This window comes from Agelaius tricolor, unplaced genomic scaffold, assembly GCF_023055355.1.
Source record: "Agelaius tricolor isolate 1412-34295 unplaced genomic scaffold, bAgeTri1.0.p SCAF_23, whole genome shotgun sequence".
Taxonomy (NCBI): Eukaryota; Metazoa; Chordata; class Aves; order Passeriformes; family Icteridae; genus Agelaius; species Agelaius tricolor.
Genome location: NW_027269283.1, coordinates 8,873,370 through 9,130,110, shown reverse-complemented (window position 1 = coordinate 9,130,110; position 256,741 = coordinate 8,873,370). Strand labels below are relative to the sequence as shown.

General features: G+C 48.8%; 7 protein-coding genes and 1 long non-coding RNA gene across 14 annotated transcripts; 2 read left to right on the top strand and 6 right to left on the bottom strand.

Moving 5' to 3' along the window:
* Positions 1-8,165: 8,165 nt before the first annotated feature.
* HRH3 (histamine receptor H3) lies at positions 8,166-12,301 on the bottom strand. Its single transcript, XM_071446811.1, has 3 exons — positions 12,060-12,301; positions 11,680-11,846; positions 8,166-10,827 (listed from the first exon to the last, which is right to left on the bottom strand). The coding sequence occupies exons 1-3, from the start codon at positions 12,268-12,270 to the stop codon at positions 9,949-9,951; spliced, it is 1,257 nt and encodes a 418-aa protein (XP_071302912.1). The 5' UTR covers positions 12,271-12,301; the 3' UTR covers positions 8,166-9,948.
* An 18,617-nt stretch (positions 12,302-30,918) lies between these two features.
* OSBPL2 (oxysterol binding protein like 2) lies at positions 30,919-64,192 on the top strand. 2 transcript variants are annotated; one of them, XM_071446509.1, is made up of 15 exons: positions 30,919-31,068; positions 31,930-32,018; positions 42,783-42,940; positions 48,650-48,797; positions 49,038-49,113; positions 50,307-50,441; positions 51,496-51,593; positions 52,264-52,446; positions 54,967-55,074; positions 55,968-56,057; positions 56,646-56,766; positions 58,596-58,724; positions 59,451-59,574; positions 60,220-60,310; positions 61,479-64,192. In XM_071446509.1, the coding sequence occupies exons 3-15, from the start codon at positions 42,904-42,906 to the stop codon at positions 61,579-61,581; spliced, it is 1,443 nt and encodes a 480-aa protein (XP_071302610.1). In that variant the 5' UTR covers positions 30,919-31,068; positions 31,930-32,018; positions 42,783-42,903; the 3' UTR covers positions 61,582-64,192. The 2 variants fall into 2 exon arrangements, with proteins under 2 accessions (XP_071302610.1, XP_071302611.1); XM_071446510.1 differs by lacking the exon at positions 30,919-31,068 and adding an exon at positions 31,381-31,528.
* An 888-nt stretch (positions 64,193-65,080) lies between these two features.
* Positions 65,081-71,889, top strand: ADRM1 (ADRM1 26S proteasome ubiquitin receptor). 3 transcript variants are annotated; one of them, XM_071447110.1, is made up of 10 exons: positions 65,082-65,196; positions 65,908-66,118; positions 66,366-66,482; positions 66,562-66,685; positions 67,110-67,196; positions 69,271-69,352; positions 69,572-69,801; positions 70,117-70,274; positions 70,933-71,035; positions 71,664-71,889. In XM_071447110.1, exons 2-10 carry the CDS (start codon positions 65,909-65,911, stop codon positions 71,768-71,770), a joined length of 1,218 nt encoding a protein of 405 aa, XP_071303211.1. In that variant the 5' UTR covers positions 65,082-65,196; position 65,908; the 3' UTR covers positions 71,771-71,889. The 3 variants fall into 3 exon arrangements, with proteins under 3 accessions (XP_071303213.1, XP_071303211.1, XP_071303212.1); XM_071447111.1 differs by lacking the exon at positions 65,082-65,196 and adding an exon at positions 65,235-65,257; XM_071447112.1 differs by lacking the exon at positions 67,110-67,196 and having other exon boundaries at positions 65,081-65,196.
* An 88-nt stretch (positions 71,890-71,977) lies between these two features.
* On the bottom strand, positions 71,978-160,340 carry LAMA5 (laminin subunit alpha 5). 2 transcript variants are annotated; one of them, XM_071447108.1, is made up of 80 exons: positions 159,968-160,340; positions 154,204-154,356; positions 123,782-123,899; positions 120,326-120,444; positions 119,382-119,552; positions 118,861-118,958; positions 114,016-114,131; positions 112,609-112,727; positions 111,728-111,818; positions 111,454-111,588; positions 110,976-111,038; positions 109,670-109,810; positions 109,184-109,321; positions 108,822-108,956; positions 108,223-108,357; positions 106,602-106,787; positions 106,435-106,487; positions 106,167-106,266; positions 105,667-105,719; positions 105,155-105,260; positions 104,155-104,254; positions 103,838-103,994; positions 102,087-102,225; positions 99,192-99,334; positions 98,992-99,098; positions 98,147-98,300; positions 97,500-97,660; positions 96,888-96,996; positions 96,242-96,339; positions 95,543-95,744; positions 95,033-95,159; positions 94,309-94,448; positions 93,432-93,547; positions 92,786-92,997; positions 92,477-92,681; positions 92,204-92,348; positions 91,552-91,692; positions 91,035-91,196; positions 90,781-90,882; positions 90,612-90,695; positions 89,724-89,954; positions 89,184-89,297; positions 88,783-88,910; positions 88,493-88,573; positions 87,906-88,120; positions 87,140-87,240; positions 86,077-86,257; positions 85,251-85,394; positions 85,021-85,172; positions 84,821-84,931; positions 83,851-83,962; positions 83,168-83,338; positions 82,167-82,363; positions 81,965-82,081; positions 81,734-81,888; positions 81,377-81,518; positions 81,049-81,151; positions 80,851-80,964; positions 80,555-80,734; positions 80,034-80,176; positions 79,673-79,849; positions 79,299-79,435; positions 79,066-79,219; positions 78,850-78,983; positions 78,590-78,752; positions 78,032-78,160; positions 77,684-77,835; positions 77,169-77,301; positions 76,754-76,894; positions 76,439-76,569; positions 76,189-76,356; positions 75,964-76,096; positions 75,690-75,847; positions 75,385-75,571; positions 74,972-75,124; positions 74,697-74,856; positions 74,479-74,609; positions 74,289-74,379; positions 73,464-73,583; positions 71,978-73,338 (listed from the first exon to the last, which is right to left on the bottom strand). In XM_071447108.1, the coding sequence occupies exons 1-80, from the start codon at positions 160,253-160,255 to the stop codon at positions 73,184-73,186; spliced, it is 11,121 nt and encodes a 3,706-aa protein (XP_071303209.1). In that variant the 5' UTR covers positions 160,256-160,340; the 3' UTR covers positions 71,978-73,183. The 2 variants fall into 2 exon arrangements, with proteins under 2 accessions (XP_071303209.1, XP_071303210.1); XM_071447109.1 differs by having other exon boundaries at positions 106,650-106,787.
* Positions 160,341-184,032: 23,692 nt separating this feature from the next.
* LOC139599614 (uncharacterized) lies at positions 184,033-189,625 on the bottom strand. The gene is made up of 3 exons (XR_011682280.1): positions 189,478-189,625; positions 188,585-188,707; positions 184,033-184,416 (listed from the first exon to the last, which is right to left on the bottom strand). It is a non-coding gene; the product is annotated as an uncharacterized lncRNA (long non-coding RNA).
* A 3,249-nt stretch (positions 189,626-192,874) lies between these two features.
* On the bottom strand, positions 192,875-196,124 carry RPS21 (ribosomal protein S21). The gene is made up of 6 exons (XM_071447080.1): positions 196,041-196,124; positions 195,467-195,553; positions 194,987-195,050; positions 193,873-193,944; positions 193,106-193,161; positions 192,875-192,932 (listed from the first exon to the last, which is right to left on the bottom strand). The coding sequence occupies exons 2-6, from the start codon at positions 195,514-195,516 to the stop codon at positions 192,923-192,925; spliced, it is 252 nt and encodes an 83-aa protein (XP_071303181.1). The 5' UTR covers positions 195,517-195,553; positions 196,041-196,124; the 3' UTR covers positions 192,875-192,922.
* An 835-nt stretch (positions 196,125-196,959) lies between these two features.
* On the bottom strand, positions 196,960-218,679 carry CABLES2 (Cdk5 and Abl enzyme substrate 2). Of its 3 annotated transcripts, none has more exons than XM_071447077.1 (10): positions 218,153-218,679; positions 206,532-206,603; positions 206,249-206,341; positions 205,428-205,505; positions 203,877-203,985; positions 203,174-203,339; positions 202,352-202,455; positions 201,874-201,980; positions 200,399-200,603; positions 196,960-199,977 (listed from the first exon to the last, which is right to left on the bottom strand). In XM_071447077.1, exons 1-10 carry the CDS (start codon positions 218,656-218,658, stop codon positions 199,837-199,839), a joined length of 1,581 nt encoding a protein of 526 aa, XP_071303178.1. In that variant the 5' UTR covers positions 218,659-218,679; the 3' UTR covers positions 196,960-199,836. The 3 variants fall into 3 exon arrangements, with proteins under 3 accessions (XP_071303178.1, XP_071303180.1, XP_071303179.1); XM_071447079.1 differs by lacking the exon at positions 218,153-218,679 and adding an exon at positions 209,042-217,581; XM_071447078.1 differs by lacking the exon at positions 206,532-206,603.
* An 8,646-nt stretch (positions 218,680-227,325) lies between these two features.
* On the bottom strand, positions 227,326-240,590 carry RBBP8NL (RBBP8 N-terminal like). Its single transcript, XM_071446824.1, has 14 exons — positions 240,524-240,590; positions 239,178-239,220; positions 238,690-238,785; positions 238,247-238,359; positions 236,789-236,861; positions 235,372-235,535; positions 234,813-234,901; positions 233,745-233,908; positions 232,260-232,739; positions 231,710-231,992; positions 231,211-231,319; positions 229,090-229,151; positions 228,648-228,768; positions 227,326-227,508 (listed from the first exon to the last, which is right to left on the bottom strand). Exons 1-14 carry the CDS (start codon positions 240,588-240,590, stop codon positions 227,390-227,392), a joined length of 1,983 nt encoding a protein of 660 aa, XP_071302925.1. The 3' UTR covers positions 227,326-227,389.
* Positions 240,591-256,741: the final 16,151 nt, after the last annotated feature.

Sequence of the window (256,741 nt, the reverse complement as noted above, 5' to 3'; positions counted from 1 at the left end):
GAGAAGACCAATCGTACTACAAATCTATATGATTATGGTTTAATAACTCACTCGTGTCTGCATGTTCCATTTCATTAAGGCTCTGGTTGGTTACTTTGTTGCAATCCATTTTATTCTGGTAACATTCAATTAATGTAATTGGAGTAAGTGGCATAATGCAGTGGTGACCTGGGCTCAGTTTGGTGGGCTTTTAACCTGGCTGTAGCTATGCAGCAAACTCAGATGCTTTTATGTCATGATGAGTACAACAAGACACAAAACATCCTTGTGCTATTCACATATGCTGAAAATGTTTTATCCAGACACAACCACCTTTTAAAGTACAGGTTTAGAAATACACTTTAGATCCAGACATATTAAGACTGGTTGAAAAGCTGAAAATGAACTGCTGAGCAAATTATCTTTTGTTATTCAAATCCTACGCGGGGCCTTTTTGTCTTTGTAACTTGAGAAATCGATAGGCAATTAATGTGCTGGTAACAGTCAATATTTTAGAAAGCATCTGACGGTTTGGGATCAATTTTTGCATATGGAAAAGCTTCATCATGGTTTAAAGATTTCTCATTTGAATCTTGGTGTTCGGGTTCTTGGTGCTTAATTACCTTTGAGACTGGAACATCATTGTTTCCCAAAGACTTGTGAATCCCCACCCAGCGCTTCCTTTGTACACACACTAATCAGCCACTGTCAGAAGTTACTATTCCCTCTCTAAATCCAGATAAATTAATCTTCCCCTAAAAGTGGAAAATGCTTATGACAAAAAATATTTGCATGAGACAATGTAATTGCTAAAACACTGGTTGTCAAGAAGACATCTGTGATATTACAGATGAAGTATCCCTATTTTGATTATCTTATTCATGAAATCATACTGGGTTGTGGCTCTTCATTTCCTGTTGGTTTCCTCTCTTATAAATCAGGAAGATGAGTTTGGGCAGCCAGAGTGCTTTGTCCAGACAGGACTCACATTTATCACAATGTCCTGGTTTGACAAGGAAGTGAGTTTTTCGGGAATTTGAAGTCAAACCAATGAGTGGTCAGATTTGAATATTGGCACCTGAATGGTGTGGCCACTGAAGCCGTGGATACACCTCTGAGAACAAGGGGCTAAAAGCAGAGCACTCCCAGTGGACTCCAAGACGATGTTGCCGCCGCCCCGCGGGTCCGGCCGCTCCGGGCCCAGGCGGAACGAGGGGCGCGGTGCCTGCGGGCCGGGCCCGGGCTCCCGCTCGCCGTAGGGGCCGAAATTCGGCCGCCGTAATTCGGCCCTCAGCGCCACCGGCTCCAGCACGTGCTCCCCGCCCTGCAGCACCCCTGTCCCTGAGGCTCTGCCCCTCGAGGCCGGCTCCTGCTCCACCGTCAGCCCCTGCACGTCCCGGGCACTGTAACGCTCCCGCCGGCGCCTCCTCCATCTCCGGGCTGAGCCCGAACTCCTGGTCCATCTCCTCCAGCAGCCTGGCCCTTTGTCCTGCCAGCTCCTTCTCCCTCTGGAGCGCCCGGCTGCGCTCGATCCGCGCGGCCGCCTCGTCCAGCCGCGACTCCTTCTGCCCCAGCATCTTCACCTTGCCCAGTTTCTGGCTGGCAGCTGCTCCTCCTTGGCCGCTCCTCACGGATCTCCCCACGCTGCCCCAGCCCAGGGGATTTGACCACCTCGGCTCCTCCTCGGTGCCCGCCTCCTTCCTGGCCGTGCTGGTCCCAGTGGCTTCAGTCCCAGTTAGGCTCGGACCTTATTGGTTTCTTCCACGCTCAGGGAGGATTCCCCTCTGCGGATTCGGGAGGGGCGGCTCCTCCCGCTCCTCTTTCCTCTTCGCTCTCCGCTCGTTCTCGGAGCCCCCCCGGCTGTGGCCGCTCCTCCCGGCCTCCTCGGCTCCTCCATGCCGGGAGGAACCGGAGCCTCCCACGGAGCCCCCACACCGGCAGGAACCGGAGCTTCCCCCGGAGCCTCCCCGGAGCGCCCGCACCGGCAGGAACCGGAGCCGCCCCCGGAGTCCTCACACCGGGAGGAACCGGAGCCTCCCCGGAGCGCCCGCACCGGCAGGAACCGGAGCCGCCCCCGGAGTCCTCACACCGGGAGGAACCGGAGCCGCCCCCGGAGTCCTCACACCGGGAGGAACCGGAGCCTCCCCGGAGCCCCCGCACCGCGGGGCCGGTGCTTGCGGTGCCTGCGGTGCCGCTCCGCGCTGCCGCCCCCGGGTGCACCCGTGAAACACATTTATAGAGTACCCTGGGAAAATGTCACCGTATTAATCTGAGAGGAATAGCGGATTTGTCTTTACAAACAAGCTGTGGGTCTGCTGGTAGATAAAACCAGCACTGGGAGATAAAAGAAACAATGGGAAGGATTCCACTGGTTGATGAATAGAAAAAGATCTTTGCTTTTACAAATAAACTTCAGATTTGCTGATAGACGAAATTAGACGTTGAAAGGTGAAAGAAACAATGGGGAAGAAAAACCCCGAAATTCAGTAAGAATTAAAAATGAAAAGGGAGGGTTGTACATTAGAGGGGAATCTTTGGGATCAGGCGTATTGGGAAGTCTGACCCTCTCAAGTACCTCAGCCAATGGTGAAAGAGAGAAGGGAAATGCGGCTGGGAAATTGGGATAAAAAGGGAGGCTGTGTCCTCCAAAACTCTGAGCGATCCCAGGGGAATGCCCCATGGCCTCTCCCTTTATTCGAATAAAGACAGAAAGGACTCCTCTGTCTCCTTTTTGGACATAAACCTCTGGTGTTTGTAGATTAATTTTCCTAACAAATCGATGTTTTCTTACTGCATGGCTTTACAAAATGTTTCTTCTTGTCACCTACCCACCCCCACAGCAGACGTGTGATGGAAGTTTAAAGCAGTGGTGCAAACGGGCAATTACTGGGACGCTGAGGTCTTTCTAAAAAACCCCAAATCTGATAACATTAAATAACTCCAGAGCCAGGGGTTGTGGGTTTGAAGCTTGCCCCACTATGCTATGGGTTGGGTGCCACATTAGCTGTGCTTGTGCCCCTTGTATCTATCTATAGGCTGAAAAAATGTATTTTATTTTGGCAAGCTAACACAGCTCTATTTCTAAATCAACCAAAATTTTCCAGCTTCATTAACTAATTTATGGCCATTAGGAAAATGGTTTTGATGGGTGAAAATTTCATGGGTTTGAATTTTTTTTTTTCAATTACTGAACCTTACGTTTCTGAGTGATTTTTTAATCTGATTTCAGTGGTAGAAACTGAATCATGGAAGGCTGAGGTCCAAACGTAGCCAGGCTTGGAAAAGCCTATATCCCACTGAATTTTAAGCATTTTGAATTAAAATATCTGTCTGGATTTGGACCCTAGCAAGTTGCAGAGTCACACAGAAATTCTGTGGCAAAACAGATGACCTGGAATTTGGGAAATAATCCTCCAGTATCCACTTTACCATCTTCATGCAACTGCAGTCCATGGCAGTGTTCAGGAGCTTTAGGAGAGCTCACTCACACAACTCCTATTTATTTTTTAAAGCATTCAGAAATCCTTTCACAGTAGATAAAACTTAATCTGTAGATGGATAACAACAATTGCCATGTGAAACATGTACAATTTACTAACTGGTGCTATAATTATCACTAATTAAATGTTCTAAAGATAGTGATTTTTGTAATTGTTATTCAATGGCTTGAAGTGGCTTCTGAAGCTGATCAACAGAGCAGTTCTAGAATTGTATGTTAAGACTAAATTAAATTAGTGCTACAGAAGTTATTTTCCTAATGTATTTAGCCTGAAATAAAGCTGATATCACATTTAGCTAACCCGGGCACTTGATAAATGGGTGCACAGTAGAAGATTTGCTTTTAGTTAATACTCAAGCTGAAAAATAGCTATATTTCCCTCTTTCATGCCAGGAAAGCCTAAGTGCTCATACATTAATCAAGAAAATAATTGCAGAGGGCCACAAATGTGCTTGAATAGAGAAAGAACTTGTTCAGATTTTCTCAGAAAATGCTATGCCTATTCTGGTCTTTCAGTTAATAGACCTGCTTTTTCAAAGGGAATTTGGTAGATTCTGTCAGCACACAGATACCTCTTCAGAGTCTGTTGTAAAAGTGGCATTTAGGCTGACTAAAATGTATGTTCTGTGTTCTTTTGTTGTGAAGGAGGCAATTCTGATTTGATAGCTTGTTATGCCAGAGTTGGGAGTGATTAATATTGATTACAAATATTTCCTTTTTACAAATGGCGACTGGAAGGCACTTTTCTGAAGTGGTGCATAGTGCTGGTTCTCAGTGTAGTAATTGTTGAGGTGAAAGCATGGTTATTAACATGAGTCAGTGGTAATGACCTTAAATTCCCGATTTTCCCAGCTTTTAGTCATTTCTTCAGTACTGCTGGAGCATCTCTCAAGAGGTGAGTGAAGGAAAGTTGAATTTCTGGGGTTTTTCAAAGGAAATCAGTATAATCCCTGTGTTCTCAGGGATTATCTAATTTTTGAGATTGTCACTTCGTAGTAGAGGACAGGAGCATGTGGGACTTGTAGGGGGAATTTCTAAGGTGTTTCAGCTCTTATCTCTCTTAAATAAAGATGAACTGTTCTGCAGGCTTCTGTCTGCACAAGCTCTTCCCAGTGAGAGATGACACATCCCACTTCAGGAAGGATGTGTTGGGCATTTTGGTCCTCTGCTGAGGTTTGATATTGCCCTGGTGCTGTATTCTTCCAATGACGGTCATATGTGACTTCAGTATTTTCCTTACTCTTGAATTAGCTGTGTGTCACCATTCCTCTGCCTATACAGTTCCATAAAGTGTTTGCAACCTTCATTTTGGTTAAAAAAATTAATGACAGCAACAAAAGACCTTGTTCCTTTCATGAAAGCTCTTGGATAACAGCTTAATTCCCAGAGCACTGACCACAGGCTTCATAAAAGTATTACACATATTATTTTATCCCTATATGTTTTGAATACAAGCTGTAACAGAGATCTTAAATGGTGTTTTAACCATAGTGGTCTATTAAATTTGTGCTTCTTAGAATATAAAGTATAAATTATTTTCATAATGGAGGGTGATTGCTCTGTTTTGTCAAACATGTTTTCAATTCATGGACACTGCAGGGTGTACTTGCAGCCTTGTGTTCAAGGGTTTATATGCAACCCCCATTATTGTTCTTCAATAAACAGCTTCTAAAGGCTAAAGTCGTGTGTGAACTGTGAGTTAACAGCTAAAATATTTGCCAGAACTGTTGTTGCCCTCCTGGTAGAGAGGTTGTTGTTTGTGAATGCTCAGAGAGATCTTGAATGAGATTATTAACTACTTTGCAATCAGTTTTCCTTCAGTGTTAATTGTGCTGCTAAATCCTAGGATATTGTGTTAAAAATAATTCCAAAGTCAGTGTCACACCACGGACACATTTTTGTGTCTAAAAGAACAGATGTTTAAGCTGTGGGTCCAGTCTGCATAGAGAAAACTCCAGTTTTGCCATGAAGCCTTTACAACCCAACCAAAGGTCTTGCTTAGTGCCTCTAAATCATTTAAAAAAAAAATAAAAATCAGGTAATAGCATTTTAAAAATTGAAAAATAGTCTTTTTCTTCCCCCGCAGAAGTGCACACATAGCTCTACCTATGATGTTTGGTATTTGGATAAAGTATTAACTCCCTTTTGCACCCAGACTGTGCAAGCACATTGCAAATAATGGAGTAAAAGTGTGAGACTTGTAAATAAGTAATGCTTGTGCATCCTTAGCAATAAAAAGGGTGCTGGTTGAAGGAGTCATTGACATTCCTGAGCTTGCAACAGGAGGTGCAGGGACAGAGCTGGGTTTTTTTGCCTTTGAGGTGCTCACAAGTGTTCCTCCCTCAGGTAGGGGTGGGTTTGTTGAAGTAAATACCAAAGACAGTTTTAAATCTCAATAAATGGTGGTGCTCGATTATAGGTTAAGACCTTTCAGCCTGCAGAATTCCTAATTTCTGTTCTAAACCCCCATAATTCCTTAATCCTGCAAATGCAACTATATTGACAGAAAATTGTTTTAAGGAGGAAAGGAGGAGACTTAAAGATTAAGAGAATAGAAAAGTGCTGTGAGTTCCCTACTGTCCACAGGAACATCTGTGCAATCTTGCATGAAAGGCTGGCTTTGTGGTGTCAGAAATTGAGAGCTTTTCTCTTTTGTGGCACTCATCCAGGGCAGCTCTCAGAGTTTTTATTCTTGTCTGCAATTCTCACTTCAGAAGGAAAGATAACACTCCTTACTGTGCCTCATCTATTTGCAGAACAAGCTCTGCAGAGTGCAGGAGGTCCCTTTTAGGACCAGATCTGTTCTGCAAAGTTGTGCTGGTGTCACTGCTCCGCAGATGGGGTTGGGAAAAATCAATCCCCTCTCACAGAAATCACATTGTTAAAATTCTTTCTGGCAAGGATATTAACCCCCTGGTCTTTCCATCCTAGTTCTGCTGTGAAAATGAATGGTCATTTACAAACCATTAGCATTCTTTCAAATCAAAATATAATCACATCTTGCTACTTTCAAAGCCTCTGTCTCTCAGCAATCTCATTAATTATCACAGACAGGTGTTTTTCAACAAAAGATCCTTGCATTCTCTCTTCTTCTCCAGCCTCCTACTTGAGCTAATGAAGCTTCAGTGATGTCTGTAGAACAATGGAGCAATTTCTATAACTGCAGGTTGGAGAGAAAAAATAAGGGATGGTAATTGAGGAGGGGCTGGAGGAGAGGCTGTGGAGCAGAGTTCCTCTGCCTGTGCAAAGAGATCTCTCATTACTGGTGATTAGGGAGGAAGCATTTAGAGAGACAGAAGAAAGTAGCTGTGCTAAAATAAAAAATGTTTTTTTTTGATAGTTTATTGATATACAGATGCTGCTGTAGGAAAAGACCACAGACCTCTTTAGGGCAGCCTTTATGTCCTTGAGTTAATGGAGTGGAGATTTGTATCAGGAGAGGGGAACTGGCATCACCTCCACTCTGCTCCTGTGGGAAGTCTCTTATCCAAAAAGCTCCCTGGCATGACTTGCAGCTGCCTGAATGCTGTTTACCAACACTCCCTGCATAAATTGGATGCTTCTCTCTGGAATTAGCCAGGTTTCTTTTCTCTGTGGAGACGTGCTGTGGAAATGAAGCCTGTGTGGTTCCCCAAATATTTGAATCATATTAATTATTACAGCAAGTCCTCCTTCATGGCTGTTGTAAACAAGTCCTGCCTGCTTAGCTTTTGCCAAGACAATAGGAAAGAGGCAATTTTTTTTTAGCCTGTAAAAATAAATGATACACAGGTGTTTTGCTGGGCTGGATGACAAGCACCCCTGCCTCATCCAGTGGTTCTGCATTTTCATAATTCATACTGGATTATGCCTAGAAGCTCCCCAGCCACTGCCTCTTCCAAATGTATATAGACATTTATATTCTGAACACTGACAATCAGCAGAATCCAAATACTCTTTTAAGCATATTTGAATTAGTCATCAGCTACTCTGAAACTTCAGAGCAGTTCCCAACATTTTCAGTATGAAAACCAGGCTTAGGTGTGACCTCATGTCCAAGCATAAATAGTTATTTTTCCTTTTATCTGGCAAAGCAAGGGCTCTTATTTCAGGAAGGAATATAAGTATCTTCCCTGCAAAATCCAACAATGAATAAAATTACTTTCAGCCAAGTATAGATAATTCTGCCCACATGGAGGTCAGAGACCATGAAAATACTGTGCGAAAAGCTCACAAGGAAATATATTCTTTTCTTCCCTCTGGAAAAGGAAGGTGTCACACCAGGCACCTTTTTTAATCAGAATGGATGATCCAGTAGTTTCACCTCTCCTGCTGAACTGAAGAGAACTACAGCTGGAAACTGGTGCCTTGGGCATGTTATGGCTTTGTCATTTTTGAGTAAACCAGTGAAGTTTGTGAGTTATAGGAAGAGTTAATTCTGATGGAACCTCTCCAGATCCCAGTTGCACGTAACATGCTCTGGAAAAGACCAGAAGCTGGAGAGAACTGAGTGATGTGCACTCACCACATCCTCAGGGGGCTCTCAGGAACCTGCTCACCACAGGTAAGGGACACTCAGCTGTTTCAGGAGCTGGTTTTACTGTGACATGAGTATCTGCCTCCTCAGGTAAACCCATGGATGTTTTGCTTCCAGGTGGATTTTATCATTTCTGACAACACCTTTTTCACCATAAAATATGCAGCAAGCTTCTTATAAAAATACTTTATTGAAGTTTTGAGAAGGGAGCAGACACAGGGAAAGGTACTAGCAGGCTCAACATTTATCCTGTCAATTCACAGCACACATACTTTGAGGGGTGAATTTTAACCCATATATAACAGCCTGACAGAACATGTCACAAGTCTGAAATATCACATACACAGGACAAGACATCATTTAAAACCTGACTTCAGTGACAATACTCATCTACTTGACAAATATCACTGAGATACAGTCTGATGGCATTTTCTTTTTACTTTTAGCAGCAGCCAAGGGCAGTTTGCTTGCAGCAGCAAAATGTAATTGGCGATCACAACATCATAAGCTTTTGGGTACTGCTTTACAATATTTGGGTTTCTATTTGTAAATGGAGTTTTCAGACTTAGGATCTTGAGCTCCCCTGTGCAATACTGTTAAATGCAAGCATTTGCCATGGCAACTAATTACTTATTTGTGTTACTACATCTCTGAGCAGTGCCAGCAGTGGAATTAATCTACTTTTTGGTCATACTGCCTCTGTGCCCAAAGAGGCTGCAGAACAAATGGGCAACTGTGATGGAGCATGAGATGAGAAGCAGACTAAAATGACCAGGATTTTTTGGTAGGACCAAGGCTAGAGCCCTGGTCTCTTGAATCTGGTGCTCTGTCTAATTAGTTGACAGCTCTAAAAAAAATTTCAAATTAAACAGTAAAAGAATTGATGCTTGTGTTGACTGAATCAGCTCAAGCTAGGTCTCCAATCATGTGAGGTATTTTAAAAGAAAGAATGCAAGAGTTCTGAAACTTGAAAAATTTAAGAGGTCTGAAAGGAACATTTTAAAAAGGAACATAACAAAAACAACACAAGATTTGCTTCTGTCTGAGCTTGTCATTCCCTAACACAGTGCCAGAAGAGTATCTTTAAGATCCTGCCGGAGAGATTTGAAGATGTCTTTGGGTTGTCAGGATGGAGTCTGTGGAGAAGCTGGCGCTGTGCTGGCACCTTTCCTTTGCCATGGGCACAGAAGCCTTTCCTAGGGCCCTTGCAGGGCTGGTTCCTGCTGCATGGCTCTGGCCAGCAGGGAAGCACCCCCACAGGAGCCCTGGGCAGTTCTGAAGCAGGCAGGGATCAAGCAATGCCAACAGCATGATGCTCAGTGCCTCAGAGCCTGGCTCTAAACTCCTCAGGGCAGAGATTTGCCCCTTCTTGGGGTGTGGAAGGGACATCTATTGCACCCCATGAAACAGGGATCCAGATTATGGCTGCAGTTGCTGTAACAAAAATGGTAAATGAGATGTTTTCCTTCTGAGGTTTGTTCTTTTCTTTCTGTATCATCATCATCATCTATGTGTAGTAGGTGTGAGGAAAAATCTCTCCCATTTATGAGGAAGATCAGGTCTGCCAACAGCTAAGCTGTCGTTTAGCACAGTACTTTAATCCAGATATTTATTTTTATTAGCTTTTTCTTTTCAGTTTTCAGTTTATTGGAGCAAAATGCTGGTGCTGCTCAGGCTGTCTAGGTGGCAGCAGAGCTCTTTTGTGGCACCTGCAAGTGGCAGACACAGATTTCACTACCCGTGGTTAATGTCAATAAACCCCTTTATCTTGCTCTGCGGTGGGCTTGTTTGTTGATGAACTAAAATAAGTTAATAGTGGGCTCTCTTCTGCCTTCCTCACCTGCCCCACACCACTGCTCCTGGGCTCTTCCATGGAAATAAGCTCCAGTCCCACACCAGTACAGCAGAAGTAAATCAAGGCTTTTCTCATCCTCACACTGGGCTGACTTCACCCTCAGTAGTTCTGAAGGGCATAGTGAGGCTGAATCTTCAGCTTCTTGGGACAAAGGAGTTTAATAAAAGCCCTTCTGAAGCTGGAGTGGCAGAGAGGGTACAGGACAGGGTTGACAGCTGAGTTGATCCACAGGAGCCAAAAAGAAGCCTCATACCAGAACTCAGAGATGCACTGGCCATGGCAGCCAGCACGGATGATCATCAGGAGAGTGTACGGTGCCCAGCAAATCCCAAAAATGCCCACAATGATTGCCAGGGATTTGGCCACTTTCTTGTCTCTGGAGAGCCTGAAGTGTTGAGTTGTGCTCTGGGACACAATCTTCACCCGTTTCTCTGAGGACAGAGTGGAGGCTGAAGCTTTGCAGCTCTTTTTGTTGCAACACTTGGGTTTCCTGGAGCTCTCCGAGCTCGTTTCCAGCAGGTCTTTGGCATCCAGGCTGGAAGTGGAGGCTGCTGCTTGAGCTCTGCTCTTAGAGAGGTCGAGGGTTTCAGCTGACTCCTTCTGCTCCCACTTACAGCATTTCAAGGAAAGCTTTGCCTCTGGGCTCCTTTCCATCTCTTCGGTGAAGGACTGGCTGTGCACCTCGTGGAGAACATCCAGGCGCATTTTGGTGCGCTTCTGGATGTTCAGGTAAATGCTCAGGTTGAAAAACATCACGCTGATGAAAGGGGTGAAAAACTCCAGCGTGGAGGCTGTCATGAGGAAATACCAGTTGTAGAAGAACTCAGCATAGCATTCCCCACTGGGGATGATGCTCTGGCCTGAAATGTACTCCCAGCTGATAATGGCAGGTCCGTACAGCAGGAATGCCAACACCCACACCATCACCATCTTCAGCACTGCTTGCCTGGTGTTGCCTTGCTGGGCTCTGTAGGCGACCTGCAAGAAGAAAGCCTTGTCTTACACACAGTCCCACACCCCAGCTGGCTGAGGCTCCTCACAAATGGACTATTAGCATTCCTGGTAAAGTTGCTAGGCAATCCCCCAGCAGTCCAACAAATTGATATGCCATAGGCAACAGGAGCAATTGCTAGATAAATCACACTCTTACAGGGAAGATTTAGAACACCCATTTTACAGCTCCAAAATATGGTGTCTGCTAAGTGGAAATGTACTGATTTGGTTGGAGCTGGCAGCCGTCTGCACCCACCACTTACCTGAGCTGTCCCAGCTACTCCCTGTAAGTCCCAAGGAGAGGGACTTGACCAACTCCTGGGCTAAATCTGTGCTGTATTTGTAATCAGGGAACAAGTAAACAGCAGTGGGTCAGATCTGCTGTGAACTGCTCATTACCTCCTGCAAAAGGCCGAGCATTTTGATCTCTCACACTTTCAGGGACCTCTCCACATTCCCTGCCAAAGCTGGCAGTGCTATTTACTGCTGTGAAGCTGTGAGTCTGACTGTAATCCACTTGTTTGTCCTGGGGATAATAAGCTCTTGCAAGTTAGTTTAAAGTCTGCTTACCTGGCTCGCTTGCTTGCACACTACTACCCTGTCACCTGGGAAGGGAACACCTGCACAACGGGGACTGAGCCTTAAGTGATTTAATTATGCCAGGAATGCTAATCTGAAACCACAGCTGAATTATGCATTTGTGGATGATTATTGCCTCTCAGGCTGAAAGATTCATAATTTCTGGAGGATTCAAAGAACTTTTAAGTATTGCAGACAATCTGGAGAATAAAGCAGGAGGAGAGTAATGTCCCTCTCAGCTGCCATGACAGGACTCACCGCTCTTGTCACCGAGAGGAATCTGTCGTAGCTAATTAGTACGATGTTGAAGACCGAAGAGGTGCACAGCAAGTAATCAACCACCAGCCAGAGTTTGCAGAGGCTTCTCCCGAAGATCCATCTCCCCGTCAGCACATAGGGCACGTAGAGGGGGATGCAGAAGGCACCTGCAAGCGGAGGGGTCGGTCCCGGTGAGAGCCGGGCTCTGCCCCGGGGGGGACCCGCGGCTGCCGGGGGCTCCTTCCCTCTGTGCGCCCGGGACTGCGGGAGGGGACCGGGACTGCGGGAGGGGACCGGGGGCAGGAGCGGAGCCCGGGGGAGCAGCCGGGCAGCCCGAGTCGCTGCCGGTGCCGGCGGGCGCCCCGCGGGCGGCACTTTACCTACGAGGAAATCCGAGATGGCCAGGTTGAGGAGGAAGAAGTTGTTCTGGGTGCGCAGGCTGGAGTCCGCCACGAAGGCCAGCATGACCAGCGCGTTGCCCGCCACGGTGACGGCGATGAGCAGGGCCATGAGCGCGCCCAGCGCTGCCGTGCCCGCGGCCGCGAAGCGCCCGGCGGCGGCGGAGCCGTTCAGCGCCGCGCCGCTCTCCATGCCCGCACCGCTCCCGCCGCGCCGCCGCCGCCGCGGGGCTGCTGCCCCTCCCCGCCCCGCCCGCTCCCGCCTCCCGCTCCGGCCCCCGGCACCCTCGGTACCCCCGAGCAGCCCCGAAACCCCCAGAGCATCCCTAAATCCGCCCAAGCGTCTCTGCGTGCCACGAGAGCAGCCCTGAGCATCTGCACAATCCCACGTAGCTTCTCAGCCCCGGGAGCATCTTTGTACTACCCAGAGCATCCCTTCATTCCTCCAGGGCACTCCTGAGAATCCACACATTCCCCTCTCAAGCTTGTAACATCCTTGCATTACCCCGGAGCATCCCTGATCCCCCCCTCCCGGAGCATCTTCTCCCATTTCCCTTCCCTTCTCAACGCTGGAGCATCACTGCATTACCTCAAAGAATCCTTGCCACCCCCTAGAACATCTCTACATTCCTCTTTCCCCTCTCAACTCAGAAGCATTCCCGTGTTCTCCCAGAGCATCTTTGCATGCTGCACAGCAACATTCCTGCATCTCTCCAAAGCATCCACCATGAGTTTATTTCTCCTGCCGTGGAGTTTGTGCCTTAATGAACAGAAGTGAGGTCAGAACTTCATTTGCCTTTTAATCAGCCAGGAGAGCTCCCTGGGCAGGTGGAACACAGAGGGTGATGATCTTGCCTCTGCTCCTCATGGGCAGCAGGAGGAAGAGGTAAAACTGCCAAGTGCAGGTAATTCTTGGTCTGCAAACCAAGGAGTCCTTGTGGTTCCCAGTCCCAGCTCCAGGAAGGTGATTAACTCTTCCTTCTTCCACCACTTGTTCACCTTTCACAGCTAAAGAGAATAATTTCTGTCTGAGGACTTGTTTCAGCTGGTGATTCTGCAGGATGAAGTCACCTCCCACTGCACAACCCCTGTGCACGGTTCCTGCTCCAGGTGGCAGGACAGAAAACATCCCCACAGGTATTGCCACAGGGGCAGGATCAGTTCTGCTATCACCACCTCTGGAGAACAGCACAGGGATGTGCAGAGCAGCAGCTGCAAACACGGAGAAGGGTCCAGGCTGGAGACCCTGAGCAGGCACCCTTCTGTCTGGGGAATGCGAGAAACAGAGAGAACATCAGCTAAGCTAGAAAACTGTGCAAACCCAGAAACAAGCCTGTAGTTAAGGCCCAGGGGGTCTGCCACCTTCTGATTGCTCCAGAAGCTATTTTCACCTCAGGAACTACTACAGCCTCACCGAATTCCTCTTGAAACACGCAGCCACAGCCTCTGCCCTGCCGGCGGCGGCGGATCCTGCTGGGAGAGCTCTGCGGTCGCTGGGAATCGTTTGCTGCCGGCAGAGCCGAGCGCTTCTCAGCACTCCCGCAGCGTGCTGCCCTTGTGGCACCCACCGAAGGGTGGCCTCAGCAAGGGCCAGCCTCATCCTGTCCTGGCCCGGCCCTGGCACAGCGCGCTGGCTCCGCGCCCAGAGCCGGGCTCGCCTTTCCCAGCTGTGCGCGCAGCGAGCCGGCAGCTGCCCGCACGTGTGTCCCCCTCCCTCCTCGGGGACACAAGCGTCCCCAGGCCGGTGTTCCATGGGTGGCCGGGGCTCGGCTGCTGCCGCATCCTGACAGAGGATGTCACTGTGCGCTCGTGGAGCCGCGGGTGGCAGCGCTGAGGATGCGGCGTGCCCGAGCTCCCGCTGCAGGGGCTTGGTGCTGCTTCAGCACTGCCCGAGTGGGGTCAGACCTGACCCTGGAGGTGCTTGGTGCTGCCCGAGGGGCGTCAGACCTGACCCTGGAGGTGCTTGGTGCTGCCCGAGGGGGGTCAGACCTGACCCTGGAGGTGCTTGGTGCTGCCCGAGGGGGGTCAGACCTGACCCTGCAGGTGCTTGGTGCTGCTTCAGCACTGCCCGAGGGGCGTCAGACCCAACCACCCACCCCACCACCCTGCCCGGGCCGGATTGCACCACAGCCCAGCAGACAGGATGTGAATTTTATGCCGATCACCACAGATGTGATGGAGAAAGATTTTTTTTTTTAATTTTTTGATGCCCGTGATGTTTAATGAACCCACGAACCACTTTTGCTATGCGGCTGTTTGTGATCTGGTGTTATGTGTAATCTCCAGCCACTCAGTCAAGCATTAGTGTTCATTGAAATGTTTACAAATTCCAGACGATGGGGTGTGTGCTGTGCAGCTCCTATCCCCAGGAGCAGTTTGCTCTTTGTTAGCTGTCAGCCATTATTCAGAATTTTCACCACCCCGATAGAAAACAAACCCCCTACTTTGTGCCTGAGATAATTTATAAAGTGATATGATACAATGTGGACAAATCACAGTTATTTTTTATCCGGATTAAATTGCCAGGATTGTTGGATAAATAAGAGGTGATAGAGCTCAGATTACAGGTTTCTGATCCTGATGTTTCTCTCTTGCTTCAGCAGACAGGACAAGTGCATTTCTAATACATTTCAGGAAAGGAAATCACACAACTGTAGTTAAAGCAGAGCACACTCAGACATGCAAGCAGATGGTCTGACAGCTCACGTTTGGAGCTGGCTCACACACTACACATGCCATGTGTAGGTACCCCTTGTGCTCATAAGTGCTTATATAATTTGGCATTGGGTGTTCTGACCACCCTGCATCAGGCCATGGGCAGGGAGAGCTCCTGACACTGCTCAACCCCTGTGACCTGCACAGTGGAACCTTTCTGGATGGTCTGAGCTGTAGCTCAGCCCCAAGCTCTCCTGAGCCTCATTTCTGTTTGTTCTGAGGTTGTGCCTGAGCAGCAGCAGCTGGGGGTGGCAGATCACAGGGTGGTTCAGGCTGGAAGGGACCTCTTGAGATTTTCCAGGCCAACTCCTCTGCTGAAGCAGGGTCAGGTACAGCAGGTTGCCCAGGGCTTTGTCTGGCTGGGATTTGAATATCTCCAGGAATGGACACTCCATAACCCCTCCAGCTGTTCCAGCTGCCCTCCAGACTGCCCTCACAGCCAAAAAGTCTTCTCTTGTCTGCACCATCATGCCCACAGACAGCTCTCCATAAAGCTAGGACTAGGAGGATATGCACAAGTTGTAGTTTTTCCATTGTTTACTTCTGTCCCATGGAGCCAGTTTGTCTCTGAAACAAACTTTAAAGAAAGAGATTATTAAAAAATCTCTTTGTGTTCATGTCTTTACTGATGAGGGTTGAAAGTCCTCTGGCATTCACACAAGTATCTGTGACTATGAAACCTTTGTTTTATTTCCTTTTCTTCTGCCTTTCATCATGGGACATGTTTATTCTGTTTGGAAAATTCCCTTTTTAAAGATCCCCTCACAAGTTACCAGCACACTTGGGTGAAGAGAAGGGCAGTGTGGCAGAGAAAAGAGATTCCAAATTGGCTGAGGGCAAAATCTTCAAGGAGCCCTTCAGCCCCTGCTTTGCCAGACCCCCAAGATACAGCACAAACCCTCAGTATAAATATTTCACACATAGCACCAATGAGTAGGACGCAGAAAACACCAGGAGAGCATTTCTCATGCTGGAGATGCTTTTGCAGTGAAATGCTACTCTTTGATATATATTTCTCTTAAAAACAAACCCAACAACAACTTGTCTGTCAAGGCTTGGGGAGCTATTAGGACTGAAAACCAGCATGGCAATCCAGACCTGGCTGGGACATGATGAAATCAGTCACTGGATGTGCTTCATCCAGCTCAGCCAGGTGTCAAAACAGCTTCTGCTGCTGGCAGGAGGTCTCTTCCTTACTGTACTGCAGGGGACAAAATTGAGTGAGTTTGATGTCAAACAAAGACAATGATGACCAGAATAATCCTTGGAAATGCTAAGAAATAACCTGTGAGCCAGCTTTCAGAGAGGTGAGAGAAACCAACATCTCCACTCCCAAAGCAACACCTGCTGAGAGCTCTAAATGGCACAAAGCCACCATGTCCCTGAGAAGGATCACAGATTCTGGAGGGGAATTGTCCCCATCTGGGCACAGTGTGTGTCCACCTGTGCTCAAAACATGTCCTGCACCTTTTCACTTCTTTCTTTTCCTTCCTCCTTTCCTCTTCTTCCTTTGTTCTTTCTCTCCATTCCCAGCACCAACCTGCAAATCCAAACTCCCAAGGTGTTAAAAAATGCATCCTTTACTACAGGGAGACTTTTCATAGTTGGACCTGTCTCAAACTGCCATGAGTGCTTTTGGCTTCTTGGGAAGAGCTCCTTAAAATTACAAATCTCCTTGTCACCACAAAAAGTCACATTTCTATCCTTGTTCAATCCAACAGCACTTTTGTGAGCAGGGAAATGCTCACAAAAGTTTGGGGGAGGAAAACAAAGCAGAGCAGGATGAGTAATGCCATTAGTAATGAAGTAACTGTCTGATCAGAGTTAACACCTGACTCTTGTCAAGGCCAATTCAGTGTTGTATTTCAAAACGAGAATTTCAGAGCACGGTGGGGAATGGAACCAGAACTCATCCTACATCTGTCAGCCTGGACTGAGTTGGCAGCTGCTGTTCAGACTGATAGATGTTTGCAGAGAGAGACAGCAGGGTCTGAATATGAAGATGTGAAATCCGTGTGCAGCTGCTACCAACCGTGCTGGAAGCATTTTGCCACATGGAGGAGTGAATGTTGAAGCTCTGTTGAAAAGGTAGCCATTAAATTTGGTACTCCATCAGGCAGTGGTTTAAGAGGCAAGGCTGGCCTTTGTTTCTAATTCTCTTCATGGTAGCAAGCAGGGTGGGTTAGGAGTGAGAAAAAGAGATTTGGGAAGGACTAAAACATTGCTAATCAAAGCCACTTCTGTTCCCAGGCAGATGGAAAGCAGAGCAGCTGTAGAGAAATGAGCTGGGTTTCTCTGGGCCGTGCTGCAAGCTGTGGCACAGTGGTTTCCTTTGCACTCCATCAGACTTCATAAAACTTCAGGTCACTAAAAATGAGAGGGGGAGGGTTTAAGCCCATTTGTGGAGTCCATGGATATCTCCAGAGCTACCACCAGGTTCTCATGTGAGGAGAACTACAAATGTCAGCTCGCTTGCTTCCTGCAGGAACTCATTGGTAACCTCATGTAATATTTAACAGACTTCCTGGGCTAATTAAGTATATTACTTTATATAGTAACTAACATATCTCTAATATGTATCAAAATTTAATTCAGTTTAATTCATTATTGCTGCTCAACGTGGGCCCAGTTCTCTTTCCTCTTACAAAGATGCAAATCCATTAATTCTTTGTGTGCATCAGGGAGGATGATGGAGCCCTGGGTTCACCAGACCCCTTCCACACACAAACATGGACAACTTTGTTCTTGTCTCTGCCCAACTTAACTGGTCCAAAAGAGTTTCTTCTGAGTCATGCCAGGGCAGTTGAGAGCAGAAGCTGTCCCCAGAGGCTCCCATCAGGTGTCTTACAAGCTGGAGGTCCTTCAAGCACAGTATTTGAGGGATTTAAGTAAAAGCTTGTCTATTCTGTATGAGGCTACTTCCCCAAGCATATGTGGTTGTATGAGCAATATGGAATAGAAGAAAACACATTTCTCTGGAGGGTAGAGGGCAAACAAATCTCTGTGTCTGAGATTAGGAGACTCAGCAGTCTAGCTAACTTCATCTTGTTTATTTGGCCATTTGGCTTCTGTGAAAATGAAAAATGGTGTCCCCAGGTGCTGGGCAGTGTTTAGCCAAGAGGGTCTGAAGCTTGTTGTTATTCTCCCCCTCTCCAGTGGCTCCTGTGAAATGATGCAGCAGCATCTGCCCAGGCAGCACTCCTTCACCATCTCTGTTATCTCTCTGCAGATGCTGCCATTTCAGGCAGGAATCTCAAGTGTTTGTGTCTCAAAAAGCTCTCTCAAGGTTTAAGGTCCAGCACTGAAGTGCCAGTTACCAAGTGCATTTTCTCCAGAGAAAGGTGCCCTTCCTAGGGAGAGGGTAACCCATCCCTCTGTCCTTCCAGCCCTTGCCACCTCTGCCAAGTTCCCTGTTTCACCCCTGTCAGCCACTGTGGCCACTTCTCCATCTTTGCAGGGGCTGGATTCTGTTCAGCTCCCTGGTTTGAATTTGCTGCCGGGGGATTCTGCTCCCTCTGCCTGCCCATTGCCTTCCAAAGCCTGCCCCACATTCTCCAGATCACTCTAATTCAGAAAAACCTTCATCTGTACAAGGATTTTCCCTAACTCCTGGCTTTTCTCATAAAAAACCCCCATGTCTCAACCCCATCTCTGTCTGCTGAGACAATGCCAAGCCTGCCCTTGGATCTGTAGCAAAGGCAGATGGAGAATGTATTTCCTATTGAGCTGTGGTGTGCCTAATGTATTCCCTTCTATTAGTGATTGCTCTGGGTCCTGATCTCCAATTCATCATCTTTTCATTCTTTTGATGTTCATTATAAGGCAGCAGAGACTAACAGAGTGTGTCAGGCATCCAACTACAAAGGCATGGGGAAGAGGAGTGAAAAGGGACAGTGACAGGAGGAAGGTGAAGCATTTAGGAAGCATCAGCTCACTGCAGGCAAAGCTGCAACCATGCTCAGGATGTTTCTGTGACAGCTTGCTGTTATCTACTGTCTTCCTCTTCCAAGCCCAAATCTGTGTTGCTGAAGCTAGTTTGACCTCTAGAAAAATCATTTGGAGTCAGATTTGTGTAAAGATAGTACAGGGCAAAGGAAACAGAGCCCTCCTGGGTCTGGAGAGCTGAGACCTCCAACAGGTCTCTTTATTGGTCTGGCTTGCAGCAAACAGGGTTTTAGCAAATAAATCCATCTCATCAGCCACCCTGGGCTTTGCTGAGGCTTCTGGCCTGAAGAGAGGGAGTTTGCTGTGGCTCTAAGTAACAGGATTCTCTTTTGTCTGACTGTGATGATGAGAGGGCTCTACTTGTGAAAGCTGCCTTGGGTGACTCCAAACACTACAGAGCTGCCACTGGATGTCACAGCTGCTGTGATCTGAGTTCAGACCATCCTGGAACCAAAAAAAAAAAGGAAAAAGAAGAACTGAAAGTCCTTCCCTCTCCAATGAGTAATCATGTCCTGCTGGCTCTGACCTCTGCTTAGCCAGAGTGCAGCCGTGCCGGAGGGAGAAGGTGAGGACAAGGAGCATTAATCACTTTCAGTGGAATTTAAAGGACTGAATAACACAGGAGATGTAGCAAAACAAGCTGTGCAGGTGCTGGGTCATCCTTCTGAAGGGTGTTTGCTGCCATCCCCCTGGCTGTTCTCTGCCTCAGCACAGCAGCATCACTGCTCAGATCCAACCCCTCCAGAGGATGATGGTCAGGCAGGGATTTTCCTGCATGGTGTAGACCCAGAGTAGAGAAGAAAGAATTTGGGGGATGTAGAAGCCAGATCTCCTTTTAGGCTGCATGACAAACCTGCTTATCCCAAAACCAGTGGCCATAGAAACTCCTCTTACCCCTTTGCTTCACACACATCTCCTCCCTGTGGAGGCTGAGAAACATCACCCTAGCAGGGCAGGGATGCATGAAATCATTCCCACCCGTCTCTTTCCTTTCTTTCCTAGGGCCTACAAGGCACTGTGAAGCTTGGAAATCAATGCCAACCGCACAAAATCCCTGCCTTAAAACTTTTGCAGGCAGTATTATGTGATGAAGGCTGGGTTGGTGCTTGGTGGGTGGAGGATTCCTCAGGAATTTGCTTGGGAAAAGAGAAGAGCAGCAAAAATAGGAATGAGATGCAGAACCGAGCATGGAGTGAGGATGCCAAGGGTTCCAGAGGTTGCACAGCTCCCCTGGAGCCCAGGGGTGTCTCTGGTCACTACAGAGAGGAGTTTTCCTACAATAAGACAAAAATCAATGATGCCCCATGAGCAGAGAGCTTCTCCTGGAGCTGTGGCTGGAAAAGCAGAGCCAGGACAACTGGGAATAGAGGAGGGGACCAAATTGCAGCCAGGTACCATCAGCATCTTCCTGGTAGGTAAAGGTTTTGGCAGTAGGTGAGGAACTGGGGCATTCGCCTTCCCCACAGGGACCCGGGTCCCACCACACTGCCACCCCCTCTCACAGTGCAATTTCTCTTTTAATCTCCCCTTGTTCTGCTCTGCTTCAACCCTGTGAGGTGCTTAGTGGGAAAAGCTCTGCCTGTCATTTCAGGTGCTATTTCCCTTTTCAGGTGCTATTTTCCCTTTTCCCTTCCCTTGCTTTATGCTGTCCATCAGCATTGTCTGACAGCATGACACAGTTCATTAAAAAAGGGAGGGATCAGGTGCAAGATTAATTTTCCAAATAATTCTGCAAACGACTGCGTGTAGAGGCACAGAAGAGCTTTCTGAAACAGAATTAATAATTCCAGTTGTTAATAATGCACCACTCACAGCTGATGCTGCTCCCAGCACCCACGGCCAGGCTGTGCTGATCCCACTTGTTTGCAGGCAGGTTGGGAAGGAGAGAGAAGTGTTTCTGAATAATATTTCATGTGACATCTGGCATTTAAGAATATGAATATTATGGCATCGTTTTACAACTCTTCACGATTTCTAAGCAATCCTGCCAGAGATTGCATGTATAAAAATGTGCTTATTTGTTTCTATAGGTTGACTTTATACATGTGGTCTCCTCAGCTTGTCACAGCATTTTTTGAGCATTGGGACACACCACAGACTTCCCCAAATTAAATTGTGCAAAGTGCACAGTGTTTTGAAAAACAGTTCCTAAATAGATACTGGGTATTGAGCAAGGAAGGTGAGCAATTGGGAAAGCACACGAGTTGCTATTTGCAGCAGCTGGATTTCAAAAGGTTTTAACAAGTACAAGCCCTCTTCAGAACAAGCAGGAAATATTCCACAATATTCCTTTAATTCAATTATCGTGATTAAGTTGGGGTTTTTTAATGACACTACTTTTAGCAGCTCAGACCACCTGCAGTGGACCTCCTGCTTGCTGCCCTGGCCAGCAGGGCTGCAGAAACATGAAGGGATGATCAGGGCTCATGGTGCTTCAAAGAGCTTTTTTATTACTCTGCTCATCATCTTCAGAGCTCTGGTTGCTGTGTCAGGCTCTCAGCAAGTGTGGAACAGTGGAAAAAACAGGGCAAGGACAAGGAAGAGGGAAGATTGTGCCTGTAATTGCTGGCCTGTAACTCTGCCATTGTGCATTCTGTGGCTGCTCCTCATTAGCACAGAGCCGGAGTGTTAATTGCAGCGGCGTTATCTGCGAGCAGAGCAGGGCAGCTCAGCCTCGTGGGCCCTGATGGGGCTCGGGAGGGGCAGCGGGGCCCAGCTGCTGCAGATCGAGAGGCAGAATACAAATCAAGGGTGCTGGGCTCCAGCCTGGGGGTGTACAAGTGCTGCCATGAGCAGGCTGCTCGCTTCTTTCCACTGATCACTGGGTGGTGGCAGAGTCCCACATCCCCTTCAGCGTCCCAGTGTGAGGCCGGTGTTCCAAAGCATCCACGGCTGGCTGTGGGGACAGGGATTTAGGACTGCACCCTCCTGGCTGTGCCTCATCATCCTGTCCTGTGCACAGTCATTGCACTGAAATTCAGTCCTGGGCTTGCACAAGGGCGGCAGCTGCCTGGAGAGGAGAGGAGAGGAGGGAACAGAGGTGTGCTCTTGGGAGTTGTGTGAGGAGGAGTGAGGCTGAAGAATGCACTGAAGTCAAGCCATGACTTGCAGCAAAGAGGCTCTGTGAAGCAGTGAAATGTCCCTGGCCACAACTCTTTGTTGATGCTCATGGTGGGGGACAAGATGAATTTGAGCTGCTCTGAGTGGAGCAGCCAGAAGTGGAGGGAGAACTCTCAGCCTTTACCTTCAGTCTGGCCTGCAGCACAGGGGGAGATGCTAAAGCTGTCCCTCCCTCAGTCCCTGCTCCTGTCACCTGGGCTGGAAGCTCAGGCCCCATTCACCCAGGTGAGTGCAGTGTGGAGCCTGCTGAGCTGCCTCAGGCTGGGGGCACACAGGTGGGTACCAGGGGGTTCCAGGGAGCTCTCTGTGCCACAGAGTGGGGGTACCAGGGCATTCCAGGAGCTCTCTCTGTGCCACAGAGTGAGGGTACCAGGGCATTCCAGGAGCTCTCTGTGCCACAGAGTGGGGGCACCAGGGCATTCCAGGAGCTCTCTCTGTGCCACAGAGTGAGGGCACCAGGGCATTCCAGGAGCTCTCTCTGTGCCACAGAGTGAGGGGTGGGTTTCAAACCAATGCTCTCTGCTCTCAGCTGCCCTCTCCCCTGCAGGAAAAGGAGTTTTTCTACGGCCTGGCCGGATCTGTGCTCAGGAGCTGATCTGACCTGTGAAGAGGGTAAAATCAACACTGTTACTTTGGCATGTTGTCCTGAACATCCAAGTCACCACACAGCTCTGCAGCCACCTCATCTCCTGCTCCCACTCCCACAGCCTCTGTGCTGGTGCCCTGAAACTCTGCCACCAGCATTAGACATAACAGCAGGCCTAATTAAAGGGTGGCAGCCTGCCAGCATCCAAGAGGCAGAGCTGAGCTGGCTGCACTGCTTTCAAAGGGGTATTGGAAAAAAAAACCACACTGGGAAATAGCAGGGCAGGCCTTGTCACACTGCTGCTGCTGTGGGTCAGGCATCTGCTCTGCCTCAGGTCCAGCCCCAGGGAGGAAGGGTTGAGCAGGGGCTCAAGTGTGGCTGACCCCACTCCCAGGATGCTCACAGGGACCTTCCCAGTGGGATGCACAGCCTGGTGTTGAGTCACATCTCCATCCTGCCCTGCTGGAGAGGGAGATGGAAAAGTGCAGGCTGGGCTGGAGCTCAGGAATTTATTCCTTTCTGTCACAAAATGAGATGACACAATATATTTCCATGGTTGTCAGAGATCTCAACATCTCCCCAGAGACCCCAGCAGGAGAGAGGGATGGTGACCACCTGAGCTGTGTCCCAGCCCTGCTGTGGAGTTTTCATGGCATCTACTCCTCCACCTGATGGTCTCAGTGCAATCTGGATGCTGGAGGATCCCCATGGGTGGATACTGACAATCCCTCCTAGAGGAAAAAAGCACCTTTTCATCTGGCAGCAAGTGGCAGCAGCTGCACAAAAGCAGGACAAGGACAGAGCCACAGTGGGAGGAGAAAGGTGCAGCCCTCGGGTACCCCTGTGCAGCAGGCAGATCCCTGTGGCACATGTGCTGCTCAGCTCGAGGCAGATAACAGACAATACCCTGATTATTGGAATGCATTTAGCACTGTGCAGTGCCTGGTTAAAGAATAGCTCTTCCAACAAAAAAAGAAAAGACCCGAGAAAAAAAAATCAGCCTTTAGCTTCTGAGTCGTCGCTTTGCTTCACCCTCAAGATTTGGTCTGCTGTGTGTCCAGCATAATTATTAAGCAAGTTCTGATGGAAGAATTTTATTTACTCAACCTCAAAAAGGAAGAAAGGAATCCTTAATAGTGGATTAGATCAAAAAAACCATAATTTATTTTTCAATAAGTGCTTCAGATGTAAGATCAATGGCTCGAGGCTGATTGATAGGAGCTGTTTGCAAAGACCTCAGATCTAATTGTACCCAGGCAATCACACAGACCTTTTCTTTGACCAGCACTAGACACCATCCCCCTTGTGCAGATGGGGGAAGGGACCAGAAAATAGCAATACTTTGCATTGGAGAGTTGCTCAGCAACTGCCCCATATTATTTTTGAGTTATTCTTGAGCACAGCCTCTTTTCTCTTTGATCTTCACGCAATTTTTGTTGCTGTTACCTCTCAAAAAGACAATGTTTTAAAAGAATTGCATCTCCATTTGCCACAATATTTTATTATTTTTTTAAATATTTTTTTTTTCCCTCCAGCACAACCAAAGCCTGATGACATCAGGGAAAGCAGTGCATTACTTTGCAGAGGAGAGGAAATTAATGTCCACCTACTCTGCTGGAGCCTTTCATAGGGCGTGGGAGACAGAGGTTTAGCATCTTTTTCTCTACATGGTCCACAGGTGGTGTTCAGAGGCAAAATAACTGTGTTTAACTCCTGCCACCAAGCAGCCACTCAGCTGGGTTTGGGCTGGCAAGGTGGTGTTGGAGCTCCCATTTTGGCAGCCTTTGATCAAGAAATGTCTGTGGGGGTTATTTGTCAAGGGAGGAGAATTCCAGGGCTGGGATTTCTCACCAGGCTGTAATTGCAGACAGAGCTTGGCATGGAGAACATTACTCTGAGGTCCTGATTTGGAAGGAGCACCACATCTCATCCATCAGTTATTATGAGCCCTGCTGATAAATGCCTTCATGTGACACAAAAAGTGATGAAACCCTGAGCTGCTCAGCCTGAACCAGAGCTGCCTCCGTGCTCTGGATGACACAGATCCCTCATGGGGCCCAGCAGAATGGAGCTTCTGATTATTGGGGTCCCTCTGATCCTTTTCTCTCTCATTCATTTTCTGCTATTGTCACACACAGAGGGAAACAATTTTTGCACTGCTTTGGTCTCTCCTTGGTACCACACAGAGAAAAAAAGCAGCAAGTATAACACCAAGTCCCTGAAACAGATTAAAAAATAACCAAAACCCTTAAGAAACATAGTGAAGAAAATAACCCAAGATTTTCGATGCCATTTGCAAATATGAGTCAGGAGCATCTTCTGTGAAACTGCTGCCAGCTACACGGACTAATGATGGAATGATTCCAGCACAGCCCCTGCCCAGGGAGCACACAGCCACTCCTGAGCCAGGTTCCAGCCCAGCCAGGGGATGTTCTCAGAGGAAAAACCAATTTCATCACTTCTCTGCCTCAGAGTAACCCTGTTAGGCAATCCCTTGCCCAGACAGAGCAGGGGATTTCTTCTTGCACTCCTTCCCCCCAAAGCAGCTTGTTTGTTTTGCTGCTTTCAGGTTTGACCCCCTGAAGGACAGAAAAACAAAACCCTGAAACTTTGCACGCAAATTAACCCCTGAGGCAGCAGGAGGGAGCAAATTTCTGCATCTTGTAAAAAATCTCAGCTGCAAAGAGCTAAAAATAGACTTTTCCTGCCTGGGGAATTCTAGCCTTGCCTTATGAGTCGTGGTGCTGCAGATTATTGCATTCATAATTTAAATGTTGGATGGGTATAAAATTACTGGTGTGGGAGTTATTCAATTTCTGGTGAGTACATTTACATCAAATAGTGGCTGCACACACAAAAGATAGGAAAAAGTCCTTCCACTTGTGTTTGCCTGAAGCACTGAGAGCATGTGAAGCCTCCAGAGCAGGGCTGTGCTTCGGGTTCAGGGCATCCTTTATTTGGCATGGAAATGAGGACAAGTGGGGATTTTTGCCATCAGGGTGAGCTGCAATTTCCACCAACCTGCCTTCATCGTTAGAGAGGTCTGATTTGACATTTGGCTTAGTTACAGTAAAAAAGTCAATTTTTTCAGACTGAATCCACCTCATTCTTCTGATACCCAATATACAAACAGAAACCAAAATTATTCATGGTACTTTAATACAAAATAAAACAAACTCCTTCCTCCACAACAGGGTCCTTTCTTTCCCTCTGACAGCCATTCTTCCACCTCATCACTTGTTTTCTCCCATTTTCTGAAAGAGCTTCCTGGACAAAAATAATGCTGATCATGTAAGAAAGCATTGTGAATATCAATGAAGGTTTCTCTTCTTTTCCTTCTGCTCCCAGTTCCTTCTCTGGGCAAAAAGTAAATAGAGTCAGCTGTAGCTGACACAGAAGCTGACGAGGGAGGCACATTAGTTTGTCTGCCTGTCGGGGATTTCTTGTGTAGCAGCCTTCAGATCCAGAGCCAAACTTCCCAACTCCATCTGGGACAGGATCTGGGACAGGATCTGATTTTTTCTTTTTGTTCATGCTCAAATATCTCATTTACTTCATTGCCTTCTTTTTTTTTTGTGGAATTTCGTGATGAGACCTTTTTAAAACCAGTCTGTAGATTAGAATAATTTAATTTTTAAGCCCAGAAAATACAGAGGCACCATAAAATTAACCTGGATCTTGTTTTGATGCATATGTGTGAATTTGTAATTACTAATTAATTTGTTCTAGTGGTTGCCTAGGGACAAGTGGACAGGACTTTGTTATAAAGTACAGGAGACCATTCCAGCAAGTAATATGTGCATATAAATATTTGCTGGATCAAAGGTGCTAATTTTACTAAGCTAGGGAAAATTACATGCTAAACCAATCCATAGTGTATCAGTAAACACAGCTGACAGTCTACTTTACACAGAGTTTTTTTCTTTTTTCCTGCTTTTAATTTTTTTTTTCTTTTTTGTAGATGTTGTCACAAGTCATGGGGTTAAAATCCAGGGTTTTTTTTTTTGAAAAATCGCAGGGCAGAATGCTGAGCCCATTCCTGGGGTCAATAGATGCCTGAGCTCTCTGCTGCACCGTGAGGAGGTGGCACCCTGGGTGCCAGGGCAGCTCTGCCAGGGGGCACAGTGCAGATATGTCATCAGGAGCACTCTTGGAAAATACATGTGCATGCCACAGAGAACATTTCATTGCTGTGCCTTCATCCACAAAGCTGCAAAATGGAGAGGGAGCTGGTGCTGCCTCGGGGAAACAACAGCATTGAATTTAGTGAAAAATGAGGTTAAATTGGCCAACACCGGTCACATCTAACCTGGGCAGTAGGAATCTGGCAAAGGGAATATCTAAAGGGAAATATCCCTTCCCCTGTTGCCTGTGAGGAGTTTTCCTTCACTCTGCCCCGTGCACACCCACCCTGCTCAGCTGCTCCTCTGAGTGACATCCTGGTGACACAGGGAAGTTACCAAGGAAGCACTCAGGTTAAATTTTACTCCCACGTCAATTCTGACCTTGCATCAATAAGTATAATTAACTTCTATTGACTTGAGTTTCCAGAAGGAAGCCTCACATGAGCTGCTGGATTGATCCACTGCCACCATAGAGGGAAATGTGCCCCAATAGAACAGGGGTCACTTGCCTCACATGCAGCTAAACCCACACGTGGGAATTAATTCTAAATAAGATGCTTCTGTGGCCAAGTTTGACAAATAAACGCCTGTTAGTGCATAAAGCATCACTGACTGAAGGCAGATCAGCTGTCAGCAGTGGTACATAGGCATTGGTAAAATCAAATTTCTTCAGGTCTGCTCCTGGAGCTCAGGCTGAAGCTCACGTATACCAGCCCCTACTGGGAGGGGGTTCCTAAAAGTCAGGTTCCACAGCATCCCCCTAAGGAGCTTCCCAAATCCTACACAGGTGTGTGAAGGACTGAAGTTGTGAGTTAAATCTGATCTATCCCCATCTTCCCTGCCATGAATATCCAAAAAACCCCATGGATTCCCATCCCAGGGAAGATGATGTATGCAAGTGAGCTACTTTGGCCCAAATATTTTTGTCCTGAGCAAATTCTCCTGCTCATCTCTACTCAGCTCCAGGAACAGGATTTCCCAGCACCAGAAGTCACCCAGGGAACTAGCAGAATTCAGGGTTCAGCAGAGGGGTACATCACATATTCCAAAAACCTGTGGATATGGCACTTGAGGAAATGTTTTAATGCTGACAGTTGGATTTGGTGACCTAAAGGTCCTTTCCAATCTTAACAATGCTGTGATTCTGTGCTTGTGTCTAGACTTTGTGAGAAAAGGTGTTTTTAATAAGCTTTCTGGCTTCCTGCAGAAAGCCCCTTGCACTCTCAGGTTTTTATCACAACTTGGACCACAGAGATTCTCAAAACTTTATTTTATATTGAATGGAAGCGGCTCAGCCCCTGAATTGCCCTCAGCTGAACGGGTGCAGCTCCCAGGGAAATTATCAGTGAAGCGGAGGATACAGCCTGTTGTGCCTTTTCCTTTCCATGCCACTACAAAGAACATGCTTATTCAGCCCTTTAACAGACTGGCTATTTCTACTTATTCAGCTTTTGCCATGTTCCTCATTATTTACAGATTCCTTTTCCTCTCGAATTGCTTTTCTTCAAGGTACTGGTTAAAATTCACGTGCTTTCAGCATTACCACGTTTTTCATTACAGCCTTATCAGTATTACCAATGTCTGCTTTTTTAATATTTTTCTTATATTAAATAAATTTCTGTGACTGCAGCTCTTTCACACTATCTTCCCTTTTTCAGTGCCAGCAGCTCAAAACAATCTATTACTGCCAATAGAACTCAAAATTACTGTCTTTTAAAATGAGGTAGACTGCAGGAGGAAATCTTTATTTTTCACACTATGGAAAATTTGTTTGTTTCCCATTTTGCAGAGCTGTGTCAGGCTCGCTCATATGGGGATGCAGGAAGACAGAGACCTTGAAAACCCTTCCATCAACTGCTTTGATCACTTGGGGCTTTTTTTTTTTGCCCAGAGATATTTTGGGATTCCCGTTCTGCTTTCAATTCACACTGTCCCTCCATCCAAATAATCTTTCAAGTGTGGACAAGCCCCTCACTCCTCTAAGGTGAAGCTGTTGGTGACCAGGAGGGCTGGGAGCATTTCCATTTGGGCAGAGCTGTGAGGACTCTGCTGGGCAGGAACAGGGGCTGGGAATTCCAGCCTGGAGGAGGGACAGGAGCACCGAGCTGGAGATGCTGGAGCCTTCACAGAGCAAATGGGTTTGGTTTTGAAACTCCCTGGCAATGAGTCAAGAACTAAAAAGAGCTTCCCAGAGCTGGACAACTTGCCTGAACATGTTGGGACTGAGTGACTGCTTTGGCTGCTGGAAGATTTGGAGGAGGAGGGAAGAGGCCTTTGTCTCCATGGGTGATGGATGCACTGCTGACAACCAGCGTTTCTGCTGCAACATGCCACGTTTCCTTGCAATATCTCTGCAGCAACATCTCTAGGTTTTTTGGTCTTCCATTCTGCCCTTGTATCACCATTTAGGATTCCTAAATCTGCTGCAGTTTGCAGGTTTGCTGGGATCAGTGTTTCTCCACAGGAAGGAAGCACTTGGGATTATTGCAGGTGGAGCTGATGGTTACACCTATGCCTGAGACAGTTGCCCAACACTTTCCCCTGTAAATCCCCTGTTTAATTACTTTTACATTGCAAAACTTTGCCAACAAGGCAAAATTTCCGTGCCATCTCCTTTAAAAGGTAACTGCTCTCCTCCCTCAATGCCAATGCAGAAGGGAGGCAAATACAGAGTTAAATTCTTCTCCCTGTCCAGTTTTGGGGTTTTATGGAGTTAGATTGCTAGAGAATAGCCCATGAATATTTAACAAAGGAAGAAATTGTCAATTATCCTCATTTTTGCTAAGCATGGAAATCTAGCTGAAATGCTTACAAACTTGCCCATGAAGGATGTCCATGCCTTCAATTAAGACCAGAAAAAGCTACAAAAATTCAATATATCTTGGTCATCTAATCAGTGGATTTGTCTTGCTGTGGTCCTTTTGGAGAACTCTTCCAGATCAGCTGCTCAGTCATGACAAAGGCCTGCACTGTCAGAAAATAATAATAACAATTAAAATTCCTGATTACTTTCTGTTTGTGGGGCTTTGCTTAAAAGTTGCAGCAGAAATATTTCTGTGCTTCATGTTGAGACTTCTAAGGTTGAGCAAACCAAGAGGGGTAGCTGAATTAGAGTTCGCAGGGAAAAAAAAATGTATTTCTGAGCAAATCAGGAAAACCTTATAAAGATATTTGGAGTGATACAAATTATCCTTTAGTCCCCAAGATTTGTACTCTCTAAAGACGGGTAAATGAAGGGGTGAAATAACATGTGGGTATGGCAAAACTGGACTGAGAAGGACCAAGAGACATCCTTGGAGGCAGCTGTGCCTACCCAAAACACTCCTCAATCCCAAGGAGTGTGAGAAACCCCCCTGGGGATTTCATTAAATGTTTACACTTGTGCCAGAGCAAGGAGCATTATCACTGGTAATTTGTGTTTTGTACATTGTCAGCACATGGCTGATGGGCAGGAGCCGCCAGCCCGTTTAGGGGGGAGTAACGCTCCAGAATCAACAGCAAAAGTATTTGGGGATAGCCAGAGGGAGCTCTGCAGCAAAGGAGTGGTTCAGATTTCCTGATGATTTTTGGTTCAGATTTTGTGACGATTTTTGGTTCAGATTTCCCCCATTACCCTTGCAGTCATTCCCTTGTTAAAGAACATTTGCATCCACCTCTGATGAGCGAGCTGTCGAGTTAATCTGCTCATCCCTCTGTTTGCTTTGCACTGAGAGCTGAATCAACGGTAAGAGAAGATAATTTCAAGGATAAGTATTTGTGTCTCATCTCCCTCCTTCACTCCTACCCTTTCGTACTCATACATGGCTCTGTGGACCATTTCTCTGGGGTTTTGAGGTGTCATTGAGCTGCTGTGAGTGACAGGACATGGAGGATGTTGATGGGATGAAGGAATTCACAACCACAGTGACGATGGTTTACAACTTATATAACCCCACAAACCTGCTTGATTCCATATTAGCTCTCACCTACTTACAGCATCTACAAGTAAATTTACAGAGACTGATAAAGAAAATGAATTAAGCTTTCCATCTGTGTTTGGGAATACCATATTTTCCTACAAGGTTACAGCGAGCCGAGTTTGCACTGTGGAATCACCTTCTAGTTAAAATATCCCATAAATCCCACAGGTGAGAGCAGCCACAAGGCGGTCATTCTTGCTGAGGAAACCCAAAAATCCTCTGGGAACTCGTTCGGTGAGGCGTCCCCAGCCCCGGGGGCTGCCGGTACTGCCTCATCTGCATAGCCACGCCCTCATCTGCATATTCCCTGCGCCATTGGCCAGCGGTCTCCCCAGCGGTGGCGCGGCCCGGGGCGGTCAGTCTCGGCGCCTCATTAGCATTCGCCCCGCCTCCCAATGGAGGGACGGAGAGCTGATTCGTGGTTTTGGCAACGGCGGGGCGCGGCCGCGCTCTGCGATTGGTGGAAGTGCCTGTCAATCCACCGCGGCCAGGGCCGCACTTCCGCCTCGGTGTCCGCGGTGCCGTCGCTGGAGCCGGTGCAGGTAACGCCGCGGGCCGGGCCCGGGGCCGCCGCGCTGCGTTCCGCGTTCCGCTACCCCGGGGCCTCCGCTCCCCTCGCCGGCCCAGCGCCCCCACAGCCCCGCTCGGGCCCGGCTCGAGGGTCCCGTCCTGTCGTCGGCGGGCCGCGGGCCGCGCTGTCAGTGCGGCGGGGGCGGGCGGTGGAGCGGCCGCCCCAACGCTCCTCTCCCGTCCCGGCGGCCCGGGGCACCTTGGTCTGACGGGGTGTCTCGGGGAGCTGCGGGCCGCAGGCCCGACCTGCAGCGTGGGCAGCGGTGGGCTGAGGTGCTGAGCCCTGCCCGGTGCTGTAATTCTGCCCGGTGCTGTGGTTTCTCTCGGTGCTGCGAATCCTGCCCGGTGCTGAGCCGTGCCCGGTGCCGTGATCCCGTCCCGGCCGAGCCGTGCCCGGTGCTGTGAATCCTGCCCGGTGCAGAGCCATGCCCGGTACCGTGATTTAACCCAGAACAGTGATTTCCCCCGGTACCGTGGTTCCCCCCCCCGTGCCGTGATCCCGTCCCGGCCCGGCCCTGCCCCGTGCCCCCCATCCCGGGGCTCTGCGGGACGTGGCCGTGCAGAGGCCGCGGGTCAGTGCGGCTCTGGCAGCCCCAGCCTTGGGATATTTCTGATTTTCCCAGATTTTTCCGATTGCTTTCGCAGCTGGGTGGTTGAGCAAAGGAGGCTCCGGCGCCCGGCTCCCCAGAGGAATGTGCTGGGCTCGGTTTCAGCACAGTGCAGAGCCTCAAGGGGCCTTTTAGGTCACAGCTGAAGCAGTTGGGGTTTATTTGGGGTTGGTTTTTTATTTTTAATTTTGTTTCTCAGTTACCTACTCGATGTTTCTCTTACAGAGGAGGAGAAAAGCAAGATGGGAAAAATAGCAGGAAAAAAGGCTTTTTTTTAAATAACATGCCACCAGAACTTCTGCATGCTAAAAAAGGTATAGGTGCCATTTATTTAATTTGGTTATTGATTATGTTTGTGCTCTATGTTTGGATTGAGGACTTCTTTTGGAAGCACTTTGTTACTGTGCAGCACTTGCAGGCCAGAATTTCAGATGTAGTTTCAAAATCACCTCTTGGCTTTTATGTGTGCAATAACTTTGTGTTTCCTCTCAGAAGTAGCTGCCAAAGCGTGTTGAGTGCAAGCAGATACTTCTGCCATTTACTGTGAATTTTCTCAGCTAAAGTACATAGCCTTCATTTGCGATTCCAGAAGAGTAAGAGGGAAACGTGGTGGATCTGCAGTGTTGATTTGCAACACTCTTCCCATAGTGTTTCCTTTCCTAAAGTTTTGTGTGCAAGGGAAAATAAATTTGATCGTTCCAGCTTAACCTTCTGAAGTTCTATAAATCCACATTCATTTTGCCGTCTGGGGGCAACCACATGTGTTAGCAGCTTAACAAACTTTACACCAGCATGCTCAGGGACTTCTGAAACCTCAGGGCAATTTCTGGAAGCAGTGACTTGGGTCACTTCCAAACATGAGGCGCTGTTCCGTGGGATGGGACCAGGAGAACTGGCTAAACTAGCATGGAAGCAAGAAATTCCAAGTGCTGATTTTCCCCCTGAATAACCCCTTGGGTTTTCAGTTACAGTAAACACAGCTTTTTCTTAAAATAGTTGTGTAGCCATACACATGTTAGACCACATGACAGAGAGCTGAGGGCAGTCTGGGAGAGGATCAGCAGTGATTCTTATTGGTGCTTTCCTGAACCAACAGCACCTCATGATGAACTTGTAACTTCAGGAAGTCCTCAAAAGGAAACGCTGAGATGTCTGCTGTCCAGGAAAAAATATGGCATTTTTCATCCAGAACTGGCTCTTCAGCCATGCCAAAATTATCTGAGAAACAGAAGGCAAAAGTTTGAGATAAAAAATGGTGATTAGACAACAAACCCTGTGCCTACAGGCAGTTAAAGACTAGATGGGCTAAAGGTTTCACTTGATGCAATATTGAAAAGCATTGTGGTTATTTGTATATTTGTTTGCTGACATCTTTTGGTAACTGACCACAGAAGATCGTTTCCACCCTTGGATGGTTTTTTAAAGTCACTTTTAGTACTGTAACTGCTTTCCATGATAGGTGCTTGCTGGCAGGTCTTATGACTGGAACTGGTATTTCTTTCAGTCTTTCTTCAGTGAATTATACTGTGTGAACTTCACATATGCTGACCTAGAACAAAGGTGGAAAGCTTTGCTTTCTGTTATCTTAGTGTTGGCTGGAAAACGTCCCAATCAGGCTTTTTTTGCTTTGATAAGGCTATATTTTTAAATCACTGTTTGTAGTGCCAGTCAGATGATTCCTTTTTTTTGCTGTTGTTTGAAAGCAAGATTAGCCTGCAACTACGCTGAATTTTTAAGCAGTTAATTTATTACCTTTGATATTTGAAGTAGCTTGTCCTTGAACAAATGCAATGTTACATCATGCTGTTCATATCTAGGCTTTCTGTTTATGAGGTGCCATTTTTCTAGTCCTTCACTCAGCATCAGTTTTGTCACCTGTCTCATGGAAATGTAAGAAATGTCTGTATTTGACACTGGTATGATGTTGTAAAATGCTTAGTGTTTAGTCTCTTCTTTGTGAAGTAACTAAAATGTTTGGTTCTTACAATTCTTGGAAGAAATGCACAAAATGAGGCGTGCAAAGAATATGTGTTAAATTAGGAGTGCTCAAGAACTGGAATGTTGTTGCTGAGCTTGCAAATATGCAGCTGATCACATGGCTATCTTCTCCAAGCTGAATAAATTGGAAAGTGGGAGCAAGGAACAAATTGGTCACTCTGTGTCTGCCACTTTGGAGATAGGGGACTTTGATGTTTTTTCTGTTGCAAAAAAAAAAAAAAAATAGAGGTTATGCTTTATGGCAGATCTTTAATGGGTTTTATTATTTTATGGAATAGATCACCACAGAACTTGGAATTAAAGAATTCATTATCTCAATCCTTGCATCTTAATAATTATTGTGCAGACAAATGTATGATGATGTAATTATTTACTTTGTATCCTTAAAGGCTTGTAAAAGCAAGTTGCAGGAGAGAGCAACAAGCAATTAGATTGTGTCAAATGTGGCTTACCATAACTTTCAGTTATACTCTTTAAAAATGTATTGTTAATTCAGTGCACAAAGATAATGTCTTCATTTTCAGGATCAATAAGTTACAAGAATAGACTATGCTTACTTAAACTTGATTTTTTTTTCTTTCCTTAAATACAGTTACAATTGGAAATTCATTTGCTGGTCTAGACAGATCATTTAGATTAATTCAGTTTATTTTATTATGCACTTAATTTAATGAGACAGGTTTGTAGTAGATTGCAGCAGCTCTCCATTCAGAAAATGCAGAGGCTGCAGAGTGTTGTCTTCCTGGGCTTGTTTATCCATCTGCTGGGAGGGAGGGTTCACAAAAGGTGAATTGTCCCTGCAGCTGCAGAAGCTGAGCTGGACTTTTCAGTCTTGGCCCTCCTGGTTTTGTAGTCCCAAACTTGAACTGTCTCTGCTCTGTTGGACACGTAATGGTTGTGCTTGGTGTTAGACCAAAGTCTGTGCTGTTCCTGCTCCAGTCCAGTTCCTTTGCTGTACTGGCCAGTTTTGGATGAGATAAAGGCTCTTGGGACGCTGTGAATCTCTGGGGTGTTGCAAAGTTTGTGTGCTTAGGGTATTTGTCAAGAAATGTGTTTTCATGACAGCATAAATAACTTCATTATATTTTTACTAGCATTATTTTTACACTTCTGAGTAAATTTTTTTTAGGGCTCCCAAAAGAATCTGTTAGTAGATCTCAGTGTTTCGATTCTAGTGATAGTTACAGGCAGTGGAGGTTGAAGGTGGTGAAATGTGAGAATTCTGTGGTGTCTGTGGTTCACACCCCTGTTCAGCTCCCTACCTCACTAACCAGCTCCTCTGCTCCCTACAGGGTGTCAGGGCAGTCAGGTGAGGATCAGAATCCCTTTAGGAGCTCTGGGTGATGAATCCTGTGTGTGTTAAGGCTGCAGAGAAATTCTCTCTCCAGCCTGTACCTAAGGGGCCCTTAGCAGCCTGTGCTGACTGAAAAGAAAACTTTTCCAGGAGAGCAGAAGTGCCCCGTGCATGGATTCTTTCTGGGCTGTGCACTAGAACAATGAAACTGTTGAGTGGTTGTTTGACAGTGGAACAGAAATGTTACCCATCTTCAGAGGTGTAAATAACTTTGTTTACTTGTTCTTGTTTGGTTTTAAACAAAGTGCACGTTTTGTTACCCATGTAGGTTAATGTTACTGAGCAGATGGCTGGGTGGGTTCTTTATTAAAACTGGGCTCTAAATGGGGATGTTTGTCCTGTCTTGAGGAGTCAAAGTTAATTTTGTTTAATTTTTAAGCAAACAGAGTAGCAGCATTATACTGGAATCCAGTAGGTGTTTACTATAAATGCAGCTTTAAAGGAAATTCCATCATAGCATAAAATCTGACTTCCTAAAGCTTTTGCAAATTTGTGGTATCACCTTGAAACTCCCTTCAGAAATTGTCTGTTAGCTGTGTGCAGGTGCTCATGCTGTGGAATCTGTGTGTGTGAGGAGTTGGTGGTAGGCATAAAAATATGGTTTCTTCTACTGTAGGGCTTTACACTGGCTTAGTCACCGTCATCCTCCTGCTTTATTTGCAATATAATTGCTGCAATAATTGTCTAAGAGTCAATTATTTACAAAATACCTTGTGCAGAGTGAATGTTAACCTGCATCTGCCTGGAGAGAATGAGTCCACAGAGACAAAGCTGCCTTTGAGGAGGAAGATCTATGAACTTACACATAGAACTATTTTTGCTGTTCTAGGAGTTTTCTCAAGTAATATTTTATGCTGAAACTGTCTTCATGTTCATAAGCTTCAGTGATCAATTTGCAGGGGTGGTTGCATTATGATGAGAAATACCCAAGCATCCTTAATTTAATCTTCAAAGAAGTGTTCCTAAATGATTAATTATGTATCTACTGACACTTGTGTCCAAAGCCACTGTGCTTGGAGTTATTGATTACTTCCCACCTTCTCTCTTACAAGTAAGATAAAACAGATCCCCAGGAAACAATTAAGAAATAACTAGTTGTACAATACAATATTGAATTATTTATTTTTTTAACAGTGTGGCTAGAAATGAGCTGATTTATCACTCCTGATCAAACCTAGCATTATGCATCATGCATGGAGAGGTATGCTGAACAGAATTTTGTCATTTTTTACAGCCATGGGCCATGAAATAGTTTCCAAGGGAAGGTTACAGAGTCTGAAAAATGCAGTATCAGATGCTCTCAGATGGAAAATGTCTCTGATATTGAGGTAGTGTTAAGAAAGGAGAACATTTACAGAATTCTGTATGAATTTCAATGAAGTTTTGTATCAAAAACTATTAATCTGCTGGAATCAAGTTTCTTTGATCTGTTTGTTACACTTGAGGGAAGTTCTGCAAGCCAATATCCTTGGCTGTAGAACAGAATTCTTGGCTGAAGTGAAAGTGGGGAATAGCCATTGATTCCACAGGTAACTGAGATTATTCTAGGAGGATATTTTCTGTCCAGATTCATCTTTACAATTTTTATTCCAAATAAATAATGCATGTGGTAGCAGCCCTGGAGCTTTGGGCTGGGACAGTGATTAGTGTGTGGGACATTTACTGTCATTTGTTCTGATGCAGAAACAAGTTTTGTGGCATTTGCTCCTTTGAAAGCCAGACTTGCAGTGTTTCATTTGTCTCTTAATTCCTGTGAAGCATCACCAAAAATTGGTATTTCTGAGAGAACAGAACGTGATTCTGCCTGTCATAAATGGCTCAGCTCATTTGTTCAAAGCTAACCTTTCAGATGTTCAGTGTGCTGTCATCATTGTTTCAAGTGCTGGCACTGAAATGTCCCCAGGCCATTTAATAACTCCCAACTGCATAAAAGCCTGTGGTAGGGACAGCTGCAATCTCCCAAGAAATGGAAAAGTGACAGTGGGCTGAGTGTTCAGCTGATCCTCCTCATTCAGCCTCTCTGCACTTTATTTAAGAGATTTGAGAAGGAAGTTGCCCTTCTCTTGCTGTGGTTGCAGAGAACTTTATCTTGCCAAGACATCTGGCAGATGGTATTACATGCAAACTTTGGACTAAAACAAATCTCACTTGGTAAAGAAAGTCCTCTCCTGGCTTCTGCTGTCTGTGTGGCTGTTCTCTGGCTGAAGATAATTTAAGTATGTAACAGTTAATCTAAATTGCCAATTAAATTTGCTTCTTGGCTAATTTTTTTGGATGTTTTAGATCCAGTGTTGGTGGTAACCTAATTTCATGAGTCAATTAAGATTCATCCTCGCTGAAGCTTTCATTCAGAGATGAAACACTGCAGTTTGATGTTTTCAGGAGATGTGTATGAATTAAACACACATGAATATTTATCTGTTAGTTCAAGTTATTTATTTCTGTCCCTTGAAGTACTACAGCTATGTTTTATTTCAGCTGGCAACTCAAGAGACGATGGGGTTGGCTCTTATTCCACCAGTCACACTGGGGCATTTTGTGTTTTTTTTTTTTGGTTTTTTTTTTTTTTTTCCTATTTCTTATTTTTGTTGTTTTTATGAAGGATGTGAATGTTTGATCTTCTTTTGGCTCTTTGGGAATCTCCTTCTGGACAGAAGGTACATCTTGAACTGAGGATGTCACAGAATGACAGAATTATTTGGGTTGGGAGGGACCTTAAAGCTCATCTCATTCCATCTCCTGCCATGGCAGGGACACCTTCCACTGTCCCAGGCTGCTCCAAGCCCTGTCCAGCCTGGCCTTGGACACTTCCAGGGATCCAGGGGCAGCCACAGCTTCCCTGTGCCAGGGCCTGCCCACCCTCACATGGAAGAATTTCATTCGAATATAAAATGTAAACCTGCCCTCTGTCAGTTTGAAAATTCACATTCTCCCTTGTCCTATCAAAATAATTAAAATGTTTTTCATGGGCAAGGTCCCAAGTACTTTTTTTTTCCTTCTTCCTTTTTCTTAATTACTTGTGATTTTTCTCTTTTTATGTTAAGAAACTCAAATGATTTTAAAATTTACTGTAGAAATGCACACCAAATAAAACCTTGTTAGGCATGTGAAAAAGCTGATGAATGTGCTAGTTCAGGAATTCTTTGGTGGCACTCTCAATTCCAGGGTATTGAGCTCCTACCACCCTACCTGCTCATGCTGGTGAACCTCTGGGGTTATTTTAATGACTGCTTATTGATTCTCTACTTGCTTTTACTTAAATGCTTCTGGATTTCACAAGTAGATTCAATATCTGTGTAATGAGTAGAACCAAGTGTTTTTATATATCATGTAGAGCTAGAATATGTGATTTCAAAGCAAAAAAAAAAAAAAAAAAGGGATTTTTAATTTAGCAGGGTGATGTCAGCAAAGCTTTCCAGAATTGCTGCATGATGAGAAATTTCAGCTTGAGGTCTGGAGGAAAAAAGGCACTGCAGCTGTCCCCAGCCAGCTTCAAACCTGAGCTTGCTGAGCCACATTCCAGCCCTGTGAGCCACTCATTGTAAATGCTGCTCTTTCTATAGAAATGTAAATGTTTCTTTAAGGAGGAGTGACTTTTGGTGATCTAGCTGGGTCTTTGTTGAGAGTTAACCTGGAAGAACAAGTTAGGATAGAGGAACTAGTCAGTCAAATTAACTTAGGGTAGTTACAGGTTGAAACTCTTACGGGGTACAAGTTTTTGGGGTTCTTTAATTGATGTAGAAGCTCCTAGGATCCAGGAGCACGGTTGAAATAAGTTGGTTGTTTTTGTTACTTTTCTCCTGAAAAATGAAATTTGACAGGGAACAAGCCTACGAAGTGACAAATTTGAGGGATTACTAATTTCCCAAGATAAAGGCAGTGTGTTCCCACACGCTGATTTTGGAGAGCAGCCCTGAAGGTGGAATGTGCATCTCCTCTCAGAGAGATGCTCACATGCACGTCACAGAATGCCTGCAGCACATTAAGCAGTTTATCAAGTGATTTATAAAGTGATTTGCGAAGTCTTGCGCTTTTGTTGTCCTGGTTTTAAAAATAAGTTCAAGTGGGAGGAAATGGTTTAAAATAGGAATTGTGCAGAGTCTGGGACTGGTGTATTTCTGGAAGGGAATTTGTGTACCTTGTACTGCTGGGGCCGGTGACCTTGTAGGGGACACTGTGACCTGCAGGGAGCTTTGCATGCAGAGCGAGTTATTGGCAGCCACATCAACTGGGGCTCCTCACTGCGGAGTGACAGGTTCAGCTCTGTGCCTGACAGAGCACTTTGTGGGACATTATTCACAACCACTTTGTTCCTCCTTGCTCATGGGCCCTGGCTGGGACTGTGGCTGGTGTGAATGGTTTGTTACATGCTCTGCATCAAGGCTGTGGAGAAGGGGGTTTGCTCCTGAGCTCCTCCTGGCACCTGTCTGGTGTTTAGGAACTGCCCTTTCTGTTTGTTCCCTCTCCTGTGACAGGCCCAGTTCTGGAAGGCAGGAATTCTGGAATTCTGAGTCATCCCTCCCCTCTGTAGAACCTATTTCAAGGTGTGCTGTGGATGTGTTCCTGCAGTTTTTACTTCAGCTGCACGCTTTGTTTTGTCCTTTGCATTTGCAAAATCCTCATGCCCTTTAATAAAGGGGCTGTCCATGGTCATCAGTCAGGAATGTGTGATCCTCTCTGATGAACTATGAGAATTTAAAGGAGTTTTAATGGTTATCACAGTGTCATAGGATGGTTTGGATTGGAAAGGGCCTTAAAGATCATCTCATTCCATCTCCTGCCATGGAACATAATAAATTAGTTTATACCTATCCATAGCCTTTAAATATGAGGAAGTAGATAAGCTTTGTTGCTTATCCTGTTAACCACAAAATCCATCCTGGTTGTGGCCAGGGGTGTGTTGTCATCATTAAATGAGGATTTTCCGGTTCTCTTAAGGTGCCTGTACTTGCAGCTTTTCCCTGTTATTGATAAGATGGTTGGGGAGTGCAGCTGGGCTGAGATCCCCTAAAGAAAAGCACATTTCTGGGTGTCTATCTCTCAGCTGGGCTGAGATCCCCTAAAGAAAAGCACATTTCTGGGTGTCTGTCTTGGGCACTCAGGCCCAGCCCCTTGGCTCTGCCTGGAAAGTGAAGCCCACTAAGATAATTTTAGCCTGTAAAGCAGCAAACCTCAACTGCTGAAAGTGTTTTCTCAACAAGTGAAGTCTGTGTGGAAACCTGTTTGTTACATTCCTGTTGATTACTGTGTGTGCAAGAGAATATCCAGACAGACTTTGTGTTCCTTCTGCTCTGTAGGACTGAAAGGTGAGACCATGACAGGATGTTTATCTGTGTGAAAGGTTTTCCAGCAGAGCAGCTGGGCCTGAGCTCCTAAAGGTCTGTCTGACACAGGAGTGGTGCACCCTTCTTTCAATGGCAATTTTGATGAAAGCTGCTATCCACCCTTGCTGGTGTGCAGGTGAATTCTTCTGGGAATGTCAGGGAATGGAAGAGGAAATACAGATTACAGATGCTGAATATGAAGCCACCAGGATGTTTTTGTCTTCTGGTATTTCAGCCTAGTTAAAAGTAACTTTTGCTGTTGCTCTTAGTAGGAGAACAGGATTTAATCCCGTTTTTTTGGCTCATGAAAGCTGAATGCTGTTATCACTGTGTGTTCAGCTACATGCAAATTCATGTTAATCTCTGCTGTATAAAAGAGCTGAATGTAAAAGAAGTGATGCAAGTGGGAAGTTATTCCTTGTGTAACTCAGCAAAATATTTTTTTTCTTTTTTAAAATGTTCCTAACACCTTAGGAAAATTTGTGACTGTAATTATTTAAAGTGATTTCAATGTATATTTTGTATGTAACTTACAGGCATATGATTGAATTTTCAAATAGCAGTGAGCTTCAGGTGGGGTGTGAGGTAGATGTCAGGAGAGCTCAAGATAACTCTGCTTTTCATTTGTCTCTGATTCTGGTCACTTCGTTTTTACTTGGTGAGTGTTTTTATAGGAAAGCTTTGTTGTCTCTGCAGTGAAACTGCACACTGTGGGATGCAGTTCCACTTCACAAGGCCTTTTGTAATGCAATTATTATTGTGCAGGAGAGGGGAGAGGAGAAACTGGCATTCATCTGTATGACCTTATTTATTCTAAGGCTCTTAATAATATTTGACAGTTTTGTAAGTCATAAGTTTTATTTCTTAGTGCTTTCTATACAACACTAAACAGAAAAAGGGAAGATGCAAGAAAACATGGAGAAAATAATGTAGTTGTAGTCCTGATCATGAGAGGGCTGTGTCTTGTACATATATAAGTTTCCTTCTGGAAATATTGGCAGCTGTTTTGCTAGAAGGATGCAATGCTTGCAGACAATTGAAAGCATAAATGTCTTGCATCTTCAAAGATACTTGGTGGGTGAGGACTTGTAAATATGATATTGCTGGTGCAGAGATTGATATAAAATCCTGTACTAGCAAGGAGATGGGAGGTTCTAAGGGCAAAGTGACAAACTGAAATACCTATCCTTGAAAGACATGAACCACTTCAAGGCAAACCCTAAATTCATTAACTTAGATGAGTCCCACAATGGGCTGGTTTAGCTCCTCCCTCTGAATGGACAGTTAGAAGAACTGAATGTATGAGACATTCAAACAGCTTTTGTTCTGGGCAGTGAGGGGAAAAAGACTTGAAACACAGTCTAGTTTCTGGCAGAGAAAAAGAAGGAATTGGCTTCAAACATGGTACACTCTTCTCCTAGGAGCAGAGTGCACTTCTGCCTTTGTTTCTCTTAATTGGAATGGAATTGTGCAATTATAATTACTCTGGAGAAACTACTGTCACAAAAGCAGTGGAATCTTTGGGATCAGAAGAAATTGAGATTGACAGATTGAGGTTGTTTTGGGGGAGATATTGATAGCATTGCCATACTGTCATTTATTGCTGTGTACTTGGCTCATTGTTGGAACCTGGTGAACATTTGTAAGAATGAAAACAAAATTTTCTCATTCTTCTCCGTAAACTAAAATTGGGTGAGGTAAAAATATTTGCATTACACCATTGTCAACCATCTGGAAAAAACCTAATTTAGTCCATCCATAAAGTAGAGGTGGAATGCTACATAAATCTGTTATTTGCAGAGTGCGTGGTTCTGTTGAGGAAGAGTTTGTTGGTTCTTTACATTCCTTCTAGAGGGAAAAATCTCCAGTTTTCTCTTGGAGAGTGCAGAGCAGTAGCCTGACAGAACTTCTCTCAGGGTCACTACATATTGATTGCATGATGCAGAGTCAGGCCCAGCATTTTCATGCTGTGGTCAGACTTTGACATACCAAGGTTCTTTTCTTGTTCCCAGCTTTCTTGGTTAAAGATGCAGTAAGGCTTATCCTCCTGCTAAGGAGAATTTTTGTTTGCCAGCTGGCTTTTTCTTCTGTCAGTTCTCTGCTCCTTCTAGCTGTACTTGCCTGACATTTAACTTGCTGTACATAAGATGCATTTTACAGTAATGTATATGAAGTATTTATACAGAGAGAAGTGTGACACAGTAAATCAGCTGTTCTTGTGGCAGGTAGTAGTTGTCTTCAAAATTACTGTGGTTATCAAAGAAAGCTGTTTACTTATGAATGCAGAAATCCATCTTTTGCCATGGGAAGAAACAGGAAAATTAGTGTTTGTCAAGTGTGAGCGTTTGTACACAGGAGAGATGTGGAAGCTGCTAATTCTGTTTCCCTGTCTTGTCAAATAGATCATCTAAAGCAGCTGGATATTTGCAAAAGAAGACCCTGACAGCACTCAGATACTTTAAATCAAGTTCAAGGATGCATTAGAGAGAGCTGCAGTGGCTGCACCAGATTTCACCCTGAAGGATGAACAGTGAAGAGGAGTTTTATGATGCCGTTACGGGTGAGTGGTGGGCACGGTGCCAAGGGGATAAAACCCCTATAAATTGCATTGTATGTGTGGTGGGGGGCTGGTGATGTATGGCTGTTAATAATAAATCAAAAGTGAACTTGAGTTGGTAAAACTTGTAGTGCTGTCTTCTGAAAAGTAGAAGAGGAAAATTGTAGCTCGTGTTCAGGCTTGGAAATGAGGGGGCTTTTTGTTAAAGCTTAATGCCAGTTATTATTTCATCACTATAACAGTCTTTTAGTGGCCAGGTCTTGCTTTTATTTTCTGTGAAAATCAATTTAATAGCAGCTTGAGAAGTAGGCCCTTTGAAAGGTGAAGTCTTACCTGTGGGTTGTTTTTATTGTTATTGTATTCAATTTTTTTATTTTAATGGAAAACTTATCCTAAAGAATTGAAGTAGAAAATGTTTTTCTAGTCAGAAACAAATTGCTGTAAAAGTATGTTTTCAAGATAGGGAGCCAAAAGTCTTTGCAATCCTATTTTCTCTAAAAAAGCAAATATGAATCACTTCACACTTGAGCAGTGTATCAAATAGTACTTTGCTTTCAACTAATGAGAATGAATAGTTATTTATAGGAGCTTTAGATGGCTTTAGTGGTGAAATAAAATGCTTGAAGTATTTTAATAAAGAAAAAGGAAATCCTCTTAAAGATTTCAAACAATTTTAAAAATTTCCACTGAAATGTCTCTCAAGAAATCCTGTAGCAGAGGTGAAATGAGAAATACTGAGTGTACAGTAGTTAATATAAAATCACAGGAAGGAAAAGAGAATAATGGTAAGTGTGAAAGCTGCAGGAATGGAAGCAGCATGGAAGATAGAAGTGGGTAAGGTAGACTTAGACATGGTTGGTTGGAAATTCATGTGAGGAACAAACACAGAGGGGGCTGGGTGAAGCAGTGTGACTGACAGCAGACTGTACAGGACTTGTCACAACTATGTCACAGAGGAGAGAGGAAATTTGGTTTGCATTCATGCCAGCTGGGAGTGATGGGGACTAGTACTCCAAATTCATGTGTAAAATCAAACCATTGTACCATTAACATCTTTCTGTGTGTCATTAATAATGGTGAGCTCAGGGTTACTGCCATAAATGAACTAGATTTTTTTTCCACTGAAAAAGATGTGAAAAGAAATGTACCTCCAAACATGAGGTCTGTGTTGTACAGCTTTGATGGTGATGCATTCCTTTGTCCCTTGCTGCAGAACTGCTCAGCCCTTGCTGTTTGGCTCATCTGCATTTAGACACTCTGGTTTTGTCCTCTTTCCTCTTCCTCCTCTTTTTTCCCCCCACTGGGGTGTTGTGTATCAGTTCTGTGAGCACTCCTTGTTCCATCCTCATCTTATGCTTCCACAGGGGTGAATGTGCTGGCAAGAGATATGTATATCTATATATATATATATATATATATATATATGTATGTTATATGTGTTTCTTGGAGCCTGGTACTTTGTTTAAGAGGAGTGCAAGGTTTGGAATACTTTGCTTCAGATTTGTTCTCCCTCAGGACTGTCTGTCTTTAAGGACAGGTGCTCAGTGCCTTTCTCCAGCTGGGTGCTTTAGGAGATGCTGACAGTTTGATGAGTTATTTGCACAGACCTAGTGAGGTCAGACCTAGGTTCTTTGTGGCTGTGTCTTGTCCAGGTCATTCAGAAATGTGACACCAAGAACCACTGTAATGGGCCTGTCTGCATTCATGTTCCCTGGCTGCTGATGTCTGTGGTAATTCTTTGCTCCTGTTTACACTGTGGATCTTTCACGTGGTGCTTTAATGAATTTTTTAGGTGTTAATGGGTCCTGGCAGTGCCTGCCTGTCTCTTAGTTTTTTAATGGTCTGGACATGGCAGGTGTAGGTGCAGTACTCCTAGGAGATCAAGTCCACAATCACAATCCTTTCTGAGTCAAGGTGAGCTTCCACGTTTCCCAGTGAAAACTTCAGGATCTGAGGTTCCAAATTTTGATTAAAAAAAAATGAAATTCCCTTGGCAGGCTCCTCAGTCTGCTCTTTCCAAGGATGCTCTCCTTGTTTTTAGGTCAGATCAGTAGAAGGGCAGAAGCTGCCTTCAAATGTGCTTAATCTGCTCAAAGTCTAGGGTTGGGATGTGCCTGCCAGGAATGAGCAGATTTTCCAGCTGTGTTTTAGTGTTGAGATGAAAACAGTGTTTGCACCATACTTTTCTCTTGTTCCTGCTGCATCCTGGGTCTTGGTTTCCTCAGAAGGAGCTGCAGTGTGTTCCCAAAGTTCACTGATTTTAGGGAATGGGTGCTGGGGTTTGTGTCCTGTAGGGAGTAAACCAGGCTTAGTGCATTTGGACTGTGTGGGAGTTACTCCAGAATTCTGCAGCACACTCAGCAGCAGCCCAGGTAGTTTCCTGCCTCCTTTGAGGTAGTATGGACTCACTCCTTGAGGAAGTCACACCTTTTCCATAGTTATTAATTAATGACATCCACTTGTGGAATATGAATGTCTCCTAAGGAGACCCCTGATTTTTATAGTGCTGGATTTAACTCCTTGGCTGAGAAGTTTCCTGTTTCTGACACTGTCCTCATCTCATCCAAAAGACATGGTCATGGGAGGGAATTGTGTGCTTGGGAATCATCCTGGCACATGGTTTGTCCCTGACTGGATGATGATGGCACTTGGGGAGCTGCAGCATGGACTGGGGTGGTGATGAATCAAGGGGATGGATGAGTTGGTGACAAAGTTTCATGGGGAGAAGTTTCTTTGCAGTCAGAGGTTATTAGCATTGCTGACACTTGACAGCCTTTCCTGGTGAATGAGTACTCCCCTAGGGAATCCCTTGGGAATGTTACCTGTGATCTCACTTCATTCCACACATCACAGCTGCCAAGAATCTGCTTTTTCTCAAGTTCCAGTGGCCACCTTCTCTGAGGCTGGATCAGGATAAAGGTGGTCAATCCTTAGATGAATTTCAGGTTCTTTGAATTTTTCTGTGACACAAGGAGCATATAGCTTTGATCTCTGTCACCTCGGGTGTGTTAATGCCATTACAGACTTTGTAAAGACTGTGTGCCATCAGGAGCCTCTTTTGAGCTGTATCCTTCATTAATATTGTCAGGTATCTTTTTGCCAAAGCATTTTGTGGAAGTGTTGCCACAAAGCAGGAAAATACCTGGCTGTTTACCAGGGTAATTTATTTTTGAGAACACGAATAATTTAATTTTGCTTTTTTAAATATTAGCCTGCAGTTCCACAGAAATGTGTTCTGTGCCCATGAGGCTCAGCTGATTCATCCAGCCAGGTGTATTTGTGAGGGTGTTGTTGCTCTCACGTGGGGAGGAGGAAGTGGGGTTATCTGCCAAACTGATATATTTTCCTTCTGTCTGGATCAGACTGAATCAATGGCTGTGTACGAATTGCAGATGTTGTGAAAGGCCAACCTGCCCCCATCAGCTGCAGCTCGTGACAATGCACTTTGGAAAGGGGAGAATGGTGAATTTCTGGCAAAGAAAACCAATACCTCTTGCTCCACTTGCTGTCTGCACTTCCAGCATGTTTATCCCTATGCCTTTTGTGTGTCTGATGGTTCTCAGTACCAAGGTGTTTTGATTCCCTGTCTGCCTTGGCTGACAATTAATTATTGCTCAGGGAAGTTGCTGGGTGTCCCAAGGGGAGGTGGTGTCCCTGCCCATGACTCAAGCAGGGCCTCTGCTGCCTTGGCTCACGGGCAGCACACTCTGAGTGGACTCAGTTCATTTGCAGGATGTGGAAGAGGAAGGCTAAGAGAACTAAAGTTACTGGCAAGTCACTTTTTCTTTAAGCTCTTGAAATAGATTTATGTTGGCACCCAACTTAAGTATTTTACTTTGAAAGTTTAAGACTTTTTAAAAGCTTGTGTTTCACTCTTAACACATGTAAGTGGGACTTCTGATTAAGCTAATTGTTGACATTGTATTTCTGCCTCTGGTCTCCTATTCTCCTTTTAAATCTCCATTTTTATCCTCCCTCCCAGTGGCTTTTCAGTATGAAAACTGTTCCTGTAAGTAACTCTAACTTACTTGGTTTCTCAAGTTCAAAGCTTTATTGGCAGCTGGTGTAAGGCTCTTTTTGCTTAGAAAAATTACAACAAATCACTTCTGTTTTTCTTCCAGATCTACTTCCCCTGCATAAAGTAGTGTCTGGATAGTTCTTAATAGAGCTATAATACCTAGAACTTCATTGAGAAGCATCTTCCTAAGCTTTCTCAATGGGCTTGCAGTGGATAAGTCATGTGATGCTAAGGTGGAAAGTGCAGCTGAAAGTCTGTGATTATCTGGCTGTGTACCATAGTGGTTTTGGTTTGGTGTTTTTTTTAAAGTAATTAGGTGGAAGTGCAGTCTAATAAAAGCAGACTTACCCTTCTGATGTACTTCCTTTTCTGGAGCAGGGATTTAATTTTTGTTGTTTGTCTGCAAGACACTCATTTGAATTGGCATTTATTTACTTACCAATGACATACTGTTGTCCATAAATAATATATATACTCCAAATTCCTCTTGTGCTTTACAGGAACAGGACAAACCAATTCTGAATCATAGGAAACAAACACTAATGTGGATAACACAATGAACATTTGATAGGATTTGCAGGGTTTCAAGTACAATATAAAGACTGAAATCACAGTAACATTTTTCAGAACTATTCCCCTAAAAGCCAGTGGACTAAAAGTGAAGCTTTACTTTTACATTTAGGTGTGTTAATCTCATTGAAGTGATGCTGTTCCTTGTTGTTGTGTGAGCTTGATCAGATTTTTGGGTAAGGGTATTGTATACCAAAAAGCTTTTTTTTTTTCAACTTACAGTTAAGCTAATAAGTGATTTTGCTGTATGTATTGTAACAGGTTCCAAAAGAGCTAATATATGGTTAAAAATACAATTTTAAAATCAGAAATATTTTGTTGTAAGTTGACTGAAGGATTTTTTAAGACAGGTGTTTCAGGGTTGTCCTCATTTTAATGATCTGAATCTATATGTGACTGTCATGCTTCCCTTGAGTGCTAAGAGTGCCAAGGTGTGGTTATTGCTGTGTAATTACATTCTTGTGACATCAAAAGGTAGGAGACAGGGCAAGACATGACATCACCCATTACACCTGCTGTTTACCAAATAAGATCATATCACTGGGACTTCCTGGTGCAGTTCTGGGTGTTATTGCCATGGTCTTGATCCCTGAAAAAAAAACAAACAAAAAAAACCCAAAAAACCCAAAAAGTGCAGCTTTTTGTTTCTGGACTGTGTGCCTTGCATGAATTGCTCTAATAAAGCAAAAGCAGCCATTGGAGGGGTTAAAATAAAGTTGAAGTACTGCTTTGTAAAAAAGTTAATGGCAGAAGACACAGCATTTAGTCTATTTAAAATTGAAGGAAAACTACATAACTGTAACAAATTACTGTAATTACAGTGCAGCTCTGGAAAAGAGAAAATGCAGCTAATCTGATTAGGAGCTACTCAAGAACTTTTAAGATTCTAAATTAGTGTTATATTCAGCAGTGTGAAAGATGATAATTCTTGATTCTAATGCAATAATTGGCTCATAATATTCCTGGAAATTAGGTCACTTAATAAGGGTTTTCACTCTGATACTCTTTGAAATAAACTAACCTAGTCTAAGTGTACTTCAGGTGTGACACTTGCAAAATGTGAGTGGTACTCTGTGGCATGGTAAGGCTCCTAAGAAAACTGTTGCATTTTGGTTTTTATACAGGCTTTGATTCTGACAATTCTTCAGGAGACTTTTCAGAAGCAAATCATAAAGGTCCAGAAATGCTTGATCTAGAGCCACACCAAAGCAATAAGACTGAAAAGCATAATGGAGAAACAGAAATACAAGAAAATGGAATTAAGAGACACAGGTAAACACAGAGAGCTGCAGGGGAGGTGGGAGTGGAGCATGTGCTGGCTCACACCCTCTGGGGCATTGCTGTTCTCAGAGGGTAATTCTCTGGGGTTGGAAAGTCATTTCATGTGTCTGCTTCCTCTGCCAAGTCTGGGGTGATGCTTTGCTTCCTTTATAAGTTGCTTCAATAGAAAAGAAAAGGGCTTGTTGTTTAGTGGGCTGATAATGACAGTTGGATTTTTTTTTCCCATTACAGAACATCATTACCTGCCCCAATGTTTTCTAGAAGTGATTTTAGTGTCTGGAGCATATTAAAAAAATGCATTGGACTGGTAAGTTAGCTTGAATGAAGCATCTGTGTTAGGGCTCCTGATGTCAGCTGATTAATTTTATTGCTTAAACATCAAGACACAAAATAACATATGGTGCATTTTCCTTTTTTTACTAGGAAACAACTCCCAAAATCTCAACATTTATTTATTAACAGTACTATTTCCATATCTTCTTTAGGTGTTAGAGTATATGGATTGGCAGTTCTGAAGCTGTCCTTTAAGAACTAGACTAAAGCCATTAAAATATAACCAAATATGTTTGATTGACACAATCCTCTCTTGCCTGCTCTTTTTTTTTAATTCTTTACTCAGCAAAAGATGTTTCAGGAGTTTATTTTATTAATTCATACCATCTGGGAGCTACAGTTGTTCTCTCAAAACTCCTTTTGGTGGGATGAGTGACCTATCTATTCAAACTTTTGCTTGGACCAAATCAGTTGCAGTTAGTTAAGGTTAACATTTTTCTTCCCTTCTCTGTGCCAAGGTGAGGAAAATGTTGCATTAACTTCATCTGGTGGCATCCTGCTTTCTGCTAAATTTTAAGCACTTACATAGCTGTTTTAATGCCCATGAGTGCAACTTTAATTAAACAGCCAAATTTGCTTGGGTGTAGTAAAAGACCTGGGGAGTTGGAAATCTCTGTATGAACTTCGTGTCTGTCTTTATCCACACAGGGAACCAGAAACGGTCTGACACAAATAACAGGCTGCTTAAATAAACCACTAAAATCTGTTAGAGCAATTCAAGTGCTCTTCTTTATGTAAATGTTCCTTTCAAAAAATAATTTGTGGTTGCTGCAGTGAAATAGATAGATTTTATGCAAATAAGCATGTGAGGTTTTCCAAGGAGCGTGTGGCACTTCAGTATCAGCACGGAGCTGCTTGGCACATTATTGCTGCTACCTAGGGAAATGTTAACCTCTTCTGCTTTACACAGAGCACAGCAGAGAAAGTAACATTCTCTGTGAATTCATTAGGTTAGCTGGATCAATGTTTTAAGTTGTTGTTTCAGATTGCAAGTGGGGTTCTGCAGTTCTTTCAGCTGTAGCACTTGGAGGTCTGCATCAGGCTTGCCAAATATCCTTTGAGGAATACTATAAATAAACTCATCCACATTTTTCCAAAATTGTTGTTGTTGCCAGTTGTTTACTTAGTGTTGTGCCTAAGAAATCAACCTGCCCTTTGGTTATGTAGGAGCTGTCCAAGATTACAATGCCCATTGTCTTCAACGAGCCCTTGAGTTTCCTTCAAAGGATAACAGAATACATGGAGCATATATACCTCATCAATAAGGCTTGTAGTCACACAGATCCCCTGGAAAGAATGCAGGTAAGAATCCCCACCACCTTCTGGGTAATTCACAAGTTTTTTTTCCCACAGTCTTTGATTTTAAGACACACTCAAGTGAGAAACTCTCTCTTTCTCAGGGGCTACAGTTAGAATGCCCAGTTTGTCTGTCCAGATGAGTTTCTTCTTTCATAATGGCTTTGTCAAATATTTGGGACACTTTGACCCTTCATGCATGCAGAGTTTAAAAGGAAAGTGCCACAACTGACCATGCCCAAGGATCTCAACTAATTTCTTTAACTGTGACTTTTTTTGTGGTTTTATGTGTTGTGAGGATGAAATCTTGGCTTTATGTGATTCTAAATTGGTCTGTTGAGTGACCTCATGATTTTGAAGTTCCTGGATGAAAAATTATTGTGACAGAGACAAATGTACCACCATTTTCTTCTCCAAAACTGGTTGTTATTGGGATTGTTATTGAATTTTCTCCTCCAAAACTGGTTCTTATTGCCTTGCTTTCACACCAAGGCAGTGAATATGGTGACACCTGTGTGCATCAGGTTGTGCTGGTGTTGCTCACAGCTCTGGTTTTACTGAAGTGCAGTGGAGGGTTTATCTTGGCTCCTGTGTTTGTGTGCTCCAATCCTCCATTTCCCAGCCTGCAGGAGCTCCTCAGTGTCACCTGAACCTGCTGGCCTGGCTCAGGAAATCTCCTCTGTGCTAGAAATGGTTCTTACCTGGCACGAGGAGAGTGAGGCTCTGTTCCCAGTGAGCTGAGGGTGGGGGCAGTCAATGTTGGGGGAAAGTAGATTTAAAAAACCAGGCTGATCTTCTAGAAGTAGGTGAGGCAGAGTATAATCTGGCAGAATTTACCACAGACATTAATTAGTTTAGGAAATTAGATTCTTAAAAAGTGCTTGTATTTCCCCACTTCTCTGTCATTTATTCTATGGCTTACAAATGTTTTTGCCTTAAGAAATATAAAGCAATTCCTTTTTGGAATAATAAATACTGTAATGTGCAACAAGTCAAGTACAATAAACTTAGAGTTTCAATGCACTATTCTCATAACAATGTGTTCTTGATTTGCTTACAGGCTGTAGCTGCTTTTGCAGTTTCTGCTGTAGCTTCTCAGTGGGAGAGAACTGGCAAACCATTTAACCCACTGTTAGGAGAAACCTATGAATTAACCAGGTAGTAATTACTTTAATTTGGGAGCTGGGGCTGTTTGTGTTCTTGAGTTAGCAGACTCTTACACTGGTCTGGTTGTAGTAAAATACCACTAAAGTAGATTTCTGAGTATAGCTAAAATTCTTTTCCTCAAACTATCTCAGAATTTCTGAGAAGTTGCTATAAAAGCAAATAATTTTATTTCTAAGTTTAGGCAGAATATTCTTTGAATTATTTAGAGAAAAATTGGTTCATGTTCTTCCACCAAAGATGCTTCCTGAGCAGACACTATTAATTAATTTAAATATTGTTTTGTTGATCATGTCAGATAGAGAAATTGGTCTGAAGGACTTTGAGCTTCCTCAAATAAAAGGGTGATATGTCTGCAGTAAAGAATTTTCAGTCAGACCTTTTCATGTTGCCCAAAGGCTTTCTGTATTTTCATGAGTTATTTCAGTGAAACTTCTTGAGAGGCTTTTCTGGGTAGAAGTCTGGTTTGGGGCATAAAAAGAAAGTGTTCAGAGTAGAAATCCTTTCATTTCATTAATTGTAAATGTGTCACAGAACTAGAAAAGGAAAAGTCTCACCTTCAGTTGAATCTAAAAATACTTCACTTTTTTTAAAGTATCAGCTCTTTTCTCTTGCAATATTAAAATATGCTTACTGTTTAATGCTCTTTTTTTGTTGTTGCCAGGGAGGACTTAGGATTTAGGTTTATATCTGAACAAGTCAGCCACCACCCACCTATTAGTGCATTTTATTCTGAAGGCCTCAATAAGGACTTCATATTTCATGGATCAATCTATCCCAAACTAAAATTCTGGGGAAAGAGTATAGAAGCAGAACCTCGGGGAACAATTACTCTGGAGCTTCTGAAGTGAGTATGAGAAGTAAATAACTTTTTTTTTTACTTTTTGTAATAACCCTGTTGGCTTTTCAGAGGTGGTTACCTAAAAACCCCTTGCTGAAGAGGTTGTAAGAATTGATTTACAAGTTAATTTTCACTGCTTAATTTCAGAGCTGGGTTTTTTTTTTTGTGTTATGCTTCCATAGCTGTAGCAATTTGACCCAGTTTTTCCATCATGAAAATTAGCATTTCTTACATATTGGTTGCTACTGAAAGCTAGTTCTGTGAAGGCATGTCAAATGTAAATACAGAGATAAAATTCTCTTACTGGGCTGTTTGTGCTCATCTCAATTTTCAGTATTGCTGTTGGTTTTGGTGGTTTGTGTAGAAAGAGCTGCATCTCACAATAACTGTTCTGTGTGGTAAAGGAACAGGAGAAACTTGTCAGGATTGGCACTTCAGAGAAGGATCAGCTTGCTGCTGAAATCAAGATTGCCTCTGCAGCCTGCTCCCAGGCTTGTCTCTCAGGAATTACGTGAGGTCCCACGAGTTGGTTTGTGTCCTGGTGGCACAAAGACTCCGGAGCCTTCCCAAGTGGGACATGAGGATGCACTAGAACAGTTGCAAATAAAGTATTCTGCATTTGGTGCTTTTAGAAAAGCCTTTCTGAGGCCTAACTCTGAGGTGGTTTTGAAATGTTGACTTCAGAAAGTTCCAACATTTGGTTTCAATAAAAAACCAACTTGCCTCGCATAGCAGGCATTGACTTTTCCTGTACTTTCTTTTGGAAGTCGTTCCATTTTTCAACTGTTGGCATCTAATATTCCAAAGTTCATAAAAGTATGAACTGGTCTTGGAGAAAAATGATGATGGAAATGAAGGAAATTTCTTCTGAATGTAGAAGGAACTGTGAATGTTAGTGCAGAATGCAAGTGTTACCAAAATTTTGTTTGTTCCTCAAGAGCCTTTCTTTAGAGGACTATTAAAACTCTTGTTGAACCTAATCAAGGCTGAGATTTAAACTGGAATATAAACAGTTAAAACATTTATTTTAAATAATTGCTTCAAGCAGCAGAAGTTGAAATGAAATTTTGAACCTCTCAGTGTTGTGATTCAGACCATTCTCTTACTTTGAGGAGTCTGAGAACTGCTCAAAGCCTAAGTGAACAAGGAGCTGTTTGGGAAGCAAAGCTGTGAGTCAGTATTAAATTGTGCCTTTATATTAACCAAGAATATTTTTCAGAGCATTAGAAGACACTTTTCTCTCACTTCTCCAGCACAAAAAGTGCTTCAATTCATCAGCCCTGACCATAAGTGCTTTGTGTTGTGTTTTGGTTTATGCTGTAAAGCTTGTGGTGTCAGAATAGTTCAGGAATAAAACTATGTTTAAAGGCTGGGAGATTAATTGGAGGCATTCTGGTATTCTTTCCCCCAGCTGAAGAGTAGTCATTGTTCTAAAGACTCCTTGAAGAAAAGGAGCTGTGGGAAATAGTGAGACTTCAATGATCTGTTATTTCTCTGTACTGGAAAATGACAGATGGGTTGGAAACGTGACATGGGAGTGTTCTCTCCATACTCACTGGAAGTAGAAATACAAGGCACTTTTTACAGACACTGCTTTTTCTCTGTTTTCTGTTAAAACAGAGTTTACAAACTTTTCTAAGATAGATTGATTGCCTACCAGGTAGCTTCAGTATTTCCTTTACCAGCAAGGAAAGCTGAGTGTGAATAAATGGCTTTGACTCGGCTAGTGATAATAGGAATCCTGTTGTTTAACTTTTTGATCAATTGTGGAATAATGGCTTTTAAGGATTTAGAATCTGTAAACTCACCTTTAAAGCTTTTCACAGAACAACAAACCAAAGATAAAGCCAAGTGGAAAATCAGTTCTAGAATTTTCCCTTCTTCTCAGTAAATCTTTGGGGAAAGGATGGAATTGAGTTGTGAACTGAATTTTAAAATGTCACGTTTGTGGAGCTTGCAATAGTTCTGTTGTGTCCCAGTGCTGTTAAACAACCAAATAAAAAGAAGCAAAAACCACTCACACCTCCAAAATTACCTTCAGTGGCACTGGAACAGGCCTCAAATACAGATGAGAAAACTTGTGGCATGTTTGTGGAAAGCACTTGTGCAATTTACTGCTGCTGCAGCAATTGAATAGAAGACACTGTTAGGCATTAGTTGGTTAGTCTGGTTCTCCTGCAAATACTATGTTTTATCATTTAAAACTTCAAAAACGCAAATGAAAAAGATGAATTCCTGCACTGCTCTTGATGTTGGGCTGAAGTTTGTAATCCAAAACACAGCAACTGTAAAACTCATGTGAGAAGGGAGAAGAGTAAGGGCAATGCCACTTCATTAACTTGTACTAATGCTTGGATACAACACATTGTTGGCTTGTAAAGAAAAGTCTGTTTCTTTTCTGTTTTGAAGCTGAGTGCTGGCTGTTCAGAGGAGTGCTAAATATTTTGCCTTGTCATGAACAGAATTGAAAGCAGGCTTCCATCTCAAGCTCAAGAAAATGATTGCTTTCTCTTATTTCCTTGACAGGCACAATGAAGCTTACACATGGACAAATCCAACCTGTTGTGTACATAATGTAATTATTGGTAAACTGTGGCTAGAACAGTATGGAGTGGTAGAAATTATAAATCACAGGTAATGCAGATCATGAACCCAGGGGCTGTAGGGATTGTTGTGGTCATTTCTGGTACAGAGATTTTGATTTTTGTCAGGCACACAGGAAGCTTTGTTTTGTAACTCAAGTCTTGTGGGAGTTTTTTGTCTTTTTGTGGGGTGTTTGTTTTTGTTCTTTTCTTCTCCTGACACCTGCAAGCTCTCCCTAGGCCTGGGATTGCTATCATATTATTATTAATGAAAAGGCACAAAGCCAGATGGCCTATGGAGAGCAAAGGTTTTACATTTTTGAGTTACCCATCCAAATTCAGCACCATTACCAGAGAACAGAAATTAAATTTAACTCCAGAACCATTAAATGGAATAATTTTCAGAGGCAGGTTGGACCTCCATTGTGTTGATTGTGATTTGTCACTTTTTTTAGTTTAGATAATGGACAATGTCTTAAACTAAGGGCACAGCACAGAAAAATGACTGCAGAGTTGGGAAATGTGAACTTGGAGAGTGTCAACTGCTCTGCCAACTGCCTGTATCAAAGCTTTTTACTTACATAAAATAAATTACCTTCTAAATGATGAGGGAAAGAATTACTCCTGCACACATTGCTCTGTCAGTAAATGAGAGTTTCAATCCAACAAGCTGCTGTTTGATACTTCTCGTAGTATCAAATCTGTAATCCTGTCTCTGTACTAGAACAAAATTTGTTAGTTCTGTGGAATTTTAGAATTTGTGTGTCATTTTTCATGTTCTGGTCAGATAATAAACCATAGTTAAATCAAAATAATTATATATATATATATAAAACTAACCAACAGCTAACTGTAACTATATTAAAAAGGGTAAACAAGGTAAAATAAATTTTCTGATGTATTTAGGGGCTTGCTTCTCTAAACATGTACTTATTTCCTCCACAGTACTGGAGATAAATGTGTCCTTAATTTTAAACCGTGTGGACTGTTTGGGAAGGAGCTTCACAGAGTAGAAGGATACATCCAGGACAAGCAGTAAGTGAGAAAAGCCTCTTGGTCTCTCTGTTTTTGCTGGCAATGTAGTTTGTAACCCATTTTTGTTCTCTGTGTCATTATTAAACCCCCTGATTCCAGGATGATAATTTTTAAGCATTATTAGAAAAACTCTCCAGTCCAGGTTTTGGAAATAAAGGGAAAATGCAGAGTAGCTGCAACTGATTTACTATTGTACAGTCATAATTCCAGGGTTCAGTTTAAAATAATGAGAATGTGGTTGTTGAAAGTTTTTAATTAACCCAGACCTGTTTTGTGACTCTGAGTCTCTGTATTATAATTGCCTTTGATGTACCCACATTCATTTAACAGTGGCAGAAGCATGTGACTGTCATGAGGATCTGTTCTGGAGAGCTGCAATGAGATGAAACCTTTTCTTTGCCTATCAAACATCTGTGTTTTCTAAGAATCACCCATTCTGTGATTCTGTGAAATCTGCAAATAGAAACATAAAATGCAGCGAAGTAGGAAGCTGAGTATTTCATGCAGATCAGAATCTGCAAGGCTTGGCTTAGCAGGCTCACTCAGGAGGAAGAGCTCAGTGTCCTTTGCTTTGCTTTGTCTGTGCAGCAGGAAGAAGCTGTGTGTGATCTATGGCAAGTGGACAGAATGTTTGTGGTGCACTGACCCCGCCACGTACGAGACCTACAAAAAGAATGAGAAGAGAGGCAGTGAGCCGAAGAAGAAGTCGGTAAGGTGAAGGATTCTTTAGGGAGAAAAGATTCTGAAATGTCCAAAATTAAATCAAAACGTCTTATTTAGGTGAATGGAGCATAAAAGCTGTCATTTGGTAGAGGTTGGATGGAGCAGTGAGAAGACACCTGGCACTTGGAGCTTTGCAGGCTGTGGTGTGAGCTGCTGGCATGGAAGGGAGCTTGTAGGAATGGTATCTGCTGGAGATTGGTCAGAGGAATCATCAAATATCAACCCCCAAGCTGATGTTGTCCAGTCCTTGAATGAGGAAAGTGGCTCTACTGCCAACTCCAGCAATAAAAATAGTAGGATTTGGGCAGTAAAAGCAATAACAATTTTGTTTAAGTCAGATATGCTTTTTGGTGGTGCAGATTCTCAGAACTTAGTAGAAAGTTTTTACAAAAAAGAGGTGTGGAAACATACAGGGTTTTTACTTCAGATGTAAGCAGTGTCAGGGAAGTTGCTGCCAAGACCTCAGTGTCACATGGAAAATGGGAAATGTTGTATGGTACAGCAGAGGACTTCGGGTTTCCTTATATCAACAGTTACTCACTGAAAATGAAAAATTAAACAGAAGCTAATACTCTTGATGTTAAGAGTCTCAAACTTTAAAAGTATTCACATCAGAAGAATCTAGAGCAACAACAGGCCTTGCTTTTGGCTCTGGATTCCATCATGGTACAGGCTTATATTTGAACTCTTTTTAAAAAAATAATAAGGTTCTGTTCATCTTAAGAAAATCAACTCTTTCTTTCCTTCCTTCCTTCCTGTTGGGATTATTTTTAGATGGGGAACTGTCTAACAGTAAACCAGATGTTGACATGGAAAGTAGCCTAGAACTGTCTTTTTAAATAATGAATACTCAAACCAAATGATTGAAATTAGACTCTTAACCATATGGAGCTGTTTTCTGGTGTATAAAACAGGCTCTGTTTAACCTAGTAGGGTATTTGTGATTGAAACAAATGAGCCATGTCAAAGAGGGCAGAAAGAAAATAGAAAGGGGGTGGGAGTGAGGAAAACTGTTACTGTCACTCCAGGATGTTATTGCCTCAAACTTCCCTTCTGGTTGTTGTGGTTTTAAATGGGTTCTCATGGTGAAATCCTCTGAAATTCCACAGTGCTGCTGTCTGTGTCCTGCAGCAGTCAGATTGTCTCAGATTCTGAGAGCAGCCCCCTGAACCATTGGAGTTTTACGTGTGCAGCACAGCAGTGCAGCTGCTAACAAAGGAACTTTGAAGGAAAGTCACTGTATTCATAAATTTAAGGACACAGTCTTCACAGTGAGAAAACTGGCAGTGATAATTGTGATTGGATCAGACTGAAATGAGGGCCTGTCTTTTTTTAACAACACATCCAAATGTTTTGCAAACGGTGAAGCAATGTCCAAAACCAGGTGTGCCCTATTTATGACTTAAGAACTAACTTGGGAACTGGTTTAAATTTCAGTCTTGGCTCTTCTGCACCTGTAGAAATAATGGTCATGTGAGGTGAAATTAAGCTATGGCATAGGATAGAAAGGAAGCTGGAGAAAACACGTCTGAAAGACATTCATTTACTACTATTACTATTACTGATTTTTTTAAACAGATATTCAAATTTTATTTAAGTGTTGAGAGACTGTTCAGGGGTATCAGGAGCAAGACATGATAAAAATGAGAGAGGCTGTATACAGAGTGAGGAGAAGCAAACAGGAGGGGTGAGGCAGAAGTACAGGAGTGTTCAGTATCTCAAATGTGAACAGATTCTTCAAGAGTCACTGCAGAATCCGAGATGAAACCATCCAATGTTCCTTTGTTCCTCTGCCAAATGTTATCTCTGTTTCAGAATGAAGAAGATATTAAATCTGAAAATGATGAGGCTGATGATATGCCAGAGGTTCAAGACACAGTGCAGTTCATACCAGGCAGTAAATTGCTTTGGAGAATAAACTGTAGGCCACCAAACTCATCACAGGTAACTGTTTCAACCTGCCCCTGCTTTGCTCTTGCTGGTGACTTGTCCAGGAGAACATGAGGAATGGTCCAGGGAACCTTGTTGAGTGTCACTCCTTGGCATAGGAGCAGGCTCTGGCAGTTCTTGCTGCACTGAAATTATACTCCAGCAAGCTGTGCTTTGGTCCTGTACTGAAAGCAGCCCTGCTGTGCCTGAGCTGGCACAGGGAATGTGTGCTCCAAGTGCAGCTGGGAACATGGGGACTCAGCTTAACCTGTCTGGGAGATCTTTGCACTGAGAGTGGCTGAAATGTGGATATACATTCCCTTCTGCTGGCCCTGCTGTTCCAAGACAAGCTGCCACAGGGTGCAGTAGCTGGGCAGCAGGATATTAATTTCAATAGTTTCAGCAAGACTTTTTGGTCTTTTAGGTGTGGGTGGTTTTGGTTTTTTTTCTAAAAATGATGATGTTAAATATCAATATCGTAGGAGATCTATCTTAATCCTCACAAGCAAAGACTGCTTAAAAAAATGAAAGCTGTGATTTCTATCCCCATCTGCCCTTTCTTGTTCTTCCCCTCCAACAAAAAATCCAGCTGGTGTTGTATGAACCTAACCTTGCCTTCAGGGCAGCCAGTAGGGGTTTGACTCAGCAATTTCTCTTGTAAGTTTTGTATCCATTCATCGTAAGGGACCCAGCACTGCTTTGCTGGAATAACTTGTGTGTTCTCTTCAATTTGCTTTTCAGATGTACAATTTCACCAGTTTTGCTGTGAGCCTCAATGAGCTGGAGAAGGGCATGGAGGCAATCCTGGCTCCCACGGACTGCCGGCTACGTCCGGACATCAGGAACATGGAGAACGGGAACATGGGTATGTGTTTGCTGCAGGAAATACTGGCACTGCAGTGAGTTTTGGGAGGGCTGGCTCAAGGGAGGTCGATGCAGGAAACAGTCTTCAGTTTCTCATTCTCAGAGCAGCCTTAACTCTTTCATCCTGTGCACTGAACATGCTTTTGAACAGTGTATGATGTCTGTTTTCTCCCAGAAGAGCCTGGGAGAGCAGATGCATCCCAGGGCTGCTGTCCAGTGTTGTGATGTTTTTGCATATTTGTTAACTTGGGAGGAGCTGCAGATGTGCTCCACTTGCTCTGGAGTTTGTCTGGAGAGACATGTGGTGAGCAGACATGCTTTGCTGCTCTGGTGTTTGTCAGAGGAAACACACGGCCAAATAGTGAAAAAAATCACTCTCTCTGTTATTGCCTAATCTCAGTTCTTCCCTGCTGTCTCAGTGCAGTGTTTCTGAGAGATAAAACACCAACATTTCAGTTTCAGCCCCATGTTTGTAGCAGCAACTTGTCTGAAATGAGTTTTAGGTTTTTGTTGCTAAAGACTGCGTACAGCAAAAGCTTTCTCATGCTTAAATGAATTCTATTTCATTTCTCTGGTCTTTCCTGTGTTTTCAGCGTTTTTGTTTCTTTTTTGCTAAATTACCAATTTCTCTTGAAACATTGGCTAGATGTGGCAAGCAGAGAGAAGGAGAGACTGGAAGAGAAACAAAGAGCTGCTCGCAAGGAGCGTGCGAAGGACGAGGTGGAGTGGCACACACGGTAAGGGGCAAATAAGGAGCAATTTGTTTAAGCCTGGAATAGTTGGGTACACTGCTTGAATTGTTTTTATTCAGGACAGCATGTGTCTGATTGCTTCCATGACAGCACAATTTGTAGTGTCACTTAAAGCATTGCCGGGTCAACAATTAAATCTGTAGCTGGAAGCCAAAATTGCAGATAAGTCTGTCCTGGAAAAAATATCTAACAAGAAATGCTGAAACTTGTCATAATTAACTACTGTGGTAATGCTGAATTTTTTTTTTTTAACCTACAGAGGTCATGTTTTTGTTAGAATGAATGTTAAAATGTTGACTGTCATCCTCCTTTAACCAATACCTGTCCAGCTTTTGGTAGTTGAGCAAGACAATGTGGCCCTCTAGGACCTTTTATTTTCACACTCTTTGGATTTCTTGGCTTGGATACTTCAGAAACTGCTTTTTTGATTGCATATTCAAGTGATTTCCGAGTCACAGAGTGCATCAGGGAGTGATGTGTGATTTGGCTGCTGCTCCCACAGGGTGCTTTTCACAGCTGCCAGTGCTGTGCAGTCAAGTGTGTGCTCATGGCCAGTTGCTTCCTTCAAAGGCAAGAACTTTGGGATGCTCCATGATTTTATGAAATTCAGAAGAGAAAGCATTCTTTTCCCAAAGCCTGGAGGAGTAGCTACAGATTAATTCCAGTTCATGCCTTGAAAAATCTCTTGCAAGAATATAAAATTGGTTTTGGTTAATGTGGTTAAAAAGTAAGCAGCTGTTGATGTTCTGTGCAGGGCATAGCTCCATAGAACAGAAACTGTTTCCCCTTGGGAGAAATTTCCAAAAATGATTGCGTAACTGATTTGGCATTCTTTTAAAGTAAAAATTAATATATATTATCTAGAGTGTCAGTGTTATTTTTACTTGGAATGGGACAGGAATTTTAAAATCCATTTAATGCTCCTTGACTTTATGCTTAAATAAAAGGTTCTCTACAAGGTGATGATAATTGTGTAGGAAGTTAAATTATTTTCATGTTCAGAATATTTCCTAAGAATTTTTTTATAAGAAATACCAGTGTATTTTTAGAATGTTTTGTGAAAGAAGCAACACTGGGTTTTTTCCCTGTTAATAACTATTCATTCTGTTTGCTTTTTTTCTTTTATTGTTTCTCTCCTTTTTTTGTTTTACAGATGGTTTCATCAAGGCACTAACCCATACACTGGGACTCCAGATTGGCTGTACTCAGGTGGCTATTTTGATAGAAATTTCTCAGACTGTCCAGACATATACTGAAATTCCAGAAGCAATTGCTCATCTCATCCGGATATCTAGTTACTAGATTTCATTTCAAGCCAGTTACTCTGGTTTTGTTGATAGCAAAAACCAGCTTTTCAAAGTAAATTTTAACAGAAATTCTATCAGTCAACAATCAATGATTTAATTCTCACTAACGTTGGATTGCCAAATATTTAAATACTGTTGTGCTCATTCTGTAAAGCTGCACCTGGAATCATCAAGTTTTCACTAATTTTCAGAGGGAGCTTTGGTTCTCCATTTCCTCCCCTAGTTTCTCTGCCAGGAGGATATGCTGTATCTGTAGAGCACATAACATCCTTGAAAACTACATAACTTAAATAAACTAGAGATAATATCCTTGATACTTAGTACAATAGAGAAGCAGCTGAAGTTTTTGGCACTCGGAGCAGGGATGAAAAGCCAACATGGTACCAACAGGATCAAACCCAGTCCTGTCACACTCCCATACTGTATGTAGCACTCCCTGGGGACAGGAGCTCCTGGCCCCACTCTCAACAATTCCATAACTGAGAGGCCTGGGAACACAAAACCCAGCCCGAGCCTCTCACACTGTAGTTGTCTGTTACAAAGTCTTCACAACTTTGGGACACTGTGAGCATTAAACTGTATACCTGTGATAAATCCCATAGAGCATACGTTAGGAGAAGGGAAGGGCACACCCAAAATGTGCTTTTCCTCAGGTCAAATGCTGTTAAATGCTGTTCTTACCATAGGAGAAGCTTTGGAAGCAATAGCAGAATGTCGAGGTGGTTCCAATGTACAATATATTGCTTGCTACCACTTGGAGGCTTAACTCTTGTGCACTACCTTTGGCAGCTTTGGCACTGTGTATGCTTCTAGACTAAACTTTCCTTTGGAAGCACTTCTGTGTGTGTGTCCACGCAGGTTCATGTTTTGGGGAAGTTTTGGTTTGCATGTTTCTCATTATTAGGTCATGTCTGTTTTGTATGTTGTGAAAAAGCAGAATCAATTTAAAGCTTTGGCAGAGTTATACCTATTACAAGTTTCCTGTGAGCACGTGATGTCAAAAAGTGGGATTTTTTTTAAAATTTTTTTTTGTTCCATTCAAACCATCAAAGCCATATAATACTGGAAAGAATCAATTACTGAACTGATGCATTCATTTTCTTTCAAGTGGTATACTTCAGAGGCCAGGGTGTGGAGAGAGGCTTGAAAAATTTGGTCCAGTAATTAAAATTTATCCTTATGTTGCTGCTTTTTTGTGAAAGTTTTTAATTGAGTAACAAGGCAAAAATGGAGAGTGGCTGTGCTGCTGTGAAGCTTACAGTAATTTCAAAATTGTTGGTGTTAAGTGCCAGCAGCATGAGGAGTTCAAGAAAGAATTGGTCTGATTTGTGTCCAAAACATCTGTGATTTCATCCAGAAAGTAGATTTTTGAAGTGTTTCTCTCTCAGAGGATTAAAAAGCAAAAGAAAACATATTCATAGAGAAATTCTTCCAGCAAATCATGTGTATGACAATTGGATTACATTTGGAGGAAATTTAGTTTTCTTCATTGGAAAAATAAGAGAAGCTGTAAAACTTCAAGGCAGTAAGGAAGGGCACAATCTGACTCTTGTTCATGGCAACTTGATTCTGTTGCCAAAAATTGTAATTTGTGTTGATGGAAGTCCTCAGAACTTGAGCTGGACTTAGTGGCACAGTGGGGTTGTGTTTGTTCCTGGTATGGGCACAGGCACTTGTGAAAAGACACTGCTGATCCACATGGATCAGCATAAAAATAATTTTTATAAAAACCCGAGCTTTAATGACAGTTAACCCCTGTTAATCAGGCACTGTTAACCCCTTTCCAAACGTGCTGCACGTGCCATAGGGAATTTTTTTTGTTAGGTGAGGATTGAAATGAATCACATATTAGACCAGTGGGAGTTTAAAACTTACTTTAATTACATAGTGTGTTCGATGCTGGAGTGATGTTTTTAAAACAATGCCTATAAATAGAAATTGCCTGAATGGAAAAAAACTGTACAGATGTTCTAAGAGGAGGTGTACAGGTTAGCATCCCTTTTGTCTAAGCCAGGATTTAAATTCAAAGACCTAAAGCCTTGTCATTATGTGAAAGCATGAAACAATTGTACCAATGTGTTTAATCCAAACTTCAGTATAGAATCTTCATGGGATATAAAAAGAAACTGGGAACATTTCCAGTGTAAGAACACTTCATTAGTTACATCTTCACCCCCGTCTCCCTTTCCTTTAGTCTGAAGTTTTCAGAAAAATTTCAGATTAGTTCCAAACCCATTCTTTTAATTTATTATTCTTCATTGGCAACACTTTCAGAACCCTTTCCCTGCGCTGCTGACACGGCTCTGCTTGGCCAGCCCTGGCATTCCTAATGCTCTCAAAGTCCAAAAGTTTTTATTTTCGATGCAGATCTCGCCTCAGTAGTTTACGTGTCAAAACATTAATAACTTTGCACCTTTTGAAAGAATGTCACTTTTATAACTTGATTAAACACTGTATATAAGATAACTGTGTTAGTATATGTTAATACAGCTACATAGAGAAACCAGCTAGAAAGAAATTATAATAAATACTTAATAAATAAATACCCTTTGGGCCTCTGGATGGTGACAGAGATTTTTGTGAGACCTGTACAGAGCAGCTTGTGGGGGGCCAGGAGGACTTGGGCTTTGCTCAGCCACCTTGATTTCATTGTGATGGTTACTGGACAAAGATGATTTAAATTGGAGTTTTGGACACCTCCAGCCCTGGGTGGAGGTGCTGGGTGGGAATTGTCAGCAGGAAGAGCCTCGGGGCACTCCCAGCTCTGACCTCACATTTCTGTGCTGATGGATGATGATGGAGAGGCCAGGTGTGAGCTGGAGCTGGGGAGAGAGTGGGCTTCTGGTAAAAAATGTTATCAATGTGAAAGTTCACTTGGTAGTTGCTGTACAGCATTTGTATCTTGGAGGTGATGTCCTGCTGAAAATGAGGAGCAGCTTTTCAAACATCCTGCATTTATAGAACTCTTGGAACCTGGATTGACAAGGACAAGGAACCATCTATCCTAGAAGAGACCTAATGAGAACTATTTATTCTTGTTCAATAATTTAAAACAATTTCCCAGTAAATTTTTCATCCAAAACCATTTTTAAAAAGCAAACCCCAGACTCTTCACCTAGCGCTGCTGTTGGGAACACACCTGCATTGGCTCTTAGCTAAACCTGCGATTTGGGTCAGGGAAGCAATACTGAAATACTGTGAGGCAACCCGGGCTTTGGCCATGGGCCCTGCGTGCCTTTCGTGGAAGGATTTATTTTTTGTAACCATTCCCAGGAATAAAGGTTCTGTTGGAGACGCGCTGGCCCTGGGCTGTGCTCGGCTGAGGGACGGGATGGGGCCGAGGGGGTCATGAGGGCCTAGGGAGGGTGAGGGGGGAGCGCCGCCATGTTCCGTGACACAGCAGGGGCGCCTCGCCCCGCCCCCTTTGATTGACAGCCGCGCCAGCCAATAGCGCGGAGCCGCGGCGGCGCGCGCCCCGCTCGGGGCGGGGTTCCGGCGCGCGGGGCAGGAAGAGCTGAGGCGGCGGCGGAGGAGGAGGAGGAGGAAGGAGGCTGAAGGCTGAAGGTACCGCTTGGGACCCGCCGGGCACCCCCGGGACCGCGCGCCCAGCGGCGGCCGGGCTGAGGTCTCCTGCCGGGGGAAGCCACGAGGAAGGCGGCACGGCGGCATCGGGGGGCCCGGCAGAAGATCGCGGCCTCCGGGCGGGCGGGGGATGCCCGGGCCGGGCCGCGAGCCCCCCCTGTCCCGGCTCGGCTCGGAGTGTTTGCCCGGCGGCGGCGCCGGGGCCGGGGCCGGCCGGGCTGGGAGCGCAGCGCCACCCCCGAACAGCCGCACAGTCCCGCGGGGCCGGCCGGGCCCGGCAGCGCCGCCAGGCCCGCGGGTCGCTCAGTGCGGGAGGGAGGCCGGGGGTCACCGTGAGGGTCGGTGGAGCACGGGGCAGCCTGCGGGGCTCTGCGGGGTCTGGAGCCGCAGTCTGAAGGTACAGCAGCGCTTCCTGCTTTGAAACATGGCTCGAACTGAAGAAGGAAGCGCCAGGGGACGGTGGCTTCATTTCAAGTGCCTCAGCACACAGGCTGCCCTTTATTAGTGGAGGGCTCTACAGCCTTCTGTCTTCATCCAGGGTTCTGCTTTAGCTCAGTTGAATCACCCTGGAATTCTGCAGGCAGCAGAACAGATTGCTTTTGTGAAGCCACCTGGTAAAGGTTGGAATTTGATACTGGGAAGAGAGGATGTGGGAAGGTTTCTCATCACACCTGCTGCTCTCTCTCTTTCCAGGATGTCTTCAGGTGCATTATTTCCAAGCCTGGTGCCAGGCTCTCGTGGCTCCTCGAGCAAATACCTGGTGGAATTTCGGGCAGGGAAGATGTCCCTGAAAGGCAGCACCGTAACTCCAGACAAGAGAAAAGGCCTCGTTTACATCCAGCAAACCGATGATTCCCTCATTCACTTCTGCTGGAAGGATAGGACTTCAGGCAATGTGGAGGATGTGAGTATGAGCTGATGTTTCAGTGCTGAGGTGTTATGTCATGTTCTGATCTGCTGGCACTGCAGGAAGAGATCCTCCAGGACAAATTAGGGTGAGAATGTCACTGACAGACCTGCACTTCCACATGCTCTCTGCTCTGAGGAGCAGATGGAAGAAAGTTGGTGGAGGAGGGCATATGGATTTGGGAGGGGAAAAGGAATATTGATGCATTTTCTCAAACATTTGTTTCTCCTGACACACTTTCCAGGATTTGATTATTTTTCCTGATGACTGTGAGTTCAAGAGAGTCCCACAGTGCACCACAGGCCGTGTGTATGTATTGAAGTTCAAGGCAGGATCAAAACGACTCTTCTTCTGGATGCAGGTTTGTGGGAAGCCAAAGACAAAGGTCTTGGATCAAAATCCCCCCAGCATGACTCATACCAAGAGCAATTCTCTTGCAGGAGCCCAAGACAGACAAGGATGAGGAGCACTGCCGTAAGGTGAACGAGTATCTCAACAATCCCCCCATGCCAGGGGCATTGGGTGGGAATGCCAGCGGAGGCCACGAGCTCTCAGCACTGGGAGGTACAGTCCATTCTCTGCTCCTTCATGTCAGAGGCTTTTTTTCTTTTTAAATTTATGTCTAGACTAAGCCCCTAGAGTTCCCTAGGAAGAAATCCCTGATGGCTGTGGAGGGTGAGCTGGGGACAATGTTAATACCAGAAGCGTAAATGTGCTTTTAGCAGAATAAACTGTGCTGTTAAATAGGTGTAGGTTGAAAGCTAAGACTGCCAGGAGAAATCTCTTTGTTTCCAGTAGATTCTCTGGAGTCTTACCTCTTTATGAAACCAAGTTACATTTATCTTTTATGAAGATCATGAATCAGTAAACACTTGAAACTGTTTCTCCATACAGAATGTGATGCCAATTAATCTCCTGCTGTTTGAGCCGGAGTGCTGTGAAAAAAACCATGTGAATATGTTGTGTTTCAGAATGTTTTTGTTTTTAGGTGAGGGTGGCTTGCAAAGCCTTCTTGGAAACATGAGCCATAACCAGCTCATGCAGCTGATCGGACCAACGGGCTTAGGAGGACTTGGTAAAATGCTTTAATATCTTTATGCCAAAATGGTATTTTCTCCTGCCAGGTTAAATCTTACCTGACAATGTTCTCAAGCAGTGCTATTGATCTCAATAGCGCTTCTTTCATGTGAGAAGGCAAGGCCCTGCCTCGGAGATGAGCTCAGGGACAGAAAAAGGGTACCAGATTCTACACAGCACTCATCTCAGGGCTTGATCTGCAAGGAACTGTGGTTCTGCTCCTTGCTGCACTGAATCTTCTGGTTTTTTTCCCTTGTTTTTTTCTATTCCACTTTTTCTTCCCAAATATTCACTGGAGCAGGGGCTGAAAACCAGTGATTTCTCCTGGTGAATGTGCTGGTTACCAAGCTGTGGAATTGCTTGTGTTGTCTCTGATTCAGTGAATATTTGTGTACAAAGTAGAAAGAGTTCAAGAGGAAGGTTGGAGTGGTCCCACCCCACAGCACTCCCCAGTCAGGGGGGCAAGGCTCAGGGCAGGGCTCTCTCTCCTGGGCAGCCCTGGGGAGAGCTGGAATCACTGGGTTCTGAAGGGGCTGTGGTCTGTTCTCAATGCCATCCATGCTCCAGGAGCATTTTCTGACAGGTCAGACCATCAAGTGTAAATAGGCAAAGGAACACAGCAGTGACAAAGATTCTGTGCTTAAGCTCAGAAGTCCATTTTTGTGGATCTGGCTGATGTCTTTTTAGCTTCAGATTCAAGTCTCATATTGGTGGGATGCTCAGATGCAAATCTCGTGGTAGTGTTGGAAAAGTCTGGCTTTTTAGGGTGTGTTTGGAAAAGATCTTCCTCTTGAAGCTTCACATAATCCTGACACTGTCCTCCTTTTTTCCACACTTTTCCTCAGCAATTCCTCTTTCCTTGCCTTTACATCCAGCCCTAAGCCAGATTGACATGTAACAGAAAGAGAACCATCTGCTTGCTGCTGCAAACAGTGGTTATGCTGAGTCCCTGGGGATCATTTCCCCTGGGAGTGTTGTCTTTGTCACAGCTGGTTTACATCTCCTGGGGCTCTGCAGAGCTCCAAAGGAGCTCTCTTGCTCCTGGGTCACTTTTACTGTGAAATGGAGCAGAGCAGTGTGTGGTGAGCTCCACGTGCCATGCCTGCTGCTGGGGAAGCTCTGGGATAAGTGACAGGAGGTGTTGGTTCCATGGGATTGTTCTGTACAAGGAGGGACTGGCAGGGCTCACTCTGACCTGCAGGCTCTGTAGCAGCAGTTGGCCACGGGTTTGCTCACTGAGTGCTGCTGTTCTGTCCTCTGTTCCCAGGTGCTCCCAAAGGTGGGTGAGAAGTGCAGGTGCTTTGTGTGTATAATAAGGTGTGAAGGAAGGAGCTGCTGATGGGAAATGGAGTGTTTGGCTGATGTGGCTCAAAGGAGTTGTAGGGGAGCGGTCAAGTCCCTGACAACTCCAGGGAGGGCAGCAGTCAGCCCTTTTCCCAGCTGAGGTTCTTGACCCTGCCATAAGTCCTTGGTAGTTGGGAAGTGTGATGGAGGAGGCTGATTGTGGTTTCTTTGGTATAAGGCTGTTGGTTTCCTGCTGGCTGCTCCCCTGAGAGTGCTTGGTGTGTGGAGCTGTCCTTCCTTTGCCTGTGATGTGTTTAAGAGCTTGGCTGATTCTGTTGCTGCATCTCTGGTTTAGGTTTGAAGCTGCAAACCCCTGGTCTGTGAGGAGAGAGTGGTAGTGACTCAAAGATGCCTCTGGATCTTCCTCTGAGGGCCTTGGTTTTAAAGTTCAGAGAAAAGTTGGATTTTTGGTGTAGCAGATAAGAGGAGAGGGCTGTGTTACAATGATGTACGTACGGCACAAACCGGAGTAACTTCATCTTTGTGTACACCTAGAAACTGAGTCATTTCTGAGATGTTCAGCTCTCTAATGGGGATGCAAGATCAGAAAAGAAGATTCTCTTAATTTGCAGCAGGGGATAGGAGGGTGGGTTGGGCTCTTTCACCCCCTCCTCTATTTTAGCAAATAAAACCTTTCAGGTACAAGAGCATCCTCTCCAGAGAAGAGAGGTGCAGAAAACCTGAAAAAATAAATGTCTAAACCAGATATTCTTTTATATTCATGGAAGGTGGGCTGGGTGCACTGACAGGACCTGGGCTGGCCAGTCTGCTCGGGAGTGGGGGACCTCCAACCAGCAGCTCATCATCAAGGTAGGAGGCCTTGTCTGCCCTGGGCTATTGCAGTGGAACTTGCCACTGCTGTGGGAGGAATCATGGCTTATTGAATGGGGAATGTGGTGGGAATCAAGGCTGCTTATTACCTCTCTAAAATGAGGTAGGAGCTTTTCATACTGTAAGGGTTTGAAAAGAAGCTTTTCAGAACAGAAGAGGTTTTTGCAGGGAATTAATGACCCTAATTATCCTGCCCAGCTCTCGCAGCCAGTCTGCTGCAGTGACTCCATCTTCCACGACTTCTTCCACCCGTGTAACGCCGGCCCCGTCCGTTCCTGCGGCTGCCTCGGTGACCAGCCCCAGCCCCGTTCCCAGCTCGGGTAATGGAACCAGCTCAGCCACAAGCCCAACCCAGCCCATTCAATTGAGTGACCTTCAGAACATTTTAGCTACTATGAATGTGCCATCTGGAGCAGGAGGACAGCAAGGTAACAGTGCTCTGACCAAGCAGCTGCTGGATCCAGGAGTCCTTTGGAGCTGTTTTACTGTCCTGTCCTGTTCCACATTGGTTTGAAAGGTCTCTTAATTTTTTTGTTCCTGTTTTTTGGTGTTTTTTTTTTATTTCAATGCTGGTTTTGACTGCTTCAGGAGACTTATTCTCACTCCAAAACTGAGAGGAAAAAAGATGGTGGTAGTGTAATAATAATTTTAATACTCAGACCCTGACTAGATCATTTGATTTACATGACAAAACCACGGGATTTTGGGTGTAGTCTAATGGCCAACCCTTTGTTTTCTCCTAGTGGACCTGGCAGCTGTTCTGACTCCCGAGATCATGGCTCCCATCCTGGCCAACGCTGAAGTTCAGGAGCGATTGATGCCTTACCTTCCCTCAGGGGAATCCCTGCCGCAGACTGCAGAAGAGATCCAGAACACCCTGACATCTCCTCAGTTCCAGCAGGTAGATGCTGGCTCTGGGGGGAAGTGCACTTCTTCCCCCTTTCCCATGCCCTGCTTTTCCAGGTTCCTGGCACTGTTCAGAGTGGGAAGTTGCTCAGTAGAAGTGGAAAGGAGGAGGGACATGGTTTAATGGAGCATTAATTCTTCCTGCAGTCACTCAAGGGCAGATGGGAATGGTTTTTACTTTTTCTTTTGGAGTTGGGCTTTACCTTTCTCTTTACTATAAATTTGCTCTGGCAAATGACAGGAGTAGTAGCAAATTCATTATTCTCTTTCACCAAATAGGTCCTTAATTTCAGACTGAAGGGAGGAGATGCTCATGGTTCCTACACTACATCCCTTGAAACACCAGTCCTTAATTGCAGGACAGACACCATGTGTGATAAAAGTTGGTGTCTTACCGACCAATCTGAACTAGTAATTTACAGCAATTTATTGAAATTTGACCATTTGCAATATTTCAGGAGCTTAAATGACTGGTTTAGATTAAACTGTAGCAACTTCCATGCAAAAGGAAGTGAGGGACAAGTAATTGGTGATTATTTTACTGCATATCTGTTCCCAAGCCCTGCCCTGACAGGACTGCTCTCTTCCTGGGGTTACTGCTGCAGGAATCTGATGAAAACGTTATTTTGATGCTGTTGACTCCAATCCCACAGGCTTTGAGCATGTTCAGTGCTGCCTTAGCTTCAGGACAGCTGGGCCCACTCATGAGCCAGTTTGGGCTACCTGCAGAGGCAGTAGATGCAGCAAATAAAGGCGGTGAGTGCTGGTGCTGGTGGGAGCAGGAGGAAAGGGGGTTTGTTGGGGGTGTTGGCACTGCACATGACCACTGAATATGGGATGTAAGGATCAGCTTCACTCTAACTCTCCCTCTCTGAGAGTTGTGAGTCTGCAAGGTGACTCTTGCACTGATGTTTACAAGGAAAGGGTGGATGGGACAGGTGTTCCAGCAGACAGTGAGGTGTTGGGTGCAGTGAGAGAAGTTGGGGTTCTGCAGAGATGTGTTGGCTTTGTTTCCTTGCTAGAGATGCAGAAGACTCTGGAGATGTCACAGTCACCTTATTCAGGAATGCTTTTCTTGTGGGAGCCTTTAATGATTCACATGAAATCAGTGATCACAGTCAGGGCCAGCTCTGGCAGTGAGGCAATCCCTTTTCCCTAATGAGCTTTTGGCATCTCTCCCATTACTGCACTAATTCAACACAATTGAAGTGCATAAAATGCTGTGTAAGAGAGAGCTGGATGTGTGTTACTATTGTTCAAAATTTTCCTCCCTGCTAATTTATACTGAAGCAACTGTTTGCTTTCTAAGTAATGAAGCTTTAACCTTGTGTGGCTAATGAGCTCCAGCCCAGGAAATGAAATAACTCGTGTGTTTAACTTCTAGATGTAGAAGCCTTTGCCAAAGCCATGCAGAACAGTGTCAAGTCAGACCAAAAGGAAGGAGACTCTAAGGACAAGAAAGATGAAGAGGAAGATATGAGTTTAGATTAAGTTATTTGCTCTTCCTTACAGATACTCCTAGATACTAACTTAAGCAACTGCAGTAGGATTACTAACTTCATATTATGCTTATATAAATCTACAAATAAAGAAATTTTCTTTATCTGCCATACCGTTCCTTCCAATCTGTCCAGTATCCCTTCAGTGCTGATTATCCCTCTTCTTTTTCAGCCTGATGCTTACTCTTCCCAGGTAAAGTGAAAGAGAGTAACATAAAACTTTATTTGACTCCAAAGTATGTACCAGTGATTTACAAAGACCATCTTTAATACTACAACTTTAAAAACAGGTCATAATTACATTTAAGATGGACATGTTAAAAACCCATTTTACAATATTTACCCCTCATAAAAAAAACCCCACAATATAATGATATAAGTTACAAGTCCATTTTAGAAGCAAGATTTTGTCCCCAAGTGGCCAGAGATATATATACACACACAAATATATATATGACGTGTAAGTGCACGAGTGAACTGGGTGTCTTGGGAGGAAAAAGCTGCTTCAAGTGGAGACTGCACTACACCAGGGCTGAGGGAGGCTGAGCAGAAGCCAGGGTGGGTGAGGGCCAGGTGTGGAGGTAACCTTTCTACTTCTTCCCTTTAAAGCAGTGGTTTCTTGCTTCACACAACAGGACTTTTGTCAGTGTACTACCAGTGCTGAATGCAAGTGCAGAGCCAGGGGCGTTTGTGCCTTTCTGCTTTCCCTCAGCAGTTCTCCCAGCCTATTCTGTTCTTTTCCGATTCTTATAAATTATTCTGATAAGAAGATGCTAATTCTGTGAACAGAATTTTGTCCAAGTTCCCCCTTGCAGAGCTCTTTGCGTAGCAGTAGCAGGTGAGCTGAGACTGCCCTTGGGGGGAGGTTAAATGTGCCCTTGCGTATAAAACCCCAAAACCGACGGAATTAATCCAGTTTGTCCTAATTGCATTTATTATAAACCAGAAACCGCCTGCAGCCTTTATCAGCAGACAGTCTGTGACATTTATTAACAGCCTCAAGTGTTCTGTGAACTAAATCTATGTGCCTTGTACGTGTGGGGTGAAGGGAACAGGACTGAGGACGAGCTGCAGGGCTGCTCTGAGCTCCAGCCCACGCTCCCACCACGAGCCCCAGGGCAGCACGAGCCCTGCTGTGGATCCCTGACCACCCAGAAGGACTCATCTGTCACCACATCCCGCTCCAACTTTTTGGTTCTATTTGTGAAACATCACCAAAGTGCCCCCTTCTCCCCAACCATCCTCCCCTGCCCTCCTTCCCCTGGGATTTGTGGCCCCTCTGGTTTGGCCCAGACCTGTTCCTGCAGTCACTGGAGATAAGTGTATCCGAGCACGGGCAGTGCTCTAGTGGTGACACCGGGGCTGCAGCAGCGTTCTGTCCCTCAGGCTGTCCCTGATGTGGCGCTCAGAGCACAGGGCAGCCCTTCAGGCTGACAGAGCCCCAGGCAGTCCCAGCTCGAGGCAGGTCCACGTGCCTCTGGTTAATCTGCAGGTTCCTGACACAGCCCACAAGGTGAGGGAGGGGAGGTAACAGCAGCCCTGTGCTGGCCTTGTCTGTCTCTGCAGAAGAAACAAGGAAAAGCAGGCATTAGTCTGGCAAAGGCTTAACCTCTCCCTCACACCAGAAATAGTATCTCCATTGTCCTTGGGGTACTTCATTCTGGAGCACATCTTTCCCAACTCACCTGGCAGCCCTCCCAGGGAGAAGGTTGCCCTTGTGCTGGGTGCTGGAGGCTGGCTGGGTCCCACTGTGTGGTTGCCTTCTGTGTCCACATCCACCTGGATTACGTTTTTCCATTTGGTAACTTCAAAAGAAAACAACAGTCAGTGCTGCTTCCTTACCCAAGGAGCAAGCAAACCTCTGCTCTCCAGCCTAGACCAGTGCTGCAGCAAGGGCAAAACTTAAAACTTAAAGGGCCTGGCCTAGCTCTTGGGAAATGCCCAGAGCCAGAACAATCTCCCCCAAAACTTCACCCAGCACTGGCTGAACAAGATGGAAGTTTAAAATAGAGCTGTGCTGAGAGGGGGCTGCAGCTGTGCCCCCACCCCAAAAAGGGCTTGATGCAAAACAGCACTTGCTGCATGGCAGCTACATTAAAGGCTGAGTTTCCTGTACAGGTATGAATCCTGCAATCCCTGCTCCCAGCTATGGGCTTGGAGACCTTTGGACACACTCGACACCAAAGCAAATTGGGCTTTCACTTCAAGCTGGATACAGTCCAGGATGGATCAAGTCCTGTAGCACATCCTTGGCCTCGCCAGCAGCTCCATGAAGCGGAAAAACAACCTGCCTTGCCTGACTACCAGAGCTGACAGCACTAAGATCAGGCAGGAGTTCTTGTTAATTAGGAAATTGACTTCATGGCAGCTACAAACTCCCAAATTAAGCGCATACAGCAGGGGGACAGGGTTTAAATTGCCAAGCCTGGGCTTGTCCTGAGCTCCCCTAGGAGATGTGGGCTGAGCAGGGCTGGAACAGAGCCACAGAAGCAGGGGAACTGTAACCTCACCTGCAATGGTGTGCCACTGCCCGTCGCAGAGAGCTGGGCTCGTCACCGACGCCGAGAACTCATCAGCCCCAATGCCTGCTGTCACAGTGACCTGGGGTGAGAGAAACCCATCAGAGCTGGAGAGCTGAGAGGGACAGGCAGCAGACACCCACTCCCTCTGGAACCTGTGGGGAAGCCCCCCTCCCAGTACCTTGGTGTCCTCCATGTAGAGCAGGAGATGATGGCTTCTCCTCGTGCCGATGTGGAAGATGAGGCCAGAGGCACTGCGGGGACGCACCTCCAGTGTCACCTCCAAGTCCTGCTCAGTCATCACTGCATCAGCTGGAACAGAAATGCCATTGGTGAGGACAGGACCAAGGGCATTCCCATGGAATGTGACCCTCCTAGTCCCAGCCCACAGTGGGGTACCTAAGGTGATGGAGCCGCCATCCGCGGTGAAGAAGACGCCGCTCTCCAGCACGCCCTCGTAGCAAGGCGTCACCCCAAAGGTGCGTGAGGGGGGACCCAGGGGCCTCCCATCCAGCTGGGGGTTCCTCAGGCAGCCATCAAAGCTGGAGGCTGATGCAGCCTGTGGAGAGAGGCCACTGAGCACAGAAGGGGCAAAAGCTGGGAGGCACCAGTGATGCCATGGGACTGGGAAGAGGCTGAGAGGGGGTGATGCCATGGGGCCGCCAAGCCCTTACCGGTATGTGAGCCTTGGCTTTTCCAGCTGGAAGCCCCCCCACGTACAAGGGGCTCTGGGCCACGAAGAGCCCTGTGGTGGCCACTGCAGCACTCTGGGCTCGCAGCCCATCAATAACCAGCTGGGCCCGGCTCTGGTCTCTGCTGAAGAAGACCTGCAAGGAGCAAAGGTCAGTGCCAAGACTGGGTTGGGAGGAGCCCCAGCAAAGGGAGGCCTCAGCTCAGAGGTTCAGCCAGCCCCAGCTGTGATTCTGCTGTTCCCTTTGCTCCCCTGGAACTGCAGGGAACAGCAAGGGAACAGTAGGGATGTGCCATCAAGAAGCAGCACCCAGAGCAGGGCTGCAGGGAGCCAGCCCTTGCAGGGGCACTGATGTGGCTCAGGGAGGTGCTGCTGAGCCTGTGCCCCGCTGCTCACCGTGTGCCACCGGCGGTCACGGTACTTGTCCCTGCTGCGGATGCGCAGCCGGCGCCTGCCCAGCTCCACCAGGACCACAAAGCGCCCGTTGGACACAAAGAGAGCCATGGAGGAGCCCCGCTCGCCTGCCACGTAGAACAGCAGCCCACTGGAGGAGTTCAGCTTCACCTCCAGGGAGAAATGGGACCTGCAGGGACAGAGAGTGATGGGAGCACCCGGCTCTCCTGCAGCTGCACGGCACACGTGCTTCCAGGCCATGATCCCAGGGCCAGGATTGCATGGGGTGGGCACAGGGCGAGGCTCACCTCCACCCAAAGGAGGCTGGGATCTCATCAAACTCCCAGCGGCTGCTCGGGGTCCCCCCGAAGCGGGAGGAGCCCCTGGCTGTGCGGGGCTGGGGGTGCAGCTGGCACAGCCCGTCCTGGTCGTGGCGGCGGCCCTTGGGCGCTGGCTTGCCTGGCACCTACACAGTGTGCACAAGGGAATGGAGTGAGGGGAGCATCCCTGCCCTGCCAGCAGAGCTGAGCACCTGAGGAGGATGAGGAGGAGGATGTGGGGAGTTCTGGCAGCAGCTGGTACCTTGGGTTTCCGCCTGTCCTTCTTCGGAGTGACTCTGAGCTGCTGCGACTGCTCGCCCACGGGACAGCTCATGGTGACATTGATGCTCTCCACGTTCTGCTGCAGGTCCACCACCATCTGCGGCTCTGACATCCTACACACGGGGAGAAAAGGTCCCTGTCAGACCATCTGGGAGGTGGGAAGGGGCTGGGCCCTGCTGTGTGGAAGGGGCATGGTGTCACTCACCGTTTGACAAAGACGTTCCCGATGCAGCCGCTGAGGTTGCTGAGGGCCCCTGGCTCCGGGGAGCCCCCGAGGTGGAAGAGCCGGCGCTGTTCCTGGCGCCGCTGCCGCCGGCTGTGCCTGGCGCCCGTCCTGCCGTCCTGCAGCTCGTCATCCACGTACAGCCTGAGCCTGGGGGTGGCAGCAGGGGCTCAGCAGGACCCTGTGGCTGTGGGCAGCCCGGCCCCCACGGCACCCACAGCAGCACACGTACCCACGGGCATCGCTGTAGAAGGCCACGTAGTGAGCCCTGCCATCTGCATAGGCACTGTCAGTGATGACTTCGCTTCCCAGCAGGTTCAAGGCCAGCTGGCCCCTCTGGAGGGACACCTGGCACGTCCCCTCCTGCAGAAAAAGCATCACCCAGCAGCTCAGCAGCTGAACCCCACTGCCCTCCAGGAGCTCAGGGTGCAGATCTCACTGCAGATCCACATCCTGGCCCCATCAAAATCCCCTCTTTCCCAAGGGGAAGCAGCACCCTCCCCAGCAGCCCCACTGCTGGCATATCTGGGGGCCTGCAGGTGCCCACCTGGGTGGAGTGGTGGTAGAGCAGCCCCTCAGGCTGGCTTGTCTGGAAGCTGAAGCCACTGTAGAAGTCCCTCAGCCCCGGCACATCCGTCAGAGCCAGGGTCAGGTAGCCGTGGCCATGGACACTGACTGAGCGAGCAACCTGTGAGAGACAGCACAGCGGCAAGGTGGGAGCCTGGCCTGGCCTGGCTGGGGCACTGGGATATGAGTGAGGAGCTCTGCTTCCTTGCTGGCTCTGGCTGGTGCTATGGCCAAGCATGTGGAGCAAGCACCTCATGACGACCCCTTTACACTGAGGATGTGGGAGGCTTATGCTTGTTTCTGTGTGAATGAGGGGAGATGGGGCCTGTCCTGCTCCCTTTCCCTGCAGACCCTTCCCCAGCAGGCTGGCCAGGCTGCCAGGGCTCTGTGCTCACCAGAAGGTCCGAGGTGCACCCGTAGCTGACGCCCACAGTGCTCATGCGCTTCAGGTCCACGTATTTGCCAAGAGCCTTCAAACCCTTCATGCAGCCCCGGATGGGCCCACCCGTGGGGAAGAGAGATTTCAAACTGCAGGAGAAGCAGACAGCGTCAACAAGCACAGCCCCAGGCAGGGCACAGCCCTGGGCAGGATCTGGCCCCACAGCTCTTTCAAGCAAAGTGCCTGGGAATGAACTGTGATGGTCACGGGTATTTCCAGTGTCAAGGCTGCTCCAAAGCACACAGCATGGCAAAGGACTTGGTGACACCCACCAGCACCTCATCCCTCACCAGAGATGGAAAAGCTACCATCCCTAAAAGCTCAGGATGATGGACAGGGAGAGGAAGACTTCCCCCCCGGTTTCAGCAGGGTTCCAACAGCCCTGGATGTGGCTGAGAAAGGGCCAGGGCCACCACCAGGGACTCAAGGGGAACATGCTGACTGTCCCACCCCATTGCAGGCTGGACCCACCTGGGGGGCAGCACAGCTGGGGGCACACCCCCCAGGTAGTAGGAGACAGCATTCTCCAGGGAGTTCTCCTGCTCCACCACAAAGATGGTGAGGCGCTCCACCCGCACCAGGATGCGCTTCTTGTTATTCATTTTGAGGAGGAAAATTTGGATCTGCAGAGAAAACAGAGAAATGATCTGTCAGTCTGGGGCAGTTAGGTCCATCACAGAGGGCAAGACAAAAGTGTCAAGTTAATGTCTCAAGTCAAAAAACTTCCTGCAGCTCTGTCCCCCTCAAAAACAAAGGTCCATGTGCCTCCCCACCCTGGATGAGGAGCCTTCCCTCCAAGAGAGCCCCGTTACCTCTTACCGCTTTGTTTGTGGCGCTGCTGATGGTGAGGGACGAGGAGTTGCTCGGTTTTGCCATCTCCAGGCCAGAGCTGAAATCATAGTAAAGAGCCAGCTTCCCATCCCGGATGGCCAGACACAGGAATTGACCCTGGGGGAGGCAGGATGGACACTCAGCAGGTGCCAGGATGCAGCTGTGGCACTGAGCCCACCCGCCCTTTAGCACTGCTGGGAGCAGGTCCCACTTCCAGTGCCCTGGTCATAGTTATTTGGGATTTATTTTCAATCAGCAGCCCTGTGCTGGGGCACAGGGACCACACTGCCAGCTGGAAATGCTCCTTGCAGCACTGCCTGCCTCAGTGAACCCTGGCTCAAGTTCTGGGGAGCCCCTCCAGCACCAGCCAAGCGACTGCTGTGAGGTTTGGGTCCAGTCCTCTCATGGCTTTTAACAACAGTGCTGAAATCCTGCTCCAGGCAGCCCTGAGATCCTCAAAGCCCTCCTCTCCCAAGTGTCCTGAACTGGGAACACGTGTGGCTGTCCACTGAGGGATGAAGGCTCCCCAGGGCAGCAAGCACCTGCCTGGTTCTCCAGGAAGAAGATGATGCCGTTGTAGGAGACCACGCGGATCTCCTGCTCGAAGCGCTTGGTGGTGCCGAACTGGCTCTCAAACCTGATCTCGGCGTAGCCGCTGCCGTCGAAGTAGGAGCCGTCCGTGAGCCAGGGGTCTCCCGTGGACTTGGACCTGGGACACACACACAGCAAGAGGCATCACCCCAAGGCATGGAGCAAGCAGGGCTGGGCTGAGTGCCCCGGGGCAGGGCTGGTCCCGCGGTGCCCACCTGGCGCAGGGTTTCTCGGCAGCCGTGTCCAGCTCGAAGGTGTGCTGGAAGTTGTACAGGCTCACCACCTCCTCGTTCAGCGTGTCCAGCTCCAGGCACCCGCGGTAGTTGGGATAGCGCAAGGCAGGAGGAGGCTGGGGGTTAAACACAACACTTGAACAGGGTTTCCCCTCCGGTGAGAGTCTCCTGAAGCCCCCTCCCTGCTGCCTGCCTCACCGTGAAGCTAGAGGGGTAGCCCCCCACGTAGAAGACCACGCTGCGTGGGTCCAGGTTGAGCAGCCCCTGCTCTCCCTTGGCCACGCTGTCTCCCTTGATCTCGTGCACCCTCTGCCTCTCCACGATCACCGACATGTGCCCGTACTGCAGGATCCTGCAGCAGGGAGGGATGGTCAAGATTAAGGGACACCCCAAAGGAGCAAACCCTGCCCTCTCCTGAGGAAAGGCCCCACCTGTTGATGCTGATCGTGACAAACTGCTCTCCAATATCCTCATCAACACTCAGGGAGGTTGGTTCCTCATCTCCCAGTTTGTAGATCCAATGCACTCTGCGGTCCTTGAGCACAATGCCCAGGTAGTCTCCAGTGGCCTGAACTCAGGGAGAGACAGGGTCACATGTTGGCATTTGGGACAGGCAGGAGCTCTCCCTGATGCTCCCAGGGCTGCACTGGACAAACAGCCCCTATTCCACAACCCAGGCTGATGGCTGCATCCAGGGGCTTTGTGTCCCCCACAAAGATATTCAGGGACCAGGTGAGGGGCTGATGTCCAGGCATGGACATCACTGATGCAAAAAGGGCTCCATCACCCTCTGGCCCCATCTCACCTCTTGGCTGCCCAGGTACAACACGAACCGCCCCTCCTCTGCCTCGTCCTGCTGGCTCCTGGGCTCGGGGTTTTGGATGTAGAATTTGAGGGATGTGTAGGCAGCTAAATCCTGCAGATTGCTGGGCATCCGGACCTGCACCCCTGAGCTGCCATTGAATTTCATGGGCACTTTCACCTGTAGGGAGACAAATCCAGCCCCGTGGCACTGAACCCACTGCCACCTGCCTGGTCACTGTCAGTTCTATCAAATCCCATGAGAAAGAGACCCTGCCTAGTGGCCCCAAACACTCTCCCCTTTGCATGCCACCCTCAGGTAAGCCCTCCTCCAGCCCAGGCCCCCAGCCCAGCCTCAGCCTCACCTTGCTGGCAGCGTTCCTCGCCTGTGTGATGAGCTGCCGGATCCTCATGATGTTCTCTGACACGGTGGCATTTTTGTTCCTCCTGTTCTCCAGGCTGCTCAGCTTCTCCAGCAGCAGGGGAATGGTGCTCTCCAGGCTGGACACTGGGGTTGGAAGAGGAGCCAGGAGTTTTGGAGGTTAGCAAGGAAGGGAAATGCAAAGGTCAGGCAAGTTGAGAAATGCAAGTCAAAGCAGTGGTAGCTGGGACAGTCAGAGAGAGATCTCCCTAAATCCATCATCCTTGAGGGGGTCTGAGGATGCTCCAGTGCATGCAACCTCCTGCAGTAAAGCTGGAGGTGATACAGACATTGCAGGAGAGGGAAAAAAAAAGGGCCAGGACTTAAAGCATCCAAGACTGGCTACCTCTCTCTGCTGTTGACCTGGAGTTGCAAAGCACAGCTTTCAAAAATACTCTGGGGGCATCTGTGCATGCAGTGGCTCCTATCAGACTCACCCTGTGGCACACCAGGCTCAGCACTCACCAGATTTCCTGGCATCCTGGACTGCCTGGTTCAGGTCTTCATTTCGGAGGCCTCCATACTGATCTTTCCACTCATCCAGGTTCTTCTTCATGGTGCTCAGGGCATCCTCCACTCTTGCAGCTGTTTCGTTGGCCTCAGCAGCAGCTGCTTTGGCATTCTGGATTGTGTCCTTTGTGTCCTCTGCAAAGAAAGAAATATCTCTGAGGTGTCCAGGAGCAGGGAGGAAGCACCTTGGATCACAGTCAGTGCACGAAGAAGGGAGCAGAGAGAATCAGTCCAGCCACCCCAGAACAAACCTTGCTCCCTGCCCAGCATGTCCTGCACAGACTGCAGCTGGGTCAGGAGCTGCTCCTTCTTCACACGGAGATCAGCCAGCTTGTCCTTTGCTGTCTGCAGAGTGCCTTTAATAGCTGCAATTAAAGAAAGGCACATGCTGTTTGCTGGAGCTCAGTCCAGCCCAGAGGACAGCAGATCCTGCCAGGAGCCTCTCTCACCCCCATTGAGTTTGCTCTGCTGCCTCCTTGCAGCCTCCTCCAGGCTGCTGCTGTTCCTCTTCAGCGTTCTGGAGGTGGCCCCGAGGTTTTCTGATATGACATTCTGTGAAACAAACATGGGAGACTCTGAGGAGGGATTCAGGGCTCTGGCTGCACACAAAAATGCTCGTTCAGACAGCTGCAGTGGGGTGTGACAGGGAGACCCCAACACTGAGTGTGGCCCCAGCTGTGGCAGACTCTGCTCTCAGGCACAGAGCACAGTGGCCTCGTGTCAGAGGGAAGGGAGTTTGCTTTTTGCCCATCTCACAGGGCTCCCCACAGCACGTACCATCAGGGCCTGGCTGGCTGCCTTGTCAGCATCGTGGGCTGCTTGCTCTGCTTTCCTCACAGCTTCAATGATGCTGGCGTAGGCATTGGAGGCATTGACTGCCCTCTGGATAAAGCCATCCTGGTTTGTGTCCTGGATGATGCTGTGTTGGAAGATGAAGCCATCAAGTCCATGGAAAACAGGCTCTTGCCCATGCCCTCACAGACAAACCCCTCTGTGCTGCTCAGCACAATGTGTGCTCCAGTACAACTCTGGAGGTGACACCCCGCTGTTGCCTGACACGGTGGGGCTGCAGCTTCCCATCCCCAGCTCTGGCAGCAGACAGCCTGACCAGTGAGGCTCAGGACAGTGCCTCACCCAGACAGGTTCCTTGCGAGCTCATCCAGGAGCCGGGCGTGCTCCTCTGCCTGCTCCACCATGGGGATCTTGCTGCTGGCCGGGGAGAACTTCTTCACCCGCTCGGTCAGGGGCAGCTTGGCCCCATCCAGCAGGGCTGCCAGCTTCTCGTACGCCTGCAAGGACAGCTGTCACTGCTGAGGGCTGCCACAGCTCTCCCTCTGCCCACGCCAGAGTGCCTCTGCCACTCACCTCCTTGGCACGCTCCATCATCTGCAGGAAGTCAGAGACCTGAGCAAGGGCGTCCTTGGCCATCTGCAGGGTCTCCTGCACCAGTGCATGCTGCTTCTGGAGCTCCTGGCTCTTTTGCTGGACACAAAGACCCAGGGTTAGAGAGCAGCAGGGCTGGGACAGCCCCCCTCACCCCATGGCCCGGACCATGGAGAAGGTCTACCTGAGTCTCCTCCAGGTTGTTTCGGTTCAGGCTGTTGAGCTCCTCTGTCTGCCTGGTTTTGTTCACAGCCTCGTTGAGGGCATCTCTCAGATCCATGAGCTGGGAGCTGTGCTGGGCCAGCCTCTCCTGGATGCTGCTCAGCAGGTCCTGGTTGGACTGCCAGCGGGCGTGCAGCTCGCTCTTCACACGATGCAGCACTGCACAGGGGGGAGAACTCTTGCTAACTCCTCTTCCTCTGTTGAACACTCTTTCTGTGCCTGGCTGCCTCAAAGCCTGGTCTGGTCTTGGCAGATACCAAGGCCAGAAGAGACCATCTTCCACCCCCTCCCTCCTCTTCAGCCTAGATGCACAGGATCTTGTCCATGACTGTCTACAAACCCTCAGAGAGATGGGATCTCTTTCAAAGACACCAAGCCATGCCTGAAAAGATCCAGGTGATGGACCTGAGGCCTTGATTACTTCCACTGTGAAAAATTACTTATTTCCCACAAGAGTCAGTTTATAATTCCAGCTTTCAGCTACTGAGTTATGCTTTGCCAAGGCTTGTTAATCAGAAGTGTTCTCCTCCTGCAGTGACAGCATCCCTGGTTGGGCTCACTGCTCTCACTCCTGCAAGGATGCCCTCAGGACAGCAGCGCTACTGTGGGAGCTGGCTGCTGTTGTTACTCTATGGGAACAGCAAAAAGGAAGAAACATGGTGTGACTTATTCTCATCCATGTGTGATGTGAATACATCACATAATAATGGTGATTCCTGGTTCTAAGTGTTGTCATTTTTGTTCATCAAACAGAACTACCCACTTAGTTCTGCTCTGAAATTTGCCTTAAGGGAAAAGGAACCACAAATTATCCTGTTGGAGTGTCACAGGGGACTTTGTAACTCCTATAAAAATGGCTGGGGGTGCCTGGTCCTTAACAGCACTCTCTAAACACGACCATGATGTGCAGTGGGCTCCAAGCCAGACCCAGCAGGACCTGGGCAGCCACCAAGTTGAACTCACACTTCTTAGCCTCCTCGTGCTCACGCCTTGCCAGCTCCTCCTGGGCTCCCAGGCTCCTCTCCTTCATCTCCCTCAGCATCCTTTCCACCTCGGCCAGCTTCTGCCGGAACTCCTCTCCGGACGTGGTGCTGGCGTTCTCTGCCCCGATCCTGGCCATCTGCCGCACCAGCTCTGCAGGGAAACCCACACCCGATCAGACTGACCAAACCAGGGCCTTCACAGCTCCCTGAGCCTCTCCTCACAAAGCACTGACAGCTTTCAGACAGCACTGGGACAACAAACTGCTTGAGACCACCCAGAGGCACTGCCCCAGGTTTCAGCCTCCTTGGCAAATACCAGTAACAGATGTTACATCCTGAGCATCTTTCTGTGGCTTTACCTCTTGTCCAAGATCCAGCCACTCAGCTTTGCTCAATCTCTCCTGAAGCTGCAGTGCAGACTGCCCGTGTTTTATGCATTTTAGTAACATTTGTGGAAGTTTAATTTGTTTTTCCCCAGACTTATGTTTAGCCAAGCAGCTGAGACTCACAATAAGGCTGGTCAGGGTAAAAGCTGGGATTCTGCAGGGATCTTCCTTTGGTTTTTTGTTTTCTTTGCTCTCTCCATGGCATTCTCTGAGCACTGCATTACTTGGCATATCACATGGGGAAAAAACCTCAAAGTGAAGACCCTTCTTGACATACCTGCAATGCCCCTCTGGATGCTCTGGATGTGCAGCAGGAGCTGCTCCCCCCTCTGGTACATGTCCCTCGTGTGCTGCTCAACACGAACCGCTTCTCTGTGAGTCATGGTCATCTACCACAAAAACAATGGCATAGTTCAAGTATAAGATGATATTTTATGTCATTTGTCAGTGGGACTGTTGTTCCCAAGAGGAACACAAGGCCTGGGAATGTGTTTTTTGTGAGGTCCTTGAAGGAGACTGTCCCACAATGTACTGAAGGATGATCTTATTTAGCACCTTCAGAGAAGCACAAGCATTAAATACAGCTCCAATGCAACAGGCTCTGGATGCTGGAACGATCCCAACACCACAGAGTTCAGCACTGTTCTGTGCTCTCAACAGAAGGAAAGCCCCAAAGCCTGGAGCCAGGCACACCTGGGTCCTGATCAAGTGACAGGGGGCTGCAGTCTGGCTGTCTGGTACACACAGGGCAGTTTGTCTTTGCAGCTGTCTGGGGAGGTATGTCATCAAGTAGAGATTTTTCCCCCTCCCTGATTAGAAGCAGGCAGTTTATAAATCAAATCAAGTGAAATTAAATCTTGCTCAGTTTATCCATTCTCTGAAGATGCGACCTGTTAGGTTTTAGACAATATTGATTGCATCCATGATGGACCCAGATGTTTTGTTTCCTTACTTGTATGTCCCTTCTAGAGATGATATTTGATTGAATTTATTTTTACTGCTTAAAGTTGGAGCCACCTCAAAAGCAAGCAGTAAATCAAGAAAAACTATCAGTATTATGAAATGTTTCACAGCTCTCCATGGAAGGAAAGCAGGTAATCCAGTTTGAGCACTTAACACTGCAACTTAGTTCTGGTCAAGCAGGAGACCCAACCTTCCTGAACTAGGCTCCTCACAGGCTTCAAAACCCTCATTTTGGTAAAAGGGGGACTTGTGCTCTGGCAAAGAAAGATGGAGAAATGCCCTACTTTGTGCTGCAGCGCGTTCAGGTCCTGTGTGAGATCCATGTTCTCATCCTCCAGCTCATCAGCCCTTTGCCTCACCCTGCTCATGGCTCTGTGGTACTCACGGAGCTGGTTCTAGGGAAAAAAAAATTAAAAAAAGAGGCTAAATCAGGCCAATAGGCCAGGAAACAGGGGCAGAAGGTGATGTGAAGCCTTTCACATACAGCAATGGCCAGAATGGTGCCATTGAGGCCGTGGAGGCGAGCCCAGGCGATGGAGCTGGCGTTGAGGGTGACCAGCTGGCCGCGGATGGACGGGAAGGACATCTCGATGCTCTGCAGGTCCTCCAGCAGGAGCAGGACACAGCTGTCACACACTGCAGGGACACAGCAGTCAGCACAGGCCCTCTCCCGGGCTCCCCTCCCCTCCTTCCCCAGGACAGGGGCACACAGACCTTCACACTTGACGCTGTCGGGGCCGTTGGCCACCAGGACCTCGTGCTGGCGCAGGCAGACGTCGCACTGCTTCCCCGTGAGCCCGCTGGGGCACGTGCACTCCCCGGTGCGGGGGTCACAGGAGCCCCCTCTGCACTCACACTCTGCAGGGACAAGAAACAGAGAATCATTTGGGGCTTTTACCACTCTGGGGAGAGGGGAAGGAGAGGTTTTATTCCAGCTGTGCCCATCCACACGCTGCTGCTGGGGGTTCCCTGTGCAAAGCAGGGTCCCTCAGACAGCTGCCAGCTGTTTTCTCCCTCCAACAACTGGACCAGCAGCACAGCCCTGTCCCAGTGCCCCTGGCTGGGACCCCACACTAGTAATAGGAGCTTCTTTGAGCTAGGTACTATAAGCTTTTGGAGGTCTGTTTTTCACTTAAGATAGCCCAGCTACCTTTGGAGGCATAAAATTAGCAGAATGGCTTTTGCTGCAGTATTGGAAGGAAAAAGGTTTAATAAAAGACAAAAAAACAAATTCCTTACAGAGAAAAACCTATTTAGGTGCAGGAAGTTCTTGCTCCTAGTAAAACAAACACCTCACAAAAGCAATTAGTTTCTTTGTTCTCTTCTTTTTCTAGCAAATTGCCCAAGCAAAACTTTTTGGCTTTTGTCTAATTACCCATCCTTAAGTTTAAAGTGAAGTCTTTTAGGCCTATGAGATGCCTTTTTTTTTTTACTTAATTAAGAAGACAAACTTCTAAGCTTCTTTCCTTTCCGAAGAAACAAAAGACAGTCGTGCCACTCCGTTTAACAAAAACCCGCATTCCTATCCACACTCACTCACTTGTGCAGCCGCCCTGGCCGAAGCCCCAGTAGCCCGGGGCACACTGGTGGCAGCGGGAGCCGCTGACCCCGGGCAGGCAGCTGCACTGGCCGCTCTGCAGGTGGCAGCTGCTGCCCACGGCGCCCACGTCGCAGTCACACCTCCGGCAGCCCGAGCAGCCCTCAAAGCCGTAGTAGCCCTCCTAGGGAAAAGTAGGACATGGAAACCCTTGGGTTTTGGGTTGTTTTTTTTTTTTTTTTCCATCTAAAGGACAACGGGGAGAAAATAAAAGTCCTCCTCGTATTCTAGCCAATGGCTTTACTCACTGTTGCATCAGGAATTGTCTGATATATATATATATATATGTTTTTAATTATCTTATTTAGGGGAGGGTGAGAATTTTTTGTTCGTTTTTAATTTATTTTGGTTTAGTTTATTTCTGGTTTTATTTAAGAAATCTAAAGGCAAGCTCATTCTTAATTTCTGGTTGATTTACAGGAAAACGTCAGGAAATAAACATAAAACTAAGGTTAAGTTTTATACTGTGTGGACTTAGTTGATTTGTTATTGGAATATAAAGACTACTGATGGTGTGGGATTTAGAGGGAACTCCTCCTCTCTCCTTGACTTGTATGAACAAGGTGAGGTCATATGAACCTCTTAAACTTGACAGGTCAGCAAGTGTGCCTCTCTCCTGGGTCAGTGATGGGGGAATCCCCTTTTCCTTTCCAGGTGTGTTTTGAGCACCACAAAATTCAAAGCAGCATGGTAAAGATGTGGAGCTGCAGTGAGAGCACAGGCATCCCACAGCACTGCCCTGTGAACTTGCCCTTGCCCAAGCTGGATGCACTCAGCAAAATGGGGTTTACTGCAGCTTCACAAATGATGCCACTTTACTGGAATGCTGCCTGCACTGCTTGCTGCCAGATCTTTAATAGCTTTTGCCATGCACTCATGCAAGTTCAGCCTTCACCAGCTGGCAGCCAGCCCTGCTGGGCTCACAGGCCTGGGGGATGACACACCAGGGCTGCCCCCATGCCCATGGCAAGGACAGGCACCACCCCAGGGCCCAGGTGAGCCTCACCTCGCAGCGGTCACAGTGCGGGCCGGTCACTCCAGTCTTGCAGAAGCACTGGCCAGTTTGTGGATGGCAGGAGTCAGTCCCACAAGGCGAACAGCTGCACTCTGCCAGGGAAAAATACATCCAGTATTAAACTGGAGAGCCTGTCAGCCACTCACAACACCTACTGCTAACAGCAAAACTGCTCTTTTCCCCTTATCTATCCAAGTTAAGACAGAGCCTCTCTCCTCTTGGGTCTGCTTCTCACAACTTGTGCCCATGACTCTGGTAGTGTTTGAGGGTCCCCAGGTCAAGGGAAGAGATGAAAATCTTGACCCCATGTTTCCGAAGGCTGATTTATTATTTTATGATATATATTATATTAAAAGAAAATTATATATTAAAACTATACTAAAGAAAGAGAAAGGAGGCATCAGAAAGCTAGAAAGGAATGAGTAACAAAATCTTGTGACAGACTCAGCGAGTCCGACACAGCTGGCTGTGATTGGCCATTAATTAAAAACAATCCCCATGAGACCAATCAAAGATGCCCCTGCTGGTAAACCACCTCCAGGCCACATTCCACAGCCATCAGATAGTTACTGTTTACATTTCTTTTCTGAGGCCTCTCAGGAGAAAAATCCTAGCGAAAGGATTTTCATAAAATACGTCAGCGACACGCGACCCCTTTTACAAGCTGCATTTGGGCTGCTGCTCCTCAGAGGGAGACGAGTGCTGGGAATGGGCACCCTCCCGTTTCGCCCTGCCCCTGGGCTGGCTGCCCACTCACGGGTGCAGTTCTTGGCCAGCACGGCGTCCCCGTGGTAGCCGGGCGCGCAGAGCTCGCAGCGCGCGCCGGCCGTGTGGTGCATGCAGCCCGAGCAGGCGCCCGTCAGCGGGTCACAGCTGCTGAACAGCATGTTGGGATCCGTGTTCCCGCTGCAGTCACAGGGCTGGCACGAGCTGCCAATCACCAACGGGTTGCCAAAGTATCCCGGGGCACACCTGGGGAAACACAAGTCACAACACAGTGAGGATCCTGCAGCCTGGAGTTGCACAACTGGAACGGCGTGAGCATCCAACACTTGTAACTGCTGCAACCCTCAGGGATCTCAAAGCACTGTGTTTTGCCTTGGGATACCTCAGAAAGGTGCCTGCATCACAGGCTGCAAGTCAAGGCAAAGCACACCTAAGTCATACACCCACAGTAACAGAACTTCAGCAGCTGGGCATTTGCAGGCTGAAGAGGACTGAAGGAAGTGCTGCCAGAACAAAGCAGCTGTTTCTGCTGCAGTCCTTAAGGAGAAAACTTCTCTGCCACAGCAGTGTCTGCACAGGTTAGTGAGCCCCCCCAAACACGGGTGCCACCCCCCTTACCGCTCACAGTTTGGTCCAGCATAGCCCGGCTTGCAGAGGCACTGCATGTTGGATCCCTTGTGGACACAGCCAACAGCAAAACTGAAATGAGAATGGGGACACAGGGAGGAGCAGTTACTCCTGATGTGGTGCCAGAGGAGCTGGTCACTCCTTGTGGGCTGCTGGGGCCTCAGGTAAGAGGCCATGAATATGGTTTGGGGACAAGGACAAGGCTAGCATTGGGACACCTGCCCTGGTTCCAGTGGTTAAACAGTGAGGCCAAACAGGCAATCCCATCCTGGGGTGCTTACTTGTTGGAGGCAACTGAAAGAGGGCATGGGCACCCAACACAGTGCAGGGGTTCCTGGGCAGAGGGGCTGCCCATGTAGCCATCCTTGCATCGCTCACAGTGGTCTCCTTCTGTGTTGTGCTGGCAGTTCTGCAAGGAAAAGGCAAATCCTAGGCTCAGCACTGACAACAAGAATGGTGGATGCACTAAAAACTCCCCATCAGGATGCCTCAGTCCTTCCTCTCTCCCAGAGCTGCCCTGCACCCTAAGCTGACCCTGAGCAGGGTCACCACTGAAGCAGTGAAGCCCATGCTCCAACTCAGGCATGGTTCTGCCAGCTCAGTCAGTTTGTAAAGAGCTTTTGAATCACATGCTACAGACCTCCTAACTCCAAAATATCACACTGCTCCACTGTTTACTTACAAGGCATATCCCAGAGCCTGGCAGGCACTGATCTGAGTGGCCATTGCAATGGCAGGGGATGCATTTTCCCAGGAAGAGCCCCTTGGTGTCCCTGTAGTAACCTGGAGCACATTCCTGAGGAGACAGAAAAAGGCAGAGGTCTGAAAAACAGCCTGATACTTTTGGGAAAAGCAAAGAAACTAAATGAGTTTCCATGACAGAATTCCCACTGGGTTGTACTGATGGAGAAAAGATTATAAGCAAAGATGAAGAATTTTCAGCACAGTTCCTTCCTGCTCCTTTTAACCAGGAGAGAATTGGCCAGAGAGAAGGCCCCGTTCCAAGGTACTGCAACACCTGAGTGATTTCCCCATCCCGTCCCTTCCAAGAAGGCAGGTGGAACATCTGCACCTCTCACAAGTGAACAGCGTTGTGATGGGGAAATGTTCCTTCCTTTGGAACAAGACAATTGAAGCCCTCAAGAGCCAGCTTGGAGGCAGCTGGCACCCAAAACATATACCTGAGCCCTCTGACTGGAACAGCCTGTCCACTGCCCCTCACCTGGCAGGAGTCCCCCTGGTAGTTAGCTGGGCAGAGGCACAGCTCCACGTTGCTGGCACGGACACCCGTGGCTGTGTCTGTGGCCATCTCCAGCACCACACGGCGCAGGGACACAGAGGAAGAGAGCTGGGAGAAGAGTGCCCGGATCTGCAGCTGCTCCAGGTTTGCCAGCACCATCATCAGCTCCTCTCTGGACACAGGGTTGTGAGTCTCTGTGTGCCTGAAGTTACCCTGGCAGGAGAAAACCTGGCATTACTGGCAGGAAGCACAAACATCTGAACATGCAGCCCAGCCTCCACATCCCTGCTGCTGGAATCTTTCCCCTTTGCATGGGTGAAAGAGCCTAAAATTCTGAGCCTAAAACCTAAAATTCTGAGCTCCAAGCACCTCTCCCTCCATCTGCATTGGGTCTTGTATTCTATTTGCTGGGTTCCCCAGATGAAGGAAGGAATGATGAATCTGACCCCATGTTCTTAGAAGGCTAATTTATTATTTTATGATACTATATTATATAAAAGAATGCTATACTAAACTATACTAAAGAATACAGAAAGGATACTTACAGAAGGCTAAAAAGATAATAATGAAAACTCATGACTCTTTCCAGAGCCTCGACAAAGCTTGGCACTGATTGGCCAATGAGTCAAAACAATTCACATGAAACCAATGAAACAATCACCTGTTGGATAAACAATCTCCAAACACATTCCACATGTGAGCACAACACAGGAGAAGCAAATGACATAAGAATTTGTTTTCCTTTTTCTCTGAGGCTTCTCAGCTTCCCAGGAGAAAATCTGGGCAAAGGAATTTTTCAGAAAATACGACTGTGACAGTCTTGTCCTTTCCTGCGTTATCTGAGCACTTCGCTTGTGTGTGCAAACTCACCTCCACCAGCTGCAGCTGGCCTTGATGCGCCTCCCCTGGGGACGGGTAGGCACCTTCCAGAAACATGATGCTCATCTGATTTCCCTGGGAAAAGCAAGGAAGGTGTCAGACATCACCTCACCCTGCTCCTGCATTAGCAAGGGGCACCAGGGCATTTCTTGGGCAGCACCTTGAGGATCACATCTGGCCGGGACTCCATGGGAATGAACACATCACCCCTGCGAGGGTTGGAGTGCAGCTCGTAGCGAAGGTGCCCTCCATAGGAGGAAACCTGAGGGAGAGAGACAAATCCCACACATTCCTGCAAGTCCACAGCACTGAGACAACTCAGAGACGGCCGTGCTCAACTGGCCATCATCTGTGCTCAACTGCAGTGTGAGCAGTGTCTGCAGGTGGGATCAGGGTGGTTCCCCATTCTCTTACCTGGTCCCCAAGATAGGAGCTGGGTGCAACCCAGTAGAGCTCCTGGTAGGCATCTGGGAGGTTTTTGAGGTCAGCAGTGACGAGCAGCTCCCGTGGGCTCAGAGCTGTTGGCACCTCGTGGCGGTCGTTGCTCAGCAAGAGCCACCCGTTCATGTCGACAAACTGGAGGGGAAGAGCAACTCTGGGTCTTCTAGTGGAGTTACAGAAAGTATCTGTGTGTTGATGCTCCAGAAGAACAGATCCCAGAGCAGCAGAAAGGGGAGTAACAGGCTCACACCTCACATGCATCCCGATGAAGCCACAGGAAAGCTGATCATCACCCCCGCCCAGTACATGAGACCCCAGAGACCAGGAAAAGGGGCTGAAAGCAGGAGATGGGCACAGGGAGTCACAGATAACCCTTCTCATGGTGTATCCTCAGTAGGCTTAATGCAGCACAGAGACCCGAGGGCAGCAGGGAGCCAGGTGGATGGGACACACCTGACCTGCAGGCTCTGGAGGCCCCAGCCCCTCTCACCTCAGCTCGGTGCTTCTCGGCGCTGCGGCAGCGGTCGGTGGCACCGAAGCAGAAACACTTGGTGCAGCCCTTGGGGTTGGTGGCATCCAAAGAAAATGTCCCCAGGCGGCACTGGTCACACCTTGGGCCCTCCACATTTTCCTGAAAGATAAGCAAAGCTCAAGTGTCAGTGGTTTCTCTCAAGGCCTCAGTGGAGGACAGGGATGGCTGGCTGAGTGATCAAAGCAAAGTGCTGTGGTGCTGGAAGATGTTAAAGCAGTCCCCCAAACAGGTTTGCTTGTACAGCACCCACCAAACATTAAATTCACCTAGAGAAAGCACGTGTAAGCCCTACAAAGAGGCTGGAGCAGGGCAGCTCAGAAGCTGTTTGAGTTACTCTGCTGCCATGGAGCCAGGTGCCAATAGGGCTGACAGCTCCCACTGCAACCAGCTCTGACACAGGGCTGGACTCAGACTGGCCATCTCCTCCAGAGACAGCCCACAGAGTGAAACTTCATGGCCAGGAAGGATGAGGAGAGAAGAGCTTTTCAGGGTGCTCTGAACCCACCACCCCACAGGGCAGGCTGGGCACACAGCGCCTCTGCCACCCCCTGCCAGAGCTGGAGAGTCAAGCCAAGGAGAAAAGCGCCACATGGAGGCACTGGGGACTGACCTTGCAGTGACACTGCCCCGTGACGGGGTCACACACGCTGGCCTGGGTGCCAGCCTGGTGGCAGTCACAGCGCCTGCACTCAGGGTAGTGGTAGTAGCCAGGGGCACAGAGGTCACACTGCCGCCCGATGATGTTGGGCTTGCACCTGGGGGGACACGAGAGCTTTCAGAGCTTTCCCCACCTCCTTTCTGCACATTTCTGCACAAGGTGTCCCAGCAGGGGACTCTAGCAGGGAGCCCAGATGTCCCCAGTGCCAGAACAAGGCTGCCCCACCTGCACTGCCCACTGTGCACGTCGCAGCCAGGCTCTGTCAGCTCCTGCACGCCGGGCCGGGAGCAGTTGCAGTCCTCACAGCCGATCAGGGGGTGGCAGCCGAAGGTCTGGGGCTCACAGACAACACACTCAGGCTTCAGGGTGTGGGGAGGGCAGATGCACTGCCCCGTCACCTCATCACACAGACGCGTCCCACAGTCACAGGCTGCAAGGGGCAGAAAAAGGCTGGGTTTGGGTGAGCCAGACCCCAGAGCCAAGGCCAGTGTGAGGAATGGACACAGAGCAGGGGAGGCAGAGGGGGGAACTCACGCCTGCAGTTGGGGAAGCCCCAGTAGCCGGTGGCACAGCGGGAGCACTGGCGGCCGATGACGTTGGGCCTGCAGGGACACTGTCCCCCGAGGGGCTGGCACTGGCTGCCCCGTGCCCCCGCCTCGTGGCAGCCGCACGGCTGCGCCCCGTCGTTGTAGAAGAGGGACAGGGAGATGGCAGAGTCACGGCAGAACCTCGAGGACGTGCTGGGGCTGCAGGGGGAGGCAGGAGGGGTCAGTGCTGCATGTCCCCACAGCCTCCCCACCACCCCAAATCCAGCATCTCCTGCAGCCACGGGGACTTAGTGGGACCCACAGCCTCCACACCACCCCAAATCCAGCATCTCCTGCAGCCACAGGAACTTAGTGGGACCCACAGCTTCTCCACCACCCCAAATCCAGCATCTCCTGCAGCCACGGGACTTAGTGGGACCCACAGCCTCCACACCACCCCAAATCCAGCATCTCCTGCAGCCAGGGGGGCTTAGTGGGAGGGAGAGTCCTGTGACACTGTGAGCTCCTGAATATCCATGTCTGGGCAACAGAAGGAAAATCTCAACCTGCCCCTGGCCTGCCATACAGAAGGGAAGGGCTGCTGCTCCCTGAGGAGTGTGCAACCTGTGGGCACCCAATGGCAAGCATCTCACTTGATGTAGAAGCTGTTGATGCCACAGCTGCTGATGAAATCATAGGACTTGTCCAGGGGTTCCTCCTGCAGGTACTGGGGGGTGTAGCTGTCCTCAGGCACCACAAGGATGTAATCCTGCAAAGCAAGGGTGAGCTGGGTGAGCCAGCTCAGACAGACAAGCACCATCCAAAATGACTCCAAAGTGCAAATGCACCTTTAGGCTTCCATGCCTTGCTGGGACAGAACATAACACACCAAGTACTGCATAGACCAGGAGCCACCTCTCCACTGAGGTCTGTCCCTCAGGGTACATTTAACCTAAAGCTCCACATGAGGAACAGCACAAATCCACTGGACTGAAACCAGGCAGAATACCCCCAGAGCACAGCACTGGCTGTGCTCAGCAGGGAGGCAGTCTTTATCATCTGAAATTTCTACACATGAAGGCACCTGGGTTCCAATTGTCTTTCAGCCATTTATCCCCATTTTGGTCAACCTTCTAGTCCTGCTGCCTGAGAACAACAAGGGCTACCTACTCTCATGATGAGGCCTGCCTGAACAAACAGTATTACACAGGTTTAAAATATTGCTAGAGCAGGAATAAGGCTTATTCTGGATCATCACAAACTATGTATGCAAAATAACAGCTTCAATTTCTGCCTGGTTTTGATATCAAAACCAGACAAGGAAGGACAATGTCATATACAGAAGTTGCCCCGGTAAATTCTGCCCCCAAGGGCAGAATCTCCTCCACTAAGGTTGGAGACTTGGCAAGTTCTTGGGTAGTTCAGAGATGAGTGATGGTGGGGAACATTCCTGAGCTCACACAGGGACAAAAATCCAGTGAAAAGCCCTTTGCCCAGCATGCTGTGGGAGCTTCCAGGAGAGAGGCTCACCAGCCACAGCTGCTTGCCCTCTGGCACTCGAACCACCACCGTCAGATCATTGTCAGTGACATCCAGGATGGTTTGGTCCTCAGAAACCACCAGGCTCCGACACCCATAGCCGTGGGGGCAGAAACTTGCATTGGTCTGACCTGAAAAGACAACAAATGTGTTTGTCCCACCTGTCCCTTGAGTCCCCATCCTGTGACCGTGCTCACAGGGGCCTTAGGATGAGGGAAGAGATGAGGATCTGACTCCATGTTTCTGAAGGCTTGATTTATTATCTTGTGATATATATTACATTAAAACTATACTAAAAGAATAGAAGAAAAGGTTTCATCAGAAGGCTGGCTAAGAATAGAAAAAGAAAGAATGAATAACAAAAGCTTGTGGCTTGGACAGAGAGTCTGAGCCAGCTGGGCTGTGATTGGCCATTAATTAGAAACAACCACATGAGACCAATCCCAGATGCACCTGTTGCATTCCACAGCAGCAGATAACCATTGTTTCCATTTTGTTCCTGAGGCCTCTCAGCTTCTCAGGAGAAAAAATCCTAAAGAAAGGATTTTTCATAAAAGATGGTCTGTGACACCCATCCCATCCTCCCACTTTGGAAGGGGTAAGTCAGCCTTCCTTCATTTTTGCAATCCCTAAAGAGACCACAGTCATGCCCTGGCATGGAAAGCTCCCAGGGCTCCTGCCAGCCAGCAGCTGCCCAGGTCCCTGCTGCTCTCACCTTGCCAGATGCGCCCTCCATTGATGAGCACCTCCACGGGGAAGCTGGGGTGGCTGGGCTGGTACAGGTGCAGGATGAAGGCGTAACGTCCCAGGCTCTGGATCCTGCTGCTGAACACCACTGCAGCCTGCCCCAGCACGGGAGAACACAGACAAAAACCCACACCTGACACCTGCACCCACAGCTGGCATGTCCCTGAATTACTGCACAGCTGCCAGGTGTTGGGAATTCAGTGAATCCAGCCCCCCGTGCCTCCACACGCTCTCCCCTCTAATGCTGCCACCTGAAAAGCTTTTCCTGGGATCCCAGGAACCAAACAAGGTTGGATAAAGTCAAGACAGGTGAGTCCACAGGAATTACAGGTTCAGGGAGAAGTTTAAAGCTCAGATTAAATTCTGAAAATGCTAATTGATAAAGCATTAATCAACAGGTAAGGAAAATTTCTCCCTGCCCGAGTGGTCCAGTGTCACAGCACCAGCAAACCAGCCCAACCCTTGGCTGTGCCCCTACCTGTGGGGACTGCAGGAGGATGAGCTCTGCAGCGGGGTCCATGGCTGTGGGAGGACGAGGAGCAGGCTCCACTGGCACCCCAGATGGAGCCACATGGACAGCCTGGGCCAGGGGCACCTCTGGGGGAATGGGCAGAGCCTGGGCGCCCTCCAAAATGATTGACTGAGAAAGCTTCAGGAACCTTGAGGGGACACAGGAGCTGCTGGAAAACAAGGAGTAAGCAGGATGTGAGTATGTCCAGAGAGAAAGAGAGGAGGGAAGCATGCCTGTGACTGCTGGTGGGTTACAAGGTGTGCCTGCTGAGGAGAGCTCACTGCCAGCACCCCTGGGGCTCTGGGACAGGGGCTCTGCAGGAAGAACAGGGGCCTGGCACAGGCCAATTCCTCTGCAAATATTTATCTGAAACACTGTCAAAAATCTGGATACAGCAAGGGTGTTGCTGTATGTGAGCAAGCACAGGAATGCCTGTTTGGGACACTCAAGTGTCTGCCCCAGGAGGCAGAGTGGGGCTCAGGCACAGCACCATCAGTCTGATCCCACTCTGTGCTCACAGGACACAAGCAAGGAGCTTCACCTCAGCTGGAGATTTCTTCACCAAGGACTTAAAAAAGTCTCTGAGCCTGAAGGAACCAGGACAAGCAAATGTTTTTGGAAATAATCCCATTGATGCTAAAGCCAAGGGGGACCTGAGACTCTCACCTGTTGGATGAGAAGGTGCCATGGACACTGATGCAGTGCACCTTGGGCTCGATGAGCTCCATGGTGAACTGTGCAGCAGGGATCAGGTACACTTTGTGCTGCACAAGGGAGAGAGACACCTGGTTATGTGACAGCCTGTGCCCCTGCAGCCACAGCCTGGCCACTAGCCAGCAGGCACTCCAGCCAGTGCATGGCAGTCACACCTCTGCTTACTGCCCCTTAGCCCTTGGCACAAACATTATGGCATTTAGAAGCTCCACAGATGGATGGGATTCTTCTATCCTTGGCTAAACAAGGAATATCTTCAAGATAAAAGAACTGCCCCACTGCTACAGAGCTCCCTCTGCACGAGCAGCTGCTTCTCCCCACCTCCTCCCCACTCCCAGCCCCATGATTTACTTCAAAACACCCCACTGACCACACTCTCCACTTGGACTGGTTGTGACACAGACTAACACCAAGTATACAGTCCAAATAGGACTAGAAAACCCAGACTAAGATCCAGTATCCAGTCCAAACAGAACTAGAAAACCCAGACTAAGATCCAGTATCCAGTCCCAACAGCACTAGAAAACCCTCCTGCAGGCTGGGTCCCAGTCCAGCCTTTCCCCCCTGTTGACAGAGCTGCCCTCAGAGGGAGCCTCACCAGGAAGAAATCAGCCAGATCAGAGGTGAAACGAACAGTGGCCTCTGAGGTGAGTTCAAAAGTTGCCATTCGACTCTGGGAATCCACAGCAATCCCTCGACAAAGGAAACTGCAAGAGAAACACACATTTTGAAATCAGCCTTGCACAGGGTCATGACCCATTTCTTGTCCTGCCAGCTCTGTGTCCTGAGGGGATTTACACAAAGTCCCTGGAAATCTTTTGATGTTTTTTCTGGCTGCTCACAAGAGCAAAGTTTTCCAAGGACACCCCAAACATTTGTTTCCTACTGCAAAGGTCGCAATCTGAAGCCAGACAGGGTTTGACCTGTCTCCAATAAACCTGCCTGGAGGCCATTCCCTAAGTCAAGGTCCCTACCAACAATTCAGCTGTAAACAGAAGCCCAAGATTATCTCCTGGCAGAGGCAGGTACATAATTCCCTGAGATGGGGGACTAAAATCCGTGTCCAGCTAGAACGAGTCTGGACACGCAGAGCTTAGGTGGACAACACTGGAGCTTGCTTTGTTTGTAAACCCCAAAAACTTCAAGTGGAGGGGAGGCTGCCCTTGCCAAGGCAGAGAACTGGAGCCCTTGTGCCCCGAGTTGCCCTTACCTGTAGGCACAGGGGTAGAAGGTGAAGGTGCCCTGCTGCGTGGCCGAGCGCGGCGAGCTGACGGCGACGGCCACGCTCTGCAGGGCGTTGGTGTTGGCGTATTCCACCAGCAGCACGTGCTTCCCAGGCTGGGCCACGGGCAGGGACAGCTGCACTTCCACCTGCAGCACAGAGGGAGGACTGAGGGAGTGTGGGCAGGGTGCTACAAGGCAGCCTCCCCTGCAGCTCAGGGGACAAGGCAGCAAATCTCATCCGATCCTCGCAAACCTTTACAGGTGAGACTCTGGGTATGGGGGGCCCTGAACAAGCACACAGCTGCAGGGGTGATGGGTGCAAAGCCTTTGTGGTTTAGGTAAATATATGATCAAATGAAATGCAATTGAAAAAAAAAACCGAAAAAATCAGAAAATTGGGAGATTTAGTGACTACGAGAAAATGGTCTGGGAGGAAATGAGGTGCAGTGCAAAGGACCAAAACATGCCAAAACTAACCTGACAGATGCTGCAAAAGCAGGGGGAAAAATCATGGAGGAAGACACAACTTTGAGGGGAAGATATGAGGGACATGGCATGGATACTTAAAAAAGCAAATCCCCAGACAGGGGGGGCAGGGTGGCCAGGAGGGGACAAAACAGAAGTGGCACTCACATCAGTGCCACTGCAGGTGGCCATGGCGGGGTGGGAGGGGGTCAGCTGCTCTGTGGGACACAGCCTGGGGAGCCTGTTGTCCAGCCTGCACACTGCATCCACCCCTGGCATGGCAGGGAAGCCCTCCACAGACAGGTACTTGTACAGGAGGCAGCTGGAAACACACAGAAATAAATGGTGAAGTACAAAAGTTACGGCATGGTTATGAAAGTTGAGAACACCCAAACAGCCAGCCTGGGCCCAGCCAAGTTTGCAAAAGGCTCTGGTCTATCAGGAGAGCCAAGGAGCAGCTCTGGGCAGTGGGAAGCAAGGGAGTGGGTGTTACAGGACCAGGGAGAGCAGAAACAACAAAAAACTTCTCCCCTTGCAGTGGGCTTTATCCTGGGGACCACTACTATGGTGGATGGGACAACCAGTGTCCAGAGCCCAGCCAGCCCTCTTACAACATGGACAGAGAGGTTCTGGGCAAGCAGATACACTGAGATGGTCCAAACACTACCAGACTGCTCATTCTGAATAGTCCAGCAAAACCCACTCATGGCAGCCATTTTCAAGGACACACACAACCTGGCACTGGGAGCCCAGCCCAGGTGGGCTGTGGTGTCACTGGGTGAGCTGGCCCTGCAGGGCCCATGAGAAAACACAGTCTGGCTGTGTCCTGGATGAGGAGATCTATGGCCTGGCTTTCTGGGCTGCTGCAGGTTCCACAAGCTTTATTTGCCACAGCCAAGTGCTCCATGAGCAATTTTACTGCATCACTGAGTATGCACTGTGTATATTCCTTAAGCCCAGGCCAAGAGGAGCTGAGCAAGCCCCACACAGCACAGAGATGTGCAGATCCTTACTTCTGGGTGGCTTGTTCAGGGGCTGGCTGGTAGACACAAGGCTCTGTGACCTTCAGCTGCAGGATTGGTGCTTCGTAGTATGAGCTGGGCAGCAAAACCAGGTAGTCCTGGGAGGAGAGAGGGGAGAGGTGTTATGCTTGGCACACTTGTCCCCAGGGAGCTGCTGAAGCCCCCACGGTGGGTGGAGCACAGGGCCTTACCAGCAGCACCCCCTGTGCTTCAATAACCAGGGACCAGGTGCTGGGGTTGAGCACGAAGGGCTCCCCGAAGCTGTTCTGGGGCACAGTGACAAAGGCTGGCTCCGTGCTGGGAGCAAAGACAATCTGCTTGGTCTGCTCTGTACCTGGAATGGGAGGCATGAGAGGCTGTGAAGGGACTGGAATGGAAAACTGGGGCTGGACATGGGAGGGAATGCTCAGGGAAGCAGCTCTGTGGTGCAGAAGGCAGTGACAGGTTCCCACTCTGTCGGTGCACCACAATCCCACACTGTCCTGGAACAGAGACATCCACTCTCAATCTGCTCAACAGCCTAATGGGAGAAATAAACATAAATCACTGCAATCCTCAATGCAAATCCAGAGCTCTCAGTGTGCTCTGCATCCCCAGACTGCAAAGCACAGAGTGTTGCAAGCCAAGGAGCGTTTTGCCAGCTAGAAAAGAACTCATCTGTGAAGAGTTAATCATGAGACAGACAAAAAGAATTGCCCAGATACATTTTTTCCTCAGGGAAATTCTGACCCAAGCTCCACAGGCAAGATGCCTGTCTTCTGGCAAACTTTCAGGCCCCCAAGGTGTGCTCCTGCCTTTCTTCCTGCCAACCACACACTCTGCACTCGAGATTCAGACGTTATTTTAAACTGACACAACAGAATGGTTGCAAGGCTGATCCTGCTGCTGCTGAGCAGCTCCTTGGCTCATCTGACAGTCCCACACCCTCTTCAATAATGGATGCAATCACAATGCAGCCCCTAGAAGCAGACTGTGTGCCTGCCCAGCAGGTTTTGAAGGGCACAGGTGAGAGGGATTCACCAGGAATGGCCGTACGGTGAGCAGGTGAGATGAAGGAAGTGGAGAATGTGGCACACTGACTGTCCTGGTGTGCTACATGGACATCGAGGCACAACACACAGGGCCAGAGGCTAAAGCAAGGGCTTGTGCTGCTGCTGGGATGGTTAAAAACCCCTTCCCATGCGTGGCAGCTCTGTGACATGCCTGGCATCAGCTGAGGCTGGGACCTCACTTTTCCAGATGGGAAGCAGAGGTGAGGATTCAAGGAGTGAAGAGATTCCCCTGAATTGGCACTGGGCTAGATTTACTGACAGGTTGAAGTTTCAGATCCCTTTGAGGCAACACACAGCTCCAACTGAGATGGCTTCTGGAGGCAGAGTGGAAGAAACCAGGCTGAAAATCCCATACTTGGAAAAGGCTGAAAATCCCATACTTGGAAAAGGCTTTCCCTTTTGCAAGCCACGTCTTCCAGCTTCTTTCCAGGCTGCTTGCTCTTTGGCACATAAAGCCCTTTCCATCCAGACATGAGGTAGCTCAGCACCCCTGAAGCCTCCCAAGGATGCTGCTGTCCTGCTGTTGGGGCACCAGTTTGGCTGCTTGCCTTCAGCACTAAAAAAATCACGTTGCTTCTGCACAAGAAGTGAAGCACTTTTTAAGGCAAATGAGCTCTGCTGCTTGGATAGGACAGGTTAAATATTTCCTGACCTTTGGTGAGATCCCAAAACATCACCATGGCTCCTGCTCTTCTTTTCTTCTGCTGTGTAATGTGACTGGACATAAAAAATACGCCATTTTTCCTCTCAAAAAGAAAAAAAAGAAGGCAGAAAAATAATATTTTGGCATTTCAAACATTGCATATCACATCAAAGGCAGAACCTATGTCAGCTCAAGACAGAGGAGAGAACTTCACACGCTGATAAATTAGGTAGTGAGTGCTGACAGCCTTGTGCTGTGGATGTGTGGTCTGGAGGAAGAGTTTCACCAGGACAGTGTGGCTGTGGCATCCAAAGAGGTAAAATCAGCCAGCCAACCACCCACCATGGCCTCAGGTGTGTTCTCACGTTGTCTTGCTCAGATTATTTCCCAGAAAAATTGCTGTCCAGATTCCTAGGCTTGTTCAGACATCTTTTGGGGGCTCTTCTCCAGCAGCTCATGCTTTGATGAGAGGACACTGCACCAGAGTGCAATGCCTGTGTAATATGTGTAATTCCATGGCACTTCCAAGCCCCACACCACATGTGAAGCCAGCAGCCTGGTGTGGGAGAAGCACATGGGAAAGGCAGGACTGCCACATCAGGGCATCTGGTGAATAAAACCCCAGCCAGCTGCCAAAGACTGGAACCATTCTTTGTGCTTTTGTGGAAAGTCATCTCAGTTTTGCCTGGGGCACTGGGGTGATCTCGTCCTGTGCTGGAAAGGTTGTCTGGAATTGTACAACAGCTTTATCTCCCACCAGCCTGGCTGGTGTCAGTCCTCAGTGTGCAGCCCCAGGGCTGGGCCCACCTTGCTGCTGCTTTGGTAAATAAAGGGGGCTGCAAACTCAAATCAGCCTTTCAGCTGGGAGAGCAGGACTAATGGGTAAAGCCACATGGAAGCGTCTTCTGGAAAGGATGATGCAGAAGGCTGCCTGGGATGGGGAGGAGGTGGCGATGGCACAGGGAAGCAGAGCAGTCTGGGATCCTTACCTCTCCTTCGTGGCTGATAAGCTGTAATTGTGCCATACACAGTGGCCCCTCCTGAATTAATATACCTCAGGATGACATGGAACAGATAGAGCTCTGCCTCCTTCACGTCTACAGTGACTCTGATCTTATTCTGCAAAAAGCAAAAGAGCACACGGGGCACACATCACTGGGGGGGCAGCTCCTGAGCGCCCACCCACTCTGGGGAGGGCCTGACCCGCCTGCCCTACCTGCCTGCCTGCCTGCCTCTCTTCCCCCTCCCTTCCAGCCCAGGCGCGGCTCTGGCCGGACGCCTGACAGGGGCACACTGGGGACGGACACACCTGGGGGCAGGAGAAGGGGCACAGGAGCAGTGTCGCAGCGTGGGATGCTCTGAGTTAGTCTAGAAGTGAAAAATGCACTTACAGTTGGCACAAACATTAAACTTTCCTTCCTCAAGGACCGAGACCCTCCCTTGCACACTGGCGGGCCCCCGGCTGACGTAGCGGAAGACGAGGCGGAAGAGGTCGGGGGAGGTCACATTGACAGTCACCACTACCTTGGGCTGGTGGGAGAGAGAAAGGGGAGAGAAGCAGAGCACACCTTCAGTTACCTCCACCACCCTCACTGCCAGCCCAAGCACAGCCCTCACTGCTCCCAAAGCGACATGCCACAGCGCGAGGAGGAGACAAGCACAGGCACCCTGCTGCTCGCGGTACCTTCTGACACTGTCCCTGCTCTGGGGACACTTGGGGCCGGCCACCCAGGGAGCAGCCTGACTGTGGAAGGGGGTGGGAAGGCTGTGATCACACCTGGAGGACGCTGTGGCACAGCAGGGTGGCTTATCTGTGCTGGGGCACACACAATTACACAAGAAAGGTTATGGGGAGTTGTTGCTTTTGGGTTTAGTGTGCTGCAACCAGCCACCAGGTACCAAACTCTGCCCTTGTATTTATGGGGCTCTGCCCAGCTGCCTACAGAACAGGCTGGGAATTGAGCTGGTGCCTCATCCTCAGCAATGTGCAATGCTAAGGACCAGCAGGGCCAATGGACCATACAACTGATGGCACATCTGCTCTCCCCCTGCCTGGACAAGACCCTGGCTAAGGAGATGCTCAAGTTTGAACCATTTCAGAGAGATCCTAGGCTTAAATAACCTCCTGCCCACAGAGACTTCTGTTGAGGGCTGTGCTCTCCAAAGCTCCAGTTACACACCATCTTCCCATGGAGAGCAAACTGGGAGGGTTTTGATGGTAACAAATTACAGGTGAGACCTGCCAGCCAAAAGCCACATGTCAGCACTTCTATCAAGGTCCATTTCTAGCTCAAATACCAATGCAACACTGCAGCTATGAGCCTGAGCATGAGTCCATCCTTAAGCTTTAAGGCTGGGATTTTCTCAAGGGAGCCCCACAGGCGTTCACTGCTTAGTTCCTACCTAAAATTCAGTAGGAAACAGCCCCTCTGTCATTTCACCTAAGCACAAAAATGTGAAGAAAACTGAAAGTACATGCACCAGAGTAAGAAGCATCTTACATGGAACAAGACTGTCAGAGAATCACTGCCCTGTACTCCATCCCCAAATGTGCACACACTTCGCAGAGGCCATGCAGAAGAAACCACCAAGGAGAGAGAAAAAGAGTCACCAGAAGAAACAACTTCACTTCTAGGGCTTACACAACTCCAGGTTAGCATAAACCATTGTTACAGCAAACCAGCTAACAGCAAGGGCAAAGGCTGAAAGGTAACAAGAGGTCCAAGCTGAACATGGCAGCTGAGGAGGAGATACTTATTTCTGGAAAGGGGAGGAAAGGTTATGCAGAGTTATAGGAAAGAGCAGAGTCAGTTGAAAGAGGAACAAGGAAACAGAGAGACAGTGTTTATAGACATCCCTGTAAGTAATCACCATGCTGCCACCTTTGTCTAAATAGATTAGGATGTCACGGGATTCCCAGTTTAGGATCTTTCCCCTCATCAGTCTATGCCACCCCCAGCACTACAGGAAGTATCTGCACAAACAGGCTATATATACACTGTGCTGTTTATGTTGGTCATCCTGTGACTTGGGGGGGTTCAGGAGCACTTGGGGTCAAAGATGTGTGCCAAAAGCACATCAGTGCTCCACTGGCCACATCCTCCCCTTGGGGAGCCAGGCTGGGCTGCAGCCAGCAGCGTACCTGGATGGAGGACATCTGTGCATAGCCTCGCCAGCTGAAGCCCTCAAACTCCAAGGGGTTGTAGCCAAAGCGCACAGCCCGGCCCGATGGCGTGGTGCCTTCCTCCAGCTCGAATTTCAAGTGGTGAAGGTCAGGGAAATAATGATCCCGTGCTGGTCTGGGGAAGAGAGAGAGCACCATCACCTGCGGGCTATCGGAGGCAGCGGCAGAGGACACCTGTGCCAGGCTGATGTGACAGCGGCCCGGGCGATGAGGTCCCCATCCCCGTGGTGGCAGAGGGCACGGTGGGAGGCAGAGCATGCCAAGGTGCAGCTTACTGTGTGCAGGTGGGGCCCCGGGTGCTGTGCCGGCAGCGACAGGCTCCGCTCCGCGCCTCGCAGGACGGCCCCAGCGCCCCGCCGACGTCGCACCGGCAGCCTGCGGGAGGAAGCGCCTGTTTACATTCCCGCCGTGCTAACGAGCTCCTGCTCGCTAATCAAAGGCACATCCCCAGTGGGCCCAGAGCCTGCGGCCACTATTTTTATTCCGTTGTATCCGTTTTCATATCTGGCCCCGGCCCCACTTGGATGGACACTCTTCTTCCACCTCAGCGCGGAGCTATTTCCAGGCGGCTGATGGAACAAGGTCTGCAAACCCTCACGGCCAGGAGCTGCAGCCCTGCCACCAGCCCTGCCAGTGCTGCGTGGGATGGCTCAGAGCAGCCCATCTCCTCCTTTACTCTTCCCACAAACACAGGGGAGAGTGGGATCTCCTCCTTTACTCTTCCCATGGACATGGGGGAGAATGGGATCTCCTCTACCTCTTCTCATGGACACGATGGAGAGTGGGATCTCCTCCTTTACCTCTTCCCATGGACACAAGGTACAGTGGCCAACCCCACGTACCTGCGCCCACCCTCTCCCAGCAGGAGGAAGGGGCATTGCAGCAAGGATGTGACCAGTGGCTCAAACACATCAGTTTCTGGTACCCAAAGGGGCACCTCACCTGGCTGTTTGCTCCCCAGCCTGACAGACCTGTGTCCAATAGTGGAAAAGCACGACCTCAGGTCTCCAGAGCCACAGTCCATGTTCTGGGCTGTGGTACAGAATCACAGAACCAAGGTTGGAAGAGACTTTTAAGATCATCGAATTCCAACCATCAACCCAGCACCACCATTGTACCCTTAAAGCACTTAACTGCATCACCCCAAAAATGATGACCCAGAACATAGGACATCTCTTGCCCCTTTTCTCCAAGGTCACCAACCAGTCAGGCTGTGCAGTGGGGTCAGTTCTTGTGGCCCCCTCACTCACCAAACACCTCACAGAAAGGGCTCACCTTGGCAGCCAAAGTAATTAGCATTCTCCATGTTGAAGTAGCCATCCTTGCAGGCCGAGCAGAGCTTCCCACACACGTTGGCTTTGCAGAAACACTGCCCATCGCCCTGGGAGAGAAGCAGGCATGGAAACTCATTCCCTGCTGTTGCTTGTCATGGCTAAGCTGTTCCTCAGTTATTTGGGTTCTGGTCTGAGACACTGCAGAAGCAGCAGACTGAGATTCATGCTTCACAGTGCTTCCTGCGTGTGGGTGGGCCAGATAAGGGCCAGATAACTTAAATTACCCAACAATGCAGGCAAACAAAAATCCAGGCATCCTGGGACAGACACAGAAATATTTAGGTGCCTAATTAATGACAGGTCTTAATCCCACATTCTCATGCAAGCCCAGATTGTGGTGCAAGAGCTGAGAGCTCAGTGCTGGGGCCTCTCCAGCAGCTGCTGGGACAGACAGAGCTGAACACTCCCAGCACAGCACACTCAGAGGAGCCTGGAAGCAGAGAACAAACCCACCTGCCGGCACTCTATGATTCCACTGATGGTGCCCTTGGTGTCACACTTGCAGCCTGAGGAGAGGAAGATGAACAAGAAAGCCAGAAGGTCAATCAGCCCCTGAGAAGAAACCTGATGGGGTCAGCACCCACCACGCCAGAGGACACTGGCTGGGGTAAGAGGAGCCAGGAACTGGTCTAGTAGAAGGGAGCCCTGCACAAGGGCTCAGATTTCATTTTGTACAGCTCCTGTTAAGGACACAGCTACCAAAGATGTTTGGGCTGAGAATGGCATAACTCATTACATGAGCCCTTTGTTTCAGCCCAAGTAAAAAGCTCCAGGCTCCAGCCTTTCCACATGAGGGTTACCCAGAAGATTCCAGCTTAGACACATCACTTCTGGGTGAAGATGGAAGGAAGGCCATCACTTCCAATCCTCCAGTGATGGTGCTCACTGGCTTGGGTTTGGCTCCTGCACCATGGAGGGGACTTTTGTGGGCTGTGAAAATGCCATCTCCTTACTCAGGCAGCCATAGGGGTTCTCTGGAGTCAGTTTCCAGTATCCAGGCTTGCATCTGTCACAAGCTGGGCCTTCCACATATGCCCGACATGCACAGGAGCCCTGGGGAAAGGCAGGGGGAGAAAAGAGCAGGTGAGAATTTGCAGCACAGTGGTTGAACATGGGGTCTGCTGCTCTGGCTGAGCTTAAGGAAAGACTTGGTCCAAAAAGAGATAGAGTAGATCATACAGAATGACCTACAGGGTTGTGGTAGGTTCATTTCATACTCACTGGGGCCAGCGAAGGATCTGCAGTCTCCAACCCTGCTGGGTTACAGGAGCCCACTAGAAAAGAGGGGTAGAAGAACAGATTTACAGCGCTAGCCCAGCCCTTAGCTGTCCCTAACTGGGGTTACTTCTCCCCTTGCAAAGCTTTTGGGGGATGCTAAACATATTTACCAGCACCCGAGAGGCTGGAGTGTGGCAGAGACGAGGCAAAGGGGGTACCTTGGCAGTGGGGGAAGCCGTAGGCGCCGGGCTGGCAGCTGTCACAGCGCAGCCCCGTCACCCCGGGCCGGCAGCTGCACTGCCCCGTGTCCTGCTCACAGGAGCCGTGCAGGGACCCCTCCCGGGAGCACTGGCAGGCTGCAAGAGAGGGGAGAGAGCTGCTGGAGGGGCATTCAGGCCTTCCCAGCAACTGCCTCCTTTGTCTGCCTGACCTTCACCGAAATCGGCCCGACGTGGATTATAAATAAAATCCTCATTCTTTGCTTTTGGTAAAAACCGTCCTATCTTTTAAGAAAAACAATGGAAGTCTCAATGTTTATCACAGCCATTCAAATACATTTATGTGTATTTCAGAAGCTTTATGTGTATTTCAGAGGCAGGGAAGAGTTTTGGTTGAGGAGAAGGGGTGTGATCTCATCCCCCAAAAGTCAGTTACCAGTGACATATCAGACCCTACGAAGTCCCAAACACTCCAGAGCAGCATTTGGCCATCAGGGTCTGTCCTGTGGATGTTGGGTGTGGGCAGCAGGGTGAGGGCAGGGCAATGGTTCCACAGCTTCTGCAGGACCTGCTGCCCATGAATGCACAGAGATCCCACTGCCCTATCACAGGAAAGGTCAGCAAGCTGCCAGGAGCTGCCCATGCCTTCCTTGCCCAGCCAGCACACCTCAAACCCCTGCCAAGGGAGACATTCTAGGCTGACACCCCCATACTGGCTAAAGACTGCTCAGAAAACAACAGATTTGAAAAAAATATAAAAATCAGGTGGTTCTCTTCTTTCCTTGCTGTGGAAAAAAGACCCGCTGCTGTGGGTCTTCTACAGCTCTGCAATCTGACTATGGCTTTATGAGACCAAAAAAAAAGTGACTACTGAACTCCTGTGAGACCATTTCATCTCTGCCTCCAGCCTCTTCAAAGGCATACTGCCGGCATCAGCATTTGGGAGCAGAGTTCTGCCAGCTGGAAAGGCTCAGGAGTCCACATTTAGGACTGTGCAAGAGGGTGATGATGCTCTTTTGTTGCTTCACGGAAATTGTATCACAGATTACTTTTTAATGAGCAGTAAATTCTTGCTGGGAGACATGAGAGTACATCTGGCTTCTAGTCAGGACTGCTGACAGGGAGGGAGGTGGGGACACTCTGCTCAGAGGATTTGGGGCTGCAGGCACCTGACACAGGCACCAGCAGCAATAATCCAGGAGTGATGCAGTGCCCAGGGAAATGGATGGGAGCACAGAATCATTAAGGTTGGAAAAGACCTCTAAGATCATCACCCAACTGTTCCCCCAGCAGTTCCAAACCCTGATATCAAACCATGTCCCCAAGTGCCACATCTACATGATTCTTAAATCCTCCAGTGATGGCAACTCTGCCATTGCCCTGAGCAGCCTGTGCCAATACTTGACAACTGTTTTGGTCAAGAAATTTTTCTTTTCTCAATACCCAACCTAAACCTCCCAGGGTGCAACGTGGGGCCATCTCCTCTTGTCTGGTTAGTTGGCAGAAGAGACTGACCTCGCTCTGGCTACTCCCTCCTCCCAGTGGCTGCAGAGAGCAGTAAGGAGTTACTCACGTGTGCAGCTGGGGAATCCATAGAAGCCCAGGGCACACTGGTTGCAGGTGTGTCCTGCAAAGTTCCCGTGGCATCGGCACTGCCCCGCTGGGCTGCAGGTGTTGTCCACTGCACCCCGGGGATCGCAGGAGCAAGCTGTAAGAGCAGGACTCTGATCATGCCTGTGATCTGTGGCCAAGCACTGCTGGTCTGAACCATCATTCAGCCCCCCCAGGAATCAGCCACTTCCATCAGAAATATTAATTTCTTAATCCCTTGGCAAATGGTGCAGTGTTTTCATAACCATGCCAGGAAAATGCACTGAGGGGTCTTTACAGCCCATTCAGTGTTCCCCAGCAGTTTAGTAGGTTAATACACTAAAATGACACACACAAAAAGGGCATAAACTGAGACAACAGGTCACAGCAGGGTTGTGATGAGGAAATATGACTGATAAAAACTGCTTTGTCTTCCAGGCTTCGCTATGATCCATGACTCCCAAAACAAGCCTGCCAAATTCACAGTGCAAACCACATGGATTTGATACTGAGAAACACCAAAGTCTTTCAAGAACAGCTATGCTCTTTAGAGCAGCAGGAGCTGAAGGTTCAGGTGCTTACCATAGCAGTGGGGGTAGGAGTGGTACCCAGGGCTGCACTGCTCACAGCGTGGCCCTGCAAACTCAGCTCTGCAGAAACAATTCCCAGCAGAGTCACAGCCTCCTGGCAGCGTCCCCACAGCACTGCAGCCACACACTGCAACACACAGAACACCCCCTGAGCTGGGAGCACAGGGCAGAGCTCATGGCAAAATGCCTTTTTCCTGGGGTTCTCAGAGAGGCATCAGGTGCTGCTCTAAGCGTTCACACCATCAGTCTCTGCCCACGGCACATAATTTCCAAAACCACTTTCCAGCCCTTCAGTCCCCTGCCAGAGGATTCTGGTTGTGTCCCCACCCAGGCCCATGCAGGACAGGTACTCACACTGGCACAGAGGGTAGTTGAAGTAGCCTGGAGCACACTGGTCACACGAGTGCCCTTCAAAGCCTGTCCGGCACAGACACTGCCCTGTGTCACTGTCACAGGTGCCATCGTACTGACCAGGGCCAGAGCACTGGCAGGCTGCAAAGCAACGAGGCCATCAGTAAATCAGCAGGGGTTTTTTGTCTTTAGCCTTCCCAGGAAAGGAACCAGAGCATCTGGGGTAGAAGAGCAGTTGCTGGAGAAAGCATGGGGAACAGAGCTGATAGCGAGCATGCCTGGCCCATAGCGAATTCCTCCAGAGTCCCCCACAGCCCGGGAGGATGCTGGAGGGTCAGGGCTGGGTGGAAAACAACAGCAAAAGTGCAGAAGTCATGGGAATTTATCACTTGGAAGTAGAGCTGTGGAATTCCTCCTCCCCAGCACGGGTGGAGAACAAGGAGAAGCCCAGCAGGGCGAGCCTGGGGACGCTGCTGGCCGGGTACTCACGCTGGCAGCCGGGCCCGTAGTGGCCTGGGGCACACTGGTCACAGTGCGTGCCCTGGAAGTTGGGTTTGCACACACACAGCCCCACCCGGGGGTCCTTCCGACAGGCGTTGCCTTCTGTCCCTCCCGCGTAGCAGTCGCAGTCTGCATGGGGACACACGACAGACAGCACACACACACGGCTGTCAGCCCAGCTCTGTCAGCCCAGCTCTGTCAGCCCAGCTCTGGGGTCCCACAAGGACACGGCAGGAGCTGCCCTGAGGCAGCTCAAATGCTCAGGCATTTGCCTCCATACCCTTCCTATCAGATAAGAATGTTTTAACCACCCACGCCTGGCTCCCGGGGTGGCTGGTAGGGCTCAGCACCACACTGCTGTGGAGTGCAGGGTGGGCAGCACACAGGGCAGGCAAATGCTGCTTCCACAAGCCCAGGCAGAGCTGAGTCAGTGCTGTGTGGGAATAACCACATCCTTGGGCTAATCAGGCTTTCTCTCTGGTCACTCCATGCCCAGCTGCACCCGAGACCTTCCCACTTCCAGGGCAGGGTGTGCCAGGCAGGCAGTGCCAAGGCTCTGAGCCAGCCCTGCTGTCACCAGCAGCAGTGGTGTGGGGTGCTGGGCTGGGAGAGGCAAGGACAAACATCATCCAAAAACCAGAGGGAGGGGGAGGTGAGGAAATGAGAAGGGAAGTGAGAAATTCCAGCTCAGGAAAGAAAAAACCTGTCTGGAAGATACAGACTTCAAAATATCAGAAGGAAGGAGAAGGTTATCTGGAGTGTGCTGGGGAGCATGAGACAGAGGAGGATTCGGTGGGAAAAGAGGCAGAATAAAGCACAAGGGAGTAGATGAACTGAGAGGAGTGAGCATGAGAGAGGAGGGAGGTGTGGGGAGTAGGGATCAGAGCATGGATGAGCTTTCTAAACAACAGAGGAAGCGACACAGAGCGAGTGGCTGCCTGTGCACAGCCCTTCAGAGGTGCCCACAGCAGAGCTCCCAGCTCAGCCACAGTCCCTCCACGACCTTTAGGAGAGGCTCCTCACAGGGAGGGCAGAGTGGACATCCCCACATGGCCTGGACCCCAGAAAAAAATCCCACTGTCACTCTAGCCTAGAGCTTCCACATCTGTAAAAAGGGAATCATAAAACCTCCTTTCCCCCTGACTCAGCTGCTGGTTGTACTCTCTTAAAACCACTCAGGGCTGTCCCATACAATGTACATGTCCAGTAGCTGAAGACCTGATCTTGCATTGGATGGGAGGTATAACAGAAATGACAGCATTGCCAAAGCATCAAGGAAAATTGCACTGCTTACTTATTATCTGTCCTGCAGGAAGCACTTGTTCTCCAGTACTGTTGTGAGAGAAAGCTGGAATGGCTGTGCAGAAAAAGACACATTGCAGAGGTCAGTACACACACTCAGAGAAATCCTGATGGAACGTCATGGACTTGACAGTCCCAAAGCTGAACAGGCTGAATAAAAATGTGGAACATGGAACAAAGCACAGATGTCCCACTAAACAACAAACCATTACAGCCCTTTTTAGCCTGTCTTTCATAAGAAAGTGGGAGCTGAAACTCCAGCCAAATGTGAAGCTGCTGTTGACTCTGTTCAGAGCAACTCAGCTCTGGTGCTGCTCCCACCCAAGCCAAATGTGGACCTGAAATAACTCCTCGTGGGACAGGAGTGCCACGTGGCACGGGGAAAGCGCATCCCAAGAGCCAGAACTGGAGCTGCTGGCCCTTCCCAGAGCTGCTGGGTGTGCGTGCTCCCAGCTGTGCCCCGCACTCACGGTAGCAGTGGGGGAAGTTGAGGTAGCCCTCGGCACAGGCGTGGCAGTGCTCCCCGGTGTAGTTGGGTTTGCAGTAGCAGCGCCCGGTCAGGTCCTCGCAGGTGCCGTCGGTGAAGTCAGACTCACAGTCGCAGCCTGCAGAGAGGGACAAGAGTCACTGAGCGAGGCCTCACGCTGCCTACAGCAGGAAAAGCTCCCAGCCCAACCCTCCAGAGCGCCCTGCCCAGTGTCACCCAAGCCAGCCGGAGGTGGCTGCAGAGCAGGTGGCACTCACGGTAGCAAACGTAAGGAGAGTCGATGGGGTGGTCGGGGGATCGATAGTAGCCAGGGATGCACCTCTCACAATTAATGCCAGTGGTGTGGTGCTGAAAGACAGTGGGTTAGAGAGGCATCAGTTCCTCTGCCTGCAGGATTCACACTCATCTGCCAGATTTACTAACAGCTCCAGGTTACAGAGGAAGCAGGTCAGGAGCAGCAGCACACCGATGACCTAAATCTGCTCAAAATTCCACATACACCGACTTGGGAACAAAGAACTTCTTGCCAACTGCATCCTCCCATAAACACAGGGTGAGTTTCAGGTTCATACCTGACCTTGAGCCCACTTCACTTCTTTCAGATGGTAAAATGTCCTGACCATTTTGTGCTCAAAGGATGGGAGCAACCTGTTGTTTCCTTCCAGCAAGGAAGCACAGCCAGAAGTTTCATGCCAGTACATGAATTAACCATATCACTGTCACCGTCACCTTGGGATGGGAAGAGCTACTTTCCCACTTTCACAAAGACTGAAGACTGGCATTTTGGTGAGCAGAGAGACATCCAGGGAGATGCCAGAGCATTGTGAACTAGGTAGGGATTACACAATGTGCTGGGTAGCAACCTGTGCCTCCCAATTCTGGTGTCTCAGCAAACTAAAGTTTTAGGAGGCAGTGGTACTACCAGAGAACACCTAGAAACCCAAATTCTGTTCTCATTACTGGTGCACACTCCTTTAATCCATGGCAAAGAGACTAAATTTCCAGGCAGAGACCTAATTTAGATAACAGAGGGGCTTGGTGGAGAGGTCCCAGGAGGCTGAACTCCAGGCTGACAGCAGAAACAAACACAAACATTTGCAAAAGCCTTTTCCAGAGAAGGGAAGCTCTTCAGGCCTACCTGGCAGTCAATACAAACACCTCCCCCTTCAAACTTGTCCTCACGGCTCCTGCTGGCTTTGTGTCGCTCCACCTCCGGGTCGTAGTAGCAGTCATAGGCATGGCCATTGCAATTGCAGGCTGGAACACAAAGAGAAGGGAGCTAAAGCACCTCAGAGGTCCTTCCTTCAGTCAGCAGCTGCATCTCAAGGTGTCACCTCTCCCTCCTGGGTTTGATGGGTTGGTTTTCCATGAGGAAAGATGCCTGAATGCATCTGGGGGATTACAGGAACTCCCAAGCTCTCTGAACTCTTTCAGTTCAAAAGCACAGAAGCAGCAACTCCTTCACAAAGTCTGGTCTGCAACCAGGAGAGTGCAGCGGGCACAAAATCACAAGTAAAGCATGTGCAGGCATGTATGGACGAGAAAGAAAAATCACCACACTGCGGGGCCTTGACTAGCCTGGTTTATAGAGCAACATTCTTGCCTCTTTTATCCCACCCTGGATAGAGGTGAGCTGTAAAACCCAGCACCAGGTGAGGGGGCTTTAGAAACTCCCAGGATTTAAGATCCTTTGCCACCCTGTGTTTCTAAGACACCGTGTGGTGCAGCTCTGTGCTCCCAGTGCTGCAGAAATTCCACTGTCGGCACTGACCAAAGGTTTTTCTGAACAAATAAAGATGTCCTGTATGTAAACACACCCAAACCTAATTCATCTTGCAGACAGAATTGAGCAATGAGACTCGCCTGCACAAACCTTGGACACACTGGAGGAACTGGAAGGCAAGCAGAGCCAAATTCCCACACGGACCCTGGAGATCTCCCTGTGTGAGCCTCACCTGAGCACCAACACCTGCTGTGCAGGGTCCTCCCCGCTGTGTCACTGCCCCCAGCTCACCCAGTCCCACTCAGCACCGCCCCAGCAGTGCAGAGAGCAGCTGCTCTGCAGCAGGGCACAGGGCAGGGCCTGGCAGGAAGGGAGAGCCCAGCCCTGTCACCATCATATGTTCCTAAAATTCCCTTTGCCAGGATTTCTTCTCCTGGGAAGCTGAGAAGCCTCAGAGAAAAAATGGAAACAATAATTATCTGATTGCTTCTCCTGCGTTTTGCTGCTTTGGCATGTGGTCTGGGGATTGTTTATCCAACAGGTGGTTGTTTGATTGGTTTCATGTGAATTGTTTTTACTTAATGACCAATCACAGCCAGCTGTGTTGGGACTCTGGAAGGGAGAGTCATGAGTTTCCATGATCATTCTTGTTAACCTTCTGTCCGCATCCTTTCTCTGTTCTTTAGTATGGTTTTAGTATAGCATTCTTTAACACAATATAATATCATAAAATAATAAATTAGCCTTCTAAGAACACAGAGTCAGATTCCCTCATCTCTGCCCTCGTCAGGGGTGCCTCAGGCTGACCCCAGCCCCACTCACGCTGGCACTCGTTGGCGCTGTCGGCGGTGGCAGGCTTCCAGGGGAACTGGTTGTAGCCAGGGCAGCAGCGGTCACAGGAGCCACCACAGGTGTTGTGCTGGCAGTCACACTGCAGCCTGCAGGGACAGGAACAGGGCACAGATAAGGTTGGGATGATGACAGGGATGTGGAGCTGCTGTGTGACCCTGTTGTGCATCGCTGTCACTGATCTGGTACACGAACAAGTGGTATTTGCTAATCCCAATATTCTGGAAAAGGGGCTTCTAAGGCTTTTTTTCCCAACTTATTAATTTGATTTGTTTTTTCTGAGCCAAACTTTGCTATTCCAGCTGCATTCTCTCCTTTTCTTCTCCTCCACCATCATTCTTTTTCTTCACATGGAGACAAGGATAAGAGAAAAATCTGCCGCTGCCTAGCCAGCTCTGCAGAGAATAAAAGGTGAAATGGTTGGAGGTGGCAGTGGTAGCAACCGAGCTGAAGCTGATTATTTGAGGGAGTGCAGCATGGTGCAGGGACACAGAGATGTCCCCATCACTGTGCAGGGGCAGCATGAAAAGAAAAAATGATAGCCCAGAGCTTGGAGAGGGATGGGGCCACACAGGTGCTGTCTGCTCCTCCAGGCACACCTGTGCTGCAGGGAGAAGGGCATGAAGTTTGAATTAAGAATTTCAGTAGATGCTGGCCCCACGCTCCCTGTGCACTGCATTCCTGCTTTCCAGGCAGGGCTGTGCTGGGTAAAGGAATCTCCACAGGCACCCGATGGATCTCGCTCCTGCCCCACCACCAGGGTGATTCATTAACGTCAGTGACATCAGCCCCAAAGCCTCCACTTAGCACAGGGCCATTCCCATCCAACACAAATGCTTTCTGTTGTGTTAGACTTATGGTTAATACAGCATGTTCCAGCTTTTATCTGTGCAATTACTCATTTCCCCTCAGGGCCAGTCTGCCACTCCCATCTCTCCCTCCTCCAATGCTTTTCCATTCAAAAGCAGTGTGTTTAAAAATAAATGTAATTCTTTTAAAACGTTAGAAACAAAAGGAGCAGTCATTCAGGGTGAAATGTAGGAGTGCAGACACTCTGCAGCGAGCTGAGTGCCACAGCTTCCACCTACATGTAATTTTAAGACGTGGGACCTGCAAGTCTATGTACAGTGAATTGCCAGATAGAGGCAGCAGCACAAGTGACCTCGTGTTAATGAAAATAATGGGATGATCTGAAAGTTTGGGGGAACTCACATATTTCCTTCAGGCAGAGGGGTTGAGAGGCAGAAGGTGCCAGTGCTGCTCCCAGCCCTTCCCTTGCAGATGCCATGGGACACTTGGCTGCAGTCAGTTCTCCAGCACTCACCATGCCCCATCCCTGCCCACATTCACAGGCTGGGCTGTAGCTGGCAGAGTCCAGGCATGAAATTGAACCCCTGGCTGGAGCTTAAGTGGCAGAAAACAGCCCTGAAACATCCACCAGGAACTTTGTTCTTCAAGTGTTTTGCAGACCCAAGGGGGAGTCTCAGTGAGAGGCAAAACTTGGCCGTGTCCCTGGAATGCAACCACCCACAGACCTCTCACCTGGCTGACCACCACTCAGCACTTTCAAGGAAACAAAATTTTATTGTTTTTTCCACAGCAGCAGCTGGAGAGCAAGATTCAGATCCATATACATGCGTGTGGAGAAAGATGGTCACTGAGTCAGGGAACTCTAAACCTGCTGAGCAGTGTTAATCTCCCTGACTGGAGGACGTGGCTCCAGCCACACACCCCGGGCTCCTTAAGGCTCAAGATGTTTGAAAAGAACTGGTTCAGTTCCCAGAATGCAAGGAGATGGCACTGCATGAGTAAAGTTGATCATTTCAGAGGGAGAAGGAGGTATTTATTTAGTCTCTGCTGTCCAGAGTTAGCAATGACCTCTCAGCTCAGCTATTACAGCTTCACTGCACCTTGTGCTGAGTGTGTGCTGCTAATGAATTACAGACAAATGTGCATAAACCACAATATTTACATGTTTAATTGACTGAGTATATACAAGGGAGAAGAGGGAGAGGCTGTGTCCACACAGCACATATTTCCTGGTCATCCTCTGTAAGAAATGAAACCGCAGTCCTCCCGCTGGAATTGATGCTCAACAGCAGAGACTAAACAGTTTCCAGTGAGCAGCTGTGGCAGAACTGAGAGTAGCACACAAACACCACAGCATCAGGATTTGGCTGGGACATCTGAGGAGCACAATCAATGAAAAAAAAAAGCTCCTTCCTCTGTTTCTGACTGTACTGAGAAAAAAACATCTGCAAAAAGAGACTGATGGATGGCACAAATCTGCTGGCACACATGGTGCTTTGCCTTCCAAATGGGGAAGGGGAAGCTGGAGTTCAGGATGCAGCAGTGGGAAAGCATCTTTCATCTGTGGATGTGCTTCTGACCAGCCAGGCTGATGCTGCCTTGGTGGTTACCTTCAGCACCAGGCACAGAAGGAGCCTGGCTGTCTCCTCTCCTGCTTGTGGCATCTGTGACAGGGCAGTGAAGCCACAGAACAGCTGCTCTTACCAGGCAGATGCAGAACCCTCGTAGAGTTCTCCTGAGCTCACTCATTCTGCTAGCACACACCTCCTGTCTGGGTTCTCCAAGGCAGGTTCCTGATGATTCTGATCTCACTGCTCCAAGGGTTTGCCAGGAGAGAGGGTTGTGCCTCATCCTGCTGGTGTTCACCTTTAAGCAGGAGAACAATTCCTTCCCTCTGCTTCACTCAGCCCATTCCAGCACAGGGCAAAGAGAGAAAGCTGTGAGAAGTGCAGAGAGCCTTGAGGAGGCTGTACCTGTCCACAGACCCCTGCAAACAGGGCTCACGTGTGCTACCAGCTCAACACAGCTGGATGTGCAGCCTCTGTGGCTTGGCACTCCACACAAACTTTCCAAAGTTGCACGAATGTTATCGCTGATGGCCAGGAAGTCAGCTCATGGACGTGCTTCATCATGTCCTGAAGTCTTTGCCAAGATTTCTAGCTCACCTCACCTCCATCAAAGTGCTCATCCTGCCTTTCTGAGCAGGGATGTGAAACGTGGGGATGTGCAGAAGAGAGAAGTTAAAATGAACAGCAGAGACCTCCCCCAGGCTGAGACTGTGGGATTTTTAATAGGGCCAGGCCAATCCACATCCCTTTATCTGCATTTCCTTGTCCAGCTGCTGTCACACATCAGACTCTGCAGAGGCAGGACATGTGCAGAGGGCACACACCACAGACTGCTGAAGACAGGATGAGCTCCTGGTAGCTGGGCCTGTGTCTCAAGGGGTCAGTGTGTCTGAGCCCCAGCTGATGTGGCATTACAGGCACCCCCAAGCTGGCTCTGTGCTGTGTCAGGGCAGGAGGGCTGGGATCCCAACCAGCAGTGCCCACTCCCATGGGAGGGCTGGACACAGCTGCTCCCACAGCCTGGAAACGGCAGCATTTCATCAATTACTCATTTTCCCAACTGAAAGTATCACATTTCTGCTGACTTGCCTGTGCTCCTGGGCTTGCTAAAGGGTACAGCAATGCCATGAGAAGATCTATTTATCCAGCACTTTTTCCTGCTGTATCCCAAAGGACTTACAGCTGTTGTGTTCTGACTGTACAAAGCACACAAGTAGGAAATGTTTCCTCCCTCAGGCCAGCATGATCTGCTCTGGGTGAAATGCAACAGCTGCTTACCAACATGTGCTGCAACATCAGACAGCAGGCTGGGGCCAAGAGTGAAGATGCCAAATGCATCCAAATGAGAGGGGAGGAGAGGAATTTTGGGAGACAGAGAAGGTTGCAAGCAGAAGTGGCACTGAACAAGGATATCCAACATAGCCCTCCTTGTTCGACCTTCACTCCCCTTCTTGGAGAGCCCCAAGCCACTGATACACCCAAGAAAGGTCCTGGCATTCCCATGTTAAAGAATCATTGTCCCCATGAAGCCTTTTGCCCCAGCACACAGGTGCACTTTGCATCCAGCAACACCAATGTCTAAAAAACAAGAACTGTACATTCAAATATTTATGAACTTCCTTTTGTCAGAGAGTTTGGCACACTCAGGCAGGCTTGCTTACCAATACCTCTTTGTTTTAATACTTAACAGCTTTAACCTTGGCTGGGACTCACTGGAATTTTATTTTAGATGATCCAAAAGTTCTACATGATCCTGATGAGAAAGAAATACAAGCTCCCCTCATCCAGCTGAATCTACCCACCCCTTTCATAAAGGCAACATTCAAGCTGCAAACAGATGGCTAAAAACAACACTTCCATGGTCTGAAGCAGCTCTTTGGCATTCCAAGTTGCCAAGGCAGATGGGAAGTTCCATTAGCCAAAATGAAACTTCTTTACACATTCTTGTTCTTTTGCAAGAGTTGTTCAGATATGTACATAACCAATCTATGGTTCTTATGAGCAGAAATGGGAAGCAGTCTCTGGTTTCATGGAAAACCATCTATTTATGAGAGCACTGCCCCAGTGCTTAAGAAGCCACAAGGGAAGCAGGAGAGTCCTCTGCACAAGTTCAGAAATGATCCCAGACTTTGATGGGAAACCTCCCTGTTCTACATCAGTATCCCTCCTTCAGTATCCTCTGCTCCAGTGGGATGGCAAAGCTGAGGACAGGGAAACTCAACCAGGGAGCTGATCTGACTGAAAAATAGTCTGACAAAAATTGTGATTTTTGCTACTTTGTCTGGAGCCGTTTCTGCTTCTTTTTTGAGGCAGAGCCATGAGCAGCAGTGATGGCACCATTACAAGCTCAGAACAGGACACAACTAACACTGGTATCATCTTTCATTCTTGGAATAGCAGTTCAAATGCTTTCCTTTTCAAATGCTTCTGGGATTTGTACCTGTAAGGGTCGTTGGGGTCTTTGGCATCGCAGACGTCGGCGTGGCCGTGGCACACGCAGCGCCCTCCAATGCTGATATCCTTGATGCTGTAGTAGTACTGCAAAGCACAAGAAAAGTTGGCCATTACTATTTTTACAAACCAGATTCATAACCATTCTACTCGAGATTCAGCAGGACTTTGCCCAGTAAAATGATGTGCTGGGATATTTCCCTTACAGTGACATTGCAGGCTGCAGTATCTGCCTGTGGTAAGATCCACCACCTCCAACAGAGCCCACCAGCTGTGACTGGGGGCTTCCAGTACAGTCAGAAAGCCACATGTGACACCAAGAGATGTTTCCCAGTTCCACCTTGTTGGTGTCTTCTCCAGCTCCAGCCACAGCAGCATCTGCTGCAGATGCCTTCAGCTTTAGGGGGTGCAAGAGAGAAAATCCCCACAGGGTGACCCCTCCCAGAGGCGGCTTGCACAGCCCTCCAACAGCTCCACCTCAGCAGCACGAGGTGCCAAGGCCTGCCTTACCCTCCTGGTGACCGTGGGGTCCCTCAGAGCTTTGCCCATCAGGTGGCCCAGCAGAGTGTTGGTCTGCAGGAAGCGCAGGCGGATGTTGGTGGCTTTGGTGAAGTTCCGCAGCAGAGGGGAGTAGGAGAAGTTCATGGCTCCTGGGCGCCCGTTCACCAGAGAGACAACAATCTGTGCATGGAGGAGGGAAAAGGCCAGGTTCGACTTCCACTGCTCTAGAGGAAGCTGTATCTGCTCGTGGCAGCGAGTTGGAACCGTGTGGTTCCACCCCACACCATTCTGTGAACATGTGAGAACAAATCTGTGTAACCCTGTGGGGCGGGAGGAAACCAATTGCAATAGGGGTGTCCTTGAGCCAGGTCTCATAAGCTCTTGGAGATCTATTTCACACCCAAGATAGCTTAGCTACCTTAGAAAGCATGAAATCAGCAGGATGGCTTTTGTGGTAGTGTTGGAAACAAAAAAGTTTTAATAAAACGCAAAATAACAAAACTCTTTACAGAGAAAAGCTGAACCAGGTGCAAGAGGTTCTTGCTCCTAGTAAAACACCTCACAAAAGCCATTAGTTACTTTGTTCTTTTCTTTTTCTAGTCAATTGCTCAGGCGAGACTTTTTGGCTTCTGTCCCATTAGCTACCCTTAAGTTTGAGGTGAAGTCCCCCAAGTCCTATAAGGTGTCTTTTTTGCTAATTGAAAAAAGAAACTTCTGGGCTTAGATAGTTCTGTCACCAGATAGTTTTGTCACTCCATCAACAAGGAGCACATCCCTACAACCAATCTCTCCCCAGATGACTGGATCAGCTCTCTGTCAATCTCATTTGGTTGAACTGAATACTTACAAGTGGTATCCAAAAATGGAGAGGGAGCCCATTAACAGGAGCACCAACAGCCCCTGGGTGACCCTGGACACTCCAGGGATGGAAACAGGCTCATTTCCAGGCTCACCTCCCCATTCTCCAAAGGCACAATCCTGGAGTACTCCGTGGTGCAGATGGCGTGGTCATCCCTGGTGATGCGGTCCACAGTGTGCTGGCCAAACTTCTCAATGCAGTCCCTCTTGGAAGCTGTTCATCAACCAGAGGTGAGAGCAGTAAGAGAAAAGGGACAATTCCCAGCCCTCTATGGATTTTCCCACACTGAGCACAGGAGAGATGGGTGTACAATCTCTGTTAAGCATTTACCAACAGAGATTGCTTTGTGTCATTAACTCTGTCATGGCTCCATGTCCTCCACTTAGGGAGGGTGTCACTGACAGTAACAAGCAGGAACCTCCCCAAATCACCTCCCTGCAGTAAATGAGGAAGGTCAGAACAGCCACTGCACCTACTGCCACCACCTGCAGAGAAACCCACCCCTCAATTCTGGCACTAAGCTCATGGTTTAACCAGCCTGAGATCTCACTCTGGTCTCAATCTGCTGCCTTGCTGGCAGTGGATTTGCTACACTGCTTCCACTGAACTGCAGAAAGGCTCTTTGCTGCCAGGGCTCTGCTCCTGGTGTAGGAGCTGCACCATCATTTCATGTGGATCCTAAACCTCCTGGGTCAGTCCTGAAGGCAGCACAGAACCAACAATAAGAGGAAGCACAAGCTACAGTCACTGCTGGGACATCTCCCCCCGGCAGGGTGGACAAGCAGAGATCCTGCAAGCCATTGCTCTGCCTCTCCCAAACACTGCAGGTCCCCTCCCCACACCTCACTCTGAACTCTGCTCTCAAACAGTGCCACAAAGCAGAAATGCCAAGGCCACCCAGAAGCACTCCTTGGGGACAGCAAACCAGGGCTGCTGCCACTGAGTGGCAATGCAAGGCTGGATAAAGCCAGGGAGCAGGCACCACCAGGCAGCCACTCTGCTGGCTTGGTGACCTGCTCTGGGGACACTGAATGCCAACACTGTCCTTGCAGCTACAGGAATGGCCTGGCTTCCCAGTATGACTGCTCCTGCAAGTCCAGCACCCCTGTCCCCAGATGTGTGGCATCCCTGTGCTGGCAGAGCCAACTAAAGCACTGCTGGGGCAGCTCAGGGCCTGCCTGTGCAGGGTGGTGAGCACCTGCATCCACCCATGCAGAAACCTGCTGCTTTCAGGGACTGTTCCCTCAGGAAGAGCCTGGACAGAGGCTGCTGCTCCTTCCCACTCCCTTTTCGCCTGTGCCAGGAGCTCACAGCAGAGTGCTGAAGTGAATGGCACTGCAGTGCCCCTGAGAGTGCTTCCATGGGGAGAAAAAGGAAGAAAAGGCAGCCAACACAATCTCCTGTTCCTGCCAGAGCTGCTCAGCTCACACAGGAAACTGAAGGGGAAATGTTAACACAATCCATGGGAATAATCCTCCAAAATCTGTCTCAATGTGCCTCCAGTGCCCCACTCCATGTGCTGCATGGGTAGGCTGAGCCAGGCAGAAGGAACAGCAGAGGTGGAGCAGAGAATTTCTGCCTCCCTGCCTTCACCTCTGGCTTGCACCCATCCACACCTTGTCTTCAGAAAGTGGCCTTGCTCTGGGAAACACTGTTTTGGCAACAGCAAGAGCTCAGTTGCATCCACAGGAAGATGTGGAAATATTTAACATCAGGTCTCTTGGGTTCACCAGGTGCTTTTTTAAAGGCAATTTATTTTTAAAGCCCCAGGCAAGGAACCTGTCACCAGTGGCTCGAGATGATGGATTTCCAGAGCTCTGCCACGGCTGCATGCAGACAGGATGCTCAGCCCAAGCAGCTACTCAGGAAAACCAAAGAACTCCTCCAGTTATTGCAAAATCTGCACAACCACGTGAGCCAGAATCTGGGCATTCTGAGCTAAAACAGAGCAACCCATTGGCCTCAAACCCCAGCAGTGCTTCAAGGAAACAGACAAGGACAGAGCCTCACCCAGCAGTCACTCCTCTCTCCTCCCATAGAGCTAAGCCCAAAAGCAGCCTGGCACCTCCTGTGATGGGCAGCTGGAGGCACAGTGGGTGGGCAGTGCCAGTGCCACCCCTGGCAAGGCTCACTGGCTGCTCTGAACAAACCCTGCATTTCTGCCAGCTGCTTTTAACCCGGTACTGACCTGGCAGTGCTTTTATTAGACCACCTACAGAACTCCCTATGATAAAAAAATAAACCTCTGCAGAGGACTTCTTGTGCTTGCAAATCTGGCAGGTTTTGGAGCAGCCACCTCTTTATTTCCATGGGAATTTTCCACTGGGCTGTGTCACTGCATCTCCCTTCTCCAGGGGAGGGGTGACAGGGCCTGATGCTTTGGGAGGGAAGGGGACTCCAGATGTTGCAGCACTGCCACTACACACAGGAACACACCAGTGGGGGCAAGAGCTCCCTGTACAGCTCCAGACTATGCAGGAACATGACTGTAATGGGCCCCAAGAGAGGCTTCAGGGCTGGCAGAGAAATTCTCAGAGATGACAGAAAAAAGCAAAGCAGGAATTTGACAGCAGTAATTCCCCACTAGCACACAGCAAAGAGAAAAACATCCACCCCAGAGAGCAGCTACCACACCAAGGCAACACAGGGTAACACATCTGCAGCTCCTTTTTGCACAAGGAGAGGCCAGAAATCCAAAGCACAGCCTCACAGGTAAGCCAGAAATATGAGCCTTTAGGGACAGCCCAGGGCAAGGCCTCTGAGTGCTCCCAAGTCCTTTCTTGCCAGGTTTTAAGCTCTGGCTGTAGATCTTAACTCACATCTTCTCCCAATTACTGCTGCTGCTCCTGGGAGGAGCTGGTGGTTAACAAGTTCCTCGTATCCGGCTACCCCACAGACCCTCTGGGAGAAGAGTTTTGTAGAACCAGCTGTTTCTTAAGGTTTTAATCAGAGGACTGGGAAGCCAAATGCACAGGCTGGATCTCCCCTCCAGCCAGCTGTCTCTGATCCCACCTTGCACAGCAGCAGGACAGCAGTCCCTGCCCTGCACAGGCTGGATCCAATCTCCGGTACTGATAAGCACGAGGGAATATTTGCTGCATCCAGACTTTTCTGTAACAGCAGCCACTTGGAAGTGAGCTGCTGCTTGGCTTCTGGAGGAGCTGAAATACAGCCTGGATGGTACAGGGAAGAGACTGAAAGAGGAGGGCAGGGAGGAGATAAGAAATCTCACCTTCAGGCCTAGAGCAACAACACCCAGCTGCAGACACTGGTGCCAACTTTGGCACTCCCTACATGTCATGACAGTATTTTAAAAAATACATTTCTTTTTAAATACATTTATTAAAAATACCAGAGAGTAAAATAGCTCTCTTTTCCTGAGGAGCATTCAATCTTCAACTCCTGCAGCCTTACTGAGCAGATGAAACAGAAGACATGTGCTGCATCACAGCAATGACACAGCTCCAAACCCAACCCTGTATTTGCACAGAGTTATCTTCAGCACAGCCCCACTCCCTGGCACTGAGCTGCAGCCCCCTGTCATACTCACAGGCAAAATACTGCCAGGGCTCATAGGTGAGGCCAAAATCAGTCGATCGCTCCAGCACCCAGAGGTCAGGACGAGGGGAATTGGCAAACTTGATCAGGACATATGCTACATGGAAGAGCTGAAAGAAAGAACACAGGGTTAGCTGGCTGCTTGAGGCATCCTGAAAAGCAGAGAGAACTCCTTGGGATCCAAGTGGAATAAATGAGCTGGCACTTTGCAGCTCCTGCTGCTCACAGGCAGCCTGTGGAGCGAAATCCTCGGTATCTAAAGGGATGGTGATACAACAGGGCTGCTGCAGAGAGCCAGATTAGGGAGCTCAGCTCGCCCTGAATGCAAACACAGCTCAGACTTTGTGGCTGCAGCCTGTGCTGGGAGACACCTCAGGCTTAGCCTGAGCAGGCTGCATTACAAGCCAGCTACAATGCTGCCCTGGGGACTTGGCTTTTGGGATCTCTGTGGGGTAACAGGTGACACACTGCCCTGCCAGCCAAGGAACACCCAACTCTACCTTGCAGACACTACCACAAAACCCTTCCTTCTGGTTTTTGGTTTTTTTTTTAAGGCATTCCACATACTAGCCCTGCTTCACCAACATAACCTTTTTTTGGAAGCCTATTCCAGAAAAACCCCAGCACAGCCCCTCTTCCCCAGGTGCCACAGGGAGGGGAGAGCAGGAGACCCACTTGGCTCCAGCACAGCTCCAACACGGGGCTGCTCCCATTTGTCTGGACACTGACATGTGCACACACACTCCTGCCAAGGATAAAATAAACCTAGTCTTTAAAGGGCTCCAATGTCAGTGCTAGAGAGAAACAAAAGCCCCAGCAGAATTTCCCTTCCCCGGCTGGCACAGGCTCACTCCAAGAATCCCCACTCCATCATCCTGTCACAAAGTGATATTTAAAGGCAAATAAAGCTCTCTTATCAGAGGAAATTCCTAATGTCAAAAACAACCCAAAAGGGAGTTTAGTGCTTGAAAGGCAGAGATTTATAGCCCAAGAGTCCCTCCTCATGCAGAGCTGGGGCTGTATGAGCATACACCCCCCTGAAGAGTGACAGGTATCCAGAGGGACATTTCTGCAGGGGGAGGAGGAGGAGGGCTCCGTGCCCATCTCAGCCATGCAGGAGCCAGAACAGCAGCCAGCACCCCAGCCCTGCCCTGGCCACACACATCACCAAGCCAGAGGACACTCATTAATAATAACATGCCTCCAAAATAGCCCTGACAATCCACAGATTGGGCAAGCAAAGGGCAGAAAAAAAACAAGAAAGAAGTATTTAAAATCTACCAAGCCAACTATAAAGCACAGACCTTGCTGGGGTCTGAGTGCTGGTGTGCAGATATGGAGCAAGGGGATGTGGGCAGCCCTGAGGACTGGCACCAGCTCAGTCCCCCCCTCGGCAGGGCATTCAGGCAAAAACCTCCTCAGGAGACTCCCAAATGCTCCTCTGGCTCTGGGGCAGCCTGTCCCCCACTTAGCAGGCTGGTGACACCTGGAAACACAGCTGGGTGTAGGCTAAGGGGGCCTGAGAGAGATGCTCAGGGAGGAGTGAGCCAGATCCAGCTGGGAAATCCACAGGAGGATGAAGCACAGGGGGTCAGAGGCTGCTCTCCAGCTGGGAATGGGCAGGAGGGTGGGATTTGCCACCCCTCCCAGGGTTTGCACTGCTAAGGACTGGTGCCATCCAGAATAAAGGAACCAAAGCAGTCACCCAACTCGGTTCTCTGCTGTCAAAAGACTTTCAAGCCCAGCCAAGGGGCAAACAGGCATCCTTTTCAAAAACTGAGGGAAAACAGACCTCAGTGCTGCCCTAGTTCCCCTCTGCAACATCCGTGCTGTCAAGGCATACAAGGCCAGGCTTTTTTTGAGGAGCAGCTTTTTCTGCCTGCTTACCCTCTCAGCAGAGCTGGTATTTGATAGGGGAGCCCAAGAGGCTTCAGCTCAGGCAGCTGCTTTCTCTGCAGGACCATTCTCACAGCCCAACATCTGCCTCTTGGCATGGGAGCAGGGCTGAACACCAACCAGCCTGTGAAGGGACACCTTCCCTCTGCTCTAAACCCTCCTCTGGCTTGATCCCACAGGGAATAAATGAATGCTCCTGCTGGAATCTATAGCACTGCCTGTAGCTGCACAAAATTCCCTGTGGCTCAGAAATACCTGTACATGTTCTGGCCTCAGGCACAGGGGGTTCTCTGCTCTGAATGAACAGCAACCACAAACGCAAATTCAGAAATGTGAGGTGCATCCCTCTCTTCTGCCTTTCTTTTTGCAAAGGCAATAATGAATTCACTGCCAGTAAATCCCAGGGAATTTCTAGGGGGTCCATGCTCTTTGTTCATCAGCTCCATGCTGGAACAGAGGGTTCCTAATTAAATGTGCTGGAGTCCAACTCCTCACAGCCCCTGGTTCTCAGAAGTCCCCTCCCTCTGGAGAGCATGGATTACCAGGCAGGCAAATTGGGGCAGCTTTTGCCCAAACACCAAAATCTGACACAAAACCAAGCCTGGGGCTCAGTGATTCACCAAGTGAAAACAACAGCCAGAACAAAACCCAGGGCTGCTGCTGGTTGCAAGCTCAGTTGTAAACGGGACAGGGCAGGGTTGGGCAGGCTCTGGGCCCCTCTGAGCCCTCTCCTGCTGAAAGAAGGAGGTAGAGATGGTTTCAGAGCATTTTGGGTCATGGGACACACACACTGCTGATAAAACAGCGTCCCTGCTTGCTGGGAGCTCTCTGAAAGGCAGTCCCAGCCCCACTGGCAGGGTCAGATACCCAAGACCAGGGCTAGCACAGATTTTATCTCCCATTCCTGCTTTTCACAGCAAAGCACAAGAACCTCTGGGTTCTTGCTGGATACATCTGCAATACCTCAGCTAAAAGACAGGGCAGATATCTGCTCTCAAAGCCAAACACAATTCCTCCCTCCATACCCAAATCCATCTCCAGCACTGCTGTTACTGCTGCTGAATTTTATTCCAGTTGTGACCACAGTCTTGGGACACAAATAAACCAGCCAGCACTGCAGAACCACTCCCCTTCCAGCATGGAAGGGTCATTCCTAATGGAGCACAGAAAATATTCAGGAGTCTGTGACCCACAATGACCTGGAACAAGACCCATGTCCTGGTATTCTGGGGGATTTTTGTCCAGTCTGGTGAGTCCCCTGCCCCTCCATCCAACATCCTTATCTTGCAGATGATCACAGCCTGGCCAGAAAAAAATAACAGCAAATTGCCTGTTTCCAGTGCATCTGCTGAGAAAACTCAGATGCAAAGATGGAGCAGTGGCTCTAAAAATAGAGCTGGCAGAAAAGCCAGACTTTTCATTCCATGTTTAGTTCCAGTACAGTTCTGCCCAACCAATATTGCAAGAGAAATGGTTGGGTTTTTTTTTTTCCAAAGCCTTTATTTAGCTCCTATTATCAGTCAGATGAATAAAAACCTCTATGCTCTCAGCCACTTCAGACATTTTCTTCCCTTCTTCATGGAGAAAAGAGGTGAAACACCAGCCTTGATGCTCACACTTGTCTCCAGGCACACAGATCCCTTATTTTCCCTGCCTCTGAAAACATGCCAGGTACAGCTCAACCTTTGACCAGGCTGTGGAATTCCATAAAATGACCTTCCAGCCAGGAAATTCTGACACTGCTTTAATTAGCAACCAGATTTCTTTGAAAATAGTAACATCTCTACATGGAGCTGATGTTGCTGTTAGTGGTTTTGGAGCAAGTTTCCTTAGTAACAATCACTTGCAGCTGCCCCAGTGCCTGGAAGGATGGAGATGAGGGCATTTCCTCTGTGTCCCACACTCCATCCATTTGTACCTTTAGATAGTGGGCAGCTTTATCCAGCACCAAAATACCGTTAAAATATAATAAATACCATTAAAATGTAATCCTGATTACTGCCCAGTGTGACAGTGCAAAGACTTAAGGAGTAAAAACAGATTCCAGAGAGTCAGGAGAAACTCAGCTGCTTTTGGAGCAGCACCTTCTCTGCCCATTTGCTCATCCATCCTTCTGTGTAAGCAGCACATGATGGAAAACTCTCACAATTTCTTCTCTACTCCTTCCCTCAAGACATTGATTTCACTTTTCCAGCTCTGGGAGGTACATGTGGGAAGAAGAAAACTGGCTGGACCAGGTTTGCATCCTGTGTTGCTTTGGTGAGGGAGTTCTGGGGAAATCTCACTGATAGTCCAAGGCACCTCAAAGCCACGCAGGAACATTCAATAACCAAAATAAACCTTCACATCATTCAAACATTGACAACTACATTTCCACCAGCAGCAAGAGGGGCTCTTTTTGGCTGTGGGATTAGAAGGTCTGAGGCTGTGCTGGCTGGGAGGCAGACCCAGGGAGTTTACACAGCAAACCACTCGCTAATTTTCCACAGGACAGATTTATTACCTTTGGCACTGACTTATTAAAATAGCACCATGTAGAAACAAAGCAGTTCATCTCTCCTGACCACTGCTCCAGACCCCTGTGGGGTGTGTGTGTGTGCAGAGCATTACCAGCACTGCTCATCCCTGCTGGGCATTTCCCTCCAGGGAAGGACCTGCTGAGCCATGCTAGGGTATGGGCAATAACTCCCACTGTTTAGGGGCACATGCAAAACCTAGTAGCAGGAAAAGCAGAAAAAGAACTGCTATGGAAAGTGTGGGGAAGCGTTAATTTAATTTTCCCCACTTTCAAAAATCAAATTATTTTGCTCTCTCCCAAGCCCATCCATGCCCCCAGGCACTGCCTGATCCATCACTGCAGCATGAGCCCACCTGGAAAACGTGGAGATGTCAGAGCCTGGATGGGGTTATCAATCCACAGTGCCAGGAAAAGCAGCTCTCAGGGAGCACAGGTCACCTCTGCCCACAGCCTGGACAAGTGGCTGCTCTGCTGCCATGGGTCAGCGCTGGCACCACGCCACTGGCAGCAGCTACAGCTAATAAGGTGCCTTTCTGTGCCCCTTTTATCCCCACAAACAAATAGACAGGAGGTGGAAAAGCCCTGGAAAGGCAGAGAGCTTCTGTCTCACTTTGAATTTCTCTAGGTCAGTGACCTGCCCCTTTTGCATCCTTTGCCTGTAATAATTTATTCTCATGGAAGCAGTGAATTTACTCATTAACAACTTGACTGTCCCCCTGCTGAGCTTCTGCAGTCTTACAGCAGATTTATTTCTCCCCAGCCCATCCATCAAAATCCTTTAATAAAATCTCTCACATTTAGTGTGTGTCTACTTTTTATTTTCAATCACACAAGAACTGCTTCAACCCTCCCAGGCAGCAAACAAAGGTGCTTCCCCTCCAAGTGGGCACGGCTCTTTATCCAGTCATTTTTCTATAAAATACTCAAGTGCCTGAGAGCAAACAAACCCCACACATAAAAGCACAAAAGTCTGTGTTTGAAAGAGGGGTGTGCACTGAAATATGCTTTGCCCCCATTTTGCTTTTTTCCTCACAGCAACTCCTGGCTAGTTCTTGTTAGGTCTGTGTCTCAAATCCTCACTCCTAAAAATTATGTTTTTCCAAGTTACTCATGGAGGATTACAAGGTTCTGAATGAGAAGGTTCCCTATGCTTGTATCTCAATATTTTGACAGCCAGGCTTTAGAAACAACCAGCCATCCCTTTCACCACAGGGGAAGGACAGAGGTGCAAAGTGGCAGCGATTAAACACCTCAGCAGGGCAGGGGAGAGAGGCGAGCACTGAGAATCCATTTTGCACCAACCTGTTTTCAAGTTTTCCTCTCAAAACTCTGGGGTTTTATTGAGAGAGATCAAAGAAAACACTCTCCAAGAAGCCACAGATTCAGAGCTACCAGCCAGCATGAAACCTGCTCCGTGCCACAACAAGCAGCAGCAGCAACCCAATACTTTATGCTGTTATTTTCTAAACAGTGCCTGTTCCCTTCCTAAGCAGCTTGGCTTAGATGAACAGCTGATGGAGCATTTTCCACAAAGGATTTTTTTCTTTAAACACCACTTCTGAGAAGGATTTGGCTCGCCCACTGATTTCACACACAGCACTGCTTTATCTTCACAGCATCCTCCTGTGCAAGTTGTCCTTCCCCTGCCAGTGCCACACACACCTCCTGCCAAAGATCCTTGGGGCACTAAATCTGCAGCACTTGGCACATGGCAGGGCAGAGCAGTGCCATCTCTTGTGGCCTGCACAGTGCTGAAGATCTGGACAGCCAAGTATTAGAAGAAATGACCTGCAACAGGGCAGCAGCAAGAGCCTGACTGGCAGCAGGTTCAGCCAGCTGGCACTAAGGAGCATCCTGTTAAATCCCTGCCCAGCTGGAGCTGCAAACAGCAAATGCCACACAGCTACAGGTGCAGCACCAGGGATGCTGACACACCAGCCTGGATGTGGTCAAACACAAGGCTGTGCTCAAACCCCAGCAGGTGGGGTCAGCCCTTTGTGTGTGCCCAACAGCCCCCAAGGGTCACCCCAGCAACCAGAGGCAGCAGAAGAGCAAAACTGGTCATGCCAGAGTGGGGATTGCTGGAATTCCTTGGGATGAGGCTTCAGTCACTACAGAGAAGGACTTTGCCCACAGCAGCTCTCACTGCCCAGTAGGAGACTCCTGCACTTGACTGACATGGAACTTTGCAACTTTCTCGGTTGCTGGGCAAAGTGTTAAGTAACCCATTAAAGACAAGACTTAAAGATTTGTCTTTTAGCCCAAACCTGAGCTACAATACCCTCAGGGAACAGCTACATGGACTCCCCTGTCCTTGGGCACCTCGTAAGGCACAAGGCCACCTGGTCTGCAAGGCCAGCTCAGCCAGGAGCTGACTGAGCTCAGACAATGTGGAGAGGGGCAGGGGTCTCCACCAGGACTCCCAGCCTCTCCAGCTGCTTTAATCCTCCTGCAAACACCATCAGAAACCCAGCACAGAGGTGGCTGTAAAGAGGCCCTTAAAACTTCCTGGTGCTGCAGAGATAAGACACTGTAGCTGCATTCAGGATTTCAGACTATTTACCTTGAGGTGTCAATTGTCCTTGATGGTTAAATGCTTCTAGGAAGTTTCTGGGAATGTTTGGTTGGGGCTTTTTTAGGAGTGGTGTGTTCTGGGAAAATATGTGAATTAATAATTAGCTGGCAGGATTAGTGGCAGTTCATACCAGGGTCTTCCTCCCAGTAAAGTATAGTATTACATGAGAAGGGGGATAAGGAAAAAAGTGACTCAAAGGAAAAAAAAAATCCTCTTTTACAGAGACACAAAGTGCCCTGATGGCCCTCACTGTGAACAGCCATGTGCTTGTGCTGTGCTGTCCAATGTGCAGAAGTGAAAAAGCCAAAGCTCCTGCAAACAGCTGCAGACAGGTGAGCAATAAGCAGGTGTCTCAGGAAGACTTGGTATTGTAGAGGAATTTAACTGGGAGCCACTCAAAACCAGCCGGCTAAATAAATCCAGCCACCTAACTTCATGAGAGAGGAAAAAACCCCATAGGGCTCTCCAGGCTGATTTTTGAGGGGCCTTGGGTCCACTGCCTTAATTTTCCTCTCTTAAACCAACAGGAGTTTGAGACTAATTTTAGCAAAATGAAAACTACACCATAGCAGAAACTCTTGTAATCCCAGAACATACAGGAAAAAAAGTGCCTTCCTATAAATAGAAAAAGTGGGGAATTCCAGCTTGCTAATACTAACTGGTGTGCTTGCAGCCTGAGTCTGAAATTGCTAAGAAAAAGGCTGACTTGAGGGATGTCATCTGCCTGCAGTTATTTGAGACTGTGAGAAGCAGAGTCTCTTCAGGGAGCTGTCACTCCACACACCAGGAGAGTGGGGTATTTGTGACTAATGGGAAAGAACTGACTCAGCTTTTAATGCCAGACAGGCTTTGAAAGGAAATAAACAAATCTCCTTGGAGTGCCCCATTCTGCCACGGTAAATTCTACACAAGGAGCACATCTCTGCCCTGGAAGGAGTTGAGCAATCCCTGTGCCCAGGATGAAGGGCTCAGTACCTCACACTGAGCTCCAGCATGGCACTGAACTGGAAATGAACCTTTTAATTCCATCTGGGTCATCCTCCAGTGCTCACATGGACAACACCCCTCAAGAGCGGCTGATCCCAGTGCTGCCCTTGCTCAGGGAACAATCTCACACCTGTGAGATTTGTGATTCAAACAATAGACAGGAGACGTGAAGGAGAGGATGGCACTGCCACAACCTCTCACAACATGGCTAAAAAAACCTGACCTGTCCATTAGTTCTTGGGGAGAAAGCGCAGATTTAGAGACAAACCTGTCCCTCTTCTCTTCTGCAGTGCCTGGCCATGTCTGCACAGCAAGCTCAGCTGGGAGGAGAGCCCAGCCCAGCCCCTTCCTCACTGCCAAACTGTGCCAGCAGCTGTGGGTACTGTGTGTGAGGCCTCCCTGGGCACCTGCTGCTGGGACAGACAGCAATGGGCTCCAAGTCAAGAGCTGTAATGCTTTTAGCAACCACAGCCCTGCCTGGTACCTCCTGTTATCAATGTCTGACAGGGCAGAAACGATGACCTTGAGCACAAGGAAGAGAATTCCATTAAAAACCCACGTTCATTCCTCTACCTGCCAATGACATCACCACCGTGAGAGGATTTCACCCAGAGTTCATCAGTCACTGCTGCTCATCTTCCTCATTTCCTCAGAGAGGGACTGAACAGCTCTGGGTTAATTTGGCTGCAGTGTTCCCCCAGCTGCTTGCGTGCTGACACACAGGGAGCAGTGCCCACAGCCACGGATTGTTTGCTTTTAAAACATATAGGAGGAATCCACGGCTCTGGCAGCGAGTGTGATGGAAGCAAGCCATGAACCAGGGCACATTCCAGAGCCAGATGTATGGGCACAGCTGTGACAGACCCAGCTCAGAGCCTTCTGCTGTGCTCAGGTCTGAAAGGAGGCACAGGGCTCTTCTCCTCACAGCTCCCATTCTCACCACAGCACAGCCTGCAAGGTGAAAGCCACTCATGCCCTTATAAATAAAGTCTGGGTGAAGCCTCCATGGATTTGCCTCCCCCGAGCTGAAGCTCCCACACAACCAAGCAGGAATTTCAGCCTGCAAGGGCCAAAATTCCTCAATTTCCACCAAACAGCTACTCACTAAAAAATCTGCTCTGACCTTTTGTACCACTTCACTTCTGCAATTAAAAAGTGGCACAGCCAGGACATCGATTTTTGCACCGTTTCTATATGGAAGCAGCGTGGGCTGCTGAGGATTTGGGAGTACTGAGGCAGATTTGTGTGGCAGATTATGTGGTACCTACACTGTACAGCTGATATCTGAACTTATCAAACCCTGTCTGTGTGTAAATTGCACCCCAGTAAAGATGGGGAGCCTACAAATATGAAACCCCTGCAGGCATTTCAAGCCAAGCAAAGAAATTGGCAGTCAGAAAGGAGTCTGCCTGGTTCTCTGTTTGGGTTCAACCTGAGAACTCAGTTCCTGAGAGATGCAATACTCAGCAATTTTCAAAGCCATCTTTCAAGAAAGGATTTTTGTTTGAACATGCCTGAAACCCCCTGGAGCCAGTGTAACCCTGCAACCAGTTCCTGCAGCTCGCTCTATCTCCCCATCACCACTCTGCCTTCAACACCTCCCAAACCCAGGCACTTAGAGAGAGAAATGCAATGCAGACAGGAAGGAGACCTCTCTCCACAGGGTTAGCAGAACCCTAATGATCTAACACCAGCTTCCCAACAAGCTGGGGTGGGAGGGTGCAAAATCAAGACAAAATGCACAGTGATTAATTTCTCCTCGTTGTAGAGGTGTCAGATATCACAAGATGGATTTGTGGAACAAGAATGCAGGGGAGGAAAAGCTGAGGAGGGTACATGAGAAATCTTTTGATTTAGGCCAGGCATTAAGAGCAAAATCCATTAAATGGACCTTTAAATCCTTTAAATATTAAAATGAAAATTAGTGAATTAATAGATATGATGTCAAACAACGCTGAACATAATGAACTTGTATCTAACAGGTGGTCCCAGTTAAACTAAAACTAAAAACTAAAACTAAAAGCTGTCTCAGGTACGTCACAAGCCAATGCTGTGCAGAGCAGCTGGTGGGAAAAGTAATCAAGTGGCCAAAAGTTCAAATTTCCTTGAACTTTCCACTCTGCCAGCTCTCATATTCTCTGAAGTACATTATCTCCGCTTGCATGGCTTACTCCAGCCTTTCATTGTTGTCTTATCTCCAGCCTCTTCCTGCCCCAGCTTCAAAAAGAACATAGAGCATCACAGAACAATATGAATGAGCTAAAAAAAAAATTAATATAAATATATATATACACCAACCCCAAATCTTCATCAACCAGGCTACCCAGCACACTTGGAGAGGCAGGAGAGGGTTTTGCAAGAAGAGATGAGGAGAAATAATCTCTCCTGGCTGATGAGGACAGGGTAACTACAAAATTCCCCCAGACCAACCTATTTGCAGCCCATCAGTAATGTCAAGCTAGGCAGCATCCACTGGGACCACAGGAGCAGGGAAAAAAGCAAACACACCTCGGTTATGTTTGTGCCAGCAATATAAACTATGGTCCATTCTTGGGTATGGTGGACTAAGCAGCTTATCTACAGCTCACAGGGCAAACTTTCTGGACAACAACCCTGTAAGCAGTGGGTTCCTGCAGTTGTGTTTGTTAGAGTGCACTGAGAAGGGTTTCCCAGGAGCTGGAGAAAACAACCTCCTCTGGCTGGCTGAGGAGAACGTGGCCCAGAGACCTTTTCCTTGGACAGCATCCATGCATGACCACTGGGAGAAATCCCCACGCACGTCAGACCAGCAGGACACAGCCCAGGTGGTGGGCAGCCCTCTCCTGAGAGCACAGCAGGATCCACACATCTGCACAGACCCAGAACAGCACTCAGGCACCCAGGAGATGCCTCAAAACACACCTGAGCTGAGCCTCTCTACAGCGTCCAGGACAACAGGTCCTGCAGCTCTTCTCATCTGCCAGTTAAACAAAAAATAATTCCGAAAAATGAAACACAAAAACAAACCAAAAAGCCCCAAACTGCCTGGTCCCAGCACCTCCCACACAGTCCAGGGCTTGTGAGTCACAGCCCCATCAGATCCCAGGCTGCTGCTATGGGATTTTTGCACAAACCTATCAGCCCAGGAAAAGCAGAGTTATGACACCAGAGGAGACTGGAGACCAGCATAATCTCCCAAGATAAGGCTTGGCTGTGGTGAAAGGAAATTGGCTGCTGTGTTTCAAAGCAGAGCTCCCTGGTGAGCACCTTTGTGCACAGCCTGCATCTCCTCCCAGCCCTGAAGCCCAGCAATAAATCCTGGGCTGGGCTCTGCTGTGAGCAGCTCTCCCTGGGACCTGCTTAATTGGGCTCTTCAGACTCACTTCACATTTCCCGAAGAGGCCACTGTGCCCCAGCACTGTTTGCTCATTGAAGGAGCCCCATCCATCAAAGGCTGATGCTAACGAAGAGCACGCACCAATTAGCGATCCCCCAGCTGACTCATCAGGGGCGCCTGCATCCTGCATGTGCTGCAGGGTGTTCACCTACTCTGACTGCACTAAAAGTCTCTTGAAAAGCAGCTCTGAGGTCATCCAGGCTATTCACATTTTGGGTTATTTTTAGAGGTCCGAATGCTGTCGGGATATCCGGGAAGAATTCACAGATTTAGTCCCAGTCCCACAGAGTTCAAGACCAAATTGCTCACAAACTCATTTCATCCTCAAGGGTTTTCTCTTAATGCTTGACTTATACCCTCCTGCTTCTACTGGTATGTTAATTAGTTAAAAAAAAAACTTATTAAACGTTATTTTAAAGTGAAAATATGCTGCAGTTTCTATGGTCAAAGAAGATATTTTAAAGCATTTCCCATATTGGGAATAAAAGCCTAGAACATCTGAAAAGTCCCATCTTGCCTTTCCCATTACTTTTGAGCTGTTGCCACAGAAAATGTGAGAAGCAAAACTAATGGAATCATTTTTAAAGGTACATAGGCAGGATAGCCTATAGCACAAGAGGTGATTTAGAATCCAGGTTGGCTTTGTAGAGCTGGCCAGTACAGCACCAGCAGTTGTGCTACAGGGGCAACTTGCCCAACATTCCCATTTGGATACCTGTGCCTCCTTACACTCCCCAGAGGCCACATGGGCTGCACATGAGCTGCCCATCCCAGGGGCAGAGCAGGGATCTCAGCAGATACCTGGGAGAATTCCCAGCCCTGGGAACCAACCACCTTCCCCCAGCCACTGGGCTGCTCCTGCATTTCCTGTCAGAAATACTGCAGCTCCATTGCCCAGCTCAGCTCTTCCAGTCATCTCATCTCCCTGCTGGGGCTCATGCTGGCTCATACTCCTTCAAATTTTAATCAGCCCACAGCATTTTTGATGGCTTTTTCCTTTCACAATACAAATTATCATCTACAGCATCAACTGCTGCTGTTCTGCTCCCAGGAGTCCTTGATGGATACTCCCTGGTTACAGCACCACTGCCATGATTCAGGTCAGGGGCTGCTGTTAGCATCAATGACAGCTCCCATCTCCATCTTTCCCAAGAAAATCCCCTCAGATCTGGACACTGTCCCTGGCATCACCATCCCCTGGCACCTCCAAGCTGGATTAATGGTGTTAGCATGCAAGGAGAGGAATAGGGACCCTCTCATCCTTTGGAAGGGTTAGTGTGAGGCTCTGCTGGGCAGAGTTTTGCTGGCTAGCACATGTGCCAGTTGTTATTCCCTGTGTTCATGCTGGCACAGGCTGGAGGAGCTGGTCCCAGGGACAGCTGGGGGCTGAGGGAGTGGAGGGACCTCTCTTGTCATCCCAAGGGGCTGGGGACATGTCAGCATCACCCAGAGTGTACCAGCTGGGGTGGAGATCTGAAAAGCTGGATGCAGGGACTACAGACAAACTCTTGCAAATGCCAAATTTATCTCTTCTAACCCCGTGCACCTTCTTGACCAAAGAGGAAAGTGAGTGCCAAACTTTGGCAGCTCAGCCACCTAACATGAGCTGGGATGAGTGCAGGGTGATATCCTGCAATTCTCTAATCCGTGGAAGTGCCCAGGCCATGCTGGCCAGGACCATTGGAAGCAAGCTGGAGCATCCTTGCTAGGACCAAAGCCAATGCTGGCAAGGACAGGGTAATCCACAGAGCTGGAATTCACCCCTCCTCCTCCTCTTAATCCAAAATAGCCCCATTGCTGGCTCATCAGGCTCAGCCCAGAGCTCAACTGCTTTGGGGTCAGATGAGGAGAAAGGAATAGTAGGAGGCAGCTTGAAGTGGCAGGGCTGGGAAGTTAATGCAAAGGGGCTGCTAAGGATTGCTGCTGATTTCTGCTGTGGGGTTTGGTTCTGAAGGCAGAACCAGACACCATAATCCAATAAAGTGACTCTGCACAGCCTGGGGACAGCTGAATCCCTGCCCTGTCCATCACACTGATGCTGGCTCCCCACAGCAGCCATCTCTGCTGCCCAGAGAACAAACCACACTAACTCACTTGTCCACAGCAGATTATCTGGTGGAATATTTATTGCCTCCCCAATCGGAAGAAAGAAACATTTCTCTCTTGGACATAATGAAGAACACATTTCCAGCACTTAACAGCTGGAAGCTGGAAAGGTGGCCAAAGAAAATCCCTATTTTTTTTTCCCCTTTAAAGTAAGCATCTGGAAAGCTAATTTGTGGGGAAGAGGAACCTTCCTAAATCAATCCAAGGAAAGAGTCAAACTTGGTCACAATTTACAGGCAGGGGCTGATAAGATCATATTGTGAGTGTGATATCAACAACATGGTTTTTGTCTGCCCCTGTCAGATTGACTCCAAGAGGATGAGGAAAGGCTGATTTTATTTAATCAAATGCAGCAACTCACAGTGGCAGAGATTTTCAGTATGGTTTTGATCACCCACTGAAATATCAGGGAGTTTTTAGATCTCCACCCCAGCTGGTGCACTCTGGGTGATGCTGACATGTCCCCAACCCCTTGGGATGACAAGAGAGGTCCCTCCACTCCCTCAGCCCCAAACTGTCCCTGGGACCAGCTCCTCCAGCCTGTGCCAGCACGAGCACAGGGAATAACAACAGGCACATGTTCTGGCAAGCAAAACACTGCTCTGCCCAGGCCAGAGCCTCACACTAACCCTTCCAAAGGATGAGAGGGTCCCTATTCTTCTCCCTGCATGTTAACACCATTAATCCTCACATCCTGAGATCCAGAAGCAGTCATTGATGATAATTGCAGGGCTACACGTTATCTGCCAGGGAAGCCCTGTGCCTGGCTGGTTCACCACCTAAAGCCAATGCCAGGCTGCCCAAATGTGCCTCTGCTCCATGCCACAGAAGGTGCTGCTGGATGGGCACTCCCCAGGTGAGTGCTCCATGCCCACACAGCCCAGCACACCCCTGCCTGCACACACTGAGGGCTCTCCCCAGAAGCACAAGCAGCTGATGAGAACAGAAATGCTCAGAAACCCTGGATGAGATGTCTGGGAAAATGTTTCTCCTCTAACCTTCATGACAGTTTCAAATTCTTTCAGAGGCAGGGCTAACGAGGGTTGTTTTTGAGCAGGGGCTGTGTTGCTGTAACCAATAACAGGAAACTGATAGCTTGCAATGTGGTGGGACACAAGGCAGTCCCCCTGGGGCAGGCAGGCTGCTGACTGTCCCCAGCATGGCCATATCCTGTGGGCTGGCTGTCACTGCTGCCTGTGCAGCAGAGCCTTCAAAGGGACAGCAGAGAGAAGGCAGAATCCAGAGCCAAAGCCTTTCCAGATGCCCCATCCCATGTGTCCTGTAGCTGGGGGGAAAATGAAGCCTGGAGCCTTTGTCCAGGTTTGCTGCAGCTCTGCTGAACACCAAAGGCACTTCCAAAAGCAAAGGGTGCCACATCCCTGCCTTGGGGACAGAGACTCCCCTCCCCAATCCCTGCCTGCACACAGCAGCCACTGGGAGAAAAGATGCTGCTGGCAAATTCAAGACTCCTCTTTGAGAAGCAGGGTTAGCTCACGCTGTTCCCCAGCATTATCCACCCCAGCATGGGCCTGGGCTGTGCCAGAACTAACAGCACATCAAATAAACAACAATTAACACAGCACGTGCGGGCGCTCTGCTCTCCAGCCATCCCCAGCAGCTTCACTCTGCTCCCTGCAAAGCCCCACGCTCCTCTGACCTGCCCAGAGCAGGGTTTGCTGCTGACAGAGAAGCCCAGCCCAGGTGCGGCAGGTTCACTCTGCTGAGCACGGGTGCTTTCAGCACAGCTCCGGCCACGCTGCTCGCACAGGGTTTGGCACACAGAGGGGCTGCAAAGCTCATCACTGCAGTGCTGCTGCTCAGGCAGCCCCCAGCCAGCAGCACTAACCCCCCTGCTCACATTTCTCACAGAATTTCTGGCTCAGGCAGCAGCCAGGGACAGGAGGAAGTGGCACAGCCCAGCACTCCCCGGGCCCATCCATGGGTGCGTTCCAGGTCAGGCTCCTGACCCAGTTCCAAACCCAGGGGGTTTTATTGGCAGAGCACAGGGAGCTGCAGCACCAGCCATACACCTGTCACCCCCCTCCCTCCCTTTCAGCAACCTGAGCCAGGGCCACCACGCCATGAACACGCTCACATCCTGTCCCAGCCCTGGGGACACTGAGGCACGCAGGGCAGGAATGCTGAGCTGCACCAGGACTCTCTGCTGACACTGGGATGGGGGAAATAAACCCCAAAGCCTTCCCAACACCAGCACCAAAGATCATCTCAGGTTTCCTCCTTCCTGGGAGTGTAGGGACATGATAACTGATCAGTCCCCCCACTGCAGAAATCCAAGTCCTTATCCCCACTCCCTGCCCAGAAAATAGCATCACCAGGGGCGACTCACTATCCCTGAACACAAGGAAAAAAAAAGGACTGGAACTCACATACCAGTCATGGATACAGCATGAACAGGGGATTAGAAACTCAGCACGCCTGGAACACCCAGAGCATGTCCTCACTGGACATGTGTGCAGCCATCAGCACCCCAGGCACGGGGGATTCATCTTGATCAGGCTCTGGGATCTGCTCTGGTTCAGGCAGGGACCGTGCACCCCACAGTGCTGCTGAAATCTGGGATCTGTGCTGCTCCTTGGAGCAAGAACCAAGGACACAAGGCTGGGACTTTGCAGATGGCACTAGCATTTTTGTAGCACATCATGCCACTAGGAGATCAACAAGAAGCTTTTATTGATGTGAATGTCCCGAAATACCTTTAGAGCAGCCAAATAATAACTACAATAAAGTAATTCTACCCTTTGCTAAACACTCCCAGTTCTTTAGGAGGCAGAGCCCTCTGAGTGCAATTTAGCATTGAATACAGCCCCGTGTGTGACAGTGACATGAACACCACGGGGTCTGCAGTAAGTGGCTATTGGGAAGAAGTGGGATTGCAGCAGGACACCAACCTGAGCAGTCAGACAGCTGTACTTCAGTCCACAGGAGGCCACTGTACTGTAAGCATCTGCTCCCAAGGGGCCAGATAAATATTTATAAATCTTTTCCAGGATGAACATTTGTAAATAGTGTCTTTCAACACGCCTTGAGAACAGATTCCTGATGTCCTGTTTTCAAAAGAGAATCATCATCTTCAAAGGCAGGGAGGTGAAGCCATTCATGCAGACAGCACGGGTACAAGCCCTGCAGCTTGGCCCTGGTCTCCAGGGCTGCTGAGGAGGGTGCTGGCACTAGATGTGTGTGTGCCAGGCCCAGCCAAAGCCTGTCCTGCAGTGCTCCCAGCCCTGCTCCCAGGCACAGGGCACATCCCCCTGACAGCCCCCAGCAATCCGATCTGCCTGGGGAAACGTGATCAGCTCCATTCCCTGCTGCTGAGGGACAGGGGCACACTGTGTGTGCCAAGATCACAGCAAAGCACACTGGCATCTGCCCCGGAGCCTCAAGGCTCAGGAAATCAATATACAGGCCATGGGAGTCATTTTGTCTCCTCCATTCTTTGAAGAGTTCCCTCCCTTCCTTCTCCCCAGCCACAAAACCTTGCTCTGGGTGGTCCCTTCCAAGACTGTAAATTGACTTGTTGAAAGCCTTAGCAAAAGAAAGGTCAGATGCCTTACAAACACAGCACTGACAGCGCTGTACAACTGTCCAGACATTACTCCAAGGATGTGCACATCCCCACAGCTGCTTGCACCACAGCAGGCACTCATACCTCATCCAGGTGTACTCACATGGCACAGGGTTCCCCCCAAAACAGCACCTGCAGATGCAGCACCTGCTGTCATGGCCCAAAGCTGCACCACCTCTGGCCATGGCCCAAACTCTGCACCACCTCTGCCTACAGACTGGGGTAAAGGTGGGGAGAGCTGTGGAGCTGCTGCCCTTCCCTGGGGATGGCAAATTCCACAGGATTTCACAATATCCTTACTCTGGTTGTGAATAAAGGGGACAGAGAGCAGTGACATGACCATAGCTACACCTGACAGCAAGCTGCAAGACAGTTTTCAGTCTTTTCCCGTTACCTGCAAACCACACAAGAAACTGCAATTCTGGACTGCATCAACGCACTACAAATCCCACTGCCTCCAACCCTAAAACATAAAATCACCTTGCAGAACCCCCCAGCTGCCCAGCAATTTGAGAAAACCCAACTGTCCTACAGGTGCTCTCAGCCTTGCCTGTTGCTGTTAAGCCCCACAGCATCACTACATGGCAAACAGGCATTTACAGCCCCTCCAGGTTCCCTGCTCCCACTGCCCAGCCCTGGGAAGGAACAGAGATAAGGAGAGTGATACAGAAAACACAAGGGCTTAAGAAAGCTCTGATTTAGTGCAGATAAGAGGTCTGGGTGAGTAAGCACACACCACTGAAATAAAGCCCACTGCTGAAAGAAGGGCAGGCACATGGGATGGCACATGTGCAGGGTGGGGGCACAGCACAGGTGTGTCTGACTTCAGAGGTTAAAAACCAAGTTTTTAAGCAGTATCTATGCTGTCATTCTCATGGCACCACACCCTGATGAAATATGCCCAACTGGCCTTCGTGGAAGGGGCTCTCTGCAGATGCCTTGTGGATACCAGAGCAGCCCAGAGTGGGCACTCACACCTCTCAGGCAGAAAGCAGCCCTGGTATAAAATACACAGTGCAGAGCAGCATCCCCCTGACCAGGCTGATGGTGTGTGAGCACAGCCTCACCAAAAGCCCCCAGCACTCTCCTCTAGCAGGTGCACAGACCTGCTACCAAAAGTGCTGGGGAGCTCCAGCAATGAGACACACGAACAACAGGGTGGTGGGAGAAGAAAATAAAGGATAAACTGGATAGAAGAATCACATCTCCAAACAGAGGGCCTGCTCTATCAAGAGGCAATTCCACATCTGCAGCAAGCTCAGAGAGGCAAAGGGAGCCTGCTAAAAACAAACTGCAACAACTGGGGCTCTGCAGGGCCCAAGGGAGCTCCCCTCTCCTACCCAGGGACTCCAAACCAAGCTGCCAGCCCCAGGGACAACACAAGCCAGCTCAGCACAGCCCTTACTCTGAGCACACAGTTCCCCAGGCTCCTTAATGAGACACACTAATTTTTCACACTGTTAAGAGCAAAGCAAACAGCTCAGACATTTCTGTTCCTACACCAGGCTCTCGAGCGCTTTTGCTGCGTATCTTATCAGCAGCCTCTCCAAGCCGTTTCCAGACTTTGGCCTTCAGAAACCTGCAGAGGGGGTGGAAAAACCCTCTGTTCATTCTTACCAAAGCCCAGCACATTTTCAAGAGGACATTCCTACCATCCAGAGCAAACAAATGCTCCCAACTGCATGTTCTGTGGCGTTGTTTGAGTTGCAGCAAGTAAGATCAATACAGGTTCAATGCACAAGGTATTTAAATATTCTTAGAGGAGTTCCTGGGCCAGTTGAGAATTAAAAGGGAGAAGCCAGACAAAAGAATACTTGTCTGTGCTTTAGACAGCTTGCAGGCTGGTTTTTACACCCCAGAGCTTTACAAGCACAGCTCCATCAGTCAGGACAGGCTCTCCAGAGCATGCTAGGAGCTGTACAGATCTGGGACCTGCTCCATCCAGACATCCCAGGCTCTGCAGTACTAAAAATAAAATTTAAAAAATACTATAAAAGAGCTATAGTAAGACCCTTTTCAGTACTGCCAAAGCCTTGCTGATTTGCTAAGTTTGCTAAGGAAGCCCTTGGCTAAATCACAGGCTGAAAAAAGAAACACTCAATACCCTTCCATAGGATACAAACAGGATTTTGTGCTTTGGATGAGACTTGAAACAGCATCTGCTGCTTCTGTGGCCAGCAGTGAATAACATCTCTGTGACATTCCCAGTTTTCTGGAGGTCCTGGGCAGGGACATCAGGATCTCACTAAAACACAGCATGTGCACAGATAAATGTCACCTGATCTGCTATGACAAACAGGAGCCAAATCTTGTGTCCCACAGTGGGCAGAGCAAGGAAGAGCTGTCTCACCCCCTCTATTCAACACCCCAGGGCCCTGGACATCATTGATTTGGCCACAGCAAGGAGTTAAGTCCCAGACACTTCAATTCACTACTTTTCTTGCCATTATCAACACAGCTCTGAATTTGTGACAAAAGTGACTTATGCCTTCATGGAGCACTCAGGAATCACTAAGGAGAGCCTGCAGCTACAACACACTGAATGGTGCATGGTCAACCAGCATCTTCACCACTAAACTATACTAAAAACCCCAGGCCTGTTGCATCTCAGCTCTTAATTCAACTAAAAAAACCCCAAGATCGATTTCAACCTTGACAAAGCACAACTTGCACGTCTGACACAGCAATTTCCCATCAAAGAGAGGATTTCAGAACCAGCCTGTCTGTAACCTACCCAAGTCCTCTTTCCTTGCATTTATGGGATTAAAAAAAAAAAAAAAAAAACCAAAAAACACATGTCATACATTTCACTTCCAGAGCTGCAGGAAATCCAGTCGAAGTTGCATGCCAGCTTCAGCTCCAAGGGTTTCCTTGGGCTGTTCTCTCAGCAGCAAGAAGAACAAAACAATCTTGGCAGCAGGCCATGCTACAAGTATTTCCCCCAGTTCCCTGGGATGGAGTGGATATCCTGTCACAAACCTGTGTGCATAGGAAGGGTGAGGAGAGGAAGGAAACAAGAGGACGAATTAGCTAAAAACTGGCACAACCTGAGAGGTCTCTGCTTGCCACCAAAGCCCCTGAGAAGCTTCTCATTTTAAATGGCCAAGTGCCAGTGATAAATGACTCACATGAGCCTCAGGAAGCCCAAGCTCTCCAGCACCCAAAAGGAGTGTATTTAAATCCTCCCTCTGCTGGATTTGGGAGGGCACATGGATGCTGGAGCTCTGACACCTGATTTGTGTCTGGTTCTGAACCCAGCTCTTGGAGTTGACAAATGCCTGTCTTTCCTTGTATTTCTCAGATCACCACTTCCAGGGCCAAGTGGGTTTGGGAAGCCCCTCTCTGGATCACTGTCAGGTTTCAGATCCCACGTGTACCAAGGTGACTCATTTCCAACAGGAAAAGTCTCCCTTGCACCTTGTATGAGGTCCCTGCACCAAACCCCAGTGCCCCCAGCCTCCAGGCAGCCCTTTCTGCTTTTCTGGAATTCCTCTGCCTTCCTGGAATTCCTGCAAGCCTTGACAGCGCTGGCTTTAAAGCCTGGTCGTTAGCAGATTTCAACAAAGCCAAACTCGACACATGCAAGCAGGTTTATTCTTCTAGAAATCTGCATCCCAGCCATGCAGCGTGTTGGCATTTGTCAGCAGGTTTCCCCACTGTGACACAGCTGACCCAACAGCAGCACACAGCAGGGTCACAGCAGGATTAACATTCCCTACAGCACAGATCTGCAGCCACAGTGCTTCTGCGGAGCTCTTGCTGCTGGCCAGACCTACAGGGCTCACAAGAACGCAGGGTTTGTCCTCACAATCCCCCCCAGACTCCCTTGTATTTCCAGCCCCACCTGCAGAAACTTGAAGCAAGCCGGCTCCAAGGCAGAAAAGGACAAATGGTAAAAAAAGAAATCATCAAACCCCTTCCTGGAGTCCAGCCAAAATCTTTGTGGCCCACTAAGTTTGGGTGGATGCAGACTTTGCCAAAGCCTGGAATAGGATTAAGGAACAGCTTTAGCAAACAGCCAGGACAACAACAGTGAAGTCACGATGAAACCAGCATTACAGATTTCTGTTTGTAGTCATGAGCCTGTGTTTACAGTTTGCAACTATGTGCAAATACCAGAAAGCCATTATTTTCCTCTTCCCATTGGGGCTTGGCATTAGGCACATTTAACCAGATCCAAGAGATGCCTACAGCAGCATGCCAGCTGGATTTTGGGCACAGGGCATGCTCCAGCCCACAGTGATGGGAACTTGCAGGAACCCATAAATAGAGCTCAGCTGAGTGTGTGTGTGAAGGGGAGCTCTGCATCAAAGCAGGCAGAGAGAGAGAAATGGGAAAAGAGAAACTAAAAAAATAAATTGTGGCATTTTCAGTTTGGCTGTTTGCTTGTCCCTGCATGGGTTACACAAACAACCACTGGCAACACTCAGGATGCCAAGCAGAAGATGCAAAGTGATTCTCAGGCAGGGCACAACAACCAGAGCAAGATATAAACACAAGCTTTGCCAGGAAATCTGCTCCATCAAAGACACAGTTTACAGCACACAGCTTCATGGAAAAAGCCATCAGTGATATGCAAATCTTCCAGCATAAAGGCAACTTCTTCTAAGGGAAACTGTTGTAACTTCCAGATAACCACGCAACAGGAGCCCAGCTGGTTTAACCCTGCTGCTGAACCCCAGGTAGATGCACATGGCTGGGAACAAGAGGCATGGTGCTTTCTGCCACAGCATCTCCCATGAACGTTTTGTTGTTTGACAGAGGGAAGGACAAGAATGTCAAACTACCATCCTAACCCTGCTCTCCAGGAGCTCTGACTGACGAGTCCTGGCAGGACTTGGTGCAGCAGCAATCGCTGCCCCAGTGCCTGCTCATCCTCTCCCTGCCTTGCCAAAGCCCTGGGGCCAGGTTGGGGTGCCTGGAGGAAACAGGCAATGTGGCTTCCTGCACTGCACAAACAGGAGCTGGCACCCTCCAGACCCACCTTCCATTAGCACTGACCTCATGTTAACAAAGGCGGTTTTATAGTTACGCTTGGCAAGTCCTTCTGTGGGGAACAAAACGTCATTCCTCTCGTTTTTGTCAGAGCCTCTGGTGACCAAAGAAGCCCCAAACCACAGCTCAGCCCTTGCCTTGTGCAGAGTCATCCATGTGTCACTCCCAAGGCTTTGTCCTGTTCCTCCCTGGGTGTCCCAGTATGACTCACCCTGTTCCCATCTCTCCTCTCTCACCTCCAGAAGCACAACCTCAGTTACCAGGTCTGTGGGAATAGGCCACATTGCCCCCACCAACTGCCACTGATCTGGAGTCTGCTCTTAATCCATTTAGGAAGCCTCTTCCCCAGCACACCAGGCATGTGCCTTCCCCTTGTGCCTTCCTGCTGATCTCCATTTTCACTTCTATCAAACGGGAAGCAGTGAACTATTTATTGCACTGCTTGGCATTACACATGGGAGGGGAAGTCTGGAATTTGAAGAGCACTGATTCCAGAAAACAGGAAACAACTGAGGATCAAGGCTGGGCACAGCCTGAAGGCCCACGTTTATGACTGTAATAAAAGGATAAGGCAGAGATGAATGCAGGGCTGAGCCAGGCTTGGTAAAGCATCAAAAGAAAGGTGCAGGGGGCTAGAACAGGCTTGAAAGAGCAGAGAAGCTGACTAGGCAGATGATCAAGAGTGTATTTAGCATCCTCCCTGCCAGCCCTGTGGCTCTGAGCCAGGACATAGCAGTGCTGGAGCTGTGGAGGGCAAGGACAGCTCCTGGAACTGAGCACAGGAAGCAGGAAAAGCTCACTTGAGGGGCTGCTCATCCCAACCAGGACAGGTATCAAGAACTGAGCTGGCTGAGCAATGGCACAGGATGAGCCTGGCTGTCACAAAGAGCAGGGCTGGCAGCGCCTGCAGGCTCACAGCCCTCAGGGGTGTGTGCAGGACACGAGTTCATGGACAGACAGCACTCACAGGGCTGAGGGATGCTCTCACTTGCTCAAAAAGTGACAGACAGGAAAAGGGCTGCACAGAGCCAAGCCAAGAGCTTGGCTCAAGGAATCATTGATTGGTCTGGTGCTACACAGGCTCCTGCACAGAAAATGATGGCGATAAAACACAGTATTCCCATTCTGCAGGTGGGACAAAGCAAAGCACAGAAAATGCTAAACCACTTGCTGGGATGCCAGCATGCTCTGTGTCAGAGCTGTGAGCCTCTCTGGCTATAGAGACCTTCCCAAGAAGCTCCCTGTACCATCTCCCTGAGGCAGGAGAACAGCACCAAGAGGGGCCTGACCCAGGCAGTCCTGCTGTGATTGAACCCCCCTGGCACAGCCAGGCACGGCCAGGCAGGGCTGACCCGAGCACGTGGAGCCACACACACACCCCAGTCAAGGCACACTCTTGTTTTCCAGCCCAGCCAAGCAGACACTTTCCAGGAGAACAGCAAGAAATGACCAGGCTTGCCTTCCAGCTATTCATTACAAACTAAAGCCTCTCCTGCTCCAGCCTGACCTCTCCCCAGCCCACGCTCACCCCGGGGCTCTCTGCTCATCTTTGAAGAATCCCAGGGAGTTGAGAAGAAGGGACAGGCTGGAGGAAATAAAAAGCTCCACGGCAGGAGACCTCACTGTCAGCCTCTTTGCTTCTCATCACCCCAACGTTATAAACAGGCAACAACACCTAGGGAGAAACTAGAATGGAAATCTTGCATGCATTGCTCAGAACCAGCAATTATCCTTTCATCAGTCATTACCTGGAGCTGTTCTGGGGGTGGGGGGGGGGGAGAGGCTGAGGCTTATTTTAACACCTGGTTCAGGTCTAGGCAGAGCAAGCACAGCCTCTGGGAAGATTAAGCTGTTGAAGCACAAGGGTCATTTGTATGAGATGCAAAGACCAGGCAGAAACAACCTCCTGAGGCCACAGAAGGTGCCAGAACACTGAGTGACCTGCCCAGAGCCTCCCTGTGCTCACAGCCTGGCAGACGTGAGCCAAGGCAGGTCCTCTGGGATTCACATGTCACAAGTGAAATCCTACTCACTGCAGCCCTGGAAGACTGATTTTAAGCAGCACTGGTTTGGTTCATGACTTGCATAAACATAACATACAATTAAAATTCACGTGTCACCAGTGATTTACCCACACCAGTATTCTGCACATCTTTCCCTTTAACAGCAACCAACAAAAGAGGAAAAAAAGTTCCAGTGCTGGCTGCTCTGGAGCTTGGCATCCAGTTTGGCAAGGCTGCTTGAAAAGGAGAGGATGGCTCTGCTCTCGCTGCCAGAGGAGACAGATCCCCGCTTGATTAACAACCAGACACTCCCTTCCTGCTCACCTGAGCAGCTCCCACACAGCCCTTGGAGCCAGGAATCTGGTGGGAGCTGGCAGATGGCCCTTCTCGACCTTTCTGTGCTAAGTGAAAGCAAAAATCACACTTTATCAGCACTAAAAAAGGGAAAAAAAATTCAATAGCTGCTGGTCCAGGTCAGGGGAACCTCAGCTTTGAAGAAACAGGAGAGACTTCACAGCTTAGTTAATTTAAACAATAAAGTGTGAAATAAATTGGGAGAGCAGACCCATCCACTTGGGCTGGGTGCCAGCTCCCAGTGCTGCACGCTCTCCCAGCCACACCTTTTCTTGCCCAGAAGAATTACAGATGTACAGCCTGCCTTCCATCCACATCCATGGCCCAGGACAGCAGCACTGAACTCTCTCTGCAGTTAAATGTGAGCCACAGTTCTGAAACCTATAAACAAAGATCCTGATCTGCTTTTGAAGGGTTTTATGGCAATTGGAGAGGACTCTACACAGGAAAAGAGACCACAGGCTCAGCTGTTGAAAGTAAAAAAGATTTCTGCTCAGCCTACTTAATGTGCTTTATTTTTAATGCTGCTTCTGCTGCAACAGCCAGAGAACAATTTGGAGAAAGAACGTCTTTGTTAGAGATTTTACGCCCCAGCCCTTTATTTAAGGTGCAAAAGCTCACAATAAATGTCACTAAGCTCTCCTACCCCTTTCCCACAGTGGTGCCCCAGCACAGTGAGGACCAAGGAGGAGTAAATACCAAATAGTTACTCCTCAGCAGTAAGAGAAGTTAAGAAAAGTAAAAACCACATACAAAAAAATTAAATCTGAAATCCTGACCCGTTCTTGCAATGCTCCATGGAAAACACCAGGCAGGTAAGGCCTGAGAGAAATGGACACTGTGCATTTTCTAGGGATGTGTGCTGAGGAAAATGCTGCAGGAGACATCCCCAGTGAGGGGAAGGAAAAAAAGAGACTTGAACTCTCCCCCTGTGCACAGCAAGAATGAACAAGAGTGCCCTTGAGGGCAATGTGAGCAGCAGCTTCATCACCCAGAGGCTGTAAGGGCTCCCAAGCAAAAGAAATGAAGCTGCAAAAGCAACAAGGTGAAAAATAGGGAGAAATTTCAACAGTTTTCAGCTGGAAATGCTTGGATGACCATCACCCCTATCCCACACCAAGCAGCCTCTAGGACATCATCTTTATTCATAAAGAACCCCGAGGGTTCTCTTGGGATTTCAGGAGTTAATGCCCTCAAGAGGGATTTTTCAATTAATTAAGCCAGAGAATGAACATCAGATTCATCTCCATGTTGAAAGCTTTTGCTGGGAACAGGGAGGTGAGCCTCAAGCCCATCAGTTTGCAGGGATCTCCTTCCAGCTGCCTTTCACAGAGGGCTCCTGGATACCTCCACCAGCAGCTCCCACCACTATTGCAACTAACTGAAAATAAAGGGAAGGTGAGAAACTGAGGTGAAAGAAAATTTCAGTGTTTTTACACATAAAGTACTATACTCTGCATCAGTGGTGCTGCTTTAGCATTAGGCCACATCTAACCCAGTCCAGATCTGCTAAAGATAAGAATTTAATACTCATTAACAAGAACACAGCTCACACAGCAAGGATTGAGCTGCTCATGCAAGTCAGGCATTCAGCTACACCTGCACATCTGCAGGCATCCTGCACATCAAACCACTGTGCAAAGCTGGTCCTGAGGGGCCACGTTTGCAGTGCCAAAGGGAAAGGAAGCAGGATTATGTCCTGAAAATCCACCATAGGAAAAACACCCAGCTCCTTTAGAGCCAGCTCTCACACTGGAAGACAGCAGCCTGCTGCCAAGGGCACCTCGTGTGTTTTGTGTATCAACACCTTTCCTCTGGAGCTGGGAGAGCCTGGCAAGCACAGGTTAATCAGTTCAGAGGCCAGAGAATGCAGCAGCCTTGGCAGACCCCATTGCAATCACTAGAACACTCAAGAGGTGCTCCTCAAAGCACCTCAGAAGTTATCAATGACTCCCTTGCTGAGACACATCCCAGTGAGTACAAACCCCACCTTGGCACTGCCCTGGAGCATGGCTCACAATTCCTTCCATTTCCTTTCCATCCCTGTGAATTACCAATGGATGCAACTTCTTTTCCTCCTTCTAAGCCCAAAGGGGGCTGCATTTCAAGGAATTCTGGAGGTCTCCAGAGGAGAAGGCTTCTCCTGTCTCCTCAGCAGAAGTGAATGGATGTCAGTCAGTGTTTCTGTCAGGCACTGCCCATCTAAATACCTCTGGGTATCACCCTAAACCCTCTGCACAGCCTCAGTCTGGAACCCTGCTGCTCTCTGGTGTCAGCAGGGCCAGCAGAGGAGGCAGGGGAGATGGGGGCTGCTGCCCAGCCACCCTCCCACTGCAGGAACCAACCTCCAGCAAGCGCTGGCACCAGGCTGCTGCACGACTGCAAGCATTCCTCCCCCAGAGTTTATCATAAAGCACCAACCATCCATAAACATCTCAAGGAAGGGCTGGCCTGGCTTCACCTTCATGCAAGGAAGATGTCAGGCTCTGGCAGGGAGCCAGCCATTCATGTTTCCCTAAACCTTCTCAGCTCTGACTCAAACGACCTTTTTGGGGGGGGGAAGAAAAAAAGAATCTTCCATCACACCCCTTCCTCCCCCTCCACCCACTGTGGCATTTAATCACAGCAGGATCACAGGGGACAGTTCCCATGGTGGCTGTGAGTCACGGTGTCCTGTCCCCCTGCAGCAGAGGCACGTTCCCATTTCAGCTGGCCTGGAGGCTCCAGGCAGGACAGGAAAGAGCCTGGAGCTGAGCAGCAGCACAGCAGGTTTAGGAGCCTCCACCACAACATGGACCTTTGCCCTCCAAGCCAGGTAGGACAGCCACTTTTGGGGATTTTGACAAATCCAGATTGTCCAGTGACAGCAGTATCTCTCAGTTCTACTCCAAAACCTGAGCTGTGCTTCACATGGTGCCATGATGTATTTCACACCAAATTCGTGCAATGGCCCAGCCTCTTATCCTCAATATACTAAGAACAAGGCCATGATTAAAAGCAAGAAAAAAAAAATTCCCTCTCCATACTCCTCAGCATCTCCTAAAATCCATTTAACTTTACTCCCTGGAGCTGTTTGTCATCTTCCTGGCACTCAGACCTGGGTCTGACATGGAAACCTTCAAGTGGCTTCTCCTCCTCTTGCAGCCTTTCTCCCCCACCAGTTCTGACCAGAAAAATCACTCCTCCCCAAAGAGGCAGGAACAGACAAGGTACCAGCAGGAGCAATTCCCATCCAACCCCCAGCAGATACCTGGACACAGCCCCTTCCCAAGCCATGGAGGGAGCCCTGATCCACCTTGCTGATGAAGCCATTAAGATTAGGCTGTGAGGAGAGTGTTTAATATCCTCACACCAGCTGGGTGGCCAGCCCAAGCCATCCTGGAGCTTATTTTCTGGCTGTGAATATTCCTCCTTCTCTCCTTCCCACAGGATTTCAACACCCCTGTGAGGACAGCAAGCTCCCAGCCAGCAAAAAGCAAAGAGCAAGAGGCTGCTGAATGAGCTGCCCCTCTCCCAATTGCCACAGCCTTGCCAAAGGCTGGAGAAACCCAATTCCAGCTGGTAATGAAGCACTTATGGCTGGAGAGGGATGGAGCCAGCAGGGAAGCACAGCAGCAAAGGAAGGGGCTGACACCACAACCCCCAGTGCCATCAGCACTCCAAGCACTCGTGAGCCCCCAGAGGGACAACAGCTTTTAGTGGCTGTGAGACCCTTAAATTAAACATTAATTGGTCCAAGAGCTCTCTAGATTGGTACACAGAGCAAGGAGAGGCTTTGTTTGCCAGCCAAAAAACAGCCCTGCTGTCAGACATGCCCAGGAGGGCGTTCCTACCTGTGCAGTTCTCACTGGAATCCAAGGAATTTGGGAAGCCTGGCTGCCAGGTACACTGGCCTGATCCTGCACCTGCCCTGCTGACCACACTGGGGCCCAAGAACTTCTCTCTCTCCTATCCTTTCAACCAGAGTCAACTTCAAAAGGAGGAAACTGGCGATTCTCTAACATTTAATCTGCTTCTATTGCCCGACCTACCAAAACAAAGGAGTTAAAAGCAAATAACTGACTCTCAGCAGGAGCACCAACAGGTGATTACAGCAATTACATGCAATGAGGCCATGTATGAAGGGGAAGCCACTAAAACCAGCTGAAGATTTATTTAGGCTTGTGCTGCTCTTGGCACCAGCTGGGTTTATCCTCATGTACTGCAAAGGTGACAGGGAAGCAGAGGGTCTGTGAGCCCAGAGAAAATCCACACCAGGTGAAGCATCTGCCACCAGCACACCACATGCAAATTCTGGTATCAGTCCTGCAGAAATGATGCTGCAAACTGACTCAGGAAAGAGAATGTCAGTGTAGACCAGCTCAGTTTTAACAGCACTGAAGTCCTCCCAGATTATTCCAGGCTCTGGCTCCCAGCACAGCAGCTCTGAAGGCTGCAATTCCCCAGGTAAGCCAAGCCCAGCAGCTTGCAGGCACAGGGTACAGCTGGGTTAGCTCTGGCCCAGAGCCAGAGAGCTGCCAGGGAGAGGGACAAGAGGAGGAGAAGCTCCATTGCAGGCTGGCCCTTGGTCCCAGGGGAGTGAGTGCAAAGCCATGCACCCAGCAGCACAGCCCTGCCAGCTGGGATGTTTCTAAGAGACAGAGCAGATGGGGAGGGCTGAGCCCCAGCAGGCTTGGCCCACACAAAGCTGCACTGCGATGGAGAGTACAAAAAACATTTAACTCTGGCCAGAAAAATGTGGTACAGAGCAGTCAAGGATCAAGCAATTCAGAAAACAGACAGTTTCATTCAATTCAGAAAATACAGCCTGATAATGCAAATCAAGATACAGAAGGTTTGTTTGCACCAATATAAAGTGTGGGTGCAAAAAGGTACATGAAAGGCTCAAAACCACCACAACCACCCAGTGTAGAATCTGGGCTGCTCAGAGCAGCATCCCTCCTGAATTTCAGATATGCAGAACATTGACAAAGGATCCCAGGCTCAAAGGACTGGTCACCAGAAGCAGGAGTGTGTCTGGGGGAGAAGCTGCACTGCAATGGAGAGCAGAGGCTCAAACTCCATGGTCAGCAGCTCCTGTGCCCTGGGCAGCAGCAGATATTTCACTGCTGCTGGTACAGCACAGCTTGAGACAGCTGGCACTCATGGAGAGAACAAATTTGTGAAGGGTGTTTGGCAGACTCCAAACGAGTGCTACAGCAAGGCAGGGAGCAGAGCAGAGCCAGTGCTGGGGACTGAAGTGTGTGTTTGAGGCATCTAACTGAAGGGTACATCATCAATACCGACTGGCCATCTCTGGATGTAAACTTGGAGTCAGGCACCTTGCAAATTGCACTGACAAATGAGCCTTTAACAGAGAGTGAAAGATCCACCTGCGAAGTCACTGTAAACTTTTGGCATCTGAAAAATCTTGAAATGCATGCAAAACAAAGCAAACTCCCAAAGGGGCCATGACTCAGCCCCCAAAAGGCTGCTGAGCAATCACAACAAACAGGTCTGCTGGGGGAGAGGTGAGCTCCAAAACTGCCCCATATCCCACAGACTTCTCTGACTTGCCACCATTAGAGAGCAAATATCATTGTCACCCTTTGTCTTTTATAGGAAGGCCTTCAGCAGGGACTTGCTGTTTTTTAAAGAGTTTTAAATGCACCAGTTAAAAGTTTTAGAGCCTTGAATTTCTCAGGGCTGTATTTTCCCATTTTGGGGTGAGGCCTTGCTAAGTGTCCCCCTTTGAGAGGCAGGTACCCTCTAAGGGGAATGGCACCTACAAAAGGTGAGGACTTTCCACAAGTGACTCAACTTTCAGGGAAGATCTAAATAGTAACAAAGAGCACAATGTAGTTAATATTACAAGCAGACAAGAAGTTTTCCCTCCCCTATTTTAACCAAATTTAACCCTGTCATTGAACAAGTGGATTTTGTTCCACACGTCCAGCAAGGTCCACTGAAGGATTTCAGAAGCAGAAAAGCAGTTCCTCACCAGCACAGTCTGCAACATAAAGAAGAAAGGATTTGTGTTACCTGTCCAAGGTCCAGGGTGACGTTGACCTGGTTGAACTCCAGCCCTCGGGACAGAGGGGGGCTCTGCCACCAGCGCTCTGTGCCATCGATGGCATTTGTGATGGGGTGGGCCTTGTTGCTGTTTGCAGAGGAGCAGATGTCACAGTACTGGCCCTGGCAGAAAGTACAAAAAACAACATTTAATTCTGGCCAGAAAAACATGGTACAGAGCAGTCAAGGATCAAGCAATTCAGAAAACAGAGGGTTTCATTCAATTCAGAAAATACAGCCTGATCATGCAAATCAAGATACAGAAGGTTTGTTTGCACCAATTTAAAGTGTGGGTGCAAAATGTACATGAAAAGGCTCAAAACCCCCACAACCACCCAGTGTAGAATCTGGGCTGCTCAGAGCAGCACCCCTCCTGAATTTCAGATATGCAGAACATTGACAAAGGATCCCAGGCTCAAAGGACTGGTCACCAGAAGCAGGAGTGGCTGAGGGAGAAGCTGCACTGCAATGGAGAGCAGAGGCTCAAACTCCATGGTCAGCAGCTCCTGTGCTGGGGCTGCCACTCACACCCAGCCCTTCCCAGCCCAGAGCCATTCAGGCAGTTCTGTGCTCTCAGACTGGCAGCTCCCCTGCCCAGCTCCCTGCAGTGTTTCTTGCCCACCTATTCAGCTCACAGTATCGCTCTTTCAGCTGCATTTTCAGGCTTCGTCTCGCAGCCAAGTTCCCTTTGCTGCTGATGCTGCAGTGCAAGGCCAGAAAGGGACAGCCCCAGCTGTCAGCTGGCCAGGGACTGCCACCACTTCTCTGCCTTGCTTTTGTGGCCTGGGGTGGCTTTGTCAGCTCCATGGACACGCTGCCAGAGAAAACAACCCCACAACTTCAACGGCACCTCCTGAGCAGGATCAGACAAAGCCCTGAGCTGTTAGGGGCAATTCTTTCTCTCTCATTAATAGACAAATGAATCTGACCCACACTCAAAGAAACCTGCAAAGCCCCCTGAAAACTGGCAAAGTGTTGTGTGGAGCCACTGTTGTGCTGCTTGAATTGCTGCTACAAACAGCCTGGAAGGGAGCTGTGTTAGAGGCAGTTTTCCTTTTAAAGGCACAGTTATCCCCAGGCAGGAATGCTGCCCTTGCCTGCCCCAGCTGCAGTGTTAATATTGCACCAGGTACAAGATCTCAAGACAGGCAATCCCCTTCCTACCCGGGCTGAGGCAAGGCAGGGCCACTGCAGAACATCTGATTTTCCAGATGCTCCAAACTGTGGAGCAATCTCAGTGCAAATGAAACAGATTTCACAGCATTATTCCCCACTACCACGTGCTTTGTTACTTACAGACAATTATGCAATACAAGTTATCCTGAACAAAACCACTTTTAAATTAATTCCTCCAGAGATGTGAAAATAGAGATGTGGCAAGCACAAGGCCAAAGAAAAGGGGAGCTGAAACCATCCAGGTAAGCCTGACAGAGATGCAGGGAGCACTCAGTGTACAGAGAGGTCACAAGGCTGGTTTGGACATGCTTTGAGCCAGGAGGGAGAGCAGACCAGATAAAACTGACCCAACTCTTCAAGCTCAAACCTTTAATGGGAACCGGTGCAACAGGTTGTGTGGAAATTTCACCACAGCACTGAGGTGGGGGGGAAGTGAGGCAAGGTTACAAAACAGGGATAAATAAGAAAAAAAAAAATAAAGTACTTTCATACTTTAAATTCTTGCCACAGATGTAAAAACCATTTTGAACCCAGACTTCACATTGATGGGAGACACTCAACTCAAGCTGAGTAAGAGGGGAGTAAAAATTAGGATCAGCTGCTCCACATTCATAATGCTGCTGTTGTCCCTCCCTGGGCAGCCTTCTGGGCTGGGAACACATCCACAGCTGAAGCAGGTTTGCTGTTCCAAGTGTGATTAGCCTCTCTGATGCACCAGGTGCTCATTAGTTGTTTCATTAGAGCCAAACCTAAACCTGACCAGAATCATTTCCAGCTATTTGTATTTTAGAGCAGCTCAGGCTCCTGCACATTGTGTCAGGTTCTCTACAGGGAAGTTCTGACATCAGCAAGAGGATTTTAATTAAAAAGCAATTGTGAGCAGCAGGCTTAGCAGAGACTGCAGGCTGCCAGAGCAGTAGAGGTGTGGACACTACAGAGGAATGGTCAAAGGAAGAACTTGAGCAATGCAAGGAGCTGCAGAGCAACTCAGGGAGCACCAAACTGCCACTATCAGAGCAAACTGCAGAGATAAGGATGAGGTTTGAATGAGGGGCAGCTTCCAGGGACCTGCAAGGGCTGATCCTGCTCAGGGCACTGGGAACTTTGAAGTTTCCCCTGAGCATCAAGACCAACTGGGCGCCCTGCTGGCACCTCTCTCAGGGGACACAGGTGGCTTTGTCCCAGTTTATGCGGCCCTGCCATGACCCAACTCCAGCTCCCCTCACCTGATTTATCAGAAAGCCACAGGGAGCATGGGGCTGCTGGGGATGAGGTAAAAAGGTCAGGAAATGGGGTGTAAAAAGTTCTGTTTGAGACAAAGTGCCTGTTGCAAGCTGCTCCCAGGGCTGTCCCTGCAGATCAGCTGCTCACACAGAGTTAGGCAGGGGCTGGCTCACCATGTGTCTTTCCTGGAGGAAAGAACTTCTTCCAAACCTGTGTTTTCAGCCAGTTAAACCACTGAAATCCAACACTATCATAGGTGCAAACACAGAAGAGACACCTACAGAGAGGTACAGCACCAATGGTCACCTGGAGCACTGAGAGCCCTGGGCTGAGCCAGATTCCTTCTGTCAACACCAGAGACAGAACATGGGCTAAAGAGGCACAGCACAAATGGTCACTGACACCACAGTGTATCTAAAGAGTGACACTTAATTCTGAGACTCTCAGGGATGAAACAGCTTCAGATTCCATCTGTTATCAACACCTGGAAGAGTGAGAGGACCAGAGTTCTGGTCAGCGCCCACACTGGCAAGGACAGCTCAGGGCTGCAGCTCAGTGCTGTGAACAGGCTTCTGAGGAAGGCACAAGCAGCACTGCCTTGAAATCAGTCAAATTTACTGTACATTCTTAAATTCTGAGGTCTGTAATTGCTTTAATTAATGCCAGTAACCAGCCTCACTGCTACAATCCTAATCTGAAACAATAATCTACAGCCCTGCCCCACCCTGAGGAGCCGTGCACCATCCCTGCTGGCTCTGGAACAGCCCCCAGGCACAGGGTGGGATGGGGAATATGAGCACACAGCTCTGCCTTTGCAGATTTGTCTGTCTCGGAAGACAGCACCTCCAGTAAAGCTTAAACAAAAAAAGAAATCTATGATCCCTCTTCTGCCTTATCCTCAAGACATTATCATTGAGGCAGGGCTGACCCTCACCGAGGAGTGAATGTGACAAGGGAAGCAAACCTCCAGGGCAAGTCCCTTTCAGCACACCTCAGCCTTGCTGTGCCTCACATCCTTCCAGACTGAAAAGCCCCCCGCAGTTGGAAATGCAGCCTTCTGCCAAAAAAGCCCCGAATAAAGCAAAGGAAACTCCTTGAAAAGGTTTACAGCCTTCCCAAGCTGTGCCAAAACTACTGCAAGTGTCTTTAAGGCAGTTTACTTCAGAAAACTTAATGATTATTGACATTTTAAGACCATCATGTTTAAAAGTCAGTGAACTCCCTTTTCTGAAGCCTTCTATAATGTCAAATTAAACCAGCAGAAAATAGAGAACTGACTCAACTAATTCATTAGACAACTAAATTAATGTTTATCCCAGGTCTTTAACCAAGCAAACATCCCTTCACCACCACAGCACGTGGATGGCTCTTGGAAGGTCCCAAGTGGCATTTTTCCAGTATTCCTGATGACAACTCCTTATGCCACAGCACATCACACAGTATTGAGCAGGTGAATGGAGGGGGGCAGGGGGCTGGGCTGGTGGGACACGCAGGCAGTGAGGACACGCATGTGGAGTTCATTATTGTTGTTTCAGCCTGCTCAAATTGAACACTTCCCTCCCACCTCCCTCCTTGCTTCAGTCACCGGGTGGTGCCAAGACCCCTGAAGGGGATGAATTGGGAACTCTGACCTCTGCTCTGATGCCTCCTGTTTCCTCCCCTCCCTTTTAGGTGCTGCCTGTGGTCATGGAAAGGAGCCACTACAAAAGGAATTTTCTAAAGCTTTCAGACTGAGTGAAGCCCGCTGGCCTGGGAAGTGGTGCTCAGATCAAAGCCCCCCTGTGCCAGAGCTGCACAGGGGACAGGAGGGGGTCGCTGCAGAATTCCAGAGCTCAGGAGCTGTGTTTGGCACTGGGGGGGATGCCCCCAGAGCTGGGACAGCCTGAAGGGGTTATTTCAGTCAGCATCCTTAGTGCTGTGTGTCATGCTGAGCTAGCAGGGTGGCCAGAGCGCAGATGGACACACGTGGAGTGATAAATGCACACCCACATTTGCCAGCTTTTCCAAGCAGCATTATCCTCCCCGTTTTGCTTGGCACATTGTTCACATATTTGTTTGCAAGTGCACGGAACAGCAGTTACTTCTTCACCTTTCCTTACTCCTCTGCCTCACTAGAGGCAGAATTACTACACAGAGGTCCCTGTAAGCCTCCTGCTACTGAGACTTCAGGCAAAACTTCTTCTGTTTTACAATGCAGTGAAGTGAGACATGGCTTTAAAAGGTGGCAAAACTCACAGGAGGATACGTCAGGTTTTTGCCATCCAGTGACATCTTCAACCATTTATACCACACAGACAGCAAAATTCCGTGTCACAACCACACAATGGCTGGAAAATTCCTAGTGCAGCACTAACTCAGGAGAATGTGGGCCAGAATGAGAAAAATGCTTCAGAGATGATCTTGTAACAAAGCCACCCCCACCGAAAGGCTGAGAACGGCTCGGGCCGAGAAACTGACAGTTTTCCTTTGCTCCTCCTTGTTATGTCCAACAGGGATTAACGCTGCTCCACTGCAACAGGTGAGTGGCACCACGGCTCTCACAACTCTCGCAAGCAGAAAACACCGAGGAGCAGCTGGTGGCTCCATGGCTGGCTTCAGGCTGCAGGAGCATTTCAAACCAGAGCTGCTCTTCCCGGCTTGGGCTGCCCTCGGGGGGACACTGGGTCTGGAGTTCCTGCAACTAAACCCCGGTGTTTACAAGCCCCTTTACAACTGTTCTTTCCTCCCTTCAAGGGAGTCATGGCTGTTTCGGTGCACTGCGGCTTTTACCGTCCGCATTCCTGGCTGCAAGCTCCCTCTGGGCAGCTTAAAATGGGACCCCTGAGATAAATAATCTGACGCTGGCTTGTAAAATCCACTCTTGTAACTTCCCCCTCTGCTCATCCCAATGCCGCACCGAACACACACCGAGTTAAAACACATCAGTGTAAATATTATCAGTTCGGGACGCACCAAAGCAATCACCATCACATTCACCGTAACGATTCCCTGACTACCAAAGGGGATTTAGGTGCTGGTTTGCCCGGGATTTTATAAACACAAAGAACCCACAACTTTAAAAAGAACGCCCCGAGAGCCCAGCGAGCCGCGTTCCATGCGAGCAACTCCGGAACACGTGCGTGCCCCCAGCCCCGCCGCTCCGGGGGATGGATGCCCCAGGAGCAGCGCTCCCTGCGCCCCCAGGCACGGACCCACCCGCGGCCGCTCCGCCCGGGGGCTGCGTGCGATCACCGGGGGGAGCGGGGCCGTGCCCGCCCAGCCCCGCTGCCCTCGGCGGCGGCACCGGCGCGCACAAAGCGGGGCTCCGTGCCCTCGTCCCCCGGCCCGGCCGTACCTGGATGGTCTGGTTGGGGTCCCCCCCGGCCACCGGGCCCCCCACCAGCTTGCAGTACAGATCCTCCACGGCGCGCCGGCTGCCGGCGCCCGCCGGCTCCTCGCCGCAGGTGGCGGTGGCGGAGATGCGGGTGCCCTCGGCCAGGTTGAAGTAGGGCGGGTGGAGGCTGTGCCCGTTCACATCGCTAGGGAAGGAGGCGGGCGGCTGGGCAGCGGTGGCGGGCAGCGGGGACAGCAAGGACAGCAGGAGCAGGAGCCGCGCACCGCCCCGCTCCGCCGCCTTCGCCATCTTCGCTCGGCGGGGCCGGGCAGCGCTGCGGCACCGGCTCCGCTGGCCCGGCTCCGCTCGGCTCTGCCCCTCTCCGCCGCCGCCGCGCTACTTCAGCCCCGGCTGCGGGGAGGGGCCGGGCAGCCCCGCCGCCCCGGTTAACCCTTCACCGCCCCGGGAACCCCCGGCCCCGCCGCCCCGGTTAACCCTTCACTGCCCCGGGAACCCCCCGGTCTCTCCGCCCCGGTTAACCCTTCACCGCCCCGGGAACCCCCCGGTCTCTCCGCCCCGGTTAACCCTTCACCGCCCCGGGAACCCCTGGCCCCGCCGTCCCGGTTAACCCTTCACTGCCCCGGTTAACCCTTCACCGCCCCGGGAACCCCCGGTCTCTCTGCCCCGGTTAACCCTTCACCGCCCCGGGAACCCCCGGCCCCGCCGTCCCGGTTAACCCTTTGCAAACCCCCGGCAAAGGAGGAATGGGGTGCAGGATGCCGCCCCCTCCCCAGGGAACAATGTGCCCATTGTGTCTGCGGGGCTGCGCTGCCCGCGGCGGCTCGCTGGGGTTTTAGTACGGTAAACTCCATTAACCGATAGATCGGGTTATCTGCAGGAAAAACTCGATTACTAATTAACAAAACAGGGGAAATGGGCTTGACCAAGCCCAATTCGCGCTCCTCGAGGTACGCTGTGGGTTCTCATTTAATTTGGGCAGTGAAAATTTTACTTCCACTTTCCCCGGAAAGGATGGCTTTGGGGAAATGGCTTTAGCTTCTCACCTAAGGGGGAAGGAAGCAGCTCAGCGATAACCCAACTTTCTCCCATCCCCTGGCTGCCCATGGACAACCCCTCCGTGCTGTGACACATGCACCGTCGGCTCTTTATATGCTGCTGGGGGGGAAGACGTTTTACAGATAGAAACCTGAACATAAATACAGAGCAACACATAAATTAACTCATCAAACCACTGCTTTGATTTTCTGGCCAACACAGACTGTTTTAAAACCCAAGAATTCAATAATACACACGAAATGTTGTGCCTGAACTGGACAAGACTGCATCTTTAAAGTAGGACATACCAAGAGACCAGGTCTGGACTCCCAACAGTTGGATTGCTGCGGTATTTGAGCCCCACAGGAAGCAAAAGCAGCTCTAAAGCATGTCCAGATCTTCACAGGCTGCTGCTGGGCATTTGGTCTTTGCATCACATCATCCTCTTTGTCTCTTATTCTGTATGGACAGCCTAGGAGGTACCAGTCCTCTTGGAAAAGCTACTGTCTTAAGTATGAAAAGCTTTAAAAAGAGAACAAACAATCAAAAAAAAAAAAAACCCAAAAAAAACCCCCAAAAAGCCCATTGTGATGTGTGCAGTTCAAATATATAGCTCCATAAACTGAATTTCCACATGGTGTGTACCAGCCAAGGCTCTGCAATTACACTGATTTCAGCACTTCTAGGGACTTTTGAAAGATCCCTCTTGCTGTATGTGGAGCACCATGGATATAAGTGTATATATGGATTTTTATATATATATATATTTTTTTTTAATAGATTTATATATGTTTTATATATATTTATATATATCCACTTATATCCACCATGGATAGAAGTGGATATATATGGATTTAAGTGTATATATGGATTTATTGTCAGGTTTCCTCAGGGTTCTGCAGGCGTGGGGGCACTGGCAGCCCTCCAGCCAGGTGCTGCTCGGGAATGCTGGTGGCTCCGAGCATCGGGAGGGGGAGGATTTGCCATTTCTCCCATTCCTTTCCTGCCCCACGCCACGGGGAGCATCCAGTGCCAGCTGTTTCCCGGGGATCACATTGTCATGACATCAGGATTTGAGAGCCAGGGCGGGGAGAGGTGCCCGGTTCCACATGGTGAGGAAGCGCTGAAGCACGGCCGCCAAACCCATTCAGTCAGAAAGATTTCCTAAAGCGCTTTCAGACATCTTTTAACCCCTTCCTGCTCGCCCGTCTCTTTGGAGACCTTTCCCCCGCTTTCCCCACTTAATGCAAGATCTTATCTCCAAGCGGATGAATGTATCCTTTAAAAGCTAAATAGAACCTTTAAAAAACAAATTCTTATCAAGAGAACAGACAGTCTTTGCCCTTTAAACCGTGCTTGAAAATGAGTAGGTTCCGCTGGGAACAGCCACCTTTGAAAATACTTCTGCTCTGCAGTAATGGTTAACTAACATGTTTATGTGGGGGAGACCAATACTCCACGGGACAGGAATTAAAACTTCCTTCAACTTTATCAAATGCCATATTTAATTAGCTACTTACACCCCATGGCACCTGTAAATGCGTAAAAAGAGTTAACAAGGAAAGCAGGGCACAGATTAGGAAAATAACTTTCTCCCACCCCCACAAGAGTTTCAGGGCAAAACACTTGGGCCAGTCTAATATCTGTAATCCCTCTAGTGGTAATATAATTAATCTCCCTTCCAAAATGCAATTAAGGAAAGTGAAATCACAGTTAGCACGTGGGTTTTGTGGCACAGACTCAAGAGCACCACGCAGAAAAAATGACCCTTCTGCAGTCTGAACTGGCCTCCAGTTGACTGCACGGTCAAAGACAGTTTGAAGACTGAAATCATACTTAGGCTACCTGTAACTGAGGGGATCTGAAGTTTTCCAAGAAGCAATAGAAATACTTTAAAGACAGGGCATTCTGAAGGTCTTTATCCAGCACAGGAAGAAAGAGAGTTTCTAACATTGCTAAACGTTCAATTTAGAGGTTAACCAAAAAGTTGAGGTTAACAACTTAAACTCCTTCCCTGATGCCATCTCTCTTTAGCCACACTTAAGAAAAAAAGTCATATTTACTAATTTGGACACGAGTCCCATCTGGCCTAACACCTCACCTGAGAGTCACCAGCAGCAAAAATTTCCTGTGAAAACCCCCATGGGTGGCTGAGGAATACTCTGCTCCCAGAAAAGATTTATAACAGCTAGAACTGAGCTTGGGTAGTGAAGCCTTTCTTCCACTCAAGAGCTTTTTCTAAGCATAAATTTCAACATCCCTGGACATTTGCCATTCCTTTACTGCTCCGATCCCTCTTTGAATTTTACTGGTTTCTTGAGCCTCGCACTGGTGCTTCTTGGCTCGGCCTCACAAAGCTGGTCACAGTGACATGCTCTCAAATAAGAGGTGTTGAAGCAGAAGAGACTTTTCATTTTAAACCCAAACCACGACCAGTGAATGCAGAGAGAACTGGAAAAAAAAAAAAGAATCCAGCCTGTAGCATTCCTGCTCCAGTCTTCTGTGAGCCTGCATGTAGTAACACGACCTCAGCCATGCTGTTATCCATCTGCACCCGCTAAAGGCATCCCAGTTCCACTGAGGGTTTTACTTTCGCCTCCCTAAAAACTGCAGGACCATGAGGAGCTTGCCCAAAGCTGCCACCAGTAACCACAAGCTCTTTCTTCAAGCAAGCTGTAGAGCTTATCTCTATGAGGGAACCCAGTTCCTAAATCTGAACAAAGATTCTGCAAGTAACAAGTGAGAGTTTTCCTGTCTATGCAGAGCCTTTTAACCTACAGCAGGAGCACAGGGAAGCATCCCACAGCCAGAAGTGAGTAATTCAGCAGTGACACAGACACACTCTGCTTCCTGTGAATAAATTCTCTGGTTTTATCTTGTCTATTACACAGAGAAATGTAAGGAGTTCTTTCACTCCAGGAAAAGCAACATATGGCCAATGGAGAAAGACCCATTTCCTTGCAGTATTTCCTACCAAGGCAGCACCACAGCCAGAGCCATCACTGAGAGCAGGGCCTGAGCCAAGAGAAATGAGTGAGCATATGGTTTTTGTATGGTGTAGGGTCAGGGACACGTTATCTCAGGGAAGATTTAATCACTTTCCTGCTACCCTGCAGCAGGCTGTGTGAAGGAAGGTGTTTCCTGAGCTGTGCTCTGTGCTGACCCCAGAACTCCACACCATTTATAAGGGTGTTGTGCCTTGACTCAAGTGTGTCAGGAGCAGCTACCAGGAGCTAAGAACTAATTCTGCATGAGCTGGAGTTAACTAACACAAACCAGAAGTGCAATCAATATCCTTCAAGCACATCTCCAGCTTTCTAATTTTACAGTCTCCACAGGCTCTACCTGAGAAGGTTGTAAAACAAACCCACAAAAGGCATCAGCAGGTCCCATGTGAGGTTTGCAGGGGTTTGCTGAGTTCACAGGGGCTCAAAGGAGCTGCCCTCCTGTTCACACAGACCCCCACGCATGCACATACAGACAGTTCTGCAAACAGCCCCAAACAGAGACCTAAAGTACATTTCCCCTGTTTATTCTTCAAACTGACAGCTCAATTACAGCTTTTTAAACCCTTCTGCATCAGGGGAGCTGGGGCACAGCTTGAATCTGCAGTGGGAAAGGGCTGGAGAGTTTTGTTGAAGGCATGAGGAATTTACCAGGATCTGCCTTGGTTTCTCAGACTGGTTCTTAGGAACATATAAAGCCAAATCCAGAGGGGATGACCAAACTCATCACACTACCATCTGCTGTACTCTGCTTTTATGAAAGTATTCCCAGGGCTGGTTTTGCCACATTGACAGAAATAGTTAAGACTGGACAAACCAGACCAGACTGATAAGGTGATTCAACAGGAAGCAACTCTAGGACAGACACAATTCTTTATATCTTTTTTGGAATTGAATTACACCATGTGAAAATGCAACCCCCTAAAACTGCCAAGTAACAAGGAGGATTGGCAAGAACCAGATTAGGAGGCACCTGGAATGAGCAGTTATTTTTCCTCTCTCGGTAGAATTGCTTTAATGTGTTTTATCTTTGTTTCCTTTATAGTGTTCCTCCTTTAACATTTATTCAAAATTGAAAAAGACTGTTTTGAGACAGAGCTGGTCAATTTGCCATGCCCAAGCAGCACCTTTAAGTTAAAACCAAAAGCAGCAGACATCTGTGTTTTGTCTGCTGTGGACATTTTCACCAAGAGATCAAGAAGATTCATAATGCAGCAGGACATGTTACTCTACACCAGAGAATTCAATTCCCTTTAAGGTCAGCCTGTACCTTCCCAGTAATCAAATGGTTCCAAAACCCTCCCAAAGCCAGAACAGGTGTTTCATTCATACTGTCTGTCTACCTGGCAAGGTCCCAAATACTTTCTTTTAAAGCCTGAACTCTGTATTATTCTGGGGCACATGGAAAACACACCTAAGTGCTGTCTCCTAGGCACGCTCGGGGCTGGGGCATCACTAGCTGTGTGTTTTTCTTTGCACAGCTCAAACAGGAGCACAGCTGCTTTTCTGTTAATAACTAAATCATGCTTTAAATGTGCCACACAGCCCTGCCTTCAGCCAGAAGGGCCCTGCAGATTTAACGAGCTGACATGTCAACAGAGATCAGTTCACCCACCAGAAAAGTGCAGCTACTCCTGGGGTGAGCTTTGGTTCTTGTTCAGCACTGCAGGAGGACCAAGAGCTCTGTGTCAAGCTGAATGCATGGAGGAAGCAGGGGGGTGAGTGAGTGTGCTCAGGGTGAAAACCAGAGCAATGCTGGGGTGTGACCGTGGCCACAGGGGTCTTAGGGTGAGGGAAGAGACCAGGATCTGACTCCATGTTTCACAAGGCTTGATTTATTATTTTATGATATATATTCCATTAAAACTACACTAAAATAATAGAAGAAAAGGTTTCATCTTAGAAGGCTAGCTAAGCTAAGAATAGAAAGAAAAGAGTGATAACAAAGGCAGCTGCCCCACACTCTCTGTCCGAGCCAGCTGGGCTGTGATTGGCCATTAATTAGAAACAACCACATGAGACCAATCCCAGATGCACCTGTTGCATTGCACAGCAGCAGATAACCATTGTTCACATTTTGTTCCTGAGGCCTCTCAGCTTCTCAGGAGGAGAAACTCCCAAGGAAAGGATTCTCATAAAAAGATGCCTGTGACACTGGGGTTACACACTCCCCTGAGTGTGACAGAGCACTGGGGGCAAACTGCAGACACACAGACACACAGACACACAGACAGAACATGCTTTTGCTCCTTGTCTGAAAGGTGGGACACATCCAGCACTGCTGGGAAACTGACTCAAGCCTGACTCAGAGAATAGGACTTCTCCTGCTATGTCATTGTAACTTCTCTGAATGCCTGGAAGTTCATCCTCCCACAGATTACTTCACCCGGGGCTGTTTCTGTGCCCTGTGGCTATGTGCACATAAATACTCTTCAGGCATGGGGTCATGACATACCCTTGTTGGCTTCCACAACATCATCTCCAGTTGGAAATTACTGGTAGCAGATAAAAACCCAGTAGCATTTCTAATCTCTGCCATACAGAATAGTTGTATTGCCATTCTCCTATTAAATCCTGTATACAGGATAGTTGTATTGCCATTCTCCTATTAAATCCTGTTTCATTAACGAGAAATAATACACAGCTAATGAAAAGTGTAATTAGGAACAAGCACCAGAGCCCTGCTGCTGGCCCAGAGGAAAGAACATCTCAAGCAATATCCCACACCAGCAGAGGCCCTTTTATTTTCCCGTGTTTTCCCAGAGGAAGAGGATGCCCAGTCCAGCACACAGAGGCTGTGGCTCCCCAAGGGAATCAGCAACAGCTCTCGAGTCAGTGGCAAGGAGCACAGTTCGGGGAAGGTGCACAGAGCCAGCAAACAGCAGTGACAGCCACAGCCCTGAGGTGTGAGGGTGGCCCTGTCCCCCGTTTGAGGGCACCAGCCTGCCCTGGGGCAGGTTGTGCTGCAGCCACCCTGAATGGGAGCTGGCACAGCTCTGCTGCTCTGCCTCTCCACACGATCAGGATGAGTGCATACCTGCATTTTCCATCTATTTCACAGCTGGAAAGAGGGAGATTATTTGCTACCCAGGACTCTCCTCAGGGCACAAGGCAGTGCTGGATGACAGAGTTTAGCTCCAGCTGTGCATTGTGGCTCTGCCTAAGGGAAATGCTTTACCTTTTTTTTTTTTTTTCCCCCTCTGGGATACATTCAATCCAAGCACAATATTGACAATCAACTCTTCTTTCTGAGATTCCCAGTCCTAATCCATGGGACTTGCAGAGGGCAGGAGCATTGTAATGAAATATTAGCAAGAGTTGCCTTGGAAACTGCCCAGATGAAGCCCTCTTATATTCACTGAAGTCCTCCCAGCGTGACTAATACCTCCTGGGCTGGAGTTACACCAGTCTGAACGTCCTGAATGCATGACCAAGTCAGCAGAGCAAACACACTCAAGCCCCATTTATACAGTTATGGCTTAATCTGATTATTTGTAGTTTGACCAAGTGCAAGAGAAATTTGTGGAGCTTGCCTCTGCACTTTCATCTCAGCCCTCTCGATAACACAGGCTAGGCTTTCCCATTCTGCAGTTTCTAAGACAGAAAAAAGCCAGCAGCTTAACAGCTGAGTGCAAATTGCAGTCATCTGTTAGAATGCATTTGGTAACATTTTCTTTATCCTGTTAACCTTATCAGAGAGCAGCACACGTGGGGAATGCTGAGGGCCTTCATGCAATGCAAAGTAAGAAACGCTCCATGCACACATCCCAGCTGCCCTTCTGCCACAAAATCCAGATCTGAGCAAGCCTCTCCCCCCCTGTCCCTCCCAGGCTCCCTGGCACTGCAGGCACACTGCTCCCCATCTGCTGTGTGCAACCTGAGGTGCTCAGGTTGTGCTGCTGACCATGTACAGCTCAAGGCTTGCACAAAACAGAAATTCTCTGTTTGAGCAGATGCCCGTGAGGAAAGCCCTGGATGACAGCCCTGCTGTCCCCATGAAGGCTGGCACCATCTCACCCACAGGGCATTGACAACAGGGGAATTTCAGCTTCAGCTCCCTTGCAGACTGCCCCTGAGAGCCTGGAGTGCCACCCCTGCCCCAGACCTGGGCTTGCTCCCTGTGATGGCTCCTCCATCCCCACTGTCCACCCCAAACCTTAATTTTCATTTTGTGAAGCTCCTTTCACAGCCAGGATTGAGGATTTACAGGTTCCAGAGAGAACAGCTCAGTGAGTGCCCTGATCCTCCCTGCCTTTCATTCTTGCTCTCATTTCTGGGAAGAGGATTCATTTCCCTGAGTGGGATCAGGGCAGAGTGCCTGCAAGAGAGGAAGGCTTGCAAGAGCAAGAGTTGTCATCATTCACCAGCACCAGCTGATTCCCACACTAAAAGCACACCACAGGCTGCACTGTGGGGATATTTGTGGGATATTTGTGCCTTTCTTTAGTGTGTGCTCCCCGTGTGCAGCACAAGACACGTTTCACACCTGTGTCCACCATCAATAAGAACAACCCATGGTTTGGGCTCCATATCAGGAAAAGATTTTATTTATTTCCATTGTCACTGCCATTAATCTGAAATCTAAATGACTTCCTATTTGGGAAAGCATCTGAGGTTTTTTTTTCCATGCAGATTATTCCTACAGTAGCTTAATAGGAACAGCCAGCTGTTTTGTGCTTAAAAATAATTCCCTCCTGTAGGAAGAGGTAACAAATAGGAAAATAGGTCCTTTCTCCACAACAGAAGAGCAATGAGCCTGTTTCAGACATCACAGAGAGAGATGGTGCCACAGCCAAGAACTTAAATTATTTCTGAGGCTCAAGTCCCTTCACTACTGCTTCCCTGCATGACCTTGGACACATCACTGAACTTTTTCTTTCCCTCTTTACATCAACTCAAAGTGAAAAGGAGTAGCAGTCATAGGCGAATGGTAAGAATAAAAGCTGTAAGATGCTCAACCATCCAATGTAGGTGCATTTTGAAGTTTGTAAAAAATGGATTTAACAGCTAAGCCCTGCTTGGACCGCATAAACCCAATAGACCTCAGTGAAAATCCCATATATTCTGCCCAGCCTCTTCCCCTTCCAGGAGCTCAAACAGCAAGCACAAGAACTGCTGGTGTGTCAGTTCAGAAACACAGTGAGCCCTAAACTCAGCTCCAGGGGCTGGTGAATGGAAGGGCCATGGCCAGCTCTCATCTCAGGGCAGCTGAGGGGCTTGCAGACATCAGGAGGGATGTGTCTCTACACACAGCCTTGACACACTGGAGAATCTTGGACTGACCCAGAGGATGAGCTGAAGTGCAGAAGTGCTGCAGGCCTGGAGGTCAGGAACCCTCTTTCATACCAGGGGGAAGCACTTTTGGGTCCTTCAGTGCAGAACTTTGAGTGCAGTTTTGCAGCCCTAACACTTCAAATAAGGCAGCTGGAAACATAACAGAGAGCAGCCCTGGGCTCCTTCTCTGGCTACTGGTTTTCCCTTGCCATAAGCTCCAATTTCCTCAGCACTTTAGGGGAGGTTTACGTTGTGCATTACCTTTGTACAGCCCAAGTAACCCAAGAAATTTCAAACCCAAATGCCTGGTTGCTGGGATAGATCTTATTACTGCTTTTAAATGCTTTGCATTCATATAGAGGATGATATTTTAAATAACGAAAAAAGAAACCTCATAATCACAGCCAGGCTATTTGTGGGAGGTTTCTTCTCAGTTTTCAAAGATCCTTGAAAAGCTGGCAAGGAAACCAAAAGCTATTTTACTTTCTTTAGGAGCACCAAAGGGAAAAAGGTACTTTGCGGATTAGGAGATTAAAATTACAAATACACTGTCTGATAATTTCATAGTAATTAAAGTAATTAACTTGATTGTGTGCTACCATTTCAGCTGGCTTGGGCTTTTAGAATCTTATTTAAAGGAGCCACATCATTAAAGATCTTCAGATGTGGAATTACTGCTGAAAGGTATCCACTCTGGATTGATCCATAGCTCTGAACTCATAAGGACTCCCAAGATGAAAGCCACTTGGAAACTCCTCATGTGATTTATGCATATAGTGCCTGACATCCTCATCTTCGTGGCAGGGGATTTATTCCTTGCCTGATGAGGTGAAGGCCAGGCCTGCCACACTCCTTGTGGCAGCAGAGAGGGCAGGGGCGTGTGCCCATTGGCATTCCTGCCTGGGCTCTGCACTCCGAGGCTGAATAAAGCAATTTAATTAGTCCTTGCCTGCTGCTACTAAACAGCTCTGGAGGGAGGGATGCAGAGACAGTGCAATGGGGAGGAAATGTGATTTGCATGCTAATAAAGGCACGCACGCTTTCTCCGGACAAGCCTTGACTTGACACCAAGATGAGAAGTTGCCCCAAACCCAACTGTGTTCCAAAGTGAGCCTGCCACACACAGCAGCAGGAGTTTCACAGGGTTTAAAGTTAATTACACTCCATTCTGCTTCTGCTCTTTCATGTCTCTCTGGCTGTTCCCTGGCCTGCAGCTCCCTGAAAAAGCAGAGTAAGTGCTCTGGGGTGTTTATCAAACCCTTATTATTGCAGGCTGGCTTTGGGACAGGAAGCGTCAGAGTCCCTTTGGTGTTTGTGGATGGTGTTCGGGGCTGCAGGGAGTGCAGGGGACCTGCTCCCCACACAGGAGGGACTGAGGCTGTGGCTCCACAACATGTTGTGCTTGGCAGCAGCACTGACACCATCAGTGCTCACCCCTCTCCCCCTTCTGCTTGTGCCAGCAGAGCCGTTTGTGGAGCCAGGTTGTGAACTGACCCAGCTATAAAAAGGGGTGTAAACAATTCTTTTGGAGTTTGTTTTTTTTAAGCTCTCCTAACCCATTTAAGGAATAGCCCTCCCTGTGAGACTGCACAAGGCAGGCATGTGGAAGCACAGCTATTTCTGTGTGAGGCTGTTAACACAGGTAAGCACTGCAGGCTGCTGAAAGGCACATCCAGCTCTTGCTGATTTAAGGCAGGAGTTCCTACTATTAGGAGTAATGATGTATAGCCAAGTGGAGTGTCATTAGGCCAGAACTGAAAGTGATCCATCTGTTTTGCAGGAGAGAAAGACAGGTCAATGCACTTAAAGCAGAGTTTTTAATTCTTAGAGCATGCATAAACTGTGTTGTTTCAGCCAGCCTTACAGATCTTGTCAGGGCAAAATCCCAAATGTTTTGCTGGAGTAGTCTCCAGCCAAATGCAGATTTTCAATGGGGATGGCTGAGTTTGTCAGGAAAGATAAATGAGCTGCAGTAACCAGCAGCAAAAAAAGAAAAAAACCAAAATATTTTAAGTGCTTATCTGGAGTCTGGATTAAGTTCTTGATTTTCATGAGTTTCCTACGTGGTCTTGGAAGGATTGCTTGCCTGCACCCCAGTTTCCCAGCTGGAAAGCAGATACAATCAGACTGCAAACATGTTGAAGTAAAACTCTCCTAGGAGAACAGGAAAAAGACTCAGCAACAGCACATGGCAGCAGCTTGTACCCACTGCAGGGGCAGGATGGCAGCAGAATCCCACAGCAGTTTCAAAGCACAGCCATGTTCTCAGGGAAGAGTCTGGGTGGTCTTTGCTGCAGCTTACATTGATAATTTGCAATAAAACACCATCTTGGCAGCACACCTCAAACACCTTCCTCCTAATGAAAGCCTGACTTTGTCCCGGGAGCTGTTCAACCTGACACAGCTGCTCTGAACACAGTCCAAGGGCCCTGCAGAGCTGGGAGGTACCTGGGAAAACCCTGCACAGGTGTAGGTGAAACAATCTCCTCATTTCCCCCAAATCCCTCAGCTCACAGCCCAGGCACGGCTCCTGCACTGCTGTTCAGCCACTCCACAAGTGCCTGGTGGTTTGTTCCCTGTAGACATTCCCTGTCCCACCAAAGCACCTGCACCAGCTGGACTTGGGACCTTCCTCCCAAGACCCCATCCCACCCCAAAGGATGGGACCATCTCTTGTTGGGTGCATTTTCCACTTCCCCAAACTGCCTTACTGTCACCAACCAGCAGAAACTTAATTTCAAAGCCAGCAAATATTCCACATATGCAGCGGGTTGGATTTTTCAAAGGCTGCAGCTGTCATAACCCAACTCCCAACTGTCCCATTTTTGGGAAGATCCACCTTCACACTTTTTAACCCCAGAGTATTTCACAAACTGTACTGAAGGACTGAGCTTGGGTTTTTCTTTTGGAGAGGGATGTGACTTACAATCTGCATTTGTACACTCTAAAATGGGTACATTTTAAGGTAAACTATGAACTATGAAAATCAGGTGTGCAGCATGAGACACAAGATCAATGGCTGTGTTTGGAAGTTCTGCCTGCTGTGCTGAAGATTGGGAAAAAAGGATTCCACATGAACACTCTGAAATGTATAGCATGACAGAGAGTTGCTGTTCTGCCAGAGAGCAGAGATGCTTTGGAGTCAGAACTCCTTCCCTGAGAGCACCACACACGACCTGAGCCAGCAGAAAAGCCCCAAATTCTTTGACAAGCACACACATCCTGTTGCCCTGCTTCACAAGGGGTGAGCAGCAGTCATTTACACGAGGTTACACTGAATCCATGCCAGACTTCTTCAGAAATACTTGAAAATCCTCCATGAGCATCTCCAGACAGCAAGTTTGAAAGGAGATGAGCTGGGGAACAGCACAAGCCCCACCAAGGAAAAGGAATCCCTGCAGAATTCCTCAGGAATGCAGAAAAACCTTACAACTCTTCCCAATATTTTTTCTACTCTTTTGGTGATTACTAATCTTTATGGAGTTTACATTCCATCTATCATTTTTATAACCAGAGATCAGAGAGGGATTATGGCTGGGGGTTGCAAGCTATTCACACAGAGACCCTGTTTATCTAGGCAAAGAGAGCAGCTCTTCTACTTTAACCATTTAGAAGGTGGCAGAAACACCATCTGGGACATGTTCAGAGCTAATTTTTTGTCCTACACCAGAAATTTAGGTGGTGCCATTTATATTTTGTCAGAAGCATCTCTAATACACAGCAGTCAAAACGAGGACATGCCCCAGCAGATTGTCATTTTTACATTCAGTTCACATCCAGCTTTTTTTTTTTCTTTTTTTTCTCTTTTTTTTTTTTTAATCAACATCAATAATTGCATCCCTTCTCCCACACTGGGAGTGTGCTGGGAGCTGGAAGTGCTCTGATGATGGAGAGCTGTGACCCCAGGACCTCTGGCAGCCATAATTTAGAGAAGTCTCAGTGCAGATCTAAATTCGTACTAAAGGTCAGATCATCCCTTGGGGGCTCCGGCTGCAGGAGAGCTGGGCTGCCCAAACCGACCAGAAAGGAACTGAAATCCAGCCCCCTCCGCTGGACTCGGTGCGTCTCAATCACTCGGATGAAAAGGCTGGTTACTTAAAATGCGGCTGCCACCTCTTAAGGGTAACAATGATGTTTGAAAAGGTTCCTTTGATCTTCAGCAAACACTACAGCCCTGATAGCAGAAATACTTGAGCCACCCAGATCCCACTTCCCGTGAAGCTGAGAGGTTAAAAGGAGAAAGAAAAATTAAAAGAAAACAAACACCAACAAGCAAAGCAAAACGACAACAAAAAGAGGAGCAAGAATGTTTTTTAAAAATAAAATATCTGTAAATATTTGGTGGCTAAGAAATGAAATTGATTCCCTGATGCACAGCAGCATGCTCTTAAATATCAGGGAGAGCTTTAATCCATAAATTTATGTGTAATGGGAATAAAGCAGCTGATGAGGGAAGGAAAAGGGACCTTGGGAGACTTTTTGGAAGAGAAGGGGGGTCCAGGTGACAGCAAAAAGGGAGAGGTGGGGATTTAATGCTTGTAAGGTCATAGTGCAGACTTTCTGAGGAGTGATTTCCCCCAGTATTTTCTTGCAGAGAGCCCTGGTACCTTTGAAGTGCTCTATAAATGATCCAATAACCACCAAGAGTGGGACTTTCTGGCCTGAGAGTGAATCCTGGCAGTGAGTGCTTTCCCCTAATTCAGAGAGCACTCCCTCTATGCAGATACTCACACTCACTTCAAAGGCAGCTGGCACCCACTCCTCTCTCCTCAAGGTGTGGTTTTTATCTCCTGCCTGGGTGTTGTTTCTGTGGGCAGCTCAGAGCCTCAGCAGGCACCAGCCCACCTTCAGCCACTGCAGCAGGGTGGGATGGCAGCTTTGGGATGGGCATGAGGCCCTTCTGATGTGCTCTGCTCTAGGAAAAACCACGAGAATAAGCTGCTATGGCATCTTATATAACAGCAAAACATTTCTATTAAATAGAAAATCTGAACATCTTGAGTTGATGGGGAGAGGAAGAGTTATTTCAAAACAGAACCTGAGCCCCGGCATTTAGGAAGGAAATGCTTGCAGCTCTGGGAGGTCTCTGCATCACACAAAGGTGAGCAGAAATCTTCTGAAACAGCCCTTAACCAGCTAATCCAGCCCTAGGGATCCCTGCCAGAAGCAGATTTTCGGTGTGTTGGGGGCAGTGCCAGCACTCCCAGGGCAGGAGGAGCTCCCTGCCAGGGCAGAGGCGTCCCCAGGCTGCAGCACAGCCCTGCCAGGGGAGCTGAGCCTTCCCAGGGCACTGCCAGCCCTGCAGGCTCCAGCAGCCCCAGCCCCTCCCCAGCTCCCCCACAGCCCACGGGGGCATTTTCAGCCAGAAAGAGCCCCGGGGACAGCCCCAGACAGCTCTGAGGCAAAGGTTACAGGTGTGAGCCCGGGCAGCCCGGGTGACAGCGTGATGGATGAGATGCCACGGGCAGGCTGGCAGCTCCTTTGCCTGGGAGGAGCAGGGAGGTGCAGGAGCATTTTTCTCCTCTGAAATCATCTCCCTGCCTGCCTGCCTGCCATTTCTAGCCCCTGCAGCTCGGGTTTTTTCTCCTTAATAAAATGTTTTCAAGACAAAACGTACCAGGAGAAGATCCCCTCCTTGAGATGAAGACAGTCAGCATTCCAGGGATTTCCACACTTCATGGCTGGCAGGGGGACCTGGCCAGGGGACAACTGGCCCTGGTGACCTGGCACTTCTTGCACCTTTCTTTGGGAGAAATAGGAGAGAGAGGACAGACCCTCATCCCACAGGTCACTCCTGGTAATTCAGAGCACTATAATCTGTGCATTTCTGTTTTATCTTCTTCCCAGTTTGGATACTGGGAAGAGTTTGGCTCTTTTTAGCTCTGAAAAGGACCTAGTGAGGAGAAGTGAAGGACCTTACCCTTCACTTCCAGAACAGGCAGGAGCAGAAATCACAAGCCATTAACTCAGTCCCATTCATAGTTCAGGCAGAGCAGAGAGATGCTGCCTTATGAAAACCTGAGAGTTTCCCTTCAGAGTCCTTTCCTGCTATAGAGGAGAGGCATTCTGTCAGCAAGAGACTCCCCAGGCAGCTTTGGATCAAACCCAGGGATCTGCACAGCCCCACCATGCAGACTCAGTTCCTCACCTCAGCTCAGTAACAAATGCACAGAAAAAGCCAAGTCCACATAGCAAACCACTGTTTCTTCTTTTAAACTGAAGATGTGAAATAAGCAAAATTACAGAATAGAATTCTTATAGAATTCTTTTTACCAATGGAAAAAAGCCAAAGCAAGGAGCACCAAGGGAAAGCCTGGCACCTGAGGCTGCAGGCATCACTCCCACAGCTGTGCTGCAGCAGGGACACACGTGCATGGGAAAGGAGAGCCTGCAGCAGGGACACACATGCATGGGAAAGGAGAGCCTGCAGCAGGGACACTCGTGCATGGGAAAGGAGAGCCTGCAGCAGGGACACTCGTGCATGGGAAAGGAGAGCCTGCAGCAGGGACACACATGCATGGGAAAGGAGAGCCTGCAGCAGGGACACTCGTGCATGGGATAGGAGAGCCTGCAGCAGGGACACACATGCATGGGATAGGACAGCCTGCAGCTCTCCAGCACATCCAGGAGGCCCAGTGCCCACCCCCCTCTGTTTGGGCAGTTTCAAGTGACATCTGACCAAGGCTCATAAATCTCAGCTAAGCAGGGCATTTCCTTAGGCCCTGTATCTTTGTTTAATCTCTGTCTCTAGACCAGGCTGACTTCCCAGGTCTTGCATGCAATAGCTCAGCAGTTCCAGCAAGTGACAGGAATGAATGATGACCCCATGAACCACCCCAGGGCCCCATGTCACAGTCCATGGCCCCATGTCCCAGTCCAGGGCTCCGTGTACCACTCCATGAACCACCCCAGGACCCCATGATCCAGCCCATGACCCCATGTACCACCCCATGTCCCCACATATCACCCCATGAACCACCCCAGGGCCCCATGTACCACCCTATGAATCACCCCATGTACCACCCCAGAACCCCATGATCCACCCTGTGGCCCCACATGTCACCCTATGACTCACCCCATGGCCCCATGGTCCACCCCAGGACCCCATGTCCCACCCCATGTCCCACCCCATGGCCCCATGGTCCACCCCAAGCTCGGGCTGCTGCTGCCCCTGCTCACACAGCACAACATCTGCAGCCACCCTGTGCTCCTGCTCAGGGCTCACAGCAGTGCCCCACTGCCTGCACAAAGCTTCACTGTTCCACACAGGCTCTTGTGTGGCTCACCATGCCCCATCTCCCATGATGACAAAGATTAAATGAGTCATTCTTTAGCAAGTGTTGAGCTGGCCAAACACAACCTCATGGGGCTCTCTGATTGTAGCTCAAGCTACTTAAATCTGTTCTACATTAGATTCCCCTAAGCCACAGAGGGTTAATTTAAAACTTGTGTTGGGGTGTTATCACAGCTTTCACTGCAGATTTGATAAAACCCACAGTGCTCCAAGACCCAATGTGGTAAAAATGAGTTTTCAGGAAGGTGCCTGAGTCAGCCAAGCAGTGTGCTCTTCTGGGAGAGAGGGAATCTGACTCAAAATGCACCTCACTTAGATCATGTCTGATACCAATCCATGGGAAAAAGTTGGTATTAGCAAGGCCCAGTAGCAAAGAGTTTAACTTGTCCAAGTCTGGGGACTGTTCTTTGAGTTTTCAGTGAGTGCCTGCTATTAAAATCCTTGTGCTGTAAATAGTCCAAAATCAACTATAATTTTAGCCTGTGACTCAAGCAGAATTAAAAAAAAAAAGCAAAGCAAAACCACCACAAAAACATTTTAAAAGCAAAACAAAAGATGCTTCACTTTCATTTCTGAGTTACAAAGCAGCTGAGACTGGACTGGGGGAGGGGACACTAATTCACCTACAGAAGGAATGAATGAGGCAGTGGCTTGTATTTAATGAGTTTTAAACATATTGGCCATGAAACTGCAGGGAATACAGTGTCCCATGCATCCTGGCATTTTCCATCATTGGAAGACTCCAGCCTAACATTTAAAAATTAGAGATTGGTGTTTGCATGGGATAATAGTTTAATCTTTTCAACAATGGAACTGCCTGCCTGGCAGTGGTGGGGAGGATTAGGTATTAAGATGCAGTTTTATGAATGGGGACAATCAGTCAGAGCTGTCAGGCTGGTTTTGTTTGGATTATCAAAGTAATATCCAGAAGTGAAGGTGTTCATAGGGAACCAGATGCCAAATGCAGCAGGGCTTTGCCTTGCAGCAATTAGCAAACAGGTGAGGAGTCATTGCAAAGGAAATGTGCAGACACAGACACGAAAATATTTACAAACAGAAATCAAACAAGGCAAAATAGGCTGTCCTGATGTCACTTTCAGAAAGCATCTAGTACAGATCCCCCACTTGTCCCAGTCCCAGTGGCTGCCCTAACCCATGCTGAACATTCACCTCCATATGAAGCCATTAAAAGTGGTGCCCTGTGAGCTAATGGGCACCACACCATGGCTGAGCTGCTTCTACACGCACAGGACTCCTGCTCATGAAGTGCTCAGTGTCACATTTGCCTCCCCACCTGCTCCTCCTTGGGTGAATTTGCTGGGAAGGAGCTGTGCAGACCCAGCTGGGACACAGCCACACCAGGATGAGGTGGACTCTAATATTAATTTCTGACTCTAATATTAATTTCTGACTCTAATATTAATTTCTGACTTCTGTCCCCTGGACCAGTTCCTGAAGGGAACATCTCTCCATTCACTCAAAGACATCACACTTGTCTGAGTACAAGCTGATCTTTCAGAACACTTGAGGGGGAAAAAACCACACCACAGATGGTACAGGAAGGATATTCTCAGCTGCCTCCATTCCCAGCAGTGCAGCAAAACATGAAACACATGAGCAGGTGAGGTCAGAGCACACAGGCAGACCCTGTCTGTCATCAGCACAGCACAAATGGCCCCTGCAATTAAAAGCACAGGCTCTGTCTGGTTCTGGCATCATTCATTTCTGATAGCTGCTGCCATGCAAGAGGCTCTAGGTGAAACTAAACCTGGAAAACCATCATAATATATCACTTTTATCCCAATATCTGAAGTGAAAAGTATGCTTATGCTGGAATGTGACAATTTAAGTGCTGTTCCTGTCAATCTCCAAAAGCATTTGCAGTCACATTGAGCTGCCCAAACTTCTTTGCTCCATTTGGAAATTTATGAGTAATAAAAATCAGTGTTGGATGATGAGCAGAGGGGACAGGTGACGCTGAAATGGATTAGCATATGAAGTCTTGGGAACTTCTCTGTACCTCCTCACTCTGCAAGCACCTATCCCTTGGAATATTTTGATATACATATCAAAATATTATATATGTGGCCCTGGTTCAGAGGAACAGAGGCAAGTGGGAGCAGCAGGAAAAATGTGGGGTCTGAACACGTCTGTGTCTGAACAGTGTGAAACACTGGGGTGGAGGCAGGGGAGAGAACAGGCTCAGAGCCCTGGGGGAGTCACTGATGGGCGACCTGCAGAGCCTCTCCTGTGGGATGGTAACCAAACAATTCCCATCCCACGGGGAAGGGCTTCTCCTCCCCGCCCCAGCGCCTCCATCCAGAGCACACTGTGTTCTCAGCCCGAGCACTCCCATCCCCACACACCCTTTTGCCATGTGGGAAGCCCGAGGGCGGCCAAACAAAGGGATTTTTCAAATTTCATGTGCTGGAAGTGCCGCGGCTACAAACAAGATGAAAAGAGGCCCCAGCCTGTGTGTCCTCTCCAAACCCTCTCCTGCAGGGGCACTGCCTGTGCCAGGGCTGTTGCACGTCCTTTATCAGCGCAGCCAGGGTCCCCAGCTCCCCATCCAGCCTGGGACACCCAGCTCAGGGCTCAGTTAATCATCCACAGAAGGAACACAGCCCTCTTGGTCAGAGCCCCGCGGGTGTAAAAGGCTCCCCAGGGAAGGGGTGGCCATCACTTGGAATGATGACACTAACGAGGGTCAAACACTCCTTGTTTCCCTTCCATTAGTCCCATTGAGCCTGTGCAGCGCTGTGGAAAAGCTGCATCTGGAGCAGGGTGCCCACAGAGGGGACCCTGCCCGCCGTGCCGGGCTCTGGACAGGGACAGGCTGGAATGGGTGGCATGAGGCCAAGCACTCTGTGCCTCTGGCCCCTTCCCCAGCAAGGGACACCTGGGCACGGCACAGAACACTGCAGAGGCTCCCTGAGCTCTGGCCTCGGAGGGAAATGCATGTCAGCAACGCTGCAATGTCACAGGCGTCTTTTATGAAAAATCCTTTCCTTAGGATTGTCCCTCCTGAGAAGCTGAGAGGCCTCAGGAACAAAATGTAACCAATGGTTATCTGCTGCTGTGGAATGCAACAGGTGCATCTGGGATTGGTCTCATGTGGTTGTTTCTAATTAATGGCCAATCACAGTCCAGCTGGCTCGGACAGAGAGTCCAAGCCACAAACCTTTGTTATTCATTCCTTCTTTTTCTGTTCTTAGCCAGCCTTCTGATGAAATCCTTTCTTCTATTATTTTAGTATAGTTTTAATGTAATATATATCATAAAATAATAAATCAAGCCTTCGGAACCATGGAGTCACATCCTCGTCTCTTCCCTCATCCTCAGACCCCTGTGAGCACGGTCACACTACAACACTGGCTGTCACTGAAGCTTTGGTTGTCACTGGTGCCTTGGGTGTATAAAATCTGCATCCGCGTGTGCCTGGCAGCATCCCTCTGGCTCAGAGGGGATGGAGCAATTTGGATTTTCCAAATTTTTGGATTGCTGTCTTGAAAACTGCAGTGTTCTTTCATCCCTTGCCTTCCCACTGCAGATATGGCCTCCCTTGTTTTGGGGTGAGGCACAAATCCTTCATTAACAGAGTGGGGTTTGATGTGAACCCCAGCAGCCTCTTCTCAACCAACTACACCATGACAGCTCCTTAGCTCAATATCTTCTTGAAAACTGAATTATTTTGCCTGCTAAAGTGCACCAACTCAAGCAACAGCTTCTAGAAGTGCCTCCTTTGGGGCTGAACCTCAGAACAGCTGAAACCACTCCACAAATGCTCCCCACATTGCTTGTGTTCAATCACAAATCTTAAGGAAAGCCCAAGCCATGGTGGCCTGAGGTGAAGCCACAGTGGGCATGGTGACAGCAGAGCTGTGTACACTCTCAGGATGGTGTTTTTAAACCCAGAAATGGGGACTGAGGTTATGTTGGTGCAGGCTGGGGACTGGCCACAGGCTGCCCTGCGTGGGCCGACCCACTGTCATCCCAGGACCCACAGCAGCCAGGAGAAATGTGCGTGGGCAGAATTCCTGCATCCACAACTGGCCTCAAAAATCAGATAATACCATGGGAAAATGCAGGGATGACCCCTGGGGAAGCAATCCTGTGTCCCCAACAGCCTTGTTGAGAGCGGCCCTAAAGCTGTCACCCCTGCACGTAATGCCCCTGGGCTTCTGTGGCTACAGCAGATGCTGAATTGTTTGAGAGCTGAATCCCAAACAAACTGCCTGGATCTGAGCAATTAGAGAGAAAAAGAAGTATATTCTACCAGCCAACTGCTTAATTATCGAGGGTATTAAGCACAGCATGCAGCTAATAGCAAGGCTTTGGATTTGCAGGACAAGCCTTTCTCCCTGCTCTGTTTGTTGGAAAGAATCTGAGAAATAACAGGATCACCACTCATTCCCAGCAGTACCAGCCCTACTGGGGGCTGAGATGGAAATGCCACTGTTCTGGGTACAAGCTCTGTGCTCTGCTCCCAAGGGAAAGGGTGGACTTTTAAGAATTGGGCAAGATTCCCATGGTGGAGAGAATTCCCTGGGTAGGTTTGTACTGCCCTGTGACCATAGCTGGCTTTCTGTCATTCCCTGAGCCCCGGGACGGGCAGGGCAGAGGGTTTGGTGGTGAGGAAGAGGGCAGAGCCCTGTGAGCTCTGGGGATCTCACACTCTGGAAGCCCTGCAGGGAGATAATGCTGGCACTGGGTGATGAGCCCACTGGCACTGCTGACACAGCGTTGCTTTTCAAATGTAAACACTTGTTCATGGTCCAAGAAAGCATTTCACACTGCCCAGCCCAAACATTTTAATAAAAACCCTCCTCTCCCCGAGTCTTGTTTAAGAACCTCAATTTAATTTCCATTAAGTTAATGAACTTTAGTGTTTGTTATCTTCACTTTGCTTTCTGGACTGCCTGTGGAGTGTGTCTAAGTTTTTCCCTACAGGTTTCATGAGAAGAAATGCTGCTTTTTTAAAAAATGCAAGAGGAAAAGGAAGCTAGCAGTAAAACATCTGATACTGCAAGACATGATAAAATCAGGGGAGCTGGCAGAGCTGGCAGGCTGCCCTCTCCTCCTCCAGCCTGGCCTGTGTCCCTTTGTGAATTGGCCTTTGTTTGCCACAGATTCACTCTAGCGGTTTCTCACACCAGAAATTAAGCCCTATTTTATCCAAACCTGGCCCAGAGGGCCTTTGGCTCCCAGCCAGAACATACAGAGCATTTCTTTTTATTTGCTCTTCTTTTCTCAGTCTCTCTCCCTGCAGGGTACTGCTATTATTATTATTATTATTTTTAATCTTGCATTTTACTGATTAAAGCACTTACATTCATGTTGATACATTTGTTTTGTGGTGCCTTTGGGGTCATCAGGAAAAAGAAATTATTCTGGATTGGATGGGAGCTGGGAATAGCTGAGGAGAAAACCAGGCTATTATCAGGCTGACCAAAGCTACACCTGCACTCCCAGCTGGGTGTAAGTGGCTTCAGAAAGGGGTGAAAATCTGCATCTGAGAGACAGTGAGTCTGACAATGAATCCAAGCATGGAGGCTTGAGAGCAGAGAGCTTTCAGCAGCTCACAGATGCCGAATGCTCCTCATTCACGAGGCTTGGGGAGAGCAGTGCCCACGGGGTCAGGAGCATCTCAGGAGTCACTGGGTGTCCCCTGCAGGCTCTGTGCCCCTCAGGGATGCCAGCACCTTGCTCTGCCTCTGGCCTCTCTGGCTCTGCTTGGTCTCAGACCACAAGATGTAGGCTGAAATCTCTAATGGGGGAGAATGAACAGATTCAAATGGGGAAATATTAGAGGATTGTAGGACAAAAAAGGTTTTCTTGGCAACTTACAGATTTTCCTTGCCATCCTCCTGTTACCTCAGTTCCTTCTTCATATCTAGTTTCCATTTCCACCTTCAAATTCTCTTTCCTGATCCTAGAGATCTGACTGTGTGCAGGCTGTTTCCAACAGATAACGAGCTCCCCCCTATCACTGGGCCCTTTCCCTCCCTTCTGTCCCACCCTGAGATGAGACCTTGTGCAATTGTCTGGTTTTTGCCCCCCAAGGGCTGTCTGCCTTGGTCTGATAAGAACTGGACCCTGTAAACATTTGCTGAAAAGCATGGAAGAAATAATTGCATCTACCACAACCTCAAGCAGGTTAGAGAACAGTGTCTTTATCCAAATCTGGAGTTGACTGTCTTCTTAAATCACTTTAAACTGAAATAAGATCCATTCCTCCCTCATTCCCTATGCAAAAGTCAGCTGTAATCACAGGACACTGAGTCTTGCACAGGCTGGGGAGCAGAATGTGCCTCTGACAGGAGTGCTGGGCAATTTATCACAGGAGATTACACTCGAGGGTGCTCATGTGACTGGGATTTAACAGTCAATTAAATAACACCAACACTTCTAACAAAGGAGCTGGGGTTAAGGAAGGACTCCAAAATGACTCCTTTTCCTTCCCAGCTCTGATGCCAGCCCTGGGAATCTCCCTGTTATTAACCCAGATGTTCAATTAAAGCTGACAGGAACAAATAAAATTGTTCTGAAATGTCCCTACAATGGAGTCAGACAGCAGGTCTGCCCCTGAGGCAGTTCATAGGAAGCTGTCCCATGTCTTGGACTTTATCAGAAAGATTCCAGCCGTGTGTTTAGTGCAAGTGATGGCACTGCTGCTGCTCAGGTCATTTCTGAGGAGCAGGCAGGGAAGTGCTGCTTCTTGTCAGGGTTAGCCAGTGCCAGGCAGGGCAGATGAGCACGGTGCTGCTGCTTCAGAAGGACACATCAGCTGCCCACACATGCACCAGAACACATGGCAGGGCAGGGCTTGCACACTGAGCTCAATGTCTGGGCCCCAGAGAGCACATAAAGACACAAAACCTCTCCCTTCCCCATCCCTTCCAGCAGGCAGCAGTGCCTCCCTCCAGATCTCTTATGGCTTTCCTTGAAATTCCCCCCAAACTGTGAGCACCTCAGTCTTGCCAGATGTTCCCTCCTTCCTGTCCCACTGCTCCTGAGTGTGCCCATTGCTCCTGCAGGTATCCTGCTTTATCCCTCCTCACAAGCAGACTCACTCCCAGTGCATCTCCTGCTCTGGTGTGTGGTGTTGATGGGGGTCCCCAGGACGAGGTGAGAATTTGACTCCAAGTTCTCAGAAGACTGATAATATTATTATATTATTATTATTATTATTATATTATTAATATAATATAATATAATATAATATAATATAATATAATATAATATAATATAATATAATATAATATAATATATCACATCACATCACATCACATCACATCACATTATATTAAATAATATCATATTATATCATATATCATATATCATATATCATATATCATATATCATATCATATATTTTGAAACTATACTAAAGAAAGAGAAAGGAGACATCAGAAAGCTAAACAAGAATGAATAATAAAAACCTGTGACTGACCAGAGTCCTGACACAGCTGGACTGGGACTGGTCATTAAGTAAAAACAATTCACATGGAACCAATCAAGGATGCACCTGTTGGTAAGCAACCTCCAGACCACATTCCAAGCCATCAGATAATTGTTGTTTACATTTCTTTTCTGAGGCTTCCCAGCTTCTCAGGAGAAAAATCCTGGCGATTTTTCAGAAAATATCATGGTGACAGTGGTGGCATCAGCTCCAGTCCCACATTTCTCTGCTCTTCATCAAACTACCAAGCCATTCTGCCCTCACAGCTCAGCTCTGGTGTTCTGGTGGGGTCCCTGTGTCCCTCTCCCCTGCCTGGCCAGGAGAGAGGCTGGCACAGAGCTGAGCAGCATCTCCTGCACCTTGTGCAGCACCTCCCAAACCTGCAGCAGGACACGCACAGGCTCATGGTCTCAGAGTTCATGTCAGCAGCTCCTTTCAGGACAGCAGGAAAAGCTTGCTGCTGTATTCACCTTTCACTAAACACCAAACATTTGCATCTGTTCTTATATTCCAGTGGCTTTTCACAAGAATAATGAAAAAAAATATTTGTGGTACTTTTTGCTCATTTTATCAGTTTCTTCCTCTAAATTCTGCTTCCTAGGGCTGTTCTTTGGGAATCCCACTTTACACTGGGGATTCAGAGCTGTTGCAGCAGTGGGTGTTAGCACACAACAACCTTTCTGCTTGGGCACAAGCAGCATGTTTAGAAGTTACCTGATAAATAGAAGGACACAGATTTTGTGACCCAAGTTTCCTCACCACACAAGTCAGGAAAGGGCTGTTACACTCTTGTGAAGCTGGCCAAGATGCTGAGTTTTTTCCCATAGCAAAAGAAACAACTTTCCCCATTCCATATTCTGTCTCTCTCATGGGGTGAGTCCAGAGTTTTGTTTTATAGGTTCCTCTAAAGCATCAGAGCTGTTCCCAGTGTCCTGTTCTGGACAACTCGTTCCAGCAGTGTGTGAAATGGTGTTTTCCTAAAAGATCATTTTGTAGGGTCACTTCATCATCTGGTCCCTGTTCCACGAGGTCATTCAAAAGTCACAGCACTGGAGTCAAAATCCCCTTATGCTCATTTTGGTGTATTGGAAACTACCAGAATGTTTGCTGGAAGAGACAAAATGTGGCTGAAATAAATCCACAGATTTTCCCCTAACAGGGTTGCTAGAATAATATCAAGATCATGACTCCCCCTCACTCCTCATAATTGCTGCAGCACAGCCCTAAAAGGGGTGGCTGACCACAATACAGATATTTTTTTTCATGTAGCAGGAAGGAGTTGTTGAGAAATCTCTTGGAGCATGTGAATGCCAGCCTGATATTTTACTTGGGACCAGCTCTTTGACAGGATACTCATTTTCTCACATCTACATCATTCTTGAACACCAAATCCACACCCTCTCCATGAAGAAGCTGTGGGATTTTTTCCAAACAGTAAATCTGTATTCTCTGCCTTGTTCGTATTAGGATGTAGTACCTAAAAAACCCAAACTAATGCTTGAGGTAAAACTAGAATTAATGGACAAAACCATGGTATAATCTTGTGTCCTTCTCCTCAAATAATCTTCCTCTGCAGTGGCAGGGATGACACCAGAGGGTGACAGTGACCAGAGAAGGTGGTGCTGTCCATGTGTTTGTGCCTCAGACAGGGTAGAGCTGTCAGGTGTCTCTGTACAGCTCCCGGGAGAGACACTGACCTTGTGTCTTAACAAAGACTCAAAATTCCACCAGACACTTGAAGCTCAGACCCAAAAGCCAACACTTAAACAAGCTCCCTGCTTCTGGCATGTTGTTTTTGCCAATATCTGCTGCATTAATCACAGGTGACAGCCCAAGCAGTAATTTGGGCTGTTCATTAGCGCAGCCCCATGTTCTGCTCCTTCTGAGGCCACACAGATATTCAGAATTAGCATTCCCACCGAGTTTTGCAGGAAGTGGAGGCTTCTGGGAAGCTGAAGGATAGAATGGAAATTGCTGATCGGAACAAGAAGCTGGAGCTCCCTAGAGGGGACACACAAAGCAGCACGGGATGCTGCTGACACTCTGTTTGAATTGGGTGGATTTATGAGCTTTTCTGATAAGAGCTGTTATCTGGGGCTGGAATCAGACCCCGCCCCCTTTGCTGGAATTTCTCTTGGTTTGTTCTGTTCCCAACCCCGAGCACTTCTGGAGAGTGTCCACCTTGTCTCCTGCAAATTCATGAGGATGGGAATCTAAGGCTAATGGTATCCTGTGGATTTGCATGCAAGGCTGCTCTGACCTTAGGGATGCAGGAGCTCCTCGGGCTGGGCAGGAGCAGCAGGGGCAGCCTGGCAGCTCCAGCTCTGTGCCTTGGGCTGGGCTGACAGTGACCAGCCCTTGCTGGGATTTGCACTCCTGGGTGCCAGCTACTGATACCAGCAAGGGCTGACTGAGAGCAGGCTCCCCATGAGCGCAGCATTCTGCATTTCAGAGTCTCCAAATACCAGAGGCATTATCTCAGGCTGCAGAGCATTGTAAATCAGAGTTAATTCTTTCCAGCAGTCAGCTTTGATATGGCCCTCCCTCTCATTACCCACTCCCTAAAGGAAGAAAGAACACTCTAAGGGTCCTACCCCATAAATGTTCCTGGATTCAAAAAGCCAAAAATGACATTATTTTATTTGCATGCCCAGTAAATTGGTGGTGTAAAATTCCCCCGCAGGATAGAGGATAAAACCAGGGGTTAAAAAGTAAATTAACACACTTTCCTCTGGCTCAACTCTACTGAGTTCATTGCAGATCTTTGAAGTTTATCCTCCTTGTATAAGTTATTTAGAAAACTATGTCACCTCCTTGTATAAGTTATTTAGAGAACTTTTCGTGAGCACTCTTTATATTGATTTAAAGCTTCCTACTTTTTAAAATCACATTCATTTGAGAGATGGGTAAATTCTGGTATAGGATATAGCAGTTGACAGGTCTTGCTCAAAACCAACATCACTGCTGGAAGCAGAAATGAGTCTCCTGAGCCTTGGTCCCAGTGCTGCAGTTTTGTGGAATGCCTGGGATGCACACTCAGTGGGAAGCACACCAGGAACAGTTCCCTGCTCTGCAGAAACAAACAGAACTTTTTTAAAATTTTATTTTTAAAGGCACTGAAAGCAGTGAAGGCTGAGTAACAGAGCAGGCATGAGCCTCGAGGTGTCTGATGAAATGACATAGTTTGAGATTTTTATGTAACCACATGGAAAGCTGTGATGTGTGCATGAGACTTTCCTGGATATTCAAAGTTTTCAGGGAATTATGACTTGCAGCAGTGAGTCAGCACTGTTTTAATGAGGCAAGGATTAACCTTCCTGTCAGGACAGTCTCAAACAAGCTTGAAAAACAAAAACCACAGAGATAGGTGACAATACATTTCGGGAAACAAAAGATCAGCACCTGGGGCCTTAAGACCAAAGCAGATCCTTATCAACCATTCAGGCAAGATCAGAAGTGAGCAGTGGCTGGCAGGTACCTTCCACCTGTCCCACACCTGCAAAGCCTCCTGTTTCCTAGATAAGCTCAGCATTTGGGAGAAGGTCAGAAAAACCCTGTAAAATTGTCTCCCTTTAACCTGAAAGAGGTTTATCCCTACTGTGGCCACACTTGTACCACTCTCCAAGAAGGCTGCTGAGATGTTAATTCCCTATTCAATGAAAAAACCCAAAGTTTGGCTCTGTTGTCTCCTGCAGGATGCTCTCCAAAGGCAGAGCTGTGTCACCACGTGCTGGGCTCCCAGCCAGATGAGCTCTGCACAGTGATCAAGCTCCCTCTCAGGTAATATACATCCCAGCCTGAAAGCTGCTTCCTCCACCTCCCTTTGTAGTCCGTGTTTTAATCAGCACCATCTGGGAATAGCTTCCTTTTATTTACTTATTTTTGGGTACAGGCAGTCTTAGATCCTCAGATTTTGGTCAGCCTGCCTGGAAACTCTTCAAAGTTTGGGATTACCAGCTCATGAGCTGGGGACTGGGTCCAGGCACTTGAGAGCAGACACAAGACAGGAACAGAAGTGACCCATCAGCAGCCCCTGAACTCAGCTGCAGCACCGACTTTTTAAGGTTATTTTCTCAGCACAGCTGGCTTGGGGGCTGTTCTGTCACACATCCATGCTTGGCTGAGTGATCCAGCACAAATGACCCCATTTTCCCAGGAATGCAGAGGGAGTTTTCTGTGAGCATGGCTCCACTGGCCGCAACAGAAATCAGGCGTGTAAATCCCTTTCTTTTAGCCTCAAACTGGTCAAAGGGAGAATGAAATCCCCAGCCTTTCTAGCCCTTGTAGGGGAAGGAAACTGAATGAAGCAGGGACAAGCAGCAAGTAAAGATCTCTGCCACCTCCCCTGTGCACTGCCCAATTTATTTTGAAGTGCTATTTTTGTTCAGCCTCAGACATTTGAAACATTTTGCCTGGAGCAGGAAATATCACATTTCCCAGCTCAATGAGCAACCTGCACAGAGTAGTGCTAAACACTTTATGGAAACACTGTTCTGTGAAATAAAATGTGGTATTTTAGCATTTTTGCTAAAAAAAAACCTGACTTACCTGACAGGCACTGCAGGTCATGAGAGGGACACAGCCTGAGTGACTTCACATCAGGGCACCAGTGCATTGTGCTTTGGTATTGATGGATGGATGGATCAAGGTGCTTGTCTGGGCTCTGGTGCCCTGTGAAAACAGCAGAAAAATTATTGTGCTTAGAGCCAGATAAGCAGCACCTTAATTTTGATGGATGTGTTGTGTCCCAGCACACAGCTTACAGCTCACCAAAATACAAGTGTGACTCTTACTTCCATCCCTGCAGAAACCCCCAGACAATGCCCCACAGGCCCTGGCTCCCTGCACAAGGATTGTCCTCCACCCTCTTGGAAGGGCACCTGAACGAACAGAAAATGTATTTACAGCTCTGGGGCTCCCACAGTCTGCAGCCTAATCTTGTTGCTATCAACCCAGTTCTGTTTTAATAAGCAATAAATGGATTTTCCTGTTTTGCTCATGATGGTAATGGGTAAGTGACCTCCCTGCTGTCACCCATGTGTTTTTCCACCCTGATTTCTGCCCTGCTGTGGAGGGGGAGAGGGGAGCAGCTGGGTGGGCACTGGCAGCTGGCCATGGTCAGCCCAGGAGTGCAAACAGCAGCCAAAGGGGCCCCAGTGCTCAGCAGAACAGGCACAACCTGCTCTTCTCCATGGTCCCAGTCCTGTGGAAACAAGCCATGAACAGGGTTTGTTAACAAATTTTTAAGTTTGCTCATTGTTAACACGCTCAGGTGTGTACATTGCAAAATACACTTGGATCAGCCTGGTCACAGTAGTTTTACTCATTATCAGCTATCTGAAAATAGATGTTGAAATAATACCTTTTCCATAATAATTTATTAAAAAAATAAATCTCACATTGACCTTATCAATTGTTCTTGATTCTTAAAATCTCAGTACCTGCAGTTCCTGCTGAGGGTTTAACCAAGCAGAACTCCTGTCTGATGTTAAACAAAAGTGTGTTTCCTAGCAGGGAAAAAAATGCCTAATTAATTTTCTTTTGTTTTTTTCCATGGTTGATTAGTCCAACATACATACAGGGAAGCTGCCTCCCTAGGGATGCCTCAACACAAACAGCCATAAATGGATTAACTAAAATCAAAACGTCCCCTAACCTGCTCAAAGTTACATTTGCAGCAGAGGTGTATTTATCTCTGTGTTTTACTGAGAGTGACAGCAATTGAACAAAACAGGAGCTGGGAATAGACAGCTCTCCATAACATCCAACTGGAAAACAGAACTGCTGCCAAATCCAGTGGAACCAGATTATCTCAGTGCTCTAGGTGGGCTTCCAGCAGCCTCCAGCACCAGCACGTGCTTTGGGAAAATAAACACCATCCCACAGAGCTGTCCCAGGTTCCCTTCTGCAGGGAGCACTGCTGAGACAGCTCTGCTCCAAAAGCTCTTTTGGTGCTTGGACACACACAGAGCAAAAGGACAGCCTTTTTTTGTCCTTTTTTTTGCTCCTCCCCTGAGTCTCTGTGTCCTCTGTGCAGAGACCCACGAGCAGTGCCAGGGGAGCACTTCTGGCAGGGCTGTGCCTGTTGGGCACCTCGAGCAGGGCTGATGTTGTCAGAGCTGTCACATTTGTGCCAGGGTGACAGGAGCAGCAGTGACCTCCTAACCCAGGCTCTGGTCACAACAGGCTCACAGCTGAGACCACTGAAGCAGCTTTTTAGCACTGTGCAGTTCACTGGAAGAATGTCAAGGCTTAAAAAGAAAAATCAGTATTATGAGACATCGACAAGCTCCTACCAAGCCCCCAGGTGTTTTCAGGAGTTTCAGGCTCTTGTCTGAGCAGCAGAATTTTGGCTGAAGACACTAAAATAGCCCCAGTTAAATCAGATGTCTTTAGGATGCCACTGCCAAGTCCTCGTAAGTAACAGCAAAGAATTTCACGACTTGGTGCAATGTAACCATGTAAGGGCAACTCTGTCCATCTTGTACAGTAGAGTACAGTTCATTCCCTTTCATGGCCCTCAAACATCTGAACTATTCCTGTTCCAGGAAAACAAAGAACATTTTACATCACAATACTAGAAAATGCAACTGAAAGTGGATTTTTGAAGGGACACACGTTCCCCCCTTGACAGGATTCTGCAGGGATTTTGGTAGGACTCAAGTGCAATGGTGCTGGTGATGATGGTGTGAACTTCAGGAAGCCTTTAGCACAGCACTAATCCATTCCCAACTGAACTGCTTCAGCATATGGCACCATTAACATTTCATATTTTGACAAAAAAAAAAAAATTAATGACAGAACAATTTGCTTCAATTTTTTCTAAAACTCCAAAAACCAAATGGCAACAATCAGTGTTACAAAGCACAGAACATTTTAACTTACAACATAATCCTTAAATTCTCAAACCAGAAGTGTAATTTTGGGTCAGCTGTATACTAATGGGGTTGTACTGCTTAAAAAGACATCTGAGAGACCTCAAGTTCATCTTGAACTTTTAAGCTGTCAGTTCACTCTGCCTTATGGAGGAATTCCACTGAAATCCACATGGATGAACAGAGTCTCAGGGGATTAGGAACAAGTCAACAATATTTAAACTCTTTGGTAAACCAGGCATTTATCAGCAGCAAACAGTTAAGGGTTTTATTTAAAGTTCTACCCTAATGCCAAGGCAGAAGCAGCTAATTTAAGAGATGTCAGAAAAAAATATCAAGTCCAATTAAAACTTATCTCCTCTTACTGTGTACAAAGGAAAGTAATAAGGATTGGACATAGGCCAAGCTGAAACCTTTCCAGTTTGAAGACTGTATTTTTCTTTCCAGAAAATGTTTTCACAGATTTATCTCCTGGAAAAATGGATTATTTCTAGGAGAATCACAACACTGTCATACCTCCTCCCCCTTTTTTAAATGCATCTTTCATGGTTAACTTAGATGTCAAAAGAAAATAGCTCAAAAATAAAGTATGGATTAACTTCCCCCTCTGTTTTAATATTTAAAAGGTTTCTCTTATGTGCTTTGTGTATTAATTTCAACATGAATTCAACATGAATCAATTTTTTTGCCTTTTTTTGGCTTGAGTTCCTCCCTACTTGCAACATGTTTCAAGAGTTCTATCAGCTCAGAGTAGTAGTAAATTCAAGTGTTATCAGTGGGAAGGGAGACTGTGCAGCCAAAGAAGTTTCAGGCTATGGCTCTGCTAAAAAGGGCTCTGAGCCTGTTGAGTTCTGATTCTCTGCTGTAACTGCTCCTGGAATAAAGGATTAGTTATGGACTTCATTGTATCTATACCGTAGCTTACACTCTAAATCCTAATTTATTATTTGCAAAAAAAAACTTATTAAAATTACTAAAAAGACCTCACACCACACCGTAGCTCCACATTAACATGGCCTGATTTGCTCTGCCAATATTCAGTAGGTATCCATGGTGCCAAACCAGAACCTTCCAAACAAATATGCTGCACTTTGTCATGTCTGACAAGAAGAACACAGATAAGGAGAAAGATAGCACACGTGGGCAGTTCAGCCATTTTCCTCAGTCCAGAGGGAACAGCATCCCTGCTCCAGGCTGTCCTGAGCCTCAGCTCCATGTGCAGCCACAGTAACTGGCAAATCAGAAATAAAGCACATGGTAACCTCTCTCAATGGTGACAGCTTGCAGCATAAACAGGAAAGCATCACCAAACAGCCTCTGTCACTTGGAACAGCTCTGGGAGGGTCTGTGCAGAGATCTGAGGGTGGAAAGTGCAGATGTTAACCCAGAGATGACCACAGGCAGGGAAGTCTAATCTGGATTAACCTCTGAGCAATGGGCAGATCAGGATACACCACCAGGACAGGCCCTGTGTATTGTGGGTATTGTGGAACTGGTAAAATGCAGCTGACAGGGGAAATTTACCCTATTACCTTATTTTATAACCCAAACCCATATATGACATTTATTTCAGTGATAATCACAAAGTGACAAATAAACCTGCTGTGTGCAAAAAAAATCTACCAACACAAAAGCAGCACCTGAAGAAAGGACAGACCCTTTCTTGAACCTAACAAGAATTCTCTCAGTTTTTCCAGTGGAAAAGCAGCAAGCTCAGTTAGATTGCTACACTGCAAGTGTTCTGTTACAGATGCAAAACTTATTAAATCTGGAAAAGAACAATGACAGTGAAGCCAAGAACAAAGTGGAAATCCTTGACTCTGGCACTGCTTTTCAAGCTGATTTGTTTGAAGAATTCACAGTGAGAATCTGTATATTTTTAAGACACATTTCCAAGTCTTTCAAGACTAACTATAATAAACCCACTCATCTTTATGACTTGTACAAAAGACACAGCACAATGTAGTTTTGAACTGTTTATTTCACATATTCCATCCTGGAGTTTCTTCAGTTAAAAGTTCCTACAAGAAAATGAAATAAACATTGTTACAAATGAGTTTGTACTCAAGTAAATATCTCTGACCAACTGTGTAATCATCCTATAAATACAATGTACAGATTGTCCTCCTAAAAGCTGGATTTGGGAATGGAGGTTCCCCCTGCAGGAGTTAGAGGGTAAGATAAACATACGTACTTGGACACAATTCCATCATTTTTTGCCAGACGCAAAATGGAGTCATCTGATTCACCCTGTAAAGAGAGAAAAGGAAATATTTTCAAAGGAAATATTCTCAAAGGAAATATTCTCAAGTGCCCAGATAATTACTGACACATGTGGAAGCAAGAGAGGCAGCTGCAGCAGTTAGTGCAGACTAGTGTTTTCAAAATAAACTGTTTACTTTTTTGTCATCCTTATGCTATTACTGCATAAAAATATGCATTTGGATGAACAACAAATTTATGGGCAAGTGGACTTGTGATGAACTCATTTTAAAGTCAAGATAGTATCATCTCCAGTAATTATAAACAGATAAAAGCCAGAATTAGTACCTTGATACACATTCTTAAAAGAAAATCATTGGCATACTTTACTTTAAAAAAACAACAAACATCTCCAAAAGAAATTGATTATTCCAAGCAATCCAAGGCCCTGGCACAGGGTGCCCATTGAAGCTGTGGCTGCCCAGTTCCTGTAAATTTCCAAGGCCAGGCTGGACAGGGCTTGAATAACCTGGGACAGTGGAAGGTGCCCCTGCCCACAGGAGGGGTGGAATGAGATCATCCTTAAGGTCCCTCCAAACCAAACCTTTGGTGATTCTGTGAATTTGTTCACGTGTTTACTCTGCCCCAAAAAGCCCTGTGGAAACACACTTCCCACAGTGTTTTCAGGGCCAGACACACAGCTAATTACTGACTAATGATCAGCAGCACAGCAGCTCTGCAGGTCAGCAAGGCACTCACCATTCTCCGGATGGGGCCACAGATGGCGTAAGTCTTGAACTGGCCGTTCACCCTGCCTGTCACCTTGTCCACCTGCAATCACAGCAAAGTTTTACACTCTCACAGCACACTTGACAAGCACCCCAAAGTTAAAAACTGCAGAAAAATACTTGCAGCGTTGAGAAAATAAACCACAAAACCTCAAGGCAAACACTGGAGTTAGAAAGTCAACTACAATGATCTTTGCACAGCAAATTTGTAGCTACATAGTGCAGCCATTAAATTTAGTGGATCACACAGATTGACAAGAGTGGTAGCTAAAAGAAAAAATATTTGAGTTCTGAAAAAATGGAAAAGCTCTGTGTAAAGTAGATTTTCCTGCCTTTATTCTTTTTTGTTTGTTTGTTTCTTTGAACTGAGGTCAATAATGGAAAACTGAACTGAAGAGGGAAAGGGACAGAGTTGTTACATGGGTAGGAAAATGTCCAAGCTAAGAGACAAACTGTCTCACTTTCTCAAGCTGCTGAGACATTTAAGAGGAAAAAGACTAAAACATATAAATCATGGATTTAAACACTGTAGTGAACCCTGTAATACCAGGTGGGTTCATTTCCATATTCTGCTAATCTGATACTTGAAAACAAGGAATAGGGATCAGAAGGGAATAGAGATCATTCACTGAAGGAGTGAAACATGGTGAACAAGAAAAGTACTTGACTTAACAATTGCAGGAAATCAGGATGGTTTTTTAAAGGTTTCTTAGGTTTCTCTTTTTTTTTTTTTGGTGAGATAATTCAGGAGACTCAGATTTTTAAAAGATGTAGGGATGTGATCTCCCATTCAAAGAACCAAATCAAGCTCTGTAGCTCATAAGCTACAGGAACATTGTGTCCAAAAAAATCCTGAAACCTGAATTTAATAAACAATTGGGGAAAAAAATCCCCAAATCATGCTACAAGGAGCTCAAATTAATTGGAACCCACATGTATTAACTGGGAACCTGCAGGAGTCAAGGTCTATTGTGACTTTCTTTACTGAATTACTGAAGATACATCACAAGCTGTTTAATTCTGTAGCTTTTTTCAGAAGTTTAAAGGTTTAGCTCTCTTGTCACATATTCTGTGGATAAACTTACCTCAGAAATGTTTATCTGAATGGAAGCATGATCCTTAGCACCAATGATTCGGTTGCTAGCAGAGCTGAGGAATGAAGCAGGACAGATTTAAACAAAAGGAAACAGGCAGTGACAATGACAAAGAAAGCTACTAGAGCCAATTCTAGAGGCAAATTAATGCAAAAGTAAGCCAAACTAATTAGTAAGATTTTAGTTCCTATGCCGTTTTTGCTGAGAGACACTACAGCTGTCAAAGACACTCAGGATGGAAATGCTCAGGAATCACAGGCTGTAAAACATATTTGACTTAATCTAATAAAATTCATACAAGTGGCTTATTTTTAGTGACTTTTTAAACTAACAGCAAACTGATTTTTTCTCCCCCTACAGATATTCACTGCTACAAAAAGCCCCTCTGCACAGGTGAGGGCCCTAGGGATGTTTTTGGAATGGATTTTGGGGGCCCCTCCAGCCCTGCCTGGCTCCTGGGTCCCTGCTCACCATTTCCGAGGGACATAAAGGTCCACGAACTCCCCAGCGTCGTTCTGCATCTCGCCCTGTTCCTGCTGAGGCACTGAGCAGAGACACCTGCCAGAATCATGGAGTATCGCCGTTTGGAAGGGACCCACAAGGATCACCGAGTCCAAGGCCTGGCCTTGCACAGACCCCCCAACAACCCCACCCTGGGCATCCCTGGCAGCGCTGCCCTAAGGCCCCTGGAGCTCTGGGGCTGTGCCCATCCCCCGGGACAGTGCCTGGTTCTGGGGAAAAACCTCTTCCCAAAACCCACCCTCACCCTCCCTGACTCAGCTCCAGCCTTTCCCTTGAATCTCATCGGTGACCACAGCGACCGGAGCCGTGAGGTGATGCTGGAGCCCGGCCGGGCCCACGGGCTGCAGCCGAACCTCTCGGGCAGAGCCGTCCCCGCCCTCAGCACCGCTCCCGGCCCCGCTGCCCCGGCCCCCATCGCTCCCACCGGCCCCGCTGCCCCGGCCCCCATCGCTCCCGCTGCCCTGACCCCCATGGTTCCGCCCGGCCCCGCCGCCTTCCCCGGCCCCGCCGCCATCGCTCCCACCTCGCGCGCGGCCGGGCGGAAAGGAAGGGGCCGGGCCGGACACGGAATTACGTCACAGCGCCGCGAGCGCTTCCTGCACGGCCGCGTGACGTCACGGCTCGGCCCCGCCCTGCCGGGGATCCGGAACGGGGCTGGGCCCGGCCCGGCCCTTCAGGCCCGTGGCGCTCGTACCCCTGCCCCCAGGACTGCCCCTCATTGGGGGCTGCTCACCTGAGCCGGCCCCTCAGGTGCCATTCCGAATGCAGCCGCTCCCGATGCCGCTCCCTGGGCAGGCGGTTGGACGGGATGGGCTCCGGAGGTGCCTGCCGTGCTGAACCCTTGGGGGATTCTGGGAGCAGAGCAGCCCGGAACCCCCGCGGAAACCAACAGAGCGTTCCGAGCTACAGGGAGGGCCCGTGGAGGCCCCAGCGAGGATGAGGGGTCTGGGGTTTCTCTCTCAGGAGGACTCTGGAGGAGCTGCTCAATCCCTACAAATATGTCAGGAGAAGGGACTCTGGAGGAGCTGCTCAATCCCTACAAATATCTCAGGAGAAGGGACTCTGGAGTCCCTGGGCCTGAGAGAGGCTCCTCAGTCCGTACCAATATCTCCAAGGAGTGGCAGAAAATGTTGCCGGACTCTCTGTAGCAGTGCCCAGCAATGGGACAAAGAGAAATGGCCATAAACGAAAACACAAAAAATCCCACCTGAACCTGAGGAAGAATTTTCCATCAAGGGTGGCAGATGACTGGAACAGCTGCCCGGGGACATCGGGCAGTCTCTGTCTCTGGAGACATTTCAAACCCACCTGGACACATTCCTGTGCCACCTGCCCCAGGTGAGCTGCCTGAGAAGCAGGGTCAGAGCAGGTGATCTCCAGAGGGCCCTTCCAACACCACCCATGCTGTTATTCCAAAATGAGACACTTGGTTACAAACCATGTACCAAAACCAGGTTTTATTTCACAGCATCTTAATTTCACAGAAGAAAAAACAAACAAAAAACCCCAAAACAGGCTACAACTCAGACTTTTAAATAATGGAATATGACAAAACTAGATGAGTTTTTGTTTACAGGAAATGTACAGGCTCTTCTCAAGAGAGTTCTCCGTGCTGAGCCACCCCAGCAGCACCTTCACAAAGCACCGAGCCCCCCTCGGTGTAAAGCTGTTTCTCTTCAGAGCAAGAGGAGTTTGGCTGTGCAAACGTGAACCGGCAGGTCTGGCTCTGGGTCCCGCGCTGAGTTTGTGAACGCAAGGTACTGAGAGTCCTTTGCCACATGGTGGCAGCTTTTAGGTGAAAAAAGAGAGATTCCAGCCCAGGGCTGCGAGCTGCGCTCTGGGAACGGCAAACCCGGCGGGCAGAGCAGCTGGAGCTGGGGGAGGATCGCTGCAGAAGGGCTGGATGTCCCTGCACGCACACAGGTTCCTGCAAAAGCCCCAGGCTCTGGGCAGCATCACCCCAAACCCGAGCTCTGCCAGACACAGCTGGCACAGCCCTCGCTGCCCTGCGTCATCCTTGGCTTCCCAACTCGAGTGTGTGCCCGAGCCAAGGGCTAGAATAACTGTCAGACAACATTCAGCTTTCTGTAATTTAATGCTCCTTTATCCCAATTTGTTCTCCTGGAAGAAAACAAAAGCTTGCCGGTTTTATGACGTAAACCCACAGGTTCTGGGAGTGTAATTTCAGCCCAAATGGCCACTTGAACTAGACAAATTTCCACTGAATACAGACTGCAATGTGTTGCAAACCAAAGTGCGTTTTGTTCCCTCAGAAAGTTAATTTTGTTACAGAAAAGTCTTTATACACTAAATAAAGAAGTTCCCAGAGAAAGACACGTTCAGATTTCATTCATGCCAATCAAGCTGTTCTGTAAGAAATTTCTTTGCTCTGTTGTACCTCTGGCCCCTCCACAATGCCTTGGGAAGTGGTGGAGCACCTCAGCTGTCTGCACCACTGTTTGCTAATTTGGAGGCTCATTACACACTAGATGTTTAGTACATCACTATTTCTGCATGCAAGGACAGTTATATTCAGTAGAAAGTTTAACTAGTAGGCAGTTTTTTAAAACCTTTTGGAAGATATCTGGCAAGCTTATTGTCTAAGCTATTAGCTACATCTTACTTCTGGAGACTGGAAAGTCCTTCTGTGTTAGAGAAATCACAAGCATATTAAATTTTACACAAATAATTTGAAGCTACATACAGCTGAACACAGTTACAAAAGGTTTGATAGTCACTGTAATTATTATATATGAAAAATACACTTTGAGCCCCACTCTGAGAGGAAGGGGCTCCAGTAAAGTTTGCTGCAATTCTAATGAAGCCAAATTAGCTTCAGACAAAACACAGCTGAAGAGCAAGGATTCAGCTTTGGTTTTGGCTACAACCAATATTTAATACAAGGAACAGGAATTTACATTACTTACATATTGGATAACAAGTCCCTGACCTCAGCATGAGGTCTGGCAGTTTATAAATCAAACTTAAATGACAACTTTCTCAGTTGGAATAACCAAGTATCAGTTTTGTTCCTTGCAAAGGGACCCAGTAACTTGTATCAATAATATTGCTTCAGAAAATAAATCCAAGAGCCAATACCACAGAAGGTTCCATGTGTAATCAAGAATTCATTCCCAACCTGGATACTGTAAAAATAAAGGAAGGAATAAGCCAAGGGGCAGAGAAGTTATTAGAACTCAAGAGAGCTGCTGGGCACCAGCCAGTAGTGGCTGCTCAGATGTGCAAGAAATGCCAGTTTTATGAGGACCATCACAGTGATGCAACGCTTGGAAGAACAGAGAGTAAAAAATGTAGCATTTTAAATACCGAGCATGCTTTGTTTCACTGGCCTCAGTTGGCAGCAGTAACTCTACTGGCTTCATATTTGCTCAGATAAGACCATCTATAATACAGTCAATCCTAAAAAAGGTGCTTATTTCAGGCTACAGAACAGAGAAACAAATAAAACCCCTAAATTAAACATTAGACAGCAAATTGCTCTTAGTCAAGTGCTCATCTTCCACTCAAGAGTGAATTAGGATGGCAATCACTTGCCAGCTACCTCACTCAATGTGTGGTACTTCATGACAGGTTTTCAAACCAATTTTCCTTCTAAAGCAAAATGTATATTTTAAAGTTATTTATAGTAAATAAATTGAAATGGAGTAATTTCAATCTTGCTACTTATAGATCATAGAATAGATGCCCTGTATATTATTAGTGCAGATATACTGGAATTGTTTTCCTTGTATGCAAGGCCAATGCAGGTAAAGAATAAATGGCTATACAAATTCAGGATTCCCCACTAAATAACAGAACTAACTTAAAAAGCACTGGTACCAGACCAGCCAGTTTTAGGCACATCTTTAAAAAAATAAAGTATGCATTTCATTAATGTAAAAATGTGAGAAGGTTCTTAGAAACATCTGAACTTTATGGTGCACTGGAATGGAAGTGATGTTCTTTCAGTTTCAAGGAATACAATAAAGGCTTAAAACAAAACAAAATAAAAAGAACCAATACCATAGTATTCTTCATAGGGAAGAACAGTTTTAGTAAAACCAGGAAGATAAATAAGGAATAATAAGCAGCCATGACAGCTGACTGGTGAATATTTGTGCTTTAAATGTCCAAAAGAGAACAAAAGTTCAATAACTCTTCTCGTACCATGCCCCAGATTTGGCATCTGTGTCCACAGACCTCGACAGTTCCCATCACCCTGCAGCCTTCCCAACGAGCTGAGCCAGTGGCAGCTCCACAGGCAGCATCCTGGGGTGGGATCCCAGCACAGCTGGATGCTGGCTGGGAGGGAGCTTTGGTTAAGACTGTTGTGTGAGCCGTCTGTAATGAGGTAAAACTTGGTTTTCAGGGAGATACAGAGCCAGTTCCAAAGCCACGAGGACGGTGAATTCGAAACCAATGAGATCCCTCCTGTTGAATCTGAATCTCTCTTCTAGTTTCTATCACGGTGGTAACAAAACAAAACAAAGGAGGGGAGAAAGAATCAGTTAATCCAGGTGATTTCAAGGCATTGTTAGATTAAGTCTGTGATGCACAGCCTGAGCTGTATTTTCAGAATCAAACCAGCTTATCAGCTCAGCTGTGACACCCACACAACTGTTACTGCTTCTCTGGCAAACATATACAAGTGCAAAAATAACTTCACTGGAGGATCAGTAAGATACTAGCCTGCACCAGGCAGATAGTTTTAATGAATTAAAAAAAAACAAAGCAAGGAAGAGCCCTAATGAGACATAAAACTGGCTGAAAGAGCTGGTCTTCCATACAAGCATGTGCCACTGAAAACTTTGTATTTAATCTTTGCCTATGAGCTAGGGAGGAGGCTCTGAGAGCAGCTGGAACAAGGCTCATAGCACTTACATCTATCAGGTGTTTCACTTCGTGTTTCCTGAGGTCACTGCTGATCTTGGCTGCCAGCAGAACACAAGCACCAGCGCACAGTTTGCGGTTCTGTTTGTTGAGCTTGCCTTGGAGGACGAGCTTCTCAAAGTAAACGTAAGCCATGGAGACAGTCACTGGCTCCAGACTGCACTCCTCACTCAGGTTTCTCATCTCTCTCTTTAAACTGGGAATAGGAGAAAAGACAGCCCCCCCAAACATGACAGATTTTATTAAATGCTGTAGAAATACTGGAACTCAGAGGAGCATATGGGCAAGACTCCTCTTTGGAAAACCAGGACAAGTATTATCCTAGAGTGGAAAAGCCCAGCTGGTGCTGATGCACAAACTGATTTCACCTGGCTGACAACATCCACTGTGGTAGAACAATTCCTCAGCTGCCCATAAACACCAGAGCTTAGCTGCCTCATTGACACACAGGCTATTGCTGTAGGATTTCTTCTGGGTTCCCAAACTGGTTTGTGATTCAGATCATAAGAGTGAACCACTCTGACCTACAGAAAACCACGGCAGAGCCCTGCAGATGACAGCAGCTGCTGCACAGAGACCTGTCTGTGGACACCTTGTGTAAGAGCCAGGTGTGAGGGGAAGGCAGCCTGCTTTGCACACTCCCCACACAGCCAGCCCTTCACCTCAGCATTCAGCAGGCTTGGAGGTGGATGGCTCCTGTCAGGGCTACCATCCACACTGCAGCTGCACGATCTCTGCAGGAACACACTGCTCTGAACTGCTGCAAAGAGGAGCATGCAGGACTCAGACAGGACAGAACTGCCCAAGCAAACCTTGCCCTGGAGCTGAGCTACACCCGGCCCTGGTGACTCAGCAGAATCGTGTTCAAGCTGGCTATTTCAACAGGCTCTGATTGCATCAAACACCAGCAAGATTACAGCTCTCTGAAGGTGCAACAGTGCATCTTGGTGAGGAGCAACCAGATGCATTTACTCAAGGATGAGAAATTCTGTGTGGCCTCCACAAAAAGCTTTTCTTTACCAAGTCTCCCCAGATCGAACACTCTTTATCCTACAATCTTGTTAGGGTCTGTGGTCATCAGTAAGTCTGGTAATTGAAAGGCAAAAATAGCCAGAGGGCCCAGAAAGCCAATCCAGTTGGAGGGGATTGCACTGCAGCCAAGCAATCAGGTTACAAGGGTTTCTTTCAAAGCTAATGCTACTCCACTGTTAATTGGCTCCTAGTGTTAGTACACCACAGTTGGTGAAACAAAACCCTTGAGGTGGAACTTTGAAAACCAACTGTTACCCCTTCTCAGCATCCTAAAGATTCCAGTACAGGGCTGTCATCCTACAAGTCAGCTCAACTGACAACAGGAGATTAGTGTTTAATCATATATGCTATTAATAGAGTTAGTATTTGCTGCATACAAGTGCAGCCTCAGACAGTGTGGATGATGTCCTTGTTACTCAAGGCTTATTTCTTACCTCCTAATTTTGCTCAGTGTCAACTTGATATGAGGAAACTTCTCTCTAAAGGTTTCGTTCATATCCTTTTTAAGGTCTGAGGGTTTCACATACTCTATGACTGTAGTCTGAAATGCAAGAAGCAAAATTTATCATTTGTCTTGTGAACAGGACTGACAGCCAAACAACTCTTCCAAAAACACTAATGCAAAGGCAAACTTGAGTTTTATTATTCACAATTTAACATTTCTGAAATGTCCCAAAGTTGAATCCCAACTATAGACAAAGTCTTTAAAAAACAGTAAGCAAATGGTTACAAGAAGTAAATTACAACATGAAGACAGGTTGGCCTTTCACAAGCTCAGTGTACAAACTCAACTGTTTGTATTTTTCCTAATCAATTATCAGAAAAAACCACTTTTTCTTCCTCAAAAAAAAAGCTCTTTATAGGAGGATCTGTCAGGGAGTCTCTCCTCTTTCAGGTATGCCAGTCACTCACCATGTAGGAGGCAAAGATGAGAACACGTTTATGTTTTCCACAGGGCCACTGAGGATCATCCAGAAGATTTGGATCATACTCTGCAGCTTCTCCAGCTTCACTTCCTGAGGGAATGAGGAAAGCACATTGGGTCACCAGAAGAAGAGCTTTAAATTCCCTGTTTCCTCCTTAAGAAAGGTTTCAAATAGCAAACATTAAGTGTTGGCAGATCTCAAAGTACAGGCAAATTGCAGCTACAGGCACATGCTTGCATTTCATAAATGTCCCAGTCACAAATTAGAACAATTAAATAAACCACACAAACTCTTTCTCCACCACACACACATCATGCCTGACACACCATTTTAGATTTAGTGCAAACTGAGTTTGCATCTACAAATTTACCCAGAAAACAACTGCCCAACACTGAATTCTTCTGCCTGTCCTTTTAACAGACAGCAGAGTTATGTCAGATTTGCTCTTTTACACAAGAGAAGGGATTCTTGGCACAAACTCTGGCTTATGCATTGTTACTGTGCTAGAAGGCAAGGAGAACCACCTGGATCCACGTACACCAGATGTTTCTTGGTGAGAAATATAAAACTTTACATTCCCAAGGAAAAGCTTTGTGCCTCCTGAATGGCATAAACAGAACTAGGTCAGATATATGGAGGCTGCAAGGAGTTTGTGGAAACCTCTGTCCTAAGGCTCATGATTTGCACTGCACTAAGGAGCTGCAGCACCTCCATCCCTACAACACTGACCACCTGCAGTTGTCTCAGACAAATCTCTGCCTTTTCTGCTGTGTGCACCAGTGATGACAGAGCTGCCTGCTGTCCTTACCAATGTCTGTCCCTGCTGGTATTGTTTTTGCTGTCACAGGTTTGTATCTTGATCCAGGAAGACTCCGGGGAGCACTGGCTCGACAGGGGGGAACAGCACCGTAGGCGTCGGCTTTGCGAACAACCAGAGCGTTGGTCGGGTACAGGAATTTTGCATAGGACACAACCTGAAAGAAGAGAAAGTTGTAGTGGTTATGGAGGGAAATTTCCTGAAAAGCTCATTTCCAGACACCTAGGATTTTCCAAATCAGAGTCCCCTAGAGTCTGTGTTTGGGAGTGGGGAGCTTGGAACTGTAAGACAGGAGGAAGGGAAAAGTTGGATGAGGCGTGCCTTGTTTTCACAACTTTAAAATGAAGAGATGTAGAAGATTTGGTGGGATGGCAAAGAAAAGGAGAGAATCACAATTAAATTCTGGCATTATAAATTTAACTAAAGCAGTATGAATTTCATCCATATTTCAAACAGAATGTCACTCACATGTTGCCTCAGATAGCAAAGCCAACTCAATTCTCCAAAAACAGAGGCAGAAGCAATAAGAAGCTTCAGCAGCCTTTTCAGAAGTAGCATTATCACAAGCCACAATTTCAAACCAGGGGTCTGCTCTGAAAAGCCACAGTTCTCACATAATGGACAGCAAAGCACTGCACAAATTGATTTGTCTCAGCATGAAATGGTCCTGGGGTGAAAAAATACATGTCCTTACCTTGCCATCAGCACCCAGCTCTACTCCTTCCAGTCCAAGCACCATCTCAGTAGATACTGAAACTCCCCCAGAAGGATGTCGCTGTTTCTGTCCTTCCATTTTCAGATCACTAAATGCAGGTAAGAAAGAGCACTATTACAGAATGCAAGCCCAGCTTCCCATGGTAAACACCAGCCAACATCACCAGGTCAGAGTTCTCCTGTGTGGAAACAAGCCAACCCCTCCATGCCACCTCCAGGAGAGCATTAGTTTTTAACTACTCTTTTCAAAATGTGGAGATGTTCATTAACTAAAGAATCAGATTTCATTTCAGTTTAACACAAATCTACCAATCTGCCTATTGAAGGTTTTAATATGATCTTTCTGCACAAGACCACACCATTCCCAACCTTCTAATGTTCAAAAACATAACAGCAAAGTTGATTTACATTACTTGTTTTCCAGGATTAGAAACCTGCCTTTCAAGAGCAAATTTGCAACCCCTGTGCACCCAAGCTCAAGTTCAGAATGAAGCTTCAAGTCTCTGTGTCAACGATGGCAGCACGTGGCTTTGTCACCAATATTCCAATACAAAATCCAGTTTTCAAATGAAGAACTGCCTTGCCAGCTTGCAAGCAGAACAGCACAGTGCTCAGAACTGCTCTGAAATAGCTCCAGTGACCTTGCTGCCTTTCTATTATGTGGGAGAATATTTTCCCATCAACTATTTTTATGGCATGTATTTGCATACAATACAATTCCCACGACTAAGCATCCGTTTCCTTTGTCCATAAGTTACTGACAGGACAGAAGTGACAACACAATTGTTTTGCCAGAACAGAATTAGTGTTTTGTATGGTATATTTGTAGATAACAGACCTTCACAGAATGGACTTAAACTTCACAAGGGACTGAAGAAAGACGCAGGGAAATCCAGTTTGTGGGTTTTGTTTCTCATAAATGATCATACTGACAGTTGTAAATAAAAATGTAGTCCAAACACTAAAAGCAGTGTGAATCAGTCCAAACTGTTTCTGCTTTTCTTAGGTTGCAAATAGTGACATTCAGGGCTTAAAACTGAGAAACAGAAGAACATCTTTAACTTATTTAGGTGCAAATTCACTATGAAACCTTGAGAATTTCCACTGAAGGCAACATCACCCTTCCCTGAAACTCCCTGTGCTTTTTTCCTGACACCACTGTTGGTGGCTCTAAAGACAGTTGATTTCTGACCACTCCAGGAGTATAGAAAACCTACCCAGCAGCCAATCACATTATCTGTTCAAAGTTGATTTCAGAGATTTCACAGGACTGGAGTGCTTTAAAATGTGAATAAACACTGGAAGAAAAGTCTGCTTTTTCCAGTATTTTTCTCTTGGAGCTGGAATGAACACTTTGACACTGTGGCAGTGTCTGGTTTTACAGCAAGCTCTTGTCCTTACACATGAATGGCAGGTTGAATAGGCTCACTTGCTTCAGAACAGGAGACACCAAGCACACTCATTTCAGGAGATCTCTTGAAACAACAGAGCAGACATTTCAACATTTCCCAGAGCAGCTGAAGAGGCTCACCTGATCCGTAGCCCCTCCCCGTAAGGTAGGATAGAAAACGCCACGCACAGGGTTCGTTTGGCACAGATCAGCACTATCCTGGAGCAGATGGGGAAAGATCAGGGTATCAATTAAGATCCAGAAGTTACAAAGCAGCTTTTTATGGGGTATTAACACAAGGCTCTTCTTATCTTGCTCTGCAAGTCATAGATACTGCCATGGATTTAACATTTTCAGAAAGCAGCAGAAGAGCAGAGGTTTAACATTGACCCTGCAGGTCCTTGGGGCTCTCTATCAAACCTCAGTGTTTAGGACCTGCCATCACCTTGGGAGCAACTCAAAGGAGATCCCAGTCCTTAAATATATATCTATATTTATGTAATTTTTACATAAACCTTATATTCTACATTTAGATGAAACCTCACACTTCTATTAATAATAAACATAAATGCAGCCTCCCTTTCTCTTCTGCTCAGCAACTATGAGCCAAGAATTTGGCTAAACCAAGCCATTCTCCTTAATGCCTTCTCCATTTCTTCTCCATTCTCAGCTCTGACCTCTCTGTGCCAGAGATAAAGAAAGTGAGAGAAATAAGAAAAGTGAGGGAAGAAAAGAGAGAATGATTTAACCTCCTCAGAGTAGGATGGCAGAATCATCAGTGTATTGCTGCAAATGTAGCAGATATGAGCACCTACCACTTTTGACAGAAGTCTCAATAAAGCTAACAAGGCCCCAGGGGCATCCTCTAATTCTCACTGATATTAAATGTCTCACTGCATGGAACTGGAGGCTGCTTCCTACTGCACACAAATACAGGGGGAACCTCAATCTCCACATGTTACCTGCTGTTCTTGGTGTCATACTGCCTCATGTTCTTGATGAAGTGCATCTTCTTCAAACTTTTGTGTCTCGGAGACCCAGATATATGCTTGGTTCTGCAATGATAAAAAACAAAAACAAAAAAAGCCAAATCTGTTAAGTGTTCTGAGAAAAATTCATGCCAGTTGTATGATCAGATGGCAGCACTAGCATGCAGGACCTCAGATATTGGCGTGGAAGAGGGTGGAGGGAGGAGAGGACTGCATGCAACGAGCTGAGGTTAATGCTGCTTTTGAAAACAAGTACCTTCGGACACTGGCATATTCCACTATGTCTTCTAAAAAGTCTAGAGAGCAGCGCTGGGAGATAAAACGCCTTCTGCAAAATGCACAACACCACGAAGAGTGAATAGCATTAGTTCATGGCCTCTGAGTTTATGAACTGCAACAGATCTATGAGCTCTTAGGATGCGTGGCAGGCTTTCTGGATTTTTGTTTTTATTGCAAGAGTGCTTAACTAAGAGTTTAAAATTCCTTAAAAGGCCAAGAACTTGTCTCCCCCTCTAGGACCCTTGAAGTACATATTTATACCAACTTCATCAACAAGACCATTCATTATCTGCCACACAGAAGAATGCCTACCTATAAGTTAAACACCTAAAAAGCTTCCAAATACTCATTTAAAATCTGGCAAGAATGTCACAAAAGGATCCCTCCATCAAGGCAGGGGAATCAATAATTTTCTATCAATTTAAGCTGAGATACAGGTACATCTGTATGATGACCAAACATCTGTGTGCATTCTCCATTCAGAACAGCTGTCTCCAGCTCCAGGAGTCAGCAGACTGAGAGTCTGTGGCTGCAGCTCAATAAAACTGACAGATCTCTCTGAGAAACAATAGAGAGGGTTATTAGAGGAAGCAAAAAGTATTTGGCATCCATGTGAAGTCCCAGAATGGAAGATGCAAGAATAATAGTAGGGCTCACGTGAGTTAGTGTAACAGTAATAGGATATTACGTTCAAGCAAAAAAAAACAGACTTTGCCAAAGTAAGATGCATTACTATTGTCCAAGTCAAGTCTTTCTTTGCTGGTAGAGATTTACAAATGAATTGTGCAACTCTGACTGCAATTTCTATAGGAACAATGCACTCTGCCAGCAAAAAGCTGACACTACAACTATCAGAGTCTGTATTTTCTGCCTTTGTTTGAGCACGCATTATGCTACACTTCCAGCACAAGCCATGTGCGCTCAAGCCCAAGGTTTTCCTCCCAAGTAAGACAAGAACTCAACTAATGGGCAGTGCTGCCATGGAACTCAATGCAGAAGCAGCACAACAAGCCAAAAGTCACAGGACTCTGGTTTGACAAGACCCAGCTTCTGGAAAAACAAAACAAAACAAAAAAAAACCAAAATAAAAAACAAAAAGTCAAACCTCAAGCTGCAGCAGAGCAGACTCTCAGCTGCACTGTTCAGGCACTCTTAAAAGGAAGTAAAGCTCAGAACTCAAACAGGTAGGAGGATGAAAAATTAAGTGTCCCTTTCTGCAAAACACAAGGGAGACAAGCACTCCCACAGGACTAACACCTTCAGTATTGCTAGAGACTGCCTCCTACAAATCCACAGCCATTAAGGTGCAACTGGAGAACATTCCTGGCACAGCTTCAACACCCTCCACCAGCACTTCAGTTTTAAAATTATTACTGGTTTGCTGCTTTTCAGCAAGAACGGCACAGGAACGTTTAACACTTTCACATTTACACAGCTCTCCAGTCTAATCTAGCATCTAAAGTTCAATAAAAAACCCTTGATGAAATGAGGAAGTAACTGCAAACCTCCTGGCTCTAAAGCAGTTGGTAACATCCACAACCTTCCTCCCCTCCCAGGGGAGACCTGGCTGGATGGAGACAGAAAGACGCCGTGTACGGCAAGCAGAGGGAAAACACAGCTAATGCCAGTGGGCACTGGTACAAAAAAAACACACAGTTCTGTTCAAGGATGCTTGGTGTGAGTAACAGGATGGATTGGGACAGCCATGGCTAGATCCTAACTCCTAACTCCATGGTGGAGGCTCAGCCAGGGTGCTACACCTTCTGAACACCCCCTTGTTTTCTCAGGAACAGGGACAAGAGTGCCAAACACCTGAACCGAGAGCAGATCTGGAAGTAAAACCCTGCTGCAGCGAGGGGAAGATCCCACCCCTTGACTCAGAACCACAATGACTCATCCCCACTCTGCCAACAGGAAACTTCATTTTTAGCTACACTTGTAAATAATTTCTGCCCTCAGCGAAGCTGTCACCTTGGAGGAATCCCTGACGCTGAGCCAGACGCTCTCCCTCAAATCCCAAAACGGGGTGTATGTAAAGAATTCTCACTAACCCAGACTACCTGAAACAGTTTCTAGGCCCAGCTCAACACCTTCCAGCAACACAGCACCCTCAGCACGTTCTGAGAGTCACTAGTGCAGTACTTAGAGAATGCACCAAATTCTGACACTTTTTGAGCAATCTGCACTTATAAATATGCACACACACATATATTTGCTTTAGTTTGAGTGCTCTTCTCATGCAGCCAACTCACACTTGCACAACAGGCTGCACTGGGTCACTCCAGTGACTGCTAACTTTGATGACAAAAAAATGTCAAGTCACCTATGCTGTGCTAAGCAGCTTCATCCAGGATCCACTTCTTGCTCTGGTCCATGGAATTCAAAGGATTTTAAGTGGTTTACATAGTGTGTTCGTTGCTGGAAGCAACCTAAATACTAAGAATACCAACATCTCTACAAATACTGAGTTATGTTATGCAGCCTTACCCATTTGTGACCTGGCAATTTGCAATTGAAATACCCAATATTAAAATGTTCATGGGTTCCATGGAGCAGGCTGTAATTCCAGCAGAAAGTCCAAACGTGCCTGTTTGCCAGCACCAGCCACTGCTGTGACAAGCTATAGAGGGTTTGGGTGCTTGCATGTCCCTGACCAGGAGCTCATTTTTGGGTGCTTCCCAGCCTTTTATTTCAGGAGCCAATAAAGCCAAAGCAGGACACTGCCAGATCATTAAAACAGCAACTGTGTTTACAGAGCCAGAACCTCGAGGGGACCCATCAAGAGCAAAAACACACAGAGCCCATGCCCAGAGATAAGGGGCTATCAAGCAGAGGAATTCTAGATTACGCCTTGGCTCCTTATCTCCATGTGCACACCCGGGCTCACACAATCCAACACTGCTGCCAAATCCCTGACCAGCTGAACATGCACTTAAAAAAGCCCACAAAACCCCCTTGTGTTTGGGAAAATACCCAACAAATTATCTTCAGAGCTACATTTTGACTCCTGCCCAGGGAAGCAGTAGCCAGCCCACACATTTGTTCTTCCTGATGGATCTCCCACTGAGGAAACTCAATGTTTGAGTGCTTCCAGCTTCAGAGCTGTCCTCTCCTGGTCCTGACTGAAACCCTCTGCAGAGGCTGGACACTGGATAAGCAGCAGTGGGATGCCCAGCCCTGAGGGTGACACAGCTCTGCAGTGCTCCCAGCAGGACAGGACACAGCTAAGAGCAATCTATGTATAGCAGTGGTAATCCCTACATGTCCTGTCTGATGAATGGAAAGAAGAAAGCTTGTTAAGTCACAGCTCCAGATTAGGGAACACTGACCTTTCTGCTGGCTTGCCAAGAGTTTTCTCCCTCCTCCCACTTGCACTGGGCTACCTGCAGACACCCAGGAGGACAAAGATGTTCCTGCAGTTGGAAGTGTGCAAGTTCTTCAGCAGGTACTGAATGCAAGGGATGCTGGCCTCGTGCTGTCAGATGTGGCTTGAGGCACAGACAAGCCTTGTCCACTCCTGCTGCTGGGCCACTAACAGTCCTCTAAGGCACTCCCTTGGGCAGCATGGCCCTACTCTGCACTCACAAATTCTGCAACAAACAGCCCTCACAAATCCTCTTTTAACCCCTTAAAGTGGGGCCTTAACCCCCAGTACTGGGCCTGACAGTGGCCAGTGGTGCAGCTGCCATTTGGCCACTTTGAAGCTCCTTTCCATTTTGTCCTTCTGGCTCCTACATTTCTGCCACAGCAGGTGAACTGACCAGCTGGCCTCCTGAAGGGTCAAACTGAAAGCTTCTAAAATCTCACAGTGGTTCTCCCCCAGGCTGATGAACCCCCATCCCTCTCAGGGACATCCCTCCCCAGACAGCCACAGTTCAACCAACATTCAGACATTTCCACCAACACAGCACCCCGAGTTCATCCTACACTGTGATCTCTTGTTCTCATCACCCCCAGGATCACCAAGCCCTGCATCAGGACTGTTCAAAGATGCTGCCAAAGCTGCCCATCCTCCAAGGGGCCCAGCAGCATGGATTTGTTTCCATTGGAGCTGCATCCATGGCCCTGCAGATGCTGCATGCACGCACAGGCACACACCCCAGGCACTGGGCTAAAATTAGCAGCAGGGCTGATACCCTCTGCTGCTCTTTAGCCATCCATACTGCCAGCAGATGAGTGGAATGGGGGAGGTCAAGGATTTTTAATTACTGTGGAAAATTAGGGCCTAATAGAATTCGGTTTCCTATTTCTCACTTGAGTTTTATTTTAATATGATGTCCCTTTCTAATGTCCTTTACAGGCCTCAGTATGATCACATTTGTCAAGAGGTTGAGTTATTAATATAACAAGGACAAAAAATAATTTACTGGTTTTTGGAAGCACTAGCTTAAAAACAACTGTCAAAGGTAATTTGCACAAGAAATCCAGATCCCAAATCCTGTTTACAACAGGAAGACATACCTGTCAGCTTTGTTTTTCCAAGATATATTTTAAAGATTAAGTTGTATTGTTTTCATTCCTTAAGGCAAGACAACAAACAGATATGAACTGTGCTTGGGCTTCACTCGGTAAAATCCAGGCATTGGGGGATTAAGAAAGCTACTCCCTGTATTTGAGCTTACTTTTTAGCAGGTGCCATTCCTCCTGCAGCCCAGGAGACATTCAGGGATTTCAGAGTGTGTGAGTGGGAGCATCCCTGTTCTGCTATCAGTGCCCTGTGCCTCACCACCCTCGGCGCTCACACTAATGAGTTTCCTGCTCAAGAGCAGATTGAGTACAGCTCACTGGGAGCAACAAGCTCTCAGTAATTAAAGCCAAAAGAAACCCAGACTGCATTTACACTGAATCACATCAAAACCGTGTCTTTGGTAAAACAAATGACTTCTCAAAGGATCTGTGTCATGAAGAGCCCAGCATTGAGCAGGCCATTTTCATGGCTGGATGGTTTCAGCTCAGATGCTCCTTGAGAGGCAGAGAAGAAAGAGACTTTGCATCACCAAGAGTATGTGCACAGCTCAGTGCTCCTTCCTCACAAAGTCAGCTCTCGCTGTTTTATGGCACCACAAACATGCATTTGGATTGCAGGCCTGTCCCAGGAGCTTTCTGACATTTAAGTACCAGCTTGCCAGACAATAAATACAAGTCTCACAGCAGGGCTAGTTTAACTTATTCATTTTAATCTTCATTTTAAAGGATGAACTGAAATCAGCCACATGAGTATGAAAAATACTTTTAGGCTACAGAGCAGGTCCCTCTGTGAGAGCCCAGGATGAAGGAGGAGGCCCAACTCCTTCAGCTTTGTGTTCCTACTCAAGGTTTGCTTGCAAAATTGAAAGGGCACCAGGGGCTTTCCCGCTGGTCCCAAACAGCCAGGAGAAAATCCTGCACTCCTCCACCAGTAAAGCCACATGCAAGGGAAGAATGTGTCACACAGCCCGTGGAACAGATGAGAATGAGCAGAAATGAAGTGTAATTTGAATGAAGGTGGAGGCCGAGTAAGTGGGAAGCTCACTAAGCCTGGAGAGTTTTAAATACTAATAAGGAAAGAAATTAGATAATCTTCACAGCAGCTGCTACTTCATTGCTGATTCACAACCACATATGATTAAGACCCAATAGAGAATGAGCTTTATATTCATTGAGTTTCATAAATCACATTGTTTTGGTGCTCAGAGTGTTTAGACAATGCAAGGAGAAAATAATGCCTTCCAGTAAGCATTGTGAAAGCCCAGCTGTTGCAACAGAACCACCAAACCAGATGTAAAGTTTGCTGTGCCCACAGCCCTCTCCTAAAGCTCACTCCTAAAATCCCTGCTGCTGCTCACAAAGCATTCACCACCAGCATTTCTCCAAATTTCTCCCAGTTTTGAAGGTGTTCATAGCTCACCAAGCTGGCTGCCCCCTGTGCTTTGTGCTCTGCTTACTCAGCACTGCACTGCTGACCAAAACAGGCACGTGAAATGCAGAGTGTGTCCTTGATGACACTCTGGGCATTATGCTAGAAATATTCATGCACTTCACTGAGAGATGATGCTGTCATTTCATCATGTGCCTTGCTAAATAAAAGCCTTCAGCACAATAAACTCCCAAGCTGAAAAAAAAAAGGGAGAAGAAAAAAAGAAAGAGAAAGAGAGAAGCTCTTAACTGGGAAGGAGAAAATTAAAACTGGTGACTGGAGGAAACCAAATCAAAGTGAGTTTAAAGAGGTCCCACAGTGTTTTTATGGGCACCTGGATTTTTCCATTTCATTAGCCATCCCCTTCAATGCACAGCCAAGAGGTTGCAGCTTTACTAGGACAAAATTTTATTCTTAAACTGCAGCAGCCACAACAGAGCAAGGGCAAATCCATCCTTGCAGTTGAGCAAGCAGCCCTGACCAGCAGCAGTTCAGCCCACGCTGTGGGGACCCCAAACTGAACCAGCTGCCAGGTCTGCACTTGGTACCACCACCTGAGCAAGAGCAGGCACGAGAGGAGCACTCCCTGGAGAAGAGCTCCAGGATCACAGCCTCAGCAATGGGGTCAGCTGGCAGCAAGCTTTGAGTTTTAAGGGCTTGGCATGTCTTGTGAAACAGAGGGCCAGCTTAAAGCTCTTCCTTTAACACCTTTTCAGGAAATAGGTAAATTCTCTTACAGTAGATTACAGTAACTCCAGGTGAATTCCTGTTACAGTAGGTTAAATACACAACAGCTGTAAACCAAAGGTCAGCAGTTTGGAGCTCTGTCTGAAGAACTGGGTTGCCTGAGTGGCTTTAGCAGAGCACCTTCCACCTGCAGTCACCTGCTTTATCAGCAATACCTTGTGCTCATTAAAGAGCCTAAATTTCATTGTGCATTTTTAAAACTCCAACTACAGAGCCAGACACCTTCAGAACAACCTTCAAAAGAAGGCTCAAAAATATCTTCAAGCTCGCTCAGCCTGACAGCCTCACAGCTTTAACTGGTTGACAGATGGAAAATAGGAGAACACAGTATTTAATATACCATATATCTAATATACTATATATAACTAAATCATTACTTTTAATATTCTATTCTGTAAGACTCCTATAGGACTTCCTCACTGGAGGTTTGAATGGGATTCCCAATATTAAGTTATTCTGGTTTTTATATTTAATTTGGTAGCATTTTCATTCTTGGCTGATGAGTCCTTGACTTGAAGCAAGACAACATCATTCTGACTACCCTCATCACCTCCTGCAGAAAGGAGCTCTGAGCTGGAATCCCCAAACCTGCAGCATCCTGAAATCCACGGCCAGGCCTCCTGTATCACTCTGTAAAGCTGCAGAATCCATCCACAGGTAAAATCAGCTGCAAGTGCAGTTAATTGTGCACAGACTACTCCTGCCTGGAGAGCAAAGATCTCTTTAAAGCCTCTGGACTGTCTAAATTGAAGAGGTCAAATGACCTTGGTGTTGGAAGTGTCTCGGATTGCCTGACCCAGACCCCATTCACAGGAGTGCACAGGATACAAGGACTTGGATGTTCTGATCTCCAAGTTTCCTGCTAGGCATACAACTCACTTCTTCTGCTTAATTTATCTGGCTGGGAATGTCCACAGGCAGCTATAAAACACTTAATAGTGGACACATGTAATTCACCTGCAGTCGAGGATATGAGAGAAATCTGCTGAAGCAACCTGGGGAGGAGACTGCAGCCTTAACATTCCAGCTGACTTTTAAATGAAGTTCAGGCTTAGAATATGCTCATTTTGAGCCTCAAGCAGCACATCCCAGTCTGCTGTTCACCTCTGAAAGGTCAAAGCTTGTCATCTTTGACAGAGCTCACTGCTTCCTGAAAGGCACCATGGGCCCAGCTTGTTCCAAATTTGGTTCAAAATTTAAACTCAGACTTTTTATTTCATCCATCTTAACAATTTCTGTTTATTAGCAGAGGGGTTTTTATAAAAATATTTATATTCCTTGAAGTGACAACAGCAGACAAGCTGACAGTAGGACAAAACACATTAACAACCATAAGTATAAAATCCTGACAAAGCACTTTTGCTTTTGCTGTTCCACCCACAAAACTAATCTGATCACACCTATGTCAGCAATCTGCCATCCAATTAACACTCAAAAGCAGAGTAGGTCCAGAGTGTTGCTGTTATCAACTACTGTTTAAACTCCCACTTTCAAAATGACCTAAATTTGCTGATAAATCAGAAATGACTGAGCTATCACAAACACTCAGTTCAGCTCCCTGACCACTGAACTCCAAGGACATTAAAGCATCAGTCACAAATAATTTAGTCTCTGTGTTTATTCTTAGGCCCAGCAAAATGCAGCAAATTATGGCAAAACCAGCTGCTTTTACATTAGGCTATAATGAAACCTCAGAAGCACAACAAGCATTGACATCCAGGGCTGTTTCCATTTTTCATGCTTTCATAACCTGGCTATTTCCAGGGCTCTCTGCTATCTGTGTTTCCCCAGAAAGCTCTGCCAGTTTCAGACCCAGCTGCAGAAATTCATTAGAAATCTGTGAATGCCGATTTGTTCCCTGTTTGCTGCCTCCCTCCACTGCTTTCTGTGAGGCTCGTTCTCTGAAAGAACAAAAGAACAGAGCAAGATGGAAAAGGAGAAGGGAAGAGGGATGGCAAGCAGAGCAGGCAAGCTGGTATAACACAGCATTGTAATTTAAGATCCTGTAAACAGAAGATTCCTTAGGAAAATCAAAGTGGAATGGTAAAGTCATTCAGTTTATAACGCTCAGCCAGCAGCACAATGAAACTGAGCACCCAGGTCTGAATGGTGCCTCTGCTAAGTTTCCATCCTAAAGGACCTGAGAGCTGTGGAGGAGCTCCAGGTTACAGCAGGTGAGCAGATCTGTGGTGCAGATCCTGCCTGTTACCAATAACCAGCCCCCAGCTCGAGCAGAGGCGCTGTCACACCCTGCCCTGAGCCACGCTGGCCGCTCTCATCGGCTTCTTGCAACCTCTCAGTCAAGTCAAACAAGGTCAAGTTTTGTAATAAAGCTCTGCCCCATGATACTGTCAGTAGATAGAGATGCTGATAGTAGATAGAGATCTCCATGGATCAGGGCAAGCCCCAGCAGGATGAAATTCCCAGACACGGCACAAGACTGGCCACTGAACACAGGCAGAGTGAGTCTGGAGACCCTGCAGCCAGTGATCCTCGTGCATCTGAGGGAAATTCCAAGCAGCTCTTGACAGTGACTCCAAAAGGACTCTGAAGAGAACAGCTGCCTAAAGTGGGCACCAAGGATGAAAAGTCCAGGATGGCAGAGCAGATTCCACTTCCCCTTCCCTCCACCAACTTCACTGGCCTGTACCTCTGCATGATGCAGTTAATGATCTAGAACAGCAACACTGCTGTATGGCAAAACAATTCTCAGATTCCCAAGCCCTGATAAAAGAAGATCCATTTTGTAATTGCAGATTTTGGAATCTTAGTTTGCAAACAGCTCACCCAACACAGAAGGGGATTGAGTAAAAGCACCATTGTCCCGAAGGACATTCCTCCTGCAATTCCCTGAATTATTCCTCATGTATTTCCAACAAGAAGAGATGCCTCTGCTCAGTGGGGATGGAGAGATATTCTGTCACAGACCAAAGCATGAAACTGTCCAGCGAAAAATAAAGAGGTAAGTCACTCATGCTGTTAGTTGACAGTGAAATTGTCATTACAGAGGGATGGCCCATTTCACCCACTCCTGTGCCCAGTGTGACAGGGGTGAGGTACATTGGCTCTAACACGTCTCCACAGGCAGCACAAAACTGTCCTTTTGTCAGAAGATGTGTGTGTCCATGTGAAGATGTGAATCTCCTGTCTGATGGTTACAGCAGATGCTCTTTTTCTTTCAAGATGAAAACCAGATGAACTCTAAATCACCCTCGAAAGTAGTATGCAAACTGATCAATACAACACTCCCTTCCAGCCAGATCTTCCATGGTTTATTTTGTCATTACTCAGACAGAAGCCTTTTGATTCCCTTGATTGCCTCTTGCACTTCTCTCTACCTTTTATTTCTGATTCATCATTCTTTCCAGCCAGATTGATTAGAATTACCGTAGTGGAACGGCTCAAACTTGATGCCAAAGAAAGAGGCAGGAAGGACATCAAGTGAGAAGATCCAAGGAATATTTTCTTAGTGTCCTATTGACTTGGCATGGGAAGGGGAAGGATGATCTCTCCAGAACTCTGCACGCACAGGCACAACGAAAGCCATATCCACAAAGGGAACTGTGCTTTGAAACTCTTGATGCAAACCCTGCCCTCAAGAGCTTTGCCTACAATATAAAAGCAATGAAATTAAACCACACAGCACCTCCTGTGCTGGCTTTTGTGGACCAGGAGTGCTGGGTAGGAGTTGTTCCACAGCAACACCCGCACTCCAGGCTTTCCTGCTCAACAAGCGGCACACAGCTACAGAATACAGGGCACCCAGCTGGAGCCACAGCTTCAATTTCCCCAACAAACAAGGAGGGAAAGGTCTCTTCCATGACAAGAAAAGGAGTAAGTGAAAATAACGTTTCAAGAGGAAAACACCCCAGGAGTGATAACACACGAGGACCCCCCACACTACTGACAAACAACTACTTCTCTTCAAATTCACCTCAACCTGCAAGCTGGGGATACACAGGACATCTCCACAGCGAGATGCACGCTGAAAGGGAATACCCATCAACTGCATTAGCAACCCCCCCAGCTTTAAAGCACGGACAACATCTCTATTTCAGCTCACTGACAATGCTCTCGAAGCCACTGTAAAGACCACGGAGACTTAAAGCCTTTGATACTGCTGCCTATCTGCAGGCTCAGAGGGCCAGCTCACTTTACAGAGCTGTTTATGCAAGAAACGGCCTGAAAAGAGTTCTTTCAGAGCTCAAATCCCCAAGATCTGAGCAAGAGCCTGCCTTCCAGTCGATTAGAAAAGCAACACTTTCAGCCTGACAGAAGTCCCTTGGAATCGCAATGGAAATCCTGCTCTGAAGGCCAGAGCATCCTCCCCCGAGGCTGACAAGTTCCCTGTGCACAAGCATTCATTAACACACAGTTGCAGAGACAAGCAGCACAAGAGCAGGAGAAGGCACGACACCAGCAGTGCAGGAAGCGCTCTGCCTAAGAGTGACCCTGGCAGCTTCATCTGGAAACAGAGAAATGCAGAAACCGGGCTGGGGAAAAGCAGAAGGCAGGGTTCAGGGTACCGCAAACCTGCAGACAGAGCCTCAGCGAGAGATCCCCTGCGCAGATCCCCCTCACCATCCGCCGCTGCGCCGGCCGGGGCATCCTCCGCGTCCCCGGGCCCGAGCGGCGTTGCCGAGGCGGCGGCGGCGCGGGCCGGGCAGCGCTCCCCGGCCGGATCCCCGCGCACCTCCGGCCGGGCCGCCGGGCCAGGTGCTGCCTCCGGGGGCCACCGCGGGGCCGGCGCCGCCTCCCGCGGCCGCTGTCCCCGGAGGCGCCCGTTTCCCATGCCCCGCTCCCCCCTCCCGGAGCCGCCGGCCGGCCGAGGGCCCTGGGAAAGTCCGGCTCTTCCCAGGCCCGCGGGGGGTCCCGGCGCTTCCCACGGCCCGCGGGGTCAGCGCGGCGGGGGCGGGCGTGTGGGCTGGCCCGGCGAGCCCCGGCCCCTCACTCACCTCTGCCGCTGCGCCTCCAGAGCGAAGCCGCCGCCCGCCGCGCTCTGCGTGGGGCTCAGCAGCCCCGGGGCGCCCGGCTTGGGGGCCGCCAGCATCCCCGGCAGGGCGGGCGGAGCCGGGGGCGGCGGGCACAGCGGGCCGCCCAGCAGCAGCTGCGGCAGGAAGATGCCCCCGCGGGCGGGGTCCGCATCCCCCTTGGCTCCGGCGGCGGCGAGCGCGGGCACGCCGGGCAGGAGCAGGGCGGGCGGCGGCTGGCATACGGGCGGCGGGGGCAGCAGGCGCGGGGGGGCTCCGGCCGGCTCCGCCGCCGCCTCTTCCCCGTCGCCCGGGCCGGCGGGCAGCGGCGGCTTCTCGGCGGGCGGGCAGGGCGGCCGCCCGTCCAGGGAGATGTTGTTGAGGAAGAAGAGGGCGGCCTGCCGCCGCCGGGAGTCGCCCCGCTTGCGCGGCGGCGGCTGCTCGCGGGGCGGGCGGGGAGGCGGGGAGCCGCACGCCGTGGCCGCAGCCATTCTCCGAATGAGCCGCGGCCGCCCGGGCGGGGCGGCTGGAACGCAGCGCGGCCGGCGGCTCGCGCGCCCATTGGCCGCGTCGCGCCCGAATGCAAATGAGCCCGGCGGCGGCCCCGCGGCCATTGGCTGCCCGCGCGAGGCCCCGCCCCCGGCCCGCGGGGCCGTGCCCGTGCTGGCGCCGCCGGCGGGGGCAGCGCCCGGAGCCCCGCGGGGACGGGGCGGCCCCGGCACCCCCCGACCCTCCCCGGCCTCTCCCTCCGCTCCCTCGGCGGTTCCCGGCCGCGGCCACCAGCCCACCGTGCCCCCGTGTCCCCGCACGACCACCCACCGTGTCCCTTTGTGTTACTTTCAAAAAACTTCTCCTCCCCTGGTGTCCCCACCCAAACCATCAGTAGCGCTGGTGGCCGCCTGTTCCCAAGAGGTCCCGGCTTTCCTGGAGGCAGGAGGGCACATCTGCAAAACCCATCGCAGGCGCTGAGCACGTCCAAGCGCTGCTGTAAAAGAGGATGAAGATGCCCTTGCTCCATCCCTGCAGTCTCGGAGCCGAGCCCGTGTCTGGCGGGGCTGGGGCGGACCCCGACCCGCCGGCCCCGGGGCGCAGACCCCGCGCAGCGCCCCGAGACTCACCCGGAGCCCGTACCCAGGGATGGATCCGCACGCTGGCAGCTCCTGAAGCAAAGCCAAGGCAGTGCTGATCCTGGGCCGTATATGGGCAAGGCAGACCCGGGGCTGGGAGGACATAAACTCAGTATTTATCTCCACAAAGTGACTCAAGGCATCTGTGCGCGATACGTTGCTTCCCGGACTGGTGTGTTTATACTGCACGGCACAAACATTCCCCTCAGGCACTTGAACCCATGTCTGTCACATCCCGGGATGATGCTCTGCCATTTCCTTTCCTCGGAGCACGCTGATGTGCACTGACAATGTCCATGCCACTGGAAGGGGAGGTTTGGGAGCTGTGCTGGGCGCGATGAAGCCTTCGGAGCTGAGAACAGCAGTGTGTGGGTGCTGGTGGCCTCTGTGTTCCTCTGAAACCGAAATGAAGCCTTCCCATGCTTCCCACCTCTCATGCCCTGAAGCAGCTTGTGCTCCCAGGCAGGATTTTGCCCACACAGTACATATTTTAAAGTACAGACCAAATCTGCCATTTGAGACGTTTACCATTGAAAGTTACAATTACTGCATTTGCAACACTGGACCCTCGGAATGGTGAATGCTTTTGCCGAATAGGCTTAAAGAAGCCACGTGGCAACTCTTAATATCACTTGCAGTCTACACCAACGATCAAACTGATGTCTGATGATATGGCCTGAAATATGAGCTCTGAGTAAAAGATGATAGGTTTTGAAACTGTCCTATAAAACACATACAGGTTCTGTGCCTTTTCATATGGCTGTTTCATAAGATCCTTTTTAGTACGCTGTTGCAAGTGGGCCATCAACATGCCTTATAGTATTAGTAACATATAATAATAATAATAATAATAACAATAGGATTAAGATAGGAGATGTAAGACAATGTTTTCTTGTAGGCTTCCATTAAAAATCCTACAGTGAAATACAGACTCTGCCCTTAAAATTCCAAGAACATGCTCAGCATCTTATACTATTCAATATAGGTCAGATTTTGAGCCTAAATTATTTGGCAGAACCATTTCATATCACAGCTGTGGAAAAAATAGTTTGGGATAAAAAGGAATTAAAATCCTTCCTGCTGGCAAGCTCATCAAATAAGCCAGGGGATGAATAGGCATGGAAACCTATCTAGGCTTGCTGCAAATAATTCTTTAGAACCCAAGACTGGATTTTGAAAAATAAATGTGTGGCTTTTTTCTCATTCTTTGCCTGTAAAAATAGCAGTGGGATGTAAATCGTCCCACTGAGTCAGCGCAGAGAGGAGCAGCCTCCATGGCTTAGTGGGTTGCTAACTTCAAAGCTGAATTTAGTGGTTGGAGTGTTGCTGCTGTTAATGTTGGGGAGCTTTTATCTGTGTCTGACAACTCACAGTGTTTGAGTACAGCGAGCTCAGCGCTGTGTTTCAGAGAATCTGATGCTAAAACAGACGAGTGGCACATCAGCATCCCTCCCCCAAAAGGCAGAGACTGGGTACAACCCTGAACAACCTTTTCTCCCTGTCTTCTGCAACGAGGGAATCCCTGGAGCGGGGAGGGAAGGAAGCCCAAGCTCACGAATGTTCTCTCCCTCATACACAGGGATGCTGTTCTGGAGAAAGGCTGGACTCTCCTCCCTTCTGCTGCACAGCAGCTTCAAGTTCTGGCTGAAGCCTTTTCCAGCCTGAACCACCATGAAATCCTGGACAAAGAGAAAGGCAGGCAGTTCTGCATCTACAACAACAATATTGCACAGATGTAAAATGTTACTCTGAGTCACCAATACTCAACTCACACTCATTTTGCTCTTGGAGTTTCTGCTTTACCTTAAAGGATGCCCTGGGTTGTTTGGATCCATGTCTGAACAGTCAGGGGCTGCTGGAATAAGGAGCTGGTGTGAAACAGGACAAGCCTGCAAATCCTTATTCCAATACTATTTCGGGAGCAGAGTCACCAAGGTCATAAGGATTTTTCTCCATGCAAGAACTGCAGGATCTGGTCTAAGCATCTGATATGAGACAGCATTTAAAAGTACTTATGTGGGCTGGCTGTTATATTTTTTGCAAAATCATGGCCCTGAATCAAGCAAAGATAAACAGGTCATAAGTATATTTAGGCTGGGAACCAGAAGTGCAGCTTGCAGTTGGAGGAATGACTGGTATTAAGATAAGGGACCAGAAATTGCTGTAGATATTTTTCCAGTCTAATCAGGGTGGGAATGGGGGTCCAAGAGACCTCACAGGGACCCGGACAATCTGGAAGTCTGGGAGGATGACACAGAAGTGCGATGTGCATCCAGAACTTACTGTCCCTTCTCTCCTGAACAAGCTCTAATCCTTGTCCCAAATTTCCTATCATAGTTTACTCTGTTTAAATTCTCTCCTGAAATCAGCACACCTGGGGGCACCAGCACTCTTTGGAGCTCAGCCTCACACTCAGCACATCCATATAAAGGAGTTTTTGGGAGTACACATTCCCCTAAATTCACCTTCTCCCTCCTCTTTGGTCTGTCTCAGGAATGGCAGGTGCCATTCCCTGCTTGTGCTCCACGTGCAGGGAATGATGAAACCCTTCCCAACCACACTCACAGGCTGGACCACTCCTGCTCCCTGCTGGCACATCCATCCCCACTGCTCTCCTCCTGCATCCCAAACCCGTGGGACAGGTTTGACTCAAGCTCTCAGTGCCACCAGCTGTGCAGCCTGAGATGGCTTTAATGTGCCTCTTTAATCTGCCTCCAGTGGGTTCCAGCTGGGGGTCCTGGTGTCTTCTGGCTGCTGCTGGAGCAGAGCAGCAGAATTCCCTGGATTGCCACGGGCTCACCCTGGTGGGTGCCACAACCCTCTGCTCTTGCTGTGTGTTCACAGTTACTGCAAAATCAGCTGCTGCTCCTCAGGAGGAGAACATTGCCAGCAGCCCTGTGTGCCCTGGGGAACCACTCAGGTTCTCCTGCATGACCCAGAGCATTGAAAAGACACAGAGCTGATTGACTTCATCCTGTTTCTCTGTACTCTGAAGGGCCCTGTGCTCGAGTCAGGAAAGTGTTGTGTGCTGTTTACAGGAGGATTTGGGAATGAATGGATCAAACTCTCTTCCCTGAAGCACATGGTGCTGCACTAAATGCTGTTATTAATAAATCAATCATTTTTATGGGAGAATCTTGGAAAATGTGCTGTCTGAAGAGGTTCCACTGGAGTGGGACAGCCAGGAGCAAGTTTGGTATGAGCAGGGTGTGCAGGCACAGCCTAGGGAACTCCTGAAGTGTTGGTGGTGATATTCAAGGCAGAGCAGAAAGCTGTGATACCCAAGGGATGCCAGAGGAACTTGCATGTTGGTTCCAAAATTCCTACAGTAAACTTTGCTTGAGATAAAGGAGCAAAGGAACTCCCCAAATCTCTTCCTTCCAAGAACGGCTGCTGCTTGCTGGATTTGCTAAATCTATCCACAACTTCACAGCCTCCTTGGAAAAGTGTGAAGGTTTGTCCCTATGCTCTGTTCTGAACACCCAAGCTGTCCCTGTTCCCTCTGAGCTCCTGGCTGTGAACTGCAGAGCTGCAGGAGACTGCCAGGATCCTTTTCCTGCCTTTTTCACACATTCAGGGCACATCTGACCCTACACAAAATGCCCATCCCACTTAAATCCCCAAAACAGGATTGAAGCAAGACTCGAGTAATGCTTGGAATGAGTTTTCCTGTGGTTGACTAAGGAGTGAAGCTGTGTTTCCAAAGCCAGCACTGTAAATGGGCACTGCTCACAGACCAGACTGCAGCTAAAAGCATTTCACTGCACAGAGGGTGGTGTCAGGCTCATGAAAAGGGCATGGGTTAAATCACCTTCAGATTATCTATTGCCAAGAAGGCAATGCCACAGCAGAAGGTTGGGAGGGGGAAGAATCTGATGTGCATATCTCTATTTCTGGAGCTTTTGGAGCCTGCATTGCAGCCAGCTGAGCTCCCAGCACAGTTCCCTCTTGCTTTGAGCTTCTGGGACTTCCTACCTTTCCTCACACATGCAACAGAGGAACTGTTGTAAGGAAAGGAATGTGTAAGGAAATTTGTGTGTGAGAGAATTTTTTCCCCCCCTTGAGATGGAGATTTATACTCACGGCTCAACTTGCACAAATTCACTTCTCACAAAATTTTACAAATTAAGCCTAGAGAGAAACAGAAAATGCCATTTTACTGGTGAGTTTGGTGGGAGGCTGATGCACAGGGAGGCCTGGAGGGTCTGAGAGCTGAGATGCTCTGTGCTGTGAGGATGATTCAGCATGTGCAGGTCCTTAAGCATCAGGAAGCAAAGGAGTTGCAGTGGTCTGTTACTGGAATTGTTTGGTTTGACAGGCAATAAAGGAACCGCTCATTGCTGTTTCTGATGGACTAAAAGTGAACAGAAATGGTGACATCATCTCTCTCCCAGATTTCTGTGCAATTTCAAATCCAGCCCCTGACCTGGGTGAACCCAACCCCTTCCTCTGGGCAACCTCTGCACTGGCCCACATGCCCTGCCTGCATCATGGCACTGGTGACATCAGAGCTGAAATTTGTCTGAGCAAAACAAGGGTGAGCTGCCAGCCTCCCAGGAGATCTGATCTGCTCTTGGGACAGCTTCCCCTCTGCTCTATTGCTCTGTGGGATGTAACTCATGCACTCTGAGGGTAATTTCAGTGCATTTTTGAAGGTTACTGTGTGAAACCTCCTTCTCATACTGAACAGAAATGTGGCAACAAAAGAGATTAACTCTGCAAAAAGCAGAGACTGCTGGGTCTGGTACACAAATGCCATTTGGAGCCATTAACCAAACTCCTGTGGAGTTATTAAAAGGCTCCTGTGCTGAACACTGCCACGTGTGTTCCTGCAAACAGCACCTCAGGCAGGGCTGAACCTTCACGTGGAAACCTCTGTGGAGCTCCAGAGCTGCTTGCAGGGCTCAGATTTCTTCCTTACAGCAGAATAATTCAAGTCTGAGGCTGCCTGCATATCACCAGATCAATACATGCATTTACCTGTCAAGAATGACTTGAACAAAAGACTGACAAGCATAATTTTGAGAGTTAATGGACCTCAGCAGTTATCCATCTTTCTGTAGCATGGTGGGGAGGTAACAGCAAGCCAGGGGATGGTAGGAGCAGAGAAATTCCAGGGCTGGAACAAGTGCAGCATAGAAAGTTTAATTTACTACAACAACTTGCTCAGAGGAGCACTTTACTCAGAGCTGACAAAACTATTTCTTGTTTTTTCAGATATGGGATTGCCCTAACTGTGAAATGTGTCCCTGCCAGCCCCTCAAACACATCCAGCACGAGATATGGGTGAAAAAAATCTAATGAAAAAAGGCAACATAAAAGGTACTAAAAGGCCACTAATTTAAGGATTCTGTGGTGGTGTTGTGCAGTGTGAGGGGAAAAAAAATCTTCGTTGGAAGAAAAGGAACTGAGGACTTCATTATTTTTGGCAGGACTTCTGCACATTTTGCTTATCAAGGGACAGTCATAGGGAGGTGATTATTTTATAGCCCATGGAAGTTCCCTCCCTCCTTCATTTCTCCTTTTCCCAAGCAACCTCCCAACAGTCTGAGGGGCCTCTTTATGGGATTGCATTTCTACTTCTCTTCTTTTTTCCTTTTTCTTGCTGGGGTATTTTTAAAAGACAGATGTATCCAATTCACCACCATGGTCAGTGGGTTATTGCTCTCCCCTCCAAGCTGCTCTGAGAAGGGACAGAGGTTGTGCTGAGGGGAAAGCATCAGTGATGGCCCTGATCCATTTCCCATGGCCATGATCCAATGAGTGCTTCGAGCTGGGACAAATCAGCCCTGCAACCCTGGTGACCCCAACCACTGCCCTGGGCAGCTTGTTCCAGTGCTCGATAACCTATTCAGTGAGCGTTTTTTACATAACATCCAATCCAAACCTCCCCTGATGAACTTGAGGCCATTTCCCCCTTGTCTTGTCACCTGGGAGAAGACACCAAGCCCCACCCGGCTGCATCCTCCTTCCAGGGAGCTCCAGAGAGGGAAGAGGTCCCTCCTCTCTCCAGGATGAGCTCCCCCCGTTCCCTCAGCAAATCCGTGCTCCAGACCCTTCCTCATCATCCGAGGAGCTCTTCCAAACCGTGAGGACGGGAGGAAGATGATGGCCGGCTCAGTAATTTTTCAGTTTCGCTCCTGTCAAGTTCCGTAGCAGCAGCGCCGGCCCCGCGGGACTCCCGCGCTCCATCCCCGCTGCTGGAGCTGCCGGCTGTCCCCGCTCCCTTCCCGCGCTCCACAGCCACCGGAGGCAGAGCTGCTGTGCCCTGGGGAGGCTGAACCGTAACCCCCCGTGCTCGGGGAGCGGCCCCGGCCCGGCCCGGCGCTGCCCAGCAGGCGGCACTGCCCGCCCGCCGCACCGCCCGCACCGCCCGCACCGCCCGTACCATCCGCACCGCTCCCGCACCGCCCGCACCATCCGCACCGCTCCCGCACCATCCGCACCGCCCGCACCGCTCCCGGTCCTGAGCCCGCACCGCTCCCGGACCGCCCGCACCGCTCCCGGTCCTGGGCCCGCACCGCCCGCACTGCCCGCACCGCTCCCGTTCCCGGTCCCGCACCGCTCCCGCACCGCTCCCGGTCCTGGTCCCGCACCGCTCCCGGACCGCCCGCACCGCTCCCGTTCCCGGTCCTGATCCCGCATCGTCCGCGCCGCTCCCGGTCCTGGTCCTGCCCGGCCCGCACCGCTCCCGTTCCTGGTCCTGGTCCTGCACCGCCCGCACCGCTCCCGCTTCCGGACCGTCCGCATCGTCCCCGCTCCCGGTACTTCACCATCCGCACCGCTCCAGCTACCGCTCCCGGGCCTGGTCCCGCACCCGGTCCTGGTCCCGCATCGCCCCTGGTCCCGATCCCGTACCGCTCCCGGTCCCGCTCCCGGACCGTCCGCACCGGCCCCGGTCTCGCACCGTTCCCGGTCCCGCACCGCTCCCGGTCCCGCTCGCGGTTCCGCTCCCGCCGGGCTGGGTGCATGCGAGGCTGCCCCGGGCAGTGCTGGGCCTCCCCCGCAGCCGGGGCTCTCTGAATGGGATTTTAGGGTTGTGGAGATGGGAGGATGCTATGAGCAAAGGGTGCTGCTCCTGGCTGGCTGTGCTTTGCCTTCGTTCTTGTGAACAGGTAAAAACCCCACGTTTAAATAGAAATAACTGCAGGTAAAGGAAGTGGGAGTGTGCCAGAACAGAAATTGGCTCTGGCACTTCTCTGCTGGTCTGTTTTGTCCCTGTTCTCTCCACCTGTGTGCCAGGAACAGCCCAGCCTGGCTCCTGGATTGATGTTGTGAGCAGGGATGCTCGCTGCAGCCCTTCCCATCTCATCCCATCAGAGAAAGATTACTAAGAACAATTTATCCACGTGAAAAATAGCTCCCAGCAATGCTGCCAAGGTCAGTGTGAGCTGCTGAGCTGGTGCTCTGCTGTGAGCTGCAGCTGGGTCTCACTCACTGGCCTTTTCCAGGCAATGCAGCACCCAAACCCTCCCTGCCCATGCTCTTCTCCCTGCCCTCTCCAGGGACAATCCCCCTGTCTGCCCATGTTCTCACTCCTCACTTAACTAGAAGAGAAAACCGTGGTCAGACAAGACCCACGTGTGTATGAAACCTGGGAGGGATTTAATTGAAGCAGGTTGTGCATGGGGCTCTGCAGTGTTTGGTTTGGTCACCACCCCTCAGCCAGCCACTGGCACATCCTTCATGAGGAGAGGGGGCTGGTGTTCTGCTCTCCAAGTGTGAAATCCCAGGGGTGGACACGGTTCTGATGCAGGGCGAGGGTTCCAAAGAGACATCTCCTCTTCCCAGCTCCAGTCTGAAGGTCTGCTCTGGCCCAGGGCTGGGATCACTGACTGTGGGGCTCCACCAGCAGTGACCTGGCTGCTCCAGGTGGCACCTGCTTGGCTCATCCTTGCCCAGCCTCTCCTGTGGCACTGAGTGAGGACGTTCAGGGTGCTCTGCTCACAAATGAGTCCTTATGAATTCCCCAGGCCCAGCATGACAGTCCTTATGAATTCCCCTGGCCCAGCATGACACTCTCCCAGCATGGGAGGGATTCTGAGGTCTCTGAGCTCTGTCCTTTGGTCTGCAGCTGCTCCATCCTGCCCTGCTGTTAACTGTCCTTGGAGGGATCATTGTGGGAAGCAGAGCAATTCTCCAGTTCCTTTGGGATCCCCACTGGGCATTGCTCCACTTTGATTTTCTTTTTTCCTCTCATTGACTTCTTAGATCCTGTAAACAGCCAGATGACAGCAGGAGTTAACCACAGAGAAATGGATTTACACTTCTGGAGTCAGCATGGCCTCATCCCAAAACAGGGACAGCACAGGAGGAAGCAAAGCTCAGCACAAGAAAGATGGAGAGAAATCCCTCACATGTGAGATGTATGGGTATCCAGGGGAGACTGCTGTGATCCTGGATACAAAACAATGTGAAGCAGAAACAGGGAGAGAACTGACCTGACGCAGAAGCATCCCAGAGCAGCAAGATGTATTCTGTGGATTTCTCCCTGTTCCAGTGTGGTTCATGGCCCACATCACATGCTGAGAGAGGTGCTATGCCCCTCCATCACCCCATTCCTGCCCCAGCTGCACCCACCCCTCACTTGGGACATCCCCATCCCGTCCTGGAGGGCGGTGTGTGTCTGCCCTGGGCTGCACAGCACAGCTGTGCTCCTCCCCATTGCTCCAAGTGGCTGTTTTGTACAGCAAACCCTCTTGTCACCCAGCAGTGCTGGTGTCCCCTGAGTCAGCAGGGCCCTCTGAGGGCCGGGCTGTTAAAAAAGCTCCCTTCAAGCTTAAGCAACAGCCCTGTGTGCATTTATGGTTGGGCCAACACTTGGCTGTTTTCACCACCAGGACAGAGAGGGTGAGCAGCAGGGTTTTTCTGACAGAGCATTTTTTAAGGCTTGACAGACAAACTTGTCTTATCCTTGCCCTTATCAAGAGCAGTTTTCTGCTTGTTCACCTGGAGGGAACATGGGTACAACACATTCCTCTGTCAGCAGGGAAACCTCCACACCACACTGGAAGATCAACAGAACTGGCAGGAACCTTTCTCTGGCTGTCAATAACTCCCCCCTGGGAATTTGGCCTTCCCCAGTCACCACCTCCCTGACCAGGTAAGCAAACACAAGGGACTAAGCTCTGTTAGCTTAGGTGCTTGGGGTGCTCTCCTGGCCACCCTGCCCAGGCTGTCCTGGCTAACCATTAGCTGGGGCTCCTCTGCCTGCAGCTATGAGTGTTGCAAAAACACGGCTCAGAGGAGAACCCTCCTCTGCCCTGTCCCTGGGCATTTCTCACAGGAGTCCCTCTGGAAGCAGCAGAAGTTGTAGCCTTGAGCTGATGCCCCAAGGAACTTCTCCTCCCTACCTTTTATCCAGGGATCCTGTCCTCTTTTTCTCTTCCTCTGCTGCACATGAACTTTGTCTTTGGTGCAAAAGTATTTCCCGTCAGCCTCAGCTTCTTGTAGGATCTCATCTTCATACTTCTCCTACACCAAGGAGAAGAACAGTCAGCCTACAAACCACCCTGGCTTTCCCAGGGAGCTGGTGGCTTTGCCAGGGACCTTTGTGACCATTGCTATGCAGTGATGACAAATGCTAGTGCTCATAAAGACCCGACTGGCTGGAAAGAGTGGCACTTCTACCCCTCAGCAGCAAGTTGTGCAACAGGGTGGGAATGAGGTTTGGCACCTGGTGCAGGAAGAGCCATCACCTTCTGGAGGGAGCTTGGGCTGGGACAGCCTGCCTGATGCCTCTGGGATCCAGCAGCCTGAGCTGATGGCTGAGAACAAACAAACAAACAAACAAACCTCACTGTCTGTTGTGTCTGGCTCATCGGATTCTTGCTTCCCAGACTCGGCATCATTGTCATCTAAAGAAACACAAAAAGAAGTTATCTTGGCTGCTGGGAGGCTCGACAAGCTCATGAGCAGATGCAGAGCCACTGGCCCAGGCTCACAGAGCCACTGAGGCAGAAAGCAGCTTCAGCAATAAACTGAGTTGTGAAGCAGAGGCACTGCAAGCTACGTGGCCTGGAATCAATGTTTAGGAGTGATCCAACAAGACTCTGTTGGGAAACCAGCCCCCAGGAAAGCTGTGTCCACTGGACTTGGCTACACCGAGGTCACAAGAGCTGTCCCAACATCTGTGGCTACACACAGGGGGGAAACTGGGGGTATTTAAGCCCCAGACTGCACCTTCCTGTTTGAGCCCCAGGTGGGGAGAAGCGTGTTGGGGTGAAGAGGCCAAAAGGGACAATCCCCTCTCTGCTGCTGGTTCAGTCAGCAGCTCTTGGCAGGGAATGTGTGCTGAGGAGCAGAGGAAGGAAAGGCAGGGGAGATGCTTCCCTTCCCAGCCAAAGCATCTCACTGTGCACAGCCCCAGACAGGTGCCTGCACACACCTGACCCCTGCACTGATCTCCAGGGGCCGGGGCCAAGCCCTGCTGCTGGTGGCATCACCCTGTGTGCACACACAGTAACACAGCTCAGCTGCCCATGGTGGGCACAGAGGGCTGGGCACAGGGCTGTGCCTGTTCTGAGGGGCAGGGGCACCCCCAAAGCTCAATACTTGTTGCTCATCACACCCAGCTCTAGCCAGGATGGAGCTCAGCAGGGCAGCCCCCTCTTGCTGCCCCTGCAGAGGTGGGAGAGCAGGGGATGCTGCTTCCAGGCACTCCTGGATTCCCTGTAGCCTGATCCCATCCTCACCTTATCCTTCTGCAAGTTAAGGTTCACTAGAAAGTGCAGAAGTATTTGTGTATTGTTTCCCGGGCTTTGTGTCAGCCTTAAGGTGAGAACTGAAGAAAGTCCTGTATTCCCACACCCAGAATGTAATCAGCTGAAATTCTTCTGCCATGATGATATCTCCTTAGCATGTAAATCACACAGGACTCTTTTTTTTTTTTTTTTTTTTTTTTTTTTTTTTTTTTTTTTTTTTTTTTTTTTTTCCTCCACTGTGAAAAATCCTGTTCTGGAGAGTGTTCCCAAACCACTCCGACACGCCCAGACCAACTAATCCAGGCGAGCTCAACTTTCTGGCCAAGCCAGTAGGGCTGGTACTGAGCACAGACGTGCTTCCCACTCTGATCCCCATGGCTGCTGCCTCCCACCTGCCTGGACAAACCTGGCACCTGTGTCTCCTGGGGTCAGGCAGGGAGAAAGTCTTGGGAGGGCTCTTGTGGAGGGTGGAGCAAGGGAAGGAAGGAAGGAGGGAAGGAAGGAAGGAAGGAAGGAAGGAAGGAAGGAAGGAAGGAAGGAAGGAAGGAAGGAAGGAAGGAAGGAAGGAAGGAAGGAAGGAAGGAAGGAAGGAAGGAAGGAAGGAAGGAAGGAAGGAAGGATCCCTGGCTCTGTGCTGTGTCATCACAGGACACTCCTTGAAGCAAGGGGACAGACAGGGGTGGTTTTCCAGTGCTAGTCCTGCAAACCTCTTGCATTTCCCCCATCTCTGCTGGGACATTCTGAGCTGCTTCTTCCCTGAGAGGAGTGGGAAATGCTGGAGCAGCAACATTGGTGCTCATTGTGGAGTGGGTTTTGCCAAGAGGTCAGAGCTATGCTGACTCCTCAGCTGCTGGAGAATTCCATGCAGGGTGCTCTGCTGAGTGTCCAAGGACACCCCAGGGGTGGCTCCTGTCTGTGCTGGACACAGACACTGGGCCTTTCTCCAGAAAAACCAGGATTACTTTCTCCCCATTTATACTGAGCCTGAATTTTGGACATATCTAGAGTAGAAAACCGAGCTCTCAAGGACAGAAATGTGAAACCTGAAGTTCCCCCAAAGGCCCAGAAAAGCTGGGAGCCCTTGGTCCCTGGAAGGTGGCATTGCAGGTGTGTGCAGGGCCCAGCAGAGAGCTCTGGGCTGGGAAATGCCTTCAGCAAAAGGCACCTTTCACTCCTGCCTTCTCAAATGTCACATTTGCCTGGGGCTTCTTACCTGCATCTCCCTTCTGTGCACCGACATCCCGCCTCAGCCCGGCCTCAGGAGGGGCCTCTGGGTCACTTGGTGTGGAGCTGTTTGTCAGGTATGCCCGTGAAAGCCTGAGCTGTGGGACACAGGGACACACACACTGCTGTCACCAGGCAGGAGAGGACTGTCCCCAGCCCTTACTTGGTGACAGTGACACCCCCATGGACGAGCATCACAGAGAGGCTCCTGTGCACAGTGGAGTGTTTGCAGGGAGCCCAGCACCCCCTGCAGCAGCCTGTGGGAGGGGGCACAGCCATTGCCTGCCCTTGGGCATGGATGGAACCCTGAGGGCACTGGAGGGGAGGTGTGGAGTGAGAGCCAGGGCTGAGCAACCCCTGCTCTGCCATGTGCAAATCGGCTTCACACACAGCGAACCCATCCTCCCACAGGATGTTGGTGCTGTCACAGTGGTCCCAGCAGCACTGCAGGGGATGCAGGGGATGCCAGCAAGAGCTGTACTCACCACAGCTGCCTCTTCCTCCTCCTCCTCCTCCTCCTCCTTGGCAGCAGCGGGCAGTGCCCAGCGGTAGGGGCAGCGCAGGCGGTCCCGCTGTGCCCTGTGTCCCCCTGCGGGCACGGCTGGGCTGTCCCCGGGGCTGTCCCTCGGGCTGCCGTCTGTCTGTCTGTGCCAGTCTGTCTCCCTGCCGCGGCCGGAGTCGGACAGGTCCAGCGGCACGTCCCCATCCTCGTCCCTCGCCTCCTTCACCTTGGCTCGCGGCTCGGGGCGCTCCCTGCCCCGCCAGAGCTGCCTAGAGAATAAACTACTCAAACTCTAATTAACTCTAACAGTTTATACAAACATGGCTCTTGTAAGCCAAAGATTGAAGACTAAACCCCTTCTTAGAGTTACCATCCTAGCTCAGGAAGAAAGGATTCAAACCCTCATCTCCAACTCCCAAGGCTGGCATTTTGAATTAAACTACCTCCTGACCCTTCCACTGAACAGCCCGAATCGCCCCCGAGACAACCCCCGTGCAAGCTCCAACACCACAAACAGAGTCAGCAGCAATCCTCACCCCTCTTCCTTCCCATCCGCAGCATCCTCCAGGAACTCCCTCTCCTCCTTGCACCCCGTGGCCATGCCCAGCCACGGGGACAGTGGCCGTGTCTCGATGTCACCGTGTCCCCGCTGGCCCGGCTGGCACTGCCGCAGCAGGAGATGCTGCAGCCGCTCCCGCTGCTTCAGCAGCTGCAGCTTCTCCTCCAGCTGCTGGTCCCTGACGTACACCATGGTGGCAGGGAGCTTCAGCAGGGCTGCCTGCTCGTCCCAGGGGTCCCGGGAGCGTGTCCTGCTGTCAGCAGCCTTGCCCCGGAGCGGGTGCATGGGGAAGGTGCCGCCGTCCCGCTCGCCCGGGGCGCAGGGACCCGCCAGCCCCAGCTGGTGCAGGGACAGGTGCTTGTGCAGGAGGCACAGCTGCTCTCTCCGGGCACTCAGTTTGAGGTTTTCATAGGATGGAGCGACCTTGGGGGAGTCTGGGTTGCTCACTGTTAAATAACTAAAAAAAAGCACGGAGAAAAAAAAAAAAAATTACATATTAGCAACAGAGCTTTCCCATGGTTTCCCCAGCTGTGTGCAGGGATGTGTGTGGTCTCTCCTGCTATTTCCATGCCCTGTTGCAGCTCTTGGTCAGTACATCAGGTTTGTGGTTGGGGTCTGTCCTGGTGGCCAGGGGCATCAGGCAGTCAGCAGTAGGAAGCCATTCCCATCCCACACAGCGTGGGAAGCCATTCCCATCCCACCATCCAGCAGCAATCCCCTGTCCCTGGGCCATGGCAGCTCAAGGCAGGGGGTTGTGAGAGGGTAAGGATGCAGTGAACCTCTCACATCAGTACTGCTGCTGAGAAGTCACTTTTTGAATAAAGTCTTACAGCCAGCACCATCCTAACTACCCCCCTGGGCTTTCTTAGTGCTTGAAGACCCCCAGGACATAGGGACAGCCCACCCTCCCCCAATCTCACTCAATGGGAAACTTTTACAGCCATCCTAGGAAGGCCAGTGCAGTGCAGGAACCTGCCCTGCAAACCCAGTCCCTGCTGCTGCTGGTTATTTGGCAGCTTCCCTGAGTACAAGCTGTTCCCAGGAATGCTCTGCAGAACTACTCACACTCTGGGAAACTCTCTGTCTACAGGTGAACTCCCTGGCCTTGCTCAGCCCTCTGTGCTCCTGAAATCAGTGGGGAGGATAAGCTGAGCCTGCAGGAAAGCCCATTAGAATAGATAAGGAGGAGCAGGAATTGCTGCCTGCCTGGGACAGTCCTCCTGCCTGCAAGTGGGGACACCTGGTTCACTTTGTGGGTCTGTCTGAGGAGCTGGAATAACGAGAGCCTGACCTTGTTGGGCTGGATTCCAGTCATTTTTCCCTGCTGTGAGCTGGGATATCCCCCCTTCCCGAGGCTGTGGGAGAAGTTTGGGGAGGGAGGAGGACAGACACAGTGAATGCTGGCCATGCACCCACTGAGGGGCAGCTGCAATGGGTCAGCCCATGGCTCCCAGGTACTCACGCCTCCAGGCTGGGGCTGTGCTCACGCTCTGCAGGGACAGGAGCCTTTCTGGCTGGTGGAGACACTGCTGCCTCTGAAGGACTCTTCTCCAGGAGGCAGGGTCTGGAGCCAGGTCTCACCAGGGCAATGGTTCCGTGCAGCTGGTTGGAAATCCTCTGGGATGCCTGTGACACAGGACAGAAAGTCCAGGTGAGCCATTCTGCAGGCAGCCTAGCTGAACTGGGACACATCTCCTCACCAGTGAGGACAAGGCAGACAGCTCCTGAGTGCTCTGCTTGATATGGTTCTGGTCAACAGCTCTATCAAGTTTTTTATTCATTTTTCCAGGAAATTTTCCCTTCACGTACTCTCTGTTTTCTGGCTGCACTGATTTGTAGCACAGGAAGTTTTGCATCTCCTCTTGAGTCATGATTCAGTGGCTTAACCAAGATAAGACCCTGCAAATTCCTTGTCCCATAGTCAGGCCTTTTTACTCATGCAAGGCTTTATTCATGCAGGCTCCTGGCACACACTGCTCTGGTGGGTGTATTTCTGGTGGAGCACCTGGGCCAGGACATCGTTGTCTCCATCAGCTGCCATGAAAGGCTCACCACATGTTCTGACTTGACTTTCCCCTGCCCACCTGGAGATGTCACCAAGCCTTCCTGTGATCCCTATTAATTATCCCCACAGCCTGCCTGCAGCCTTACCAAAACCCCTTTTCACCTGCTCTTTCAAGTTTTTTGTGGAGGTCGAGTAAGCAAAACCTGTGCCAAAACAGAGGTGTCTGTGTGGGTGTGTATGTGGGCTTGAATTCCCATGACCAGGAACAGGCCCAGGCCCTGCAGTCTCATCTCCCAGTGCCCAGTGTCCCGTGTCACTCAGCAGCCCTGGGCTGACACCCTCTCTGTGTTTGTCCTCGCAGCCACTGAATGCCAGGCTCTGGAAATGACAAACTACCCAAGTCTGGATGATTGTTCCACCCCCCAAATGCCTCCTACTCTTTCCCTATCCCAGTCTGATCCAGTTCAGATGGCCACAGCAGTGGGGACAAGGCCTGAGGCCATCAGGCTACCTCTGACAACTCACTATTTCTGCAAGGCTGACTTCTTGGAGGAGAGTGCCTGGAGAAGTCCTGCTGCTTGGAGAGCTTCTCTGGAGCTTCTCTGGAGGCTTTTCTGCAAAAAAAGAACACAACCAGCTGCTGTAATGGTCCCCCAGAGCTGCTGGAGCCCTGCCCTGAGTGGGCTGGAGCCATGCAGCCTCCCAGGGATGCCACTGGTAGCTACCAACCACCTCTCAGTGAAGATTTTGAGTCAAAATTACCTTTTGGCTCAAGCCAGCACCTGACTGAACATGCCTTTTATTACCTGTGTGGGTGGCAGGAAGGCAATGCCATGGTCTCTGCATGAATTTTCTTTCAGTGGGGGCACTCAGCACTCCTTTGCTCTAATGCAGAGCAGGTTGTTTCTCCCCTGACATGCATTTCCCCCATCAGCTTTTCTGCCTGTGTCAATGTCCATCTGAGCTGCCAACAGCTTGGTCCTTGCTCTCCAGACCCTTTCCCAGAGCAGTTTTGCAGCGTGGCTCAGTCACTTTTCACATCCCCAGGTGTCCCTCAAGGGTGGCAGGAGCCAGCAGCACCCACCTTCACTGAGCTCAAGCTCTGGCACATCCTGCTGGGCTCCTGCTTCCCGGGGCTCTGCCTTCTCTGTGCTCACATTCCTGCTCACTGGGGACAGCAGAGTCAAAGGGGAGCTTGGTGTGGAGCAGCTTTCTCTGGAGGACACTCCTGGGGTCTTTGTCCTGTCCCTGTTGGAAGGAAAAGGACCTGAATGAATGAGAAGGGGCAGGAGAAGGAAGGGTTTGGAGCTGCTGTACTGAGAGCTCTGAGCCTGATGCACAAATATACATATTTATCTATGTGTGTATGTGGATATTCCCGATCCTCAGCCTCACCTCCTTGCACTGCAGCTTATCAGCAGCCCAGCTGCAGTCTGGAGCATGGACAGCCAGCATGCCAGCCCCACTTGGAGGTGTGATTGCCCCACTTGGTTGTGGGTAACATCGCAGGAAACCACGAGGTTGGGTAAGCCAGGACCCAGCTGTGGCTGTTGCAAAAGCCCTGTGGGAACCTGGCCCTGGCTGGGCCTTCAGCCTGATGGAGGGGTGGATTCAGCAGAGGGATGTGGTGTCTGCTCCCTGTCACCAAACCAGGATGGAGAGGGTGATGCTCAGTGCCACGAGGGAGTGCCTGAGCCTTGGAGACACACACAGAGCCCTGGCTGGACTCTGATGCTGAGGTGTGGATGTTTGGCTGGAAATCCTCCTATCCAGCACCTCAGGGGAGAGCAGAGCAGAGCAGAATCACTCAGTGCTCAGCAGGCCCAGCCCAGCCTGATACACAAATATACATATATATATATGCTCTGGAAGCACTGGGGAGTGAAAGCCAGAGTTTCTCTTTAAGTGGATGGTGCTCCTGTGCTCCAAAGAAAACACATTTCTAAATGAATCCCTCAGTGCTAATTCCTCTGGACTTTAAACCCTTGAGGAATGAGCTGATTTGTATATATTGGCCAGCCTGGCAGGTTACTTGGCTTCCAGCACAGCGCTCTGCTGGGCTGTGAACCTGTTGGTGCAGATCACTTCTCCCTCTTTAACCCCATCCCTGTCCCTTGTGTGTCACTGTCCTTCCCCCAGAGCCACCTGCTTCCTGCAGACCCTCTCTGGCTGCTGCAGGAGGGGAGCTGGTGCCATGGAAAAGCCATGGAATCCCAGGCTGAGCTCCATGCAAGCTGCCCAGGGCTTTGTTTCCAGGGGGTTAAATATCTTTGTTCTCCAAAAATTAATAATTGGATGCTGGTGAACAGGGGAGTGAGCAAAAGTCAACAAGGATTTTGAGACTATTAGGGATTTTCCCATGTCTTACATACACAGGAACCCATGGGAATTAGATGCTAAAATACCCCTGAGGATTCCACAGTCTGGACCTTGCCCTGCCCAGCTCTGGGGATGCCCTTGCCAATGTCCCTTGTAAAGAATGAAACCAGGAAAGTGCTTACTCCAGGCTCTGGAGCCTCTTCAGTTCTTCCTTGAGAGCTTTATTCTCCTCCCTCAGCCGATTGGTCTCGTTGGCTGCAGGGACAGAGGAGGTGCTGTGAGTTCAGATGCTGCAAGGATGCTGCTCACAGCTCGCTGGGGTGCCTGGAGGGGGAGGAGGGAACGGCACCGACTTTTGGAGGGATGCCGAATTTCCTTCCTTCTTTGTAAACGTGCTGGGCTAAGGGATAAAAGGGAACAACTTTCTGACTCGGGTTTCATCAGGATTGGGTCTGCTTGCAGATTCCCAGCTCGGGGGAGGAGCACGACCCAGAGCCAGAGCCAGAGGAGGCAGTGGTGGGTTAGGCACAGTGAACATCTGTCCCAGACATATTTTATGAAAGATCTTTTTGCTAAGATCTTTTCTCCTGAGAAGCTGGGAAGCTTCAGCTTCTCCATGTTTTGCTGCTTTAGAATGTGATTTAGAGAATTGTTTACCCAGCATGTGAAATTGTTTTTACTTGATGACCAATGACAGCCAGCTGTGTTGAAGCTGTAAGCAGTCACAAGATTTCATTATCATTCCTTTCTTTGCTAGCCTTCTGATGAGATCCTTTCTTCTATTCTTTTAGTATAGTTCTAATATATCATTTTCTTTTAATATAATACATATAATAAAATAATCAATCAGCCTTCTGAAACATGAGTCAAAATTCTCATCTCTCCCCTCATCCTAGAAGCCCTGTGAACACCACCACAAGCATCCTTCCCTGAGCAGCAGGGCAGGCTGGTGAGTGGGTGCTGTGCTAGGGGGAGGGCTGGGGGTCTCAGGGGGGTCAGACAGAGGCCAGGGGAGATGTGAGCACCCAGCACCGGGTGCTGCAGTGAGGATGAGAGCAGAGAGCCACAGGGAGCACAGCTGGGCTCCCAGCCATGGTGCCTTGCTCAGAAGCAGCACTCAGGCAGCAGTGGCATAGCAGGGGAGATAAACCAAGGGCTCTTGGCACCTCTCCATCCCTCCTAAATGCCTTATCTCCCTCACCCCATGACCCTCCCTGGGCTGCTCAGATCCCCAGGGAAAAACAGCCTGTGCCTCAGCGGTGCTGGGAGCTGTGCCAGGGGCTCAGGAGAGGATCCATCACACGTGTTGCTTGATTCCATTTACCCGTGCTGAGCTGCTGCTGGGACTTTCCTGTCTTTGCCAGAGTGTTGCTTCTGCCGTGCCAAATGCATCCTTTCCCCAGGCAGCTGACACAGCCTGGAGTCTCTCATTTTTCTGGAGGTGTGGAGGGCTGCGACGCCCAGCTCTGATGATTTGTGGGAAGGGTTATGTCTCCTTGGACAGTCCTGCTCCCTCCCTTCTCCCCATCCCCAAACCCTTCCCAGACTCCTGCTCACCATGTGCAAATATCTGGGAGAGGGATTAACTGGCAAAGCCTCGGCCTGCCAAAGCCAAGCTCACAGTGGGCGTCAGTACGTACAGAGGATGAAGATGTGCTGCAGGCTCTGGAAATGAGAGGTCTCATACTCATTCTGCTTCTTTTTGGCCAGCTCCTGAGTGACCATGCACCTGTCACAAAGACCGGCTCGCAGCCTGGAGGAAGGAAACCCCACAGCTTGTTACCACATGGGAGAAATAAGTTCCTGTCCTCCCCAGGGGGAAGTGTGAACACCCAAACCATCACTGAGAATCTCCCCCATAGCCCAGCACTGGCTTTGCCAGACCCAGCCCCACCACACCGGCCTAGGAAAGCTCCTGTGCACCTGCCCAGGCTCCTCCAGCTCTCCCAGCAGCTGAGTATAGGAAAAATAGAGGTTCATGTGCTACATCCCAGTCCTGGGGAGACAGCAAACCCCAAACTCTCCCCCCAGGACTGTGCAGCCACTGTCACTCAGCAGCACCCTACTTAAAAACAAATCCTACCTGTTCTCTAACACCTTTACATTTTCCTTCAGGACCTTCTGTTGTTCCCTTAATTGGTGATTTTTAGCAAACAGCTCTTCAATTCTCTGAGCATCGCTAGTTGAAGGAACACAACAAAGAAAGGAGGGTTATTAGATTTCTTCCCAAAACCCATGCCTTCATCCACAGTGCTCTTTTTCTTGTGTGGCAGGAGGGGAAACAAATGTATTGGAGCCTGGATCCCCCCCCTGACACCCTCCTTGGAGTTAGCAGTTTAATTCCTCCCACTTATTGCTTTCCGAGGGAGAAAGCACCGGGTGGCACAAGCATCACCTGCAGTGGGAAGGCAAACTGGAGCTGGGCTGGGATCACCCCAAGCCCTGCCTCGAGCCAAAATTTGGCAGTGCCAGAAAGGCAAATGGTGCTCTGTAATCCAGCAGCGTTGGAGAATAACTCAGAAGTCTGAAATTGCAGTGGTGTGGCTGCCCCCGTGCCCCAGCCTCGCTCACCGGCACTTCTCCGTGGTCAGCTCCGTCACCTTGCTGTGCAGACCTGGAATCATGAACAGACACACAGGGGGGTGTTTGTGGCCAATTCCCCAGCACTCAGAAGAAAATGACACTGATGGAATTTCAGGAAGGTGCGTGGCTTTGCAGAAATCTCATCCATCCACAAGCCTGATCTCCGATAAGGAATAACACATTGCACGTGTTAAACACAGCCACAGTTTAATGTAACTGGGAAAAGCTGTACAAAATGGGAGCTCCTTTTGTATCCCCACTATTTAATGAGTCTGCATCTCCTTTGCAGTCCCAAAAAGTCTGGTTTAGTTTTGTTTCTACTTATTTCTCTCTACAGCCTGCATTTCCCAGGTGGGCAGTATTTTATAGCTTTCATGGTTGGAAAGCATCTTGGAGAATATTTACAGCTGAACAGCTTTCCTTGATGGATCTGCAGACATTGTATCCTGTCAAATCCATTTTATGCAAAGTAGATGTAAACATGTGGTTTAAATTGCTCAACAGTTCCTCTAACTCTCACACGGCTTGAAATTACACAAGAGAAGAATGAATTCATAAGCCAGAATCATCCAAAAGTGCTGAAGTTTTGTTCATAATATTGATACTGGGAATTATTCTAATAGGAAAACAATTGGACTTGGCACTTGGTTGCTTAACCTAATGGGTTTCATTTTAATAATGTATGGCCTGAGAAATAATTTATTCCCTAGAGGAATAAGCTATCCAACCTGACTCAAATGTTTTCTTTAACAGAGCTTCATCTCCTGCTGCTTCTGTCTTATAGATTATTGCATCTCTCTGCTTTCCCTTTGATCCTCAGTATCCAAACACACTGCAGTCCTCACTGATGGAGCAGATGCCCAGCAGGTGTGTGTGCCACCCCTGCAAACTCCCAGCTCCCAGACCACGACAGCAGGGGCAGGAGGAGCCAAACCCCCCCTGGTTAATGCTGGGAGCACCTGGGATTCCTGCAGGGGCTGAGCACCTCCGTGGCCTCCTTTCCAGCAGCATGGAGTGCAGGAAAGTCCTCTCTCTTCTGAGAGAAGAAGTTACTTTTCAAAAAGTAACTTCATCCAAAAAGTCACTTTTTTCTCAGTGTGCCAACGAGAGGTACAAATATGCCACCAGTGGGTGTTGTCCCCTGAGGGGCAGGCTGTGATCTCATGTCCCAAGCCATCCCCAAGGGTGCTGCTTGCTCAGCACTAATCCCCAAATCTCCCTAATCCACACCTGCTCCTCCTCCCTTCAGGTTATTTGACACCAAAGGGATCAAGGTGGTATTACAAAGAAATGGATCTTGGCCAGGTTTTGGTGAGAAAATTTTGTCTCCCTACCTTGGACCTCTTTCTCATGGATTTCCTTGAGCTTGTTCAGGAACTCTGCAAAACTCTCTGTGGTCATGTTCAGGGCTGAGCCACACCCCAGGCTGTGTCCAGCGTGAGGGTCTCCTTCTGCTTCAAATTTCAGCCTAAAATAGAAAGAAAAAGTCCAACAAAAGAGATGTGTCTGGTGCATGTGGTGTTCTGGAAAGGACAAAGCCCAAAGCTAGGAAGGGAAATTGTTTGCTAAACCATGGGATGCGTTTTTGTCCAGCCTGCCTCAGTGCTGAGCATAGCAAAGAGCATGTCTTAGATACGGGGAGAAGCCCAGCTGGAAAATCAGGCTTTTCCTCTACTTGTTGAGCTGTTTAAATTGCATTTCTTTGGGATGAGGTGGGGCAGGGCATCTTCTTGAGCATAAAGAAGGGACTGCAGAACTGGTGCTGGGACCACATGGGGACTGAAGATGGGGAGTTTCACAGCAGATTTGGTGCTTGAGCCTGATGGACTCATCTCCTGCTGGGATGCTCTCTTGCACCCCTCTGGCACCAGGCACAGCATTTACAGAGGCAGCACACAGCACTTGGCCCTCCCACTGTCACTGCCCAGGCTTCCTGCATGGCCTCAGTGGCTGTAGCCTCTTCCAGCCCTTGGGAGACACTCAACAGAGCTTTTCCACCCAGCTTTACAGAGAAACCAGGAGAGGTGGTGTCCAGAGCCAAGAGCTGCAGGAAGCTGTCATGGGCACATCCATGGGGTCTTCTGGAATCACCAAAACCACACTGGGAAAGAGGAACTTCCACATGAAGGCGTTTAGCATCTCCTCATGGGAACTCCTCCCCCCAAATCATTCTGGGTTACTGAGTCACAGTGAGTTATTCTGATCCTAACAGAGCACCTGGACACTCAGCCTTCAACCCCAAAGAGATGCCCAGGGGGCAAAGCTCCCCTCTGGAGCGGGGCAGTGAAGGGTGGGCTGGCACCCAGGCTCTGTATCCCCACAGGAAGGTTTTGCTGGGCTCCAGAGCTCTCCCAGCCCGGCTCCCGCCCGTGCCTTTATCTGCATGTGCAGCAGGGATGTGCCAGAACCCCTGCATATGCAACATGTGGGCATGCAGAGCTGGAAGAAGAAAGTTTCCCCTAAAGCATCTGATTTTCAAAAGAAATGAGGCACGTGGCAGCAGGCAGCAGCAGCGAGCTCGGCACGCTCGGCTCGGGAGCAGCGCCTGAACACGAACCTTCCCCAGCCACCCTGCCTGGCTTGGGGCAGATCTGCTGCAAACTGAGTGGAGATCTCATTCTCTGGGGAAACAACTGAAAATATTCATGACTCCTGCCTCCCTGGGATAACCCACCCGTTCTTAGGGATGGGTGATCTGAGCCAGCAAATGAAAGCACCGTGTGGCTTGTCCAGCTTGGGATCTGTGAAATGGGACTGGGAGCTGATCTCAGCCCCAAGAGCCACAGCTGAAGAACCAGCCAGGGGAAATAATGTGCAGCTCTAACAGAAAAACCCTCCTGGTGTTGATGGGATGCACTTCCCAGGATCACTGAGTCCCAAATCAGGCTCTGCCCTGGGCAAAGCACCTCCCCAGGGCCGAGCTTGTGAGATCAAGCACTGCCATCACGGGGCTGACATCCCAGGTGCCAGCTGGGGAGGCTCTGAAGCACCCAGGCACTAATTCCCACTGCATTCTCCAGTGCTGTAAGCTGGGGAGGGATTACAGCTGGGAGCAGAGGTGTTGGTGGCTGCACGTGCTCCTGCTGCTGGACCAGGTCCTGCCCAGCTTGTACCAAGGGTTCAGCTCCTTCCCCAGGGCTGGCATCTCCTTGGGCTGAGCCCAGCACTCTGAGGCACAGGGGTTCAGCTCTGCCACCCTGGGAAGGTGACACCCTGTCTGGGACCGGTGCCAGCCTCTGCTCAGGGAGTGGGGCTGGGCTGGCATGGGGTGGGAGGTGTGGGGGCAGCCCAGGTGTCACTGCTGGGTCTGGATCCCTGCAGCTGTGACTCAGAGCCCGGCAGATCAGGATTTGGGGCTGGGCTGTGGCAGCAGCTTCACTTCCATGCACAGCTGAGGCTGTGGTGCTGCCAGCGTTGGGGTTTACTCCTGATTTTCTGTTCCTCAGAGCCCTCAGGTGAGTGGGGACCTGCGGCAGATCCAATCAGCAGGGGAGAGCTGCCAGTTCTGGTGCTTTTTGAGATGCCAGAACCCATCTCTGCCTGCAGATGGAACAGCCACTCTGTGGCAAACCTGGTGAGGACCTCAGGTCTCCTCTGTGCACACACATGGTACCAGAGATCCTTCATGAGCGTGGCTCCCCACGTGTCTTTTCCCAGGATTCAGCCTTTTCCTGCAGCAGAACAGCCCCAGTGACAGCCCAGGCTCCCTGAGGGCTCAGCTTTGCTCCGTCTCACGCTGTGGATGGGTGAAGCTGTGAAGCTGCAGCTCCCTGCTCCTCTGCCCTGCTCTGGAGGATTTATTGAGGGAGATTTACTGCTGAAGCCCAGACCACAGAGTCCCTGAGTGTGGAGCTGGCTCCCTGAGAGAGGGATTTCATTTGGAGCCCTGTGCAGAGCTGTCACTGTGATGTAGAGCTGCTGGTGCTGGCTGCAGCCCCGTGGCAGGGCTGGAGCAGCCCTTTGGCATCCCAGCAGGGCTGGGAGTATTTCACAGTGACAGGGGCCCTCTGCAGACACAGCCCCAGAGGCAGGGACCAAAGGCAACTCCTCATCCAACCCTAGACCTGGAGGGTTTGGGAGAGCCCAAGATGGGGGGAGCTGTTGTTACCTGCTGTGGCTTTGCTGCTCTCTGCATCCCTTGATGCTCAGCTCAGGGTGGGACAAGGCTCCAGGTGGGGCACTGGGGTGTCTGCTCTCATGCACGGGGCTGGAGCAGCCCCCAGCATCTCCTGGGTACCAATGGAATCACTCCTTAGGCAGGGTGCTGCTGCTGTGGCTGGGGAAGGGAAAGCAGCAGGGAGGTTATTTATTTTCTGTCCCATATCAGGGGGCTGGGGAAGGGATGGGCTTGGACAGCTGGCTCTGACAGCACACCAACCCTGATTCCTTGGTCCCCAGGGAGTTCCTGGCCTCTCAATGCCATCCCCAGCACTGCCTGTCACACTCACAGTGTGACATCCCACCCTGAGCCCTGTCTCCTTTCAGGAGGATAAAGCAGCTCATTAGCTAAACGAGCTTAAGTCATTAAAAAAGAAAAAAAAAAACAGGCAGAAAAGAAAAAGGCATGAGAGTGACATTCTGATACTGTGGGATCAGTGAAGCTTAATGGATTTACCACCAGATATTTCCATCAGCAGTCTGGAGCTGCTCAGCTCCAGGCTGGATTGATGGCACACACCTTTCTCTGGGCAATGCTGGGCAGAGCTGCTCTGACCAGCCAAACTTTCTCTCCTTGGCTACCCTACTATGTTCCTGGTCTAATTTTAGAGTTACAAAACAAGTTTGTACTCAGAAAAACTGCCTGATCACTCATGGAAAATCTGCAGTCCAGGAGTATTTCACAGGCCAGTGTGGAGCTGATGCTCTTTGCTGATGTACTTCACTTGGCAGCTTGAGGAGGGCCTTTTTGGTACATTGGGGGATTCTTTTTTTTTTTTTTTTTTTTTTTTTCCTGGGCATTTATTTATTTGCATGACTTAACATGGCACAGACTGCCCTAAAATGGAGCCCAGTGCCTGCTCTCCACCGTGCTGGGTTTGCTGTGGGTGCCAGATTGCAAAATTACCTCCCAACAAGTGAGACAGGAGGAGCAGCCTTGGCTCTTGCCTCTCCAGGGGGGGAGGATTTGCTGCCTTCCTCTACCTGGCACAACCTGAAAATCCTCCCCAGAGCAGAGCAGAGCAGAGCAGAGCAGAGCAGAGCAGCTGCTCCGTGCTGCTCCACCAGCCCAGGGCCCGTTTGCAGCCAGCCCCAGGGTGGCTCTGCTGGCTGCTGCAGGGGGTCCCACTGGGCTGGCGTGGGGCTGCAGCACAGCTCTGACCTGCCCCAATGGCCCTTTGGGTGTGTGGGACTGGTGCTGGGCACAGCCCCCTGAGCAGGAGCAGCAGCACAGGGAGATGCTGCCCCTGCCCACAGGGCTGTCCCTGTGCAGGGAGAGCTGAGCTGCAGCAAACCCTCCACTGTGCAGCTCCAGCCTCAAGTGCCAGCCTGCACACTCTGGGGCTCTGATTTACTCCTAGCCCAGAAAGTCTCTGTTGCCACAATACAGCAGAGCCCTGCTGATCACAAACTCAGCAGCTCCACTTCTCCCCCACCACCCTCGCCCTGTGGAGGCAGCTTCTGCTTTTCCAGCTTCTGTGGCAATCACCAACCCCCCCAATTTGAGTTTTCTTCCATTTCCTCATTTCTGCTAAGAGCCATTATTCCCCTCAAGAGTCCTTGTTATTCCTTGCCATAGGAACATCCCTCCTCCCAGCAGAGCCTTGGCTGCCCTGGGCTTGCAGGATCACTAAAACCAGAGCTGTTGGTCCTCTGCAATGCCTGAACACACCCAGAGCTCTGACTGGCTTTCACACAGCAGGGTGGGCAGTCTGGGGGTCTCTCCTTGTAGTAGCCCCATCTGGGAGGGAGGTTTTGTCCTCCCACTCCCCACTCCTGCTGCCTTGCTGAGGTTTGACAATAAATATTTGTTCTGCTCCCCACTTGAGGACAAATGACATTTGGAGCCACCAGCCATGCCACGATGCTCCCCAGAGCCTGGTGGGCTTTGGGCAGATCTGTGGGCAGCCCTGTCTGCCCACAGGAGGATTCAGAAGATGATTAAAAGTATTCACTTATCTGCCTGTGCACCTCGGGGTAACCACAGCTTCTATAAACATTCCTCAATTAACACCTCAAAACGCTCTGGGAAGTGGCTAATGGGGCATTATCACGTTTTTTGGGCGCTTTAATTGAGAAGCGGTGAGGCTCAGGAGTAGCTCAGGGCCCTGCTGGGATTGGAAGCACGAGGTCACTGCCCATCCCAAACACTTCCACTGCCACCCCCAGCTCCAGAGCCCCAGGCTGGCCAAAGGGGCAGGGAAGCACCCTGGGAATCTCTGACGGATGGTGGGGATCACCCCACCCTCTGCTTGTGATCCTGCTACACTGCTCATGGTGCCTGGAGAGCATCTTGGTCCCTCTGCCTTCTCCTCCATGGCCAGAGACCCCCCCAGCATCATGGCTCAGAGCCCACTCTGCCCCTGACATGGGGAATTCACCATTCCTGGTCCCAAGGCATGGGGAAGCAGGTCTAGTGTGGGAGAATGGGCACAAAGATTCCTCCCAACCACAATTCCACAAACTGGCACCACTGCTCCTGCTGTGGGAGGGTGCATGGGCACCCTGAGCCAAGATAATGGCCATGCACATGGAAAAGCAGAGCTCTGTGCCCTGGGTATGGAGATAGCCCTGGAAATCCCCAGATGATGAACTCTTGGGGAAGATCAGCTTTTCTCTTCAGCACCATTTAAAAAAGGAGAAATGTGCTAGGGAGAGCTGGCCCTGCAAACCCCTCCTGGGTGATCAGCCCTGCTGCAGCACCAAGGATGAGTCTCAGCAACTCAGCCCCATGTTGTGCTGTCCAGCAGCTGGGACAGACAGAACTGGGCATTTTCATAGACTGAGGCATCTCTGCACGTCCCAAATGCCTGGTGACACACTGCTGCTGGGGACACGTGGCTACCTAGGCTAGCCTTGGAATCAATGCCTCAGGGTCCTGCATCCCCCAGGGGAGGATCTGTGAGAGCCCTCTCAGGACATGGCCCATCGTGGGACTGTCCCAGCAGAAGGGACAAGGAGGGGGCAGTGGGGACAGCTCAACCCACAGCAGCAAACCCCTGTGCAGGCAATGTGTGGGCACATCTCTGCCCTGCAGCAATCCCACCACCACTTCCTTCCTCCTGGGCTGGGGAGAGGCAAGGAGGATGCCCGCCCTGGTAGCACTGCAGCTCCTGCCTGGGGCTGCCCAGAGAGCTTCAGCCTCTGAATATTTGTGCTGCCTGAAGGAACAGATGTGGACAGCCCAGAAGGGCAGGATGTCCCACAGTGGACACAATGGGGACAGATGGCCACCTTGCCCAGCTAGCAGGAGTCACCACAACCCAGCTCCAAGCTGACACTGAGGGAAAAAGCAGTAAATTTGTTCTCAGCTTTGGCAACTCAGAGATGAGTTCCAGTTGTGGAATGGGGTGGGAAGGGACAACCCCCAACTCCATCTAAAGTATTTACTGCCCAGCATGTGCATGGCCTGGTGCAGGCCAGGGCTGCCTGAGGTGCTGCCTGGAGGGTGGGTCAGGTGTGGAAGGGGGGGATGCCCCCCAGCACTCACACCCAGGTGCTGCCTGCCCAGGATGGGCACGTCCTGAATCCCACACAGTCCCACAGTCCATCCCATATGGCCACAGCTCTGCTCCCCCATGGCTGTCACACTGCTGGATGTTTGCTCACAAAAGTTTTCTGTTCCTGCCTCTGGTCCCCCCTTGCCAGATGCAAACTCGGCTGGGGCTCCCCGGTACCCACACAAACCCTGACACCCACAAATTGCTCTGCCCCTCCACAGCTGTTTCACTCCATCTCAGTGGAGCTGGATGCTGTTTCTCAGCATTTAGGATTGCAGGGATATCCCATTAGTGTTCATGCTGAGGTGGAAAACGCCAGAGGAGGAATTTTTAAGAGGAGAGTCCCAGGGTTGTGTCTGGGCAGTGCTGCACAGCCCGGGCAGGCTCAGGTCTGCTCCCCACCGACCCTCAGAACTGCCACTGCCCCAAACCCCCAGCTCCCCAGCTGCTACACAACCCCAAATTTCCTCCTCGAGCTCTGAGAGGGGACAGACAAGCAAGCAAGCCCTGTGGCACACCAAGCTCTGCCCATCAGATGGGAGCTGGCACCGAGTGACAGCTCTGCCGGAGCTCTGCTGAGCCCATTTTGGGCAGCTCTCCATGCCTGCCTCACTTCATGCCAGCTCCCTTCCCAGCCACACAACACTGCCCAGGATGCTGGGGGACAGAGAAAAAGCAGTGCAAGCACAATACTCACCTTGGAGCTCTGTGCCTGTGTCTCTCCCGCCGCTCCTGGAGAGGTTTTAGGTCTCGATCAGGAGTCGGTCATCTGGGACACGGGAGGCAGGAGTGAGCAGTGTGGGTGAACTTGCACAGACAATAAGCCCTAATTTTTTTCCTTGCAGCCTGACTGGTTCTACTGGTTTGCGTTTCTTTGCCCCAGCAGCAGAAAGGAGGCTCAGCTTGGCTAAAGCTGCCCAACAGGTTCTGCTGCAACACAAAAAGTGGCAAGACCAGTATGGTGTGAACCCAGATAGAGATTTGATTGTTTTCCCATAATTACGACTCAGCCTGTGCTGTTGGTTGAAGTCAATCACATTAGCAAACAGACCCTTTTAAATAATTCATCCAGCATTAAGATGGGAAGTTCTTTTTATACAAGTTTTATACAACTTGGTGCTTTTTGAGAAGAAAAAAAAAAGAAAAAAAAAAAAAGAAAAAAGAAGAAGAAATGTGACAGCAGCATCTGACTAAACTAGAGTGGCTCAGCCCAGGGCACAGAGTAACCCCCAGCCCCAAACACTCAGGAGAGGGAAAGGGATGTGCCCAAATTGACACCAATGGTGCTTCAAGTGCAGCATGAAAGCTCATGATCATCCTGGATTTCCTTCTGGGGGCTCTTTGCAGTGGCTGGGGATGCTTTAGGGACCAGTGAGGAAGGGTTGGGTGACCTGAGCTCCAGTCCTGGCCAGCCCCAGCTTAGCCCGGGTTTCTCCCAGCTCCAGCTGCTGACACAAGCAGCTTTCACCCTAAACCGTGGGCTGGTGGAGCCGAAGGCAAAATGGACACTTCCTGAGCCTTTGAAGTGCAGCTACTTCAGCATCCCCGGGGGAAAACGCTGGCACGGATTCCCCTGCCCAGGCTGGGCAGGGACAGCCTTCCCCCGCAGTGCTGCAGACAGCAGCAGCTCCAGCCAAAAGCGGGAGATGCGCTCGCTCCCCATCAGCCTGGCAGCGATAAAAAGGAATAGAAAGCTGTTGCCCACGTCCGTGGGGCCCAGGCAGCCCATCCTGCTCTGCCCAAAGCTGCCCTGTGAGGAGCGGGGCCCTGCTGAGCTGGCGCAGCCGCTCCGGCTCGGGAGCGACGCGTCCCTCTTGCCCAATAGGACACGTAAGCCGAGCAGGGTGGCTTCCCTGCGACATTTCCAGCGGAGAGGGACAGCTCCTGTGCCAGGGGATGTGGAGCAGGGAGGCTGAGCTGCTCCTCCTCGGTGCCATCCATCCCGTGGCATCCCCAGAGCTCGGTGCCCACCGACAGCTCAGAGCCTCCAAATCCCCTCCGTCCACCCGCAGCGGTGCCGCCACCCCGCCTCACAGCCCGGCTGCTGAGCTGCCTCCACAGCCCTCAGGGTCTCCATCTGCTCAGAGGGAACCCGAGAAAAGCTGGAAAGTCTCTTTTCCCAGCCCGGTGCTTGAAGAAGGAGTCAGGGCTCTTCATTTCTCGGTCTCAAGGTTGTTTATTGTATCTTATCTGTAAAATTTTTTCTCCTGGCCTGCTGAGGTCAGCTCAGCAGGACAGACAGAGGCACTCTGCCTGCCCCCAGGGCAGTGTTATCTTTTTATACTAAAAACTACGTGTACAATATTTACAATTACTTTCAATACCTATCACCTATGTTAGACAGTGAGCTTCTACTCTAAACCAATCTAAAAGTGCCAACATCACAGCAGAAGATGGAGGCTAAGAAGAAGAAGGAGAAAGGCTGGACACACCCAGATTCCTCCATCTTGCCCCCTGAATCCCCATTCTAAAAAACCCCAAAATCTACTTTTTCACCTTGTGATAAATTCACTATCATTCCACTTAATTTGTCGTGGCTTGCAGATCTTCATCCAAGGTTGGTAACTTGCTCCACGGGTCATAATCAAACCCACAGGGGCATCTTGGGCTCTGTGCCAGGGCCTCTGAGACCCCTGGCAGGGGTCTTGGCTGCTCAGGACAGCCAGAGGGATGTCCTGGGTTCTGACACTCAGCCAGCCCAGCAGAGCTCTGAGCATCCTTGCAGTGTTTCCCTGTGGCAATCACATCTCAAACGGTGGCTTGGACAGGTTGGGCAGGTGGGGGCAGCTGGGGCTCCCAGGAATGTGGCTGCACACCCATCCCATGGAAATGGGTGCCAGGTAAACAAGCAGCTGCTCGGTGAGCCGTGGTCCTGGGCAGACCTGTAGGGGCTGTTTGGTGATTGCTCTACGTGCATGAAATTCCTGACTCATTCCTCTGCAAGAGGGACCCAGCACAAGGTGAAGGGGGTGTTTTCCATCCAAGCCTTTTTATGAGCCACCTGCAATGGGCAGAGGGAAGCTCTTGGCTTTAATACTCCCTCTTTCCTTTTGAGGCCTTTGTTTTATTGTCGGAAATGACAATTAGAGATCGACTGCTTGATGTGGCCTGGCACCTCGGGCTGGTGCTTGCGGTGGTGGAATTAATGGCAACCACATGGCAGAGAGATCCCTGCTCAGACCAGCCTGGTGACATCATGGGAGGGGCAGTGGGGGAACTGGGAGCTGTGGGGCTTGGGGAGGTCCCCTGCAGCAGCCAGAGCTCTGAGCAGTGACACTGGAACCTGGGGCACTGATCCATGGGGGCACGGACACCATCCCACACCTGCCTGCAGCAGGTCTGTGGCAGCTCTGGCTGGAGCATCAAGGAGAAAAACACCAAAAGAAGGGTTTGATGGGAGCAGCTGCTCGTGGGTCTGGGCAGGCCTGAGGCAGAGCAGCTGTCTGGAAATGTTGTGCTGGTGCACAAGAAGGCAGAATGGACATTTCTGGGAATCATCTCCATGTTACCTCCTCTTGTCTTGCAGGTGTCTACTGATGATCACACAGATTGCTCACAGAAACCAAGGGTTGTCTGCTTCCTGGCAGATCTGGGCAGGAAGGGATTTCTTTACATCTAGGGACTTGGGGAAAAAAAATCAAGCCCTTTTTCTAGAAGGAAAACAATAAAATAAAAAAGGAACACAAATCCACTGATGCAATGTGAAGGTATTTGGTCGAGACTGAGACAGGTGGGTGCAACTGGAAAGCCAGGGAGATGACAGAGCACCTCCACTGGGCAAGACAAGAAGGACCTTCAGTAGGTTCCAACCTGCTTTCTGGATATTTAGTGGGGAAACTGCTCTGATGGTGACAGAGCTCATCCCCAGAGCTGGGTCAGACTGACCCCCACCCAAAAGCAAAGGATTAGAGCAAGTTAGGCTTTCAGGAAAAGCTGGTCAACAAAATTAACATCTGTTATGGATGCAGCTTATCCTTCACTGCACAGGATCAATAGGATGGAAAAAACCCTGTTTCAGGAAAGAAAGCACATGGTTTGTTCCCGTTGAAGGGGACACCACAGGGCACTAAAGACACCCAGGGGAGATGTTTCCTATGGGCTGGGCTACCTGAGCACAGAGCAGGGCTCTGATCAGATGCTGGCACACCCAGGAGCCTGAGCCAGCAGGTGATTTCATGGGGATGTGGCCAGAGCCGGGGACCAGCATCCTGCAGCATCCCTGCGACAGGAGCTGGCAGCCTCGTGTGGGCTGGAATGGGCTCCTGGGCCATGGATGTGCATGGAGGCCCCAGGTGAGGATCTGTTAAAGCCCTTTAGGGTGCTGGCAAAAGCATCCCCACATCATTGGCATGAGGGATCAGGCAAACAGCTCCTCTGGGACACGTGTGCCAGCACCCGAAGGATTTCTCCCTGATATTTAACCTAACCCCGCCCTCTGCCAGTTTGGAGCTGTTCCCTCATGTCCTGCCACTCCTCACATGTCAGCCTGAGGGCACTTCACAGCCTGATCCTCTTGGGCTTTTCATCAAATCCCATCGGAGCAAACCCAAAAGAGTTCCTGCAGCAAGAGCAAGCGCATGGGACCAGCATCGCTGGGCAGACGCTGCTCTCGGCAGACACAGAAACAAAGGCCAAAATGTAAAGAGGAGGTAGATCAGCGTTACCAGGCGGGTGCTGCAGTGAGGGAAGGAAATATTCCCTGGATGAGCCGCCCCATGGCCAGGAATCCCGAGCGGCTCCGGCAGGACGCAGGCAGGAGGCAGCACGCACATAGCAGGCAGCTTCCACCAGAGGCTGCTCGATGGCTTCGGAACATCTCTGCCTGCAGCTGCCTGCACAGCACACAGCCCCGGGACACGGCCCGGGACAGGATTTGGGAGCCACAAGCTCGCAGGGCTCCCGTCACCCTGGGCAGCACCCGAGGGATGGAGCATCCTTACCTGCAGGACCAGGGCAAGGGGGCTGCTGGGGGCTGTTCTCACCTTGAAAAGGTGGAAAGGCTCTGTAAGAGTGAGACAAGGAGAGGCTTGGCTAAACCGGTAGTTTTCTGGTGTTCTGAGCATTTAAATGACACTAAATAACAAAGGCAGCCTTTGTGGTCTCTGGTTGTGCCACTTCTCCCTGGATTTGCATGGGGTGGCACTGGGTGACACAGGGTGCAGGTGAACAAGAGATGCTTTAACCCTGGAGGTCACCCACACATCCCAGAAACATCCACAGAAAAAGCTACCTTGAGTTTCCATCACCAAAAGACACGAACCCAGATCAGCTGGGAAAAGGGCAGCCAGGTGTGAGGCTTCTCTCTCAGCTGGAAGGAGAAGCAGATGAGCCCTTCCCACTCTGGCTGGGCTTTCCTTCACCTTCTCCAGCCTCCACCATCTGGACTGCACATCCCTGGGTGTGCAGTTCTTGCCTTCCAAAGTGCTGGGAATGTGCAGCAGAGTACACAGACACCATCAGGCTGGGTGGCAGCTGCTCCCAATGAGCTGCAAAGGGGTGCTGGGCAGGTGACTGTCCATGCCAGGCTTTGGCACAACCTGTCTGGTCAGGAAATACCTTGTAAGTTTTTGTGATCCCTCCTAAATTCACCTGTTCCTGTTCCTCTTGGTCACATTTTGCCAATAAACAAAATTTAAAATATTTCATACCCTGAAAAGGTTTGTCTGTCTGTGTGGATGGTGTGGCTTGCAGAGCTCAGGGTGCCTGGCTCCCTGCTGAGGATGCTGAGGGCTGGGTGGGCTGTGCCAAAAGTTGAAACAAACACTTTTAAACTTTATAAAAATGTTCTTTTTTTGGACCTATCCATCTTCATGGCAGCTCTCAGCCAGCAGAGGCTCAGCCCAGGCTGGGGGTTCACAAATGAGTTGAACTGTTGGGGTTCCTCTCTTCAGCTCTGCCTTCCCCTCCTTCTGCAAGGAGGAGATGAATGCAATTGGGGTTTTGTAACCATTTCCTCTCTCACATGAAAACATGCAGGGGGAGTTCACAGCTGGCTCCCACTGCCCAGGGATGGAGGACAGCCAGGCAGCTCCTCTTCCAACTTGCATTCCCATCCAGGCTGCACCAGGATGCCAATCTTGGCAAATCTTGCCCAAAATTCCTCTTTTGTTTTCTATGGGTAGAAGGGGGCCAGGTCTTTTTTCATCTGGCTCCCACTTGACTAAACCAAGGAGGACCCTGCTGTCCTCTGACACATCCTGGCTCTCTTTTAAGCAGTCATGACCCATAGTTTGAGAAACTCTGCACTTAATAGTCCTTCCTGTCTCTTACTCCTCCATCTCTGCTCTGTCTCCTGCAATATCCATTTTCCCTTGCCCCTCCCTCCTCCCCTGGCCAAAAAGAAGTAAAAAATTAAGTGTGAATTTCAGAGCAAAAGATGCTTTTGGGTTTTTTTTTTTGCAGAGACACTGAAAAGTGAAGGCAAAACCCTTCCCATAAATTACAGTCCTGTGAAAATGGCTCAAATTGCATGGAGTTTGCAAATTACAGAAGATGCAAATGTCAATTGAAGAAACTCTGGCAGTAAATATTTTTCTCAACTGCTTCGTTAGCAAAGCTTTTCACTGGAAAGGCTCCTGCTCTTGAGAGCTGGGGACGGATGACAGCTCTTAGGCTTTAAATGGTTTACCCATAACACACAACTGTGTCATTTATCCCTCTGTAATTAATTAATCAATAATGTATCAGTTTTAAACACAAGAAAACTCATTTTGAACTTCATTTCTGGCACAGATCCTTGGAAAGAAAGAAGCTCCATAGCTCTCCTTGGCTCCCCCTGATGTGTTATCTCCAGTGGGGCAGCACCTGAAGACCCAACATAGGAACCCTGAATGTGCCAGAGCTGGGTTTTCTTTCTGTTTCCATCTCCTCTTTTCCATGATGGAAAACCAGCAGCAAAGTGCTCATGCCACAATAAAAAGCAGGACTATGATGATCTGCCTGAGTCCAGTTGAAGTGGAAAGAGCAAACCAGCTGTGGAGCATCTAATCCACTGATCCATCACTGGTTTCTCACCAATCTCTAATTATTAATATTTTTTAAAAGAAAAGATCCCAGGAAAACTTATTCTTTGGTTTGCAGGGTGATCAACTTTTAGGCAATCTACAGCAGCTCTCCACCAAGTGTGGCATTGTCAGTGGGGTGCACATGGTTGTGCCATGTCTGGGACTTATGTCCCTTCCTCCTGAGCACAGAAAACGACAACATCATCCCAGGTATTTAAAAGAACTTCTGCAAAATCCTTCTCCAAGTGTGAAAACCCCTCTGTGGAATGTGCTAGATTTGGGCCAAGTTCTCCCCCACAAGGGCTGTGTCCAATTCAGAGCGTTCCAGGGTGGGGAGCAGGCTCCCCTTGCCTGCCCTGCTCCCTTGCCTTGCTGTGGGGTGGGATGGAGCTTGGCACACGGGGCTGGGATGGATCCTGCAAACCTTCCCTGTGCCCTGCATCTGCCCATCCTGCCTGGGGGGCTCAGAGCACACCCACCCCATGGAACCACTGCAGCCACACGCTGCTGGGTGCCCCAACTCCTCATTGCACAACCCCTCTCACACAACTCCTTTGGGGAAGTGTTTTAGCACGTTCCTCTCCATCACCTGGTGAAAGTAACACCCATTCCATGCTCTTTGCAGCACTGAATGTGAACCCAGGAGTGAAGGGCTTTGCTGCCTGCCTCCACACTGGCCTGGCTGCTCCCAGCCCCATGATTTATGCTTTGATTTGGGAATGCCTCTTCCTGCCAGGTGATCGCATGGGCCCTTGCCTGCACATTATTTTTGTATTTGCTTTTGCTTCCCTTGCCTCCCTGCTCCCCCCTCAAAATGGTTTTCATTTTTATTAAAGCAATTTATTCTGGTGGTTGCCAAAAGCTTATCGGGTTCGGCGCACGTTCAGACAAGTTGAGCATGGTGATTTTGGAGCTGGGGGGTGCTTGGGGGTGAAGAAAATGAATGAGAGCAACTCCAAAAAGGCAGTTGAGCAGGGCTGGAGTGATCGTGGCCCAGCTCCAGCACCAAGATTTCGGCCCCAGTCGAGGGTGGAGGTCAGGAGCAAGACAGTCTGCATGGAGCTGGGGAGGACCAGAAAAGGGTCAGAGGGAATGGGGAGAGCTGTTTCCACCCCCTCGAGCTGCTTGCCATGTGGCCACTGCCAACCTGGAGCTGTTGGTATTTAAAATGGCACATAGAGAGGCATGCCTCCTCCCTCAGAGGTATGTTAATGAGCATCCTGTTAAGAAACTCCTTGGAAACTTCAAGTGAAGACAAATCCTCTTGGTTGATAAATTAATTTTCTCCCTTTGCTTGACCCGTCAGTCTGTGCTGCCAGCAACATTCCCATTAGCTTTGGAGGAGTTTGCCAACATCTGCTGAGATCCAAGACCCACAGAAATCCACTGGAGCCTTTCCATGGGTCTCAAGGAGCTTTGGGTCAAGTCTTCTGCCTGTGGGATGAGGCTTGGGGTCTGTGCGTTGGCTGCCTGCGCGGAGCCTGCCGGTGAGTGATGAGCTGTTGAACAATGTCTTCATCTCTGGGCAGGGCTGGGAGGAGGGATGGGGATGCTAACTGGAACCAGCCTGCAATGAAGTCATTTGTTTCGCCACGCTGTTTCCCTTCTCCTGAAGGTTCCCAGGGAGGGAAGTGGAGCTCGCAGGCAGCGATGCCTGCGAAACCCCAGGGCTCTCGTTTCCTTGTGTTAAAGCTCCACCGCCTCCGAGGACGTCACCCAACTCCAAATATTGCCCCACACCCTCGGTCCCACCACAGGAGACCTCCCACTGCTGCTTTCCTGCAAACACCGTGGCTCTGCTGGGAAAGGGCTGTGGCAAATGCCAGCAGCATGAGGCAAAGCACAGCCCCTGGGAAGGCTGCCCTGTCCTGCCCAAAGAGAGTGAAAAATCTCCCGACCGCCGGCTTTCGAGCGCTCCTCGCGAGGCAGCTGAACACGGCTTTTATCAGCATATGAGAGCTTGCAAAGATAACACTTCAAAGGAAACACGTCCTAAACACACCTTTAAGAGCCTTAAAATGTAATTCCATAAATGTTTGTGTTACTGGGGCAAGAGATAAAGCCAAGTGGTATTACTGAATTGTAGTGGGGCTCAATACCTGCAACTTCCCTCGCGTCCCTATCAGATGAATGGTTCACTTATTAATCTGTATCTGGGTGCAGTGGAGCCCTTTCCTTTCTCCATAATCTTTTTCCCCCATCTCTCTGTGTGCTGGCCACTTTGCTGCTCTGACAGGAGCTCGGTGTGGGTGTGAATCCCAGCAGGATTGTATCTCTGGGTTGATGCAGAAACCCTGCACCCTCACCCCGCTCCTGAAGATTAACAAAAACCCCAGGGCTGTGGGGAAATAACAAAAAGCAATTGTCACTTAATTGGTGATGCTGGTCCCAGTGGTTTGGAAGTGGTTGGTCCCTTTTTCCTCTGCTGTTGGTGGATCAGGACTGTGATGTCTCCCTGCCCCAAAGGATGGACTGCAGGGGCCATATTTACATAGGTATAGATTAGGGATTTAGATTAGGGCCATATTTATGTAGGTTTAGATTAGGGATTAACAAGAAATTCCCTCCTCTGAGAGTCTCAGGCTGCCCATAGAAACCATAACTGCCCCATCCCTTGAAGTGTTCAAGGCCAGGTTGGATGGAGCTTGAAGCAACCTGGGATAGGGGAAGGTGTCCATGGCCACGGCAGGGAGTTGGAATAGATGGCCCTTAAGGTCTCTTCCAACCCAAACCATTCTGTCATTCTATGATTCTATGATATTTCAGCATTATAAAAATTCCAGGAGACATTCCTGACACCCAAGGACTGTGGTGTCAGGAATCTCTCCTGGAATCAAATATTCAATTTTGGGTGTATTAAAGAAATAAAATCAGAAAGACAGGACAGAAG

Bases quoted from the DNA above. Each gene is read 5' to 3' on its own strand.
- HRH3 (XM_071446811.1), bottom strand. From the start codon at position 12,270: ATGGAGAGCGGCGCGGCGCTGAACGGCTCCGCCGCCGCCGGGCGCTTC. The intron at 11,847-12,059 runs GTAAAGTGCCGC...CTCCGCTTGCAG, and splicing joins CATCTCGGATTTCCTCGTAG to GTGCCTTCTGCATCCCCCTC. The intron at 10,828-11,679 runs GTGAGTCCTGTC...TTCTTCTTGCAG, and splicing joins TCCTCTCGGTGACAAGAGCG to GTCGCCTACAGAGCCCAGCA.
- OSBPL2 (XM_071446509.1), top strand. From the start codon at position 42,904: ATGAACAGTGAAGAGGAGTTTTATGATGCCGTTACGG. The intron at 49,114-50,306 runs GTAAGTTAGCTT...TTGGTTATGTAG, and splicing joins TAAAAAAATGCATTGGACTG to GAGCTGTCCAAGATTACAAT. The intron at 55,075-55,967 runs GTAATGCAGATC...TTTCCTCCACAG, and splicing joins GTAGAAATTATAAATCACAG to TACTGGAGATAAATGTGTCC.
- ADRM1 (XM_071447110.1), top strand. From the start codon at position 65,909: ATGTCTTCAGGTGCATTATTTCCAAGCCTGGTGCCAGGCTCTCGTGGC. The intron at 67,197-69,270 runs GTAAAATGCTTT...TATTCATGGAAG, and splicing joins AACGGGCTTAGGAGGACTTG to GTGGGCTGGGTGCACTGACA. The intron at 69,802-70,116 runs GTAACAGTGCTC...GTTTTCTCCTAG, and splicing joins TGGAGCAGGAGGACAGCAAG to TGGACCTGGCAGCTGTTCTG.
- LAMA5 (XM_071447108.1), bottom strand. From the start codon at position 160,255: ATGGCGAAGGCGGCGGAGCGGGGCGGTGCGCGGCTCCTGCTCCTGCTG. The intron at 88,574-88,782 runs GTAAGCACCCCA...TTCTCATTTCAG, and splicing joins CTTTCAGTTGCCTCCAACAA to TTTTGCTGTTGGCTGTGTCC. The intron at 79,850-80,033 runs GTGAGGCTGAGG...GTCTCCCTACAG, and splicing joins CGAGGAACGCTGCCAGCAAG to GTGAAAGTGCCCATGAAATT.
- RPS21 (XM_071447080.1), bottom strand. From the start codon at position 195,516: ATGCAGAACGACGCTGGGGAGTTCGTGGACCTTTATGTCCCTCGGAAA. The intron at 193,945-194,986 runs GTAAGTTTATCC...CTGTGATTGCAG, and splicing joins TTCAGATAAACATTTCTGAG to GTGGACAAGGTGACAGGCAG. The intron at 193,162-193,872 runs GTGAGTGCCTTG...CTCTCTTTACAG, and splicing joins GTGGCCCCATCCGGAGAATG to GGTGAATCAGATGACTCCAT.
- CABLES2 (XM_071447077.1), bottom strand. From the start codon at position 218,658: ATGGCTGCGGCCACGGCGTGCGGCTCCCCGCCTCCCCGCCCGCCCCGC. The intron at 202,456-203,173 runs GTAAGGACAGCA...TCATTCCCTCAG, and splicing joins ACCAGCAGGGACAGACATTG to GAAGTGAAGCTGGAGAAGCT. The intron at 199,978-200,398 runs GTAAGTGCTATG...CCACCGTGATAG, and splicing joins AAGTGAAACACCTGATAGAT to AAACTAGAAGAGAGATTCAG.
- RBBP8NL (XM_071446824.1), bottom strand. From the start codon at position 240,590: ATGACCACAGAGAGTTTTGCAGAGTTCCTGAACAAGCTCAAGGAAATC. The intron at 233,909-234,812 runs GTGAGTTGTCAG...CCTGTGTCACAG, and splicing joins AAGTCAGCCTTGCAGAAATA to GCATCCCAGAGGATTTCCAA. The intron at 227,509-228,647 runs GTAGGGAGGAGA...GGCTGTTTACAG, and splicing joins ACAGGATCCCTGGATAAAAG to GATCTAAGAAGTCAATGAGA.